Here is a 288,358-nt window from a genome sequence, read left to right on the forward strand (position 1 = left end):
TGACATGTGAGTGCGACTGTTAGTTTGTCTCTATCTGTCCTGTGATTAGCTGCCAACCAGTCCAGGTGGTACCCTGTCTCCTGCCCGGTGATACCTGGGATATGCTCCTGCACTCCTGCGACCCTTGTGAGGATAAGCGGCTCAGAAAATGGATGGATGGATGACGACAAGTAATAATTCTAACAGCTTTTCTTAAAATCCTTTTTTAAAAGCATCCACTGTCTGTGATGTCCCGAGATGGTCACGGTGAGCATTCCACAGACTGGAAGTGGAGAAGGAGAAGGCAGCGTCGCCCATTGAGCGAAGTTCAAGGGATATTCTTGTTTGGGATCCGGATGAGATGTTTGCTCCCTGGATGAGACAAAGGCACGGAGAAGGTTTTCGGTATTGGTACTCCTGAATGTGGGGTGGAGTTTTGCAATGTTTGTGAGGTGAAAGAACAAGGTCTTGCGAGATATTTGATGTGAGGCTCAGAAGTCAAGTCCATTCAGGGTCCATTTGGACTCTGAGGTTCGTGACTGAAGTTGATGAGTGATTGTTATGGCCGGAAAAAGTGAAGCAAGTGATGGAAGATGACTGGCAGTGCTGTTACTCGTCATCCACGACTCATCCAGGCAGGCAATCAGTTAGGATGAGGAAATGGCTGCAGCGGAGGTCTGGTTTGATATAAAGTTGGGTGTCCCCAGTGTAGCAGTCAAACGAGATTCCATGGCGGCTGATGACACGACCCGGGTAAGTGAGTGTATGGTGAAGAACATGGTGCCTAAGACCGAAACTTGAGGAATAGGAAAGTTAATTAGGGACTTTAGATTTATTTCTAAATATGAAATAATAGTAAGTCATGACATTGACCATTCAGGTGGTATTGAATTTCACAGCCTGGGTATCAAAAATATGTTAGCCTAAATGAATACACTCCCTCCAAGTGTTAGTAAAATGCACAACAGTGCATAAAAGCCGCCCAAGAGGTGGACTTGCAGCAATTTCTATCTCGGGCCTGTTGAGCAACAATTGACCAAGAAAAAAAAAAAAAACGCATTTTCATTGAGTTGTACGACAAGGTAAGCAAGAGACAATTCATTTCAGTAAAATTGTACAACGATATATTTAGATTTGTTTTTTGGTTCTTTTTTTTTTAATCCCTGTAGGTCGTTATCCTGAATGTGGTCTTCACTTGCATGGTAGTTTTCACATCCTCATTAGTATAAGCCAAATGGGTTTGAAAGGTTCACCATCAGACAGTAGGCCACTGGTTCTTAAAGACTGTTGGCTCCTATACTGACGAGGTCGCTCAGATGAAAGCCATGGACTCTCCTCAAAGCCTTAAAAATGGAACACACTATATGGCAGTGGTAACAAGAATTTGGCTTCAAACAGGTAGAACATCAAATAGCTCTGAATGTGTGTTTGCTCGTGTGTGTGTGTGTGTGCGTGTGTGTGTGTGTGTGTGTGTGTGTCCAGCAGGTGTGCTTGTTGTGTGCATGAACATCAATTTATGCTGTACATTGCTGCCTACTTCTCTGCCATTATGTTATGTTATACTAGTCTAAGTGCATAGGTGTGTGTTTTTTTTTCCCCACTAAAATCCCAATCTGGCCTCTAATAACACAGGGTATATTGTAGCTGGGGCCACAGAATTTGGACACATGTTCACCTCGCTTTTGATGGGCAGAAATGGAGATGGAGTGGGAAAAAAAAAGGGGGGGGGGACAACATTTGGACCGGGGATTCACCAAAGGGAACAAGATGAAAAGGAAGAGACAAGATGGCAAGAGAACTCCCCTGTCATGACCGACAGAGTGGCCCATTCATCTGCTCTAATTCGGAGCATTAGTGCCTCACAGGATCAACAATGTCAAAGCTACAAACAAGAGTTGTTGTAGACTTCACTGCCGCAGATTCTTTTTCATGTGTCCCGCAGCATTCTTTTATACAATGCGTTTCTCAAGTGCAGCATTGGAGGGTCATTGTGGGTACATCAAAATAGAGACTTACTTTAAAGGGCCACTGTCATGAAATGCATGATTTTTAGTACGTTATTCAAGAAAAAAAAAATGGAAGCCGGTATGGTCCCATGCCTTTTTTTCCCCACCACAAAACAGGATTTAGACGCATATGGCTTTTATAACTCCCGCTATGAAAGTCCTTTCGAGGGATTTGTTTTCGAGAAGAAGCAGGAAATGACGTATGGGGCAGGAGCACCCTCAAGCGGACTCGTTTGTTTCTATTAGTTTTACCTGCGGGAAGGTAGCGAGTTGTTCCTTCGTGTTAGCTAAAATGCCGGCTTGTTGCATTGCTGGATATTGCTCGAACACTAGGGAGGATGGATTTACCCTTCATAAGTTTCCAAGAGACCTGCTTCGTCATAGGAATATGGATTGCACTGGTGCAAAGGACGAGAGCTTCGTGGGTTCCAAATGACAGGTAGGTGTGTATACAGCTACTAAAAAAATAATAGTTTGGGAGGGACCACGTAATCCGTCTCTCATAACGTAGCAAAAGATTTGCTTACGTATGACAAAGATGCTAAATGTGTCAATGTGCGCGTCGGCCGGCTTCCGCATCGGGCTCGCTGGAGACGAGCCACCCCGGCGGACAAGGCCGGCGGCTGGCTCATCACAGCCCAGCGCCGTGACGAGCCAGCCCGGTCAATCAGGTGCTCATCTCTGTCGCGGAAGTGGATCGGACAAGGAGGCGGTTTGGCAGTGAGTCACATATCATCTAAATACAGCTCGAAACATTTGGGTAATATTGCTCGGGTAGCTTCACTTGGTTGTGAGATGTTCTCTTCTTCGAAAAGAGCTTCCGTGTCAGAAGGGGCGTGTTCGTCTCCCACAGTAGGGGCCACAGCGTGTTTTCAATAACAAATGTCCGGGGTGACGTTACGGGTAGGAGATGCAGCCAATATGGTGAGAATTGGATGACGCGCTCTCCGCTCAGATTTATTTTACCGTATAGACATTGAAGTGAATAATATTATATGTATTTTTTAGTACAGTATCTATTTTAAAATGTTTATAGGGATGACACTTGACCTTTAAAAGACAATGGATTACAGTATTATGGTTCATATTGATGGAACATTGGGCAATACTGTTTCACACATTTAACCATTGCTATTACTGTATTTACTGAGAATACTGCTGGTAGTTGTCTTTAAGCAAACCATAAAGGGCGACAACATCAGACACATAATTCAATGAAAGTTGCAATTCTACGAAACATGGTGAAAGGCGTATTTTTCACCTACAGAGATCAGCCCACATGTGTGGGTATTGTTCGCTTTTCATAAGATCAGATGGAGAATAAATTCATTCAAGATAGAGGAGAGAAGAAAATCCAGGATAGTATAGAAGAAAAAGTTTCAGTATCTCCTGAAATTATACACCAGGGGTGTCAAACTCAAGCTATTTTTCTCACGGGCCGCATTGAGGTTCTGGAATCGCTTAGAGGGCTGTTGTGACAGTGAAACAATAAAAATATTGAATTGTCTTATCATATTTACATCAATTTATGAACTAGTTTTGGAATCAGAAATCAAGGGCAATGTGTTTTGCAAGTGGTAACAAAAATGCTACTAATATCTCAATTTATGATAATGACATTTTGGAATTTTGGTACAGATTTTGCAAGAATCCCGAAAATTTCCACCCTAGATTTGCCTCCGCGGGCGACATAAAGTTCTGTGGCGGTCCGAATCTAGCCCCCGGGCATTGAGTTTGACACCTGTGTTATACACCAAATGGAAAACAGAAATCTTATAAATACATCACTGTTCGTTATGAGGTCGTCCATAAATGAAAATGTGGCTTGCTGATTACCTGGGATTTTTTTTTTTTTTTTTTTTGGGAGGGGGGAGCAATATTGTAGTATCACTGATAACAGTGATATTGCTTCAGTCTAATTGTGACCTAACATATTCTATACCATTTCATCTCTATTTGAAAGTGGTGTGCGGACAGTGATGTGACCTCCAGAGTGAGAGGAGTAGTAATAAAGCGTTGAAATGATGAATCACCCTATCTGTCACAGTTTCCTGGACGACTGCTGATATCCCTTCTCCAAATATTCTATTGATTCTGATCAGTCAGTGTAAAGTTGTGGCGTGACCTTTCTATACAATTCCCCGACTCCGGTTTTGGCCGGCATCTGTGTCCCTCCGCAGCCGAGAGGCTCATTAATGGTTTTGTAGGTACCGCTATGGCTGCATCCCATCTTTGAACCTATGATTGATTGTTGGCAGAAAGTGAAATTGAAAATGCTCTTTGCTGTGACTGTTTCGTTAAACACCTGCACATTATTGATTACGAAGGTTGCCCAGATCTCACGTTAGAATATATGGACCTCGTCTAACCCCTTGAAAGAACTTCATTTTAAAAAGGTAGGCAAGTGCAGTACTCAGTTTTAGGAAAGGGAAGATACTTTTTAATTTGCTGCAAATATTAACTGTGGTGATATTCAAAGCTATCAAAGCTCAGTGGCGTTCCCCTTTGTAATCAGCGCTGTCATTTTAATTAAGCTGTCATATTTCATACTGCGCATGCCTGTTTTAATAACTACCCCGTTTGATTATTCATCTGTCATGGCATCGTTATGGTCAAGATCAATAGCTGATTATCAGTGGCAAAAGTGTGTGCCAAAGCTTTACAATCATCCATGTGATGCTGAAAACGATTTATAACCAAAAGAGAGTGAAAAAAACGGTTCTAAGAGCTTGAAATAGCTTTGATCATGCGTTTCAAATTGTCACATGTATCGTTTTCTTTACTGTATATTCAAAATGCAAATATCTCGCAGAGGCCATCATTTTTTTTTTCCACAGCTGAATACAAACGTCAATCTTTTATTGCATAAACCGTTCCTTTATTCCGATACACATTTTATACTCATTGAATAAACTGTATTTTCAAGTACATCTGCAGCAATAATTTCTATAATTGAAGCGTTGTATGCTTAACAAGTCCCCCATTAATATACACCGTTTTTTTTTTTTTTTTTTTTTTTTTTAATTCATTTTCTCTCACTCGACATCAATTTCACTTCAATTAGATTAGAAAAATGTGCCACTGTCCCCCGGTACATGGAATTCATAAACTATTGATCTAAGCAGAAGTATTCATAATCAGCAAGGTGGCATGTTGGGTTTCTTATTTCACAGCGAGTAATTATTTGATATACTGAACCTTCATTTGGAGAACCTTCAAAGAAACGGCTAATTGTTCAGATTCTGTAGGCTGCTGGTGACCTACTGCATACTATCATACTAAGCACTACTAAACCTGAGATGCAGTTTTATTTTACGCACTCTTGTGCTCATGTAGCTGAATAGGATGAAAACAATGACAGCAAACAATTTTGGAGCTCACTAAATGGCGTCAATGTTGCTGATGTGGCCAGTCAGCGTACAATTGAGGTCTTTTATTTGAACTTAACCCTCAAATAGAATTCAAGCATCCACTGTGCATGCAGAGAGAGAAACGGCATCGATCGTTTAATCCTGTCCCAAAGGTTGCTTTGGAGGGGTGCATTAAAGAAGCCCTTAAAATCTAGAAATGCCAATAATGAGCAGTCATTACTCAAATTACAGCCAGTGTTGATCGGGTTTAGGGAAATGAGGAAAACATGATCAATCATCATCATTGCCCGGTGTCGTCATGTCAGATCGCCGAGACTCCCACTTTGACGGGCAGGGCAGAGCTCCATCTAGCGAAGCCACATCCGCTGAGGTGGTCCTCCATCCTCAAATGAGGCATGCAGGAAAAGCAACTGCAGTAAAAGGCACCGAGCGCTGACGCAAATCATGAAAAAAAACACAACTAACTCCCCGTAAATCTTTAAAAATGATCCTTTAGGGTGGAATTTGCAAAATAAATCACTTTGTCATTTCTGTGAATGCTGTCAGTATGTGCTGAAAATCCATCCATTTTCTGAGACGCTTATCCTCACAAGGCTCACGGGAGGGCTGGAGCCTATCCCAGCTGTCAACGGGAAGGAGGCGGGGAACGTCCTGAACTGGTTGCCAGCCAATCTCAGGGCACATGGAGACAGACAACAGCCGCACTCAATCACACCTTGGGGCAATTTAGAGTGTCCAATTAAGTTGCATGTTTTTGGGACGTGGGAGGAAACCGGAGTGCCCGGAGAAAACCCACGCAGGGACAGGGAGAACATGCAAACTCCACACAGGCGGGTCCGGGATCGAACCCGGAGCGCAGAACTGTGAGGCCAACACTTTTCAACTGATCCACAGTGCCGCCCTGGCAGTACAATCATCTGTGAAAAAAAAAAAAAAAGTCACCTCTCTGGCCTCATCTTGTATCGCTAATTTGATTTTTAAGAAAACACAACGTCTGAGGAAATACAACCCCCGAGACAGGAGGCATGTCAATCATTTTCTTGGACTCAGGGCGGGCACACTCCTGCCGACGCAAGGAGACTTGCTGAAACCACCGGAGAATGTCCACCTCTGAGAAGCAACAAAAGTTACAAAGAAGGAAAGATCCTAAAACAAAAATAAAGGTGATCATATGAACTCCCTTTCAGAGGCAAAGCGCCACTTTCATCCAAGATGTATCATTTACTACGACAGACTATGACACGCTGGTGCAGTTTCTTCTACTATTGGAGTGGATGGAATCCAACCTTTGGATTTCGTAAACGTGCACTTTTCTTCTCGCACTTATTTGCTACTTGGTGCTTCCCCTGCCCTCAATCTCTGGCAGCACACACCCCAGAAGGTACGAAATGAAGTTTTATTGCTGATCCAATCCGACTTTAGATCCAACGTGCACCAAAGCTTCTAAAGTTGTCTCCCATCAATAATGAGGTCTCATTTACACAAATTACTCCGAACGCTGATTAGGTATTATCTAAGAGCGAGGGCCACTCCGATCAATCATCATCAACCTGGGGATCGTCAATGGACATCGAAAGGTTAACCCAGATCTTAAAGGGCCCGCCAGTGTCAGCAGAATGCGAGCGCGAGGCCTCCGGGCTGTCGATAGAGCGGCCCGACAATTAGGTAATGATTAAAATAGCAGCACCTGGGACTCGATGGGAAAATGAGCCATCGTGGCATAATTTCACAATGATTTGTTTAAAAAAAAAAAAAATCCATACGAGCAAGTAGATAAAAGTCACCTTATCGTGACGTAGTGCCATGCATTATTTTGCGTGTCGCCGCAAACTTTCTTTAGAAGAGGCCGGTAAAGAGGTATTTCACATTAAGGTGTGAGATTTGATCAAACACAAATGCAGAAATGGATTGCAAACGTCCATAGAAATATTAACTTTGACAATGAGCTCGAACATATAATAAGCACATTTGTCGACTGAGCTTTAGTATTATGTATGAACGGGAGGAAATGGGCATCTTGTCACTCCGTACATCAATCTTCTCATTCCAAATTGATTTGCCTTGTTGCCTGCCGACAACATTTGTTCACGGGCCAAGAGAGTGTTGATGTTGAATGACTGGATTTTGTGTGACAGCTTTCTCAGCTGAGAATATTAGTTATGGATCCCTATGATGGCGATATGACAGGGCTAAGTGGCATCCAATCCAATCGCGTCCTCGCTCCATAAATTTCCGCTGGCAATTCCAGTTCTTGGCAGGACGAAAGAAATCAGAGCTTTTGAAATATCATTTAAAGGTTGTTTTTGTCTTTGTACTTTTCAAATAATGATCATTTATGACAGAACAGGAACCTCGACGTCAACAACACCGGGTGTTTACGAGCTGGTTCTCAAAACTTAAATGGCACATTTTCTGTCTTTTTTTCCATCTTATTTATTTTCACATTCTCGTTACATTGTCACATAATTGGAGCATTTTCTTCGTTCGTTGAATTTTGTGAGGCAGGTGGGAAAATGAGTCATTTATCAAGGGTGTACTTGATCAGCTCGATTTTGACTCATCATATAAAAACATGAACAGCTGCATACAGTATCGGTTGGTGGCATCCTTAGAGATGGCCGTGTTTGACACTGACTGGGCAGACTTACCAGCAGGAGGGTCATGACACAAAGCCCAAAAGCAAGGCAAAATCCTTCAAAACCCTACCCTCAACCTATGAATTACTCCTTATTTGGTGCCAATTAAAGGCCACCTTAAGCCAAATGTTTGCTCATTGGAAAATCTTGTTACCCAAATCAGTTGGTGGCCCTCAGCATACATCTGCCCCATCAGGGTTGAAGGCCAGAGCATGCTGTGTGCCTCCTCTAATACAAATGAACTTCTTCAGATAGGTCTGACTCTTACAGCGGCGAACAAACACTGCAGCCTCTTTACGTAATGGGTAGCAGTGGGGCACGGAAGAGAGACAGTGAGACATAAAGGCCCAATGCCTCTGGATGGGGGCGAGTGCTTATCAGGCCGCTGGGATTATCGCATGTCCCCCGCTGCCAAGTCACATGCACATGCCGCTCTCCTACAAACAAGTCGCGTTACAAGTGTTATTACTTCCACCTTTCATCGGGTTGCTTTTGCTACAGGGATCATCAAATGAGCCACAGGGCACCAGAAGTACATAAGCCACTGAAGGGAGGGTCACGGTCTCGAGATGCTCGTATAGGTCGCGCCTCAAGAGAACCGAAATGATATAGAGGTAAGTCCAGACTGTAAAGCCTTTTGATCATTATGTGCTTAACACTGCTAGCTCTTCATTACAGATGCTATTTTTCATTGCATTTGCCGCGTTAGTCCTCAGTGACCTAGTTCAACTGAATCATAGGGGATGGTGGAAGGTAATGCGCGAGTCCTTATTCAATTATGATTTCTGCCATATACGTAAAAAAAAAATTGAACGTGATCAAAAGCGTCCCATCAGAAGACGCGTGCGGCGCATTACCATACATGTCGGTCACGTCTGGCAGTAGAGGATGATGTCTCTGTCAATGCTTTCCATGAAGTGGTTCTGCCTGATCACTGTCAATAAATGAATCTGATAATTGTCAGCGCAGACAGCTGTTTGTGACAGCTTTGTTGTCTTGACTCGCTGCATCCTGTCATTCCTGCCCAGGGAAAAGCGGACTCTTATATACTTTGACTGCCTTCCGGGGAAGCGGAGGAACATTTGCACATGAATCAATTGTCAGTGTCACTGTACTCTGACAACTCCGTGACAGCTCAGATACACGGACTGTGTTGTTGTGCGCATTTCTTCTCAGCGGCATACAAAGTTTCCACAGATATTTTTTTTTCCCCCTCGCCGCGTGTGATTCAAGGAATCGTGAATATCAAGGTTATAGCGATCATTATAAATACAAGTGCAGAAACCTTCAGAATAATAGACTGAAGCATAATGGAGGGAAAAGTAGATGAAATATCTTTCTTTTTTTTTCAAATAAAACAAAAATCTTTTTCAACAGCCACTTGAAAGTGAGCTTTCTCGATTGTGATTGTGGCTCTTGTTGCTCCAGATAACTGCTTGACATTTGCGAAATCAGTGAGCGTTAGTTTTCCTACTCAAGTTGAAAGCGCTCCCAACTTTACCGTTGGCAATATTCTTTCATTCAAGTATTTTGTTTTAACTCATGAAGCATCTATCCATCCATTTTCTGAGCCGCTCATCCTCACAAGGGTCGCGGGAGTGCTGGAGCCAATCCTCGCTGTCATCAGGCAGGAGGCAGAAAATAAAACAAAACGCAGAGAGCATCATACACAAATGTGATTTCATACACCAATACCAGGAAAAGTTCAACCGTGTCACTGAGAAATAACTGGTGTAGGAAGAGCAGAATCTTGGGGAGGACCTGTAGCTCACTGGTGAGAGCATTGCTTTGGTAAAGCAGGGGTCGTGAGTTAGTATCTCACTGGGGCCTTTACTCCCCAAGAGGGGTTGCGTCAGGAAGGATATCCGGCGTAAAAACTGTGCCAAACAAATATGAGCGTTCATCTGAGATGTCACGCTGTGTCGACCCCGAATGGGACAAGCTGAAAGAAATTTACTAGTACGAGCAGAATCTGTGGATTAGCAGGTTGCAAGAATGCAAGATATTTTGGAAAATAGATTTCTAATAGGATATAGTCCTGCGATTGGCTGGCAAACAGTTCAGGGTGTACCCCACCTCCTGCCTGAAGATGGCTGGGATAGGCTGCAGCACTCCCCTAACCCTAGTGAGGATAAGGGACTCACAAAATAGATGGACATAAACAGTAGTTGAAGCTACAGGTGCCTGGGTAAGGGATTAGGGTAAATTGGTAGGGTTAGGATTAGTAACCCTTGACCACCCATCCAGTGTAAAATTACACAACCAAGTACTGTATTTTCTGCACTACAAGGCGTACCGCATTATAAGGCACACCTTCAAAGAATGACCTATTTTTAAAAAAAAATGTCAAATATAAGGTGCACCGCATTATAAGGCACATAGAATAGACGCTGCAGTAGAGACTGGGGTTATGTTATGGATCCATCAGATGGAGCTGCGCTAAAGGCTCCGTATTGGTCCGTGTATAAACCGCACCGGATTATAAGGCGCACTGTTGGCTTTTGAGAAAATTAAAGGCTTTTAGGTGCGCCTCATAGTGCAGAAAATACGCTAATGTTTTTTGTATGATACTATTTCCCAAAATGCGTCTGCAAGCGAAATGTTGAAAGACGACAGAGTGATTAATGTAAATAATACCAAGCGCGTGATTTGGTAGAGAGGCTGGGCAACATACACAAATCTGTAAATTTATTCAAGTGTTCATCGGGATGCTCATGGGGGCTCAAATGTATTTTGTAATCTCAAAATTGGAGGGAGGCTGGTATGATTTCAGCAAGGATAGAAAAAGTGGAAGAATTCTTGATCCTTGGGGTATTTTGAGAAAAGCATGTCACAGATATTACATGTCCAGGGACCCTCCCAAAATGTCTCCACAAAATTGAAAGCATAGAACTGTCAAGAAAAATAGAATTAAATTAAAAAAAACAAAATTCAGGGATAAAATGGGGGTTCAACCCAACCCTTGTTTGATTGTTTAATGTTCGGTGACACTGTTGTCACAGACTAACTGTGCTAGCTCAGGGGTTAATAAGTTTGGGGTAACAGAGATGAACCCGGGCCAACAAAAAGCCACTTATACGGGTCGGCAGCGGCCCATTGATCGACACCGGTGAGAGGAAACCCTCTCCAGTTGCACTTAATCCTGCACGTCTCTTCAATGTTTTGGCAGCGTCAGTGAGCTTTGAGGGCTCCTGGCGCAATGATAATCACAGCGATCAGTGTTCTTTAAGGCTCAACCGGCCACAATAATCAGTTCACTCACTTGTGCCTAATGGCTCTCAAGTTCCTCCACCCTCCGAGCTTCCTCTGCACACCCTCACAGCCTGGAAAGCACCAGGGGTGATCAATTAAAATCAGTACAACGTTTAAAGGCCCGTCAATAAACAGTCCTCGATGACTCAGTGCAACCTGTTGATGTGGGAATGGATTTAGCGCACACGCACAGTCAATGGATCTCGGTATCATTCAATACAATCGCGGAAAGTTGGATGTTTTAAAATTAAATGGAAAATAGATTGTGTTGTTTTTCAAAGAAATCTCACACAGATGATTCAAATTACAGCAATTTAAACACATCTGCCGCAACATGCTTTCTGCGGCCCGGGAGACCTGGAGCACGTTGAAATGATTATGCAAATTTGAAAAAGAATTCCAAGTGGTGACTACGATGGCTGTTAATGCCACACGGATGATGTCATTTTGCATTTGCAAGTTATGTTTTAAAAGTGCTCCCTGTTCTGATGGGTTGCAGTCTGGAATGACAGTAAGATAGCAGAGGCCAGGACACAAAATAACGGCGTGTTTTCCTTGTTCATTATAATAATGAATTTGTTGTGTCCTATTTACATTTTTCTTTTTTTTTTTGCAGAATATGTCAAAAAAGGTGTGGCATGATAAACGACAGGTTAGCACATCTGGCTCACAGTTCTGAGGACCAGGATTCAAATCTCAGTCTTGCCAGTGTGGAGTTCACATGTTCTCCCCGTGCCTGTGTGGGTTTTCCCTGGGAACTTCGGTTTTCTCCCACATCCCAAAAATATGCAGGGTAGGTTAATTGACCGTAGGTGTGAATGTGAGTTCAAATGGTTTATTTGCGCAGTGCGATTGGCTGGCAACCAGTTCCTGGAGTACCCCGCGCCTCTTGCCCCACGATGGCTGGGATGTGCTCCAGCATGCCTGCGACCCTAGTGAGGATAAGCAGAACTGAAGATGAATGAATGAATGTCAAAGAGGGGTTTTTGATACAGGGGTTCTTGGTTTACAGTAGTCATGATACATCAGTTTGAGGTTGTAAACAGCATAGCATTATCTTAGTTTGTGCAGTGATGTAAAAATGTCAATGTTTTTTTATTGCTTTGTATATTTTATGTAGACTTTATATTGATGGACAAGAAGTGTTTTAATGGAAATATTTACTGTAAATATGGGCTCACTATTACATTAGCATAGGTTATTGATTAAGTATGATGCATTCAGACATCGAGTTAGGTCACCGCCATAGGAAGGGAACTGTGTCGTGAACTGAAGACCCACTATATGTTGCTTGGATGATACTCAGCATAATAAAATTTAACATTAAAATTTACACGTAGGAGGTATGAAGCGTTTACACAAAATGATTTAAGTAAAGGTAGAGTTTAGTGACATAAAATTGGCATTAGACACAGAAGGACAAAAGTATTTGCATGAGGAGTGTGTTTTTATGTCCACCTCTGTTGTTACACAAGAGATTGAAGTTGATGCTATAAATGGTCCGAGGAACCTCCTCAGGGGAGCATCAGATGACACGATTTACTAAATCTTATGAGGCGCCATCTGCCGCTGTATTAGGACTGCTGACCTCTGCAGACGCTCATGACTGAAAAGAAGACTCAATATCAGGTGTAAAACTGAGTCTATGCTAGGTTTGTTTATTTTCCCAACAGAGATGAACGCCTCTCATGAGTCAAGTTTAGATTCTACTAACTACTGTCTAAATGTATGTGGGAATCTACTTGGAGCAAGAACCGCAAAAAGTTCCCTCCTCGCACTCCATAAACATATATACGGCCCGGAGCAGCAGAAAGTGTTGGCCCGGGTGGACGATGATCAGGTCCAGATAGTGTAACTAACGCTCAGGAGCAGGCCGTGGGTGGATACGCTCGCATGCAGCACGGGGTCGTGACACCGACGTAGCATAGTTTTCCCTGTCCTTAGCAGAGAGTGACAAGACAAGGCTGCTCACTGATGACTTTTCACGTGGGAATCGTGGCTCACAGCGACTGGTGAGACTTTGTGGGAAAATTCAATTGTGAGTTTTAGAATCCCTTAATGTTTTCCTATAAAGTAAACCGCAAGTCCAAAGTTTATTAGTTGTGCTTTTTTCTCCAGCGCACGAGAGCAGCTGTGTTTTGAGTGCTGCCCGGCAGGTCACGCATTCGAGGCCAACTAAAAATAACTCCACTTCGTAATGGCTTGGAAGCATTGTTGTGGATTCAAATGCTGAGATATTTGCTATTAAAGATATGAGACTTTCCGTTCACTGGGGAGTTATTCTGTTTTGAAGAGTGAAATCTTAATTGGCAGTGACAGTCAAGACACATTAGCGCCGACATTTGGTTAAATATTCCTATTGTAACAGCGTTTGACTGCAAAGGTGTCAAAGTCTGCTTTGCTGCGCTAAACCTCTGAGCAGTGCTAATCAGTTTGCGCGCATTGGAACTTCTGACTACTGAGCCATACTATCTCTACACCTCAAAGACACCTCTCCTATGGAACAGCAGGGGGGCCGCTCACTTTGCACTTTGCAAGTTCTTTTGCAGAAGTTTTCCAGGCTTATTACTCAAGGGGGGGTCTTCGTTGTTTTTTCTTGCATGTCCCATGGGTGTCTTTTCCAGCTGTAATGAGGCCTCCTAGACCAGAAAGCTCCCTTTAAAACGGGGAGTAATGAGTCCTTGTTGGCAGAGAATAGGGATTTCCAGCACTCGGTGGAAATGGAAGGTCACAAAGAGGAGTTTTATTTTGGGAAACTGTCTTGTTTCAGAAGCGAACACGGTTTGAAGGGAAACACTACAAAGTCTTCGTCCAAGAAATGATTGTCACGGTCTGACGGCATTTAAACACCTTTGATGCACCAAGGTATACTTGACAGCTTGCGTCCTATACAGTACAGGATGTTTGGAATTGTTGGCAAAGGACTTGTCCTTAGGGTGAAGGAGCTCTTTTTTTTTTTTTTTTTGCTTGCGCCGCAGTCCAAGTACTGTGTGTAGACATTTTCAGGTGACTGACAAATCAAAGCCAAGGGCAAACATGCAGACAAGCATGGCCGTAATCTAAGATGGGATAAAGTTAAACATTTCTTTCCTGTCAAATATCATTACAGTCATGTTATGAGCGTTCCAAGGTCAGATTCAAGTGGGACCTTTATAGGGAATGCAGACCAAATGCACTAGGAGCTCCTATACGATAGAGTAATGTATATATACCCGCTTGTGTACTTTAAGAGCCAATACAAACACTGACATTTACAATAGCGAAGTTTAAGCAGTCATATAAAAGAGTACGTAGGTGGTCATTGGACACTCCATGCATACTTTAGCCTTGAAATACGCAAAAGCCCTTCTATTGACCTTCAGCAAAGGAGATTGAATGTAGCACTTGCTAACCCGTGCTTGGGTGGAGAGGCCAGGCGCTTGGTGGCAGCCTCACGTCATCCCTCCGCTTCCCGTAATAGCAGTCGGGCCACCTGCCGCCATGACACATCCGAGCATAATTGGCCTTGACAAGAGGGCAAATCATCAACGCGGGCATGATAAGCATTACAGCCCGATGACAGCGCGCAGAAGTGTATTAGCAACAGTGTGACATATCGCATTACCACAGTGAATACAATAAAGGAGATACTAAACATTATGGCAGCTTCAATGACTGTCCATTTCTCCGCTCTCCCGACAGGCCCATTATGTCCTGTTTTCCTTTGCTACATTGTCACTTGGATTTGTGTCACCTTAAAACAGACTAAATGGGTATTATGGTGAACATCAGGGCGATACTGTAGATAAGCAATTAATTTATGAGACTTTAAGACGTTTCTTTTGTCGTACTTTCCCCTCTACTTGACTGCGGCACTGAAAAGATCATTTGCACATGCTCAGAAGTGCAATTTTTTTATCTGTGGGGTTGTCTGTCTGCAGGATGAAAGAAAAAATGCCCGATCAAGGTTTTATGACTTATCGTAGAGGAATAGAAATTGAACTTGGAAAATATTTTGTTCGTTTGAGGGCCAATTTTTTTTATTTTCATAGGTTTCAAATTCCGGCTTAAGTAATTCAAGACATCGTTTCATCCAAAGTTTGTTGGAAGTCATGCAAGACCTCAAAATTCTTGTATCATTAGGTGAGTACAAATCTGGAGGTTTGTGTCTTGCTATTGGGACTTTTTGTGAGTTATGCAAAGGGTACCAGTCTTATCAAAAAGGTGAACTATATAAAATAGATGTGTATATTTACATACATAAAACATATGACCGAAAACCCAACAGAACTTATTGACGCACTGTTGCATAGTCACCATTGTTGCTGTTTTGTTCCTGGTTATGAAAAGGAGATGTTAAAAAAAAAACGAAATGACCAAAATATTTTGAGGAAACTCCACCCGGTGGGATCTTAGCCAATACCAGCTGCAGTGACACCTCTGACTTGGAGAAGAACTGCAGCACATTTCAAAACTGCCCCTGTGGGTTGCGCTCGAGGATGAGGGAAAACTACCCGTGGCATAGCTGCAGTGACGTCAGCGCAGTTGAGGTCTTAAAGGCTGACTTGTAACCGACTTCTGTTAATTGTCAATTTTGATACCGCAAAAATCATATTGGTCATCAACTTTCCAATAAAGTTGTGTCTTCTTTGTCTTTTCAATACTTTACAAGGGCTGGTTTAGAACAGCTTTGCTCCTAGACCTTGGAGTCTTCCAATCAACCTAACGTGCATTTTTTTGGGAGTACCCGCAGAAACCCTACTATGAATACATTGTTAAACACGATCCCACAATGTTTTATGAACTCCCAAGTGTTCAGCTTTAATGTTTTTAGATGCATTTTCCTCCGTTTTTTACTGTAAGATGGCTGATTTCTCACATGCAGACAGTGGAAAATCCATTTCAGCAGGCCAGTGCACAGCGTGTAACAGGAGCCCCTGGGTACCGCGACAGGTCCTGAACCTGATAACCTGTACATGTTTTATAGCGGTTACATTATAAATTATTTCCACAGGCCACATTCATGTGGGAGGTGTGGGGGAAATTGTATTCTCTCAGCTTCAGTTACTGGTAACATCTTTTAATGGCATTAACAAATTTGCCCCTATAGTGTTACAAATGCTATCTAGGAAATCTTAAACGCCTCCACGGTAAATACGAGGTTATGATATTATCTGGCGCAGGCTGTTGTGTGCTCAGTGGATCGTATGCCTATTAAAAGTGGGCCAGCATTGGTAACAATTACACACATGAACGCCTCGTGTCGCCGCCTAACAGCCTGTCTGCATTTCCTGCTGTAACTGTGAGCTATGTGCCTGAAAACACCCGATTTATTGGCTGCAAATGCACCTTTTTTTTATGACTTACTTCTACCGTTTTTTTTTGTTCAACCACTCATTATTCTCGTTCGGGTTGCTAATGACACCTTTGGAAAAATCTTTGGCAAAATATATGTTTTAAGGGCTCACACATGTGACTTTTGTACATTCAATTAGCCTCATGTTATGTGTACTTAATGTTTGGATTCATGAGGCGACCACGTCTACGTCTCTTCATTATTGCCGTTATTCAGTGAGGTTAAACAGTACGTACATAAGTAATTTGCAGGTTTTTTTAGGGATACATTTGCAAACTAGACGTCTATCCATGTAATGCGTCACGTCATAAAGTAATAAAGCCCAAGCAGTGTAATACAATCCAAGCTTTGCCCTTCACATTCGTCAATGTATGAGTGGAGGCAAAAACTAATGGCCCGGCAAGACGACAGGACATTAAAGGAATTATATCATCATTTAATTTAGCCGTGCCTAGTGTTTTATTTAAACTTGTGTGACATTGTAATCTGGACAAAATAGAAGAAGCGATAAGAACCAGAATCTCATATCTGATATCGATGCCTGGGCAATAATGAGCTGCCAGATAGGATCCTAAAAACCTTCAAAGACGTTGTCTTACCTGCACGGCCACACGTGACATGACAACTTTTAATCTTGATGTGGAACTGAGCCGAGGGAAGTTTTCTCTTAAAAGATAGTTCATAGACTGGATTAAAGACATACAGGAAGAGCGTGACAGCGGTGGTTTCATGACTCTTAGACAATGCTAACTTGAGATGTCGCAACGCAAGTCTTGCAGCATTAGAGCTGAGTGAGCGCAGAGCGAGGCGAAGATATTCATGGGCAATGACAGTTTGCAAATATCTCAATCTAGCCAGAGCCACTTAGGGTGACAATGAGGAGTGCCGTGAAATTGAAGGAGTCAGCAGCCAGCGGTTATTTCATCAGGCCCTTTTCTCGACGAGGTGCGATTGACTGACAGCTGGAGGTGATTGGTGCATATGTCAAGACTCCCACAGGCCCGTTGTCAACGCTCGTTTCTCTAATGAGAACGTGCGGCGGCGAGACTAAAGAATGAGAGTGGGGCGGATTATATCGAGGCCAAAAGTTCTAAAGTCACATCCCAATTGTCGTGTGGCACCAGGATAGGGAGGAATGGGAATTTGTCAGATAAACAAGAAGGTAATGTGCAGAATTGGAGGAAAATGGGTAAGAATTGAGGTGATTGTATTTAAATGATGGATATGATAGATTGAAATGTCAGACACATCATCAATTATGTCATCTAAGAACCCGTGAAAGTGCTCGTCGTCATCAGGGACGGGGTTGAGGTGGGGCCTATACCAGCTGACTATGGGCAAGCAAACTTGCAATGGCCGATGCTGTTGCAGCCTGCACATAACGTGTCAACGTTCCATTGTCAAAAATATGTCTTAATTAGATAAATTAGCCTTTAGCGATTTTCTTTTCAAACGTAGAAAAGAAAGCACGTCTATTAAGACATTAATCAGATCTCAAAAGTCCAAACTAAAATTCAAACAAGACCATTTTTGTTTCAATTTTTCACAATGTATTTTTCAAACAATTGTGTTTTCTTGCATGTTCATTTTGTATCTTCTGTATCCACTATTGCTATTGAAACAATGCAAATTTGACAATTATGGAACTAAAAGGTTATCTTGAAATATAAATATGTAACTTCTGTTTTCAATTGACGAAGGCAGTGAAAAATTGATTCATTTTTGGTTTCAGATTGTGTCCTGTGGCTGTGGATTATTATTATTATTATTGCCAGACAATTAATTAATTAATTTGCCTGGTATTTTGCTGCTCAAAGTTAGTTCCGCTCTGCTATTTCGCAGTTTCAGCCAGATCTATGTGACAAGTGTACTGTATCCTCTAATCATTTACTGTATTATGTGTTAGCTTAGCAATTAGCATGGATTCTCCATCATGTGGCTTATTTGCTGTGATGGAAGTGACCTATGCTGCATTGACACCGGACGTGTTGCAAACCTTTGGCTCGGCAAGCTAGGGTGGTGCACAGTTTTTAATTTTTTTTTTAAACAAAATACTGCGTATAATCGTTGCAAAAAATGAATGCATAGTGTAAACCGTGTGCTGGCCGCAGCTTTGCCTGATCATCATGATATCCTTTATCAGCCATGTTTTTTCGGTGACAGAACTCTTTCAGCCGAAACCAAAAATGCACATTTGGGGCGCCCAGAGATGTTAATGCGATTATAAATGAGTGTTTATATGTGCTCTGCCATTGATTGGCGACTAATCCAGGGCGTACTCTACCTTTGGCCAAAAGTTAAATAGTATAGGCTCCAGCTCACCCACATCCACAATGAAGACTAGGACGATGGAAAATGGATAGATTGATACATAGCTGATACTGTGTATTCATAAATTGTTTGCCGTATTGGAACATTATTGTTGGTAATATAATGTGATAATGCAGTTTCCATTTTGACTATTATTACCTAACTCACTCTGGAATGGCCTAAAATAAAAATCCTTCACCCTAAACCTGTAAAAACACTGTCAAATTCAATGACTTGCCCTCGACCTTTTATTAGAGGACATAGAAAAGTGCTTAGGCAGGAGCTATAGCTGTACCCACAACACTTAAAGCAAATATTTTCAGAAGGAAACAAGGTTATTCGCCCTTAAAATCAAGGGCAAGATGAGGATGAAAACGCTTGAGTGAATTGCTAGCATCTGAGCGTCCACCCCCGCGACCCGCGTCGTTCCCAACTTGTTCTCCCCTTTTGAAACAAAGACATTTGGCTCTTTGCGGCGCTCCACTTACACTTGCAAAAGTAAATATGAAGTCAAATCCTGGAACCAACACACACACATCAAAATGGAATTACGTTAAGTGCAGACATATGTTGAATCACAGACCTGGTGTCACGCAATTGTCATTTGAGTCAACTTTGACCTTTTCAATGAGGTCTGGAACAAACTGATTTCATCTGCAACAGCTGCTATTTTTTGACTTTTTTTTTTTGACAACGAGTGAAAAGCTCACGATCCAAAAAGGCTCATGTTTCTGTCCACTTGCAGATGTCAAGACCTTTCTCGACACTTTGGGTTTCAACTGGTATTATGTTGACCCACATTTAATGAGCGTGGCAGTGTGTCTGGTGCACTGCGTCTGTCACAGATACATGAAATGAGGCTGAATTCAAACTGCAAATCCAAGTGCTGAATTTTGATTCAATACTTATATCCCACACCCAATACACAGACGGGCTAATTGCACGTAGAGTAAATCGCTCCTCAAGCGTCAATACCGAGTCGTGACCATACTGGAGCAAACATCCATTCATCTTCCTGAAGCCTATCCCAGCTAACTTTGAGCAAAACCTGATTACCACCAGTTATCAGCAAATCACCGGGTACAGTACTTATATACAGGTATATATATATATAAAAAAAAGTAATATTCACACCTATGGACTTAGTCCCCTTTCAGAAAATCCGTTCATGATATACTCATTCAATTTTCACTTTTTAACCCATCAAATGTCAAAATTGAAAATCTTTATACGTTATATTCTCAGTACAACTTTTTTTTTTAAATGTTTTTCTAAGAATGGAGTCTTTCTACAGCCAGAAGAGGGTGTGTCTACTTTTTAAATCATCTCCAGGGTCAGCACAGGAGATAAGTCCACCTTTTAATATTTGAAATTGTGTCATTCATTTGCTCCATTTTGAGTGCAGTAAGCCAACTAAAAATATTACATAAAATTGGTTGTCGTTGAAGCACCTCATAGATAAAGTTGCGATGAGCTGAGTAAATTGTATAAATAAAAAATGAAAAAAAGCAAAAACAGGAAGTTTGCTTAGAGCATGGAAGGGTGGGGGGGTTTAAAAAAAAAACTTGTTGCAAAAACTTCAATCACATCATGATGGACTGTAATGTTGAACTACTTCTCCTGCAAATGAGAGGTAACAAGAACTCCAACATGTGTGTGTCTTAACCCGCGTTTGAAGACATTATTAATGGCATTGATGAACGACAGATTTAGGTCTTGCTTGGATTTGGACTGCACAATCATCCCGCGAGCTACCTATGCTAGTTATATCACATAGAGAAAGGAGCAGGGTTCCTCCTAAACAGAAGACAAAATTTAACTCAGAGTACAGCAAAATGATGTACAGCAAGTAACCCAAACACACATACGACTAATATTACATGATGACGAAAGACAACTGATGTTAACAATAGAACATGTAATTAGCTATGACGATATAAAAATGACCCTAGGAACAACATTGAAGCTGCACTTCCTAGCATATCCGGCAACACTTTGTAAAATAGTGTTGGGAATTAAATTGTTATTGTATAATTAGTTTTTTTTTTATTTTCTTGGTCCCCGCAGCAGGATTTCTTATGTGAGTTTTATCTACTTTTTATGTATTGTACTTTCATTTTGTTTGTATTGTGAGTAAGGTTAATAACGGTATTCTGTTTAGTGACTATATGAAATTTGAAAAAAAAAATGCAAACAGGTACATGGAAAATGAGAGTAAATGACATTTTTGTGTAGCTAACAGCGTGGTATTTCCAATTTTGTTTTATGCTCTGGGAATCCCCACGTTAGGATTATTGTCGCGAACAGATAATGGAGAGATGAATACTCATCAAAACAATAATCCATATGCAAGTGAAACACGAGCAATTATGTTGAATCAATTCACGACTGATGAGCAGTTTCAAGCAAGGTTGAAACGCGCCACCGGCACGCGTCCTTTGCAGTCGGTGAGCCAAAAAGCAGATGTAAAGCACACTATTTAGAAGGGACTTGTGAGGTGATACTATTTAATTGCTTCAGACAAATTTGTTTGGAGGTGGCGCTCATCAAATTCAAAAACATGAAAGTAGATTTCAGCAGGTGAATGCGTAAAAAGGTGCGTCCTTGGGGAGCGCAGCGATGTGCCGGTAATGAGTGGTGGTAATGAAAGACTTCGCTCTGACAGATGTAGCCGTTTAAAAAACAGAATAGATGCATTTAGAATTGTGCACGGAGCAAATTGCACGCAAGTTTCACTACAGCTGTGTTTTGTTCATACTCACGGGGACATGTCACTCTTATCAGGACCCCTCGGGATGTTATAGACTCCCATTGGCCCTACGGTCTAAATAAACCGCAACTAGTATTCAACATTTCAGGCAAAATGGCCACTCGATGTAGTAATTGCAATTGGGGTGACGTGGGAAGGAATTAGCTTGGGGGATTGCTGGAGACTTGTGAACTTACTTCCCTTGAGCAAGCCAAACCATATGTGGATGTATGGCATGCTCATACTGTATGCAATGACTACCCACCTCACAGTATCTATTAGATATTTATTTCCCTTGTGCTTCAAATGCAACTAAGATACAATGCTATCAGAAAATTACGTTGTCTTATTATACTATAAACAATTTATGGTATTTAGTTTGAAGATAAAATATCTTTTTAGTTGGAGACATTGGATTTTTTAATTCTCACAAGTCTTGCTCACAGTTCAGTTTCAGGGTTCGAAACTGAGTTCTGGGCAATCTGGAGCCTTCATGTTGTCCGGGTATTCTGGCTTCCTCCTACATTCCAATGCCCGAATGCTAGCTTGTTTGAATCCCGGTTTGAATCCCGGTTTGCTGCCAGTTTCCCTGAGCAGGATGCTGAACCCTAATTTGCTCCCATTGGGAAAGCGTCCCTAAGTGTAAAGGTTCTTTGTTGGTATGAGCTCTATGATTGACTGGCAGCCAATCCAGTCACCAGCTCCAGCTCACCCGTAACCCGAAAAATCACAAATGCTATAGAATAATAATGAGTGGATGGTTACCATACCCCTGCGATTGACTGGTGACTAGTCTGGGTGTACCTAATGTGTCACAATAAATCCAGCTGGGAGAGAATCCAGTTCACTTATGACCCAAAGGAGCACAAGCAAAAAAGGAAATGAATGTTTATACATTCCATCCTCGACAAGACTCCTCCTCCTTCAATCATAGCAGAGATATTCTTTAGAAAGTATAGAAACAGGGTAACAGCTAACTTTTGAAGAGAGGTGTGGTACATCCTGGACTGGTTGCCAGCCAATTGCAGAGGACTTACAGTCCACGTAGACAAACAAAAATTCACAATTTCACTTATAGGCAACATAAAATTGTTTTAGAACATCAGCGGAAGCTGGACCACCCGAAGAAACCCACAGAGAGGACATGCAAACTCCACACAGCCAGGCCTGATCTGAGATTTGAACGTAGAAGGCCTCACTTGTGAGACAGCCATGTTAATTGCTACCTTACTGTGTTGCCCGGGTAAACGCAGATGGCAGATCTCCTCTGCACGACCGATTCGTGGAGGGCAGTGGGGTTTTCCGCAGTCTCAAGTTGTAAAATGTACACATTTTTCGACATCATCATTCCCACTGAAGCTACATGGGCTTGCTGATTGCAGCATGAGGCCCTCTTGTATTCTCAAGTACTCTCTGACTCCTGGTGACTGAACCACAGAAGGTCAGCAGACAGACAGCGCTGACCACTTCTTCATTCTGCTCCGACAGGAAGTTAAAGACTTTTGTTCCAGTCTTTACGCGGGCAATTATTTGCGCCATGATTCCCCTCCCCGTAGGCTCCGTGACACAGATGTGACTCTGGGGGTGATGGATAGTGCTCTATTGAATGAAGATGAACCTTTTCCTTCTGGCGAAGAGAAGGTGTTGACACTGTGTGCTCTTGGCTTCCTCCTGGAGGGTGTAGTCATTTATCCTGATTTAGTGCAGAGAGGTACATCAGTACTTCCCCTTAACACTGGACAAAGATAGATCTCATGCTACAAATCTATGACGGCTGCTGTTTGCAGTGGCGGGACGTAATGAAATACAAATATTTCCTTACCCTACTTCAGTAGATTTTCCATTTTTACTTTTACTCCCTACATTTGAACATGAACAGTTAAACCCAGATGGTTATGTAGCATGAATTAGTTAGGGAATGTTACTATAAAAAAGAATATTGGTTTGAAGTTTTATTTTTGGAGGGAATCGACAATCAATTAAAAATCCAGATGTGAAAACCATACCCGTCGAGCAGAAATGTTGCTAATTCATGCCCAGTTGTTTGCACAAGGGGCGGAATTGATTTATCCCCCAGGTAATATTCCACCATAGTTTCAGCAAGGCTCCTGAAGCTTGTTGTAATAGGTCAGCACTAAGCTATGACCGCGTGCTGGTGAGTGGATGGGCAATAATTGACAGCTTGTAACTTAACCTTCTGTCTCTGGTTGGTTGGTTGGTTGGTTGTTTCTCAGGTGCAAAATCAAATTAGACCAACAGACTGGGGACAGAGAAGGTTGATTTTGGATTCATACGTTTTCAAAGCTCAATTTACTAATGTACTAATATCGTATCAGGTCATACTGACCTTTTTTTTTTTTTTTGCAATAATTGTCAACTCCCCTTTCAGTAAAGGAGTCAAATGAATACTTTTGCTTTCTCTAGAATATTCTTTTTTTTTTTTTTATACAGGTATTGTATTAAGTTAGTGTAAAGCACTTTTGCCACCGCTAGCTTTTTGTGCATCTGAATGAAAAAAAAAAAAAATACGGATGTACATTTGTTGGTGAAAGGTGTTACCGCTCCCACGCAGCTAATGGCGAGGATGTGGAAACGAGCGGCTAGCGGGACAGGGCCAGCAGAGGCAGGGGACGTGTTAATTGAAAGTTAGGATCACTTTGCGGCCATTACACAAGGATACCCGAGACGCGTTAATGCCAGCGGGTTAGGCGGCACCTGCTGTCACCGGCTAATTGCATTGGGCTCGGTCATGTCTGTCACCGAGCGAGTGTTCCCATCATGCTCTGCGTCTACTTACTGGTGTATTACCGAATGAGCTGACATTACCCAAATGGCCACGGGGGAGCTGCTCAAAAGCTTACATACAGTAGACCCCAGTCATGTCATTATATCGCCATTTGATTACTTTCCTTGTCGTACTTTATTCCAGTTTATAATAACCCTCCTTTGAAATTCAAGTACACTAAATTCCAGCTATATACATTTTAGGCCTACACCCCCACATGCCTTATACACATTTAAATGTATTAAAACACTACACAAGCTACTGTCAATGTACTCCAGCACATGCAAAACTTGCAAACATAAAACATACAGAAAAGCCCTGTACATTGTTATATTGTAATAAAAGTTGGAAGCAGTTTGACTGGCTATAGCAAGTCTACATGTGAGTGTCTGTGTGTGAGCTGTGACCAACAGCTGATCATGTGCGATTGGGTTTTACTTTTCTCCCATTATTTAATAAAGAGGTGGCACAGTGGGTCACAATTCTGAGGTCCCAGGTTCAATCCTGGATCTGCCCGTGTGGAGTTTACATGTTCTTCCTGTGCCTGTGTGGGTTTTCTCAGGGCACTCGGTTTCCTTCCACATCCCAAAAAAATGCAACATTAATTGGACACTCTAAATTGGCCCTAGGTGTGATTGTGAGTTTGTCTGTTTGTCTCTAATGTGCCCTGCGATTGGCTGGCAACCAGTTCAAGGTGTAGCCCGCCTCCTGCCCGTTGACAGCTGGGATAGGCACCACCATTACTGAGACCGTCGTGAGAATAAGTGGCGAAGAAAATTGATGGATAATTGGACAGATGGATTTAATAAAGAGTTGAAAAGTGCATGAGTGATTGAGGCTCTCCTTTCCCACATACAAGGGCATTGCAGTAAGTACAATATCTCAAAAACATATTTGTTGTAAACTGGAAATTTCCATGTTAGAGAAGGGATTTAAGCAATTGAAGACAAGATACATTCCACACACAAAAAAAAAAAAAAAAAAAAAACTGTAATGTAGCAGTGCCGTGGTATGTGAACCCCGATAAAGTGGGAGTAGTTTTTCTCTGATCTCATGCTATTGAGCGACTGGCAGTGTCTGGCAGCAGACTAAAAAGAACAAGCTGCGTTTTCTATTCATCCTCACTTCCATATGCATCAGTGCCAGACCAGGGTGCCGTGGAAATGAGTCACCGAGGAGCCATACTGTGCTTTTGAGGACCCTGCTTGGGCTGGCAATGTATAATCTGATTTAGACCAGAGAACGCTCCTATTTATTTTTAATTGTCCCACTTTAGCATTTAAGAGCTATTGATCCACCTGCCGGAAAAGCAAGAAGCGACAGAATCGCCATTGTGCTCCCTGCTTGGAGAAGGTGCATCAAAGGACATTTTAATGTCACTGATTTTCCAAGAGAATTTGATGGGGCATTTTGAACACCATAAAAGGACACATATCACTTCCAGGCTTGTGCAGAAAAGTATTTGACAGCCAAACAAAATAGCCGAGGAATGACTTTACATTCGCATAAAGCAGGATCTTAATCCAGTCACAGTTCATTATAACAGGTGTGGTCCTAATATGACTGTCAGTAGATTGCAGGGACTTGATCAACTCCAAATTCAAATACAAGTGAATCCAAAATCCATGTTGACTTTTTTTTTTTTATTATGTAGACCAGGGGAGGCTCGAGGTTGGCCAAGTCCCAAAAAAAGGGCACTTTGAATCGACTGCCTATTGAGACAGTAAAAACATGGATTTTGTTTTTGACCTGTGGAAGCAGCACTTCATTCCCAAGCCACCAAAAAGCACTTGCTAATTAGTGTGCCGATCTGTGTATGAGGCACTGTACATGCAGTAGACATGTCGCCAAACACAAATACCCCTCTCTTCCAAAACCTTGATAACTTGGACGACGAAATAAAGTAAGGGCTACTTTTTAGATTAACCTGTGCATCCAACAAACCCAAATGCAGATCTGCAAAACTTTCATCTTTGGCACTCAAACTTTAATCCTTTAGTCCGACTGCCGTTTGAAAATAGGGGATCTTCGTTCATCTTAGCAGACAAGAAACTTGGCTTTAATATGTAATAAACCGAAATGTTACATCGAAATTTGGCAAAATTATGAAGGGCTCGCTTTCAGTTATATTGTGGGAATTGGCCATCTCAAAAGCATTTAATTGGGTGTGGGATTTCACACTTGTATGGTAGGTAGGCACTCCAGAGACCCACCAATCTGCTTTCAAACTATCTCCTGAAAACATTTGTTTTTCTCTGTGATTTAGCACTATTGCGGGTAAATATTTAACATCTTTATCCCATTACACATTAATTTGTCCACTAACCCCGTAACCTCACCAGCTCTCTGTGTTTTCCCAAAATACATCCAAGTGAGGCCCCCCTCCTCCCTCCGTACTTCTCCCACCGCCCACAGATGTTTTGATTAGCTGTGACTCGTATGCTGGTCAGATCCTGGGATTAATGATGGATAATTTGCCTAAGGTTGGCACGGCACACCACCGCTCTGCCAGACTTTCGATGCCATATGGGCAGAAGCAGCTGTTTTCATTACTCTCCCTTGCCCAGATGTGTCAAACAGGATGCCGACTTCAATCCGCAGTCTTGCTGGCACTTGGTAGGGGGCTGCTTTCTACTAGCTTGGCAGCTAATTACTTTAATGTAGCCTAGGATGGAGGCCCTGTATTTTTTTGAAAGGCCTTTTGCAAAGAGCCGACTGCCAGCTGTCACCTCTGTGCACAATGAGAGAAGATGGATAGGTAGTCGCTGTGGATCTGATGAGGTTGGCCGCGGGCAGCAGACCGGGATCAGGGGCCGCCTCTTCACAGGAACGGCGGGAAGGTCGTCGGGGAAAGAAGAAAAAAAAAAACAAAACACCACGCTCAGCACAACTTTGCAGTTTCTCTGACTTTTACATTGCGTCTTGGCCGTGTCGTCCATGTTGTCCGCGACTCTCTCTCTCGCTATATAAAGGAACGGGTGGAAGAGGCAGAAATCTGAAGTAATCTGAGACGCCCGGGGTAACGTGCCAAGACCACACACGGGAGAAGCTGGCAGGGGAACAGAGAGTGGCGAGCGAAAACAGAAAGGAGGATGCTGCCAGGATGTCAGCTGGGCCTTTACATGAAATTGCACGCACCATGGAACATGTGTTGGGCGTGTTTCCCATCCTGCTGAGCAGCTCGCTTTTATTGTTTGCTGATAAATCCAGATTTGTCACTACTGCCAGACTTTAAAAAAAGTATATATTGTTACTTCTGTGCAGCCTGGCGGGGTCGTGGTTAGCATGTCTGCTTTACAATTCTGAGGTTCAGGGTTCGAAATTCAGTCTGTGCCTTCCTGTGCTGCAAAAACTCCAAATCTTTCTAGTCAAACATCTCAAAACAAATCTGATTATACACTTATAATAAGAGTCATTCCCGGCAAAATGGAATCGATTTTAGACAACATTTGCTTGTTTCCAGCTCATTTTTACTCCACAGGTAAGAAAAATGTGGTTGAAACAACTGAAAATGCCCCCCCAAAAAAGATTATTTTTATTGTAATTTACTTTGACAAGAAAGAATCAAGAGTCAAGTAAGACTGGGTTCCCCCCCCCCCCACCCCCCAGTGTGTGTAGAGTTTACATATTCTGCCAAAGCATGCCTGCATTTTCACCAGTTACTTTGGGTTATAGGAAAGAGTAGTGGAGGCTAGACTCAGGACAGAGCAACAGTATGGTTTCATGCTTAGAAAGAGTACCACATATGCATTATTTGCCTTGAAAATGCTCGTGGAAAAGTACAGAGAAGGTCAGAAGGAGCTACATTCTGTCTTTGTAGATCTAGAGAAAGCCTATGACGGAGTCCCAAGAGTCCCAAGAACTGTGGTACTGCATGCACAAGTCTGGTGTGGCAGACAAATATGTGAGAATAGTACAGGACATGCATGAGAACAGCAGAACAGCGGTGAGGTGTGCTGTTGATGTGTCAGAAGAATTTAAGGAGTTGGTGGCACTGCATCAGGGATCTGCGCTGAGCCCCTTCCTGTTTGCGGTGGTAATGGACAGGCTGACAGACGAGGTTAGACTAGAATCCCCTTCGACTATGATGTTCGCAGATGATATTGTGATCTGCAGTGAAAGCAGGGAGCAGGCGGAAGAACAATTAGAAAGATGGAGGCACTCACTGGAAAGGAGAGGAATGAAGATTAGCTGAAGTAAAACACAATATATGTGCATGAATGTGAGGGGTGGAAGAGGAGGGGTGAGGCTACAGGAAGAAGAGATAAGGGTGGACGACTTCAAATATTTAGGGTCAACAATCCAGAGCAATGGTGAGTGTGGTAAGGAAGTGAAGAAACTGGTCCAAGCGGGGTGGAACAATTGGCGGAAGGTGTCTGGTGTTCTATGTTAAAACGGTGAGGCCGGCCACCATGTGCAGATTTGAGACGGTGGCACTGAAGAAACAACAGGAAGCAGAACTGGAAGTAGCACAAATGAAGATGCTGCGATTCTCACTTGGTGTTAGCAGATTGGATAGGATTAGAAATGAGCTCATTACAAGAACAGCCAAAGTCGGATGTTTTGGAGACAAGGTTAGAGAGAGCAGATTTACATGGTTTGGACATGTCCAGAGACGAGAGAGTGAGTATATTGGTAGAAGGCTGCTGAGGATGGAGCTGCCAGGCAAAAGAACGAGAGGAAGACCAAAGAAAAGGTTGATGGATGTTGCAAGGGAGGACATGAAGACTGGATGTTCGAGAGGAAGATCCACGAGATAGGCTTAGATGGAAAAAGATGACACACTGTGGCAACCCCTAATGAGACAAGATGAAAGAAAAAGAAGAATAAAATGCCTCTAAATATAAGACTATATTAAAGTTCTAAGCAGTACTAAAGCATTTTTGACCGGCTCCACTGAAACATCCTAGCATGTGCATTTGTGCTTTTTTCCTGCTGAGTGGGGATAAAGCTCAGACAGACAAAGGAGGTTTCATTATTGCTTGCTAGGACAGTGAGGACAGTGCGTGTTAGGGAAGAAGACGCACGAGATAGGCTTAGATGGAAAAAGATGACACGCTGTGGCGACCCCTAACGGGACAAGCCGAAAGGAAAAGAAGACGAATTCGGGTTTCCCCAGCATTCCAAAACAAGGAGGTTGACTCAAAATTGTCCGTATTTGGGAATGTGAGAGTGAATATTTGGTTGTTTATATGTGCCCTGTGATTGGCTGGTGACGGATCCAGGGTGTAGCAAACTCAGTTGGGGTAGACTTGATCTCATCTATGACAGAAAATGGATGGCTGGATGTTACTTCTTTCTTCCGTCATGAAGGTGAGTGACAAGGGTCAAATTAAACATCCTCCCCCCCTTCTGGGGCATTGACGTGTCAAACCTGCCGAATGATACAAATAATAGCTCGGCGCAATCCAATCAATTCATCATCATGGCAGCACGACGTATCAATAAGTTTTCATTATGCTGATATGCCATGTCTATATTGGCCCTTAAATAGTGCCCGGCGGCGAGAGTTTCCCTGGCGACACCGTGATAGAAAGGTCAGCAAGCGCCTGTCTGGGGCCTCTCGATATTTCCATCAATAAGATGTGATGCCTTCACACATGCACGTCCTCCAACGAGAGGGCGCTGTCAGCTGTCAATAGGTGGGCATGGTTCTCTACAAGGGCGGAGCGTGATGGGGGTGTTGGCTTCATCTTGCCAAGGGTGCTATGTCCTCATTTGCAGGATTTGACATCGAAAATAATGCTTGTGGGCAGCACTGTGAGTCACTGGTTACTACATGCCTCGCAGTGCTGAGCCTCTGGATTTGAATCTCGGGTCTGGCCTTTCTGTTTTCTCCCCATGTTTCCAGGGGTTTTCTTTGGGGACCCTGGTCCCCTGCCCCATTCCAAAAAGATGCTTTATCGAAGACTCGAAAATGTCTTAAGTGTGCGTACAGTGGCGTTTTGACGGCAGCGGTTTCTGATTTGGGCGAAATGGGCATCTGTCCAGGGGGGGCCATTCTGTGGGGTGCGGCCACACCTCCCCCACCGACGACCAGCCTGAGGTAGTCAATTGACACTTGGCGCTCCTGACAAATGCACTTGGAAATGTTGCTTTGAGAAGAAATCCAAACTAAATCTCGATCATGAATTCCTCTATAAGTAAAAATTGATGGATTGCTAACTTCTTTTATTATTTTTTTTACATAATACGTTCCTGGTTTTTCTTTTGATAAAATGCCATTCAAAAACCATTAAATTCAAATCACTGTGATAACCGTATTTGATAATTAAATTGAGTTATGAGCTTGTTCAAGGAACATATTTAACCAGTAAGTCAAGGTACTATTGTACATGACAGCAAAAGTTGAACCACCCAGTTCTTTTAATCCATTCATCCATTTTCTTAGCCGCTTATCCTCACAAGGGTTGCGGGAGTGCTGGAGCCTATCCCAGCTATCATCGGGCAGAAGGCGGGGTACACCCTGAAATGCTTGGCAGCCAATCGCAGGGCACATAGGGGTAATTTAAAGTCTCCAATGAAAGTGTGTTTTTAGAATGCGGGAGGAAACTGGAGTGCCCAGAGAAAACCCACGTAAGCACGGGGAGAACATGCAAACTCCATTTGAATCCCAGCTGCTTTGAACCACAGCTGCTACACTGTGCCACCCAGTTGTCTATGCAAAAACTAAAATAGGAATTGGCCTCACTAATCTAAAAGATCCGTTGACTTTTCATCACGGGTGATTTTTTTTAAAAATGGTTTAAGTGTATCCCTGTCTTTGCATTTGTAAGCAACGCAACACTGATGAGCCCATGGCGCGCACGGTGTTGTTTCGCTTGCAGCTGTCTGCTTTTGCATCAGTATTGATCTTAATGTTACGCTTCATCTTTTGGCGCCCATCGGGAGGGAAAGGATGAGCAAAGAAAGCATTTAGCGAATCAAACAACATTTTTCGGCAACACTTTCTTCTCCTTTTCATCCCTCCCCTCGTCACGCTTTGACTGACATTTTGCTGAAATTACCAGCAATGCCTGAGGGAAGGTGCGTGTCAAACCTTTAAACTGTTATTATTCCATACACGAGGCCTGTTTTTCGTCAGCCAATGTATTGTTCAAAGTGGTGTTTGTTCATTGGGGCTTCCTCTACACTTTTCCGTGTAGCGTGCATCCCCTTCACAACACGTTTTACAGTCACGCTCACTTTTTTGGGCCCCCGAGTGGCTTCTCCCACAGGAGCCTATTATCCTTCTTAGTATATGCAAAAAGCTCGGCAGGATTGTGCGGCGCACTCACTTGGGGACTTGACATCCGTATTATGAGACCGTTACTCAGCCGGCAGCGTTGCACTAGCCACGTCTCATTTGGAAAAACTCTCCTGGCGCGCTGAGGGGGCTTCTCACAAAGAAAGTCATTTAGCGTCTGGAGCAAACATGAAGGGCCGCACCGCAACAGAGAGCCTTCGGTTTGATCGACATGGAACAGGCGAATTTTTAATAACAGCGGAGGCGGAAGATGGAATTAAATCCGTTCAGAGCTGTTGTTCATGTGTACATTGGTAGTAGGAAATTGTGACTTGATTTGGGCCAGAAAAAAATATTTGGAGGTCTGTTTTGCAAACGTCAAATCGCATGGCACACCACCAAATAATAATGTCAAAAAAGTGACTTGCTTGTTTTTTAATTAAAAAGAAAATAGCTTTGTTTTGGATGGAAATTTTATAGAATACATAGCTGTGAAATTTTGGGATGCAGTCTCATGTCAGGGTTTCCTGTATGGAATTTGCACATCCATTTTGTGGTTGTGTGGATTTTCCTTGAGTACTCTTGCTTTCTCCTCATAATTAATTTGGTGATGAATTACTTGCGTTGACCACACACTTGAGGGTTTGCCTTCATAAAGTTTGAACAGGCTTCTTTTTTTTTTTTCCCACCCACAGACAACTCTCTGGTTTTAACTTCAGTTACTCCTCCATCCGGGACGGATGCACTGTCCATTCATTAATTTTCCATACTACTTATCCTCATCAGGATCGCGATTGAGATGGAGTTATCCAAGCTGACTTTGAAAGAGAGGCACGGTAGAACCTGAGTACCTACATTAGCACGAGGAGGACCCAAAGAGTATTCCAACCCTGAACCTCAGAACCGTGACTCAGACGTGCAAACCACTTGCCCGCTGTGCTGCCTCAGTCATCAATGACAAAACCAGAATGTGAAACTGAGTGTGGACGTTGAGAACAATTGTTTTTTTTTTTTAAATGAATTTTGTTGAGGACAACATTATTCTCATTGAAATCTAACTTTGTTTGCCTGCACCCCAAACGGCAAGATTGGATTTTCTTAATTAAATTACCCGCCCTTTGCACGTCGCAAACTCAAGGGAGGCTGTTGTTTCAAGGCAGAGAAAAAAAAAATGTCCCTGGGTATTTTTTGGGGTTGTGCATAATGCTGGGTTATACAGAGAATGAAATGTTTTGTTCTGGATTCCCCCCCCCCCCCTCCCACCACCAGACATCCATTCCAATTGGACTGTTTTTTTTTTTTTTTTTTTTTTTATTTAACTGGCCGTGTCTGCTTTCTTCTCTGTTGTGCCAGCATCAGACCCTGAGCCTCTCGCCGGGGGAAGGCTTTGATGTGTCCCCACTGCGCTGCCCCCCACTTCCAACCACCCCCTTGGGCCCTGATTGGTGGAGAGCCGGTGGGGCTGCCGGGCCCCGACGTGGGAGCGGGACGGGACGGTGGGGGGCGGATGAAAGCTCGCAGGGCAGCGAGGGGGCACCTGTACACAGAGCCTGGCCTGTGCGCCTGCTTCATCTTCAAGCGTTCGCCTTGACCGCTGGCTGAACTCGGGTGTCAGCGACCATCACACGGTTGCTGTGACCTCCCTTTCTCTCAATTTATTTCCTCTCTCTCACTCCACATCCTCCTCTTTTCTCTCTTTTGGCCCTTTTGTCTGTCCGCCTTTTGCGTGACAGGTGAATCTTTCTCGTAATCGGAATGAAATGAGATTCTCACGAGTTTTAAAATGCATACAATGTTCAACACAAGTTTGAAAAAATGACCACAAAAGGAGTTTGTAAAGAACAAGGCTACTCTCGCTGGTCTGAGGGAATGAGATTAAGCATAAAACAATCTTTGGTGCCATTTAGACTTAGCCAAAGGTCAGAGAAAAACTGCCATTCCTTCTTTTCTTTGACTGAGATGTCCCAGCAATAAGCATACTGTTTAAGCATGAATGTGTCTCTTTGTCATCTTATTTCCTTTGAACCCAGAAGAAAGGAGACTTTTAGTTCACAGCCAACGTATGTGTGGTTGAAGGGCATTGGTGACGGTAAGATACACTCTCTCTAGATAGCCCATCCAATACACCTGCACAATCAAACAGGAACAAAAAACGATGTTCTTTAAAGATCTCATATTTGGCTATCAAGACCTTCAGTAAAGACATAATAGTGTCATCACAAAAAACACCATGTTTTTCTTTTACGGGTGTCCGTAAAAAGCCCCTCTGATAACTACTTGCTTAACGCAGTTTTGTATCCGTTTTGTCCCTATTCTGCAAAAACCGCCCCTTCTCCTATGATTGGTTGCCTCCATGTAGAAGACCCACTTGTGAGAGCACACGTGTTTGTCTTGTTGACAGCCTTGGCTCAGGAGCGGAGAGGTAGGCAGAGATCTTCGCTAGAGACGTAAATAAGATCGAGAAATTCGATTGACCCGATTTCCGACTTCGCGGAATGACTTCAATTCATATTTGACATTTACTGATGGACCGTAGAGTGAATATTAAATACCAAGTACAACATAAAGTTGGTTTGTAAAAATTACAGGACCTTTAAAATTCACAATGCTCTGTTTTGTTAACACTGCTAGAACGCCATTCATTTAAATTGGGTATTAGTGTGGTACACTCGTAGAACTGTGTCACATCAAACTTACATCCCACCAAAAATCCATCCATCCATTTCGTATAGCACTGATCCTTTTTAGGGTTCCAGGTGAGATGGAGTCTCTCTCTGCAGACTTTGGACAAGAGGTGAGGTACGCCTGGACTGGTCACGAGCCAATCGTATGGCATTTATTGATAAACAAGCATACACACTCATATTTTCACTTACGGACAATTTAGAGTCTAAAATACGACTAGATTGCATTTTCATGAAGAAAACCCCTCTTAAAAAACAAACTGATCGAACCTGAGCATTCTGGCTAAGCATTTCTTTTTTTTATTAAGACCAGGAAGGAACATTTTGATCAGAGCTTACATTCCAGGATAATACCTAATCTTTCAGCAACAGCCGATAAACAAGCCTTCAGGGATTTTGATCAGAAGTGGGGCCAATGCGCAAATTCAACTATTATTGGTATGTGCATACCCCACATTTTTCAGTCGCTCGCCTGATTTCAAACTCTTCTCGTCATTTTTATTTCCATACTGCCTTTCCATCAGGAGGAACTACTTGTGGGGGAGGTGGAGCTATCCGAGTTGACTTCGGACAAGAGGTGGGGTACAACCTCAAATTCAACTCCATTATTGGTATGTCTGTACACCGCTTTTTTTCCAGTCACTAGACTGGTGACTTTACCTCATTCACTAGCAATGACGGGTTCCGAAGTCACATATTCATGTTACCTGGGAGCGGGAAAATGCTCAAATTTGTCCTATCAATGTGTGCACACCCTGCTTTGGAGCAACAACCACATTTAGAATTGATAATTGACCTCAGGCTCCGTGTGCCTAGCCCTAGACTACAAATAGATGTCATCCTTCCAGAAGGTGTTGGGAGAATAATATTTTTATCGACGCAGTGACCCTGCTTTCCAATGTTGCTGATGTGCATCGTGTTCCTGCTATTAGAAAATGCTACATGATTAAGGATCTCTCTGTATTTTGAAAGCTGTTTGCGATGACAAAGCTCTTGGTTGACCCTGTGTAAATGCAGTTGTTGCAGAGGTGACCCGCTTGTAAATGAGGGTCATGGTTCAGGTGCTGGAGGTCACCACCATCGGCCTTCCCCTGCGTACGGGGTCACCTCAGCGGCCCGCTGCTGTCGACACCCCCGAGTGCTGAACGTGCATTTGATTGCGTTAAGGCCAATAAGGGTGGAGCTGGGAGGTCACCTCCAGACTCATTGAGATGTGAGAGGTGACAGGCGGCCAGGTCTAAGCCAATAGAGCTCAAACGGCATCTGTCAAACGTGGCAGACAGGAGTGTTTGCTCAGCAAATCACAGTGGTGAATTCTTCAGATGGGACACCAGCACTTCATAGCCTGTTTGAAACTGCTGACAATATTATCCAAAACAATAAATACAAATATTGACTATAATAACATGAAATAGTCATTATTAATGAACTATAGCAATGATTCACAACCTTTACTGAGCTAAGGCGCATGTTTGATACTAGAAAAATGTGACAAAAAGCATACATACTGGTACTTTGTTTTTTGTGGAACAGATTAATAGCATTTAAATTCATTTCAATTGTGAAAATTGATTTGTTATACGAGTAAATTTAGTTGAGATGGACTATTGAACCAAATAAAGACAAAGTATCACCGTATACTCTAAGAACTACAGTATGTGCTTTGCCACGGAAGTTTCTTTGTTTTACCAAACTATATATTGTTGTCATAGATGGATTTTTTGTGTGTGTGTTCAACAAATAATATTTTTCAGACTAATTGCAAGAAAAGTGATAATTTCTCACAACACACATTACGATCTTTAATAGTGGAATCACTGGACTAAAGTATTTCAGTGGCAACAAAGTTGTTCCTGAAGATCATTAGGAACAATAAAGCAAACAAGCTGCGGCCAACAGGCGGTTCGGGGTAGCCAATACGCCAAGGAAGAACGTGACCCCCCCCACCACTAACACCACCACTGATTTTCAAGGGGGCAAAATCTGGATCAACACAGTTAACGTTTGCTTTTGGAGGTACATCAGCAAAACTTTGACACCCCCACTGCATACTCTGGCTGTGCCACTGGCCTTCGCAGCCTATTTTACATGGAGACAGCAACCAGTTGGGACAGTTTATGTTTATTCACTATGACCACCATGCAACGTCCATCATTTGTGTTGAATCCGTCATACACTCTAATGTCTGTCACTGGCAACCAGGATGTAGTCTGCCTTTGGGCCAAAGTTAGCTGCTTTAGGCTCCAGCAGTCCAGAGACCCTTGTGAAGATAGGCGGCTTGGAAATAGATATAATATATCCAGCACTCTGAGAAACATTTACCAGACTAGAAACAGCACTCCATATGTTCTCTTTCCAGGAAACTGGAAGGAATTCTTTAAAAAGAAAAACCGCAAAAGATTTGAGGGCCACCTGCCTGTGTGTGTGCCTGAGAACGGGGGTGCATCACAGCATCACCACGCACATCACTTAGGCTAAATCCCAAAGGCCGTGACTGGCGCAGCGTGTCCCGCATTAGCTCCACCACAGCTTGCTGAAATGCACTCGCCTGAGTGGAATGAGAGCCGCCAGGCACCATGCACACCACGATGGCGGCTTTGTCAGACACAGATCAATGCGCGGCAGCGCTCACTCAGGCCCGGCCGCCGCCCCAGCTTGGCTGCAAGGACGAATACAGTATCTTAGCGGGCATCATTGATACGCCGTGTTTTCCTCGTCGCCTTTAATTGAGTATCTCAACACTTGCCGCCTGGCCATGTTTCTTTTAGTCTGCAGGTGGTAGGCCAGTCTAGCTAAAATCCACCTCCATTATGAATAAGAGCAGCACATGTAACATGGAATGAGGCAACCTGTGTAGATTCTGTCTCAGTTGAATCAAGTCAACTGGACTCTACTTGTTCAATATTTTGTGGCTTCTCATTTCTAGAAAATGGTTAAGGCAATTATGCTATTAGACCAGTGTTTTCAAACTAGGGGGTGGGGGGGCTACCATTTTCATTATTAAATTACACCCTGCTGATGGAGCTAATTTTACTACCAAACACACAAGCCCACAAAAGCCATTTATATGACATTAAATGAAATGATGAAAGACATTCAACTTTAGCAGAAAAGAAAGTTTAGATTTGTGTTCATTCTTGGTGTGTTGTAAACTCGTCAGTGACATTTTTCAACTGTAAAATTCACTACTGCAGTGATTATTGATTACTGCAAGCTAAGCCGATGTGTATTACTAGAAACACTGTGTGCGTGTGTGTGTGTGTGTGTGTGTGGTGTGTGTGTGTGTGTGTGTGTGCTGGGGTAAAGGGGAGGGGATTTCATCTGCAAAAAAAAGTTTGCAAACCACTGTGTGAGACTAACAAAATACTAAAACAGCAGCGTTCCACTTTTTTTTTTTCATTTTCGTTACCATGGTCGGGTCAGGAAGTCAACTTGTAAATGTCATTTCGGAAATTATTACATTTTTCAGCTCCAAATTAAAAATCTGTTTTCTTGGGGTTTTTTTTTTGCCTTAATTCATGTATTTGGTGGGAAGATTCAATTCCATGCTGGATAGGTTCACTCAAAAAGCCTAATTATCCATAGAAGCACATGTGAGCATAGATGGTTGAGTGTCTCTATGTTCCCTTGGATTGACTGGCGACCTATCGAGGGTGTACCTCACCTCTTGGTCAAACCGGTAGGGATAGGCTCAAGCACACCCGTGATTCGAATGAGGAACGGCATCATAGAAAATGGAGAGATGGCTGTATCTTTGGTGGATTTAACAACAGTATGGGAATCAGTCTTTTCTCAAAGTACACCCTGTGAGGCTAATAAATGAGTTTTCATAGAGAAGTAAAGGAGTTGGAAAAAATAAAAACTCTTTCCCAAAGGAGAGCTGTATTGTTTGGTAAACGCTGCCGCTAGTTCCAAGATTCAGAGATGAGAAAAACAATAAACGTGACTTTTGTCCAAGCACTATGTGAAAGTGGGTCATTATTGCGCAGCTGAATGCCGCCGCAGCCGCAAAGCAGCACTGAGCACAATCATTTATTTATGAAGTGGCCTGTGACTTGAGAGCTCTTGAACTTGGATCTCATGAGAGGGTTACTGTGCCTGCTGTAACTGAACTGATACGCGTTTAACACAGCGGAGGTCACCGGCGTCGAGCCCCAACATCCTGTTAGTAATGTTTGCTACGTTTACTCTGAAATGTGGACAGTGACTTTGACCGTTGAATAGAGTAGCATTTTAATCCACATTCCGCCAAATTTCAAACATCCATTGAGCTGGGTCTCGTTAGGTTCACGGCTTAGCTGGAGCTGACTTTGGGCGAGAGGTGGAATGCACCCTTCACTGGTCGCCAGTCAATCGAAGAGTGGCGATAGACACAAATATTCACACTCGTATTAAATTGCAATTTACATTTTCAATTGACTTCACATACGTATCTCTGGGATGTGGGAGGAAGCCAGAGTACTTGGAGAAACGCAAACGCCACATAAAGTTGTTCTAATAGAGACTGAAGCAGCTCTCCTAAAAGTGTGTGGGGGTTGGGGGAGGCGGGGGGCCACTAACCTCTCACCGTCCTTCTGCAAAATGCATGGCAGGTCAATTTATGTTAGCGCAGAAGCTTGATAATAAGAAGCCTAAAAAAAAAAAAAAAAGTGATTTTTCCTTTGCAACTCAGATCTGTACGTTAGTCGAAACACACCAGCACAGAAAGTCAGCGTCACCATTCATCTCACAGTTGGGCTGAATTCTATCCCAACTGACTTTGGTCAAGAGGTGGTATGGACCCTGGACCGATCACAAGTCAATGTTTTTGGAATGTGGGAGGAAGCCACAGTACCCGTAAAAACCTACGTAAGCATGTGGGGAAGTTGCAAACTAAAAGATATTCAAACCCCAAGCCTCAGAAGTATCAGGAAAGACTAATCACCACTAGTGCACTTTGCTGCTCTGGGAATTAACCACATTTTTAATTTTTGCACATTTTTAAAGGAGCAGTTGGAATCACGATCAAGCACTGCTGCAAATATTGAAATAAAAAAATGCAACAGACCTGTCCCACAATGTTAACACTTCCAAATATGAATAGAATAAATATAAAGTATCCTCAAAACTATGATCCGAAGACCGTTTATAGTATTTTAATCTCATTTTAAAATGTTCCCGAACTATAAAAAAAAAAAAAAGCTCAAGTTCCACGTGTAGATGCGTGTTGTTTAAAGACTCTACGTAACATCTACTAACAACCCAGCATACAAAGCCTGTCTTAAATCAAGCTATACCACTTCAATTTACTTCCTTGACACTAATTCCTATTTAGACAAGACTTTGATGGTATCTTGCTGCATTTTCCGGTGTTTGAAAAAGAGCACAAAAACTTGAAGAAAGTGGAGTCTGATACGCCTTGAAAAATAAAAATGAAAAAAATGACGGGGAAAAAAATGTGAATAGAGGAGATTGGTTCACGGGGCCGAAACCTTTGTGTCAATTAATTTTTTTGCTCAAATTAGCCATTTTTTTCTCCACAGCTGTTCTTTATATAGTAAAGGGCACGAATTAAAATGTCAGGCCGTGTGTCGCCAAGGGAAGGCCGGCCACATGATCCTTCGAGGAGGAAGCGTTGACACAAAAGGGGGTGTCCGTCATCACCCGTCATGTTGTTGACATGATTGGCAGTGCCGAGCGCTCATCACGGCCCAAAGCTCTCCGTTGCGGGAACTCGTAACTCGGGCCCTATTGTTTAACAGCTCCCAGAGACAGGAGGACACAGAAATTATTCTGAAGAGCAGGAGCCACACGCTGGAAGGTGACCTTTAACTGCACTTCCTTAGCTGAATCTCATCCAATTAGAGGACTGTATATTTTCCCTAATAGCGGCTGATGAGGCCGGGCGTATGAGCCGGCACGCCCGGCCGGCGTTGCTATGCAGCGAGATGGCTGCTTAGCGGCGAAGGAGCGCTGGGGAATAAGTGAGCAGAGAGCTTTAATTTGATAGGGTTAGAATCCTGCAGGCTCCGGGGTCGTGGGTCACCAGGAGCTCGCCTTGCACCCGATATGAAGAAATCACAAGTAAATTGCTTACATCTGCCGCCGGTGGCTGCGAAGGCTGTGATTGGATCCCCGTAGTGAGGCGCTATCTAACGTGGGTTCTTCTAAGGAAGGTGGGGGGTGGGGGCGAGTTGGAAAGACGGTCTTGTAATTCGAGTAATTGGGAATTAATTGTCTGAATGCTGGAGAACATTTAAATACATCTGATTCTACACCTGAACTCTTTGTATTTCATATTATTCTCACCATATTTTGTTGTTTTAAAATGTCCACATATGTTTCAAGAATTCAACATCAAAATGTACATTTTATTCAGAACACCAGACTTTCGTCCTCTGCTGTAAACTGAAATTCATGTCGCAAGTGCACTAACCCTAACTTCACGGGGTCAAACTCGGAAAACAAACAACGAACTCCCCAACTATGCTGCGAAAACTAAAACTTAGGGTTAATTACATAATGGCTTGTGAGAATATTGTTCAAACCATCCTGTAACCAATCGATAGCTTTTCCTGGCAGTTAAATCTATAATTCATCCCCCCCCCCAAAAAAAAAGTCAGACTTTTGACATTTTTAATTAATTGTGCAGCATTTCAGTTCAGCGCCATCCCTTTTTGGCCATACATTGCACTTCCGCGTCAATGTTAAGACAAAGCTTTCACGGAACCCGCCGCACGCTGCTGTGTTGCAATCCAGACAAGCGGCTACAAGACTCCCCGATGAAGCCCGTGCCGGCAAATAAGGTGCAACAAAAGTGCCACATGAAAATGACTATCCATCAACAATGTTCCCAGTCTGGAACACTGGCAATAATACAGCCAATGAATAATCTTATACCGGGTCAAAGTTGGACCTGCTCCATATTGCATCCTCTGCATTCCGTCCAACACAAAAGCACCTTGTTTGTCTTCTATTCGTTGTGATTATACGTCAGCCGTTTTGCCCACGCGTTCCTCATCCCGGCCGGCGTTGGGACACAGTCCAACGTAAATTGGGCCAGGCTATGATTTATCACAAAAGCTCTGGCACATGACAACTCATTGAAAGGTCTTTGTCACCAATTATGTGTCTATTAAGGAACAGTCAATCAGTCAATGTGCAAATAGGCAGGCCTCAGTGGGCCGCTGCTATTGAAGAGACGCTGTCAATAGTCCACCTGATATGATTTAGCCCAGGAGGAACTGTGTGCTCCACACACACATCGCCTTCGCTTATTGACCAACAATTATTTTAACGAGACTTTTTAATGGGCACGTATTATTCGCATTGGATTTGCAGTTTGTCAACCTTTTGCGTCGCACTTCATCAGCCGTACACTCAATCCCTTTCTGAGCGTGATGTGATGTCATGTTTTTTTTCCCCCCGCCGCTGGTCACATTTGACTGCACTACACCACAAATTGGACGTCGGGCTGACTAATTTGATTCCTCCTCCCAAAAAACTGAAAGGAAATCCCTGTTCGCGGCCGCCGGTGCAATGATGGATGCTAATGTTGTGCTTTCGGCATGTAGGTGCTTCGCCTCAGTCCGAATCAAAACAGTTATTGTTGCATTCTGTCCCCATTTTCGCATAAGTGACTGTAAATTGTTTTTTACACTTGTGTGGCGCTTGAGCAAAACATTGACTTAAGCCTCAAAGAATAAGTGGAATGTTTTTAAGTATTACGTGGTAAATCCTTTAAGGGGACATAATGTGTAAAACTGCCTTGTTAATTGCTTGTACTGTATATACAGTATATAGCTGGGTGTCCGGAGTGCGTGCCCACTCTTTAAGTGTAAAATTATACAATCCAATAAATCTTTAGCGAGTTATCCATTTCCCAAAATGAGGCTGTTAGCGTACCGTTTGGAATTTTTACCAAATTTTCCCAACTATTTACTTCACCAAAAATGAGTTGATTAAAAGGAAATTCAGGTGGTTTGGATTAACAATGTATCCAATAGGTCACGTCATATGAACAGTCCAGTACACCTTGGCAATGTGATGTTAATCCTCTGTCATTTAATGTTTTTTTGAGAAGATTTTTTTATCGGCAATTACGAATTTTCATGGGCGCCGCCATTTTGGCGAGTCACATGACCTACATGCACGGATGTGACATAACGGGCACGGCAAAAAAGGCTCGTTTACGTTGGGAAACAATTGTGGTCAGCGCTGATTTCTCGGATTTATCCTCATCTGATGAAGAAATTGCGGTGTCGGTTGATTGGGAAAACTGAGGAATACGTCTATACAGAATCTGTGGCTGGAAATGTTGAATATTCGGATGGTTCTTCGGACGGAATTATGCGGAGTCTGACGAGTGAGCTCGCCGGAGCTCGCGAGCGGCCCCGCCACCGGAGCTCGCTCATCAGACATGTTAATGCGAACCGCCGGAATTTCCCTTTAAGGATGCAAGTAGCGAGAAAAAGAGCAAAAAAAGTTGGCAATTTTGCTTTGCCCATCCGTCAACATGCATTGTTCTGACTGGGGTTGATCGCGATGAACTCTCAAGTGGGATTTAGTGAAGGTACGAGCTCTGGAAAGAACCCAAAATGGCTTCTTTAAACCAAAATGGCCAATTTCCTATTAATGTTCTGCCTGGGTGCTTGAGACATTTTTTTTTTTTAACTGCCGTGATAGACACCTTTTTCATGTCCATTGGTCAAACTGCTATTGGGGGCTATTTCTTTTGTAACGTTTCAAAGAGATGCTACAAGTGACTTTTGGCGTGACTTTTTCGGGTGAACTGATATGATAGCACACGTCCGCCCAATTTCATGTTTTTGTGTGAAACCGATTCAGGGGGCCTTTGAAGAAATAAAGTCCTGTTTTTAAGAACAGTCTTATTTTTCAAGAATCCAGTCCTATACTGTTTTGCAAAGACCTATGAGAAAAAACAACAACAACTAAGGCAATCGTCCTAAAATGAGAAATTAGCCTCAAAGTTTTAAATATCAACCTTCCTTGACAGATTCCCCCTATCGACATAACTTGTGTGGGAAGGAGGGAAAAAAAAAGAAAAGAAAAACAGAAGCTCGTTCCTAAAATCCAGCTGAGGTGGCTCAACGAGCTTTGCCTTAAATGCAGTCCCGTGCTAATGGGAAGATCCGAGGGTCAGTCGGGGTGAGCCGGTCTTTCCTTAACAGGAAATTAGCTTTTGGTTGGCCGTGTTCCTGGGGTAATGACAATGTGTGTATGTGTTTAATCTGAGCTAATATAGTTTTAATAATGGGATCAATTATTAAAAATAACCACGTGGTGGCGATCCCAAAGACCACCAGTGGAACTTGATTCTGTTGCAAGAGGAAACTGAACATTTTCTCTGTCCCAATAGAGGAGTGGAAGGAGACTTTGGAGGCTGCATTTGAAGGCATAGGACATAAACAGTCAAAGACAGTTTAAAGGTTCTTTCGACAGTTGCCTTCTTGCCCTATTTTTTTGTCATCAAATGCATTGCCCGTATCTCGAAGAAAAAAAAAAAAAACACTGACGCTTAAATAAAGACACTTCTTTCAATGTATTCTTTATTGTTAATTTTGTTGTACAATGCTGCTACAGCCCCAAATATTTTCTGGCCGTCAACCTGTACGAGCATTTGGTCTATGCGGTTAATCTGTGCATGGTGTACTTTGCTGAGAATCTAACTAGAACTACAGTAGCGACTTAACTCAAATTTCAACTTAAATCGGATTCTAACATTCAAGTCTGAATTTACATCAAAATACTTTGTATAAAAAACAAATACATTGAAATAAACAAAATAATGTACTTAGCATTACTGCTGAGAGGTGGATGGAGAAGAAAGGGAGGCTGCACTAAGCGATTGCGAAGGAACCTGGTCCTCAATCCTCTCCATCTCGACAAGTATCAAAGAACCTTGTTTTGTGATCATTGTATCCTACATAGGAACGGAACCCTTCACATGCACTAAAATACGGGCTTTGTCTTTAATAATTGTCACCTTAGTGGACCGACTAAAGCGTTGGTGGTGTTGGTGTGTCTCCTTTATCCAATCTTTTGTGATCTTGAGCTTCGTTTTCGTGGTAATGGATTTTGTTATGCCTGCAGAAGCATTGTTAAAAGATACAGCTTTCTTCTTTGGGGCCATAATGTCTAAAAAGGAGGGCAAAAAATGCAAAGATAGTCGTGACACACAAACACGAACAAGCATTCGCCAGACAAAATGGCAGACGGGGAACAAGCGTTGTAAAGGAGACAAGGCACATATTTGACAATTAAAAAAAAAAAAAATCTAATGGCACACCAACAAACAAAAATGTCACAAAAAGTGGGAAAAATTACTGTATGAACATTCTGCCATTAAATAGAAGAGCATTTATTTGTTCTGCAACTTTGCCTCAAAGGCATAAATAGATGAACAAAGATGCATACATTACGTAAAATTTTGTATTTTCCTATGGCCCACCCGAAGGCGTCTCTCAGAAAACTCATGTGCCCCAGCACATTGACTGAAAATCACTGACCCAAGTCTTTGTATTGAACTCCACAATGCATAATGCATAACAATATACGAATTGTCTGAATATCACGCGCCGCCAGCCAGGATTCGTATGAGAGTTTACTCGTTTACGGTATATTGTACTGTGTGTGGGCACCTGTTGGCCTTTTGGCCCAGGCTATTTCTAGACCACTTGTGTATTTCATTTATTTGCAAAGTGGCTCAAAGACAGACTTGAACTGTATTCTTTTTGTTCTGGGAATTAGACAGGATCACTCTGTGCTGGATTGTACAACATCGTTTTGTTGTTTTTGGATGCTACAGCTAGCCCTAAAAGACAATTTATGTTCACCTTCGATTGTTATTTCAATGCTAGTCCTTTCTCTGTTGCAAATAATCCAAATGGGTCACAGTAGCTGCATTGCATCCCATGGAGGTTACATTTGAAGGCAGATGACATCAAATAGCGAGGTAAAGGATGCCTCGCTTCAGATAGTCCCTCACATGATGCCTCCTTTTCCTGTTTTTTGCCAGATGCATTACCCCAATCGAGGGCCCGCATTCTGTGGAGCTGGTCACCAGCCATTCGCAGGCCACGTACTATGTAAACAATTTTTCATTCACAATCACTTCTTTGGGCAATTTAGAGTCTCAAGGTAATGCATATTTTGGGATTTTGGAGGAAATCAGAGTGTCTGGAGAAAACCCACACACGTACGGGGAGAAGATGCAAACTCCACACTGGTGAGGCCATATTTGAACCCAGGTCCTCAGAACTGTGAAGCAGATTTGCTAAATAATCATCCATCATGCCACCCTTTCAGTCCACTTGCTTAATGCTAACATATAATTAGAAATGCTAGAAACGGGCTAACAAATAGCATGCATGTGGCATTATTATAAGGCTTGAAAGCCCCACTGACATGAAAAGCATGATTTTTAGTATGTTTTTAATAAATGAATTTTAAAAAAGGCAGCTGGAATGGACCCATCAGTTTTTTCAACACAACATGATTTTGAGGTATATGGCTTTTTGTAACTCCCGCCATGAAAATCCTCTCGAGGGATATGTTTTGAAGAAGAAGCATGAAGTGACGTTGTGAGCACAAGTTTTACCTCTGGGAAAGTAGCTCGTTGTTCCTTCATGCTAGCCAAAATGCCGGCTCGTTGTATTGCTGGATATTGTTCGAACAGTCGGGAGGAAGGATTTACTCTTCATACATTTCAAAAAGACCCGGTTCATCGTCAAAAATGGATTGCACAGGTGGAAAGGACGAGAGCTTCGTGGGTTCTAAATGACAGGTTGGTTTGTATAGAGCTACTTAAATAATAATAAGAAAATAAAAAAATAAAAAATTAAATAGTTGGGGGGGGGGGACATAATCCTCTCAGAATGTAACAAAAGATCCACGTACGTAAATCAGGGGGGCTAAATGTGTCGATATGCCCGCCTAGGTGCCTCATACATACTGTCGGGCAGTCTGTTATTATTTAGAAGGGATCCGCATATCATCTAAATATTGTTTGAAACGATGGGGTAATATTGGCCCGGTCACTTCACTCGATTGTGAGGTGTTCTCTTCTTTGTAAAGAGCTTCTGTGTCCAATGGCAGGTGCCGCTACATGTTTTCAATGGCAAATGTCCCGGTGTGACATCTGCTGATGGCAATATGGCTATCACTTGGATGTCGAGTGAGACTTCCGCAACTTTGCGCACGGATGACACGCTCTCCGCTCATATTTATTTTTGCATATGGACATTGAAGTGAATAATGTTATATGTATTTTTCATTACAATATCCATTTTAGAATATATATAGGGATGTCAGTGGGGCTTTAAGGAACCGATATTTGAACACAAAACGTGAAAGAAGACATTGACAGACAACATAATATTCACTGGGATGTTTTTCTCCTGCAGAAAATTACTACTACTGCAGTTTATTTAGAGTATTGTGAATTTCTTCTTAGTTTGCATCTGTATAAGTGTACAATACTGCCCCCGGAGGTCAAGTCCCACACGTCAGATGGAGCCACAATGAATTAATCATGAAATACACATTTTACTCAATTCTTTACATTTCATTTTATTATCTAACTACTGTTGTACACTATACTGTATTATTTTTATATAGTTGAAAAATTACAATATTATAGTACTATTTTCTTGATAATAAAGAAATTAAAAGTGTTTTTATTGTATGATATTAACATTCATTTCCTTTAGAAAGATGATTTGCATTGCGAGTGTTTTACAGTACTAATAAAAATTTATATCTCCATGTAGCACAGTATACAGCAATAGCTCATGAAAAATGCTCAATTGGAAAAAAACACTTGATAAAGTGGAGGTGAGAATGATAAACCGCAATACAGTGGGGGGGGGGGCAACACTTTACGAACAAGGAAATTACAAGCATGTACGGTCAAATTGTTCTTTCTACATAAACATGAAAAAGCCCGCGTCCAGAAATCGGGGGAGTAAAGCCATTAAATAAATAATCTAACTTTTGCCGAGCTCACTCCAGCCCAGACATTTTGATCATGTCATCCCCTCAGGAAAATTGCAATTAAGTTCTGAGAGATAAAACATGCCAACTACTCTGCATTTCAAGGCGTGATTGGCCTATCAGCAAGGCAGCGCACTGCCGTGGTTTTTCATCACTGTTAATTGATCCTTTCTTTAATTAACGTGGAAAGGAAAGCCCGTATCTTGCGCGCCTCGTGTCTGTCTGTCATAACACAATAAAGGCCCTCTTCCTCTCACCCACGTCTCTCTGCTGGCTGGCCGGCGGCCAAATGGACTATTTATGGCGCGGCGATCTCACCGCGACGAGTTCAATAGCCGGGCTTCATTAACGCCGCTTTTCGCTGGCAAATTCTCATTTGCATGAGGTGGGGCCACGCTTTTAATATGCATGTGAAGGTTAGTAGTAGGGCCAAGCCGCTCTTTCTACTACTATTGCTCCGACTATTGTTCTTCTGGCTCCTCCTTGTCCCCCCCCAATGTCACAGACACTGACACTTTTTCTCTCTGATTCAATTAGACCCCCCCGCCCCCATTTTTGGCTCCTTCTATGGTCTTTCATTTGAATTTTACACAAGCCTGGATTCACATATAATTTGAACACTATAAAACAGTGATGTCAAACTAACGTGTGTCCAGGACACCTGCTTTGTATTGTGGCAAGTTTCCTGGTCGGAGTTCCTAAAAATACGAGTCCTGGAATACGCCCAAAATGGCTGCGTCAAACCAAAATGGTCGACTTTCAACACTTGGGCCTCTTACACACACAAAGATAATAAAGCAGTTTTTGTCCCAATTTTGCCCCTTGCCAATAAAGGATGAAAACACCATTGTTTTATGTCTTATAAAATTAATCTTTCAGAGCAACCTTCAGTCTGAAGTGTGTTCAGAGTGAATTTATCCCCATGCTTGCTTCAAAAGGGGTCAGGGTCAACAATGTTAAATCACAAATGTGTTCGATATTTACGACCCAAAAACCTTACTACACAGCAGACATGACTCTGAAAAGTAATCTGGCCAATCAAGACGTACCCTGACCGAGGAACCAGAAAGTCCTGCCCAAAGTCATTTTTTGTATAAAACTGGGTTTTCCCAGAATACAATTCAGTATTTGGGGATTTTTTTTTTTTTTTTTTTTTTTAAATCACCATTCGACAACACTCCCATATCCAGTCCCTTCGGAAACATTCGGGAAACATTGGTACCACTTATCTGGTCATGTATGTTGTTCTTTTGTTTTTGTGAGATCGCGTGCAATCGTGCAGGATTTCTTCCTTGAAAGAAAGGATTCTGGATCAGTGCTGCAACGGAATCTTTTTGTGTGCGGTGTTTGCAGAGGATGAACCTAACTAGAAAGCGCCCCAAAATTTTAAATCTCCATACTCAGCTGATTGACAAATTTTTAAGATGTGAAAAATCATTGTGTGTTGTTCAACATTTTAATTAGAATGTGTTAAACGTTTTTCCCAATTTACTGTCAACCATCAGCCTGGGATTTTTTTTTAAGTTTTATTATTTTTTTTATACTTACATGACCACTGAAAATGTTTACATATTTTCTTTGTGCTTTTCTGTTGATTATAAATGGTTTAAACCATTATGAAAGTCGTCAAAGGAGGACTAGCTAAATGTTTTATTATGCTTACTTTCATACACTTGTAAAACAGCGAAGCTTGTTGACTTAATTTATTTCTTTTAATGGGAGACTATTGAAAATAAAGCTAACCTTGAAGCTAGTAAATTGCTGGTTTCCGCCACTTCCATTTATTTGTATAATTCACATGAAAGTTTTTGATTTGGAAAATTTTCTAAATGTTGCAACGTGATGAAAACGTGACTTATTGTGGGTGTTCACATGCCATCCGTTCATTTTCCAAGCCGCTTAACCTCACAAGGATCGCGGGGAGTGCTGGCCCAGTTTTTTGTTGTTGTTTCTTTTAAGTTCCATAGTTTTGGTCTTCAACACTGACTTTTTAAATACTTATTCCCCACACCAACACACACTTTTTGTCATATTTTAGCAGTTATCCTCCTATTCTGACAGCTCTACCTGCAGTAATGGTTGCCTCCGGAAGGTGTGAAGCTGGGTCTCAACACTTGGCCTTTTTCACCGAGCGTATGTGCAGTTGCCGTTGGAGCGTAAAGTGTATTTTTTTTTCCACCCCCCACCCCCCTCCTCAACAGAAAGGCTGCAGAGAAATGAACATGTGAGTATCTGGTTCTGTCTAATTAAATCCACTGAACAGCCCTCAAGGCGTCCTTTACGACACATTTTGTGGGTGCACACTGCCACCTATTGACCAAAAAAATAAAGATCCGTCCTCTCCTTCCTCTCTCAGCCATTTTTACCGCCTTGATTGCTGCTAACTGGTGATGGTGGCATCAGTCATGGCGTGCCAGGATAAAACAACTCTTTTAAGATCACATATCTCTTTTGAAGGCTTCTTTATTACTATTTGTACAACACGCCAGGGCCGCCTCTAATGGGTGCAAATCAGCCCGGCCGGGGACGTAAATGCAAGCGAGCAAACGTCGCCGCTCTTATGTGTTATCATTGCTACGAGGTGTGTTTTGCGCAAAAGGCCTCCTCATTTGCGGGCGCTTGGTTGGTGTTGTTGCTTTTGGAGAACAAAGCCAGGAAGCAGAAGTGGTGGCTGGAGGAGCAATTTTGGTCCATCAAGGGGACGCGTTGAAGAGTTCAATTATTTGCCTTGTGAAGTATTCCGAGGATGTGGTCAGCTCATCAGCAACAAGGAGAAGACAAAGTCTTCAACACATGGACTTGAAGGGATGGAGTTCTTTTGTAGAGTATCAGATGAAATATACAGTAAACCCGTGATGGCGGTGTATAAGTTCCAAAGGGAAAAGCCTCCATATATAGCAAGAACACATATATTTTGTTCATTTATGTTTACCGCTCCCAATGGCTTAAACGTATTTATTTTATTAAGTACTTAAACACATACTCATTTATTCAATCAAGAAGCAAAGCTTGCATTGCTTCATGCTGTTAAAATGTCACTAACCAAACCACATCATCTCATCCCAAGAACATCCGCTAGCTTAATGCTAACAAATATCAAATGCCATTGACGATGTTGCAGTAATTCCAAACTTTCAAGCAACTACTTTAACACGCCATGGAGCATTAACGCATACAGAGAATGCAACAATACTCACAGGCATGCAGTATATTCGCTCTGTTGTATGAGAACAAGGATCATGCGTGAATCTTCAAGTACTTGGCGATCTTCTTTGTCTCTTCCTCTCACTTTTAATTACGCTGCCTGTCTTGCAGTGGAGCTCAGTGCTGCCCGGCAGGCTGCTGCAAAACATGGTACTACACTGAAAGCTCACAACTAGTCCATACATGATAAACTGCACGATAAAAAGTCAATTAAAAATATATTGCAACTATATTGTGGCTATATCTTAGTTTAGTACAGTAATAATGAGAAACCTGAGCACCCACAAACGCACACAACATGTTAAGATACACTGTACATGATGACTTGAATTATTTTCCAAAATGCTAGATAGCCAATATTAACACTGAAAGTTTCCTCAGTTTGAACTAAGTTAGTAGAATTTGTAAAATGGTACAGCAAAATTGGGAGAGAGAGAGCTACATATATATGTTTTTTTTTTAGTAAATGAAAATACATTTTCTTAAATAAGTACGTAATTTTATAAATACAAGGCGGCACAGTGAGGCAGCTGGTAAAGCGTTGGCCTCACAATTCTGAGGACCCGGGTTCAATCCCGGCCCGGCCCCGCCTGTGTGGAGTTTGCATGTTCTCCCCGTGCCTGCGTGGGTTTTCTCCGGGCACTCCAGTTTCCTCCCACACCCCAAAAACATGCAACATTAATTGGACACTCTAAATTGCCCCTAGGTGTGATTGTGAGTGTGGCTGTTTGTCTCCCTGTGCCCTGCGATTGGTGTACCCAGCCTCCTGCCCGTTGACAGCTGGGATAGGCTCCAGCACTCCCCGTAACCCTCGTGAGGATAAGTGGAAAAGAAAATATACATATATATATATATTCACACACACATACACACACGCACGCATACAGTATATCCATATATTGAGCCATGGTGGTCATTAAACAAACCAGGTTTTAACAAATCTGCACGTCTTGGCATTTACCAGTTTCATTTTTTGGGCTAAAAAAACTACAGGAAATGAAATACAGTTATGGCGCAGACTCAGTGTGGGATACTACTAATGAGTGAGTATTTGTAGTAATGAGTAGCAACGGGCAATGCATCAAGTCCATGGCCAAAGTGTGGAGAAAATCACAGCTTTATATGCTATACTTTTTCACATAACATGAGATTTATAGAGAAACTTTACATACTGTACTGGCTGCCGTCCTTTCTCTGGATCTTACAATGAAAGCCATGCAATCCGACTTCTCCAAATTGGCTCTAATCGGCTCTGAGGAGCGTGTTAGTCCACCAGCCTAAGATGAGAGGAAAACCAAGGCCTCGACATCCCCTCATTTCCCACACACAACTTGAGCCACACACATTGGAGGTAAGAAAAAGACAGAATTGAGATCCAGTGAAGTTAATGTGGCTGTTAAAAGTGAAATCCATCACCAGTTTGTCTAAAAACGGATCACTTTCAGGACTCCTGATAATGTCCATCCATTTCTGGCAGTCAAACAGACTCTGGAGAAGTGACTGATTTTACGGCCAACTCAATCATCAAGAAAGCGCGTGTAGCTTTAAAGCCACAGAGCTCCAGTGTGCGCATGTTAATACCATTAAATCACCTCAAATGTCTTCATGATTCAATCTTTTCTCACAGCCGACGACAAGCCAATTGGATTTCCCCAAAGTGGCTGTCCATTTCCTGTCTGTCTGTGACGAGTGGCCGCTCAGCTGTGTGAGTGTGGGAGCATGTGTGTGTGTTGGGGGGGGGGGGGGTGAACACCCACTTGCTGAAGTGCCACCCCCCCCCCCCAACAATCACATTTGGAATGACAACCATAGATCATGACAATTTATCAAGAATAATACAAATGCTACAATTAAAACAACTTTAATATTGGCCCTGGAATTTGGGGGTAATTCAACCCTTGAAGACAGTGTCACTGAGGGACATGAAACTTGGTCAAGACCCCCCAAAAAAAAAAAAAAAACCCAAAAAGTAAGGAATAGGAAAGCTCGCCATTTTGGCCATTGCCGGAGAACCTTTACAAAAAAAAAATCCTCCCAAAGATTTCTTCTGATTGCCATTTTATTTGAACCATGTATACTAGAGTGTATACTACTATACTACTGTGGTAATCGTTTTGACATTTCAAAGCTAGGGAAATTCAAACAAATTGTTCCGGATGTGAATTTCTATAGGTTGGCAGGTCGGCAGACATAGTCATAGACACCATATTCCACTAATAATTGGCTGGGTGATTTATTTTTTTCTTCAGTATTTTACTTTTACGTTTTGGGGCTTGAATTCCTAATTTTTGGTTTTGCTTCACGGCCATGAGTTTTAATTTTGGTGCATCACTCATTTCTACACATCCTACAAAGACAGACTTGAGATTTTGTACGATTGCGACCAAATTCAAACAATGCGTTCTAAACGGATGACAGCAAATAGCTAAATAACAACAAAAAAAATGTCTTTGTCCATGTGTGTGGGCAGAACGTTGTGGCGTGTGATGACTTGTCATAAAACATGAGCATCTCTCTTTAAACTCAACTCCACAATGTCAGATTGACCAAAATTGTGGGCTGTGAAGCTCAAATGCAATTTTGAGGGCTTTCCAATGCCCTGAAACCCAAACACATTTTCATTTACTGTTGTGGGCATGACTACCCAAATTTGACTTAAATTATGGGGCAGCACAGTAACTGAGTAGTAACTGGTTAGACCGTCTCCCTCGCAGTTCTAAGGATCGGGGTTCACATCCCGCCCCCACCTGTGTGGAATTTGCATGTTCTGGCCACTCCGGTTTCCTCCTCAAAAACATGCATTAATTGAAGCCCCAATACTCCCCGTAGGTGTGAATGTGAGTGCGTTTGTCTCCATGTGCCCTGCGATTGGCTGGCAACCAGTTCAGGGTGTATCCCACCTCCTGGCCGATAGTAGCTTGGATAGGTTCCTGCAATCCCGTGACCCTTGTGAGGATAAACGGCTCAGCTAATGGCCGAAGGGATGAAAAGTATGCCTCCAAAGCGAATGTCACTCACCAACATGAATGTGTTATGCCTGATGGAGTCCCCATCATAAAGAGGTATGAATGTCAAAATTGGACTGTACAACTCTGTATGTACTGTTTATAAAGGTTCTGTGACAGCTTTAGTTATGCACTTCATATTAATTCGACTTAATAAAAGCAACTCCATTTTAGTCCTTTGGCACATTTTTGTTGCAGTCCTTCAAGTTTGTATATTTTGGGACAGCCTTCTTCTTTTGTCACGCCAAATATCTTTGTCGACGGCGTATTCTCATCCCCAAATTTCGGGGGTGGTGCACCCAGATGAGACTATGGCCTTGTGGAAGGCTGTCAGTGGCGCTCTATAGCACAGCAGCTCTTAGCGGCCATGACTCGAATGACCTGCTTTTCTGCTCTCTGCTGAATAGCTGCTGGCACCTCTCCCTGGCCTGTCTACTAGATGAGACACAAGTTTAAAGAGATAGCCCCCCCCCCCCCTCCTTTCTCCCACACCCGCCCAACTACCATTACATTTTGTCCTTGATTATGTTATTATCCTTCTCGTAATGTCTGTGTGTGGCTATGCCCTGTGGGTCGATGGAGAAGAATCGCACAAAAATAAAATAAAATAACTCCTCTTCTGTCTTTTTGATTTCCCTTAAAAGCAAATGTAAAGGAGGCCTTTTTTTTTTCGCATCGGGGGCCATTTCAGTTTTGATACAAGTCTTCTGAGGGCACACACTGACAAAATTTGATAAAAAATGAAAACGGAACAATTTTGCATTGTGAATTGTGATCATGTGATCTGAGGTTTTCAGGAGTTACGTTTAGGAGTTGGAGTTGAGGTTGGATTTTGGTGCTTTAGTGTCACAAAGATCTTAGTAGTATGAATGGAAAAAAATGAGGGGCAAGATCTTAGCATTAGGGTTAGGGTTTGTGTTGGGACTATGATAAGGGTTAAGATTCCGGGTAAAGGTAACTCTTTGGGTAGGTTTAGGGTTAATATCGCACTCAGAGGTTAATCTTGGTGGTGTCCAGGTGTACAAGATGGACTCAAGTGCAGGGAAGTAAGATCATGGGACTTTGGGAGAAAAAAAAACTAAAATGTATTCCAGTATTGTGCCATTCTCCTGACTAGTTAATGTACTATTGGGAGGCCTGTGATGAAAACAAAAACAATCTCGAAGGCACCAGGAGCATGTTTAAAGCTTCAATTAGAGGTGAAAAAACTAATATTACACTAATATGTTCCACCAGTTAATATGATATGGCAAGGATGTGAAGAAACGGTTCCAAGCGGGGTGGAAGAATTGGCGAAAGGTGTCTGCTGTTCTATGTGACAGAAGAGTCTCTGCTAGGATGAAGGGCAAAGTTTACAAAACAGTGGTGAGGCCGGCCCTGATGTATGGATTAGAGATGGTGGCACTGAAGAAACAACAGGAAGCAGAACTGGAGGTAGCAGAAATGAAGATGCTGAGGTTCTCGCTTGGAGTGAGCAGTTTGGATAGGATTAGAAATGAGCTCATTAGAGGGACAGTCAAAGTTGGATGTTTTGGAGACAAGGTTAGAGAGAGCAGATTTTGATGGTTTGGACATCTCCAGAGCCGAGAGAGTGACTATATTGGTATAAGGGTGCTGAGGATGGAGTTGCCAGGCAAAAGAGTGAGAGGAAGACCAAAGAAAAGGTTGATGGATGTTGTGAGGGAGGACATGAAGACTGTGGGTGTAAGTGAGGAAGATTCACGAGATAGGCCTAGATGGAAAAAGATGACACGCTGTGGCGACCCCTAATCGGGACAAGCCGAAAGGAAAAGAAGAAGATATTGACCTGGAGTACGGAAGAAGAAAAGTGCGGAAGTCTCTGGGAGAATGCGGGAAGGGCCCGATTTGACAGGGAACGCCCATCTATTGGGGTTGCTCCACCCACAGCGCATACATAGCTGATATGTGAGTACGTAAATCTTCGATGGCTGGCGACCACAGAATTAGACAATAAGGCACATGTGGACCAGACGTAAACGGCGGTAGAACCGACTGATTGACAAAGGGGAGCACGGAGAACAGGTAGAGACAAAATAGACAGAGAGAAACCTGGAAAGAAAGAAAACATTTTCCAAAGTAGGAAACTGAAATCACCTGTTCAAATGTCATGTTAAGTCCAAATCCAAAAGATGGAAAAAAAAAAAAAAACATGAGTTGGTTTTACACAACTCTAATCAAATGTTGGATTAAGGAGGGAAAAGAAGTCGTGAAAGCAAAGTAATGCTTGCAGTCCCTCCGGCAGACAGACTGGACCAGATTTGCGACCTACTTAATCCTCGGCATTTTGAAATGGTACAATATTCAGCAACAACACGCTGAATGGAATAACTAATTCTTGATTGGCAGGCCTTGTCAGAAGCCCCTTGGTGGGTTCCCTGCGATGAAGAAAAATCTTCATCATCCCCCTTCTGCACCACCACCACCACCATCATCATCATCAACCACAACAAAAATACAATTAACAGGAAGCATTTAGAGGAGAGAGATTATTTACTGGGGCTCATCCTTGGAAGACAGCAGCGTTCCTGAGAGACATGTGTGCCCGTCAGCTTGGGGTAGGTGTGGAGGGTGGGAGGGGGCACCAAGCAATCACATTAAAGCGGAGAGCTTGTGTTCACTTCAATGGCGTCATTGTAGTCATCATTCTGTCGACCATTGGAAAGACTTCGTTTAAGACAACGCCGGTGGATTCACGTCGTGGGAAAATATGTCCAAAATGTGCAGGTCATAAATTAGTCTTCAATCTGAACCTTCCAGTGCAGTAGCCTAAAGAAGTAAGTCACGAGTCAAACCATACAATTGTGCTCAAATACAGTACAGATTTGCTAATAAGCAATTTTGCACTCAGTGTCTATACTTGATGTAGCGTAATTTCCGACCTACAGAGGGCACTGGATTAAGACTCACCCAGTACGTTTGTACAGGAAATACCATTTGGTACATACATAGGCCGCACCTGTGTAAAAGCCGCAAGTGCCCACAATGAAACCCACATTGAAACACGAGGTATTTACAAAGAAAGACGTTACAAGAAAGAGTTTTCAAAGTATTAATGCCTTAGCACGAACAGGGCTGGTTAAAAAAAAAAAAAAAAAAACTACAGTGGCAGCTACACAGTGGCAACACAGTAGCAAAACACTAACAGAACCGGTGGGAAAAAAAAAAAAAATCATACCTAAATCACTGGGAGGGGGCAATAACGCAGCAGAAACACGCTAGCGTGGTGCTAAGACTATTGCAGTGCTAACAGGGCCGTTTAAAAAAAAAAAAAAAACATACAGCTAAAAATCACTGAGACATGGCAGTACCACAGCCGCAACACGCTAGAAAGGCGGTAACGCTAGCGCAGTGCTAAGAGGCCTGGTTAAAAAAAAATAAAAACTTAAAAAACCTACCGGTAAAATTCACTTCCTCTGCGCATATATTCCACCGGTCTCACTCTTACATTTTCTACTTGAGTGCCCTCTTGCAGCTGTTGGAAAAAATGCACAATTTCGCAGCATCACCGCGTAAGCTGCAGGGTTGAAACCGTGTGGAAAAAAAGTCGCGGCTCATAGGCTGGAAATTACAGTAGTTAATTATACTTACACAGTTGACCACGTCTGAGTTTTCACCGCATCAATTTTTGAATGAACTTGCCTGGTGAAATCTAAATTGCGGTCGGCATGTCTTCTTCTTTGACATGATGTAACGCTTTTATCAGAAGTTATGCCATTGGAGATAGCTTGGGCTTTTGCCACCCAAAAGTATGTGTGACGTCATGGTGAAAAATATGAACGTTTTCTATGATTGAAACATAAAAGCAGAGCTATTAGGAGTTGGACTAAATTTGGTAAGTTCCCACTGAAGGCCCAGATAGGCAAGTGCACACAGCCTGTCACTGGGTTGGGAATATTTTAGAAAAATGAGTAAACATTGCTCTCACTTTCACTTTTATCACGCTTGATGGAGGTAAAGTCGTTGCACATTTAAAGAGGCGGGCTTTATCAAACGAGTGCGTGCGGCTGCGGTGGCAAGCGGGTCAGCGAGCAGGCGGGAGTGAGACGAAGCAGAGCACGGAAGAGCACGGACGTAACATGTGGACCGCATTAGAAAAGGTAATGGCGGCGGTCCTTGGGAAAGAAAATTTAAAAAAAAAAAAAAAAAAAAGTGTCTTTTGAGGCCACGGGACGCTGAGGAGCAGCAGCAGGTTAGTGTGTCAGCGGGGAGTCCACGTATGAGAATGATTAGAGGAGCAGGTGCCGCTTTTAGCTCTGCTCAATGCACCCTCATTAATCTTACATTGTCATAAGGCATTACAGCAGATGATACTTTACGAGCGTGTCACATTCCTCCTCCCCGTGTGTGTGTGTGTGTGTGCGTGTGCTTTGTTTCATATGGAGAATATTTGGAGCGTCATTACCATTATGGAGCGGTCCTTCATTACAGCCTTGAATGTGCGCAGAGAAGAAAGAAGGGGCCTCTTAATCACTCTAAGTGGATTACCTCACCTCGCCCATGACATCATGCTACATATTACATGCATCATGTATATTGTTTGACACTATCACGCTGGAGGATCACCTGGGCTGCAGATTTAAATATGTAAGGATCAAAGGGAGCTTCATAAGATAACAAAAAAAATTGACGACAAAAGCGAGCACACTAATTCGGACGCGCGACAGGTTTCGCCAGAAGTAGCAAGCCGTTTCAATTCTTTTGACGCTCGTATGAACGCTCACAAACAGCGGGTGGAGATCTGCAGAGCTCGGAGGGTCTGGGTTTGAATCTCGGCCCTGGTCTCCCTGTACAGAGCTTTAATACCGTCCACATCCTCCTTGTAGATTCCAAAATTAGATTAGAATTAGTCCATCTTGGGTTTATTGAAGAATTTCAATTGTCCATGGGTGTGAATAAGAGTTGCCTCCAGTCAGCCCTTATTAACATAACCCTTATTAGCATGAGCAGCAGAGAGAATGAATGTGGATTATTATGATGGCAGCACTTTTCCCTCGCAGTTCAAATCACATGTTCTACCCGTGCCTGTGTGTCGGCTACAGTACTTAACACACAGGTGTCAAACTCAAAGCCCGGGGGCCAGATCTGGCCCACCACATGATTTTATGTGGCCCCGCGAAGCCGAATCTAGAGTGTCAATTCCATCGATTCTTGTTAAAATCTGTACAAAATGCATCATGCATCATAAATGATAAAGTTCAGATATTACAAGCATTTTTGTGTTACCAAACACGAATAGTTGAAAAACACATTACTCTTAATTTCTGATTTCAAAAGTAGATCATAAATTGATGATGCAAATACGATGAGACGATTAAATATTTGTATTGTTTCACAGTCATAACGGCCCTCTGAGGGAAATCGGAAGCACAATGTGGCCCACGAGTAAAATGTGTTTGACACCCCTGACTTAACAGGTTTGCCATCTTCTTGACAAAGCTATGCCTCCATGACTGAAAATACAATACATATGTTTTCCAATGGGGGATTCTAAAATTGTTCTTCACATGTGCGCCGTCTTGGTTACGAAAATTTGAACTCAACACTGGTCCGTGGATTCAAAGTGAGCAGGGTGAACACTGACCTCCATAAACACATTTCAGTGGAAAAAGATTCTTGATTGGGACATTTCGATGAATAAAATGGTTCATGTTATTTAGACACTTGGAAACACAAATTGTGGAAAATTCATGCATATATATATATATATATATATATACACATTTTTTTAATCTGTACTTAGTGTTGGCCTCACAGTAGCAGGGGCAGAGTGGAATCAGACAGGACTGCCCCCTCAAAACAAGCTCAATTCAGTCAGGCTATCCAAAAATCTATATTTTAAACATACATAAATATAGATAACGTAGCGTAAGTCTTGATACTTGGAGTATTTAGACAGAAGCAAGTTCAGACACCAGGGAACGCTTTGAAATTGTGAAAAATAAAGCACATATCCTTTTAAACAATTGTGATAACGTTTAAAAAGACAATTGCAGACACTTTGTGAGCTCGTCTGTTAACTTTCAACACTTACATAATGTGTTTTTCCCAAACTTCTGCCCGAGCAAAACTCTTCACTGTGTGGGTGGGTGGCATTGGAAAAGTAATGATTTACAAACAATAAGTGGAGGAATGCACAAATCAATAAATCACGTTGCATATTTGTGAAGAAACTTTATTTATTTTGTTTGTTACCTTACTTTCTTCATTTAAGGCATTTTATTTGTGTGTGTGTGTGTGTGTGTCCCCCCCCAACCTCTGCCAGGCAGGAGCCCAGGAATCCCAAATTATCCAGTGGGGTTAGGGGGCGCCGTGCTCCCTGAGCCCCGAGCCCCATAGTGGAGGTAACGTATTCAATGGCCCGCGGCGAGTGGAGGAGAGCGCGCGGCCCCGCTGCATACTGATGGCGGCCAGAGGAGCCTCGTAATTGGAGCTGCCGAGGAGAGGGGAGAGGAGGGCAAGCGCGCCGAGATGATTGCTTTGTTTTCTGGCTTCCTGTCGGAGCGCCTCAAAACTCCTCCCCCCTCCGCCATCACCTCACCCATTACTCAACCCCTCCTCCCTACTTTGCTCCAAGTAGGGCCATGGAAAAATTGAATAGAGATACACGCTAATTGGTCTCTTGCTGCTTGCTTAAAGGACCGTAGACATTCTTTTTCATTTACCAATTGCAGTGTTCAGCAACCATTTGTTTTACAGAAGAAAAATCTCACAGGCAAAAATGTACAGTATAGGCAATAAACAGCACCCTTTTATCGTCGGGGATACGTTCCAGACTGAACTGGGATAGATGAAAATCCACGACATTGAAAGACCATATCAATAAAATCCAAATTTTGATTAGTTCTTTGGGAAAATGAGCAATCAACAAGCTCTAGTGCTAATTTTTCTTGACCCACCAACCTCATTGGATGAACATGAAGTAAATATGTGTCAAATTTTAAAGTTGACCTGATTTACACAGGACTACAATTATCAGTTTAAAAAAAAATTACATGGAGAATCCCCCAGACCCCTACAGAGATTTTTTTTTAACATAAATTAAGCAATCTGGAAGAATCTAAATGGTCCAGTGAGGCAAAATTAAAAAAAAAAAAAATTCATGCAATATTTATTTACACTGCTCAACTACATGCTGATGTAAATATTTAAGATTACAAGTACATTTACCTAATTTCTTTTTTTCTTTTGACCTCCAACTTGAGCCAGGCCCACCTCCACCTGCATCTGATGCCTCCTTCAAGCTCGGCCATTCTCATTCTAGCAAAAAATGGACAACAATCATTGTCTGTTTCACTCTTACTGACATCAATGGCTAATCTCCCAAATGGATAATACAGGAAAATTATGAAGTCCAAAGTCCAGTTTCCATTTTTATTGTCCTTTCCTCCGTTACTTACAACATTTAACACTGACGTGGTCAGCGGTTTGGCTGAGACCACAACCAGCAGCACCTTGACGTGAAAATACAAGACCAGTGCAACAAATAGGACAGTGGCTGATATGATGAGCAAAAATGTTGCTAAAATGGAAGAGTAACAAGAGAGGTGGAGAAAGTAGCCAAACATTATGCTCATTACTTGACAATAATGTGGCCTGAGTAAAAAGTAGTCCAGCAAAAATTGAGAAGTGTAATATCCATAAAGTGAAACATTTATTCAAGTACTGAGTAAACAGTGAGTAACCTGATTTTTTAACCACCGCATTTACATCAATAAAATTACAAAATTAAATGTGAATGTGCAAATACTGATATTTGTGCGAGGCAAAGCTTGCTAGCTTACCTGTGTCTGACAGAGGAAAGCAAACCCCGTCGATGTTGCTTCTTTTATCTTTGACTTGCAAACTTTGCGCGTTGTTCTTGTCTTTAGTTCACCAAAAAGCTCAACCGTGAATCCAAATGTAATAAACTTTGGCGCTCCGTCCGTGATAGTCCCCAGATGTCGTGGCTCAGCCGTCGGCGAGGTTGCCAGCTTCCCGGTCCACAAGTTGAGTCTTGCATTAGCAAGCTCCAAGTCCTAAAACTGGCAACTGCAGTCAAACTCGAGTGCCCATAATTTTCGTTTCACTGGGTTGTTCTGAAATCAAGACAACACTTGATACTAGTCCGCCGCTCCCACGGTAAACAAAACAAAATGTTTGCTGATACAATTAAATACAGTGTGGCTTAATCCTTTTCATTGCGCATGTGCACCTGCGTATCATTTTTCCCCTCTGCATAGAAACAATTTCTCACATATAGTAATAAACAAAACTGTAAAAACCTAATTAAAGGCACACTTGTAAATTGTATATAGGTGAGAATGTCAGTGTGTTTGTCTGTATGTGATCTGCAATTGCCTGGCAACCAGGCCAGAGTGAATCCCACTTCCCGGCCTGAAAAAAATAAATAAATAAAGTTATGTTTTTGGAATGTGACAGGAAGACAAATAAAACTCAACCAGGCACAGATTTCAAACCCCAAAACTATGGACTGCATTGCACAATCGCAACGCAAATCGAATAAAACTCTTTACTGAAAATAAACCCAAAATTACTTGATGTTGAACCTTCCCGCTGATCCAGGAGTCAAGAGTTGACAGGAACTTCCTTTGCAACGTTTCGCTACAGCGGGCTATTTTTAATCACTGCCCAAGATGCAAATATGTAAAATTATACAAGGGCCCCCCAGCTGTGAGTTACAAATGTGTCTTGTACAACCACTAACAATAATGCACTTTTAGTCTTGTGCGTAAATCAGGTCCCGACTGTCATGTTTGCGCTTCCTTCCTGCTGCTGAGCTGTTAATTCTGCTCAACGTGCAACTTCCTCGGGAGCCGGCGTATCCATATTCATCTCCGGCCCGCACAAGGTGTCAAACGGAGGCGTCCTAATTGTGTCCTTGTTGAAAGTCTATTAATATTGAACGCTCGTGCACGTCCAGACAATAAGCGGACGCGAACGCGTCTCTAATGATACCCGATTCCCTTGGGCCGTGCGGCCAGACTTACCGTCGGCGCCGATTCATCATGCAAAAAAAATAAAAGATGGATTAAAATGGAAAATGGCGGACAGCCACAATGCATTATGTCACTGTCAGTGGTCGGAAGTAACCAAGTGCAAATACTTTGTTACTGTACTTCGGCTGATTTTTCAGGTATTTTGGCAACTGTTTCCTGACAGTCAGTCGGCGCATTTACATGCAGCGACGGTTGCCGTTTTGATTCCACGGGACTGACAAGTTGCGCCCCACGTGACCTCGTCTTTAAGTAAACCACTTGTGGTTCTCGGATTTCTGGGCCCGGCGAACCTCTGATCCCAGATCCGACGCTCCCGGGACCAGCCCAGCTGTTGTCTTCCTTGGAATGCGCTGGGAATAATATTAAAGCGAAATCGGTTCAATTTATTAATGAGCAGGGGCCCTCGGAGGAGTGCTTTTAAAGGCCAATGATTTCATACGGGTGCTAATAGGCCGTCGTTGTCTTGGAAGAATTATGGTGTTGCAACAGCGGCATAAACTGCTATTAGTCACCATTTGTCCTCTTTTGTTCCCTCTGCTTGGCCCTCGAGTGTCCCAGACACAAAACAGTGCACCTGCCATTGACATCCCATACAAAAAAAATTAATCTGCCAATCATGCTGATTTTAGAAAGCTATTCATCATATCCAGCCATTTTCTATAGAGCTCGTGCACGTGACGTCACCATTTTCACGTCGCCGTATTGCCGGTCCAAAAGAGCTGCTCGACAGTGTGGGGGACATTGAACTGAAGCAGAATATTCGCAATGCCCGAGACTTGTTGTGCTGTTGGTTGTTACAACAGACAAGACAGATGTTCAAAGAGGTCATTATATAGAATACCAGCTGAGAAGACGAGAAAACATCGAATGATTTCGGCAATTAACCGTGATGGACGGTGCCCAACCAAATACACACGACTGTGTAGCAATCACTTCACTGATCGGAATTATTGTTCTCAATCTCAAATTCCCAAGAAGTATTTATAATGCCAAGTTGGCTCATTTGAGAACAATGCGTTTTTAAAAAAAAAATAAATAAACGACAGGGAGTTGTCTCCAACGTACACGGAAGTGTCTTGGGGCCACACGTTAAACTTCGGTAAACCTATCCCCAAACGGAAGTTTTGTTTTGTTTTGTTTTGTTTTTTAAATATGCATCGTTCACAAAAATAAACCGTCGGTCACACAGAGGTTTACCAAAGTTCAACGTGTGGCTGCAACACGCATCCGTGTATGGGAGCTGAAGCCTATCCCAGCAGTTTATTTTCTTTTTTTAAATACGCATTGGAGTCATTTGAGAACAATACATATTTAGAAAAAAACACGTCTGTCACGGAAAAGTTTACCAAAGTTTAAACCTGTGGCCGCAACGCGCTTTGTGTACGGAGGAGCCGACTCACTGTCTTTTTTTTTCCCAATCACAGTTAATGAATGCGAGTTGATGTAAAAACAGGGGTCATTTATTTAAAAAAAAAAAATCTGAGTGGCTCCATCACTCTGTGGGATTTATTGTTGATTGAGAACAGAGCCCGCAACAAAGTATTTGTATGCGTCCAGACTTTTCTACGCTTTCAGACTTTTCCGTGTAAATCTCAACGACTTACTCACCAGATACATGCGTAGATCCAGTTGTCCAAGACAAGCGAAAGCGTGTTCACAGTCCACTTTCTAATCGGCGAAAACATCGACTTCGGCATTAAATATGGCTCCTCTATGCCAAGCGTCTCTCATTTTTCCACGTACCTTCATTTATTATCAGCGTCTAAATGTTTAACAGTATCGGACAAAACTCTGGGCGTCGTGTTATAGGACGTATTCTCGCGTCGTCTCCAACCGACTTAGCATTGAAGAATGCTTTGCTAGACCGGCAATATGGCCAGTCACGTGATTTCGGTGACGTAGGTGCACGAGTTCTATAGATTGTTTTTTCTTTGCAAGCTAATATTCACAGAGAAGTATTCAGGTCCACTTTGACTATTTTTGTCCCAGTACAAGAACGGCAGCGGACGCGCAACCGTGAGCGAGGATGCGGCGAATCTTGATTGTGTCCGTTCAAATGAAGACATTTTTCATGCAAGACAAGAAGCCTTCTCTCTCTGCTTAGTTTGACGCCCGCCCTGGGGCTCAACATCACACCGACGTCTGCATGGAGAGGAAAAACAGGTTGTATGTGGGTCCGCACACACACGCGGACACAAACAGTGCCTGTGGTGCTGCCTGAAGGACTGCCATGGAAACAAGGCGTGTGACAGGCTCTGGGTGTGTGTGAAGGGGGGGGTGGGGGGGGTCTGCACCAGCTGCCGGCGTTTCCTTTTTTTTTTTTTTTTTTTGACAGACAGATGAAGACATCACTGCCACACCATGAACAACTACTGGGGAGTTTTTCAGGCCGGTTCTCAAAACTCCGGGGTCTGCAAAAATAATTTGCAAGGAATGATGTTGGATAATTTTAAAAAGCACATACAGAGAGTGGCGTGGGGGGAAAAAAAAAGTAATTAACATCATAACCCATTATCATTAGAATCAGGCCAATTAAAAAGCTGTAATTTGAATTTGGACGTCAAACAAAAAGGTGTAATATTGCAGGAGTGGATTTTGTGTGTTTCAAAGAAGAAAAGCTCTGTATTTTATTTAAAAAAAAAATCTAAAGAAATAATCTAGTTTCATGAAGCATAAATCGGTGTACAGTGGCAACAAAGTGCTACATTAAGAAAGTCCGGTTACTGTGAACGCACCGCACTGCTCTGTCATGTGTAAAATCATCTTATGTTCACCATGTTTTCAACCAGCGTCTCACTCACTTTGTCCAGTTTTGGCCGTTTTGTAAGTGGATTTTTGTCCAAACTGTTGCAAGCGTTCCGTACGAGTAGTACGTACGATTGGTTTCCTGAGAAACCAAGAGGGGCTAAATATTCATTTGAAAATGAAAATAAAGTGACTTTCTTTTTGAAAAGTGAGGTTTGTTGTTGGTTTTTTTTTTATGTATTATTAACTAGCTGGTCACTGTTAAGTTTTCCTTCCGTCCATTTTATTAGCTGCTTATCCTCACAAGGGTCGCAGGGAGTGCTGGAGCCGGCTGTCAACAAGCACGAGGCAGGCTAGACCCTGAACTGGTTGCTGGCCAATCGCAGGGCCCATAGAGACAAACACTCACGCCAACAATCACACCTAGGGGCAATTTAGAGTATCCAATTAATGTTGCATGTTTTTGGGGATGTACGAGGAAACCAGAGTGCCCGGAGAAAACCCGCCTGTGTGGAGTTTGCATGTTCTCCCCGTGCCTACGTGGGTTTTTCCCTGGGCGCTGCGGTTTCCTCCCACATCCCCAAAATAGGCAACATTAACTAGACCATTAAATTGTCCCTAGGTGTGATTGTGGGCATGTTTATCTCGATGTGCCCTGCGATTGGCTAGCTACCAGTTCAGGGTGTACCCCGCCTCCTGCCCGTTTACTGCTGGGATAGGCTCCAGCACTCCCTGTGACCCTTGTGAGGATAAGCAGCTAAGAAATTGGATGGATGGATGGAACTTTTACTGGACATACTTGTGTTAGGTGCAGTGATGTTATCAAGTTTATTTAAAGGTACAGCACACAAAAGCCATTTACAGGAAAAATGCAGATTAGGTATATAATTATTTGCATAATATTATGCACACGGAACTTCTTGAACTGCTCGTGGGTGTTCTCAATTTGTATTTGTCTGCTTGACTGTTGGAAAAATAACTTTTTTTTCTTTAAGTAAGTGTTTCATTGGCCTTAGGATTATGAGGCGGTCCGTGGAGATCTTTTTTTTTTTTTTTCTTCCATGGAACCAAAAATCGCAAACCTCTAAACAAACAAACAGACACATAGTGTGAGAATCCGCCAACGTCCACTGCTCTGTCCTTTCGGTTCACGAGTAAGTCCGTGAAACCATCCAGGGACCAGCGCTGGATTCTTGGACCGTATTGCATTCAGGGACTTCATCTTCCCCTTCGGGAAAAAAAAACACCCTGATAAATAATTCTCTAAATACAACGGCATGTCGGTGAGTGCAACAACGGCGTAACGCCGCCGTCACGCTCGTCTTTATGATCCTTTGGGAGGAGGCGATTCCGTCTTTAATAACCTCGCTGATACACACTGCACACATCTGACAGCTTTGGAAGCACAATAACTAATTCACATGTGAACGGGGCATTACGTGGCAGCAACCAAGCGTTTCATTTGGAAGCAATTTAATGAATATACTTTTCACGGCCCGCTGTTTTGCGGTTCACTTACAGTGTTGTGCAACAGTCCTTGGCCGCTTCTAGCTTTTTCTTGTTTGTTTGTTTATTTTTATGTGCCTTTTCCAGTATGAAATACGATTTGTGACACATACACAAATAGGACACAAGATTTACACAAATTAACACACCAAAATGTACATTTCACATTTAATTCAATCCTTTTGGGGAAATCTCCTAATAAGGGTGCTTTATTTTTTAATTGTTTTCATCATATGAGTTCAGGTTTACTTATTGGCACTCTCGTTTTCATAATCATCCATTCATCCATTTTCTTAGCCGCTTATCCTTACGAGGGTCTCGGGAGTGCTGGAGCCTATCCCAGCTGTCAACGAGTAGGGTACACCCTGAACTGGTCGCCAGCCAATTGCATCGAAACAAACAACCGCACTCACAATCCCACCTAGGGGCAATTTAGAGTCTCCAATTAATGTTGCGTGTTTTTGGGATGTGGGAGGAAACCGGAGTGCCCAGAGGAAACCCACGCAGGCAACGGGGAGAACATGCAAACTTCACACAGGCGGGTCCGTGATGGAACCCGGGACCTCAGAACTGTGAGGGCAACGCTTTCCATCTGCGCCACCGTGCTGCCCTAAAACAGGACATGTAGATGTATATTGTTTTTTTTTTTTTTTATGGGATCGGCATTGTTTCTATATTTTTTTAAATAGCTTTTTACAGTACACAAGCACGTCTCAGTTTGGAGTTGCAATGGAGTAAGACCACGTTGTGCTGTAACAGCCTCGGCAGGACCGAGCTCAACTGAAAAAGATGAAGTGGAAGTGCCAGAACCATACAGTACCATATTTTTCCATCCCACATGTGAGTATTGTTGTACGCTCTGCTTGCATGTTACTTCTTCACGGATGTTCAAGTTGCAGTTGTTGGAAAGTTTGATATGACCGTAGCATCATCGTCATCTAATCATCGCAATATATGTTAGCTGTAAGCTTAAAGAATTCCATTTTCCACATTTTGTCGTTTAATTATACAAAGTTTTAATTTGATTGTGTCCGTTGTGTCAGTTTGACAGTAAACTTCGACGCACAGTGGCAGCTTGAAGCAAGCACGCTTTCACTTTGATGTGCGAGCCAAGAGTGAGAAGAGGTGCAAGGGAATACTTTAAAAACTAAATTTCAATCTTTGAAATGTGGAAAGGGTAAAACTATCAAAAAGTTGCATTTACGATACCGCTATTACGGGTGGGTTTGGCGCGTACCCCTTGCAATTAACGGCGGTTCGCTGTGTTCGGCTTCAGAGGATGGACAAGTACTATTGGCCCACGTTGCGATTTGAACTTGATCAAAATCCAAAAGCGGATTCAAGTAGAATCTTTGAATTAGTTACTCCTCTTGTCTTTGGGTATTCTGCCAGCAATCCGATGGCACACCTAAAGCGCTCCACTGCCAAAACAAGGACCCCGAGCCCAAGCGGAGCCACGACCCGGAGGGCGGGTTTTGTGCGCCGGTGTGTGTGTGAAGGGGTGGGAGGGGATCTCGCTCATCAGAAGCTCCGGGGTCACTTCCGCACCTCCCTCACTTTTGAAACAGACCCCTGGTGGCAGTTCCTGGGAGAGCCAAGTGATGTCTCTATCAGCCTGTCAGAGAAGAGATAGCCCGGGGCTCCGCTAGGGTCCCCCCCAAGCCAATCAAAGTCTTCACAAAGCACAGATGGATGCTCTTTCACCACTGAGGAGATGGAGGGGGTGCGCTGTCCCATCAGACCCCCCCCCCCAGCCTCACCCCCTCACCACCCATCGGATAAAAACAAACACCGCCACAAACCTCAGATCAGCTCTGACTATGTTTATTTTAGAATGTCAGCATTTTCTGCCCTCCCGCAGTGAAACAGAGCAGCGGTTCCCAACATTTACCGAGCCGAGGCACGGCCCTTAAAAAAGGTATATGACTGAAATAATGAGGATCCATTCCATTCCGTTTTTCCATTTTTAAGAACAATTTTGTGTTTTTGCAAACTTGCAATGAAAATGTCAACAAACAAACGAATACTTTGCTAACCAAACCGAGCCAACTATCAACTAAAGTTGAAATGTCGCTTCCAGCTTTGTTTCATTTATTTATTTTTAACCCACAATGATATCCCCGTCTGTTTTACTTGGTGCAAAACTGAAATATCGCTTGCCGAATATCTTTAGCAATGCATGTTGAAAGATCAATAATGCTACCAAACAGTTTTAAGGTTAAAATTACATGGTCTCCCATTTTTAAAATACAGAATTAGCTTTTAGGGCACTGTATCATCTGTGCTTCCATCTTCTATCAGGTTGCGCCAAGGTGGATATTTAACATTACACACCATCTCATCCTGCACTTTCTTCTTTGGCTTTTTTACTCAAAAAAGGAAATCTCATCCAGTTTCACCACTTTTTCTTCATTATTATTATTATTCACATACTCCAACATTCATTAAAACAACATTTTTAATTTTTTTTTTTTTTTACTTTTGCTATTATTATCTAGAGTAAACATAAGTAGCATGTCTAACTCATCTTTGCTCTATGTTGCCCAAAATGTGATTCTAAACTAAAGCGGTAGTGGGCGGTGTTTATAATTATGAGTGTACCCCTTTAAGAGCGGGAGGAGGGCGGTGTAAGATAATCAAGGAAGTATTGTGTGGCATGGTGTGGCTGGGCAGTAGCTTTTTAGAGACCGCGTGCTGCCGTGTTAAAAAAAAAAAAAAATTGGGCTGTGGTTCACTGCGCTGGATCGGTTTTTATGTGCGCTGAGTGTGCGCTACGAGTGCGCGATTGCGCAGGCGCGGAGCTTTGAGGGAACATCGGTGAGCATCTTATCTCAATTTACTCAAATGATTAAGTGAACTTTCTGCCATCCATCGAAACAGCATTTAATTGTTCTGGCTGTTCTTTCACAATCACTAGCATATACATATAAAATACATGTTTTTTTAACCTGACTAAGAAGTTAAAACTGGATGATATCCCGGGGCACACCGGACGACATATGAGTTGGAAACCACTGGAATGATTCACAGACCGTTGGAGATCATTTAGGACATTTATTTCTTTTTTTAAATAACAGATCACAGTACGAAAAGTCAGTTCCGGAGATTCCAAAAAACTGACGGCATCCTTCCCCCCCAACAAAGGACAGCAGTGCAAAAACAAAGATCCACTGATCTGAAAGATGTGACGCTCTTTGACTTTTGAGGATATTACCGTACGGATCAAGAGGAATATATCGCCATAGTTTGTTTTCCGTGAATTGTTAAGCCTGACATTAACTTTGGCTTTGGGTGAGAAAAGAAAATGGAGGAGCTGAGGTTAGCCTCATTCCTCCTCCAAATTACATCCAAAGACTAAGGCAATGAAGGCAATGCTCCTTTTTTTTTATTTTTACCTCCCGGCCGGTGATTGACGGGGCCATGAGCTGCCCTCCTCCTCTTCCTCTCGCTGTCAGCCGGGGAGCCAAACACACGAGTCAGAGGGCGACTTGGGAGGCGAGAGGGGGGGGCCGAGTCGGGGCGCTACGGAGGAGCTCGGGTGGCACCGGCGCGTTGTTTGTCAGGCGGACTGGGTCGAACTCCTGCTCTCTTACTTCTTCTTGCGTGGCGGGTTCTGGCTGCTGGGCACTCTCGGCGCGTTGTATTGCACCTGCGAAAACAACGAGGAGTTTTTCAGCGGCAGGCAGGTAATCCGAGCTCAGCCGAGCGCACGCTAATGGCTCCCCCGAGGAGAAGCCAGTGCAACGGGGAGGGAAGCAAAGTGGGGCTTGCGATGTAATGAATCATTTTTTAAACATGGGCGCAGAGGGGATTAATCACGCACAGGAAGGATTTCAGGAATCAAGGGTTTTGTAGCAACTCCTCATTCTGAACCCCAATCACAATATTCGAGGCGGAAATCAACACCTGAGATAACCTGGAAAGCCACTGGAACTTATTGTGCATCCTTTAAGAAAAGATTCTCTAAAAGTCCAAGTCCAAGGAGCTGTGGGGAACCAGACATCACATCCCCACGTTCTCCTTGAGAAGGTCAGCAAACTTTTCCAACGTTAGGCCGCATGAGGCAAAAAACTTGGCCCATCTCTCTCAGAGAACTCAGATAGGAGGCATTTCGGCACATTGCCTATTACAAGCCTGAGAATTTCCCCAAAATAGCAAACTCGAACCAACATCTCGTTGGTCCTCACGACTTTTTTGTGTGCCTGTCCGCCCAAGCCGGTGTTGATTAGTGAAAGTGGTGACAGGCTCATTTATTTTTCATTTTCCTTTTCATTCTGAATCCTTGCTGTAATTGTGTTTATTGCGATCCAAGAACTTTAATGCCGTATTACACCCACATTCATCGGTATTAGTAAAAATGTTTTGCAAACTAGCATCACAAATCTATCTAGCATAGGTGCTTTCAGCCAGGTATTGTTTTGCCAGTTATCCTAGTCAGAGTTCGTCAACATGTGACCCTTGGAATTTGGCCCAAAATGACTGCTTCAAACCCAAATGGTCTATATGTGCCTGGGTTTTGGTTGTGGGTATTTGAGAGTTTTTCAGGCAAGTTATGCTAGACGTCAACACAATTTTGTGTCAACCGAAGAATCTAGAGACTGGGGAGGATATTTCTAAGTTTCCAAAGATGCCCTGTGATGAGTAATATTATTGGATCTTGTTTGCCTTCGGATGGGTCATCGGGAGCCCCCTTGGAGGTGGACCTCTGTGGCAAGTCCACACCCACGGGGCGGCACTGGGGACAGTCCAAAGAGGCAATGTGGGTTTTAACCTGTGGGAGGCCTACGGGGGGTCAGGATGTAGTATGAGCTGGGCAGAGACCTTGGTGGTCCGATCCAAGGCTAGAGAAGCTAGAACAAGGGACGTGTAATTTCATCTCTTCGTCAGGGAAAGTGCCTAAACTATTTGAAGACATTTATTTGAACACCATCCCATTGAAATGGTTAGATTTTGTGCAAAAGTGTTGAAAAGTGGCATGTTCTTTAGTTCAATACACCTCAAGTGATCCAAGATTCCCCTTTCTGAAATTTCAGAAATCATGCTTTTTCTTGACAACCAAGGTATAAGATTCGATGATGCACATTTTTTCAAGTGATCGTGGGGTGTTGTAAAGAGAACCGTACTAAAAACAAGCTAAAAAAGTTGCCTTTTGAAGTACGGCGGCAGGCAGGCGCTCAAACAAGGCGGCAAATCTGTTGAGTAAAAAGGTAAGGAAGCGTTATGCTAATTAGCCCGGCGGGCCACTATTAGAAACAGGAGATGGGAGTGGAGGAACAAAGTGGCAGCCTGGTGCATCACAACATGAAACTGCGCTCAGAACTGACAGATGCTTCTTATTTCCGCGTTGTCAGAAGTCCTCCGTTTGAGGACCACTTTGTAGATTTGTGCGGCCGCTAATTGCCAAGTCACATTTGCAAGAAGGACAGCAGTTCGTCTGCAGCCTTTGTGGCGGTTTTTGGTGCAGCCGACAATTGTTCCAAGTCAACAAAAACAAAATCTCGACTTTTTTTTTGTGAGGTCTCCTGGGTATACGATGTTAAGGTTACGTTCCACCCCCCCAAAGCAATAATAAAAGGCACTTGGGATGAATCTTAAAAATGTTCTGTTTGGTGTTTTTTCTTATGACTTGGAGCTATTTCCAACATGTACTTTCTCTCAGACAAGTATTGCTTCTTCGTGTGCGCTATTTTCAAAGCTGGAAAAAAAAATGTTGTATCCCAACGGGGGAGGAAGACGGACAAAAGGAACCCGAATCAAAAATGCATCCACCACCTTGTTTTGCCAACTCGGCCGTCCAAATCTCAAACAAGACAGGCTCCGGCGACATCACAGACGAGTCGGCCATGTTATTGCTGCGGGGGGACATCAAGGGTGAGGGACTCGCTGTATCCGCAAAGTCGGGATTTTTTTTTCCTCCCGTGGTTCAGCGCCGGGGTGAGCTACCTGGGAGATGAAGGGAGCGACGAGGCACCTCATTTCCTAGCGGAGGAAAGCTCTCCACTCTTTTATGAAAGCTCTACGGCGTCGACGTCAATGACACGTCGGCCGTGGCTAACGTGTCACCGTGCCACATTCACTGACCTACGCCATCCTGCAGCAAAGTACAAATACTTCATTACTGTGCTCAAGTAGAATTTTCAGAAATCTGTACTTTGTTATCCAAGTGAATAAAATAATGGGGAATCTATTTTCTGTGTATTTTCTTTTGCCTTGGACCAAAGGATCAAAACACAATGTATATAATGGAATTTTAGAAAAATTTAGTACTTCCATTTAACTTACAAAAAGTTGTTAAAAAGGTATTTTTAAATTTAAGAAGGTTAATGGCATCTGTGGCATGATTTATCTTCAAGCCATGTATTTTAGGATTTGCAACTTGCTTGGCTAAAACTCATAAAAGACTCGACCTGAGTAGGGCTTGGAAGTCATTATACTCGACCGAACTTGAACAAACTACTGTAATTCCCGGCCTACAGAGCGCACTTGATTATAAGCCTCACCCAGTAAATTTGTAAAGGAAATACCATTTGGTACATACGTAAGCCGCACCTGTGTAAAAGCCTCAAGGGCCCACATTGAAATTCATGTTGAAACACGAGATATTTACAAAGAAAGAAGGTAGAGTTTTAAAATTTTTAATACCTTAGCTTCTCTTAACATAGCAACAACACAGTAGCATGAACTGGACTGGTAAAAAACAATAAACAAAAACATACCGGTAAAAAAAAAAAACAACCGGGGAAGCTACACAGTAGCAACACGGTTGGACAGCACTAACAGGTCCAGATAAAAAAAACCATACCTAAATCACTGAGACGCAGCAGTAACACAGCAAAAACACGCTAGCGCAGTGCTAATGCATCACCGCATAAGCTGCATGGTTGAAATCGTGTGAAAAAAGTTGCTGATTATAGGCTGGAAATTACGGTATATGACTTGACAAGTCTTGCCTGTTGTGTTTATATTTGACAATTGGCATTTTCAAGATCGTGCGCCAATTGTTTTCTTTTCTTTATTTATCTACACAAAGATACGTTTGGTGTGTAGTGTGCGCAAACCTGGCAACACACCAGTACATTTTGCTATACATGCAAAGTTTACAACTAAAAGTTAAGAGACACAATTGTAATGCCCACCGCAACTACAGTACGTCCAACTTCATTTGCCACTGCAAAATCCACAAAGACAGCCGAGATATGTTACCGTCACAATTTGGCAAAAATACCCGACCCTCTTATGTGAATGTGCTGGCACTTCTGACTGACCTAAGCAAAGACACAGAGTGCAAAATGGCTGATGTGCGAAAATATTTAAAGACTGAGCAAGATCGCATGACTTGACTTAACCCAAGTAATGATTTGACTTGACCTTCTTGATTTTTATCTCAGTAACGTTGGACTGGCCTGAAACTAGAATGTTCAAGGCCCTGTATTTTGGGCGATACCAGTGCTCCATAGTGTGACTCTCTAACACGTACTTAGTACAAAAGTGTCAGCTTCATTTAAAATAAACACCTTGGTTTTGTCATACGAGTGTCAGGAAAAGGCCCCTCTTACAGCTACTTATGTTTGACCCAGTTTTGTATCTTCCTTCTCCATATTTGTCCAAGACTAAGTTCCCTCTGAATTGAAGACCCACTTGTGAGGCAGACGTTTGTTATGTTGAGTGGAATCGGACTGTCCGGATCTTAACCAGTGATGTAGATAAGCTGATTTTAGAAGGCTCGACAAAAAAACATGTAGAACTCAGCAACACAAGGATGATTTTAGTCAACTAAAGTTTAATTTATTGCTTACTGAGGCACCATTGACACAATAATACATCCTAAATACTGGAAAAAACTTGTTTGGGCAAAATATGTCCCCTTAATAGCTTTAAACATATGACTAGACTTACTATCTGAGGCTGGGCAGCCACCTGAATGTCAGATCTGACACACCTGAACGGCTCCTCGCTGAGAATAATTGGGCCGAGGGGCCACTTTACAAAGGAGTCATTGAATTAATAATCAAACAAAACCAGAGGATGTGTTTCCGGCACACAAATTCTCAGAGAGGAAATCATGCAAACGTCTTGTGGGAATCGGTTCCCTATCTCGATGTAAAAATGAGGGAGGCCCTTTACCTTCTGAACATCAGACGGCATCCTCTTGAGGAAATCCAGCAGCTCGTTACTGTCGATTGCATATGGGTTGCGCAGCTTCTTGGTAAATTTGTGAACGCCTGTGAAAAAGAACACGACGATCATCAATGAACGACCGGGATGCTTTTCATTGTACGCGGTCTGGAAATGAATCCCAGGGACCAAAATACAATATACAGTGAAGAAAATAAGTATTATAACACGCTGCTATAGAGCACGTTCTCCCACTTAGAAATCATGGAGGGGTCTGAAATCTTCATGGAAGGTGCATGTCCACTGTGAGAGAGATAATCTACTAAAAATCCAGAAATCACAATGTATGATTTTTTTTTAAAACAATTTATTTGTGTGATACAGCTCCAAATAAATATTTGAACACATGAGAAAACCAATGTTAATATTTGGTACAGTAGCCTTTGTTTGCAATTACAGAAGTCAAACGTTTCCTTTCGTTGTTCACCAGGTTTGCACTCACTGCAGAAGGGATTTTTGGCCCACTCCTCCACACAGATGATCTCTAGATCAGACAGGTTTCTGGGTTGTCGCTGAGAAACACGGAGTTTCAGCTCCCTTCAAAGATTTTCTATTGGTTTTAGGTCTGGAGACTGGCTAGGCCACGCCAGAAGCTTGGTATGCTTCTTACGGAGCCACTCCTTGGTTTTCCTGGCTGTGTGCTTAGGGTCATTGTCATGCTGAAAGACCCAGCCACGACCCATCTTCAATGCTCTGACTGGGGGAAAGAGGTTGTTCCCCAAAGTCTCACAGTACATGGCCGTGGTCATCCTCTCCTGACTACAGTGCAGTCGTCCTGTCCCATCATTCCTCACCTTTCTAAGGATCATTGAGACCCCATGAGATGATATCTTGGATGGGGCTCCACTCCGATTAGATTGTCAGGTTTCTTCCATTTTTTAATTATTGCTCCAACAGTGGCCCTTTTTTCCACCAAGCTGCTTGGCAATTTTACTGTAGCCCTTTCCAGCCGTGTGGCGTTGTACAATTTTGTCTGTGGTGTCTTTGGACAGCTCTTTGGTCTCGACCATGTTACAAGTTTGAGTCTTAGTGATCGTATGGGGTGGACAGGTGCCTTTATGTAGCTAACGACCTCACACAGGGGCATCTGATTCAGGATAATACATGGAGTGGAGGTGGACATTTAAAGGCAGACTAACAGGTCTTTGAGGGGCAGAATTCAAGCTGATAGACAGGTGTTCAAATACTTATTTGCAGCTGTATCACACAAATAAATCGGTAAAAAAGTTATACCTTGTGATTTCTGGATTTTTCTTTTTAGATGATCTCTCTCACAGTGGACATGCACCTACGATAAAAATTTCAGACCCCTCCATGATTTCTAAATGGAAGAACTTTCAATATAGAAGGGTGTTCCATTACTTATTTTCTTCACTGTACATGAAGAGCACAAAATACACAAATAGGAAAAGTGTTGAGCAAATAGCTGAGGGTAGGGATGTAAATTGTTGAAACAGCGAACAACTAATACAAGTGGCTTCAATGTATTGATTGATTTTGGAAGGAGGAGCAACCTTCTGCTCATTTTCAAGTTCAACTCCATGAGACGCTCCGTACAAATGAGTGAAAAACACATCTCAGAGGCCTGATAATGGGACTATTATACTGGCAGCGAGCGAATCCCTCACCTCGACGTGCAGACAAAGAACCCCGGGACCTAAATATGTGCTCGCAACTTGAAAGGCTTGCCTTGGAACCACGGGGAAGGGGGTTAACAGGGGAGGCAGAGAAACGTCTCGGTCTGCGTGTTTTTGTTTGATACGATGGGATTTTGGTATTGATTGCGTCGAAGGCTGCGTCGAAGGCTGCGCCGAAGCGGAGAAGCGGCTGTGGGCTGGCGAGCTGGTGGAGGAGAGCCCGTTGAGGGCAACGCATCTCCCTGACCACTGAGACGACGGCCTGCGCTGTATAGCCACACTAGATAATGAGAGGCCTTCAGACTGCCCAAGGACATGCTGTGTTATATAGAGCTCCGACGCTCTCCTTTGTGTTCCTTACAAACCCGCGGCCTTTGCCTATACTGGGCTTCACCGGCGCAGCCCACACAGAGCCCAGCGCACCTCTCTGAACGTCTGATCTGGTTGCATGTGCAGAGGTGTGTGGGGAAAGATCTTAAAAGGACTTCACTTCTGTAAATGATGGCTGTAAAGTTAGGAGGGCCAGTGAAATCTAGCACAATGCTTGAAAAATAAAATGGCGTTGCCTGCACCCCCGCCTGTCTGCAAGCCAGAGCGTGAGGGTCAGTAAAATAATTTGAGATAAATTAAGTTGTTTCGTTTTAAAAAAAGAGGAAAGCTACACATGGTCACCATTGTGCCATGAACAGGCATACTAAATCAATTCTTCTTCTTCTTTTCCTTTCAACTTGTCCCGTGAGGGGTCGCCACAGCGTGTCATCTTTTTCCATCTCAGCCTATCTCGTGCATCCTCCTCTCTAACACCCACTGTCCTCATGTCCTCCCTCACATATTAACATCACATCATCTCTCTAATTGAACATCATAGTCCAAGGGCATTCAAGTCTAACCTCACCTGTCAGCCTATCCATTATTACCGTAAACAGGAAGGGGCTCAGCACGGATCCCTGATGCAGTCCAACCTCCACCGTAAAATTTTTCCGACACACATACGGCACATCTCACCGCTGTTATGCTACCCTCATACATGTCCTGTACTATTCTAACATATTTCTCCCCCATGCCAGACTTGCGCATGCAGTACATTAGTACATACTAAATCAATTGTTTTGGGGTTTTTTTTCAAACAACAAATGAATGTTGTCTTTGAGAATAAGAGGCACTGTTTTTTTTTGTTTTTTTTTTGAGAGTATTGTGTAATTGTATTTTTTTTGGAGAATCCCGAAGAAAAATTTCCAAACATCAAATTCATCAACAACAATATTGCTGTCGTACAACTCATGTAGTGAATGCTGGATTTTCTTAAAACTTAATCGGGCTGATCATCAGTTGTCAATAACATTTTGACAAACACATAGAACCACATTATTTTGAAAGCGCTTGAGAAGTTTTTAAGGGTACTTCAGAAGTATGGATACACTATTGTATTTGCAAATACTAATAACAAAACAGTGAAGACTTTTTTTTTTAGTCTTTGGCAACTTTCTCATGTCATTCACTTCTACAACATAATTCGCCAAAAGGAAAAATTGAGTTGAAGTGATTTGGAGCTGAATTGTTGTATTTGCCTTTCATTTATTCATTCCTTTCATTTGAAAGTGTTTTTTAGCACCGTGCAAAAGTGTTAATCCACCACCATTTTTGGGGGGGGAAACAGTATTGATCTGTTCCTGTAAGAGCAGGTCAGATAGAGAAACCAAAATATACACAAATAACTGAAACTAAAAGTCCAAGAAAATAACATTTTGGTGGGGTTCTGGATAAAAGTGCAGACACAGAAATGTATTTTCACCATTTTATCCACTCTAACAATCATAATAGTGCTGCCCGACTGTTGGTCAACAGTTTGGCCTGACAATTTTGCATCTGACTTTTGCAAACAGCATACATGTTCTTACCCCATATGAGCACTATGTAGCGCAGCGGAATAAAATATAATAGCGACGTGGCAACAAAGAGCACCAGGCAGGCCAGACACGACATGAACGGAACGGACCAGTTGAAAAGGCTGCGGAAGAAAACAATCGCAATTAACACAATCAAAATCAATTCAAAACATTTCTAACAGGATGACAAAAAACAGATTCATTTACTTCTTTGTCCGCTCCCCTATGTTTGCCAGTTCTTCCAAAATGTTCTGGACAGTCAATACGACTTCCTGCACCATGTGTATCTTGTCCATCAAACCTTTTTTTCCAGGTTCCTAAAAAAAAAAAAAAAAAAAAAAAAACAACAACAAAAGACACTTTGATGAGGTCAACAGTTTTGTCACTGCGCTGCTTAGACAAAAGAGCGAAGCGTGTCTGCCGGGATACTGTGTGTGATTTGTCTATTGAATGCGCGTAACGAGCAAACAATGTGCACTTCAGACCGGGCTTTTTTTTAAGATCAGACATACTGAGGGAAACGTGATTGGCTGCGACACACACACAAATGATCATCCTACAATAATTTGGTTCCACTGAGAAGATGTTCCACAGTAGCAGCCTCCATAGGGCCGGCTCCAAAAACAGAACACTGTCCGTCTTGGTTCAACAACTCAAAGTGTCGAAAGACTTCCTCCACGAGAGAAACGCTTTTATTCTCTGTCGAGGCGTTATTTATATTTAACGCACTGACATAATAATTGAGTGTGGCAATGCAATGAGTCAACATGCGCGAGGTAGTGAGGGGGGGTGAGGGGATGGAGGGTTTGTCTTTTTGATCACATCAAGGCACAAAATAAGGATGCGTGTGAAGCCTTCCAGAGGGAGAGGAGTACGTGTGGCGAGATAACGCCGCCTAAAGAGGCCTGAAAAGCTTCACATCAAAAGGAGGAAATAATGACAGGAATGATGACAGAGGGGGAGGGAGGCGGAGGGCGGCCGCCGCAGAGGCTGGAGGATGTCTGCTGTATATGTTTACGATAGCGGACAAGTGCATTGACGTGGTCCAGGCGGGACGCCGCTATCGCGGCTCGGCGAGGCCGCCCATGGGAACGCGGCATCTGCAGGCGGAGAAAGTGGGGAGAGACTCCCCGCTGTCAAGCCCACAGGAAGAGAGCCATTCCCACACTAGCGTGTCCTCCCCCACTGGGCGTCGGATCTTGGCTCCGTACTGGAGGCTCGCCGGCGGCCAAAAAAGGCAAAGGCACGGCAAATATGTTTTGGTTAAGAGGAGCAGATCACGTTCTCATCAACGGGAACATCACTGAAAAATTTGACTCGGTACAGTATGCACTTCTGAGTTGGGAGGAGTACCAAAACCAGAACAAGTGAACCCCCCAGTTTATCGGGGATACATTTGAGACCAACCCGCAAGAGGCAAGAATCTGAAATGCAGAGAGAGGGAGTTTGTGGTTTGACCTGCCCCATATTCTTCAAACTAATAGAAATTTATGATTATCATTTGAACACAAACACAAAGGTACTGTAGTGTCTGTGTGCATGTACACACCGTACACGTGCTTTTAAGAGGGAGGGCCAAGTGGGGTTGATTTGTGATGTCGGAGAGTCTGTGCGTGAGTCTGGGTGAGAGCTGTGGTCGATAGCAGCTCCTGCACGCGTATGCTCATTGTGTTCAAGTGCTTTATTATTTTCATAGTATTAGTCAATAAACGACAGAAAAGTGTATTGGTACTGTAACCCTCATTTCCCACATAAGAAGAAATTATATTAAGCAAGGATCCTGTAAATACACACTTTCACAAATGGTATTTCCTTTACAAATGTACTGAGTAAGGCTTGTAACCAGGTGCACTCTGTAGGCCGGGAATGGCGCTGGGTTAAAAATAGCAAAAACGTGAACAATGAGGCAGCCTTGTCTGTGGTAACACCTACATGTAGTCATGGAAGAAGACATGTTGAAATTTGTTGATGAAACAGCATATGTCAGGGCGACTTCAAAGAATGCAAATTAAGTGTTTGTGTAAAAACCATCAGCGTCACTAACAGTTTAGAGCTTCACTGACATGACTTCTTCTGTTGGCATCATGGTTTCAGTTCCCACTCTGTGACTGTGGGAAGGTGCACATTTATGATTATGGGTGTACTACTTATTGTTTCCAACAGTTCATAGGATTTGGTTATAGTTAATGATAGCTCAAAGGTTACCTGGAAAATGAGTATGTACTGTAATTTCTGGCCTATAAACTGCCACTTTTTTCACACGCTTTCAATCCTGCGGCTTATGCGGTGATGTGGCTCATTTGTGCATTGTTTTCTAACGGCCGCAAGGGGGCACTCGAGTGGAAAAGGTAGGAGTGAGACCGAATATATGTGCCGAGGAGTCACTTTTACCGGTCCGGCCCTGTTAGGACTGTGCCAGCATGTTACTGCCATGTCTCAGTGATTCTTACCGGTATGTTTTTTTTTTTTTTTTTTACTAACCCTGTTAGCGTGGCGCTAGCATTAGCACGGTGGCGCTAGCGTTAAACTGTCTGTGTACCGTCTTTCTTTGTAAATATCTCTTGGTTCATTGTCGGTTGCAATGTGGACACTTGCGGCTTTTATACAGCTGCGGCCTATGTATGAACCAAATGGTATTTCCTTTACAAATGTACTGGGTGAGGCTTATAACCAGGTGCGCTCTGGAGGCCGGGAATTACGGTCCATTATACCTTGGATTTGAAATAACACCCTGGTTGAGGTCAATAAGGGAACAAAGTGATCTACTTGAGCTGCATCGATGATGACATATTGTGCAAACGTCGTGAATGCTAACGATCACAAATTTCCTTCTGGTCCGTGACTTCACATTTACGTTAGCTTCAGCAGTTTGCATGGCTTCTCGTCATCACATATTTCATGACTAGTTGAACCTCCTTCTGCAACGATGATACTTGTAACAAGTACAGTTTATTTCCCTTTATAAAGACGCCAGTTAGCAGCTTCGAAAAGCGTCTCTTCAGTCTCTCTCAGCATCTCTTCAGCTCCTTCAGAACCAGACTTTTACACCCTAGATTCAAAAAAAGGAGCCCGGAGCAACAAGACGGTTCAGTTGCACGAAATAACCATCCAGCACGCACACACGCACACGAAAACCCTTGAAAAACACAAGGTGCACAGCGTCTTAGAATGTTGAGATTTTTTCTTTTTTTCTTGATGCTCTATATATATTTTTCCCTCTCATCTGAATTACTTTTACACGGCATGTTCTTTGCATTACATGCAATATTATCATTTTCTGCTTTAATCAACAATCCTCCCCAGTGTGGAATCAATAAAGTCTTCTTCTTAAAGTGACCCCCCCCAAAAAAAAGGAGAACTGCAATCTGCAAAATTGTTACATACAATAGACCGTATAATAAGTGCAAATATTCACAATACAACTACGGCAGGTGGGCATAAATAAAAAAAAAAAAAAAAACGCATCTGGTTTCATATATGAAAGAAAGAAAACAGACAAGTAGCTATCCTCTGAAGTATAAATAAATAGGTGGCACTCTGAAGATTAGCATTATTCATTTCTTTTGACGAAAAAAAAGAAATCCTGAAATGCTCCATCCGCTTGGTGTCAAGTCATACTTTCCACTTCCTTTCCCCTTCAAATATATAAAAATAAAACAATAAGTGTGTGAGTGTGTGTGTGGGGGGGGGGGGGGGGGGGGGCTTTCGACTTAATTAGAATAAGCATTGACATATGTCAGCAGGTAAAATGATGACGTGCACCAGAGGTACAAGTACAGACACTTAAAGTACCGATAAAGACAGACAAAGGTGAGGTATCCATCCATTTTCTTCGTTGGTTATCCTCACAAGGGTCTCGGGGAGTGCTGGAGCCTATCCCAGCTGTCAACGAGCAGGAGGCGGGGTACACCCTGAACTGGTCGCCAGCCAATTGCAGGGCATATCGAGACAAACAGCCGCACTCACAATCACACCGAGGGGCAATTTAGAGAGTGCAATTAATGTTGCATGTTTTTGGGATGTGGGAGGAAACCGGAGAGCCCAGAGAAAACCCACACAGGCACGGGGAGAACATGCAAACTTCACACAGGCGGGGCCGGGATCAAACCCGGGTCCTCAGAACTGTGAGGCCAACGCTTTACCAGCTGCGACACCATGCCGCCAAAGGTAAGGTATAAAAGAAAATGTTGTCAATCAATACACAAAATATGTGTTTTGACCACTTGGCATGGCGGGGAAAAACAAAAAATATTTCATTAACTTTGTTAGTGTTCGAAAATAGAAGAAAAAAATGATGCAATATGGCATATTGTTAAGAGCCTGCGCAACAATTTTGACATCAAAACAACCAGATCAAATCAGAATCAGAAGAGCAAAAACATATTTGTCGTAAATAATGTGTGTAGCAGAGAACATCAAACAATTCTCTTAAATAAGACGATGGATGGGGAATATTCTGCTTCTCCGAGTCTGCCCTGTTAATGGTTTCGGTTCTGAATACATGAAATAAATGCTCATGGAATAAAAACCCAGTAGGGCTCCGAGATCAACAGACTCGGGTCAAATATTGGAGCGCCGAGTCCAACACACACTTTGTGAAGCAGCATTTAGCTATTATGCAGCACTCAAATGGAAAAAGTTGCCAACCAAAGTGAGGTCAACCCCAAGTGTGAATGTTTTTAAATCCAGGTTTAAAACTCTTCTTCTTCCCTCATGCTTTTTAATACTATTTCCATTTTTAATGACATCCATTGCACTTTAATTGTACTTTTGTATTTATTTTACTGTCATGAGCGGTTTCATCTCTTGACACCGGTCACCGATCACAGCTGTGTCACATGAGGCACTGTGATTAGACAATGTATTTGAGTTTGCTTTCCCGTATCCAAGGTTACTCTGCGTCATTATAGCCCAGTCACACTTTTGGTTATGCTCTTTAGTTGACTCAGACTTATCGAACATTGTTTCTTGTGTTTTGGATCCTGCCTTCTTGGACTGTGTTGTCGTGCACAACTTTAGTTTATAATAAAAAAGACAGAACATTGTGTCCTCATCTTGGAGTCCTGCATTTGGGTCCGCCCGTGCACCAATGGTTTGTGACATTTACTGTTTTTAAAGTTTTATTTCTTTGTTTTGTCAGTGCTTTTAATTACGTGAAGCACATTGTCTATGAAATGCGCTCTATAAATAATTTTGCTTTGCTTTGCTCTCAGCAAAGTTCGTCATTGTCCATTTTTTTCCACCTTAGAGGACACCAAGATGTCAAGGGTTTATTTTCCCACATCTTTTTTAGTTTAGTCATCAAACAGAAAATACTCAATACCTGAAGTATTTAACAAACCACAAATATGCGAGTACCTTGCACCACTGAGGAGCAAATAATACAAGACCAAATGTGTGCAGAAAGGAGTTGCCACCTGATGGACGCCAACAGTCTGATGGACTCAAGAAGACCCAGCGGATTTTTCTCAGTTGAGTCATGGAGCAACCGAACTCCCGAACCCCCACCCCCCCATCCCCATCCGCCACCATCCAGTCTGGCACCTTAACAACCGTCACCTCTGCCCCCCCGCAAACCTTTAACTTCCCTCTGGGAGCAAGTGGAGCACCAGTCCAGCTCCCAGCCGGTTTCATCTTCCCCTTTTGAGTTCTGTTGGAGATCTATGGACCGGTTTTGCCTCTGTTGTTTCTTTGTGTTATGATTAAATAGCGTCTGTGTGCACAATTGATACCTCGGGCCAAAGGGAAGTCACTTTGCCCAAACATAATTTGTAAGCTGTTTCTTCCCACCCCCGAGGACAGATTTGTTCACAGGCCGAAGATCTGTTGTGCATTAGCCCGCCGTAACACCGCGGCGCCTTTCGTCTCTCTTTAACGTCACCCCTTCACGTTCCCGTGGTCCGCATATTTCCCTCCTCGGGGGGGAAAGAAGGGGGAATAAAAAACATATTTTGGGTGGTAATCGCAACCTCCTTACGGGGTGCCTTTATTTCGCGTGTTGGCGGAGGTGCTTTGAAGCTGTCAAACTTAAAACTGATCACTCTTTTACCCCAAATATTTTAAAGGCAGACTTTGATAGGAGGTGTAAAGCGACACGGGCTTGATCTCGCCGAGCGATATCGCGCTCGACTGACAGCGCGGACCATAACGCCGCTTTCAAATAAGCCACTTTAAATTAAAGATGACAGCTTAAAACAAACACGGGCTGCTGCTTAATTAGTGAATGAAAGGAGATGTTTCTTTTTTTTTCTCTCCTTCTCATAGTGTGCAAAAAGGCTTATGGAAGCTCACGCAAAGCGGGGAGAGAAAAAAAAAACATTTCAGGGAGCTTTAAGATGAGAGGGAGAGGCTTGCATCGGCGTTTCTTCGATTAAACTACAAAGACCTTGATCATAAGCGGAGGTTCAAGGTGAAGACAAATGTAACAAATATCCTCTGAAGCGTTGCTATTACATTAATTGCACTGCGTCGATCCTGTCACGCAGATATAAATATATATATTTTTTTAAACACTATTTTTAGTGCTGCTTTCTGTTAACTTTTGTGTGTGCGTGTGCAGACCTATCATGCGAGTTTCATCATCCTTGCAGACAGGATGTGCTGGTATGTCCCCCCCACCCCCACTGTCTTCTCCCACGTAGCCTGCGGTCATCACAACAGAATATATTGAGCGCATTATGGATATGAATGCCAGGCCCAGACGCGCGGCGCAAGGGTCAGCGCTTCCAGGCTTTACGTTAGGTCCGCACTTCGTTGCCATAAAGCAATAATGCATATCCCTGTTAACTGTCCCTTCCTTACGCCAAACGCGGGGGATGAGTGTAATTGAATATGGTGTTCCGTGGCACGGGTGGAGAAGTCACATTTTTCAGGCTCTTTAAACATTTCCCCGTTGTTTTAGTTTTCCCGCAGACAGTAATAAAGATGCTTTACGATTTTTCGCGACAAGTGAACAAGTGGAAGCGGCTCGTAAGCCCTTTGGGCAAAAACAGAAGTTTTACAGCTACTTTAGGAGTAAATATCACCCTCTCCTATTCCGTTTAGACAGTAATGACACAAGAGATCTAATTCAATCTACAAATGTGTTTTACAAGGCTGGAAAATATATTTTGTGAACAGCGTTTCAGGACCTTGCTGGTTTTATTGAAGAGACACTGAATGGTGCCAGGTATGCTTTGTCATGTCATTTTTAGATGCTGAGCAAAGAAAGATTTCTCATTGTTGATAATGTGAATGCTGTTCTTGTGGTTTTCCACCTCAAAATCCGCCTGCTGTAAAATCTATTGAGTTTGTCTGGGTTTTCTGTGATTCCTGTACATTGCTTAGACCAGTTGCCGACTCACAACCGCACACCTGGCATTTGACCCTTGCACATACACATGTGCCACATTGTTGGAACAAAATGAGTACGATCCCTGGCATTCTTATCGCAAAACACAGAGGCGCCACATATACCGAACCATATATTTTGTTTTAAATGGAACCACAAATAACACGGTCCAATTGATAAGGAAGAAGTGGATTTCCTTGGCCCCTATACAGTGAAGAAAATAAGTATTTGAACATCCTGCTATTTTGCAAGTTCATGGAGGGGTCTGAAATTTTCATCTTAGGTGCATGTCCACTTTGAGAGAGAATCTAAAAAGAAAAATCCAGAAATCACAATGTAGGATTTTTCAACAATTTATTTGTGTGATACAGCTGCAAATAAGTATTTGAACACCTGTTTATCAGCTAGAATTCTGACCCTCAAAGACCTGTTAGAAGTCCACCTCCACTCCATGTATTATCCTGAATTAGTTGCAATTGTGTGAGGTCGTTAGCTGCATAAAGTTGTACAACTCCACGCAGCTGGAAAGTGCTACGGAGAAATTGCCAAGCAGCTTGGTGAAAAAAGGTCCACTGTTGGCACAATCATTAGAAAATGGAAGAAGCTAAACATGACGGTCAATCTCAATCAGAGTGGAGCCCCATGCAAGATATCACCTCGTGGGGTCTCAATGATCCTTAGAAAGGTGAGGAATCAGCCCAGGATGACACAACAGGACCTGGTCAATAACCTGAAAAGACCTAGGACCACTGTTTACAAGGTGACTTCTGGTAATACACGAAGACGTCATGGTTTGAAATCATGCGTGGCACGGAAGGTTCCCCTGCTTAAACCACCACATCAAGGCCCGTCTTAAGTTTGCCAATGACCATTTGAATGATACAGAGGGGTCATGGGAGAAAGTTTTGTGGTCAGATGATACCAAAATGGAACTTTTTGGTCATAATTACACTAACCGTGTTTGGAGGAAGACGAATGATGAATTCCATCCCAAGAACACCATCCCTACTATGAAGCATGTGGGTGGTAGCATCATGCTTTGGGGATGTTTTTCTGCACATGGGAAAGGACGACTGCACTGTAGTAAGGAGATGATGACCGTGGCCATGTATTGTGAGATTTTGGGGAACGACATCTTTCCCTCAGTCAGAGCATTGAAGATGGGTCATGGCTGGGTCTTTAACATGACAATGACCCGAAGCACCCAGCCAGGAAAACCAAGGAGTGGCTTCGTAAGAAGCATATCAAGGTTCTGGCGTGGCCTAGCCAGTCTCCAGACTTAAACCCAAAATAAAATCTTTGGAGGGAGCTGAAACTCCGTGTTTCTCAGCGACAGCCTAGAAACTTGACTTATCTAGAGAAGATCTATGTGCAGGACTGGGCCAAAATCCCTCCTGCAGTGTGTGCAAACCTGGTGAACAACTATAAGAAATGTTTGACCTCTGTAATTGCAAACAAAGGGTACTGTACCAAATATTAACATTGGTTTTCTCAACTGTTCAAATACTTATTTGCAGCTGTATCACTCAAATCATTTAAAAAAAAAAAAAAAAAATCATACATTCCGATTTCTGGATTTTTCTTTTTAGATTATCTCTCACAGTGAACATGTACCTACAATGAAAATTTTAGACCCCTCCATGATTTCTAAGTAGGAGAATTTGCAATATAGAAAGGTGTTGAAATACTTATTTTCTTCACTGTAGCTATACTTTAATCATAAAAAGAGAGGAAAGGGCAAGAAGAAAGGAAAGTGTCAGTGTTTCAGACACAATTAACAATGATAGCCCCATTTATTAACTGAACTTTTGCATTTCAGGGACTGAGACTTGTTAGCTACAGGTGTTATTGTAAAACGCATTATATACAGTATAAACTGTACATAAAGTATTTGTATGGGTTGGAAGCAGCCGGCTGAATCTCACTTGGTACTCTGTAATGTAATTTCTGTCGTGAAGGCTCATGTGATTTGGATGGTTGGGTATTTTGAGGCAGCTTTTAACGATAAAAAGACTTTTCTTCAGGCACATACAGTTGGATTCGAAGGTAAACATTATGAAATGCAGCTGAGTTATTTGTAAAACCCTGAAACATATCACCAAAACAAATTATCCTGTAAAGAATGTTTGAGCAAGACAAGATAAGATACCTTCTCGTCGTCCTCTTCATAGTCACCCATGCTCATGTTCACCTGGGAGAAAATAGAAGGGCGGAGAGAGATTCAAGTGAATGGAGCATTTGTGGGACGGGAGCATTTTTAACAAACACCTCGTAATGAAACTTCCTTTCAGTACATTCACCCCCGTTGGGAGGATCTTGTTTCCATAGAGACGGCATCGTGAGGTGACCCCCTCACAAAAGGAAGAGGTGAAAGCGAGCTTCACGCGAGCGCTGTCATACCAAAGCAATCTCATTTCTCAGCAACGGAAAGCGCACACACAAAATGGGGTGAAAATAAAACCCACACGTTTGATTTGGATGTTGTTGCCGATATCACTTTATATCCTGTCATCCCTGACCCTGCCGCGACATTGCCCGAGAACGGCGCTTTTGTCATCGCCAGCCGGAGGGTTGCGCCAGGGTCTCGGCAACTGGATGCGGAGGGTGAGCCCGGGCTTTAACATTGCCCAGAGACGCAACCTCTGCTGGCGACCGCAAACACTCTCTCCGCCGAGAGGGCATCACTTTGGGGAGGATGTGAGCGCAAGCCAGGCTTCTGGCGGGGCTGGTAAGTCGGAAGTGGGAACAGCGTTGCCCTTCAGAGGGATATGGAGGACAAACGTCACCTCACCCGCGTAAAAGATACGTGGGAGAAAATGGATGGATGCATGTTGTGAGCGTTTGTTAGCATTTTTCTTTTAGTATTTGCTTTTATAAGCATGCTGTGCTATGCTATTGTCAGGTACAAGAAAAATAAAAAGTAAATTTACGCATTTACTTAGTGTGTTCTTCTGGGTTTAGTATACCGTATTTCCCCCACTATAAGGCGCACCTTCAATGAATGGCTGATTTTAAAACTTTTTCAAATATAAGGTAGAATAGACTCTGCAGTCGAGGCTGGGGTTACGTTATGCATTCATTAGATGGCGCTGGACTCAATATTGATCCATATATAAGGCGCACCAGATTATACGGCACACCCTCGGCTTTTGAGAAAATTAAAGGTGCGCGGAAAATACGGTAATTTTATTTTAAAGACATCTTCAGAAGATTGTTTTCAGTCTCCACCCCCCAAAAAAGGTCTTTTGGTATGAACAAGTGACCAAAACGTACATGCTCCACTAAGTTTAAGTGTGAACACTGACTTGCCTGGTCTAAAATCTTCCATTTATTCCGCCTTCATTCTTGGGGTCATGGTTTCGCTGCGCGGTGAAGCATTTCATCATAACTTTGGTTGCATCATTTCTGAACTTGTCAGGCAAAGTGTTTCTGTAGTGTTTTAAGTTCCTTCCTAAAACCAAACTTCAGCCTTTCCGTCACATTGGTAAAGGTTCTTTTGCCCATGGGTCGACCGCCCAGAAATTCTGGTCCCCATGTTTTTTTAGACGATGTTAAAATCGCCGCTCCTGCCTCAACGTGAATCTGAACATTGATTAAACATATCTGCATGATTTCTATATGCCTAATACTTTCTTTTCGTGCTTTCTCTCCCTCCGTCCACCGAGTCAAACACCCAGCGGGCTTAATTTGAACTTGTTGCCCTCCGTTTTTCTGTTTCGAATTACCGACAACCCACACACAAGACTGACACTTTCCCTACCCACACTTTAACTATAATTCAAGTAAATTATGTGAAACTGCCCACTTTTTGAATCGTACACCAGCACCGAATGATACTGCTGGTATTAAGTCGAAAGATGGACTTGTAATAATATATAAATGATAGATTGTGGAGGTTCCGGTGTCACTTTTATGCAAACTACAATGTCAATTTCACTCACCAGGTCCTGGTTGGAGTTGCTGTTTCTGCCACGGAGCTGGAAATAGTTCCAGCCGATGAGCAGGAGCAGGAAGAGTGGAAGCATGAAGAGCTCCCAGTGCCAGACTGTCACCAGGAAGATCTGAAGAGACACCACAGGACTAAGGTCACATACTCTATCTCATAACAGTCAAACAATTTTAAAATCCTCGCATGGCCGTACGGACAATTAATTCTAAAATTGATTTAAGCGCATTCGAAACCTCTCCCAAAAACTCCCACAGACTCTGAAGCCTTTTGAGAGTTTGGCAACAGATTACGTCTCCAAATTCAAGGGACAACTTTTTAATACGTCCAAATCCTATTTATACACGCGGCGACAGCGCTGCGTCGGCAGAGAGCTCTCTCTCGCTGAACAGAAAGTATGATGGATAGGCGTGCTATGCCGTCTTTTTGAACCAGCGCGTCAAATCCTCTTAGAATCTGAGGAGGTCTGACGAGGCGCATATGGCGACCAGAGGAGAATTTACAGCGTTTACCCCGATTGGCGGCGATGATACTGACCCCTGGTAGAAATAAGGCGGATCATGCTGAATGGGTAATCCCTTCTAATTCTGTAAAGGAGTGATGCACGAAACGCGACTGCATTTCACAGCGGCGTGCTAATTGGATGGTTGCTTTTAAAGCCACTTAGTGACAGTCTAATGAGTCTGCCTACAACCCAAATGATTGGGAACGTGTGAAAAAGGATTTCACCACCATCTTGAAAGGGAGGACGTGGGGAAAAATGGCCCGCATATTACAGTGAACCTTAAAAAGGCCTGACTAGGCTCCTATGGATATGTATTCATTTACAATTACTTTCCGATACTGACAAGCGGGACAGCAGTTCAGCATCTTCTCGCCCTTGGGATCAAAGTCAAGGTTGACCAATTGCAAAAAAATGAAAATACTGGGAACCTTCGCTGCACAACTAGCGATTGAACACCACACATCTGACACACTGCAACAATAAAAACTGCGACATCTTTGTTGGGTTTTGAGGCTCCATATCCAATATACAGAGGTTTTTTTGTGTTGTTGTTATTTAATCAAAGCACAAAACCATGGCTTGATTGTAAAGAAAGAAGCAGATGGTCATAAATAAGAAGTAATGGGTGCAAATTATGAGATTAATTATAATTATGATTATTATTTGGAGAGGCTGCTGGCAATAATCTGTCTACCGTAATTCCCGGCCTCCAGAGCGCACCTGGTTATAAGCCTCACCCAGTGCATTTGTAAAGGAAATACCAATTGGTACATACAAAGGCTGCAGCCGTGTAAAAGCCGCAAGTGTCCACATTGAAACCTACATTCAAGCACGAGATATTTACAAAGACTAGCTAGCGCCGCCGCTCTAATGCTAATGCTAATGCTCGGGTCACCATGCTAATGCTAACGCTAGCACCACCGCACTAACGCTAACACTAGCGCTACCACGCTAACGGGGCCGGTTAAAAACAACATACTGGTAAAAATCACTGAGACACGGCGGTAAAACGCAAGCAAACTGCTCACAGTGCCGGACCAGTAAAAGTCACTTCCTCGACACATATTTTCCACCGGCCCCCACTTTTCCGCTCGAGTGCCCCCTTGCTATTGTTAGAAAAAAAACACATATCAGCAGCATTGCCGCATAAACAGCAACGTTGAAAGCGTGTGAAAAAAGTCGTGCCTTATAGGCTGGAAATTATGGTTGTTACAGATGTGAAATAATAGTTGAGTGATGCTATAAAACACAATCTATATATTGCATAAGCAATTCTTGGTGGTGCAGGGGCCAAGTGGGTCTCGTTAAAGTCTCATAAACCAAAGACCACCTGTAACCGGAGTTAGAGTTGTGTGCGTAATGTGTCAACAATCCATTTTAGTTGCAATTTTCTCAGTAGGGGCATTGATGAGATTGAGTCTATCCCAGCTACCTTTGAGCGATAGGCCAGGTACAACTTGGACTGGTCGCCAGACAATCATAGGGCATATATATATAAAAACAAGCACTTATATTTACACTCATGGACAATTTTTAGTCTTCAGTGAACCAAAAATACACTTTTTTGCAATGTGGGATGAAACCAGTGCATCCGTAGAAAACCCACACAGGCAGGAAGCCGGATCCCAGATTCAAACCCCGGATCTCAGAACTGTGAGCCTGACGCACTAACCACTAATACAGCATGCTGCGCCCCATCAAAAAAAAAAAAAAAAAAAAAAAATCAATTTTTTACACAGCTCGTCCTGGAGCCTCCAAAATTTGACTTTGGGCGAGAGACGGGCCACACGACGGGCTGCTTGCCAGCTAATCACGGCACAAAGAAACAACGTAGTATTTATGCTCATTTTCAACCTTTGTACACTTTTTGTACACTACAATTTGTAGTTTTTGATGAATAAAATATTTTTTGAAGAGTTTATAAAATATCAATATATTAAAAAACTACCTTCAAAAAATAGAAAGGAAGAAAAAGAAGTGTTAATTTTTTATTGAGAGTATTTTTTAAAAAAAACTAGTTTATTTCCTAGCAATGACTGCTAGACCCGGTACCCACGCAATGCAAGCGCGTCAAAGCGAGAAGATAACAACAAGCTCACATGAGCTGCAGGCTGTTTGACGAGTGAACAATATGTTAGCGCGAAAGCCCGAGACGGGACGCGAAACACGGAGCGAGAAAGAGCTCGAGGCCTCGGTACGGCGACGGCCCCGCAAACAACAGACGGCTTGTGTCACAGTCACCGCGTGCGGCGCGTGTACACGTTGGTTGCCCTGGGGCCGGTCTACCTAGTGCCGCACCAGGACTCGGGGAACAGTGAGTCATGCAGACAAACGCCCCCGAGCCTCTTCCACTGGACCACTTAGTATGCTTTGACAGAACAGTAGGTGAGCTGAGACGACTACGGTAAAGCCTCGCTATTTGCAGGGGGGATAGTGACGGAGCCTGCAGTGAAAAGCAAAAAACTACAAATCATTTACACACACACACACACACACAAAAGTTTCAAATTGCCTATATAAACACAATAGTTGAAACCAGTAATTATCAAAGTGTGGTATGGGCACCACTGGTGTTATGCAGGAGCCATCTAGCGGCACATGAACGATTTACTACCCACTTTTATTTAAAAGTTCATGCACAACAATAAATTAACTGCGGCTCCTTCTGGTCTGCATGTCTTTGCCACTGGGGGGCATTATAATAGTTATGGAAACAAAAATGAAGTCTTTTACTCATCCATCTGCAATAATATGAATTGGATAAAGGATCAAGAATACAAACCTCTAAAGTATTGTTGTATTGTTTGGCTACATGTCTTGCTGCACCATTTCTCTCCACTCTTTGTTAACCTGTCTATGGCGCTTCCGATTATGCGTTACCATTAAGCAAATGGACTTCAAGGCTAAGTTAAGTATTTGTTTTAAATACATAAGGTGTATTTATTTTTGTTTGTTTAGTTTGACAATAAACGTCAATGGGAAGTGGCATTAAACAGCTGGAAACCAGTTTTGGGAATATTGTTCACTATATGCCAAACTGAACCTCGCTCAGAAGTGAGATGAAAAGAGTTCACTGTCTTCATACATCAAATTTATTTCCTTGAAGTCAAGGCAAAATAAAACCCAACTAACAATCACTTGAAAAAGAGCTCATATCTCCAAAAATTATCTCGTATATCTGGTCACTCATATCACAAGGCACCCCTGCAGTTGAATTCACAAACTGGTGGGGGTTCGCCGTAAGAGGAAAAGGTGTGCAAACAGACAATATGCTGCTGTTATTGCTATAATAGCTCATTTGCATTGCAGCGACAAACTTGCACATGTGGGGGGTAAAAGTAAAAAAAAAAAAAAGAAAAAAGTAAACAATGAATATGCATGGGGCTTTGTTATGAATAACCTGCGTCATGTGTTGTCACCTCGGCTCCCGTGAGACACTTGGAGAGCAATGCTCACCCCCCCTTCCCCGCCGAGGAATTCAGCTGGCTGGCCGACAGGTAGCTTGTCATTTTCCACCCATATTCCTATTATAAAAAAAATGGATAAGTCGAGGAAGGGAAAAGTGAAACGAGCCCAGCAGGAATGTCGCACCTCCTTGGCCTCGCCTGGCGAAAGCTGGCACATTAACCATTAAAAGTCTAATTGCTCGGCCTCCATCTTCCTGTGCGAGTCAACAGTGGGAGCCAATTCATTTCCGCCCGAAGCGCGGGGGGGAAGAGAATCTGTCACAGGTATTCATAATGGCACTCTATTGCAAATTTTTGCTTGCCGCGTTCCGGCTCAGCGGACAAGATAAAAGCCTACGGGAAGACAATACCTGGTGTCGGGAGAAACGTGAGCGCCTAAATGAGGGTATAAACCAAAACTGTCAGACATATCTCTTCCAATTCCCCCTCACCGGTGTACAAGCTTTCTTTAGGGGGGGGGAGTGAAACATCTGGGCTGGGGAAAAAAGAAAACCTTCACTCAGGTGCTGCCGTTGTCAAGTATCGCAAAGTAATTAGCAAAGGCAGGAGTGTGACCCCCCCCCCCCCATGTCTCACCACACCCTCCAGAGTCCACCCTTAGCCCCCTACTAGGAAGGAGACGGACTGACCCCCCCCCCAACTAAGTGGCTTGTGTTTTATTAGCAAGCGGCTAAGTGATTAAAGAACACATTGGACAAAGTGCAACTGTAAATCTGGAAAAAAAATAATCAGTGCTTTAATTGGCATTAAAGATGAGCAGACGCACTATTTTTACCTTCCATCAACAAATTGCACGCAGTGAGCAAAACCCGGGCCTTTCCAAACACGACACACGCGTTTAAAACAAGAGACGAAAGAATTCGAGGAGATAAACGATGCAGTTGAGCGCAGGGCACAAGCGGCCAACGTGAGGGTGGGCAACTCACAAGTACACACTGCTCGTGTCAATCTTCCACGTTACGTCAAGAGTTCCGTGATATATGTTACATTAGTTTGGCCACTTTTTTATAAAAACTGACAACTGTAATGAATTTATCTCGTGAAATAATTGGTCAGTTCATTTAGTATAAATAATGATATTACTTTGTAAAACAATTAAATTGTTACAATTAAATAAATAGTTGCTTAGTGAATGTTTATCTAATTCAATTTCATTAAGGATAAATAATACAGTTAAAAACAATGTACTTGTAGTATTTATCATAGTTATAATTTATAACACAACCAGTATCTATCTGATTACATATTTACAATTTCTTTATTTAATGTATTTAATGTATTTTGAATTATAATTATTTTGAATTAAATTATCCATCAATTTTCTTAGCCACTTATCCTCACAAGGGTCGCGGGGAGTGCTGGAGCCTATCCGAGCTGTCAACGGGCAGGAGGCGGGGTACACCCTGAACAGGTTGCCAGCCAATCGCAGGGCACATCGAGACAAACAGCTGCACTCATAATCACACGTACGGGCAATTTAGAGTGTCCAATTAATGTTGCATGTATTTGGGATGTGGGAGGAACCTGGAGTGCCTGGAGAAAACCCACGCAGGCACAGGGAGAACATGCAAACTCCACACAGGCGGGTCCGGAATTGAACCCGGGACCTCAGAACTGTGAGGCCAACGGTTTACCAGCTGCTCCACCGTGCTGCCATTAAATACTACTTAATACTTACTTAAAAATGCGAATTAATCTTGTCTGTCAAAGAACTTGAAAAATAATAAAGTATAATATAATAATATAAAGTTACATATTTTAACCTCATCAAACGCAGCCATTGAGCGCCAATGTTTGGCCACCTGTGGGCAACAAATGACTTTCATTTGAAAAAGTGTTAGTGTAGAAGTAAAGGAGGAGCGTCTCGACAATTAGGCAAAAAAAATTGCTACATGATTCCCAGCGGGGTGCCTGGGGAGGAGGAAAAAAAAAACAATGTATTCATAAAATAATTAGCACGTAGAGGAGTGTACCATATACTGTATGTAATGGAGATGCCCACTCTGTAGTCACCTGTAAGCGCTGGGAGAAGAGGGCAAGTGGAGCCAGAACAAATTTGCAAGGGGGGGCTAAGAACAGCCTGACAGAGTTGTTTATAGCTCCATTACTATGATATCGCAAAATGTACCGTACAATTACTCCCCTTTGCTAGGCCACACGGAATTGGGCAGCTAATAATAAAGCACTCAGCGATTAAAAAGTGTGAATAAAACTTAAAGCTGAGCAAGCGCGGCGGTTCGAGTGCCACCCATGCTCTCCCTGGAGGGAGCGTGGGGGATAAAAAGATCAACAAAAGGAACAAAGACATCCTGCAAAGGAGTTTCTGACATCCTGTAAACTGATTAACAAGAGGAAGAGGCAGGGGGGGGGTGGCGAACGCTTTTGCCACGCTAGCGGAGTGAGTGGCAGGCGTGGCAACAGACTGGCAAATGCTTCCCTTTACAAGCTGGACTCCACGATGCGGGCGTATACATTAAGCCCCCACCTAGTCACGGTCCGATCGTCACAAATTTACACATTTGCTTGGAGATCTGTGGATTCCATCCTTGTTTATTGACTAAAAAAAAAATAATAATAAAATCATGATGGGAACATGCAAACTCCACACAAGCGGGGCCCGGATTGAACCCTGGATGAGAAAAATGAGAAGAATCAAAAGGCACAAGCACATGTCGCCGATGTTGAAAGCGAGGGCCGCTTGCCAGGGAGCGTCGGGGCTCCCGAGCAGCTGTAAATGCAGAGCAATGAGACATGTAATGTGTGTTGAGCTCGGGCCAGTGTGGGGACATGCTTTGGGGGGGTTGGGGTGGGGGTGTCGGCAGGCAGGCAGGCGGAGGAAGCGCAGATAAGATTTCTCTTTGGGGCACGCGGAGAGAGTGTGTGGGCAGCCGTGGCGCTCTGAGCAAATTATTTCTGAATAAATATTTCACATACGCTCAGCTCATGTCGTATCGACTGAGGAGGAGGAGGAGGAGGAGGAAGTGAAACGTATAGTGGAGAGGGGGCTTGGTGAGTGGATGAAAAATGGGGGAGGCAACTGCTTCTTTTCAGGTAGAGGTCAGTTGCACTTGGAATTTCATTTTCAAGTAATGAACGGACTGGTTTTTCTTTTTAAATATGGTTTCTTGTTGGAACAAAATTTACAAGGGGTGTTTGGCACTAAATAGCCACAACACACACTGAGAAGTAGCACTGCCTGGCTCAAAAGCCCTGTTCTGTTGTAGATATTCATCACAGTTACAGAATTAAAAGGCATGGAGATGCACCATGTTCCATGAGTTCACGGAACAAGACAAGTAAAATACTGTAATGTCTGGTCTACAGAGTGCACCGGATTATAAGCCTCACCCAATACATTTGTAAAGGAAATACCATTTGGTACATACATAAGCCGCAGCTGTGTAAAAGCCGCAAGTGCCCACATTGAAACCCACATTGAAAAACAAGATATTTACACAAAATTTTCAAAGTTTTAATACCTTAGCTGAGCTTAACATAGCAACAACACGGTAGCACGAACAGAGCTGGTTAAATTAAAAAAAAAAAAATCATACCGGTAAAAATCACTGATATGGGGCAGTAATACAGCAGCAACACGCTAGCATAGCGCTAATGCTAGCGCAGCACTAACAAAAAAAAAAAAAAAAAACATACCAGTAAAAGTCACTTCCTCGGCACATATTCTACTGGTCTCACTCTTACCTTTTCTGCTCGAGTGCCCCCTTGCGGCCGTTAGAAAAAAAGGCACAAATTAGCCGCATCACCGCATAAGCCGCAGGGTTGAAAGCGTGTGAAAAAAGTCGTGGGTTATAGGCCGGAAATTACGGTAACTAAATACACACACACAAACGGGTAGCACTGACTGGCTCACTACTGCTGTCTTGTCCCACCCTGTCTTGTTTGTACTTGTCGTGTGCCTTCCTCAAAGGGTGGAGCATTAACTTTCCATTCCACATATACAGTGGGTATGGAAAATATTCAGACCCCCTTAAATATTCCACATTTATATTGCGGCCATTTGCTCAAATCATTTGTCCATTTTCCCCCTCAATGTATACACAGCACCCAATATTGATGAAAACAAATGCAATGTTGAAATATTTGTAGACTTGTTAAAAAAGTAAAACTGAAATATCAATATAATAGACAAAGTAGGCTTTTGAGCTAATACAGACCTGAGTCTTCTTGAGAATGATGCATCAAGTTTTTCATACAAGATTTCGGGATCATCTGCTGTTCCTCATTGCAGATCCTTGCCAGTTGTGTCAGGTTGGCTGGTGAAAGTTGGTGGGCAGCCATTTTCAGGCCTCTCGAGAAATGCTCAATTGGGTTTAAGTCAGGGCTGCGGCTGGACCATTCAAGAATAACCACAGAGCTGTTCTGAAGTCACTTTTTTGTTTTTTTAGAAGCGTACTTGGGATTGTTGTCCTGGTGGAAAATGAAATCTGAGGCCTTGTGCACTCTGGAAAAGGTTTTCATCCAGGGTATCCCTTTACTTTGCCGCATTTATCTTTGTTTCGATTGCAACCAGTCGTCCTGTGCCTACAACTGAAAACTGCTAGCACCACTATTGGGACTCATTTGGACAGGTGATGAACAGTGCCTGTTTTTCTCCACATGTGACACATGGAATTAAGAATTAAGGGCTGCAGTGATGGTTGATTTTCTCGAACTTTGTCCCATCTCCTAACTGCTTCTCTGGAACTCAGCCACGAGGATCTTTGAGGTCTTCTTTACTTCTCTCACCAAGGCTCTTCTCCCCTGATTGCTTAGTTTGGCCAGACGGCCTGCTCTAGGAAAGTACTAGTTGTCCCAAATGTCTTCCGTTTAAGGGTTATGGAGACTACTGTGCACTTGGGAACTTTAAGTCCAGCAGAAAATTTTTTTGTAACCTTGTGCCTTGCCATAATTCTGTCTCTTAGCTCTTCAGGCAGTTCCTTTGACCTTATGATTCTCATTTGCTCGGATATGCACTGTGAGCTGTAAGCTCTTACATAGACTGGAGTGTGGTTTTCCTAATCAAGTCCAATCACTATAATCAAACACAGTCGGACTCTAATGAAGGTGTAGAACCAGCTCATGATGAAGAAGGAACTGACCGCACCCAAATTAAATATATGAGTTTCACAGCAAAGGGTCTGAATACTTATCACTGTATGATATTTCGTTTTTTCTAAAGCTGCAAGAATTTCAACAATTCCATTTTCCCCATCAATATTGGGTGCTGTGTGTGCATAAATGAAGGGGAAAAACCCGCAAACTATTTTTGTAAATGGCTGCAATGTAACAGAGTGGAAGTCTGAATACTTTCTGTACCCACTGTAGATCAAATCCACATCCTACTGTATGTAATCTTATTATTGATATGTTGTCATCAGCTATCCTCCTATAGCCCTTTCTATCTGACTCAATTTCCAATAAATATCAGTAGCAATACAAATTAAAGCTGCCAGCAGAAAATGAACCAGGCCCTCGCGACCACTTTTTGACAGCTTTCGCCACGCGCATTAGATGGAGTAAGCAAAAAAGCTAACCAATCTCGCGTCGTCCACCTTTCTAGTATAAGATATTTCGATTGGGGGTCATTTGGGCAATTACCTTAGAAGTAGTGATGGACTTTTTTTGTGCATCATATCACGACAGACATCCACAACATTTCAAGTCTAACTTTCTAATGCTCCATGCATCAAAACAACAATATGACTGATAGAAGGTTATATCAGATGACTGAGCTACGACACGTATCGCTGTATCCTATAGCGCTGGGCTCATGTGGACTTGTGAACAATTTTCTCCCTGAACCATTTTCAACTTATCGTTAACAGTGGGGCATATGAAACTGTTCCAAAATATGCAAACACTATTGTGCTTCGTAAATCTGACCGGATAGCAAACGCTGCAGTTGTACATCAAGACTCTTGGCGTTAAAAAAAACAGATCCACCACACCGCATAACAGACGTAGGAAAAAAAAAAAGAACTAAATTTAGCCGTGATCAGTCATTGTCACTTACTTCGGGGCAATTAAAAATAAACCAATTTGTCGGACATGTGTGGAGAAGATAAGAAAACGCTCATAACGACGTCTGCACAGTCTCTCCATCGACACGCAAAGTATTAGCATGTGTTCCCAAGGGCCAGAGCTGGTTGCTGTCCCCCCACAACCCTTACCCCCCCCTGTCTGTTTGACACATGCCAGGGCCACAGCACCACCAGTTCAACGGGGGCCGGTCAGCAGGGGGGGCCCCCCTAGTGCCTGTCAGCGGCGGCCTAGCTGACCCCGTACTCGGGCGCTGGCCACTAGTGTTTAATCCGTGTCGGGTGCGTTAACACTGAGCGACCTCCTGGGTGACAGATCTGCCATGTGAGCCTTTCCCCCCCTACCCAAAGAGCGGGGGTGGGGGAATGGCACGGACTCGCTGTCAGCTCCACTCACACGTATATTAACACACCAGGGCATGGAGCTATCTACTTCCCTTCCCACACTGGGGCAAAGGGAGGGTCAGCGCCCCAAGTGCCTGGGGTGAGATGTCTACTGTGGCCAGTAAGGTGGCGAGTAAGTCATTAAAATACCCCACATGTGGCGGGGTTAAACATGGAGCATTCCTCCGTGAGGGGCGACTTGGAATAAATGTCGAAGGAAAACAAAAACAAGTGAGAGAAGTTCAAGCTCAAGTTTCTGTCTTACTCTGTAAGTAATCCTCCACCGGCTAAATAAGCACAATATTGGCTAAGGTTAGGGACACAGGCCTGTCATGTCCAACATGTCTGCAAGCCTTTAAATGATTAAAAGACAAAAAAATAATAATATGAAAGCTTGAATGCAAACAAATTGAGAGCCCTTGTAACATCCTCTCCTTAATACAGTGCAGTCGTCCTGTCCCATGTGCAGAAAACATCCCCAAAGCATGACACTACCACCCCCATGCTTCACAGTAGGGATGGTGTTCTTGGGATAGAACTCATCATTTGTCTTCCTCCAAACACAGTTAGTGGAATTATGACCAAAAGTTCCATTTTAGTCTCATCTGACCACAAAACCTTCTTTCATGACTCCTCTGTATCATACAAATGGTCATTGGCAAACTTAAGATGGGCCTTGACATGTCCTGGTGTAAGCAGGGGAACCTTCCATGCCATGCGTGATTTCAAACCATGACATCTTAGTGTAGTACCAACAGTCACCTTGGAAACGGTGGTCCCAGCTCTTTTCAGATCATTGACCAAGTCCTGTTGTGTAGTCCTGGGCTAATTCCTCAACTTTCTAAGGATCATTGAGACCCCACCAGGTGATATCTTGCATGTGGCTCCACTCCCGTTCAGATTGATCGTCATGTTTAACTTCTTCCATTTTCTAATGATTACGCCAACAGTGGTCCTTTTTTTCCACCAAGCTGCTTGGCAATTTCTCCGTAGCCCTTTCCAGCCGTGTGGAGTTGTACAATTTTGTGTCTAGTGTCTTTGGACAGCACTTTGGTCTTGGCCATGTTACGAGTTTGATTCTTACTTATTGTATGGGGTGGACAGATGTCTTCATGGAGCTAACGACCTCACACAGGTGCATCTGATTCAGGATAATACATGGAGTGGAGGTGGACTTTTAAAGGCGGATTAACAGGTCTTTGAGGGGCAGAATTCTAGCTGATAGACAAGTGTTCAAATACTTATTTGCAGCTGTATCACAAAAATTGTTAAAAAAAAAAAATCATACATTGTGACTTCTGGATTTTTCTTTATAGATTATCTCTCTCTTCTAAGTGGGAGAACTTGCAATCTAGCAGGGTGTTCAAATACTTATTTTCTTCACTGTGCCTGTTTGGCGCCATTTTTTTTTTGTTGTTTTTGTTTGGTGCAGTCTTGTAAGATTTTCCTAATATAAAATATGCGCCTTGGATCAATAAAGTTTGGGAAACACTGGTGTAAATAACTGGCTGGCGCCACTAATGTGACAAAACGTGGTTTATTGAGACTGGTTTACACTTTTAAAAGCCACAAGTAAAATATGAGCACTCTTCCTTTTCATCGCGCAAATGAAGATAAAAAAAAGTTCCTCCAATAACCGAGGCTGTGTTTCAAGGTTGTGCGTGGCATTCTTTTAATCTTGAGAGCTGTCTCCCTACACCGCCGCGTTATATTGGCAAGTCCTGCAGGTGTATTGTTTGATAATTAAAAAATTACAGACTCCGAATGCCGTGAGTGCACACACTTCACTGTCATGGCCGTCGCCGTTTTTGTTCCCGCTAGACGCGTTCCCACCGCACAGGCTGTGAGAACTCCCACAGCTCGAGGGTGGGGGGGTGGGGGGTGGGGGGGGGCTAGCTGGAGAGCCCAACCCCCACGGGAGGGAAGAGCAGCTCTCCTTTTGAGGCCTCCCTCCAACTTTTATTTTGTCACCCCCCCCCCCCCCAAAGAAGAGAGAAAACAGATGCAAAGCAGAAACAAGGAGACGATTAACAGCCGAGTCGGGCCGCCGGACGCCCAAAGCCTCCACTTTTCAGGGACGGGTGTTGACAAGAACAATTACCACTGAGTCTGATTGTGTCTTTGATCTGGGGTGTTCTGGTTAATGGCCGGCGCTGCCAAGTGTTGCGCACAGGTGGTCACCCGAGACCCCCGGCAGGCCCGTGCTGAACCCTGCCCTTGCCTCAACGTCAATTATATCAGAAGTTGCCAGAGGTGGCAAAAATACTCACACTCTGTACCAATAAGTACAAGTACTGGTGGAAAGGAAGATTTACTTTCAACACCTTCACTCAAGTGAAAGGAAAAATAAATACAGACTCTGAAATGCTCTTACTACTAGCAGAAGAAAAAAAAACGAGAAAATTATATCCACAATTTCAAATTGTGTTGCAGATTATCACAAAAATCATGGAAGTAGATACACATGATTTGCCTTCGCGGGCCTTGTTTTTGTTTTTTATTTTGGGGGGTGGGTAGCTAGCGTTGGCTCAACTCTCATGCTCTCAAAATGAACAAAAATGCATATTTAGCAAATGATAACTGATAACTTCAGATTTGAGATTTGGGAATTTTCGAAGGACATGCTGGTAAGAGACAACTCGTACGCCACAAATCATTCTTGGAGGCGACAACATTAAACAATTCTCTTAAATAAATAAAAATTCATGGGTATGGAATATCTTGATTCTCTAAATATGTCGTATCATTGTCGTTCCTCCACCCCCCCCGCCCCCTCGCTTTGCAAGTCCTCAAGATCAATCAATAATGAACTCAACTGCAGATGACCATATCTTCCTCTATTTCCATGTTTTTTTTTCATTTTGTAAGAAAGGGCTAAAACTCGGATGTGCGTTTGTAGGGACTGAAAATAAATTGTCAGAAAAATAAATGCTCAAGTAGAGTGACCTGAAAAACTATTCAAGTAGCCAAGAGTAACCAAGTATTTGTAACTTCCCACCGCTGGCGGACGTGGCTGCCATATGTATTTACGACTGCGCCGCATCAAACATTCATCAAATGCAATCTTTATAGCGTGCCATGTGTGAGCCAATCAGCATTTCACAGGCTGTCAAAAAAAAAAAAAAAAGCAGCCATCAGGGTCAAAAAGAAAACCCACTTGAGCTATATACAGGTATCCCAAGCAGCGCTCGCGTTGAAATATTAATTCTCCTTAAATACTTTAAGCAGTTCTAATGACAGCGAGGCTCCGAATCAGCTTTCAAGTGCAAATGATCCCTTTTCTCTTTAACTCTCAATCAAAAGTTGAACTTCTGACGACGATTAATTTGCCTGGCTAATACGTGCTAATTTAAGATTTTTTCTTACAACTTGTGTTTTGCGTTGCTCTCAAAATGTAGGCTCTCACAACTAACTTGAAAGGCTTCTGTTAAGGGGGAGGGTGGGGGTGTCAGCTGGCCCTTACGCACCGTCTCCAGTAGTGCAATAGCGCCATCTACAGGCCTCAAGCTGGCCCGCAGCAAAGAACTCTGAGTGACCCCTCTTGGAGGATGTATAGCACATTCATTTGGCTCTGCGTCTTAGTAGGGAAAAGAACATCTAAAAGGAGGTTATTTTATGAAGATTTTTAGCTGTCACGGTTCTGCGCTGCTGTCAAACTCTTGAAAAGCTCCAATCCGTGGCTCATTACAGAAGCACAAACAAGCCCAGGCGAGGGAGGGGAAATATGGAATTTCCTTGTTTGTATGCGCGTGCACTTATGAAAATGTTTAGGACCTTCCGGAGCGTCTTTTTTTTTTCCCCCAGAGCGTGAGAACACAACATTTTTTACCTAATTAGCAAGACTCTTACTACACAACATCTGCAACAGTGGGAAACTAAACTCAACTATTTTATTATTTTTCAAAAACAACTTTCAACATTCAATGCCACCCTAAAACTTGAAAAAAAAAATTACTGGGATGGGAAATTTCCACTGAGATATCTCAACTGATATTCACTTTTTTTTTTTTTTTACTGTGAGGCAGAGAAGCTAGCCATCATGCTGCCGGCCGTTTCCACACAGTGAGTTCAACACAAAAATATGAAATTTACCTATCATGAACTTCTTTTTCTTTTGTTTTACCTACAAAATATACACTGAAGAAAATAAGTATTTGAACACCCTGCTACATTGCAGGTTCTCGCACTTAGAAATCATGGAGGGGGTCTGAAATTTTCATCGTTGGTGCATCTCCACTGTGAGAAAGATCATCTAAAAAGAAAAATCCAGAAATCACAATGTAGGATTTTTTTAACGATTTATTTGTGTGATAAGTATTTGAACGCCTGAGAAAATCAATGTTAATATGATGATTTCCAAGTGTGAGAACTTGCAATATAGCAGGGTGTTCAAATACTTATTTTCTTCACTGTACTAAAAACGGGAGAACCTTACAGTACCATTTTTTTTTATAGTCAGAATTCAGAAAGGACTAATACATTTCCAGTCTATCTTGCTTCCCTGGATATCAACAGCTTTCGGCAGCAATGTAAGCCAAATTTGTACATGCTACAAGTCGGAACGGGCCCTAGTCGACGTCTAACGTTGCGAATGCAGTAGGTATGACATAAATATTACAAAAATGAAACAATTACATGAAAAACATTAAGTAAAGTGGTAACTCAACCGCCCTTCTTATTACCAACTTCAACGTTCGTTGTTACAACAAATCTACCGGTATCATCTTCTTTGTGTACCAGGAATGATCAGTCAAGTAATAATTTGAATACCCCATACACCGCACACACACCAATGAGGTGCTTCATAATGCGTACATGAATCTACATAAACAAGATAAAAATGGAGGCTGCGTGCCGCGCCGAGGTCAGAAAATTGGCCTGTGGGACTGAGTGATATAATGGCTAAGTATTTCTGGTAAAGCACTAGGCGAGGAACATCCCCGCGGTCTCAGCAGAGGCCGCGGTGGCGGTAATGCATTACAGGATGTATGCGGTGTAAAAAGGCTCACGACGGTCCGAGCGGCTTGATAAATAATGTATTGTAATGTATATTAAAGCGGCGGCGGAGACTGCAGCGTTTCCTACCGGCGTAGCCTGAGAAGCAGACGCTGGTAGGATAATTTTGCTCATCGCAGAGGCAAGCAGAGGCCATCTGTCAATGTCAGAATCAGTTACCTTATTACCACTGCCTAAAGATATAAAGATAGGAGTGGGAGCCGCTTTCATTAAAGCGCACGGGCGGCGTACTGCAACGTAGACGGATACAAACGCTAACCTAATTGCCGATGATGACTGCGAGGTGGGGTCGCTGTACGGATGCTGGCTTCGGAGTGGGCAGGGGCATGGCACGCTGAGGCCAACTCCGTTAGCCTTTTAGAGCTATTTTTGGTTTCTTTGCTTGTGAATTGTTGGTTCAACAAAACAATCGGATTTAATCCAACTACGCATCTGTTTAGGTTTGCTCTTTTCCTTACAGATACAAACAAGTATTGACACTACAGCTGCACAATATTGTGTTTGGGGATGGTTGTTGCAATGTACACGTGTCCAATCGTCAAATCGCAAGGTTGGCTGTGATGTTCGTGGAATGTAATATGACAGGTATATGGGCGCAACAGTATGGTTTCATGCCTAGAAAGAGTACCACAGATGCATTATTGGCCTCGAGGATGCTCATGGAAAAGTATAGAGAAGGTCAGAAGGAGGTACATTGTGTTTTTGTGGCTCTAGAGAAAGCCTATGACAGAGTACCAAGAGAGGAACTGTGGTACTGCATATGCGCAAGTCCGGTGTGGCGGTGAAACATGTTAGAATAATACAGGACATGTACGAGGACAGCAGAACAGCGGTGAGATGCGCCGTAGGTGTGTCAGAAGAATTTAAGGTGGAGGTAGGACTGTATCAGGGATCCGCCCTGAGCCCCTTCCTGTTTGCGGTGGTAATGGATAGGCTGACAGATGAGGTTAGGACTGGATTCCCCTTGGACCATGAGGTTCGCAGGTATTGTGATCTGCAGTGAAAGCAGGGAGCAGGTGGAGGAACAATTAGAAAGATGGAGACATGCACTGGAAAGGAGAGGAATGAAGATGAGCCAAAGTAAAACAGAGTGTATGTGCATGAATGAGAGGGGCGGTGGGGGAAGAGTCAGGCTCCAGGGAGGAGAGGGTGGAAGACTTCAAATACTTGGGGTCAACAATACAGAGCAATGGAGAGTGTGGTAAGGAAGTGAAGAAACGGGTCCAAGCGGGGTGGAACAGTTGGCGAAAGGTGTCTGGTGTTCTATGTGACAGAAGAGTCTCCGCTAGGATGAAGGGCAAAGTTTATAAAACAGTGGTGAAGCCGGCCATGATGTATGGATCAGAGACGGTGGCACTGAAGAAACAACAGGAAGCAGAACTTGAGGTAGCAGAAATAAAGATGTTGAGGTTCTCCCTCTGAATGAGCAGTTTGGATAGGATTAGAAATGAGTTCATTACAACGACAGCCATAGTTGGAAGTTTTGGAGACGAGGTTAGAGAGAGCAGACTTCGATGGTTTGGACATGTCCAGAGGCGAGAGAGTGAGTATATTGGTAGAAGCGTGCTCAGGATGGAACTGCCGGGCAAAAGAGCAAGAGGAAGACCAACGAAAAGGTTGATGGATGTGGTGAGGGAGGACATGAAGACTGTGGATGCTTGTGAGGAAGATGTACGAGATAGGCTTAGATGGAAAATTATGACACGACCCCTAATCGAGACAAGCCGAAAGGAAAAGAAGAAGATAAGTGGGCAGAAGAGAAACCTTTTTGGACACGCCCAAAAGATTTTACACCTGCTGCATTTCCGATTTCATGAAACCACGCAAGCACGCAGCAGTTGCGCGAGTGCACGAGGTGCGTTCAGAGACACTAAAGGGCAGTGAGTTAGTTCTTTTTTAATACAGTGCATCATTACAAAAAAATGGATTGCTGGGAAAAATCTTATTTGTATCAGAATGCTTTAGGTAAAGTACTGTACAATCCCACTGGTATAATATGGACTTAATTTTGTTTAGTATTTTGTGAATATAATCAGCCATAGCTGTGAGAAATGCAAAGTTATCAATGTCCATTCACCATTGTCATACTAACGAGTTTTTGTTAGCAGAATGAGGATAGAAGTTAATTCCTATTCACCCCCCCTTCCCACAAAAAAAAAAAAAAAAAAAAAACACCATCAAAACTGGTTTTGAGGTTGTAGGCTAATAACTGTATCTGGGTCCAGGTGCAGACTGAATGGGTGGCAACTATGGGGAAACGAAATGCCAGTACTGTATTTTGAGGGTAGCTGTCTGTAGGCAACATAAAGAGAAAAAAAGAACTATGAATATTATACGATGATATTGTTTTTTGTAAAAATGTATTGTTATTCTTCTTTTCCTTTCGGCTTGTCCTGTTAGAGGTCGCCACAGCGTGTCATCTTTTTCCATCTAAGCCTATCTCGTGGATATTGTTTAACACCGACTGTCCTCATGTCCTCCCTCATAACATCCATCAACGTTTCCAAAAATTAATTATGAACCATAAACTGAACTCATTCATTTTTGAAACGAACTAAACTTTGAACTAGATTATGGACTGAAAATGTAGAATTCTGACTCAAACTAACAGGGTTAGGATTAGGCTTGTTTTCAGGATGCGGGTGGAAAAAGGAGTACCTAGAGAGTGTGTACCCCACCCTAAAAAAATGGAAGTCTACCACTTGCTTGTTTCAAGTTTTCTTTCCCAAAGCATGATATTATATATTCCAGTAGGTTGGTGCTTGCGTCTTTTCTGTGACCCGTCATCTGTCAGCCTGCACGTATCCATCTGCAAACATCTTCCTCTTTCCCAGACACAATCCTGCCTCCCACTCTGCTTCTTATACAACCACCTGCATTGTTGTCTACCTTCCTATGCATCTGAGCATCACCTTGCCCGTCAGCGCGTCTTGCCGTTCCAGGCAAGGCTGAGATACGTAGGACTGCAGCCAGCCCCGGGGCGACTCGCTCCTACAGATCAGCGCAGAGGGCTTCACAGGATACGCCAAGTACGGAGTTTGCACGTCATCCTGAGACATCGCAGATGGAAGGAAAGGTGGCAAAAGGCGAGTTCTTCGCAACACGCCCCGTCTGTGACCGCCTCCTCACCCTCACGAGTGTGCGCTTTTAATCATGACATTACAGTGTGCCGCTCTAAGGGGGATTCACGGAGGCGATTCGAGATTATTTTAGCTTAGGACCTCAGATCACGTCGTCTCATTAAAAACGGCTAACAGAGACATTTAAAACACGGGTTCACGTCTCGGAGGCATGGCCGTCACTCCTCCACCGTGATCCCTCCTTACACCGTCCCTCGGGGCGGGAGGCTTTGCTCACAAGTCAGACGCACAAACGCAAATGGCCTGAAGTTCGATTCGAAAGTTGTCAGAATTGAAGGCGAGCCAAGCGGGGTTTGAGTGAAGGATAAAGCACGTCCACGTGGGACCAAAACATTGTTTTCAATGGAGAAAGAGGACAAGTGGAGAGAACACCGCTGATTCTCCCCTACGGCACAATATTGAAAAAAAAAAAAAAAAAAAAAAAACAATTCAGTAAAGTCACGCAAAGGCTTACCAGAAAGGCTATGAGGCTCCGTTGCCTGTTCTCCCATTGAAAGCAGCTCTTAATGTACTGTAACGTGTACAAAACAGCCGTGCTGATTTTTCGGACCCGGTAGATATTGTGGGCGAGAACCTAAACGGGGAAGAATCGCAATAAAACACCGGTAAGTATAACTGGATATTGCACATGTGATAAATATGATTGAAATGTGGCTCGATCACATGGTGAACCAACCTTTGTGCTAGAGGGTCCAAGTCATTTTTAGAAAAATTTGAAAAAGTTACTGTGTAAATATAGTATTATTTTGCATTTTTAACAGTATTGGGTAATAATTTTATTATAATTAATCAACCACTTAAGTATTTAATAAATATAACTTAAAATATCACATGTAAATGTAAAATTATTTATTTACAATGAATCAATGAACTGACTGATAAGACACAAATATACTACATTACAAAAAAACATTTTAATGAACAAATTCTAGGAAAATACTCAGTGGTTCGAATGAAATATTACTTTGGTCACACTTGCCTTATTATTTAACAGATTACTATTGCGGTACCTTTTTGGAGAATTTCACATTCTCCTCCGTAAATTTTTCCTCCTTTGGTTGGAAACTTCTAATACCGGCTCTGACCTAGCGGGAGACAAAGGAAACCATCGCGTTCATATTTCAAGCTCTACGATGCATCTTTCAAAATGGCTTCCCACTTACTTTGTTGTATATAACCGCTAACTCAAGCGTGATGTTTCCTTTGGCTGGGCCACTCAAGTCCTCTTTCTTCAGGTAGAGAGAAATCTGCTGCTCATTTTGAACCTGTGAACGCAGTAGAACATGCAAAGTGTAACAGTTGCTCTGACAGGAGTTATTATTAAACTTCAACAGGACATATACAACCAAAACCCAAAACCTAAACAGAGCTGCGGTGTTATTGGATGCATGGATTATTCTTGCCTTTATCCACGCTTGCTTCCGTTAAATTGCACATACTTGATCGTTCGTGGTGGTTTGTTGTGTTTGGCAATGTATGTACCACATACTCTGGGCTTGCAAGCGGCCGCTCCCGAAAGCTACTCTCGGACTGACACACACCCAGAGTAGACAGGACCGGTCCATTAAAACAGACTAATTTTATGCTTTAAATCTTGTGAAAATATACCATTATTTCTGTCCTATAAGCCGCGACTTTTTTCGCACGCTTTCAACCCTGCGGTTTATGCGGTGATGCGGCTAATTTGTGCATTTTTTCTAACGGCCGCAAGGGGGCACTCAAGCGGAAAACGTAAGACTGCATGAGACCGAATATATGTGTTGAGGAAGTGACATTTCCTGGGCCAGCCCTGTTAGTGCTGCGCTAGCGTGCTACTGCTGTGTCTCAGTGATTTTTACTAGGATGTTTTTTTTTTTAAACTGGCCCTGTTAGCACAGCAGCGCTAGTGTTAGCACCTTGGCGCTAGCGTTTAACTCTCTGTGTACCGTCTTTCTTTGTAAATATCTCAATGTCGGTTTCAATGTGGGCACTTGCGGCTTTTACACGGCTGCGGCCTATGCATGTACCAAATGGTATTTCCTTTACAAGTGTACTGGGTGAGGTTTATAACCAGGTGCGCTCTGTAGGATGGGAATTACAGTGCTCCATAAGTCTTCTTTTAAATAGGATACGACTGCAGGAGAGAAATCAATTGAGCCACTCAAACTTACAGTCAGTAACGGAATGGCCACTTTGCCCAAAATGTTTGGTGGTCTGTCCCCATTTTCATCCAGGATGGTCAGCTCCACCACGTCATTAATGTCCTTAACCGGGCTGCGGCATGAAAGTAGCACACGCACACTGTAATATAAACCACGAAGAAAAAAAAATAATGCCATTGACCTTCCTACAATGTGAGCGCTTTGTTCCACTCCGGATTGACGCTCTTGTAGACGGTGTGGGTCTGAAGTTTGCTATTTCCCAGTGCAATCAAACAATAGGTGTTGCTTTTCCCTGCAAATGACAACACGGAGGTAATAATGGAGATCAATTCGGCGTAAAAAAGTGAATTGAAAAGTTACCGTTGAGGTCCGTGGCAGGAAGCTCATTTGCTTTCAAAACCTTGACCTGGAGGAAACCGATCTCCCCCACACATTTATACGAGTTACTTAAGTTCTGCAGGAAAAAAGAAAAAAAAAAACACGAGAAAAAATGAACGATACTGAATTGGACATTCGACTCCATTCATTGAGTAAACCCACCAAATGTTAGCATTTGGTGTGTGAATCATCTTTGTTTTGTTATGTGCGTTATGTATTTGCTATGTGTTGGTGTTATGTACAGCAAGTTGTTGCGGCTGTGGTTATTCTTAAAGTGCTTTAGAAATAAAACCGAGTTGGGTTATGTTTTTAAACTTTTTAATTGTTAAAATAGTTACGACTCTGCCCTGCCGGCCCATCCATAAAGTGTGAAAATTCACTCCAAGCTGACTTTTGCGATGTTATTTATGAAAATGTGGCTGTACTGTGAGAAAGCCTCTCGGAATTTTGCCAAATTGGTGTTTCTCGCATGCACTACATGCACCGATCGGTGATGACGCACCGCCTCTGCAAACGAAAACATGATCTGTGCTTTTTACTGTCTTCGTGGCTGGTCAGTTTTTCCCTTTGTTCCATATTCCAACAAAAGGTCGTACTCATCTTTGGTCCCACAGAAGAGGGAAGCCTTTTTCCCCAAAATATGCCTGTGAGCAAGGCACGCATGTATTATGCTGGATTGTGAAGTAACAGCTGTCACTATCATGGTAAGGAAAGCTTTTCTTGGGCAAGAATCCTTGACCTTCGCCATACTTTGAAGGAATTAATTGTCAGAAATTGTAGAACACAAGCACAGCATTCTGATGCAAAAACAATTATATATTTGACATGTCAATAACGATGCATTTTTGCTGTTATGTTTGTGCGAATGCTAATACTTACAAATTTTTCCATCACAGCGTCTCTCTCGTCCTGCTTGTCTAATATCGCAGTCTCGATGTCAGAGATTGAAACTCCCCAGCAGGGTCGCAGGGTGACCAAAATGACCAGCCTGCCCTTTCCCGGATCGAGCATATGAGTGTAGAGCTGCCTCTCATTAAGCACAAGTCTGGATAGGTCAACCTCAAACCTGCGACGCACAAAAAAAACGGGGGGAAATTGTTCCAACGGAAAGGTAAAGAAGGCCTGTGCCGGGGAGAGCCACGTTAACATCACCCAGCAGGGAGTACTCACATTCCCCACGATTCTTCACCCTTCCTGCCTCTCTTTGAACAGACCTCCACCTGCAGAGGTTCCTGGTTATCTGCAAAATGATTGAAGTCAAACTTCTCTCTCCACTGGGGATTGGCCTGAATGCAGAGCTTCTGAGGGGGCAATAAAGACACAGATGCATCTCATGCACATTTACATTTGCCGCATTATCAAACTGAACAGCGCCTCGCGTGACAGGCGGATTAAGTCGTCATGCGGGACAACCGGCCGAGAAAGCGAGGTGCTCGTGCGCCGCCGTTTGCGTGCGCTTTTACACTCGAGTAGCCACGCCGGGATTATAAACACTGACAGCTCCCAATTAGAATGGGCTTTGTTCGACAAACAAACAAACAAACAAGTGGAGAGGGACGACTGAAAGGTTTACAAAGAAATGACACGACAGCAGCGAGACGCCGCCGACTCGCCGGGTTGGGGAGGGTGGAAGGGGAAAAAAAAAACAAGCCCGGGTAGACGAACAGAGGCGTGCGGCGTATGCAAATGAAAGAGGCAACGGAGCCCGGCAGCGCCGAGTGAGTGGCAGCCTGGCCCACTCTAATGAGCTGCCAGTGCCACGGCCCAGTGAGCCAAGGTGGAGGTGAGTCACAGACGGGCAACCCACTGAGGCGAACCCCCACGCGCCCCAGCCCCCCCTCCAAAAGAAAAGACGAAGTATAAAGAGCATGTCACGTAGAGACAGAAGAGCGTGAGAAACCGAGGAGCTTATAAACCAGAAAAGGCCTGGGGAGATTTTTTTGAAGGTCGAACCTTGCTCTTGTACTTCTGATCGCCCAGACGAAAGCGGACATAGATGTCGCCGAGGCCGTTCTGCGGCAGATCCTGACCCTCCACCAGGGTGATGGCGAGAGCCCCCGTCCACATGCGACACTTGGACTGACTCTTCTGCATCTCGGCCGGGATTTGGTACTGCGTCGCCTTCTGTGACATGCAGATGTTGTTATAAACAGTGGCCAGAAGAAGACTTCAGTAGACTTGAGAGGTATTTGTACTTTACTTGAGTATTTATTTTGCTGATGACTTTTTTTTTTTTTTACTTTTACCTTCTATATTTAAAAAGAAATATCTGCACTCTTCTACCAATTACTTTATCATCTGTACATGGATGCAGTCATACATAGCCGTGTTATATTGGAATCAAAGTGTATGATACACCTTTCTCACAACCTCGAGGTGCCAGTGGCATATTGGAATGACATTGCAAAGCTTTTTCATAACCTCCAGATGGCAGCATACAATGTGAGTTCCCTCCTTTCCCCCATTTTCCCCAGAACCCATGTATAATGCACACACGCGACATTTGACAATTTCAATTTTCAATTTATATACGAGAAATTACAGTCATTTGTTATCATGGTGCCAGGTTATCAAAACGGGTATTTTATATAATGGACAGTAAAGCTAGATTTTTACTTTTGTACTTAAATTCCTAATTTTTACTTTGTTTTACTTTTGCTTAAGTAAAGGAGGTGAACCACATTACAGGGTGTAAGTACTTTTGCAACCCCAGGTAGAAACCTTGGTCAAATCTTAACTCAACTGTCATGCAGAAAAAAAGATGTCAGCGGTCTTTTGTCACAATGGCTAATCCTATTGCTTCAAAAAAGATAATTGGTATTTAAAATTGTGTGACGCATCACATAGAAATGCACACAGGTACATCAAAGTCACAGCTGGTCGTAATTCATGTTTCGCAAAATTAATCTATTCCCTTTGATCTGTGGGGCCTATCTTCAGCTTTTTGCTAAAAACTGACTTTATGGGATGGGTGCTCTTTCTATAAATTCCTGGCACCTCTGCCTAATAGGAAAGTAGTAAGGTGTCAAGGACGTTTGTTGAAGGGTCACAACCCGAATGTTCTAAGATCTTTGCATGTAAGGGAGGACCTCAGTTTAATCTGGGTTTTTAATTAACTTTACAAGGAGACTTCACCACATGTGCATGTACCGTGTACCACTTTTGGTGCATTCTTTTCTTTTCCCGTTATGTGTAATTACTTACAAGGATAATGTTTAAAGATAAGTTTGAATGTATATTAAACTGTTTTGGTATGATAATTTGCAGAAATGTTGCATCCATCCATTTTCTTAGCCGCTTATCCTCACCAGGGTCGCGGGAATGCAGGAGCCTATCCCAGCTGTCGATGGGCAGGAGGCAGGGTACACCCTGAACTGGTTTCCAGCCAATCACAGGGCACATAGAAACAAACAGCCGCACTCACAATCACACCTAGGGGCAATTTAGCGTGTCCAATTAATGTTGCATGTTTTGGGGATGTGGGAGGAAACCGGAGAAAACTGAAAATGTTACAGTTGAATGGAAATCAAAAATTTTGAGGGGGTAATTTTGCAATTTTTCACTATTTGTGCACTGGCTCCACTCATTTCCCCCTGCCAATAGCTGTGGTTCACTGTAATTTTGGTTTTACTATTGCGTTAGCTTAGATAGTCATAGACTAGGGTATGGTCCAAGCGAGTAAATAGAACACCCCTGGATGAGGTTTAACATAGTAATGTAGCAAAATGTGTAAAGTTATTCCCAACTATATGGCAGTATAAAATATTAAAACGACTTGTCGACAGTTTGATGTACCATCAAAATTGTTGCAAAGGAGGATGATAGACCACCTTCAAGCTTCCACTTTACCCGCAAATTGTGCACACACTCCCCACCGCATCCCTGCTCTCGCCTCAGCCTGACACCTCGTCATGTTTTGCGGAGTGTTTTAAAAGTAAGACAGGAGTTTACACTATACAACACGTCTCTGTTGGAGGACATTAGCACATCGCTATTCTGACAGGCAAGGCTGGCAAAAAGAGAGAGAGAGAGAGAGAGAGAGAGAGAGAGAGAGAGAGTGAGTGCGACAGAGAGACAGAGGAAAGAGAGTAGGCCGACAGCGAGGAGCCAGATGTCCCGGACTGTGACAGTCCCACTCATCACTGGCTTCCAGGCTGAGTGTTGGGAGTCAGGACACTTGGCACGCGGCACCGGAGACAGCAGGCGGCAGTGAGTAATGATGCACAGCGAGCGAATGCGCACGCAGCTCTCTTATCAGCATATTAAGCAAAAAAATGCAGCATCCATCTCCCATATTGCAGTGTGTTCTTATGTGGATACATCCTTTACGGTGATATAATCAGTGGCCAAAACAGTAGGTACACTAGATGAGATTTGAAAAAATGTTACCGTTACAAAGACAAAAGTAGGCATTTGTTTATTATTGTGATTTATTAATAATGTAGTTTGTAGTGATTCAAATGAACTGTACCGATTATTATTAATATTAGCAGAGATTTTTTGCCCCCTGACCTACATGAGGATGCGTCACAGGCTAACTAGACTCTGAAACAGGATCATGTCAAATCCAAAAAGTAAGCAAAGCTGCATTGAGTTTTGTCGGATGTCCATCCTAATGAGAGAGGAGGGGTGATGGACTGATGTGCCACGTTTATAGAAGAATGCGCAAGTTGACAAGTGAATGAAGTGCTGCCTAATATCATTTCAAACTCATCATACACCATAACCCAAAACAGTACATGGCTTACATGTGACTTGATTTAAAAAAAAAAAAAAAAAAAAAAAAAAAACACTAAATTCACATATACATCCAAATCTCCCCAACAACTCAGCCTAAACTTAGGTTCTATCATGGGCGACATACAAAGCTTGTCTCTCAGTCGAGATGCATTCCTGCAAGAAGAACTCCCGTAATTTGCAGCCTACTGTATTTCCACACGCTTTCAACCCTGCGTTTATGTGGTGATACAGCGAATTGGTGGATTTTTTCTCATGGCCGCAATGGGGCATTTGAGCGGAAAAGGTAAGAGTGAGACTGAATGTATTTGCCGAGGAAGTGACTTTTACCGGTCCGGCCCTGTTAGCACTGCGCTAGCGTTACTACTACGTGTCTCAATGATTTTTACCAGTGTTTTTTTTTTTTAAACCAACCGTTGGCTGGACGCTAGCATTAGCATTTGCGCAGCGGCGCTAGTATTAGCGTTTGTGTGGCGGCTCTAGGGTTAGTACAGCGGCGCTAGTGTTAAATTCTCTGTGTACTGTCTTTCATTTTAAATATCTCGTGTTTCCATCTCAGTTTCAATGTGGGCACTTGTGGCTTTTACACTGCTGCAGCCTATGTATGTACCAAACGGTATTTCCTTTACAAACGTACTGGGTGAGGCTTATAACCAGGTGCGCTCTGTAGGCCGGGAATCACGATAATTTATTGTTTATACAGGGCTTTGGCTTCAACTCCTTGCTTTTTCAGCAAATAATGCAACATAGATTAAAAAAATGCATATAGGCCAACTCACGACTAATAAACCGTCAATGTACGGGGGATTAATGCAAAATAAATAATGAAAATGTTTTCTTGTGAAATCATTGTGCGCTGTTCATAGCATAGAAAGTGCACATGTCTGGACTGTCATGAACCTCAGACCTCTGCACACGGCATTGGTCCCACAGGAGAGCAGGCGGGGTCAGCTGTCGCTCATTTTCATGAGACAGGACCGCCACCTCAAAACGGGCCTTCCGGGAGCCTTAAAAATGGGGCGTAAAGTGCTTTATAATTCTTATAGTCTCATATTTTCATGAAAGAATGTCACAGAAGTGTTATTAAGTTGTTAAGACATCTGGGTTTTAAATTATGGAGAAAAAAAAGCATGATATGTTGCCTTTAACATAACATGTTCTCATGCTTGTCAGATATTGAGGACAAGCCTAGCAAGTGGAATCCTCCCACACCACAGAGCGGCCTTGGTACGTTTCCCCGTTTGCGTTCCCATGAGGACGTGCAGCGATAGCGGCGTGCTGTAAAAAGACAAACAGCCGAGAGGTTGCATGGAGCCGGCGGTAATTAAAGAGCAGGACCATCATCCGCTCAAACCGCTTTGATTGTCCGGCTACCCGGGCTGAAAACAAACAACTCCCCCGTCGCTCTGGCCCGTTCTGCCCCGCGACGGAGGTCACAACCTGCCTTGCCACCCAATCCGGAGGGGATCAAAGCGCATCTCGGGGACCTGAATTAACACGGAATACCGCAGGCAAGCCCTTATAAATATCAGTCCTCTTCAAAAGGAAGAAAGAACAGAGGGAGTTGAACAGCGACAGAAAACAGGCCTCAGCCAAGTCGTCCCAAGTGTTTATCTTGGCCACGTTTCTATCTCAGCGGCCAATAAAACAATTCCACTTAACTGTAAGTGGCCCCCGAAGAGCATCTATTCCTGGTCCTAAAAAGGGCCGCGCGATGGATTCCATATGGCGGGACAGCATGGGGACAGGCGCGACGAGCTCAAACCCGGGTCCATTTGGCCGCTGTCCGTCCGCAGCTGCGATATTACTCCCTAACATCTGGGTTATTGCTCACTTTGCCTGGGAATTATTAGCCATGCCGATCTTAGGCACGTTGCACTGGCGTGGTGCCGCCTCCGCCGCCAGAGCCTCCCTACACGTTTGGAAACAGAGAATTTACTCCCGTCTCTGTGGTGGCAACACACGCGGGGAGAAAAAGCACATTTGGAAAGACGGAAGGGGGGAGCGGAGCTGTAAAAGCTGGCAATTCAGCACTTCCAGGATAGGTGCTAAACGCAATAAGATATTGTCAAAATTATAGGAGGGAGGTGGAGGGTGGGCTGGTGGTGGGAGGCTGGCATTGTTACATTGTCGAATTAGCACTACGACTTAGGCGGTGGAAAAACCGTGCGGAGTCCCATCTCGCATTTTCCATCTCCCTTTGAGTACCTTTAACCATCTGCAGTGCATGAAAATGGCTTCATTCCTTTGTCATCTCATTTCAAATTGAGATTGTCTGCTGGACCATCAAGAGACGGAACAGTGGCAGATGTAGAGACGACATAGGTGTGAATATAAACCCGTTCGCCGCAGCGGCAGTCGGTCCCAAACAGCCGCACAACTATTTCACTCTGAATCTAATTACGGCAGCGGTCTACCGAAAACCACTCGAGAAGCGACGTGACTTTGTTTACTACGAGGCGCAATTACCATCGCGTAAGACTCATCTACGAGTCCCTTTCAGGACGCCGCGTGGTCAACTTTATTATTTTGGCGTGAATCATAATCTCATATTGTGTCCTTTTCGCCGATAAATGATGGGCATTGCGAATAATAAGGTTCACTGTGAAATCATCAGTGCTGCCGAAACCAAGGAGAAAAGACACAAGTCCAGACTGAGTCCACCTTGTTCTTTGTTGCACTATAGCACAGTGAGTTACTGCCCCCTGGTGTTTTCACCACAAAACCAACATTGCAAATCTTACCTTGGTCTTTTTGGCCGGCCATCTCTGTACGAAGAAAAAAAAATGGACAAGTGTCAACACAAGTGAAGAAAGAAGCAGCTTCCTTTGTATCACAAGGCATCATTTTCACACCACAAATACTCCCCCAGTTCCGTTTGATGGTGGCGTCGCGAAACATTAGGCACACATCCACGCAGATGATTCCCATGTCGTCTTCTTTGCTTTTGGGGTCGCTGAGGGGCAACTCCATTTCGTAGGTCCTTAAGACAAAAGGTGACATTTGAGGACGGTCCCTAACCTTTTCTCTTCCCTCCCACCCGCCGAGAAAACTTGGTAATCAAAACCCCTTTAACAAATCAAAGTAATCTCTCAATGCACGTACTGTATGTTAAAATTTATGTCACGGGATTATCCTTCCACTGCGTAGTCAAAATGTGTTTTATAACAAGCAGTGTGCATTTGTCAGAAAAGGTCATTTTAGTACCTTCACGTACACAAGTGAATCTAAAAAAAAAAAAAAAATCAATACAGTAGTTAAAAAGCGAAACTCTTTTATGGAGCTTCATTAAACATATTGGAAAATGTTTAAGGGGGTCAACTCTTACCTAATTTCTATTTTACAAATCATTTTAATTGTTTCAAATTCTCACGACTTGAGATGGTGAATTGTGGGTCTTCGTTAGCTGTTAGCAGAATTAAATCATGAACTATTTCACTCCATGTAATCAAGTGATGCAACTTGAGTTTTACTTTTTGAATCAAACTACTTAAAAAAGGATATGTAAAGGTAAAATATTCACGTTCCAAACCGCAAGTCCATGTACAACATAGAACGTGTGGTGGCTGTGAAAAGAATGGTTTATAACGATGTCGCTAAAGCTGCCTGCTAACAGTGAGAAATACATCCATCCATTCATTTTCTTAGCTGCTTATCCTCTCAAGGGTCGCAGGGACTGCTGGAGCCTATCCCAGCTGTCGACGTGCAGAAGGCGGGGTACACCCTGAACTGGTTGCCAGCCAATCGCACGCAACATCGAGACAAACAAGCGCACTCACAATCACACCTAGGGGCAATTTAGTGTGTCCAATTAATGTTGCATGTTTTTGGGATGTGGGAGGAAACTGGAGTGCCCGGAGAAAACCCACGCAGGCATGGGGAGAACATGCAAACTCCACACAGGCAGGTTTGGGATTGAACACGGGACCTCGGAACTGTGAGGGCAACGCTTTCCAGGTGCCCCATTGTGCCACCCTCAGAAATACATCTTTCTATAAAATTCATTTCATTGGCCGCACCTGTCTTGTTGTTTTCATAATTCCCCAAACAGGAACGCCACTCACTTGTAAAGTTCGAGATTCTTCAGCGGAATGGTGCTAGAACCCATGAATTCATCAGTGGTCCGATTTTTATCGTAGACCTGCAACAAAATCGAGTAGATTATCGATCATATTTCACTTGTGTGAATCTATTTCCATTCAAATCTATGGTTTGTGGGCAACTTCACGCCTACCCGGACGTCGACAATGTGCTCTCGGTCCCGCAGAGGATAAGAGAAGATCTCATTCCACCTGGGATTCAAGTTCTTATAAAGTACTTTGCTCTTGTAGAACTGCTTTCCTTCCAGTTTGAACTTGACGTACGGGTCGCTTGTACCTTTAAAGCACGGTGGTTACATATTAGCATAATGTATCGCATCGCGGAGGTCGTTGAATTGTCTTATGTAAGAAGACACGCACACACACATGCGCCGATTCCAGTGAAACAGAAGGAGGAGGAGGTGTACGAGACAGACTGAAAGAGCTGAAACACTAGCCAGCGTGAGATGAGGGGAAAGCGAATATCTCGAAGCAACCGGTGGTAATCTCTCAAGCCTGTTTATAAAGTCTGGGGCGAGGGTATGAGACTTCTTTGTTTCTGCAATTGCAAAAGAGAGAGAGAGAAAAAAATGAAACCCATTACCATGCCTTCATTTGTGCAGGGGTGGGGGACAAAGGGGGTGCTCGAGAGAGCCCGCGGGGATGCTTGAATCACATGACAAAGGCCCTGCGGGGATGGCCTGTCAGGCCTGTCAGCTCCCCGCTCCAAATGAACATCTCGCAAAAGGCAGGCAGGACCCACAGCAGCTCCACCCTGCCAGCCTGTGACAGGGAAACCTCCAGGCAACTTGACAGGAGGAGAATGTGGCAGCTCGTGAGGAGAAAAGCTCTGGCACAAGCGGGGACGGTGACGATGGAAATTAATAGGGAGGGGAGTGGGGGGTGGAAGGAGAACAAAACCCAAAGAGTGCAAGAGGGGGCTGGTGGCGTGGGTCCTTTTCAGAATACGTAATGACAATCTACGCCCTCGGTGAGCCTTTGGCACGCCGCTGATTGTTGGGCAAACAGGGGGCAAGGCACCGAACGTGTGTGACTTGCATCATCTAGTCAGCGAGGAGGGCTCCCCGGCGCCCTTTGCGATCACACGGTGGACGTGGAACTCCGGTGCGGTGAATGGCGGGGAGATTACCGGCCACACCTACGCGCAATTGCTCAAAATGGAACATGTGGAGAGACCACATTAAAAAAAAAAAAAACTTTGAATAGTTTTAGCCCAACCACATGATTTAAAGCACTTTTTTTTTTTTTTTTTACACACAAACACAGAGACACACAGAGAGAGAGAGAGAGAGAGAGAGAGAGAAGAGAGAGAGAGAGAAAAAAATGAAACCCATTACCATGCCTTCATTTGTGCAGGGGTGGGGGACAAAGGGGGTGCTCGAGAGAGCCCGCGGGGATGCTTGAATCACATGACAAAGGCCCTGCGGGGATGGCCTGTCAGGCCTGTCAGCTCCCCGCTCCAAATGAACATCTCGCAAAAGGCAGGCAGGACCCACAGCAGCTCCACCCTGCCAGCCTGTGACAGGGAAACCTCCAGGCAACTTGACAGGAGGAGAATGTGGCAGCTCGTGAGGAGAAAAGCTCTGGCACAAGCGGGGACGGTGACGATGGAAATTAATAGGGAGGGGAGTGGGGGGTGGAAGGAGAACAAAACCCAAAGAGTGCAAGAGGGGGCTGGTGGCGTGGGTCCTTTTCAGAATACGTAATGACAATCTACGCCCTCGGTGAGCCTTTGGCACGCCGCTGATTGTTGGGCAAACAGGGGGCAAGGCACCGAACGTGTGTGACTTGCATCATCTAGTCAGCGAGGAGGGCTCCCCGGCGCCCTTTGCGATCACACGGTGGACGTGGAACTCCGGTGCGGTGAATGGCGGGGAGATTACCGGCCACACCTACGCGCAATTGCTCAAAATGGAACATGTGGAGAGACCACATTAAAAAAAAAAAAAACTTTGAATAGTTTTAGCCCAACCACATGATTTAAAGCACTTTTTTTTTTTTTTTACACACAAACACAGAGACACACAGAGAGAGAGAGAGAGAGAGAGAGAGGAGAGAGAGAGAGAGAGAGAGAGAGATAAAACTGCACAATCAGGTGTGGAAAAATGATTTTTATCATGGGCCAAATTATGCATCGATAGATAGCAGTTATATTGAAAACCACTGGAGGGCTCTGCTATCACAATTTCGATTTATTTATTTTCATAAAAAAAAATAACACGAGTGTAACTTTGCTATTACTGTTGTGTCAAAGCCTCCGGAAGACGTCACAAGACTCACCCAGAACTAAAGTACAGATTTATGTATCTAGTATTGGTGCCTCCTGCTGGGTTTTGCTTAATATCCATCCATCCATTGTCTTTGCTGCTTATCCTCACGAGGGTCACGGGGAGTGCTGGAGCCTATCCCAGCCGTCAACGGGCAGGAGGCTGGGTACACCCTGAACTGGTTGCCGGTCAATCGCAGGGCACATAGAGACAAACAGTCGCACTCACAATCACACCTAGGGGCAATTTAGAGTGTCCAATTAATGTTCCATGTTTTTGGGATGTAGGAGGAAACCGGAGTCCCCGGAGAAAACCCACGCAGGCACGAGGAGAACATGCAAACTCCACACAGGCGGGTCTGGGAATTGAACCCAGGACCTCAGAGCTGTGAGGCCAACACTTTCCAGCTGTCTCCACCATGCTGCCAGGTGTTCAATTGATTCAATCTGTCATTTTGAATACGATTTTACGTAGACTGTCCTGAAGAATAAAAAGATGAATGTTTGGTTAATTTAAGACTGGCAGTTGACAGTGGGCGGGGATTTGAGACTGACTGGATGTCAGCGTCAGCCCAGCGATTGATCGGTGATTGACCAGAACAGGCTCCAGTCCAGTCCTGTCACTTAGATCAGGGTAAGAGGTACAGAACATGATTGCGTGGACATGTTGATACAGTTTCCGTCTGCATGTCAGTTTGGATTTTTGGGAGTTCAATGTCCCGGTGAACCGATTCCTTTATCACATTCCCCGCACGCTCATACTGGTCCGACTGCATACTTTTCGTGCGTGTTGGCTGCACACCACCACAAGCCTTAAAAAAAAAAAAAAGATGCATCCTCCCTGGTAATTACCAGCCACGTCCCATTTTGCGTTCATAAACTTGTGACCCGTGTGATCCACTTTCAAAAGGATCTGATTGGCCCAAAAACAAAGCATGAAACGACATTCTACGAGAAAGTACAGTGACGAGAGTTGAACAATCAAGATCCGAGTACGGCATGTACGGCAATCACCAAAATGTCCGAGTAGCGTCCACCCACCTCGTTTGTCACGGATCACCAGGTTTTGTCCATGTTTCAAGTTGATGCAAAGCAGGTACCTCTGGACCGGAGCCGGGACTTGGACGTCGGAACCTGTTGTCAAAACCTGCACATCACCCCAGGGAACGCCGTTGACAATTTTATTTGTCCATTTCAGGTTATTTGAAAAAGCCATTTTGGCAAAAACAGTCAAGTGGGCACTCACTGGGTTTTCTAGTAGATCTTGAAGACTTTCCTCAAAGAATTCACACGGTTCGCTATACATCTGTATTTAGATCAAGTGAATATGATTTCAGAGAATACAACTCATACATCTCAGAAGTAAATGAACTCAATGCAAAGTGACGTTTGAAACCCTCTAAAGCACTGGTGTCAAACTCAAGGCCCAGGGGCCAGATCCGGCCCGCCGCATGATTTTATGTGGCCTGCGGAGGCAAATCATGTGTATCAACTGACATGATTTTTGTTAAAATCTGTCCCAAAATCTCAAATTGTCATGACATGAATGATAACGGTGATCTATTAAAAGCATTTTTGTGTTACCAAACAACCATAGTTGGAAAACCCATTACCCTTGACTCCAAAACTAGTTCAGAAATTTCATGTGTAAATATGATGAGGCAGTGAAAGATTTTTATGGTTTCACAGTAATAATGTGAATAAACAAATAAATAATAGACTGTGGCTCGTGACAAAAACGAGTTTGACACCCCTGCTCTAAAGTGTGGACCTGCAGCACTAAGTCGGTCCCTTGCATCGCCCAAGAAGCGGAGTTGCCAAGTTTACAGCGATACCAGCACACTGAACATATTGTGATTACGAATGGCACACAAATGTTTTGCATAGTGCTGTAACAATGCCGGGTCGTTCTCTTCGCCATATTTAACCAATTCCATGGGTTGTTTTCACTTTTTTGCTGAATGACTGCGCGCCGCCATTTAACCTCCCTACCTAACGCGTACACAATGTGGAAGTCTACGAAATACTCTCGGTTACTGTTTGTTTCACGAGCGTCTCGGGACTCAAGTACACAATAGAGGACCTGTTAACTGAGTTTTTTTTCGACAACTCTTGCCAATTCGCTGAAGCTTTTTCCGGAGTTGCTAGTCGGCACGCTCTTCAAAACCTCATGATCCGGTACACAAGTCCGGCTGCATAAATGGGGACATGGTCTAACACTTCCGCCGAAAAACTTTGGACGTTCTGCGGCTCTGTGCTTCACGGAGATTTGGCTTTGTGGACGATTCCCCGACGCGGCTATCCCGCTGCCCGGTCTCAATCTCCATCGTGCTGATGTGTCGCCGAGCTAAGCTAACAAGCTTAATCGATACTCTTTTCAGAAGGCCAACGTTATAGTTAAGATCCTTTTTTTGTTCGTCACTTGAAAGATTCGAGAATTTTGTGAAATACTGGATTTGTTTATTCTTTTGTCTTTCTGCCATTGTCATCAAATTTTAAACAAATAATAAACATTTCGCTTTGCTTGTGGTGAACTAATATACTGGTTTTACTTTTTGGGAAAAAAAAAAAATGGAACAAATGGAGTTTGCCTCGATATTAAAAAAATAATACTTCACTACCTTTCATTTTCCATGTTAGCATACAGGTAAGTGCTCCTCCTTTGTGATTTTTGTCACATAGAGTAAAAGATCAAGGGCAAAATACTCCGCCTTTGTAAGGCAGTCCTGAGTCCCATGATGTGTGTATGCCAGGGTAGCCTAATAGTCAGTCTGGGCTTGCTGTGCTGTCGGTCGCGTCTTCAATAAATGCATTTAGAAACATAATGTCGTCCACCTTGCGTATGAATGAGTTACGGAGCTCAGGGATCGAAAATGGCCGCAGATCAAGGCAGCACAATGGGTGACGTCACGTGAAAACAACCCTTAGAAATGCCCGAGAAGTGGGTTTTTTTTTTATTTTATTTTTTTATACAAACCACCACAGATATCATTTTGTATTCAGTCACTAAATAACTGAAACAGTCCACACACAAAAAAAAAATGCATAGTGGAATATGGAAACAAGCTACTTTCAAAAAGGTCCATTTTTAAACTGACTTGAAGTGATCCAGCTAACCAACATCACTATACTTCTGGGTCTATGTGCCTCTTATGGAACACATTAAGACAATATTTAACAGCCAAAGCTTTCGCTGCAGTTTAAATTAACCATAAACCAGATGCAGTAGATTTTGGGACCTTTTGGATCGACAGTTTGCGAATACATCGTTATTCCGCCTATATCAATGACGTCTGATCCAAGCTGCGCCTTTACGCTACGTTTGTTTCGGCAGATATGTAATTCACATGAGCTTTTTAATCAACATCTTGAAGAGGATTGATCCCAATGTGAAGCTATCTGATTCCGTGAGGAAAATGAGAGTGAAAAGATAGGATAGTCTTAGTTCCGACGGTATAATCAAAATCCCAGGTGGTGACTTGACTTGACACTGACTCCTAACTTTGTTTATATTAGGTGGCAACCTGCATAACGCACGCATTAAGAACAAACCTCCAGTGAATATGATGGGATTATATGAAAAGAAAGCGCAAAAGAAAACATTAGCATACCAAGGACACTTCTTAACAAGTGCATCTCGCAGCTGGCGAGGTGCAAAACCGCAAGTCTGCGTTTACTGGATGGAGTGATGCCCGATGAATGGAGTGGCAATATATTCCGTGTCAGATTTTTAACCAGCAAATCTAATCACCTAACCCACTCGCGATTGATGCGACCAGGCTACGGAGGATTTTGTTCTACCCTGTAGGGATAATGATGCTCTACTGCTCTTTAAAGGTCAAGTGTCATCCCTATAAACATTCTAAAATAGATATGGTAATGAAAAATACATAACATTATTCACTTCAATGTCTACACGAAAAGATAAATATGAGCAGAGAGCACGTCACCCAAGCGCAAAGTAGCGGAAGTGTCAGTCGACATCCAAGTGGTCGCCATATTGGCTGCATTTATTGTCCGTGAGGTCACCCTGGACATTCGCCATTGAACACACGCTGTGGCCCCAACTGTGGGAGACGAACACGCCCCTTCTAACAGAAGAAGAAGACAACAACCGAGTGAAGTTACCGGGGCAATATTACCCTATTCTTAAGAGCCATATTTAGATGATATGCGGATCACGGTCAAACAGCTACTAAAAAAATATATATATTTTTGGGGGGAACCACGTAATCGGTCTCTCATAACGTAACAAAAGATCAACGGCCAACTGTCATACGTACGCGGATCTTTTGTTATGTTATGAGAGACGGATTACGTGGTCCCCCCCAAACAATTATTTTTTTTTTAGTAGCTGTATACACACCTACTTGTCATTTAGAACCCACGAAGCTCTCGTCCTTTATCATAAGGAGCTGGGTCTTTTGGAAAAGTGTGAAGACCCAATCCATCCTCCCGAGTGTTCGAGCAATATCCAGCAATACAACGAGCCGTCATTTTAGCTAAAATGAAGGAACAACAAGCTACCTTCCCAGAGGTAAAACTACTAATGGAAACAAACGAGTCCACTTGGGGGCGCCTCTGTCCTTTACCTCACTTCCTGCTTCTTCTCGAAAACAAATCCCTTGAGAGGATTTTCATGGCGGGATTTACAAAAAGCCGTATACGTCAAAATCGTCTTTTGTGGTGAAAAAAAAAGCATGGGTCCATGCCGGCTGCTGTTTTTTCATTAATAACATACTAAAAATCATGCATTTCATGACAGTGGCCCTTTAACCTGTGGGGACCAAAAATAACTTCTTCCACATTTGCACTTAACTAGAACAAAACAGTTTATGTTTCAGTCAGTTTTGTACCAGTCTTCACTGACACCAGAAATAATTACAGGTCTAACTACTTTACCTATGAATATGTATCAGACTGACCTCAATTTCCTCCTGCGTCCCTCCTTCCAGTGACGATTCTTCAATGCTGTAGTCATTTGTAATGGAAAGCACAATATCCGGGTCCAGTCCCTCGGTGTCCGGCAACCAACTCGTGGGCACCTGGTCCTCACCGGACCAACAGTCCTCGCTGCCGCCTTCTGCGCTGTCCAGAGGTATACCGAGAGTATCTGATGTCTGAGGAGTCTTTTCTCTGTGTTCATACAGACTCCGTTTTCCAGACGGCGGCCTGTCCTGACTGCTGTGTGCGTTCTTAAGACGCGGGCTGTAATTTGTTTGCTCTCCCATTGAGTTTGCTCTGGCCAGGGCTTCACTGATCATTGCTCTCTCCGCTGCGATATCCTCCGACATCCAAGATTGTTCAGAACCCTTTGCAGAATTTGTTCTCGGTGAATTGGCTCGGGCTTTGGTGAAACCTGATTTTGGGACTGATAGAGGATCAAAATTAAAAATAGGACCTTTCCTCTGGGCTTGGTCTACGGGTGTGTTTGCCCTCTTCTTGGTGCTCGAGTTCGCGTCACTATTAAGTTCCCCGTAGACATTTGGGATGTTAAATGGCGAAGAACTTCTATTACAGACAATGTCTGAGGGAACACTGTGTAAAATGTCTTTGTCCAATCCTGTTGCGCCATCCGGGATGGAGCCGCTAGCAACAGAATCGCTATCGCTCAACTGGAAACTGCCAAAAACTGTGGCCTCAGACGTTGTGGGCAAGGCGCTCATCGGCAGAAGAGCTTCATCGCCCTCGATCCTCAGATTCGGTACGGATATGCTGCGCCTGATGGCTGCTTTCTTTTTCTGCTTTTCGAGTGACTTCTTACTAGGCTTCATAAAATTCATCAGCTTTGTTTTGACCCGAATGTTGTCCAGTATCTTTTTTCTCCTGATGTCCATTTTGAGGAGTTCCTTTGGAATTAAAGAGTAGATATCACCGACTTGAAATATGCACCGTCAAAACAAAAAAAACTGGCTTAAAAGATGACTACCAAATTAAACATATTTACGTGTGACTCACATTTTGACCTCCGACGTGACATTCTAACAATCTCCATGAGCCAATTAAATGAATTGGAGCTGTCTTGTTGGCTTACAGGCGAAATTACAATGTAAAGCAGCTAAAGTTGTGACATAAAAGAAAACTCATGTGTTCAAATAAAAAAAAAAAAAAAATGAGACTATGTCCACGGTAGAGAAAGAAATATTAGTCATGATAAATCATATGGCCAGAGAGCCGGAGTTAAAATATATTCTGCATAAATGTATTCAGCTGAGCGTACTTAAATTAAAAAACAAGCTACCTTTTCTGCCGACTAAGGTTCCAAAGTCCAAGTCGCTTTCAATCAGGCGGCCCAACCATATCATGTCTTTGATTTAAAGGAGGATGCGTGTCAAAAACGTGCCCGTGAGAGGTTGGTCAATGGTGGGAGTGGCCCAAGTGGGTGAAACTGGCCGTACCTGTCTTGCGAGGCGAGTTTCAACTCACGGGAGAATGCAACAGCTGCGCTTCAGAGCTGAGACGAGTGCGGCGTGATCAAGTGATCCCTTCACTGAGCCGAAACAGAATCAATTTCGGGAATCTGGTGGACCATCACGACCCGACAGGTTGTCACAGAAATAATCAAATTGTTGCATAACACCTCAGTTAACGGCAGGGGCAATGGTTTGGAGAACATTTTAATTTTCATAACAAACACTTGAGAAACCTTTTATTTATTCATTTTGCCATGTTGCACAATGTATTCAGGACTGAGATACAGTATCACACTGAAGTACACCCATCGCATTTTTGTGTCTGCAATATTTTAATATTCATTTTCATGGGACAGCACTTTTACACCCTCTGAAATTGTTCCAGTAATCACGTCAACTTAACCCATTCGTGTGCAGCGTCCCATTTCATCACCACATCATGATTTTCACACATTATATCCTTCAGTATATCAAAATATTTAAGTGTTTTAATCTGATTCTGATTCTGTTTTTTGGGACGATCTACTAAGAAAACCCAAGTACCCTCACGCGGGCAGCGTCCCATTTTTGGGACGAGATTATAAATTAGTAGTTATCATATAACTTAACCATAAACAAAAAAGAAGTGTTGTTTCCTGCATCGTGGCCTGTTAAGAGACTTTTATCTCAATGAGGCAAAAAATTGCCACCCTGTCCATAATGGGTTAATAATCTATGGAAGTAAATATGTGCCACCAGGATTTTAATTTGAAATGGCACAGGAAAACACGATTTGAATCTGAAATGTAAAGTGATCACATTTTCAATAGTTGTATTTCAGAGTAACTTTTCAATGTTAACAATTCAACTGGCGACAATTCGCTATACAAAATTGACCGTCTATGCCACCAGGCAGAGCACCCAGCCAATCGCAGTTACGCTTTATTAGTCACGTGACATCACATACTCAGAAAGCGTAACTGCGATTGGCTGGGTGTTCGGTTCTGACCTGAAGTAACCCTGCCTGATGGCACAGACGGTGAATTTCAAACAGCGAATTGTAGCCGGTTGATTGAAAAGTTACACTGAAATACACCTATTGAAAAAGTGATCACAATACATTTCAAATTAAAATCCTGTTTTCTGTGGCATTTCAAATTAAAATCCTGCTGGCACATATTTTATTGATTTATTGGTGGATATTTTTAACTGAAATCGGAGAGGAAGTTCCCTGAGTAGCAGAAAAAAAAGAATTGAGGATATATAATAATCAGTGATGTTTTTTTTAATTTATTCTAGTCTGATGTTTTTTGTTTTGTTTTTTAAACCAGCTACAGATTTTCATCATCCAATTTTCAAAATTCATGCGGCATGGGACTCAGGTTGAAGTTGCCGTTCTAAACAGATTCGGAAGAACATCTTTTTTGGGAAATCTTGTCGCGTTGCTATCATCAACCAGGACAAAGTGTGTCACCTCTACCACTTTTGTTCTATTGTTTTCATAGTACACTTCCAAGCCCATTATTATCATCACAATCATATTAGAACTTTTAACTATCTGAAACCCAAGGTAGCGAGGAGTAAATGATTTGTTCAGTTTTTTGTACTTGTGCACCTGTCTCCATTTGTAGGTAGTTACCATCCATGCATTTTTTTAACCACCTATCCTCACAAGGGTCATGGGAATCCTGGAGCATATCCCAGGTATCTTCTGGCACGAGGGGGGAGTGCACCCTGAACTGGTTGCCAGACAATTGCAGGGCACATAAAACAACCATTTCCTATCACTTACACACCTACAGGCTTTTTAGTCTTCAATTACACGACCATGCACATTTTTTTGGGATGTGGGAGAAAACCGTCGTGCCTGGAAAGAAGCCACACAGGCACGAGGAGAACATCCAAATTCCACACAGGCTGGGGCGGGTTTTGAGCCCCGTATTTCAGAACTGTACGGCAGGCACGCTAACCAGTCGTACACTGTGCCAAAAGTGTCTATAGTTAGTATTATGTGCAGTTGAAAAAAAAAAAATGGATTGGACAATCATACGTTGCAAACTATGTTGCAGAGTCTCAAGCTATGGTCCATGGGCTCCTGGAGGTCCCCAAAGCCCAGTTTGAGAACTTGAGACATTTTTCCTAGGAGGGAAATGTTAAAGTTGGATTGCATTTTTTTCCTTTGTGTTTGTGTCTGTAGTCCTGCTTGCCTCGAGAAACTCCCCCTCGCAACTAGCCAGAGACACCGCTGGACGTCTAGCGCAACAAGACGGCGCCATATGAAACGTTGGCAATTCACTCGGTCACTTCAAGCCTACCAAACTGAGTTCCCAGCACCACACGGCCCCCACCATTCCCCTCCCATCTTTGTTTACTTATCATTTGTGTTTGCAAAGTATATACTATGTCTTTCCCTAGCCACACATAGCGTGAATGCGACAGACCCGCCGGTGTTCAACTGTGTCTCTCTTCGGTCGACGTCGCCAGTACAGTGGAGACTGTATGACAACAGATGCGTTTGAGTCTGGGCCCGAGCTTGTTCAATATTTGCCCAGGTCTTAACGGTGGATCAGGCCCCCGCGAAAGAATCCCGGCTTGGCTCCCGGTTGAAAGGCGGGATTTGGGAGGATTGGAACAGGGCAAGCCCCTCCGGCAGGTGGCCCGTAGCCCCTTCTCCCGCAACTCAAACAAGGCCTAAAGCCCACTTGGTTACTCTACACATGCACACTGGACCCGTTCCCACCCGCAGCACAGTAAGCTGCTCGGAAGAACTGCGAGTCACGAACACGCACCTGGTAGCACGAAATAGAAGTTTTAACATGTTCGATACACGACGGACCAAAATCAACCCATTTTCTTTCTTCTGCTTTGCATCCTCGTGTTGAATTTAAAGAAATACAACTGCGGCAACATCATCTTTGTGCGTCTTATGGAACCGCAAGTCAGGTTAAAGTTAAATTTATTTTAAAAATGTATAATTACAATTCATCCATCATGTTGATTTCAAACTATTCAAATTGTGACCCCTAATTCTACAAATACCTAATTTTCCTTTCTGAAAACCTTCCTAATACCGTTTCCGATCGAAGGTTGGAAATCCCTGCAAGCTTATGGCAACGAGCTTGTTTGTTTTGTTTTGTTGTTATTTTTATCCCCTAATGAGTACGTTTCTTTCGACTTGTCCCGTTAGGGGTAGCCATAGCGTGTCTTCGCAGATGAATGTACATATTTGTTTGGCACAGTTTTTACACAGGCCTCATCCATACATTTTTCTACGAGCCTTTTTGTTCGTCCATATTTGATTTATGTATCCATGTAAATGGCACTAAGCACTGCACATTAAAAGTGTAGAAATGATTTAATTACCTGTTCACGTGGCCTCAACGTATGCTGGAGTAATATGTTCTAGAATAAATAGTTAAAAGACATTAAGTCATTAACATGCATTGTTCTCAAAGTGGATCATCGTTCATTTTTTGGATTCAGAGCATTAAAAATCAACTCAATCACAAGTTCAATGGTTTATTATTTCGTTTTCTTGACGTGACCACTCGTATCCTTTCTTTTTCGACGTCATCAATTTAGTGTGCAAGTAGGGGACAAATATTCACGGTGCCACAGCGTCGCTCGGAGGCCGGAAGGTGGAACTACAACCCGTTTATAACCTTTATAACCTCGACCGTTCTGCTCTTCTTCGACACGAATCCACAGGGCAAAAGGCAGGTTGGAGGTATCGCAGCGCCACTAGCAGGCCGCAGAGTGAAAGTACACCGAAGTGACTCGCATGCACACATGGGAATGTTTGACGGCCAAAGGATTAGGTACACTTTGCCTTAACCAATGTATAAAAAACGGAGGTATTGATTTCATTTAAACATTTGATAAAATCGTAACATTTTTGTTACATACAGTACTTTTATAGAGTTGAAGTTTGGATTGTTGACTGTCAATCACAAATGGGCATAGCATTGAAAGTCTAGAATTTTAATAAGTGAAAATAAATAATACATTTACTTATTTACCTGAAGTGGATTTTAAGTTAGTTTAAAAATAGCCTTATGTCACGTTAAAGGAAGGTAATATTTAAAGGCAAATACAAACAAATTTCAGAATTACATGTTTTGAATTTAAGTATTTTCCTCAATAGATAACAATATTGGTTAAATGTTCATTTAAATAATTAAATAAAAAAACGTAACTTTTATATTGTACAGATTAATAAAACTAAAGGAAAATACTTTTAACAAAATTTCTTTCTTGAATACCATTATTTATTTTATTAGGTTAAAATAACAGTTATGAAAACTTTACATAAATAAATTAAAACCAAATATTTCAATCTCTTTAGTGAATCAAACTACTACATTAAGATGTACCTGCAATTTTGGAACAGCATTAGAACGGTTACCTTTTTTTTTTTTTTTCATCCAAACAGCACAAACGTTAACTAATTTTTACTCATGCAAAAGTGAATAATTGAATTTAAAAATATGTGATGTTTGTGGATGCAGTTTCACGAGTACACAGAATAACTGCGCTTCAGGCCAATAAATGCATTTAATGGGCACGTCAAAGATGAATTAGACATCATGTCCAGACTGAACATACACGATGTTAAAACCAAGTTTGCTACTGTGTGTGTGTGTGACTTCACAACAACAAATGCCGTGTCAGCGTTTGTCATTTTTTTTTTCTATGCATGTATATACACAGTAAGAGAAAGCTAGAACCTAAATAACACATTAAAAGCCAATTATTGTACTTTTCTAAAAAATACAAATTTTGTACAACAAATATCTAATAGCATAGAATTTCAATTGTTCCATACAAAGTTCACTTGATATTTCTTTATAATAGGAGGAAAATAAAATAAAACGCAGTTTAACTTAACATTTATTTCTCTCCTTTTTTTAATTTTTTTTTTTTTTTTTTGGAAAAGACCAAATAACTTCATTTTTGGCAACAAAGTCCAGCTTGTGCCGCCAAAACGGTCTGAGCAGTCAAACCGAGAAAACAGCTTCCTTTACTAGTTAACTCAACCAATTGGAACTACAAACACTGAGCAGACAAAATAAAATAAAATAAAAACAACACACGTTTCTGAGCCAGCAAGCAAAGCAAAGTGTGATTCCTTCCACATTCGTCATTGAGAGGAGCAAGCGTGCGTCGCAGTGCATTGGCCTTGTGCTTTTCCTTCGTCTCGATACGTGCGGTGTGGCTTTTTACGGAGAGCGCCGTCGTCTATCTTTGGGATAAGGCATCTCCGACGTGTGCATATACGGTAGATACTAGAAAATTCCCTGATAAGAGTAAAATGGCATGGCAATGGTTTTTGTGGCTATGTTGGGACTCACTTTATTATTGCTATTTTCAGCTGCTCTATATAGTTCAAAGCAGCAAAGGGATATCACTGACTACGCTTAATGTATGGGAAAAAAATACATCAGTTGTGAATTAATTGCTTTTTGGGCTTGTCGGAATTGGCATAGACTGTTTTCGACTGACGTCACACACCTTTCCGATTTAGAACGCGGGCGCCATCTTGGTTTGGTGAATTCGCGTAAACACTAAACACAAGTAACGAACGAGAAGGAGTCATTTCAAAAAGGCGTATGAATGTGGGCGCACTGCTATGTTATCGGTTGCTCAAACGAAAGTGGGCGTCGTAAAGCGTCTTTCTTCCGACTGACAGTTGTGATCAAGAACCAGTGCGAGAGAACGGAGCAGTTAGCGACCAAACGGCGACAACTGTGGCTGTCTCCTTTTAGCAGAGCCGATGTAGCAGCCAAGCACAATACTCATGTGTGAATACAACGCGTGCCTCCAAAATCTGCATTTTCTGTTTCATTATAATAAGTTTGCAAAAACGAGTTACCGCACCGCTAGCGGTTTCGTGAGTTGAGTTAAAAATGTAGCTGTGGAAGTGCAGAAAAAGGCGCGGGCTTCACTTGGGGCTCATCCCAGTTGAACCTCTTGCTCTCCTTCTCGGTAACAAAAATGAAAAGAATAAGCTACACCTCTTTCGTTGGTATAATCAACATAATTTAACACAACGCTGACTATAATCACACGGTACACTAACCTTAGCGGTGTGGAGACCCAGGTTGCTTACAATGCATGGGCCTGACCCAGCCACTGAATTGGTTGTAGGCCTCCAGACCTTTGTAATTCTTTAGTTGGTCCACGGCATAAGCGCTTGTCGAGAAGAGGAGATAGTGGACGATGTCTGGATAGGTTACCGACGCCTACAGTTGTGCGCTCCGTTTGTGTTTCTCCAAGGCATATGGGGTGCAATGTCTTTCGTTGAAAGATTTGTTATTTCGTAAGATAAATAAGTTAGTTAAAAATATGATTATTTCAGGATGCTGTTCATTAAAATGTTTTAAAAGAAAAAGCGTCACATGACACCTCTTGACCTGCGAGGATCATTCAGTTTCTATGCGGAGTGAGTTCTCTGTACGTTAGAGGATCTTGGACGTGCCTGCAATGAGAATATGAGCATGGCGGACATTAAGTCTGAAGGCAACTCATAACTACGTTGAATGTGTTCTAAAGTAATTTTAGCCATCATGCGTCACTTTTAACAGTTTGTACAAAGATTTGTGTAACTCATGAGAGTGAACGGCGCGTCAGTAGAGTGAACCCATCCAACACGGCCAGGTGTAGTCACGTGGTCGAAAACAGTCTATCGCCGTTCCTACCGATGGCTATATCGCCTTTTGAGGAGCCTCAACGTGCTGAGAACTTGTTTATAGTATATTGGCAAGTGTTTGTGGACTTTAGGGGTCCAGAAGACAAGCCCCAAAAATTCTCTTGCAAGCAGGCAAAAAAAAAAATGAGCCCCCAACACCAGTTGCACTGATCTAGGTGAAATTGGGTGTACTGGGCTATCCTAGGAAGAGGCACAAAAAGGTTGCACAGGAAGTTGGGCATTTGGGTTTGACGCGGATATTTTGGGCAAATTTTATTTGGGAATTGGACCAAAGAATCCGCAATTTGAAGCAGGTGCCCCCGACATTTGGGTGAAGATAAACTGATCTCTCTGTGCAATTTAATATGGCCGCAACATGGTAAAGTTTAATTTGGCACTGCTTTTGATTTTACCAATGGAGTACGTTCCCCACCCTTGCCCCAACCAATACAACGTAACTGCCGACACACCTCAAAAAGTGGAATAATTTGTAATTGATACAAAATGTTCAAACAAATTGACAAACAGTTGGCCGTTAATGTGTTAGGACGAACCGCTGATCATGGAATTATGTAAAAGGATCCGCAAAATTTGGAGAACAATGACCTTGATGATAGAAATATGTAATATTATGTACTATACAGTATGACATGATGATTTTGACAGATTGCAAATTCTCCACCAGTGCACTTTGCTTTCTTTGGCATTTTTTTGGTGACGCCGTCGCAGAACGGTAGCAGTGACGATGAGGAAATTAGTGAGAGAAACCACAACAGCGGAAATTGAACTGAATGCGTCATACATACAGTAGTGTCCAGCGGCGGAATTCAAATGTTAAATATCTAATACGGTTACCGTAATTCCCGACCTACAGAGCGCACCTGGTTATAAGCCTCGGTACACAGAAAGAGTTTAACGCTAGTGCGGGGCTTATAACCAAGTGGGCTAACGCTAGCGTTGCTTCACCAAATTAACCGCAGGGTTGCAAGCGTGCGAAAAAAGTCGCGATTTGTCAGCCGGAAATGATGTCAATATCAACTGCATCCACAAATAAATTATACCTTGTAGTTTAGTTGTTTGATACACTTGTCCGTGCTCTAAATCCATTCACACAGTGCTGTTTGTGGATCGTATGTGTGTGATTCGGTGGGCTTCAAAACTGCATAGATGCTGAGGACTGATGCTGCGAAGATTGAAGCGCACGGCCAGTGCAGAGCGACGCTTCCTGAAAGCGGATCGTTCGTCCGGCGTGTCGACGCCGGTTCCTTTGTGTGCAGACAGAGACGGGGGAAACGAGTCGAGGGGGTGTGGCAGGCGACCCGTGTGGAATGACATGAGATCCGTGATTCCCAACCACTGTGACTTCATGATTTATTTGCTACAAATAATGTATCTTTATCTATTTACGCCAGCAACATACGGGGACAAGCTGAAAAATTAAATTCTGGCAGAAGGTACAATTAAATTGTATCGGCACCAAAGAGAAAACTCACTTTCCGTTCAACCTGCAGGCCCCAGATTTAGTACGCTTATAAATAAACAGACTATTTTGGTGCGTATACTTTTGGAACATTTTGGTTCGGTGGTCTGTCTGATTTTCCTAAAGTAAAATATGTGCCTCGGGCCAAAAACTGGAACACTGGCCGAGACGAAAAGTCAAATGTGTGGATGACATGACAGCAGTGGATTTAGGACTAATTAAAAGCTCATTGGCCGCTAAAAGCTCCAAAATCCCAAAACGGACCAGCAAGTGAGCTCCTTTTCGAAGTGTTCACCGCAGGAAAACCTGGTGCTGATCCACAAAAATATATATCTCCCCAACCCCGGCCCCCTCCTTCATAGCAGTGCGCACTCTGGCGAAATACATGAATAAAGTGGCTATTTACAAAAGCAAAGGTTTTGACTCAACAATTGTCAATAGAAAAGGTTTCAATCGGAGATGACTTGACGCGCTAAACAAATGCGAGTATTACTGATGGCTTGTATTAGTAATGAAGCTTGGGCAGGGTAACCTTCATTGCACTTCCCTATTTCATACTCTTTGAACTTTAAAGGAGACATAGTATGCTTTTTTTTTTTTTCCCCCACCCTGAGAATCAAGAATTACACCACACTTGACTCTCTTTTCATCTGAGGGGTGTGCCGAGAAGAGAATACCTTTAGGGAGTGGCTAGTTCTTGAGCCCAGAGTCTGGAAAAGCCCCCCCCCCGCTCCCATAAAGATTGCGAAATTACATTTCGGTTAAAAGGCGAAAACTACACCGAACATCCAACAATTTGCTGCTCATCAGAAGCTACAGTGGACGATTTGTGCATTCGACATTGCAGCTCTGCTTAGATTTTTAGCTTCGATATTGCGACGTTTCACCCATTTGGCTGCCAGGTCTCGGGTGAGAAACCCGGCCTGTGTTATGGAAATGAAGTCTGCTTGTCACAATTCGGCAAAATTCCAAATGGCTGGCTTACACACACACACACGCACACACACACACACACACACACACACACACACACACACACACACAATTGGACAAGTTGGCCTCTTCAAATTCTTTTTTTTTTTTTTTAACTTTCAAACTTTTGTTATCTCTGGTGCCATGATGTAACCGTCAATCCACATTTATCATAGATTATTGCTAATCAATCATGAATTTCACCGATTCTACGTGCAGATGCCCAAATGCACAGAAGCGAAAGAAAAGGCTGATGGAAAGGAAGCATTAAATTGCAAATAAATTACCCTTACGTTACTAAACAATTGCTAACAATGTTAACATTTCCTGGGGCGGGATTCATGCCATGAGAAAATACAACGCCAATTTCACGTTTGGGGCACTGAATTTCAACATGAACATAACTTCTGCCTTCTCACTGCTCGCGACAGCCTGACTGACAAAAAAATATATATAACAAGCATGGCATGAATCGAAGGAGTACACGCTATTTGTAGTCCATTTCTGGAAAATACTCATTTCACACACGAGACTTACAATTGGCAATACAGTGAAGAAAATCAGTATTTGAACATCCTGCTATATTGCAAGTTCTCCCACTTAGAAATCATGGAGGGGTCCGAAATTTTTATTGTAGGTGCATGTCCACTGTGTGAGATCTAAAAAGAAAAATCCAGAAATAACAATCTGTGATTTTTGAACGATTTATTTGTGTGATACAGCTGCAAATAAGTATTTGAACACCTGTTTATCAGCTAGAATTCTGACCCTCAAAGACCTGTTGGTCCGCCTTTAGAAGTCCACCTCCACTCCATGTATTATCCTGAATCAGATGCAACTGTGTGAGGCCGTTAGCTGCATAAAGTTGTACAAGTCCACACGGCTGGAAAGGGCTACAGAGAAACTGCCAAGCAGCTTGGTGAAAAAAAGGTCCACTGTTGGCGCAATAATTAGAAAATGGAAGAAGCTAAACATGACGGTCAATTTCAATCGGAGTGGAGCCCCATGCAAGATTTCACCTGGTGGGGTCTCAATGATCCTTAGAAAGGTGAGGAATCAGCCCAGGACTAGACCACAGGACTTGGTTAATGATCTGAAAAGAGCTGGGACCACCGTTTCCAAGGTGACTGTTGGTAATACACTGAGACGTCATGGTTTGAAATCACGCATGGCACGGAAGGTTTCCCTGCTTAAACCAGCACATGTCATGGCCCGTCTTGAGTTTGCCAATGACCATTTGGATGATCGAGAGTAGTCTTGGGAGAAAGGTTTGTGGTCAGATGAGACCAAAATGGAACTTTTTGGTCATAATTCCACTAACCGTGTTTGGAGGAAGACGAATGATGGCTTCCATTCCAAGAACACCATCCCTAATGTGAAGCTTGGGGGTGGGAACATCACGTTTTGGGGGTCTTTTTCTGCCATGGGACCGGACGACAGCACTGTATTAAGGAGAGAATGACAGCAGCCATGTATTGTGAGATTTTGGGGAACGACATCTTTCCCCCAGTCAGAGCATTGAAGATGGGTCGTGGCTGGGTCTTTAAACATGACAATGACCCTAAGCGCACAGCCAGGAAAACCAAGGAGTGGCTCCGTAAGAAGCATACCAAGCTTCTGGCGTGGCCTAGCCAGTCTCCAGACTTAAACCCAATAGAAAATCTTTGGAGGGAGCTGAAACTCCGTGTTTCTCAGCGACAACCCAGAAACCTGTCTGATCTCGAGATCATCTGTGCGGAGGAGTGGGCCAAAAATCCCTCCTGCAGTGAGTGCAAACCTGGTGAACAACTAAAGGAAACGTTTGACCTCTGTAATTGCAAACAAAGGCTACTGTACCAAATATTAACATTGGTTTTCTCATGTGTTCAAATACTTATTTGCAGCTGTATCACACAAATAAATTGTTTAAAAAAAAAAAAAAAAAATCATACATTGTGATTTCTGGATTTTTCTTTTTAGATGATCTCTCTCACAGTGGACATACACCTACCATGAAAATTTCAGACCCCTCCAAGATTTCTAAGTGGGAAAACTTGCAATATAGCAGGGCGTTCAAATACTTATTTTCGTCACTGTATCAGCGTTCTCTGTCTTGTCTTCTTGTAGGGGGCCTTGCAGGGCATGGCAGGGTGTTCAAATACGTGTTTTCTTCATTGTACTTGCCATCTCACGACATTGCTTCGGTAAAGAGCAGTCAAATTAATTTAAAACAGTGCTATTCTTTCCTATGTTCAAAAAGAAGCATCTTTACATATCGCAATGACCCAATAGCATTTTCCATAAAGGTAAAGGAAAGGTGGTTTAAAGGTTGGGGATTGTTATTCGCTGGTTTTTTCAGGACTCATTTTCAATTCTCTGCTAATAGTGTGGGGAGTGCTGTTCAAGCACTTTAAAAAGTCAATTTCCCATAATATGTCCCCTTTAACAGCCACACGAACACTCCGCCATTTTTGCAATGGATTCCTTCATTTGAAATTCTCCCTCCACTCCACGTCAATAAATTAGAGGCCTCTTGACATATCTTTTGTGTACATGAGTTGAGTTTTTACAGCACGACTGCAAAAACAGTGGCCCTCATTCTCCGTTTTTCATCTCTGTGAGCACGACAGCGAAAACGGCAACAACATAATATAATTGTCCGATGACTACAAACAATCTAGTGTAAAGTGTTTGTCTCTGAACGCCTCGCTCTTCCTGCCTGGACAGTCAGCACCTGCGCTTCATTTACAAACTAAACAAGGGTGGGGGTGGGGGGGGGGTTGCTGAATAATGATATCATTAGCTAGAAGGACCCTTTGCTCTTGCCTGCTCCACTCCCGCCGGCCGCTCTATGTCACCCACGCATCCATGCGCAGGCGCTTGACAGAGGGACTTTCCCTGTCGCCGGGCGCCGGTGCTCTGCCCAGGCCGAGGGGCGAGTGGAAGTCCACCCGGTGATCCTCGCGGTCGCTGCCGTCGTAGGAGCTGCAGGAGGAGCTGAGGCTATCGGCGGGCGAGCGTCCAAGGCCCTCCTGATGCCGGCCGGGGCCGTGTTGCTGTTGCTGCTGCTGGGGCGGGAAGCCGGAGGGGGTGACGCGCTCCCGCGGTGGTGAGATGGGCTCAGACTTAATGTTGATACTCTGGCTCGTGCTGATGGAGAGGTTGGAGCCCTGAGGTAGGTGCCCTCCGCCGCTCCTGCCAGAGGACAAAAGCAACACGGAACAGTGGACTTTCAAGGCTTGTTTCCACCACATGGTAAAGTTCAGATCAGCTGACAATGTTTTGGTCAAATACACAAATTGTGAGTTACTGTATGCAATTGTATACGTGTGTTGGATGTTTGACACTAAGAGGGATGGCCTAGTGAGTGATATCAGAGGCCCGACTAGACTACAGTCCTTGCAAATGTCGTCCTTTTGTATCTGTTTGCATGGCTGTTTACCCTGTTCAGTAAACGGATCCAAGTGCACTGCCAACTGAGGCTCTCCTTTACAATACCTTAATCGGTACATTCCTTTTCCACTTAACGGTACGATATGAGCAGTGGCTTATCTGAAGCTCACTTGAAACTAAAACATTGGCTTGCAATACAAAGCAAAGAAAGGGAAACAAAATCAAAATTCTAGCGAACAAGAAAAGTACGAGCACTTAAGGCACCACTCTTTTGATTACATATAGGGAATTTTAACCATTGAATGCTCTACCAAAGTAAAAGCTCCACTATGTTGAGCTGCCCAAGACAGTGATGCCATTGTTCTCGACCAAAATGCGCTCTAGAAAACGGTTTGAGAAGTGATTTGTTCGAAAACCGAATCGACGTTTCCCATTACAATGAATGGAAAAAGAAATAATGTGTTACAAGCCTAAAAAATTTGGCTTTTTAAAGCATTCTTTTTAGCTTTTCCTGATAATAAACTGCATAGTAGAAATACTTTACATAATAAAATAATTTAAGAAATATATTTATTTTTTTCATGAACTGTATGCTTTAGTAGTAGAATACGCTCGGCTGGGAGTGCATTGCTGTATCTGTGGCGACTCAGGCCCCAGCCTTGTAAACTTTATTATTAACAAAAGTGCCGAATAACTTTAAACAAGCATCTTGCCTTCTTTGGAGCCATGATTGGGGATTGTTACGGTAGTCTTCGACGAGAAGAAAAACAACAGTCACTACGGGTACACGCGTTATACAGAATAATAACATGCGCATGTTATGTCATTTCCGTTGTTTTTGGGGGGGCATTCGAAATGACAACAAAACGCGTCGCGGGTGAGTCAACTGCTTGCGCCACGGGCGATGTAATTTCCAGGTTTTTTTTAAGGAGACGTTCGAATAGACAATAACAAAACGCGCCGTGGGTGGGTCAGCTACTTGCACCGCGCGCATTATGCTATTTCCGGGTTTTTTCGGCAACGTGGGAATTCACAACAAAGCGCGTCGTGGGCCAGCTGGTCTATCCGCACGCAATATGTTGTTTCCGGGTTTTGTTGGGGCATTTTGTCATTTGAAAACAGTAGCAGAAAAAAAAAAAAGAAAAAATTGCGAAATTTTCGTCGGAAAACCGATTTGTTCGAAACTTGGGGATGTTTGAGAGCCAAGGCTTTACTATACTGGTAAAAGAAAATGTTGCATTTTTTTTAAAAACCTGCCATATAGATTGTGTGAAATAATGCAGCATCAGTGTTCATATCAAAGTTCATTTTTCTACACAAACTAGTTCAATGTTCAGTTCACAGGTCCAAAACGAACCAGTTCATAATTATTTTCTTTTTTCCAATATCTTGCCAATGGGCTATTACTTTCAAACTACTGCCATTTAATTTCCCCATTGCTACCACCCATTCAGTCCATACTAGTAGCCAGCTGCACCTTTCACCAAACAATGTCAAAAACATGACAAACTTTTTAACTAAAGCATTCTGATACAACTAACTTTCCTTATAATATATACTGTATATTTTTTACAATTATGGTGTGTTGGAAAAAAATACCAACTCCCATTTCTGTAGTGTCCCTGAGGGCAACTCGCACAACCACATAGCCTAGAGTGCAACCTTTAAATCTTTTAAGCATGCCCAAACAGCTTTTTGCTTGTCACTTTTCATATTACAGTTGAATAACTGTATATTACAGTACACCAACATCGCAGCAGCTCTCTCGATGTGACTACTGCATACAAATGCATCGTGATGATGATGCTCAAACTAAATATTGTGCAGCCCTATTAGCATGCAAAGTGAAACACCCAGAAACGCAGCTTCCCTGGGCCCAAACTCATCTGAAATGGATTGGCGCAAAGTGCACTCTTGTTTGACGAGTCCAAATTTCGAATTGTTTTTGGAAATCATCGACGTCATGTCCGGGCCAAAGAGGATAAAGAAAATCCTGACTGATATCAACACAAAGTTCAAAAGCCAGCATCTGTGATGCTTTAATTGAATATAGGTTCAAAATGATTGGCAAAGCTTTTCATTTTTAAACTTACATTTCTTCAATGGTAATGGGTTTGTATATTTTGCTGGCACTCTCTTAAAGAATATTTTGGAAGGGGAGCAAAATGGTTTTATGTTGCATGTGAATATAGTTTTACAAGTTACCATGTTGTTGTTATTTCCCCATTTTAACTCAACATAAGATTTTCTTTCATTCATGACTTATTATGCACACACTAAGCCCTGACACGAACATTTTTGGCAGACCAAAGCCAAAATGTAACAAGAGGGTTAGAGGACCTCCTTACGTGTTGATAAAAGGATGGAAAACAAGAAAACAGTCGGCGCTCCTTAATCATTAATGAAAGGGTGGAAAAGAAAAAAAAAAAAAGACTTCAAAATCTAAATGCCCAATGATTATGCAATTTGGGACTTCATCTCGGTAATTTGGGAGATAAATATACCCCGCAAAAACGTCTAAAATGCTGATGTTGTTTTTGTTTTGTACCATGTAGAGATTCTGCCCTCTTAATTGGGTTGAGTGTTACTCACGCCAAAGAATTAAGCGCTGCTTGGCCAAGTTGATGCTGTTGCCATGCTGACATGGAGCCCAGCGACAGACCGGGAGAGCTGAATCCCTGCAGGGAGGAGAGCTCTGCACTGCTCAGGGAATAATCTGAAAAATTGAAATAAAAAAAATGCACGGAGAAACTCTCAATCTTGACAACAACGAAAGAGCGTCCATGTGAGTCAAAGTGTGATCCTAACCCAGCAATGGCAGGCTTACCAGCAGGGTTGTAGGAGGTGGGCATGCCCGAGTAGACCAGGCCCTGCGGAGGTAAGCTGGGTGTGGTGACAGATACCACTGGGGTGGCCAGTGGCTGGGTGGCCTGGGAGCTGCTTATCCTTTGGGTGTTCTGCAATGACAAAAATACTAAGTAGGAAGGAGCAGTAGCAGTAACAGTAGTAGTCGTAGCTTACATGCATGACTTTCTCTAAGGTTTTTGTTATTGATTGTGTCATTGGAAAAGAATTTGGTACGTGTTATCTAAAAATAAGAATAATACTTTCATGATTTGGGAATCCAAGGGCAGCTCCAACCCCAAAAAATGAAAATGGAAAATGCTGCCTTAGAAAATAAAACCACTAATGTTGCAATTATCCATCCATCCATCCATTTTCTTCACCGCTTATCCTCATGAGGGGCCTCAGGGAGTGCGGGAGCCTATCCCAGCTGTCAACGGGCAGGAGTTGGGGTACCAGCCAATTGCAGGGCACATAGAGACAGTCACACTCACAATCACACCGAGGGGCGATTTAGATTGTCCAACTAATGTTGCATGTTTTTGGGATGTGGGAGGAAAATGGAGTGCCCGGAGAAAATCCACGCAGGCATGGGGAGAACATGCAAACTCCATACAGAGAGGGGTGGGAATGAACCTAGGGCCTAAGAACTGTAAGGCCAACGCTTTACCAGCTGATCCATCGTGCCGCCTGTTGCAATTATGTTATGTGCAATATTAGTTAGTATTGGAATTTTTTTTCCCCAGAATTAGAATCCTCTATTTGCCAAGTATGTCAAAAACACAGGAGGAATTCAAGTTTTTAAAAACCACTAAAACAGGAGTAAAATAAATGTAAATCTTATAACCATCAGAGTGAAAGTGCAACTACTGAAGCACTTTTCAGATGTCTGAATGATTCTAAAAATTATTTTTGACCAGGCGGTGGTGCTGTTGACTTATGCTTTTGCCATGGTAATGCACTTACTTGAGCCACCACAAACTGTACTAGTCTATGAACTTTCAGCTTAAAATTCCGTGCATTGAAGTGGAATATCGAAAGGACTCTGATGAATTTAACATGGAGTCGGATAACATGCCACGACAACAACTTTGGCTGTATTTTAATGCCACGTCGCGCAATTCATCCCAAACAACATGGCATATTGCGGCCATGCGGCAACAATCAATGGGAGACATAATGGAGAATGTAATGTAACAAATGTGTGCAGCTGCCATAGTATCATCATCATCATGCTGCTGACAGCTTCCTCGCATTGTTCCAGCACTCTGAAGCCAGATGACTCCAACATGTAGCGTATCAGACACAACATGACCTCATTCTAAATGATGTCATGTAATCTTCCTGAAAAATAAATATATAAATGTGTGATGTGATGTCCTGAAAACGTTGAAAATGCCACACAAAATTTGAAATAAAGCAGCGAAAAGCCCTTCCCACTCCGGCCGTGGAGTGGAGCCAACTGAACAGGCTGAGGCAATTTTCACAAACCAAAAAGCCAAATCACGCAGTGGTGAATCAGTGCAGCAATTGGTTCAAATTTACTTCACTTCAGCAGGGTACATCCATATTGAGAATGTGGCTGATTTTGAGCTTTTTCCTCCCATACTCCCAAAGTTAGCAAGGCCCCCTACGAGAAGACAAGACAGAGAACGCTGACGCTACAGTGACGAAAATAAGTATTTGAACACCCTGCTATATTGTAAGTTCTCGAACTTAGAAATCATGGAGGGGTCTAAAATTTTCATCATGGGTGCATGTCCACTGTGAGAGATAATCTAAAAAGAAAAATCTAGAAATCACAATGTATGATTTTTTTAATTATTCATTTTTGTGATACAGCTGCAAATCAAGTATTTGAACACCTGTCAATCAGCTAGAATTCTGACCCTCAAAGACGTGTTAGTCTGGCTTTAAAAGTCCACCTCCACTTCATGTATTATCCGGAATCAGATGCAACTGTGTGAAATCGTTAGCTGCATAAAGACACCTGTCCACCCCATACAATCAGTAAGACTCAAATTTGTAACATGGCCAAGACCAAAGAGCTGTTCAAAGACACCAGAGACAAAATTGTACAACTCCACACGGCTGGAAAGGGCTACGGAGAAATTGCCAAGCAGCTTAGTGGAAAAAAGGTCCACTGTTGATGCAATCATTAGAAAATGGATGAAGCTAAACATGACGATCAATCTCAATGGGAGTGGAGCCACATGCAAGATATCACCTGGTGGGGTCTTATTGATCCTTACAAAGGTGAAGAATCAGCTTAGGACTACACGACAGGACTTGGTCAATGACCTGAAAAGAGCTGGGACCACCGTTTCCAATGTGACTGTTGGTAATACGCTAAGACGTCATGGTTTGAAATCACGCATGGCACAGAAGGTTCCCCTGTTTAAACCAGCACATTTCAAGGCCCGTCTTAAGTTTGAAATTAAATTTAAAAAAAAAAAAATCTTACATTGTGATTTCTGCATTTTTCTTTTTAGATTATCTCTCCCACAGTGGACATGGACCTACGATGAAAATTTCAGACCCTTCCATGATTTCTAAGTGGGAGAACTTGCAATATAGCAGGGTGTTCAAATACATATTTTCTTCACTGTATTTTTCCAGGACACACACATACCAAAAAAAAGTCACTTAAGACAGAACAATATATGAGTATTCCCTGCTTAAAAAGACATCTCTCCAGTCCGAGCATTATATGCCTCCAAATCAGTTGAATGCCCGTGCAAAACTCATCAAATCTATCTTCCTCTTCCTCTGACTGCTCTCACCAGAGCAAAGAAACAGAGAAGAGTTACAATGCTGAAGATAGCCCACCAGTTTTATATAAAGGCTGATGCAGTCATTTTGTCTTTTGCGACGCAGCAAAAAGAGCCAGATGTGAAATGTGTTTACTTCACACGCGTGGCCACAACAATGAAGTGTGAATGCGAGGGTGTAGAGTTGCAAGAGTTCTTTGGAGGCCCGCAACAAAGAAGACAAGACAGCTGTGCAGATTGCAAAAAGAGAGCAGAGAATCCATTCCACCCATATTCTTTCACTATAAACGATACTGGGAATACTCAGATTGTGGCCTTGGTTTTAATAAACCTGTGTCTGAATAATTTCATCAGAATTCCCCAAGGATTAAGAATCAAAGCGCGCTTTTAACCGTCTGTTTTCAACTTGGCTCAACTCCCCCTCTTCTCTGGGCCAATGCAGAGTACAACTTTTGTTAGGATGACAGCCACAGGAAGAGATACTCCAAGTTGAAACTTGAATCTACAAAAGCGTGCGCAAAACTGCAGTATTTGGATGGTAAAAGAGTGGACTGAATTTTCAGTAGTTTCATCACCAGAAATGTACTCAAATAGGGTGATGTATGATGTATGTCACATATGGCAAGCAAATTCACCACCCAAGCAGAGCAGTCAAGGTTTAAGAGGCAGCTAACCATTTTTTGATTCGGGTGATATAAAAATGATTATTCAGTTCACTACTGATACTGAAATTTGTCCACTGTAAAATCCACTTTTTGCTGACAAAACATAACGAGATAATTTGGGGAGTAAAAAGTTGCCGGTTGCACAGATGTAGCCCAAGTGCAAATTCTAACAGACCACTATAGAGCTCGTGCACGTGACGTCACCATTTTAATGCCGCCATATTGCCGGTCAAACAGAGCTGCCCAACATTGTGGGAGACATTGAACCAGAGGAGGATATTTACAATACCCGAGACCTGTTGTGCTGTTGGTTGTCGCAACAGACGAGACAGATATTCAAAGAGATCAGTCGACGAAATACCAGCTGAAAAGACCAGAAAAGATCGATGGATTTTGGCAATTAAACGTGATGGATGGTGCCCAACCAAAATACGCACACGCCTGTGTAGCGATCACTTCACTTCAGGTAGGAATTATTCTTCCCAATCTCAAATTACTAAAAAAGTATTCATAATACCAAGTTGGCTCATTTGAGAACAATGCATGTTAAAAAAAAAAACTGTCTGTCGCAGAGGTTTACGGAGGTTAAGTGTGGCCGCCCTCGCTTCCATGGAGACAACTCCGTCCTTTTTATTTTTTTCCTAACATAGTTAAGGAATGCGAGTTTGTGTCAAACCAGGGGTCATTTATTTCAATATTGGTGTTTGTATTGAATACTATCTGAAAAGATCGATGGATTCCGGCAAAGGTTAACGTGTCACCGAACACGTTTCCGCGTTCACAAGCCGTCAAAAGAGTCACTATGTGGGATTTATTCCTGATGAGAACAGATCCAGCAACAAAGTATTGGTATGCGTCCAGACTTTTGTACGCTTTCAAACTCTTCCGTGTAAATCTTGACGACTTACTCACCAGATCCATGTGGATATCCAGTTGTCCAAGACAAGCGGAAGCGAATTAACACTCCAATTTCTTAGCGGCGAAAATATCAATTTCGGCAATAAATATGGGTCCTCTATGCCGAGTTTATCTAATTTTTCCACGTACTGTCATTTAATTTCAACTTCTCAATGTCTGACGGTATCGGACAAGACTTTGGGCGTCGTGCTACCAGAGATATTTCCGTGTCGTCTCCAACCGACTTAGCATTGAGCAATGCTTCCCTTGACCGACAATAAGTCATGTGATTTTATGACGGAGATGCACGAGCGCTAGTGGAGTTAATATGGTTGCTACTTCTACTTACACTGTAGTGTACCCATACGATTTTTTTTTTGAAAGGGCCAGGGCTGCCTTAATATCCACACTCAATCAATATAAGACGCGACAAGGGCGACAAGATATTATCTGGCTCACACCCTGGCCCCCTGATTAACTCTTCATCTACACACTGTCATGCCGAGATGTGATTAATTTAATACCATTACGGCGTAATGACAGGCTGTCTGCAGACCTGCCGACGGCCGCCAACCCCTGAAAAGCTGCCGTGCGTCTGAAAGGCTCAGACGCAACCCACTAGCCTGCTTCTTAAACCCGACCTGACTCACCCCAGTGAGGAACGCAGTAGCTCCGTGTTCAAGTGAATTTCTTGCAATCAGCAAATCGACAAATGGAATTGGATATCTTCACATCAAAATTAGAGCTCATTTCAAATGTGGGTAAAAATCTGCTATGGATCACACATCTGCCAATGCAACTGACAGATGAGATATAAATCAGCAATGCCTTTGTCAGCGAAATATACCGATTAGTTACACACGCACACACATATGTCCAAAACAATATCAGTAAAAACATTTAAAAAAAACACTCGAAACAATTAATGTGAACAAAAGTAAAATTAAATGCAGGCTAACTATAACACATTAGACGAGTGTCTGTCATTAAATAAGATAAATAATTGCCAACAGAGGCGACACGGTGGATCAGCTGGTAAAGCGCTGGCCACAGAGTTCTGAGGTGCCGGTTTCAATCCCAGACCCGCCTGTGTGGAGTTTGCATGTTCTCCCCGTGCCTGCGTGGGTTTTCTCCGGGCACTCTGGTTTCCTCCCATATCCCAAAAACATGCAACATTAATTGGACACTCTAAATTGCCCCTCGGTGTGATTGTGAGTGCGGCTTTTTGTCTCCATGTGCGATGCGATTAGCTCCAGCACTCCCTGCGACCCTCGTGAGGATGAGCAGCAAAGAAAATGGATGGATGGATGGAATTGCCAACAGTGGCCAATGGACTCATGTGGGCCTAACCCTAATTTATAATCATCGTGTAGAAGAGTCAACGCAGTCCAAATAAAAATGTGACATTTAATAGACTAAAACTTTCCATTTTGTACGCCCTTATTTTCAACGTTTCTTTGTCGAAACTTTGTCACACTTTACGCACACCGGCTCAGTTCTCATACAAAAAAAGACAATGTGTGACTCGACCATGTCTTTGGAATCAATTCTCTGTCTGCTTTGTTTCTCATTAGGGGAGCAACATCAAGATTCATCTGACACATTTGTTAAATTGTGTAAAAAGGGTTCAGCTGATGGCAAAGCGTGTTCCACGATGCAAGATTTCATGCCGGCGACATCGAATAACACATTCTATTATCCATCCATTTTCTTTGCCGCTTATCCTCAGGAGGGTCGCGGGGAGTGCTAAAGCCTATCCCAGCTGTCATTGGGCAGGTGGGAGGGTACACCCTGAACTGGTGGCCAGCCAATCCAAGGGCACATGGAGACAAACAGCCGCACTAGGGGCAATTTAGAGTGTCCAATTAACGTTGCATGTTTTTGGGATGTGGGTGGAAAACGGAGTGCCCTGAGGAAACCCACGCAGGCACAGGGAGAACATGCAAACTCCAAACAGGCGGGTCCGGGATCGAACCCGGGACCTCAAAACTGTGAGGCCAAGGCTTTACCAGCTGATCCCACCGTGCCGCCCACATTCTATTAATAGTCAGGAATTCAAAATAAAAGGGAAATGGAATGTTGTAATGCAAGATCATAGTCTCAACGTTTTGCTTTCAATTTTAGGGAAAAGCATTGGCTTGTCCCAACGTGTACGCCCGTAGGGTGGAAGAACTTCACAGACACACTGTCAAAGCGGTCCAAAGTCTATGGAACTGTCTTCCATTTGTCAATGCCTGCAGCTGTAATGGGCCAATAATTGTTCATGTGGTGCATATTAAGAGTAAATCTACTCACAAGTGGGGGCATCATCCCTTTGCTCGATGGAGGGATGACAACCCTCAGGTCTGGCTTGCGGCCTCCCATTCCCATGCTCCCACCGGGGGGCGGCGGGGACTTGGTGGGCAGGACTTTACCCAGGCCGTTGCCACTGGGTGCAGCGAGGAGGCCCGGGGATCCCCTGGGGTTGCTGAAGCCGTTGCTGCCTGTCGATGAGAAACACAGCGACGGCAACACGTCGTCAAAAAGCACAAAGCGTGACCGGCAATTGTCCCAGTCATCAAGGCGACTGCGGCGGGTTTTTTTCCGCGCGGCTTTAAGTGTTTTCAACCCTCTGGGAGTTTTTAATGGACGTGGATAATTATCCCGAACAGTTACAAAAATAAAATGTCCATTTCAAAACTGATGAGCCTTTTATTTTTTAGTGTGAATGATTACATTCAAGCGGCTTCTTTTTTGCATCTGGAGACAAGGGGCAGTTTCCGGCAAATGTAGCGGAACCGCTCGAACAAAATAACTGAAACCATTACGGCCGGATAAAAACAATTAAAAGAAAAACAAAGTGCGTATGCACATGCTGGACTCTCACTTTGATGCTCACACATTTACTTTTTCCACATCAGTTGGAACATTTATTGGCATTTTCGACAGAAAACGCCTGTATACATCACAAACTTGCAAAAATGAGGTCTTTGGTGGAAAACAAAACAAAACAAAAAAAAACTATTGAATTTTTTAGGCAACTTGAGAGGGTTTCAGTTAGTGTGGCTCTTCTAATGCGACGTGCAACAAAAATAAAAATACATTTTGAACCGGTATTTCAATTAATCGATGGCATAATCACTCCCTCCAGACCTTAATCCAGGGGTCGGGAACCTACCTACCTGGCTCTTTTGATGGTTCCAGATGGCTGGCAGAGCCCTCATAACAATCTGTCACGGATGGAACACAAATGATGCATAGACCACAGGTGTCAAACTCAAGGCCCCGGGGCCAGATCTGGTCCACCACATGATTTTATGTGGCCCGCGAAGCCACATCTAGAGTGTCAATTTCCACGATTCTTGTAAAAATTTGTACCAAAATTTCGAATTGTCAAATGTCATAGATGATAATGTTGAGAAATTACAAGCATTTTTGTGGTACCAAACGTGAACACATTACCATTGATTTCTGATTCCAAAACTTGTTCATAAATTGATGTAAATATGATGAGACAACTAAATATTTTTGTTCCACAGTCATAACAGCCCTCTGAGAGAAACCGGAACAACAATGTGGGCCGCGAGAAGAATGAGTTTGACAACCCTGGCGTAGGTGCAAAAGGGTGGAACGCCAATCTGTTGGAACAACTAATTATGGAAATGCCTTTTATTTGACAAAGGTCGTTCAAAGAAAAAAATATAAAGAGTATCGAAGGTTTTAATAAGAATGGGCAGTCTTTGTGGAGAGAGACGGTTCTTCTGTGTGTCTAAATTCTCTGATGGGGAGTATGCCAAAGCATTCGTACTCTATGTTGGCAATAAACTTTGCATAAAGAAAAGATAATCAAACAAATAAATGGCGTGCCTTTTTCAGCAAGAACTATTCACCATCGTACCAGCATGATGGCAAATGAAATCGAATTACATTCACAGTTGACAGATAGAAGTCTGAACATGCATGAAGCTTCATCTAACAGCAGGAAAACCGGGCAGCACCATAAATCGCATTAATGGTAAGAAGTACTTTTGTCAACATTGGTTTGCAACAACGTAACAATGTTATTTAAAATAATTCAGAGACTTATTGTACTCTAAAAGTGTCCGTCTTACATAAATGCGCAAATACACCTGTAATTAGTTTTTTAAATATTGTATGGCTCTTCTGAAATTACATTTTAAAGTACAGTAGTGCCTCGGTTCTCGAACACAATCCGTTCCAGAAGGCTGGTTGAAAACCGAAACGTTCGAAAACCGAAGCGTGTTTTCCGATTACAATGAATGAAAAATGAAATAATGTGTTCCAAGCCTAAAATATATATATAAATATATATTTTAGCTTTTCCTGATAATAAACTGCCTAGCAGAAATATATGTATAGTTTAAATACTTTATAAAATTAAATGATTTTTGCTTAAAAACTATGCTTTCGCAGTAGAGTATGTTAGGGTGGGAGTGCATTGCCGTATCTGTAGCGACTCGGCCCCCAGCCTTGTAAACCTTTTTTTATTCACAAAAGTGCAGAATAAGTTTAAACAAGCTATAATGAGGGGGGAAAAAACTGAAAATAGTTTTTTTTATTTGCACAGAATGTGCGTAATGTATAAAAAAATGAAACTTGCAACTAGAGGTAGGGTTAATGGAACAAAGGAATAAAGCAATCCAAAACAACTGGTTCATGTCTTCAGTGGTGGTGACTCGCCCCTTTTTAACAGAGAGAATCTAATGTAGACTGTTTCTGCTGTCTTTTGAGCACCTTCCTGAAGTGGCTCATAACGTCATTGAAATTTTGCAGTGCTCTGCAACATTCTACTTTGATAGGGTGATGGAGTTCTACAAAATTATGGATGTCGTTCCATTTAGTGCAGATAGCTTTAATATCGGCACTTGAGACATCCATCCGACATCTCCACCTTATCTCACCAACACTATCCCAGGCTAACTGCTGCTCGTTCACAAAAATAAGAAGCAACTTTTCAACTTCCTCCAAGATCTGTGGCCTCTGCTTGGTCAACACGGTTGCGCCTTTAGCAACATCACTTGCTGTGAGGGCATCCTTGTGTTTCAGCATGGTGCTGATCTTTGATTTCGCCACGCCATACTTCTTCGATAGCTCAGAAACACGCACACCAGACTGGTATTCGGCGATGAAATCCTTCTTGAAGTCGACAGTTTTACGCACCACCTTCCTTTTTTCAGCACCAGCAGTTCCACTTGCCTTCTTTGGAGCCATGATCGGCTTTAATATTGCTCAATAGAAAGAAAAAAAGTCACTACCGGGACACATCCGCGTGCAGAGGAGTGTGTGGGTCAACTGGTTGCGTCGCGCGTTAGGTCGTTTCCGATTTTTTCGGGGGTGCGTTCGAAAGCACGATAACAAATCGTCGTGAGTCAGCTGGTCGGGGCGTCCGAATACCGGTTTTCATCCGAAAACCAAAAATTTTCGTTAGAAAACTGATTTGCACGAAAACAGAGACGTTTGAAAACCGAGGTACCACTGTATTTGGCATTTATGCCTCTCTCAGTCGAAAAGGTTCCCGTCCCCTGCCATAATCTATTGATGATCTGTGACAAAAAAAAATAAAAAAACAAGTCTTATAAATGTAACTTTAAAGGGTTTTAAAGGGCCACTGTCATGAAATCCATGATTTTTAGTTTGTTATTAATGAAAAAACGGCATTTCATTACAATGTCTATTTTAGAATGTTAATAGGGATGACACTTGACCTTTAAAATGACTTAATGCCCACCGAGTGAAGTTACACTGGAATGTAAAATTGAGGGGGAACAATGAATGATATCGGGCACAGCATCACCAGATCAGTAACACTTCAGCAAGTCGCTGACTTTTGACTTTGACACAAGTGATTGTGCGGCATGTCACAGTGTGTGTGTGCGTATGTGTGTGCGCACAACTAGGAGGCTCTTTTGCGTGAGGAACATAATGGAACAATAGCCTTTTTTGGAGTGCACGATAAGGACCAGGCGACAATTGCCGCTCAAACAAACAGTTATGACGGCCACAATGGTATCCCACAGCTGAATCAACACCACGTCACAAGCAGCTGTCAGCTGAGACTTTGATCACGTAAAAATTGACTGCAGTCCAACTGCCCCCCCCACCATGAAATAAAAAGCCGTGCTGTGGCTAGCCGTGAAAAGTATTTCAAGACAAATCGATGACACCTACTACTTGAGACACCTGGTCAAAGTTATTTAACTACTGGACTGTAAACAATAAAAGTGTAGAAAATATGAATCATATTTGTTAGAGAATGTGAATGTGGTCAGGCACTGATCTATTAGAGTAAATAGAACACCTACTTGTGATGTTCAGCATGTATGTGTTAGTTGGCTGGGCCTGGTGCTGACTTTTTTTTTTTTTTTTTAATGGCGTATACTGACTCATCATCAGGAGATCAGATTAGGAACCAAGGCAATGCAATTTTTTTATAAAAATATTACGCATAATTTCAAAATGATACCATGGCCATTTAAATGTATTTAAATATACAGTGGAACCTTAATGAAATGGACTAAAAACGGCGGGAGGGATCATCCGATATAGATAACTGTCCGTTACATTGAAGCGCTTTTAGTTTTTCTTGCGGGCATGTGCCAAAAATGCCGAGTTTCAGACTCGAAAGACTTGTTTTTATATTCCTCAGATTCAACGCCTCCTCCAGACAGCTCTCGTTCGCTCTCTCCATACTGCGAGTCTACGTACAAGAGACAAAAGATACACAATGTCCTAGATTCAACATGGCCGACCCACAGACACAGGAGACACTTTTGGAATTGGATGCGATTATTTTTGTATATCTGTGACCCGGAAGACGTCAGCCCCATCCTCTGCGCAGCCAAAGGGCCGGTAAACAACGGCGGACGATTTTGGAACAAACAGATCTGGTCAACTGCATTTTAAGTGACAAATGGAAACATTATTCAATCACAATGGTCTGTTTTATCCAATATCCATGATATCAATTTTATCAAGGTTCCACTGTAATAAGAACATACATTTGTATAGCACATTTCAAGAGATCTAAGGATGATTAAAAGAATTAAATAAAATACAAATTGTATTTTATATATAAATATATATGCATCGTAACATTTTTGTAATCTGCAGAAGTATTTAAAACAATTGTGTTCAAAATTATGCTTAAATGGGGTTTTGTAATTTTCAAAAATTAAAATTAAAAAAAAATTGAAATTATCCATCCATCCATCCATCCATCCATTTTTTTTGCCGCTTATCCTCATGGGGGTCGCGGGAGTGCTGGAGGCTATCCCAGCTGTCAACGGGCAGGAGGCGGGGTACACCCTGAACTTGGGTGGCAGCCAAAATTGAAACTATTCATCTTAAAATATAACAGTATATAAAGTTTGTTTATGAATATTATTAATTTCTAATAATATTGAAATAGAGAATAGTGTCAGTAATGACGATTGACGTTGTAACACAACACTAGAATGGGGGGAAAAAACTGATCTGACGTTTCATTGGATCTTGCTTTATCTTGAGTCAGACACGTTGGCCTCAAAGCCAACAATAAATAAACAATTGTTTCCACTCTGCCACAAATGTTGGCTATCTACTTGAAACCAGCAAAGACTTTTGTGTACCTTCATTATGAAGACAGATGGCAGTGATTTGCATTTGGAACGGCTGTGGTACTCTCTTCTGGGCCACTCTAAATAAACCTCTTTACTTTCATTTAAAAGGGCCGAAATTGTTTGTCATTAAATTGTGACCAACCTTTGTGAGCATTATACCATTTAAATATTTCTTTATTATCCTTTAGGGATTCAAACTCTTTGTGAGATGCAAATAAAGGCTATGCTGTGCAATCCCATTAAGTTATTATGCACATAGTGCATTTGTTGTGGATGAAAAGTAAGATACTCACTGTAATGTTATTAACATCTCTGCGTTCCTGGTATTCTTTGCAATATATGCGGGAAGAAAGTAGCAGAGCCTTTCTGTTGTTCCTCACGGGCCAGCCGGATACTCTCTGACAACAGTGCAGGCAAATTTAGCTGCAAATCTACATTACCCGATAGCCTTATACTACATATACAGTATTTGTAAGAATATTATTGAGGATAACCGGTATAGAAGATGGCCAGATGGATATTTTATGCAGACATGATTTATATGGGTGGCACGGTGGATAAGCTGGAATGCGTTGGCCACACAGTTCTGAGGTCCTAGGTCCGATCCCGGCCCTGCCTGTGTGGAGTTGGATGTTCTCCCCGTGCCTGTGTGGGTTTTTTGTCCAGGCACTCCGGTTTCCTCCTACATCCCAAAAACATGCAACATTCAGTGGACATTCTAAATTGCCCGTTGGTGTGATTGTGAGAGCCCTGCACTCCCCGTGACCCTCGTGAGGATAAGTGGCAAAGAAAATGGATGGATGAATGAATGAATGATTTATACAGTAGGTCAAGTTCAGGCAAACAACTACAGGTATCCTCACTTTACGACCGCCCCAACATTGAAACTACAGTAGTTTGCTGGGCACGCTCACTTATCACCATATTTAATGATTTCAATTGATTTTTTTGTTTTACTCCTAATAAATATCTTTTCTACAAATATTTACGGTAATTAATCAAGTTAACGTAGAGTTTCAATTACGTGGAAATTGGGGTTACGCCGGTAAAGTAGAAAAGGAACTTCTTTGTAAACAGAGGACCCCTTATTAATGTCTAGATAACTAATAACGAGGAGAACAAATCTGATATTTCTGTCAAATGACTCCAAAAAAGGAAGGAAAATCTACGATAAAACCTGACTGTATTGTGTCCAAAAACTAAATACCGTACTTGAGATGCACCAAAAAATTCATTCACTGAAGATATTTGGCCGAAAATGGGCCAAAGGTGCATTTTCGGACTTTTGTCGCCAAAACAAAGACGGAAACAGGATGTTGTGATGTCACAAAGAAAAAAACTCAAGCCAGCACACACTTCTCTAAATAAACTTGGGAGGGGCAAGCAACGTGCTCCGTGGGTGTGTCAGTCTTGCAATCCATCAGAATGTCTTAACTAGCTCTAAGTAACCATAAATTAATAAAGATAATATCCCCATATAACTTTAGCTCGGTAAACATTTCAGATATTTCTAAGTATTGTATTTTCCTGTGTTTGAACAGACAATGTGACCACCCAATAATAGTGCGAGTTGCTCTGCACTGAACCAGTCACGTGCCATCAATAAAATCATGCCAAGTGAGATTGACACACACATTAGCGGTAAGACGTAATTGGTGCCAATGTTGGTACTACCTTGCTGCTGCAGTTGTGGGAAACTAGTACTCTGTTACTTGCAAAGATACAAATCATTCATAAATACTGAGTAAGACTCAGTCCCATGTTCCAAGAATAACGGGACTTTACTCTGTTACGACTTGTAAAAAGGGACAGTTATGTCAGGAATGGTCATCTGACAGTGAAGCCGGAGGGAGACGATACTCGGTCCAAACAACAGCTGCAGCTTGCCGACTCCCAACCTGCCATGGTGCTCTTACGCAGTGTATTAGATAGAAACCCTTACAAGCAGGGCTCCTCAATTCAAAGTTCATGAGCTCCAGTTTGGGAAAACCCATCTCCAAAACTTCATAATGTGGGAAATACATCATCCTTGTCATCACTTGCCTCACTCACACACTCCAACTTGAACATTTGCTCCACAGGTAAAAAAACACTAGATTTCCTTGAAAAAATGACTGCTACAAAAAAAAAGGAAAACCAAAATAAAAAACAATAAATAAATAAATAAAACATCTAAAAATCCCCCAAATAGCCATGGTTGAAAGAAAACTGCACAAAAAACTCCAAAGTTGGGCAGGTTAAAATAAGACTACCGTAATAACCTCCAAAACCTAACACAGGTTAAAGTAGATGACCAAAATAGACACGATTTGAAAATACACATGAAAACTGGACTGAATATAGAAAACGAGAAAAGGACATCACCATTATTAAAGAAACAAAAAAAATGTGATTTTGATGGAAAAACAAGTTGCAGAGTAAAACTACCATCAGAATCCTAAAAAGTGTACAAGTTAAAATTAAACTACTGTAAATATACCCAGTTATAGAAAAACGGGAAGATGACACCCCCATCAATAATAGACAAAAAAAATTGCTCTTTTTTTTGTAAAAACATCCAACAGTCCATGAAAAAAGACAAAATAAAGCAAAAGAAAAACTGATGACACAAAAAATGTTTTGAAAACCTAAGACTTCAAAATTCCCCAAAATGGCCAAAGGTGAACTAAAACTAGATAAAACTCCAAAGTAGGACAGGTTAAAATAAGATGAGAGTTAAAAAAAAAAAAAAAAAGTTGCCCTTGTTGAAATTAAGACTACAATAAAAACTGTATTAATAGTTTGAACAAATGTAAGTTTAATTTGTATTATTAACTTTGGGATTCTGAGGTTGATCAATGTCTTGGAAAGATGTGTGTTTGACCTTTCAGGTTCCACCATATAATCATCACTCCTTATAAACAAGCTGAGGGTCCTGTTTGGTGTCAGGCGAACTGAGTGGAGGGGAAAGAGTTAAAAGCCCACCTGCCACCGCCCCTCACGCAGCACATTGCAGCCCTGACAGGCTGTCCGGTCATTGTGTACTGAGGACTTAGAGGGATATCATGGCCTGAATACCTCCAGGGTCATGTTGGTCTGGCCATCTTATGGGCCCGAGCCAGCCTTATAAGGCCTGCGAGGGGATATGCACCTGTCAACACAGGGAAGGAAACACTATGGGGGTGGGGGTGGGGTGGTGATTCAAGGTTGGGGTGGGGTTGTTGTTCAAGGAAAAGTTTTTTTTATTTACCATTTCCAAAATCTCATGCGTGGATATGACAAGCATATCACAAAGGAGGCCTTGAGCAGTCAGTGACTCCATAGCCAAGCACAAAGGCCCTCAAGCCGTGCCTGATTTGTCTTGAACCAATCGCAGATGGATAACAAGCATCCAGCTCAAGTGCGAAGCAGGAGGTCCAGTGGGCAGCGCTACAAAGAGCGCATAAATCTCTTCGGGAAGGACTTACCCGCTGGGCCGGAGCCCACGCCGTTTGGCACAGAGAGCTCTGCGCTATCAAGCGGGCCACCTAATGAGATGCACAGAGTGATATGATTAACCATCTGCACGTCTTGTGCACAAAAAAAAAAAAAAAAAAACTGAGCAGCGCATGGGGTGCTATCCCAGACGTGGACATCATGTGTAGATTCATCTTCAGAGCCTGCAAAAGGCACGTTTTCTGCTATGGTTGAGGGGAGATTTTCAGAAAACAAGCAGTTTTCAGGAGTGTTTTGAATGAGTATGTTCGGATGTAAAATAGTTCTCAGTTGTCTTCATATGAAACAAAAAAAAATCCACAAAACACCCTAAAACAATAATTACAGCAGACTTCACACCAAGAGTAATATTTGTTTCATTAATTAGGGTTTTCCTTTTTTAAAATTGGTGAATTGAAATGTCATTTTTAGAAACGTGTTTTTAAAAATTCACTTATTCATAAATTCATTTTCTGTACTGCTTATCCTCACGAGGGTCGTGGGCATGCTAGAGCCAATCCCAGCTAACTTCAGGCAGGAGGTGAGGTGCACCCTGAACTGGTTGAACAGTTCAATATTTCAACCAGTCACAATCAGATTGTCAACTATGGGCAATTTAGAGTCTTCAATTAACCTACTTGCATGTTTTCGGGATGTGGGAGGAAACCGGAGTGCCCGGAGAAAACCCACACAAGCACAAGAAGAACATGCAAACGCCACACAGGTGTGGCCGGGATTTGAACCCCGGTCCTCAGAAGTGTGAGGAAGACGCTCGAACCAGTCAGTCACTCGCAGCGAGCCATCAATCACACATTTGGAAATAAAACATCTTCTGGGGCTACACTTTAAAGTTTCGTGTTTGTGCGAGAGTATGCTTTCCAAAAGTTAAATCTAAAATCAAAGCAGGGCATGTCGCGTCGCATCGCACGCAACGCAAGTCTGTCTTTAACTACAGCATTAAACTACAAAGGCTAAAAGACTCGCCGCGGTGGAATATTAAGCGTTATGTGAACTGGAACGACAAGGCGTTGGACACTTGTGCTATGAAGTCACGTCAGAACGAGGCATTTCACACCTCGCGGCATGTACTTGTATCATATGCGGTGTAGCCAAAGCCATCTGGACCCACAGTATCGCAGCAGTCATCCCAGTACCAGCGGAGAGCTCGTTCTTACACAACGTTCTGACGGTAAAGGTTGTAAAGATGTCAAGAGAGGGAGGAAAACAGAAACGGTATCACACCAACATCTGCTGAATCAACGTGGTTTTGGTATTTATTCAACTACTGAGAGTACGGGGAGAACCTCTTCCAGACAAATGTAAGACATCTATACGTTTGAATAAACTTGTGTGCCATTATTTACAAATTCATTTTGAGTTAATGTTTAACAGTGATACTGTCTCTTTAAAGCTCAAGTGTCATACCTACAAACATTCTAAAATGGATATTGTAATGAAAAATACATTTAACATTATTCACGCCAATGTCTGTACGAAAAAATAGATATGGGTGGAGAGCGCGTCATCCATGCGCAAAGTTGCGGAAGTCTCATTCGACATCCAAGTGGTACCCATATTGCCTGCAACGTCTGGTGATGACGTCACACCGCGACATCCGCAGAGGAACAACAGAGACTTTCGGATTTTTGCGACGCCCCTTCTGACACAGAAGCTCTTTTCAAAGAAGAGAACATCTCACAATCGAGTGACATGACCTGGACAATATTAGCCTATCATTTCGAGCCATATTTTCATGATATGCGATCATTTATAATCAACAACAGACTCCCCGACAGTATGTAGCGTACTCAGGAGGACCCATGCCGGGGGGCGGGGGGGGCTCCTTACTCCTCCTGCACGCGACCAAACCACCTGTGCATCGGGACCAACACGGAAGCCTTTGCCGGCGAACCGACACGGAAGCCATCCGATTTTTATTTAGCACCTCTGACTTACGTATGCGGATCTTTTGTTACGTTATGAGCGAAGGACTACGTGGTCCCCCCCAACTATTATATTTTTTAATAGCTCTATACGCACCTACCTGTCATTTGGAACATACGAAGCTCTCGTTCTTTGCACCTCTGCAATCCATTTTTCACGACGAACCGGTACATTTGTAAAAATATGAAGAGTGAATCCATCCTCCCAAGTGTTCAAGCAATATCCAGTAATACAACGAACCGGCATTTTGGCTAACACGAAGGAACAAAGAGCTACCTTCCAGCAGGTAAAACTAGTACAAACATACGAACCCGCATGAGTGGGCGTGTGCTAACAAAAAAAAACTCTACCAAATAGATTTCATGCCATTGTTGAAATCAGCACCTTTTCTTGAGACCAGACCTGGGAATTTTAAGGCCCGTGGGCCAGATACGGCCTGCCAAAGAGCTTTTCTTGGGCCACGAAACGTTGCTTGGAAAAAAACAAAAAACAAAAAAACCTATGCGTTCTCTCCCCATTTAAGTGGTACCTGCACTCAGCTACTCTAGAATACATCAAGGAGATCCAACAAAACAGGGAACTCAAGTGTCAGCACCCAAGGAGAAACGTAGCCTGTAGCATCGACCCGGTGCCTCATTAAGCACGGTTTTGAAAGCACGGCAGCGTCCATCAACTAACCTGTGCTGGTGGATCTCTGGGGGCCTCCGCTGGAGCCCACGTTCCTATGCAAGGAAGCCTGCTGGGGAGACAGCATCCCGTTGTCACCGAGGGAGGCTGCGGCCACCGCTAAACTCTGGCTGTTCAGAGTCACGCCTCCGGGCTGGTACATGGCGTTGGGGTTTGACACGGGCACGGCCACATGCATGGAGAAGTTCTGCTGAGGCAACGCTGTGGGCTGGAATAGAGACAGCAACACAGGCACCCAGATAATTACACACAAACTCGATCCAAGGTCTGATGATCATCATCAGTGGTTGTCATGCTATTATCAACTGAGAGCCACCCCTTGAGGGTTTGCTTTAAAAAAACAAAAAAAAAAAAGGACACTGGTCCACAAAACAGCCTGGCACTCGCTAGAGTGACTAACACAGAAACAGAAACAATCATATACAATGGATGTATTGTCAAGGTATATTCTAATATGAATTCTACAATAATTGGATGTTATAATAAAAACTTTGTTATTCAGTCAAGCCCCAAATGATTCCCCCACTGGGCACTACCGGAGTCGAGAATGTTTCAGCGATTTATAGGAAATGAGTGTTCATCACCATTTTCAGGAATCGTGGTGATATCTCCAAGAAACTAAGACTATTACAGTAAAAATTTGAGATGAAACATTGGGGAGTAAGTGACAGTGGATCTATGCGGGCTACTGTAAACCCCCCATAAGTCGTGTATGTAAGAAGACAAAAAACGTGAAAATAAAATTGTCAAGACTAGAGCAACAAAAAACCCACACCTGTTAAAAAAAAATTCTAAACACAAACCAAATAAGTACCAGGGGGAAAAAAAGAGCTGTGGGGATTAAAATGAGATAAATAGACCAAAAGTTCCAGAGGGAAACAGAACACTTTTAAAAATCTCCAAAGTTGTGCATGTTAAACGTTTTTTTTTTTTTTTTTTTTTTAAATATTTCTTTCTCTGTAGGAAAGACACTAAAAATGCACTTACAACTCTACATCTGTCCAGCGTATTAATCACTTTGGGCTATAACCACTCTATAAACATTAGACAGTAGATGCATCTTTAGTGAAAACACAAATAAACATGCGTTAAGGTAACCACCTGGGCATTGCAGCGGTCAGTACAACAGGCGCACGTTTTGCCTTTCGAAGGGTTTGTGTTTGCATTTGTCAACATAGCAAAGACGGATTTGTGACAGCTCCATGACTGGTGACGCAATTAGTGATTGTGCACTGACTGTGCAAAGCAACATTGACAATGTCAGTAATTAAAAAACAAACAAACCAAAACAAAACAAAAAATCATTACAGCCTTCATCGAGTGGGTCAGTCGGTGCGTTATCGTGACTTTTGTTAATAGAAAAGTGGTGCTCTTCATGTCAGGAACGAAGAGAATATAGGCACGCTTGAGAAGATCACATTCCCGCCCCCCATTATCGACTAAATATAATGCAGCTAATATGCTTTGGGACCTGATGTTTAACCCTCTTGTTATGTTTGTTTTTTGCAGCACCATAAAAATCATCATGCTTCAGTGATGACGCACTGTAGGCTTAACCATCAATCAAGCAAATCAGTGAAAAAAACAAAAAAGCAAACTAAAATATGAACACACAGAGGCCGTGAATAAAATTACTCTGTTTTTGGGTGTGAATACTTGAAAACCCCAAACAGTCAACCAATGAGTTGAAAAACCTTATATATATCCATCCGGACATTTTTTGAGCCGCTTATCCACACAAGGATCACTGGAGTGTTGGAGCCTATCTCAGCTATCATCGGGCGGCAGGTGGGGTACACCCTGAACTGGTTGCCAGCCAATTGCAGGGAACAATGGAGCGAGATAACAGTCGCACCTAGGGGCAATTTAGTCTCCAATTTATGCATGATTTTGGGATGTAGGAAGAATACAGTATATTTATCGATTTGTAAATTAGATTCAATTCAACCACAACAGGAGGGTTTTATTCTGAAAACTACAATACCCGATGAGGATAAGGGCATGATTTACTGGCTGCATTCATGTATTTACTAAAATCTGGAATGCGTTTGAAATCCATCCATCCATTTTTGAAGCATCTTATCCTCAAAAGGGTCGCAGGGAGTGCTGAAGCCTATCCCAGCTGTCAACGGGCAGGAGGCGGGGTACACCCTGAACTGGTTGCCAGCCAATCGCAGGGCACATGGAGACAAACAGTAGCACTCACAATCACACCTTGGGGCAATTTAAAGTGTCCAATCAATGTTGCATGGTTTTGGGATATGGGAGGAAACCAGAGTGCCCGGAGAAAATCCACACAGGCACGGGGAGAATACACAAACTCCACACAGGTGGGTCCGGGATTGAACCCGGGACCTCAGAAGTGTGATGCCAACGCTTTAGCAGCTGATCCGCCTGTGTTTAAAATGTAATACAAAAAATGTGATCTTATCAAGGTGCCCTACAGATCACTTGCAGCACAAATCAAAAAACAATCCAGAAGTGGAGGCGTTATTCTCTAAAGAAAGCAAATTTCGGAGAGAGTTTTTTGGGCAGGTTAACTAAAAGACAGAAAAAGGTAACTCAACCCAAAAAAAAAAAAAAAAAAAAAAAAGAAAATCCTTTGTGGCACACAAAGCCAAGCAAAAAAAAAAAAAAAAAAAAAAACGTTTTTATTTACAGTACTTACGATTTTATGATTTCTCATCATATTATCAAACTCCTCATTAATTTTTTTATACTTTTCTTCAGTATGAGGAGTGAGGACATACGAGGCGTCAGGGTCCGGGCTATCGCAACCTCTGTGTTCTTTCTTGTTTAGCGCCTGCAGTGGACATCGACATAGAGACAACCATCAACACAAAACAGCAGGGGACAGGAGGAAAGTACTTACACCGCAGCGCTTGTACATTAAATCGCTCTCTTCGCTTAGTTTGCCGAATTGGTCATCAGTGAGGGGGCTGTGCCCGAAACAGTCTTCGGGATCAGGGCTAGCACAGTCATTATGGCCTTTGTTTCTTAATTTCTGAAAGGAAGATGCACAATTTGGGAATAAAAACAACAAGATATGTCTCGCGCTTTGCAGAACAAAACAAGTGAACAGAATGTAGTGACATGGGCATCTTTAACACCGTGGGAAGATAACTGCAGTCCATCACCTAGTGGAGGGAAATGTCAGCGTTTAAAGAACAGAAAACAGGTCCAGGGGCGTGTCTTAAAGGAGACCCTTTGGCATTTGGTACACAATTCAAAACATGTCATGTGCTTTTTGTCAAAATACCACAAAGATCAAGAATTAATTGCAGACTTTTAACAGTCTTTTTTATTTTTTTTTTTAGCCTGTTTTGATTTGTGTCATGCAAATGCTTTTTCGAGTTACGGTAAAATTTGCTTCAGCTCCAAATAGAAAGGATGCAATTCATGATTCACGAATGAATGAGCTTTTCATTTAAAAAATACAAGCGCAAAAAAGAAGATTACAAAAATGTAAGACAAATATTCCATACTGAAATATCATGTAGTGCCATGTTTTAAAGTTTGTGATGAATTGATATCAAATCTTGAACCTTAACTCTGTAGGTTTTCAAATAAACCAAAATAATATTTTCCTTTTGCTCCTGCCCTTCTTCCTTGGACCCACTCTTGTTTCCTTTTCTTCTCTCTGACTGCAGGATAAGCATTTTTATTATATTTCACTTATCACAAGCCCAAACCCTCTGTGCTTAAGAGGATCACAGTAGAGTGGTTTTCCCACTATTTAACTCGCCACGGTGGGACGTTAATCTCTGGGAGTAATATTCTGTACAGTCAGTGCATCTGTAAAGTAGCAACGGTGCTTTGATTTTTAAACATGTTGTTGCTACAGTTTTATTCCGAAATGTATTGCATTCGTTTCTGTCCTCTGACTCAGTGGTCCCCAACCACCGGTCCGTGGACCGATACCGGGTCGTGAGGCACTTCTTACCGGGCCACAGAAAAAGAATAACCATTTTATATAGTTTTTGTTGTATGGCAATTTCCCTATCAGTGTCTTTTATCTTGAAAATTGACCACTGCAACAGTTGCGTATTTTAAATGACACATGGAGACTGTACAGAACACTTTCCACTCCCAGCCGACTCAAACACTTCAGTTTCAGAATCCTGACAATCTTGTCTCAGAGGTTTAAAGAGAATTCATTTGACTTCATTCTTGGTTTGTGCTGACATACTGTAGACTGTCAACTGTGGGGACTTATGCGGACAACTGTGTGTCTTCCCAAATCATGTCCAATCTCAGGTGGACATCAATTAACCTGAAGAAACGTCCCAAGGAGGTTCAATGGCAAAAGGATCTACCTAAAGGCTCTGTCACACCATGACGTTCTGGTCAACATCCTCAGAACATATCAATCGTTCTATTTTTCAGCGTTCTCAAACGCGGATGACACATGTGGCGTGTTATTAAGGTGTGTCTAACGCATGACTTAAAGTATGTCTAACGCACGAAAAGCGTGTTTAACGCACGAAAAGCGTGTAACAGCAACCAAATAAGATACCCCTAAAAACCATTAGCATGTGCAAACGCGTCATTGGGGCGCGACGAGCAATTTGTCAACGTAAGACGAGTGTGTTGAGCGTGTGACAAATGGGTGAATCACGACAGAAAAGCGTTTTGCTGGTGTGTAATTTTTACAGTGGAACCAGCAATAAAACGTTGAAAAGTTCATAGTCACTTCAGTTGTTGTCGTGAGTTAGAACAGTGAGCGTCATGCCGCAGAGAAGAAAAAAAGTTAGGGTGCGGACTCCAGCAACTAGCGCTGCTAGTAAGAAAACTCAGCCTCTTTCATCACGAGCAATGTGTTTTGAGAAAAAACAACAGCAGGACGAAGAGCACGTCCGCGAAGTCACGCACCATGTGACACCCCCTAGGGACCCTAAACACCTTGCAAACCCCAATGAGGACGGTTCGACAAAGAGACAAAAGAAGCAGAGAAAGGATTGCAGGATCCTGGACCGGGCTGTTTTTCCGCGAAAACGAACTGCTGCTTTCTGGATCTTCCATAGTAGGTGCTCTCTACTGTAGCTTAATATTAAATGGACCTTGCTTTTACAAAGCATCGGTTCGGGAAACGCTCGAATGATGCTCAATGGACACCAAACGACATTCGTTTCACTTTGGTTACACGCTGTGTGCGCTAGGGGATTGTTCAGTGGGCGTTGACAGGTTGCCAGTGAGTCGTTCACTGCAAAGCAAACGATTAAGTAACAACCAAGTAAAGCCAGAGTTACAACTGACTAACGATAGGCAAACGCGTTCAACACTCGACGAACCTAAGTAAAACGTTCCACGGATGTTCTTGAACGTTCTGCAGCTTTTAAAATTAAATGTGGAGGAACGCTGGTCTCGGTGAGAACTTTTGTGCATGTTCGAAACTTTTTTTCCTGGACCGTCGTTCTCCACCGATTCCCTGCGATCATTGACGTTCACTGGCATGGAAACAACGCTACTCTGGAGCTATCCCGGCGACCATGGGCGACTACCAACGTTTCCTCAAACGCTATAGAACGCTGACCAGAACGTCATGGTGTGACGGGGCCATAAGATCCGTTTTGAACTGTGAATATCTATGTACAATGAACCCCAACTTATTATCCTTCCATCCATCCATTTTTTCACAAGGGTCGCGGGGAGTGCCGGAGCCTCTCCCAGCTGTCAACAGGTAGGAGCCGGGGTACACCCTGAACTGGTTGACAGTCAATTGCAGGGCATATTTGAGTCAAACAGTCAGACTCACAATCACACCTAGGGGCAATTTAAAGTGCCCAATTAATATTGCATGTTTTTGGGATGTGGGAGGAAACCGGAGTGCCCGGAGAAAACCCACACAGTCACGGGGAGAACATGCAAACTTCATATAGGCAGGTCCGGGATGCTTTCCAGCTGAGCCACCAAGGCGGCCCCAACTTATTAGAGATTTTCTATTCACAAATTCACATTGCTATGTCGATCCTCAGTTAGGTTTTTCTCAAGTGCTGTTATGAGTAAGAAACAAAGAAGTGAGATCATAATTTGTGGTACATTTTTTGGTTTAAACTAATACAGCGGTGCCTTGACGTATGGAAGCGTGAATTTAAGAGTTTTCTGAGTCATGAACTGATGGGGGAATTAGGAATAGGAGTTACGTGTAGAAATCTGAGGGCCAAAAATATTAAAAAAAAAATAAAGCACTGAATGGGCGCTCAACTAATTAAACATTGCTAATTAGCAGGTCCTGCTCATATGAGCACAGCACTCTCGCGACAAAGTCAAAATGAAAAAAATAACTTTATAAAAAAAGTGTTCTGCACTGCTCCTCATTACCGCTGTGAATAGCAGCGCTAACAAGGCAGGGTGACAGCATGTGACAGCTTGTGATATGGCGGCGGACGCACATCAAAACATGATTTATGGCCGCGTCTCAAGGCTCTTCTATCGGGCTGCTGCAGGCCTGAAGCTACGAACCGCGCGCACCATGCGGGTTGCTGGAGGGGGGCGGCGAGGATGTAGCCTCTATGCGCGTACAGGAAGGTCACCGACTCCTGCAACGTATCGGGGTCACGGCAAGACCGCCCCTACACACACTAATGAGACCTCACTCTCGGTTTCTTGTCTTTATGGGCCAACACGATGATGTGAAACCAGTGAGTGTGTGAACAAGTGTGAATGTGAGAGACACAAAGGCGGAATAGCAGTGAGTGTTGTTTTGGGTGAGAGCATGCAAGTTTGGTGCGAGATCTTGATGGAAATGTGACAGCAGTCCACAACTGTGCAGACCATGTGGCTAACTTTGACGCCAATCGCCTAAACCTCACTTTTTAGAAGCCTTTCCGAAATGCAGAGACTTGGTTTGATGTGACGCCTGTGAAATATTGAAAGCGGAAAGAAGAACTGTTGCAACTCTTTCTTTGGCATGGCTCAAAATGACTGCCAGAACCCTACTCCACAAATCCCAAACCTGACTCTAACTCTACCCTGTAACTGTAGCGTTTTGTACTGAAGGTTAGAATAAAATTGATTGCGATCATCTGAACCATCACCCAATCCACACAAACCCCAGCCTAACCGTAAGAATCTTATTTTCTGAAGGTTTTGGCAAAAAAAAATTTTTGGGAGACAGACACTAACACTATTACTCTCTGAACCCATGATGCTAACCCTAAACACAAACCCCAAATCCGTAACCTTTGAAGGTTCTGGATTAAAATTTGCTACTACAACCTGAACCGTAACACCATAGCCATAATCCTTGTCTAACCCCAACCTGAAATTTTGAGTGTGTTGTATTAAAACTGACAGCTGGCAAAATAACTACAGAAACTCCTTGCTCTAACATTAAATATATTTCCTTACTGCTTATAATCCAAACCCTAGCACTGAACATCAGACTCATAACTAATACTTTTTACAGGTTTTGCACTAAAATTGACAGATCGACTGACACTTTGCTCTGAACCAAAACTCACTGTTGCGACACTAACCATGATCTCCTAAATTTTGATCTCAAACTCTTTAGAAGAGTTTTTTGGGACTGACTACCATAAGTCTAACCTCCAAACTCCTAAACCAAACTAACTACTGAAGGTTTTGGTCTTAAATTGAGCTATGAACTAGATACCAAAGCCCCATCATTCCATTTAGCGTCACATTTCTAGACTCCTGACAAAAACATGAATCATAAAATCCTCACCACTACTAACAAACTTCTTTGGGGGTACGACATTTGTTTCTGTTCAACCTTCATTTATACCAAACATCTGTTTGAAGTCTACTGGACTCGAGACATTCTGTTGATAGAATGGATGGGTTACAGTGGGATGTTACCCAATCCCACCCAGTCCTTCCCTACTAGCATGGCCACAATGAGAACAAGAGACAACTGGCCCGCATAATGACTGGGTCTCACTGAACCACACAAGCAATAAGACCGGTGTGGTACAAAGCGGTGACATTCCTCTGGTTCCAAGAAAACGCCTTGGTGCTTCGTTTCCTGTTTACCACACAATCGCTCTTTATAGTCAGCCTTCCTTTTAAAGGCCTGCGTGTTTTTCTGGCCTTCCTCTATGCACTTTCTTCGCCCGGCTGCCAAAAACTCTGATGCGAGCCTGCACATTTAAAACTCCATCCTACTCATTATGGGAATATCTCGGTTGTGCTGGTCTGGGCTCATCTTCACAACACCATTCTGCACACACCCACAGGCCTGAGCCTTGTAGGGAGGGCTTGGAAGCAGAGGAACAAGATGCAGTACAAGGACATGCAGTTGTGCAATGACATTCAAGATAAATCAAGGTAATACATATCTTTTAAAAGGCTATATAAAGCCATAATACAAGGTACTGCGAATGCAAGACAGCTGCTGTGCGTTTGTTCATAAATGAAAAAGTTCCAGTCAACTCCACTGAGGCATTCATAGACAGGTCTGTGACTGAAGGTAGTGGGTTAAGTATTGGGCGGGGGTAAATCTTTGCTGAATGACTTGGCATGTTCAGCATGTCCTGGAGTGATCGCCCACAGTTCCCAGTAAATGGATCACTTACCCCAGCACATGGCCAAACAGGTGTCACTCCACTGAACACCTGCCAGAACGCCAGCCAATTGCAGGGAATATAAACACACAACCATTCGCACTTGAGTTCACAGCTACGGGCAATTTACAGTCTTCACTCAATCTACCGCTCGTGTTTTTGGGACCAGAGTACCTAAAGAAATCCCATGCAGGCAAAGGGAGAACATCCAAAGTCCACACAGGCAGGGTCTTGATTTGACCGCCAACCCTCAGAACTGTGGGGCAGATGTGCTAACCAGTTTTTCACCATGCTGCAAAGTGCAAAATAATACATGAAAATAAGTAACTGTCTGACATACCTTTAGGGCCTACAGTATATTTGCCATATATGCTATTTGAGAGATGTACTTTAAGAGCATTTCTCTCGGATGCTCTCCATTCCCGTATGACAAGAGAGCTTTTATCACTTTAACTTATTTATGTTACAGTGCTGGGAATGAACTGAACGCATGGCCATGAACAAAAAACATCCCCACCACATGTGAACACATTTACAAAGGTACCTTGATGATGGAGCTCTTTAACTTCTGAGGTGTTCGAGTTACGGGCGCTCAGTCAATTTTTTTTTTTTGTTTGCTTTATCCTGTGAGCCAAAATTTGAGGTGAGACTGATCTTGAGGTAAAGGTGGCAGGGAAATGGGATTGTAAGGCTGTTTAAGGAAGAAACAGTGAAACGTAAAATACAAAATGAGAACACTTGCAAGGAGATGCTAGTTCCTCTGCTTCTGACGTCATGCTAAAGACCATCCCACTTAAAAACATCCATCCAATACAACTAGAACTGTCCCATTTAAAACAATTTTGGTGAAATTCTTGTTTATTAAATTTAACCCATCCATGGGCAGGATGGCAATTTTTTTGCCTTATTGAGAAAAAAAGTCTCCTAACAGGCCACAATCCAGGAAGTAACACTTCTTTTTCGTTTATGGTTCAATTGTATGATCCCTTTACTAATTTAGAATCTTGTCCCAAAAATCTAACTGTTAACTTTGACCGATTAGTTATCCTCTCCTGATACCAAATTATGGCTTCAGATTAAAACACTTAAATATTGTGCAGGTTTTGCAGAATATGCAGAAGGATATAATGCGTGAAAATCATGATGTCCCAAAAATCGGACGCTGCCCACGAATGGGTCAATTACGACATTTTACAATACACTTTTAGTTTTTCCTTTTTAAAAAAAGAAACGTGTTTTGCTTGGAATGGGATTTCCAATTCTTTTCGATGGAAAAGCAGTTTGACATCCAAGAAAACTGTTACACTGAGTTAGCTCGGATAGGCTGCGTCACACCACCTGGAATCCTTGTGAGGATAAGCATCTTGGAAAGTGATTAGATGAGTTACAGCTCGGTCACTTTACAAATTAAACTCTTAAATTGCGGGACCTCTGTGTCTACCAAGAGTCTTTTGTGCTGATATACAGACCACAATACTTCCACATTGGTGGAAGTCTACTCTACTAACTACATTTGTAGTTTTAGTGTGTGTCTGCGTTTGTGCGTTTTAAACATGTTCTTAAAAGACACTGGCTGATGTTCCATTGTCTTTAACTCGGAAATGCAAACTGTGGATTGTGTGTGGATTGGTCCCCGGTACTGGGACTCGCAAAGGTAGCATGCTAATCCTCATGACATCACCATTGTATCCGGGTGGTTCCGTCTAATGGGCTTATCAAAGGGCTCCTTTGAATGCAAAGGCACTCGGAAATCAGCAGCTCGGGAGGCAACTGATAGAGGAGACTTTTATCTTGCCAAGGAACATTGCCATGCTTATATAACACCTTAAGAGACTTTCACTAGAACAGTGTTCCAAATTCCCCTTGCGGGGGTGTTGTCCTCACTTTAGGGGAATAAATGCCTTTTCGGCTTTTTTTTTTTTTTTTTGTAAGCGGGGTTGGGTCTTCGGGCCACGGCGTCAAGGCCGATCTTAAATTATTTTGGCTATTACACAACAACAACAACAACAACAAAAATTTCCAGACATATCTCGTTCAATCTCGTGGTCCTTACGCATGACTGAGTCGACTGATATCAGGATATGAGGCTGCAGTCATATCCTTCCTTTTGGCTCTGTCTTGTCTCGGTTGTTAGTGGATAGGCAAAGGGAGGGGCAGAGTTCTCAGCGTAAAAGTTTAAATTACATTCAACAAAAAAATGACTCAAAAATTATAAATCCAGTGAGACACAATTGCTGTCCCTGTGGACAGAATTACTAGACAGACCACAAAGCAGACACACAAGGCTGCGGAACTTTGTGGAACCTTTCACGTTTTCATTGAAAACCTCACTAAATTCACATTTGCACACATGAGCATGGAAAAGTCAGCAAAGGGGGGGGGGGGTCATTGTCATCGGTGTCAAGGAAGTATGTGGAAGTGATATACAGATCATTGCCTAAAAAATAAGGCTCATGGAAAATTAAAAAGTTTAACTGTCAAAAATTATAGATTTAGGCCTCAGAATTTAAGTTTTTATTTATTTTTATTTTTTCATTTGTGTTTCCTGCTCATAAAATAACCCACAAAATTATAAATTCCAAAAATTATAAAACTGTGAAAACCTGAAGGTCATAATTTTTTTTAAACTGAGTGTCACACGATTAATCGACGAAATTCAATGCAATTGCACAGGTTTCCCCAAGTGTCACTAAATTGCTTTAGTTTGGTTCATTTGTCCAGCAAAGTTCCCATGAACCCTGGTCCTTAGAACTGTAAAGCACATATGTAAACCATCTGTCATAAACCTTTCAATGATATTCACATTTTCTGGAAAAAGTGTCTCTTGACTGTGCTATTTTGCTTTGGTGAAATTCCAGAAAAGTCTTTGCCACCTGTTTTTTTTTTATTTATTTTTTTAAATTGTAATCATCTCTCATGTCTTTATTTTTAGGGTAATGTTGTAAAAGGAGTTAAAAGAGAGCCAAGTGTTTTAGAATCATGATTTTTGGTGTATTCATGCTTCAATCTATAACAGTAGGCAATTATTAATATTTTTAGGGGAAAGTCCAATACTTTTTTTCTTTTTTTTTGCTGTCTGGCACGACTTGTTCAGTCCCTATACCAAATTATGGTACCTGGATTTGATCAATTGGAATTCCAATTGATTTGAATGAGGATTGCAAAAGGCTGCCACTGTTCTGAGATCGTAGTGAATGATGACGGATGCAACAAAGCCATTAGCTGCCAAACCCGCTGAGAATAATCATTGACCTGCGTATTTCTAGTCTGACACGGGAGGGAAATCAATTACAAAATGAGAATAAAGACAAACCAATGTCATCAGGAGAAAAAGATTACTGACTCTACCAAATGGGAAAAGCTGGTGCATACTTGGTTTACAATGGCGTTCTCTTCCTACAGGAGGTACAGAAGCCAAATTTTCACACCAGTTGACCAATTATCTACACCAACACAGCAGTAACGTCACAATAAAGGTAAATATCTGTATGAAAATCAGCTACAAGCCATGGGTATTAAATGAAAAACAGAAGTAGTCCTTGTGCCGCGTAGCCACATAGTACTGCCCCACTGCATTTGTTACTTCATTGCACACCGTTTGTACCATAATTTCCGGCCTATAAGCCACGACTTTTTTTCACCCGCTTTCAACCCTGCGGTTTATGAGGTGATGCGGCTAATTTGTGGATTTTTTTCCCTAACGGCCGCAACGGGGCAATCGAGGTGAAAAGATAAGTGAGGCCCGTGGAATATATGTGCCGAGGAAGTGACTTTTACCGATATGTTTTTTTTAGCGGCCCTGATAGCGCTGTGCTAGTGTGTTGCTGCTGTGTTACTGCCGTGTCTTAATGGTTTTTACCGGTATGTTTTTTTTAACTGGCCCTGTTAGCGCCGCGCTAGCTTTAGCACCTCACTACCGTGTTGCTGCTGTGTTACTGCTACATCTCAGTGATTTAGGTATGTTTTTTTTTTAACTGGCCCTGTTAGTACTGTGCTACCGTGTTGCTACTGTGTAGCTGCCGCAGCTGTTTTTTTTTTTTTTTTTTTTAAACAGCCCTGTTCGTGCTACCATGTTTTTGCTAAATTAAGCTAAGCTAAGCTAAGGTATTAAAAGTCTGAAAACTTTGTGTACCATCTTTCTTTGTAAATACCTAGTGTTTCAATGTGGGCACTTGCAGCTTTTACACAGCTGTGGCTTATTTATGTACCAAATGGTATATATATCCTTTACAAATGTACTGGGTGAGGCGTATAATCAGGTGCGCTCTGTAGGCCGGAAATTACGGTAACTTTGAAAAGTCATAACACTGGTCTTTTGAGATATGAAGTATCAGACTTAAAATTTTCTGCCTTGACATTGACTTGATCTATGGTGGCAGTGAAATCATTTCCACTTTATAATGAGTAACAGTTAATTTTTACCTGAAACAAAGAGGATTTCTTGTATTTAAAATAAAGAAAGGCCCTGCTAGCTTAATACTGACATCAAATGGAAAACACCATTGACATACAGTACAAATGATTAGCAACGAGAGTTGCAGTTTTAGAACTCGTTAAGCGACGGATCTTTAAATGAAAACAGAGGAGCAACACTTGTAGACAAATAGGGATGAGAATTGTTGTCATTTTTTCAATTCATATTCCATTTGTGATACTGCTTAATGATCCAACTATTTATTGATCCTCTCAAATGTGTAGTTTGGGAGAGAAAAATGTCCAGGGGACCTGGAAAAAACTTTTTTTTTTTCTTTTTACAAAATTAATGAATAAAACAATATTCACAAAAAAACAGTGTATTATAGCCAGGCTTCTCACGATCATAAAAATGCCATAATTGAAGAAAAATGATTATAGTGCCACTGCACGTGTCGTGTATGCAGGTTCCCTGTGTTGTGAACGCACTATGAATGCACTCTGTGTATCTTGCAACAATCATGTGACGAATGTTCTTCTTCCCTCCCTGTAATTTGAATTTCAAACATCTTCCTCCATCTTCCCTCCATTAAGTGGCTCACTAGCTGCCAGGCCCCTTGAAACCATACCCACTCCCCTGAACTCCAATCTCTCCTAGCCTCTAAAATATTCATAAAGACAATTAGGAGTTCTGATTAACTGAATATGGTGAGCTGGTGCTGGGCAGTAGAGAAGTCAGGAAATGGCAGCAGGACTTCTGTTCTGAAACAATCTACAACCTGACCTCAGATCTGGGTCCTCAACAACCTGAGAAATCTCAGTTTTATGGCTCCAGCTTGTCCTGGCTGCTGCAGGGGGGATAGGTGGCATGATGCCAGCCCATCCCACCAGGATTTGCTCTGTCCTCACCCCTGGGCAAGGAGGAGGTTGGCTGGAAACCGGGAACACTGGGAGGAGGGGTGCACAAGGGCAAGTTAGTTGTTAATAACTCAAAAGACACCACTGTTTATTTCAGCCCCTCATTGAAGGTCACAGAAGAACATGAGGGTGGACTCAGGGCTTGTGGTTTAATGATCTTTTAACAGCTCCGCTACCGTCGCAACCGCCCAACTAGATCCAATCAAATTAGGGCAGCCCGATCTTGACCTATTTCATGTGATTCATAACACACAGGTTTACGACAGGAGACATTACGCAATTGTCATCATCTAATACACACTGGTCCCAGTTACGTTCAAAACCCCACAGTCCTATTGTAGTTCACGGGCTGCAAGCAACACAGTACATGCCCTGTGTCTCAGCTCTGTAAACATGGCTGAACCACAGATATCCATCCATTGTCAAAAAGACCTTATCCTATTCAGGGTCATGCTGGGGCTGGAAAGAATCACAGTTGACTGATGATGAGAGTTCTGAGGACCTGGGCTCTCTCGAACCTTGTCTCCAAAACATACAACTTTGGCTGTCCCTCTAATGAGCTCGTTTCTAATCCTATCCAATGTGTTCACTCCAAGCGAAAACCTCAGCAACTTCATTTCTGCTACCTCCAGTTCTGGTTCCTGTTGTTTGTTCAGAGCCACCGTCTCTAATCGTACATCACGGCCGGCCTCACCACTGTTTTATAAACTTTGCCCATCATCTTAGCGGAGACTCTTCTGTCACATAGAACACCAGACACCTTTGGCCAACATTTCGATCCTCCTTGGACCCGTTTCTTCACTTCCTTACCACACTCACCATTGCTCTGTATTGTTGACCCCAAGTATTTGAAGTCGTCCACACTCTATCTCTTCTCCCTGGAGCTTCACTCTTCCTCCTCCGCCCCTCACATTCATGCACATATATTCTGTTTTACTTCGGCCAATCTTCATTCCTCTCCTTTCCAGTGCATGTCTCCATCTTTCTAATTGTTCCTCCACCTGCTCCCTGGTTTCACTGCATATCACAATATCATCTGCGAAGATCATAGTCCAAGGGGATTCCAGTCTAACGTCATCTGTCAGCATATCCATTCCTACTGCAAACAGGAAGGGGCTCAATGTGTATCCCTGATGCAGTCCCTCCTCACCCTTAAATTCTTCTGACACACCTACGGCACTTCTCACCGTTGTTCTGCTGCCCTGGTAAATGTCCTGTACTATTCTAACATATTTCTCCACCACACCAGACTTGCACATGCAGTACCACAGTTCCTCTCTTGGTGCTCTGTCATAGGCTCTCTCTAATGCTATATTGATAATACTTCATTTTATGAGCATATGGACAGCTGCAAACCGATGGTTCACATTTTTTGGTTGATTTTGTGGGTGTGCATTGTACACACATTTATTTACATTTATATAAATTACGCTTTCTACTGTAAATACCACATCCTCGGATCAGGGGAAAATAATTAGAACTTGTACCTCTTATTCTTTGCAGGGAGATAAGAGCTTCATATTTGAAGACTACATAGATCCTACACTAAGCCTGCGCGTCACAGCTAACTAATGTTTGAGGGTGGGGGGCACTTGGACTTGTGCTTCCATTCATTCTGTGCTCTCCAAAGACACTGTCAACGCGAAATGAGAAATGTAACAAAGTTGATGGAAGAAAAGAGGCGATGACGTCAATGAAGCATGATGTGTGCCCTCTTGGCAGTAACCAGGTAACACAAGCATCATGCTAGAGCAGGAAGACATAATAAAAATGAAAGAAAATGTGCACAAAGAAATGTGCAGAGCACAGGACCAGGATACAGTAACTTAGCAATTACAAGTACGAGATGCATTTGCTCCTTTCACAGACTGCTTACAATCCAATGACTGTCTCATTGCCTTCAGATAAGTACACGGGAGACTGATGAATCTTTTTTTTTTTTTTTTTTTTCACTAAAAGCCCAGAGGGAAAGGAGTCTTTGTCCTATTAAAAGGTACATTTTGGGGGGGCACACACATACACTTAGCTTGCGACAGAACCATGAGCAAAGCCAAGAGACATGTTAAGACATGGTTCACCAACCTATTTGAAAATTAAATCTACCGGTACTTCATGGGTACTGATTAATAAAAAGGGCTCACTAGTATGATCCACAGTTCCGAAAAAATACATTTGGTTAATTTACCTTCGCCATTACAATGGTGATTTGAAATACGAGGGACTGGCTTTTTGAAACACGAATATCATACAAATAATTTTCTGCTTTAATTTGCAAGCAAAAATGTAAATACGAGCATTGTACTTTGTATGATGGCAGTGAACACAACTTCCCACCACAAATCTTCATTAAAGAAGCTTCAAGCTGTAAAATGACACTTTTACGTTTATGTCAAACTAACTATAACCCATTGTAAATGGAAAATAACCACATATTTTTGCCTTTAAGTCCACTAGCCTAATGCTAACAGATGATTGGGAATGGACAGAGACAGGATTAAACTCATGTTATTTATAAAGCTTCTGAGTGATGTAAAATGAACAAATATTTCAATCCAACGTAATCCTGTGGACTGTTGTTTCAGCTTTGTATTTTTGATCTTTAAAAATGACAAAAATCTATAATTTTTATTATTGACAAAGTATGTACATACATCAGTGCAATCTGTTATCCTCTCTATTTTTTATACCCAAGAATATACTATAAGACTCCAAAATATGTCCCTTTAATATCATTCCATTAAATCACAGGAGCCGAAAAGAATATTAAAAATGTGCAGGTGAAACATGTCACATATATTGCAAAACCCTACAAAATCAACATCAAGGCAATAAGCCTATGTCAATAGCAATGATATTTGATTTTGCTTAAAAAGGCTCACTATCATTGTGGCAGTGAGCTCTTTAGGAAAGAATAAAGAGGAAAAATGCATATGTAGGGAGAGATGACCCCTGACATTTTAGCTATAAAGTAAAATATAACGTACATTTCAGTCTCATTTGAAATTCATCAAAATGTACACCACCGATGGTAAAATGGTGGCTAGCACGGCAGCCGTGGGCACCAAAACCTTGTTGTTTCGGTCTCACCCCTCCGTCCATCTATTTTTTTATTTTCTATCCTTGCTAACTTGGGGTGAAAGCCTTGGAATGGTTGCCAGTCAAGGTCAGCAAGGTGTAAATATTTAGTTTTAAATAGCCTATTTCCAAACAGAGACTGTAACACGGCAGTAAGATGGCTCAAACATAACAGAAAAGTCAGAGTTTTTATTCAATCTCCTGTTCACTGAAACCACTTGAATTCATTGTCTTCAGTATCTGAGTTGAAGAGACTCAAAAACTCTGTCATAGATAATTTCAGTCTCTCTGTCAATGTCATTTTCATCTCGAGTTACCGAAACAAGCAATGCTTTTTTTTCCCGGTGAAAAACTTCCTCCGAGAAGTCTACTGTGACAAGCGCCATCATCTTTTAGGCTGGAGGTAGCTTCATCTTCTTCTTCTTCTACAAGCGGGAGGAATCTGCGCATGCCCAAACCCTAGAGCATTATAGGCAACGGCCTTGTTTTAACCATTACGTTGGAACAAGATTTGTTGTAAGTTTAAACTTATAGATGCCACTGACAAAAAAAATAAATAAATAAAAATCAATAGTACAACCACATTGTTACATAAATCTCAGGGTTCACAGCACTTGCAAAAAACACCTCTGCAATTGTAAAATAACAATAATAATAACTTTATAATAACAATAATAGTGACAGCCCTCCGTGTAAAGTGGTGTGCTACGCCACTCTGCAAACCACATTATTGCATGCGGTTCATAACCTCAAAAGTGGGATCTTTCCGTGTCACAAATGCGTCATTCAATGTTCAGAAAGGAATGAACATATCAGCGCTGTACAAAACATTTTTAGACACTGATTTCAAAACAGCAGAGTGTAAACAAACCTTAAAACTCCATCACTGTCCATTAGAATACTCGATTTCAATATGTAAGCAAAACACATTGCTAAGTCACAAGAAATCCCAGAGAAAAATTCCTTGTGTGTTTTTACACACTTGGCCAAAAAAGCTGATTCTGATACTGAAGTACATCTAAAAAGAGCTGATTGAGTTTTTTTTCATTTTAGTGTTCCATTCTTCTTTTTTTGTTAATGTGATTCTTGCTCAAGGTTTTTCATTCCCTGTGGCCCTTTCAACGTTCTTTACTGCATGCGCACCTTCCTCAACAGTCTCCATTTCCGCTGAGCCACCAACGCTAGGATAATTGATCAATCATACTAATTGAAGAGTACGGACATGTAGCCCACCGTAGCAGATGTGCCAATTTGCATTCATTAAGGAAGAAATGAGCCTTTATCACTGCAGCTCGCCTTTTGATTGACAATCCATTCCCGAGCCCACCACCACCTTCAACCCTCGCAACGCCCATTTAGCTCCATGAAATATTCAAATATTTTTTCTATCTTAGAATTAATGTGTAAATACAACCTTATGTCCATCTGTATGATGACAGCGTTGAATCGGTATGAAGATTAAATTTATAGAAGGAGATTGTCCAGCACATAAAAAAAGCACGCATCTCGTTTTATTTCCTTCCAAAACATAGGGTCAGGGTTATTACACTCAAACAACAAGAATTGAATAATTTAACTGCTCAAACATTGGTGTATTTCAATATATCACAGCATTCCAGAAAAGCTCTTTTTTTCAGTAATTCAATTCAAAAGTGAAACTCATACACAGATCATTTAAACACATTTTCAGAAGGACCAAGGCGACTGAATATTGTTAAAGAAAAAAATAAATATATTCGATACTGCTTTAACATTGCTTCCATTTGTACCAGAATTAATCATTTGTTTTGGGGGCGATAATAGTAGTTTTTAAATATGATGGGTGCAACAACCTTTACAAAAATAAGAAGTTTAGATTGTGGAAAGATACAAAAAGTGGCTGACATTCCGTAACGGTCAGAATTTACATTTTGCATTGAATGATTTTTATGAGACGATTTATAAAAAAAAAAAAAAAAAAAAAATGAAAGCACTCGTGATATTAAAGCTAATGGAAGCTGTCTGATAATTATATGCTCATTTCCTCTTCCTGTAGAGGATCCGTGAGAGGGAAGCTATTCTTTCATGAAAAGAGAAGGAATTGTCCCTTTCGCCACCAAGTAACAATGGTGAGGCCTATTTATTATGGGGGAAGATAAGGCAAATTTCCGTATGAATGATCGCCACTTGTTTACGTTCACAAATCATCAGGGTAGAAGACATGCAAGCGAGCCATAAAATGTAAAAATCTTTGAATAACAGAAGGCCATTCATTTATCACAGTAGATCATTTGGTATTTAACTCTAGCTTAAGGCCCATTCACTACATATTAATGTTATATGATTACAGTAAATGTCGATAATGTGGTGCCTGCAAAGACGTGTCATCTAGACTGATGTGTCTAAAGAGACATTTGGCCAAACAAAGTGAAGTTTACAGCGCAATTTATAAGGTTTCTCACAGGGCGTACAGGCATCCCTCTGTGTCCACCAACACGGTGTGAGGTTAGAAGTAGAGCAAGGGCAAAATCTCATTAGCTCCAAGCGGGGATACAGAAACCGGGAGAAGTGAGGAAGAGTGAATATTATTAGATTAATCTAATGACTAGCCGCAGCATTTTTATTTGTGGCATAAAATGAATTCAATAAGAAACACAATAGGAGCAGTGCCACTAAACCTGTCATGAGGGCTTTGCCGCATTTGCGACAACACCACGGCACGGACAAAATACTTACAGAGAAAAATGCCCACCAGTAGCAACATTAAAAGATTGAAGAAACATTGCAGATCTCTGATTTTGCATCCCTCAGGCCGCATTCCTTCAAAACCCATCTTGACTCTAGAAGCAATAACCTTAGCTTTCGTAAACCAGTAACAATAAAGGCAGTTTGTTAATCCACCTACCTACCATGAGGCCCCAAGATCCAAAGGGACATATTATGAAAAATTGACTTTTTAATTGCTCCTATACAAATACTTGGGTCTCTGGAGTGCCTGCCCACGCATCAAATGTGAGGTTATACAACTAAGAAAATCTTTTGTGAGCTTTCTCTTGCCCAAAATGTGCCTGTGTTCTGAGCGATTCTGTTTTGTTTTTTGTTTTTTTTGTTGTTGCCAGTTTGTCAGTTAACAATACAGCTAATTTATAAAGTAACTGCCCTTGCACAGTTTTGCACACCCCTGATCGTGCAGCTATTTTTCTAGATCCCCCTTTGTCAAGCGACGGCCACAGTCAGGGCATATGGTCAAATTAGCTAAGTGTAGCTAGTGCCATCCTTTTGTAGTGTGGATTTGGACTTTTCCAGGACTGCACCATGACTGGGAAATGTAGAATCATCAATAACTTCCCAATTGCTATCTTCTGTTCTTTGGAAAACCAAGATTGGTTTTGGTAGAATGCTACTGCACATGTGGGCTGATCTTTGTTGAAGCTACAAATTATCGTTACACAGATAATGCCAAAGTAACCATTGTTAAACTGGAAACGTAACTGTATTCAAATGATTTAGCCAGTAGCCTCTTTCTAAGGATTCTGACGAATGACGTAAACGCTATCCACTGTCCAAGTTATGTCCAAACACTGCTGTCACAACTCTAAACTATACATGTACACTACACATTACTCTATATACCCTATACAAACTACACACTATACAGCCTTTATCCAAACTGTCAAACCTCGCAGCAAATCCTGAAGCACTTGCGGAATCAGTCACCCGGTACAGCTGGGGAGTGAGGCTTCGGGTGTCATCACTTCTGGGTCCGTCCATAAATGAAATAAACCTCTATACGCGGTTTCCGGAAACGTCTCCTCCATTACCCGACACACCTTGGAAACATCACTACTCAATCAAAATGGCGGATGTTAGGAGTAAAGCGTTTGTAATGTGTGATTGACATCGCTGCACTGGAGAGCATAGAGAAAAAAAAAAAGTCTTCGATTTAGTATCTTAGTTTTCATAAGTGCTGTCTGAACTGGTCAATATTGGGTCAATTTACCACAAAAAAACAAAAGGCCTACGTAATCCAGCAGTTGGGTTGGATCAGCCTGCCAAATCCCTGCCTCCAGTCCAGACCTGTCAGCCAAAATGTGTGGCTCATTACTCAGTCAGAAAAACAAAAAGGTAAGTCTGGACAACTGTTGAACAACTGATATCAATCAAGACTGAAAGGAATTTCCCTTTGTACAGTATTATATTGAAAATGTGCCAAATCTCCGTCGTTCTGCAGCCAACTCCATCCTCAGGTCTATCTTTGTTTTTTTTTTTTGGTTTTGTATAGACGTGGATTTTCCACCATAGTACTTGAAAGGTTACAATTGACATGTGAAAGTGCACATCCATTATCACTCATAAAATGCACATCCAAAGGAAAAACATCCAAGCTGACTGTTCTGCTTTGGACTGCGAGCCAGGTCTGAGAAAAACTCCACAGCACTTCATTGGGTTATCAAACTGCAGGCCAGGCTGAAATCCATCAATCTGTGGAAAACATGGACACATGTTCTCCCACACTGTACAGGTACCTGCAGATGTTACTACTGAGCGGGAATGTGACCTTTTTGGTATCCCAGCATAGGACAGCCACCCCCTTAAAAAGTCGTGAGACTGCGGGGATCGCATTGACCTGGCAGCCTCCCCGCAGTGGACAAACAGCCACATGATTGTTTACAAGGCAAAAGACTGCTTTAACGCAATTTAAAAATTTAGATAAGTGTCCAGGAAAAGTACCCTCATGTGAGGCTCATTCCTCTTAACAAAATAGGGAATTTGGATTCTAAACGTAATTGCAATCTATCCAAAGAGATGCCTTAAAAGCCTTTTTGTTTGGCTTTAGTATGGAAACATGCAAAGGGGCGAATGCGAATTTCATCTGTCGATTGGTCACCTTTTGACAGGGAGTAGTGAAAGGAGGGTGTGTGTGGTGACGCTCTGAAGTGGAATGGCCGGGTTATTTCTGCTCTGCTTCTTTACTTCTGAGGGTTGACCGTGTAGGGGGCAGGCAGATGGGAGGACGAGGGGTTTGGTTTGTCCAGGACAACGCTGCCTTGTTTTTGCCTTTTGTGCACTTGGGGTAAGGGCACCCAATTTCACTGGCCTGGAGACTAGTTTGTGACCTGATGGCGATTCAAGTGAGAGTACAAGCAATATTTTGGTCTCCAGCATCTCGGAGTTGCCTCGATGGATCAGTCTCAACAACCTCTCAGTCAGTGAGATAGGGATCTTAAGAGTAGCCAGAAGGGCTGCAAACAGCTCTAGGCTCTTATATGTACAGTACATGACAAGTGTTGGTGTGATTTTCTTTTATTTGGACATGGATTTTAAAAGTCAACTAAAGGCTGTGATTAAGTCACTTAATAGCACTAGAAGAACTCGAGAATTTAATTCTGTCCAAATGAGATTGGCTCATGTGTTCATTTTCATTTGACTGGCCTATTGTGTGTGTTTTTTTCCAGGTCTGAACAAAAATCAACACTATGACTGCAACTGGTACAGAATCCTGCTGCCTGCGTTCTTACTGGTACCAGACAACATCACACCGGTCCTAAAACCTTTATACCTGCTTTCTAGCTTTTAATCTCTTATTGCTCAGACAGTCTTGGATCTAAATATATTCAAGACATTTTAGTCCTAGAGCTCCAGATTTCCAATTGAGTGCAAGCTAGTATTTCCACAGCCGAAACCTAACAAAGTAAAGCAGCAATCAGTTTCTGTTCCCCTTAACTTTGGAGCAAATTTCATTATCAGAGATCTACTTAGAGTGTTTGTACTTTTAAATCTTCCATCAAAATTTAACTTAGGAACCTTAGTAAAGAGATGGCCCCCTGTACTTAAATTTATTTGTAATGGGAACTGATTTGATACATGGCGGAACGGTGGGTGACTGGTTAGTACATGTGCCTCACAGATTTGCCGGTGTGGAGTTCATATTTTCTCCCACTACCTGCATCAGTTTTCTCCAGGTACTGGGGTTTCTTCCCAAAAACGTAAGGACCTAGCTGAGATGGGCGCCAACATGTCTGCGACCCTGGTGAGGATGAACGTGACGGAAGATGAATGAATGTTTTCACAACCTTTCTTCTTGTACTTCCAACTTGGTAATTGGTATTTTGCCATTTTATTATTTTGTTTTCACTCTCCTATTTTGCGTTTGGGTTGGGACATTATTTTGAGTTCAAAGTTTTCATTTAATATTGTTTTTATTCAATATTTCTGTATCTCTGTATAGCATAATGGATTTGCCTTGTGTATGAATGATGCAACAGAAATCAGATTGCTTTGCCTTAATATTAAGACAAACGTGCATTGGTGGACCCCAGATCTGCAAAACCAAAATGTGTGGCGAGATTGAACAAATTTTCATCTTCTTTAAGGAAAATCTCAACAAGCCAAAAGGAAAAAAAATGGTGGTCCCCCTTAAGTAAGAAAGCCATACGTCCATTTAATGTATTTTTATGCAGGTGAGCGCTAGCTTTTTTGTTACAGGCCCCTGATGAAAGAGCAACTGCACGAATCGACTGACTTGACAGAGAACTCTGGTGGAACACTGCCAAGCAGGTAATTCACAAGCAGTGTCAGCAGTGGCATGAATAAATATAATATGCCACAGCTGACTCTTCTGTGCTACATGTGATGTCTCAAATTTCACAGAGTTAAATCCTTTCATGAGGTGCAAAAGGCGACAGACTCACTCCCTTAGATCCCTGATATCTGCTAATTGGCTTTAGGGAATTATTATCAAATTGACAATGAAACACTGTAATGTAATCTGCATCTTTGACAAAGGGAAAGCCAATGTACCCCGATACATAGCACTATTTTAATCAATACATATCAACTAATACAGTGGGCCATCAAAAGCTAACCATGATCCATTCTCAGATACCGATTGCTCAACAGTTATTTGCAGATTTTTCAAAACCATCCATCTATTCATTTTATAAAGCACTTATTATCACTAGGTTGGAGACAGCTAGGATAGGATCCAGCTTGCCCGCGACCCGAGTGAAGATGAGCAGTGTAGAAAATGGATGTAATTAACCTTGCATCCGTGTCTTTGGGATGTGGGAGGAAATCAGAGTACGGGGGGAGAGCATGCACAGGCACGGACAGAACATGTAAACAGCACTTTGCATTAGGATGATGGCGATGAAGATGTCATTGACAAAAGTGCATTTCACTAAAAATAAGTAAAGTCCAAATTGGGATTAGCTACGTGTGAATATAAATTTCATAGTACTAAACATTTATTGACATGTCAACATCAAAACGTTATCTGTTGTGTCAGTTCTGTGATCAAACTGTCTGCCCTAGGTTGAGAAAATTAAAACCACAGCATATGAATAATAACCTTTAATCTAATGCTAATTGTCCATAGTCACTACATCTAAATAATTTAACAAACTCGACTGGATGATTTAATTAGTGTGGAGAACACACGAGCAATTGATATTTTGTTCATATTACATTTTTTCGGCGGATGGCTACATTTTTTATGTCATGAATTATTCACTTAATTATAAATTTCTTTCATTCTGCATTAGCCAATTAGGTACACTTCTATTTATATTTGACGAACGGAAAACAGTCTTGGCTTTTGCTTAATTGTGTTCTCTTGTGAACAGTAGGAGTTGCAAGGCTGTCATCAAAAAGTACACGGAATAGCTTGTTCAGAAACAAAGTTCAGTTAAATTGAGTTTGAAGTAGAACTTTAACACAATTCCGTGCAATAAATTTGATCAGTCAATCTCAGTTGTTGTTCATTTATCTTTAATAAAGTGAGAATATTTTTTTGGTGTTCTGATAAATGGGGGAGGGGGCCTACATATCTAAAGGAATCCTTAAAAGACGGACCACAACCCCCACACACTTGTTCCCACATTTTGTTCTTACGATACGATGCAAGCCGTTGTTGTCATCGTCACCATGGAAACTAGCCTTTCAAGTCAAGATAAAGCCCAGTGGTGGTAAAAGACGGGATGCGGTAGTGTCGGAATACAAGATTTCATTAGTGTAGTCTCACAAAATGAAATCATGAAAGACCAAATTTGTCTTGTTTTATCCAGGGATTATGTGTTGTCTGTCAGACGTAGAGTCTGTCCCACACCACAGCCATGTTTTTTTTTTTTTTTTTACTTTATTGGCAGTCCAATATTTACAACAACTACAAAAAAAGACAGGCGACATGGCTAAAAATAAACTAGCTTTTGGATTCAAATACACTGTACACGATGGCAACACGGAGTAAATGTCTTCTGCAGAAACAATCATGTCATTGATCAGCATAAAAGGCTCATTATTGGCTGATACCAATCAAGCTGATCATTTCGGTGCCAATATATATTACTTACATAGTTTGTTAGCAGAGGTGAGTGAGAGAATGCATCACATTCAGACTTAAATACAAAAATTAGTTATTGTCATTCAATCATGTTAAGCACTCCAATTAGAATATCTGTTTTTTTGTGCGCTAACCTGAACCTAAGCCACTCGTTCCATTCATCCATTATGCTATAGTGGTTATTCTCATGGGCGGCACGGTGGAGCAACTGACTGGCCTCAAAGTTCTGAGGAGCTGCGTTCAAATTCCGGCTGTGCCTGTGTGGAGTTTGCATGTTCTCCCCGTGCCTGCGTGAATTTTTTCCGGGCACTTTGGTTTCCTCCCACATCCCAAAAACATGCATTTATCGGAGACTCTAAATTGTCCTTAGGTGGACTGGTTGGCAGTAAATCACAGGGCACCTATAGACAAACAACCACTCACAGTAAAATTCACCCCATAGGGTAATTTTGACAATTTCATGAATGTGAGAAGCATGTCTTGTCAATGTGGGATGAAGTTTGAGTAGCCATGAACTTTATTGTAAACTCCACACAGTAGAAATGAGATTGAAGCCCGAATCCTCACAGTGAAATTCGTAGCTCTTTTTTTTTGTTAAGAAAACTGAGAATTTCAGTTGATTTCTAAATTGCAGCAGTTCATTGGAATAGTATCTCAACCTCGTTAACGTAATCTCACTTTCAATTAATTTACCTTACTGTTAAGCATTTTGGCAGACGATTTTCTACATTGGGATGACATTGCAGCCTGCAATTTTCAGAGCCGCTGCCAGAAACCTTTTAAAAGCTTGAACAGCACATGCTGAATTTGTACTTTATGATAAAGGCGCTGAAAACCCAGGCTGAGCATTTGTCAGCTACTACAGTACAGTGACTGTATCATTCGGGAAACAGGGTCCATAGTGGTCAGATAAGTTTCCTACACCAGTTAGAGAACATAAACATATCAGCATCAACATATCATGTGACCTGTTCTGAAGAAGGAAACTTACATTGACAAAGCACTATTATCTGTGGAATGGGTGTTAAAAGTGTGTGTGTGTGCGTGTGTGTGTGTGTGGGGGGGGGTGATTGGATGGCCTTGAATCCAGAAAATAATGAATTATTCAATGATAAGTGCAATTCATCGTTTTGTGTGAGGGGACTGAACGGAAATATATCGGGGTGTTCGCTCGCAGTAGACGACACACCTCCCTAAAAAAAAAATATCAATCAATCAATAAAATATTAAAAGTGCTCACCTCCACAATGTCTGAGTTGGTTCTGCTCTCGTGGGGCTCGTTGTACTCTGTGTACTTGAGGAGCACTTTGTCCATGTCCGTGCTGGCGTACTGGAACAGCTTGTTGGAGCTGTTGAAAATAATGAGGGCAATCTCGCAGTCACACAGCACGCTCAGTTCATAGGCCTTCTTCATCAGGCCGAACTTCCTCTTTGTGAAAGTAACCTGAGGGTGACACAGAACAGAACAACAGTCAGGATACAGAGCAGAAAACATGCACATTCACAGTTCCAAACAGCTTTATAGCAATCCTGACTAGACTGCAATTTGGTCAGAATTAAATAATTGACCCTAGCCTTGTTTTGCTTTTCATGACAAAGTATTCGAGCCACACCAAGGATCATTAGGTCATGAAGAATTGGAAAATTGAAGAATATGCACACGAGCGATTGTGTCAAATAAATGGACTCTGAAAGACCCCAGCACGACTTAAGTCATTTTCTGAAATGTGTTTTTACCCCATTTTGAAAAAATTACCTAATAATGTATCTCTTGTAAAAATACTATACTATAGAATTATAGTAAACTTTTTCCCCCCCCACACATTCTGCCCGAAATCAGTCTGTTTTGAAGAGTAGTCCTGTTTTAGGCAAATGCACTTGGAGCTACTTATTACCATACCATATTTGACCCCTTTCTTCTAATAAGTTGCCTCCGTGTAAAATAAGCAACATGCGAGGGCATACGTGTTTAGTTATGTTGACAGCGCTAAGGAAAAGCAGAAATCTTCGCGAGTGACGTAGATAATCTTTTGAAATTAAAATATCGTGAATTCAGGCCTATTGGCAGAAAAACATCTGGAAATCAGGAATGCAAGGAAAATTTTAAACAAAGACACATTTTCATCCCAAAAACTAGACAAAGTTAGTTTGGCAAATTATGTCTTTAAAAAGCAAATGCAAACTACAAGGACACATGAGCCCCATTAAAATGGTCTTTTCACTTATGGAGGGAGCATATCACCATTAAGCTGCCGAATTACACTTTGCAAAGAGTGTAGTGGATCAGTGTATGTAGTGCATGAAGCTGAAGAGAGTCAAACACTTGAGGTGTTACAATGGTGTCAGGTCATTTCTATACAATTATGTCAAAATATAAAAAAAAAAAAAAAAATAGTAAACAGCCATCTCTAACAGTTTTGACGAGTAATATAACAGACAAGTTCGTCCACTAGAATGATGGTGTTTCTCCAAAATGACAAATGAAGAGGTCAGAATAAGACTCGCAAGTCAGCAAGCTGAGTCAGATGGGTCCATACATTACTGTAGCCACTGATTCCATATACGGAAAGCTATCTGTGTACTACTGCACAAGCTTTGTAACTTGAGTCCTCAGATGGGACATCAGGTCATACATCACTCCAGCTGGTAATGTAACACCCCCTCTCCCCCGCCCGCACCAATGCACCACAAGTCAAGTGACTATCTCCTGTGTCTCTGCAGTTCTGTTCTGTGATGCACACCACCTTTTTACACTGTGCTACACTTCTTTAGCACAAAAAAACCCCACCAAAAATCACAATTTGTTAAATTGCATTGTACTTTAATTTTCTTCTCAGTAAATACGGCATGTCTTTATTTTATGTCCATGAACCACAAAAAAAAGGTAAGTGTCTACCTACAGTATTTAATTTAGTCATCTGAGCTTGCAGACATGTCAATATTTTGTCTGGTATAAACACATTTACAAAGATTTAAGAGAAATATATACAATAAGCTTTTAGATTATAACTAAACTTTTAACAAATCACACTTATTTAGCTGTACCTGTAAAGGCATCTTTCCCTTTAGTAATGTTTTTGGAATGCAGCCTGTGTGCATGTCACTCCGATGATGGCCTCAAAGTGCATTACCAAACGTTGGTTGACAATTGGACATGTGGCGAGACCAACCGCAGGACACTCTCCACCCGCTGAGAGCACCTTTCGCTCCTAACCAGCTCAACCGGGGGGGCTACTCACTCGCTCATCTCCCCGTCTGCGTGTCTGTTTGTTTGCTCAACCTAGCGGAATGTGAAGGTGGAGGGGCCTTCACGTGAGGGGAAAAACGATTAACAAATTGTCCGCTCTTTAGCAGATGAACACGGGCCGTTAAGCCGTGTAGAGATGAGTTTTTTTCCCCAGCAGGAAGCTTGCGTGTTGAGATGCCAAGGTGAAGGGACATTGTTCTACCTTGCTGATCCAACCGTTGCATTACTTTTTCCCTGCCACATACACAATAAAAGCACAGTAATTTAATGATGCCATTCAGAAAAGACCTCTACAGTACATCGGTGCCACCTGTTTATTTACACTCGACAGTGATTCCTTGTCTATTCGCGGTTCACTATTCACTAGGGCTGCAATGATTATCTGGATAACCCAAATCATTCCATTACAAAAACTGGTGGAAGCAAAATCACTGCCTCAAAGCTTTGGAGGGATTTTTTCTTCCCCCCAAATGACCCTGCCAGGAAAAACTCAGCGGATCTATATGATTCAAGTAAATGCCCTATTTTGAGTTCAAAATGTCCAATTTCACCAAAAGGTAATTAATTTGCATGTATGAATGTTAGCTCATTTAATAGCAGATAGAGATTCAGCTGCACTTTCAACTGTTCTGTTGAACAAAAGGTAAAAAAAAAACTAATAAATAACAAGCAATGATATTCATTGACAGGCTTCAGTTGGCCACGATTCACAGCTAGTAACTCCATACACAGATAGGATTAGTCAGGTAAGAGCCAGACAACCTCTATGGTACATGCTTATTGGCAAACCCCTACATCACTCACAAAGCCTGTCCCAGTCTCTCAAAGCCATTCACACCCAAGTCACAGTTACTACCGTAGAATGTAAGGATGGCAAACTCAAGTAGACAAAAAAAAAAAATGGCCTCCACCTCACACATACATTATGTTTAATAATGCTAAATGAATATTTATCTGAACACCCAAATAATCAAAGGGATAATTAATACAATACTCATTACTAAAAATATTCATTAGCTGCAACCTGCAACCCGACGAATCACAAACTCACTTTATCATGAATGCTTTTTACTGTGGAACCTATCCTATCCTCAGCTATCGGATGAAAAAAGAAAAAGCCAGGCTAACATGAAAGTACTAGGCTAATCGGTATCAAGAAATTGTATTGTTGAAGTGAGACCTCTGGACTGTTCCTTGACCTTTATATGTCTGGGAATCAGAATCAGATTCAGCTTTATTGGCCAAGTCTGTTGCAAGAACCAAAAGGATTTTGGACGCTGTAGTTGGTGCTATTGAAGATAACCTACAGCCACGATGATGAAATATACGTAAAGAACAAGTGTGGAGAGTGAGCATAAACAGACAAAAGTATTTAAATCTGGTACTATTGAGTGCTGGTAACAATTCCCAGATACTGGGAATCGGTAGCATACCTGTAGCACTTCCCAAATAGCTTTTGATTGGGGTTAAATTTGGGCATCAAGGCTTTTTTGGGGTTTCTTGTCAGGACAGCCAATACAGGATAGATAGGTGCCCACTGAATTTCATGTTGATCACTAAAACTAGTGTGTGGGCTTGATTCCTTTTGTAACTTGCCAGGTGTCTACTGAGTGAATTCTGGTGGGGTTGTATTTGGTACCCCTAAAATACATTTTCACCAGGAATAGTTACAACTCAGGCATGTTGAGGCCTCACAAAAAATATCCATATATATTAGTCGAAATAATGTTAAACTGATTCCGTGAGGGACTCCCTGGTGCTCAGTCTCTTAATAATCAAACCAGTCAATCAAGAATTTATTCACATACTCTTCACTAATGTGCACTACATACAGGTTCAACAGAGACCTCCCACCTCCTTCACCTCCATACACATACACAGGCAGACAGACACACACACATGCAGTTGATGTGTCAATCAAAAGGTCTATCAATGTCGTTCCTCGGGCAGAGGCGCCAAAGAAGACAAACAAGACATCTGGGGCTGTGAGTGCAGCTGTGACTGGGCCGTGGTGGAAGATGCCAGAGCCACTAACACTCTGGGAGGGGTGAGAAGATGGAAGCCTTATTAGAACCTTGTGTCATCCGTGATGGCAGACATGAGATGCTTGAGAGTATTGAGAGAGCGAGAGCGAGAGAGCGACAGAGCGAGAGAGCGAGAGAGAGTGAAAGGTGGCGCACCAGCTGGCAGAGTAACTTCAGCCCTTTGGCTGCTTCAGTGCACTGTCCACCATGGCTGGCTGTCGGTCCAGATCATCTCTGCTGGAGACAGTAAAGAACCCCCAGGATCTCCATGTGGACAAATGAGGGTGAAAAGGTCTTGACCTGGGTGGGAATAACCTTGAAAGGGTATCCTGAACACATCTTGAACCGAGAAAGACTAAGCCTGATCATTCACAAGTCCAGTAAGTGTTGCTGACTGCACCTGAATCAAATACACCTTACAGTTTGGATCAGCTTTGCCTAAACTTTGATTTGGGATTAAAAACAAGTTGAACAAGAAGATCAGCAATTCCTGAACTTGAATTGAACGAAAATCTACTAAAATGTGTGAAGATCGCCTTGTGCCAAATTTAGGCTTGAGAAAAAAACTGATCAAACGAGAAGGCCAGCCTTTCACTAATTTACATTAGGTTTGTGACCAAAACGGTGAAAACATGACTGACATTTCCTAAACTTTGGGTTGAGACACACACGTACACGATAAAAAGACCAACCTTTTTCAAACTCAGGCACAGATCAAATGTGGAAGGATAACCTTTCCTAAATTTAGTTTGGAGACCAAATGAGCTGAACAGGAGAACTAGGCTTTCCCAAAATTGGGTTTTAGACCAAAAAAGGGGGATGGAAAGACCAGCCTCGGCTGAATGTAGGTTCAAGACCAATAAGTTGGAGAACAGCTTTTTGAAAATGTAGGTTGAAGAGCAAAAATGGGAAGATCATCCTTTTCAAACCGATGAATAAAAGGATAAAACATTTTCGATGCTGCTGGATGGTCGTTATTGAGCATTCATTGGCAATCAGTGTAACAATCTGGCTTGATGACCAAGGCTGTATTGTGTGATGAACCATCATACATTGAAGGCATATGGTCCTGACTATTCAACCATGTATGACAAAACGTAAGATGTATCCTACCATGTATAAGGCTTTAAGACATATGACAGAGACATCAAGCAGGCATTGAAACTGCGACCAAAATGGTCACATATGCTCCCATTGTTACAGTGTGAGAGTAAAAACGTAAGTTCATGTTTTAATGCTCCCTCTGACACAGTCGCACTATATAATGCCTAGATCAGACTATAGGATCTTAGCTCCAATATTGGTCTGATTAAATGTCGCTGGCTATTTCCCAAATCCTGCCCAGCATATTTTGTCAGGAGCAACAAAACCTCTACAAGTTAGCCCTACAACAGCCCTTTGGCGCTAAATGAAAAGTTGTGTATGTCAGATTTTTTCTTCCATGTAGTATGACTTATTAATGACAACTCTCAGACAATGCATCTTTATGTTGACTAATAGTATTGCATTTTATGACTGACGCATGGCCTCGCTGCTTGTTGCCGTCTACATACTTGCACAAAGTTGCCAATATTTATTTACGTGCACAAACCAATGCTTCACAAAACTTTAGAGCACGGATGGACAGAATGTAAGCATGTTTATGGCCGTAATTTCCAGCCTATAGACTGCGACTTTTTATTTATTTTTCGTTTATGCGGTGATGCGGTTAATTTGTTCATTTTTGGGGGCAAGGGGGCACTCAGGCGGAAAAGGTAAGTGTGAGACCAAATATATGTGCCGAGGAAGTGACTTTTACCAGTCCGGCCCTGTTAGCACTGCGCTAGCATGTTGCTGCTGTGTCTCAGTGACTTTTACCAGTATGTTTTTACATTTTTTTTAACTGGCCCTGTTAGCGCGGCAGCACTAGCGTTAGCTTAACACTATAACCTCTGTGTACCATCTTTCTTTGTAAATATCTTGTGTTTCAATGTGAGCACTTGCGGCTTTTACACGGCTGCGGCCTATGTATGTACCAAATGGTATTTCCTTTACAAATGTACTGGGTGAGGCTTAAAACCAGGTGCGCTCTGTAGACCGGGAATTTAATGCTGTTAATGCTTGCACTAGTTTTCTTGGCTACATAATGTTTTATTGCCTCATTGCAAACCGTATCATATTAAAAGTATGTGAACATACCTCAGGAAATCTGAGCACTGGTGAATACCACCACGCGTTTTCACATTGACCGGGAATGAGTTTTATGGTTCCGCCTCTCACACCGTTTTATTTTACAAGATAAAACTCCAGGGATTGTAAAATGTGGTAGCATTCGAATACATGTCGTGTAATGTTCCCGCTGTCTAACCGAAATATGGTAAGATTTTATGGCAGTAATTTGACATAGTGCAATCATGAAGGACCAAATTTGTCTTGTGGGTCTGATCTAGGCAAAAGACAGAGGTTGAAAGTTGCCGTCTTTTCCTTTTACTGGGAGGACATGCAGACGATGGCATCATATAATGGCATGCAATATCTGTAAAATATGTATGTATAGGTTAATAGTTAGGGTCAAACAAGCCTGTTACAATATGTCCGCACACTGACTGTACAGTAAGTGAAGAGGGACACTCTTGGAACGGGAACAAAAGGTCATTCTGAACTGCTTTAACAGACCAACGACAATATGTGGTTGTCAGCAACCCCTGCAAAAGGGCCCCTTATCAGCGATGCTGGCTGGTGGGCCCCACCTCCAACAGAGGGCTGATACTGGTCTATAACAATGACACAACGCAAACCGACATTCCAATGACACGTTGGGCGTCAGAGAGTTCTCTAATTGGCGCCCGCACTTGCTGCTTGTTGGAAATGAGTCTACAGCTCAACAAAATGAAGAAAAGTCATCAGTCAGGGCACACAAAAAAGAAAAAAAAAGAGGATAAAGAAAAGAAGAAAATGAGAACAAGTAGTAGCTGTTGAATCTGTTATTTGAGAAGAGTACTTGCTTCCAGTTTGTCCGCTTTCCATCAAGTATCACAAAAGTTGCCTTATGTTTGGCAGCAATATACGGTTCTGTGAAAAAGTATTGGCCGTCCTCTCAAATACTTATGTTTTTGCAAAGTTTCCCCACTATTATGTTTTAGATGTAAATATCGGACAAATATATATATAGATATTTAAGTGAACTTAAAATGCTGTTTTAAATGATGATCTCATTTATTCAGGAAAAAAAATATTCAAAGCTACCTGAAAAGGTAAATACCCTTGTTAAATCATGAATAGATTGTGCCTAATCAGATTTTTTTTATTAATTTTCACTAATAACACCCAAGCCTGATTATCATCAGATATAGTCAATAAATAAAAATCAATCAAAAAGAATTTGTCCAGACAAAATCAAGTTGGACAAAATATCAAAAAATGCTGCAACATAATGACAAGTTCAAAGAAACCCAAAACAGTCGGGAACTAAAGTAATTGACATCCATCAGTCTTGAAAGGGTGATAAAACCACTTCCTAAATCTTTGGGATTCCAACAAACCATGGGGAGAACAATTATCCTCACATGGAGTGAACATGAAACAGCAGTGAACATTCCCAGGAGTGGCTGGCCGACAAAGATTATCCCAAAAGAACAGAAATGACTCATCCAGGAGTCCACAAAGCAACTCGGGACAATTTCTAAAGAACTGTAGTCCTCTTTCACCTTGTTTAAGGTCAGTGTTCATGACAACATTAAGGAGGAGACTGGCCAAAAATAGCATGCATGGCAGACTTTCAAGGCGAAAACCACTGCTGACCAAATAAATTATGTGAATGATTCTCAAGACTTTTTGAAGAATATTATATGGACAGATGAGATGAAAGTTGAGCTTTTGGGAAGATGTGTGTGTCATTACATCTGGTTTAAATGTAGCACAGGATTTCAGAAAACGGTACTCTGAGTGTGATGGTCTTTGGAGTGGGGGGGGGGGTCTCCTGGACAGACAACATCTCAGCGGTCACCAAGAAGCTTCAACAACATCTCCACTTCTCTCAACAGTCGCACTCAATAAATCCCAGCTTCCTTGCAGCCCAGAACAGGAGGGATTGATCAATAACCACGTTTTATGTTCCTTGTTCTTAAATTGAAATAGGTGCACCTCAAAGAGGGCCTGAGCAATCAAGGGTGTTTTGAAGAGTGTTAATCTGTTTGGGAGCTTATTTCAGAAGAGCAGACAGTGAATTCCATCCAGCCTTGTGGCTAGGCCAGACCATAGTAGCTGAGAAGGATGCTGTGTACCCTCCTGACCCGCCCTGCTAAATGAGAGGGTGCTGCAGTGACGTGGCCACTCCTAAATGCTACCAAACACATTACAGAGAAGGGCCGGGGGGGGAATAACCACGGCTGCCCAGCACTCCTACTGCCTCATCAGTTTTTCTGGCCAAAATTTCAGGGTAGCAGGGGGAGCACGTCTGTAAATATGACAAAGAAATGTCAAGGTCCTGGTTGAGCTAGATGGGACTTGGGGGAGGAACGTCTCTTTAAATCAGCGCAAACAATGACAGCTGCTGGACTCTGGGTGGAAGTAAAGCAGGAGGGAAAGCTGGGATGGAGGTAGGCAGGAGAAGGCATTTTGGTGACAGATATTCTTTGGAAATCACATCACAACACTGAGTGCAGAGTTCTGACAAGGCTCAGACAATGAACATACAATATTTCCATTTAGTCTGCTTGGATAGAAAAGAAACCCAATTTTTGTTATTAAGATGCCATACAAACACAACAAACTACAAGATGATCCTGTGAAATTAGAAGCGACATGATCTTGTAATCAGTGACATCTGTGTTTTTTTAGTTTTTGTAATTAAATTTAAATTAAGTGTCAATTAGGCCAGGCCACTCTTTCTCACCCCAAAGTCAGGTTAGAAAGAATTCAGATCAATGAAAAATGTAAAATTAAATTCTCTAACAGTATCCAAGTGTCTCTTTATTGCAATTTTTGTTCAAAGTCAATTATTATCAACAGTGGTTAGCATGTCTGCCTCATGTCAGGATATCCGTGTTGCATTCTCCAGTGGAACGTCTCAGAGGCAATTATAACACTGTACTGCACTGTATAGTAATATCAATTCATCCATTTCTTGTACTCATTAGGATCATGGGTGATTTGTAGCATAACCAGCTAGCTTTGGGTGAGAGGCAGTGTGCCCCTTGAACTGGTCGATGGCTAATCACTGGGTACATAAAGCATTCACACACACTATTTTTGCAATATGGGAGGAACCAAGAGAAAACTCATGGGAACTCCAGACATGGAAGTTCACTAGAGATTCAAACCTGGATCAACTGACTTTGAGGCCGACATGCTCACCACTACACATTCATACTCACTTACAGTACAGCACATTTCTTACACAAGGTAATTCAAATGTGCTTTGCAAGATTAAAAGCAGTGGAAAACAAAGACCATTTAAAGACAAAGAACAACACTATAAAACAAATTACGAAAACATACGGTGCAAGAAAAACATTTAAAAATTGACTTGAAAAATGCTTTAGGGCTCAAACTTAATCATGACAGAAAAGTATAGTTCTAATCATTAATCAAGTTTTTTTTTTTTTTTTTTTTTTTTAAATCTAAGTACAGAAATACAAACCCCAAACATCAGAGCTGTGAGACAAATAAACTAACCACTAGGTCACCGCATCGTCCTACCATAACATCAGATTTAGTTATTGAACACGTACCTGTCTGTTCCTTTCATCCATTATCCTGGTGATCTGTATCTTCTTCCGCCCCATGTCTCCTCCTCGTCCTTTTTCCCGTCTCTTCACTTGACTTCGCTGACGATATCGGACAAATGAAAACACACACTCGCACACATACACGCACACACACGCATACACACACACAAACACACACTTTGTTCTTCTAGCACATTGTGCTAGTCCTTCTTCTGGTATGCACACTTTCACTGGTCTCCACGCACCATATGCTCTTCAGCAGTCACCCAGCACAATCTACAAAAAAAAAAAAAAAAAGACGACCATAGTGAGTGAGCGCCAGAGAAAGAGAGAGAGGGCAGAGTTAACATGACACTCGGTAATGTCTCCTTAGGCACTTCAAAGCACAAGAGTCTTCTGTTCTCAATGTCATTCTGAGTATGAGACGCACATGTCTGGGGCCTTATCTCCTCATGTGAGCCACAGCTGAAGTCAATGAAAGACAGCCTGTGACAGCAGGACACATTAACGGACGATTACGTTGCTGTTCAAATTTAAAAAAAAAACAACGAAAAAAAAAACAGCAACAACAAAAATCAATAAACAGTTAAGCCAAAATATTATGTCAATTACCACATATCACATAACCACCCATCGATCTTTCTTTTCGGGTTGTTCATGGGTTATTGGCAAATACGGCAGCAGTGCTAAAACTACCACCAAATCCTCACTTTTAATTTAATAAAGGACACAATTTATACAATGGTGTTACAACCAAATATTCAACAAATGGTGAGAAAATCCCTGCCACCAAAATTGAGCAAAAGCTTGGGAAAAAAGTAAATTTTTTGGGAAGAAGAATAATTCACCACCACTAATAGAAATCTGACTTTATGTAAACACATAAAAGCCCATAATCAAGCTTTGCTCATTTATCAGAACCTGTGCGAAGAGGATTATGCTTTGTAGAAAAGTGGCATACAATACTTAGTGGTTGACTTCAAAAAGCTTTTTTTATTCCAATTTTGTGCAGATGAACGTATCGTAATTAGGAGTAAATTTCAACTATTAGGGAAATCTTTTAAGAAAAGCTTAAATTATTTAGTTGGTCTACAAAAAGGGCACTGTAAGTAGAAAAATGAAAAGGTGGTTACTTCAAAGCGTTATGCGGCTGTTTTACCCACAAAAACACTGTAATTGGTAATGAATTTATTATATGTTCCCTATTTTGGGGGGTTACTGAAATTATTTTTTTTTCGAGAGAGGCCCCGTAGCTCAGTGGTTAGAGCACTGGTTTGGTAAACTAGAAGTTGTGGGTTTGTATCCCACTGGGGCCTCCACTCCCTGAGAAGGGTTGCGTCAAGAAGGGCATCCGGCGTAAAAATTGTGCCAAACATATATGTGCGCTCATCTGAGATTACACGCCGCGGCGACCCCGAAAGGGACAAGCCGAAAGTAACCTCCACTGGAATTTATTTAATACCATTTTTAACGGAAAAAGCACAACAATTATTGTAAATGTAAAAAAGTCCTTGCAATAAGACGAACTGACATGCAGTGCATTGGTGGTTACCTCTACAGGTTTTATTTAGTAGGACTGGTCTAAAACTGCACTGAAATTTGTTGAAAACTGACAAATTAATTGGTAGTCATTTGAAAAATGTTTGTTTTGGTAGGATTTTACACAGAAAAAATGCAATATTTAATAGAAGAAGTTGCCAAACTTTGAAGGGCTACTTGGAAAAAACAAAGCTTTAGTTAGTAGTACTAGGAACTGTGATAAGATGAGAAATATTTGAAAAGTGAAAAACAAGACTGAGAAGGTCAAAATCTTGCATGAAGTGACTGGGGTCACCAAGTGGCTACCTGGCTAACTAACACATGGGCCTAGATAATTTGCCGAGAGAGTTACATTTTTTGAATTGGTTTGATGTTTTCCACTGGTTAACTCCACTACTTATTATTTAAAGTTTTAACCACATTCAGAGAGAGCGCTTATTGCTCCACATGAAAACAGAGAGATGTGATAACCTAGTGAACTTCCAAAGCTGACCACGATACCAACTTTGTCCTTAAGATGATTAAAACAACAGCCAGTTCTCGGCTGACATAGGTAGAAGTCTCCTGGGCTACAATGGAGATCGGGAGGGGGGAAAGAGATTGGAGTATATGAAATACACGAATGAATGAAATACATATTCCCACTTATCCACATATCTGGTCAGTGTTCCCTTGGGAACAACCACATCTGTCCTGTTTCCCTGAGAGAAGAATTATATCCCCTGGCGTGGAGGCACACCAATAACTTATAGTGAGCAGATAAAAATGTCTAAATAAGTAAAATATATCTTATACATTCCCTTATTGGTGCAAATGCAAAAGGGTTAATGACTGCAGCAATTAGAGTCAGTTAGCAGTCATGAAAGGAGCTTTCCGAGGTAGAATTGCCAGTGTCAATAAAAAAAATACCCACTTTTCAGTGGTACGCAATCATTATGGCTTAAAGATGAACTGAAATTATGGTGTCTAGCTTTCTGGATCGGGGAAAACCTGACTGAGATCACTCTGGTCACAATTGTCAGGATAAGACAGAACAGGAAAATGTGTGGACTTGGTCTTGATCTAATGGCAGTTTCCTAAAGATTTTGCTGGTCTGCCAGAAAAATGCTATAAGCTACAGGGGTTCCTGATTTATTGATGCAGTTTTGTCCCAACTGCAGCGACATCCAATCAATGAAATGAAGCAAGTCAGAATACACAATAGTCAAAAAGTAACTTCCCGTGATTTGTCGTGTATAATGCGCACCAATGTATAAAAAACACCACTAAAGTCTACCTAAATATTCTGGAAAACCCTTCAACTTATGTATAATGCCTTTTTACAATGCATAATTTTGGTTCTACTCATATGATCAAAACGAATTATCTGTATTTATCATCCAGTGTTTAAGTTTATACCAACGACACTCACGGTGGTTTACGTCCACTGGAGCGTAACACAAAGCAGATTTGCTTAGAAACTCAAGCCGGCAGAGAAGCTAGTGGAGGCGGTTTGGCCGCATGATGAAGAGCAAGTATCCCGGTGGGCTGTACCAACTTTGAGAAGCAGCAAGTGTTCGGTTAATGGTATTGGTTGGGAAAAAAATGTTATTGTGCGTCCCAAGTAACTATGTATTTTGATGTCTCCCTGCAAACTAGTTCATAACCTCAAAACGTTATGATGAGAACCCATGGACATCCCTTTTTGGGGTGCTGGTCGCAGCAGTAGACTAAATGTAGTTACGTACCTAATAGGTCAACACCACTAGTATCGGAATGCAAACGCTCCATGCAGTACCGTAGCAGTAATATACCACTTGCTATTTTATTCTCAGCCAAATTGACAGCAAAACACATCAAGCTCTATTTAGTGGTTTGGCTCGGATCTCTTTGCGAGATCAAGGCACAGGGGACAGCAACAACAACTACAAAAAAACTAAACAACGCTGGTGACAATGACAAAAAGACAACGGTGATTGAATCGGATTCAGCACGTCAGGAGGCGCCCAGGTGACTTGCAGTGTATAGGATTCCGTATAAGCAAGAAGAGCCTTAGAAGAGGTGACATGAATGACATCAGCTAAAAACGTGTGCAGACATCCACTTCTAAGGAAATCGGCTGGCTAATCAGCGTAGTCAGGTAAGGTTGGTTTCATTATCATTCCTAAGTAACGATGTCGTGCCTAACCCCACACCATTGGCTGCATATCATAGAAAAGATATGACGACTACCATTGAAGGTATTGTATCTGAATATTGGTACAGAGTTAAAAACGGCAAAAAAAAGTTGGATCAATTCTGAAAATCTCGTACCTACATTGTTGATATAATGTATTTTAGTTTTCTGCTGATTTCAATGCATGTTTCTGACAAGTCCTAATGAATGAACAAAGAGTTTTTGGATGACCCTCCCACCCCGAAGTCATAACAACTTTACTACTAAAGAGTGCTTTTTTGAACAACATCCAAAGGAATATAGCTTTCTTTGGTTTAAAAAAAAAAAAAAAAATCGGACTTATAAAACACAGCTCTGACAACCTACCAAAATATATTACATGTGGTTGGTTTTCTTTCTCCTTTCAAGATCATAAAGCTTTTTTCAAGTAACCATTGAATATGCCTTTTTAACCAATGAGCACATCATCTTCATACTAATACATACATTTTTCATCAATCACATTCAAAATTCTAGAACATATATAATACTTGTTTTTATTACAGAGGATCAAGCAGCAAAATTAACGTTACAAAAATCAATTTACTGGGATCAGGAATCTATCCCTGAATGTTCCAAACCCCCATTTATATGCCAGTGATAGAAGATACTTCAGGTTCTAATTCTGTGCCTGAGGGCAGTCTTTAGCTGAGCTTTATGTTAAGGTTTGTTCAGCATGTGCAATAAATTGAGTGTTGGACACCTGCTATCTGAATTCCCTCTCAGCTTGTCATTTCACATCTGCGTAAGAGAAATGTCATGGCAGCGTCCATTATGCCTCCAGACCTGAGCTGTCCTGCTGTGACAGCCAGGATAATGATGAGCACATGCTTGCATACTGGATTTGCCGGTATCGCCACTCTTTTGTTTGGCATTTGGCTAGATTTTCTTGATCAGCTATAAGAAGAAAATAATTGGTTAACTGACTTATCTTAACATGCAGTAAGTAAACTAAAATACTTTAATTTTACTTGTTCTTGTGGTGGAATACAAGTATAGCAATGTCTGAAAACAAGTGACGGGATCAATGCGTTCAATTTGTGATTTACTCATCACCAGTCTAGTTTCGGGCAGTACAGTAATTTAAGTCCTACCTGAATGTAAAATGTGCAACTTATATATTTAAACAAAAGTTCAGGAACAAAAAATTGTGGATGCTCCTCATATTCTGGTTCACTCAAGAGACCAAATTTTGCAATACACAAATAGGGAGTGAACTCTGCAGCGAATAGCTTGAAAAGAAGTTGAATAATTGTAGCCCCAAGCATTGAAAATGTTTAAAATTGGCAGTAATGAATGGAAGCGCAAAACGAGGATAACCTCAAAGTATACCCTCTTTTTTTTTTTTTTTTTACTTCACCCTTTCAGATCATGTTGTCTAACAGTTGGCCAACTATACAACTCTTGGTCAACTGTTCTTCACAACGATAGTAATGGGGCACAAGTGTCTCAGTGACCGCCATGGCCTCCCAAAGCGTACCACCACTGGCTGTGACTGTTGCGGGGCAGAGGGGATGGAATGGAGTCAAAGAAGCCCGACTGTGGCTGCTTACAGGATATCATTGGCTGAAGAGGACAGAGCTCGGACAAGCATAACAATGTGGCGCAAATGATGCAAATGCGCATTCTGTGTATATAAATACCCCCACAAATCAAACCTCTTACGAGGGACACAAGCCTTGACTCGACATTGCTATGAATACTTGGCCGCCGCAACCTTCCAGAGACTAGCAGACGCTGTGATATGGACCAATCAGAGCCAAGCTGTTTTTCCATGAAAATGAGAAAATGAGCTGTCCAGTCAAAGCAGAGATTGTTTACTGGATGTCCCATTTAAATGAGGTCCGACCATCTCAAGTATCAAACATAAAAAACAAACTAACATAAAATGAAAAAGGACATTTTAGGCCTTTACAAACCAACTTATTTTGCCAACCAGATAAAATGAAAGACTACAAAAATTGCCTTTCAGACAAATACCATAAACAACTGAAGACGTGAATTAAATGTTATTTTTCCAAGAAATGACATCTCTGTATGATCCCAAATACAGGCAGTCCTAGTTACCGACATTTAAGGATTTGTCTGAGGTTATGAATTGCATGTACATTGGATTTGTGTTGCCGCCATAGGTGCATAACTCTCCCTAAACCAAGGATCTCTGGACTCACTAGAACATACTGTAAATGGGGAAGAAAAAAAGTCTTCGGACACATATCTTAATCATTTAGGGGTAAACTTTAAATGTTACAATCCTAATTTCAGGGCAATTATAATTGTAAATTATGTCAGCACCGTAGAAACAGAATTACATTCTAAACCGAAGACTCCATGTCCTCACAAGTGGCACACTTTGGCTGGGATATTTTGGACAAGTACAAAACACTTCCGCATGGCGGGGGCTATAGCAGTAGATTTATCTAAAATGGGTCTGGTAGTTGTGGTGGGGTAGCCATTCCTGGGAGAGGAAATAAGAAGCGTAGCCAGAGCCTGACTCATGTTACAGCAGCGATTCCAACTACTTATCCTCACAATCCAATCGCAGGCCTCGGGTAGACAAGATTCCACTTCCTGCCCATCCACTTCCTGTTATTCTTCTGCACGTCTGCATGTTCTCTGCAGTCAAAGGCGAAAGCCGGAGAGGAGGAAAGGGAGGGACCACCTCGGGGACACCCTTCCCATCTGAGCACCATTGTGATGATTAGTCCGAGACTAAACAACCACAGAGGGGCTCATCTCTGGTGGCTACACTTTGTGAGCTTATTATGTTTACTGGAAGGTTCATTAAACAGGCGAGACAATATCCACGCGCTTACAATTGGTTGCCGAAAATCTTCCCTTGTTTTAATTCCTCAGCATTCCGCTGGTTAAATAAGAATGAATTGCAGATATACATTAGCATCAAGCTGGAGGATGCATGTTCACACAGTTAGTGATCCATTCATTTTCTGTGCTTCTTAACATCATTAAGAGCACAGGTGAGCTGAAGCGCATCCCACAGAAATCACCTATCGACAATTTAGAACCTTTAAAGGACCTAGCAGTGTGTTTTTGGAAGGTTTACATAAACAGGAGTACCTGGACAAACCAAATTGAGATTCAAAAGGAGATGTCGAGACTTGATCCAGACATATGAAGCACTTGTCGCACCATGCCACTCAGTTGAACTCAATTTAATTTTCTGCCACACTCATTAGGGTTGCGAGTGAGCTGAAACCCATCTCGGCTGAATTGGCAACACACGAGGTACACCTGGCCAATCGCAGGGCACACATAAACAAACAAGCATTCACATTTACATCTATGGACGATTTAGTCTTCAACAACCCTAACATGCTTGGTTTTGTATTGCAGAAGGAAACCGAAGTACCCAGAGAAAATCCATGAATGCCGGTTTCAAACCCAAACATCAGAACAATGTGGCAGATGTGCTAAGCAGTAGTACATTGTGCTGCTTGTTCACATAGCTATATGTGATAAGGCTGCAAAAGTGTCACTACTGGGTCATTAGACTAACTTAAACGCACGCTTTTACCATTTTGTTTCATTGGAGCCTTGACACCCATGCGGTAGGAAACAAGCACCCTCCCCTCCTTTGTACTTGGCTTTCATCAGGAGTTTTTGTTTCTGTAAATGGGGCTGTTGGCCTGAGGGAAGCAGAGACGAGCCAGGCCTTTCACGCCACCTATCACCCTTCCTCTCTTTTACTCGCCAACTACCACCCCTTTTTTGTGAGCTTATCTGCCTCTCCAGTGGTGAAAAGGAAGGATTGTGGCCCCTGCAGCATCCCTAGTGTTGTCTCCTGATGATAATCTGGCATCGGGGCTGATCCCTCAACAACAAACAACCCCTCCCTGTGCTTCTTTGCAGATGTGAGTTCCCTCTGTCTTGTTCCCTGCTTTCTCTTTCTTTCTTTCTTTGCACGAGCTCATGTTAAATCTATATCATTGCGCTGCGGTTTCCACAGCAACTAATGAGACATAATTAATAAGTGCCACCTTGCTAGTGCAAAGAAGAAAATTAAGTGAAGAGTCGTGTTGACTGAAAAATGTAGAGGGTTTTATATATAGTCTTATATTCAAAAAATTTCACAAAAACCTGATATCCCACATTAATTCGCTTATGGAAAAACAAATTCAGATCACATGACATAATGTGTGTTTCATTGTTTTCTGGAATCACCTAAAAAGCTTTGGAACTTCTTTTTCTTCTTTTTTCTCCAGCATCAATTTGCATGAAATTCTCCAAAATAGAAGGAATAGAAAATTTTTCAAATTTTCCATCCATCCATTTTCCAAGCCACTTATCCTCACAAGGGTCGTGGGAGTGCCAGTGCCAGCTAATTTCAGGCGAAAGTCTGACTACACCCTTAAATGGAGGACAGTGAGTCGCAGGCTCTTATATCGACGCTATCACTGTTTCCTCTTCGAAAAATGCCAAAGTACTGTAAATCATTAACAATTTGAAGCTAGAATTTTCAGTTTGAAAAAACAACAACACCTTTTGTCATATAAGTTTAAACTGGGCTACACGGTGGACAACTGGTTAAGCCATCTGGCACACAGTTCGGAGGACCCAAGTCTCCAAATTTGCAAGTTGGTTTTTTCCAGGCACTTCGGTTTCCTCCCACATCCCAAAAACATACATGGTATGTTAATTGAAGACTCGGGTTGTTTGTTTCTCTGTGCCCTGCGATTGGCTGGCAACCAGTTCAGGGTGTACCTCCCTCTTGCCTAATGATAGCTGGGATAGGATACAGCACGCCCGCGACCCTAGAGATAAGTGATAAAGAAAATTGATGGATGTTGAAACTGTATCCATGACCTGACTTCAGGATATTGTAAAATTTTCTTTTTGAAATCCTCGGAACTGATTACGCTGTTAACATGTAAAATGCACTTCTACTTCCAAAAAAAAAAAAAAAAAAAATCACATTACAAAACGACTTCCGGAATGGATTAATTTCATAAGTAAAGGTACCACTGGATTTCAAATGAAAAATAAACATTTTGTATAACGCTTGTGTCCTACACGGGGGACGGCTGCAAAATATTTGGGCTTGGAAAACCACCAACATCGTCTGACCCAGGGAGAACAGTGACTTCCCCATTCTCAATGGATCATCAGGTCAGTTGATCACCTCTGATATTTTTAATTGATTGAACATTCCAAAAACTACACCATTAAACTGATTAAATTTTTTGTAACGCTGGGGCTTACAGTGTTCTTTGAGTGGGGCAGTTGCAGACGAGCGGGATCCAGGTCTCATCCTCATTCGTCCATCAGTTCATAGTGGGCGTTTGGCCGATCAAAGCGCACTCAGAGGTGCCCAATATAGCCTGACGAAACACTGTCTTCCTACTTCTTTTTCATTGACTAAGATGTGGGACTTTCTTTGTGCAGAGATGCGTGGTGGTAGGGCAAGAGCAGGCGCAGGAACATGAAATGAGACTAGATCAAAATTGCTGGTAGGCCTGTCACGATAATTACTATAAATTTACCATTTCATCAATAAAATGGACAAGCATAACTTTTTCCGGACTCGATAAATAGCCATTGTTGTGGTGAGTTGGCGTACAGATCAAAGAGTGAGCCGACCGAGTTGGACGGCTGTGTCATTGGCTGCTATTGGGATTATGGAAAAAGCCAGCGCAATGGTACACTCGTGTTGGCTCCGTCCAAGACCCCACAGCCTTCCTCCATGTGTCGCCTGCAGACTCACACAACAGAGACACTAAGTCAAAGTTAACCATTTGATGTGTTTGTTAAACTAGCCTGCGAGCTAATGGGCTAGCAAATTAAGAGGCTACAAAACTCACTCCACAGCGGTGAAGTTGTTTAAAGGTCAGAGCGCAAATGTGTTATATGGTCAGTCAAAATTCATATTTGCATTGCTTATATGTTATGTAATACATGCACATCACATCCAGCAACTTTTCAACTATGGTTTAGCTAAAAATGACTTTTTTATCAATTGTAAAGAGAACTTCTCGAATATACACGAAGCTCATGACACTGTAGTCTGGTTACTCTATCCACCGCAAGGGTTACTGGAAATGGTCATTCCATTTGACAAACACAGCGTAAAACAATCCATACGGAATGGCACACAAAGTATTGGAGGATGAGGAGGACGATTTAGAAGTACAAGAGCACCCAACTGAACTTGGCATTGTCAAAGTATACGTTTGACTCAATATGGAGGTCAGAACATGACAGTGGCGACGACAAGCAGCCGAGTGGCAGCTATACAAGAGAAAAAGAGAATGGCCACTGGGTCGATGCGACGGTATGTCAAAAGCATGTCTTGTATTCAGTCATATCTAGAAATAATGGCAGTTTATTGAATGCCACAAGAACAGTAAAAAACAAACACAATGAGCATATGCATGCAGCAGCCACAGCTCAAGACAAGACACGTACAAGAACACGCCAGAACACTCAGCCCCACTTCTTAAAGGCAGATACTGTATCTAATCCAGAAACCTCAATACATAAGACTTTATGCCAGGGGTGTCAAAGTGGGGGCTCGTGGTTCATTTGCGGCCCATGAGACGATCTTTTGTGGCTCCCATCTTAATATAAAAGTTTAATATGTTAGTGTGGCTGTCAAGTGTTATGAATGGCACTTGGACAGTATTGTGTGCGGAGTTGACGGATCTACCAATCATGATGGCTCTCGGGTATGTGACATTGACCGGGCTTGATGCAAGCAGAGAAACATTTTACAATGAGTGAAAATTATAACATTGCCATGCAGTTTTTTTTTTTTTCTTGTAGTTTTGCACACAAGTTATTCCTACCAGCATCCTTCATCTGATTTTGTGTTAAAAAGATAAGACATTTGCGAAGATAGGATTTTAAAAATATATATATATTTTTAATGTAAACTGTGCATGCATCTATGTGCGCAAATGCTGCGGCCAAGACTGGTGCTTCCAGCGGCCCCAAGGTAAACTGAGCTTGAGACCCCCGGTTTAACGCTGATTTTGTCAGTCTGATCGGGATCGGACGATAATTGGCATTTTATTGCTGATCAGATGATCGGTTTTAATGTCAAAATTCACAGACCTGATCGACGGCATCGCCGTCGAACACAGTATATCTGAATCCAAAAGGTATTTATTTTTAAATAGTAGTATTTACTATATATTTTTTTTCTTCTTTCGACGTAGTACTGAAGTTATAAAGAAGGAGTGACAGGATAGCTGAGACGACACATTAATGCATCAGTCAGACTACAACACAAATTTGCTCAGACCACTGCAATAAAATCTTGTATTCCGATACCAGACCATCCTGTTTTTTAGAGATCATTGGGTTTTATTTTGTCAACTCAAATCTGACCGGATTCACTCGTTACCATGGATATGACAGCATGAGTGGATCACGCCGACTGTATTGTAAATCGAAAATTGGGGGGAACAAAAAATATGTGTTGGTGGTCAACGGTGCTCAGGACAGGAAAAGCCATCCGTGTAAGGCTTGCAGGATGTATGTTCACGTACTATAATTTGATACGCCTCCCAAGTAAGCAACAAAATGCTACGTAGCCTAGCCACATAGGGAACATATAAACAAATCACAGTTCACACTCACAATCACACCTAAAGGCAATTTAGGGTTATTCTTTTAACACGTTTTGGGATGTGGGAGGAAACCGGAGTGGCCGGAGAAAACCCACATAGGCATGGGGAGAACCTGCAAACTCCACACAACAAGTCTATGATTTGAACGTCGATCCTCAGAAGTATGAGGCAGATGCTCTAACGACACTATTTATGGAAAAATATATATTTTTTGAGCAATTGAGTACACATGTACTCTTCATAAAGTAAATGAGCGGGTCATTTAAATAGACTCACTGCTCCATCTTGTGACCGGATCCGTGATCGGTTATCGTTTTTTTTTTTTTTTTAAACTCATTGATCGGCCCCAAATATCCTAATCATGTAAACCTTACAAAACATGGTAATTTTTTTACACATTTTATCCTTGCAATTTTTCAGGATGTGTACTAATATGTTGTCAAAGTTTTTAAAAAGTTGAAAGGGGTGAAAACATGGTAGGGTGAAGTTTTTTTTTTGGAATGTATTTTCTCTGATGGCTCAGCAAGGTGTAAACAGGGGTTCACTGTAGTTCTCCTTTAAATGTAAATACAAGTTTAAGGGCAAGTAAAGCGGACATTAACAAGACTGGAAATTTGAAAGATAGGCCAAGTGGAGGTCACTCTTAATATTCGATGACGAAATAGCCAACTCCCCGACACAACAAGTCAGATTGAACCTATAAAGAAACAATACTGTAGTTGATGAGATTGTGACCTAAACTAGCGTCCACGCCCAAATGGCAGCCGAGCAGACAGCGATCGGTTAATCTGCCACTATGATGACTGCAGCTCGGCCCAAGTCGCCAATTGACCCATCTGTAATCCCTCACCGGATCAATGCAAGTTCAAACAATCCTTCATGCTACTCGCACCTTGCGTGAGCTGGGAAATGGGGAGACGGGAAGCTACTTATCACCTCCAAAATGACATCAAAAGGAATAGAAACCCCACAGGACGAGAGAAAATGTTTTGCCGGTGGCGAAATGACACTGCATCCTTTTAAAAAAGAAAAAAAAATCTAGAAACAACGAAAACAACAACCAAATAGAACATAGTACGGTACGCTGACTTTGCAAGCACGCAGACATCCTTCATCTCACTCGTACAACTGTCAGGGGAAGGAAGGACTACACAAGGTGACTTTGACCGAGTGCCCTCGGGTTTCACGAGAAGACGACACTACATTAATTTCATGTCTCTTTTGAAACTGACTTAGTACTACGGAGCAGTGCAAGTGTGGGGGGATGAAAGACAATGGCTTGAAGGCAAAAAGATGCAAAAGGCCACGGAGGGAGGTGGCAGCATCAGAAAGTTTATATCGTTTAAATTCATTGTTCAAAATTTATTTCAGTTTCTGACCAAGCTAGTAACTTAATTATCAATACAATATCAAAACAATTTATTCTCACGCCTCCCAAAACAACCACCATTTGTGCAAAAGTGCAATTACTTTAGCTTGGGATAAACTGAGACTAACTACAGCAATTGCAGTGCAGAATGTGTAGTCTAATTATTAGTCCTATGTCAACGATAACACATATGTATGTACCTGTATGTATTTACTACTATAATGCAGAATATGGTTTGACTAATACTTTTCTGATGCGTTCCCCATTTTTGAAAGCAGGTGTTTTGGAAAAGTGAGTTGTATAGTATGTAGTGGAAAAGATTGTAGAGTATAGGGTAGTGGTAGGGAAACGAGACTAAAAGCAGCATTCCGCACCCATGCCATCCTACCTCAGAGGTAGTGTGTGTGGCGGGTAATATAATTACTGCTGGGACACTTCTATTCCCAATGATCCATTTGCGTCAGTCAGGTTCTCGAAGCCCCAGCCAATGAATGAGTTCTCAGTTTCTCAAGGATAAAGAGATGACCCTCTCCTAACAGTGGTATCTATTTCATGCGGAGGAAGCTCCTCTCATTCTCGAGGTACTGTAAATCCCTCGATGGAAAGTTTTACCCAACTGCCAAATGACAACTTTTTTGATGTGAGGGTTGGGTGATGATTTATGGCTCATTAAAAATGAATGCAAATGAGAAGTCAGACATAGCACAGCCTGTATGGTTCCCCAGTTGTCCCACTTTCTGCTCTTTTCTCACACAGAGCCGAGAGTCTGGTTTTCTTCAAAACAAACGCTAGATCATCTTGAATCTCTTTAAGTCGCTGATCAACACAAAACTCTTCGGTCTATCGTGATGACCACATCTTCCTTCTGTCACTAGATAGCAGAGGTTTTAATCTTGTCCCGAGTTGGATCTGTGAATCAAATCAAAGCACCTAAATGGAAATGATCTGTCATTGTCAGTCCGCCCTTAATTCATTGCTGCACCCAAAATAGACGTTACCTTTTACTACTCAGGGAGACAAACAGGTGGTCTCACTAGATTGCTGTAAATACCTATACTGGGACACCCGATAGCCCTGTATTTATGAGAAACTTGAGTTTTAGCATTCTGGAACCAAAAGCTGCAAAACATTCCTGGAAATCCAATACAGAAATGATCTATCGACTTGTCATTGCAACAATAGAATCAATCAACGATTGATACGCCTCTAATAAATTATTGCTTTTGCCCCTTAGTAGTGAAAATATCACTAAGTTGGTGCAAAAACCTAAACAATGACATTTGATGGCACAGTAATTTAAGTTTAAGTGAAACATCTTCAGGGGGATAAGTACTTTTGTTTGATATGAGTGAGGGACTGAACGCTATACAAAGTCTTGGGACCTGCTATCAAGTGTAGGAAATGCAAAAATACTTACCAGAAAAATAGAATACTCAAGTAAAAGGCACCTGAAAGCTTTGTTTAAGCACTGTAAGCATTTGAACTTCTTTTACTCACACATATGATTCCACGACATTGCGTTCAATGCTGCTGGTTGGGGCCCAGATTTGCATGGGTGTCTATCATCAGATGGACTTTTCATTGGGAAACAATGATAATGCCAACGCCATAGGGAGCAACAATGCCCGACTCTACCAGGAAAGCCTACGAGCTGCATTAAGTGCAGCGGCAGTCTTTTGATGTTGCGCACGCACACTGCAACTTCGAAATGGTAAACAGTCATGATGAACCAAGATCTTCCTCCGGGGGGAATCCACAGCGTAAGGATATTAAGGGATGTCATGCATAATGTGTCTCAGCAGCTGCACAGCGTTCACGCCAATCTTACAGTGTGGTTGGAAAACACTGAGGATCATGATTAGATTCAGATTCCAGATATTTACTACTTCCACACCGTTTGATAACCAGTAGGCTATTTCAACCCAATGAGCAGCAAATGCTGAGAAAGGAAAGCCAACAGTTGGTAGTACACATTCCAAGAGGGTCTCTGTACCTGTCTAGGTGTTTTTTGACTGATTGTAAAGGAAAAAAATAATACAATGGGTATAAAAAAAAATTTCCCCTTCCCATTTTATCCTCCACTCAGTCAGTCTTTCTACATGGCGTTGCATCAAAGCTTTACGCAATTTGCTAGAATGGGCCATGAGTCACAGCGACACTGAAACTGACCAGCTCAACGGACATTGATTTTTAACTTGTTATATTTTATTTTTGATACAGTACATAGCCAATGATGCTGGAATGTGTAACAGGTCAAAGGGACCACTAGAATATGGGTCGGACTTACAGTCCACTTTTATTATTTTTGGTGTCGCAAATTTTGTCAAAACACGAGAGCATATGCTTACGGTAGCGGGAGGCGTGCTTGGCACCCGACAATAAAGAGGAGGCAGCGTAAGCAGTGACTCACAAACAGATACATTATAGCAAAGCTACCTATTTTTAACAAATCAAAATAGTTCCCAGATTTCTTAACATGTCTGTGACTGCCTTTGATTTTTTAAATATCACAAGATTTATGGCAGACACTACACCTTGTTTAATGCCTCACTAAATTTAGCATGTTTTGGGTGGTTGGCCATGTAATTTGTAAATTTGCTGCTGCCCACCCCATGCAGTCTATGAGACGGTGACATGACAATTGGGGGCAGTTTCTCTTTGAGATGCAAGTCTTAAAAAAAATAAAAAAATAAAGTCCAAACTATGAAGCACACAGTCCACAAACTCTCAGTCTCATGGAAATAAGCCACTGCTCACCCAATCTCCTCAAATGCAAGGCCTCTTTCATTGGGGCAGAACTACAAATAACATTTTAAAAATAAATTTTCCCATTGTTTCCCTTTCCTCAAAGACCTATTTCGGTCACAGTCAACCAATATTTCAAATTTCTCAAGCAACAGACAAACAAACCAATTGTTCCTACATCAGTTCAATCCAGTAGCTGTAAGAGGAGTTGGAGCCCCACAGGAAGAGCACCCGACCTGCGATATCCTAGCTTTTCTCTCTGATTGAGGAGCCCTGAGAAGCAAGACAGCAACCGGCGGCAGGAGGTAAAGTGAGACCTTGCATTATTCAGCAAACACATCAACAATTACGACACCAAAGGGAAGTGACACCCCTGCAATCACACACACACACACACACCACACACACACACACACGCACCCACACTTTCTCCAGTCGGATAGCTTGCATATGACTTGCATTCCATAAGTGGACTGAGGACACTTCTGCAGCAGGCTCTTACAACTAAGACCCCAAAATCCAAGTCCTGATTTAGAGAGCAATTTCGGTTCTGCTTTGGGGTTTTTGTTGTAGCTCTGCTCTGTGCATCTCACATCTCTAGGGGGACTGTGATTCTGTTGCGAGGCGTTAAGTTCTCCCGCTGATCGCGCCTCTGCTTGCCTGTCGAGGTGAAAATGGTGTTAGGTTCTCCACCAGTAAGCCGTCGGTAGCCTGCGATCACATCAGATGGTGTTCTTTTGGTTTGCATGTCCCACCTCTCCACCATCTAACTGCCAAGGGTGGCCAGTTTAGTGTGAGGTGGCCATCGTCCTGTAAATGCAACTTCCCCAGAAATTTGGTACAATTCTAAATTGTACAATCTCAGGGGCAATGCACTGACATTCCATGGTACAGCACAATACTCGGTTTACAACACAGTTCCGTTTCTACGGCAATAGCAAAGTCGTAATTATCGCAAATATTTATATAAAACTTCAATTATTCGTAGCGGATAGATACAGACCTCTGTCAGAAAAACTGAAATGCAACTAATTTACCTTCCCCCTGATGTTTAGAACACTCTATATTAATAGCTTGAACTGTAAACATACCACTAACTAATAAACCCAAACTAGCATCCGTCATCTATTCATTCTACCGCTTATCCTCACTAGGGTTACGAGTGTCCTGGAACCTATCTAACCTAACTTTGGGTAAGAAGCAGGGTATATATTTAATTGGTCATCAACCAATCACAGGGCACATAGAGACACAAATCCAGTGACACTCACATTCACACCTATGGGTAATTTAGAGAGTTTAATGATGCATAGGAGGCATGTTTTTATCATTTGGGGAGAAGCCGAAACCCCATAATTCATATAATTTCAAATTCATCTGATAACATTACTCTTTAAAATAAAATGTAAAAAATATTCTTGGAGTGCACATTCAGCACAAAAACTTCCACTAACAATACAGGTGAAATTTCGCTCCTCCCTGACATACAAAGCTTTTCGAGATGTATCACTTTAATGTACTTCCCTGACTCTTTACTATTTAAATGCTTTGCGGTATCAGGGAGCATTTCGGGGGACATTTCAGTCACAAACAGTGAACAAGAAAGTGCACAGCAGGGGGATATTTGTTTCAGATATGAGGCATCACTGTTGTCCATTGTGCATCTTTTGTAACGACGAACATATGTTGGGACTGCTGTAAACTAAACTCAAAGGGGTCTTTTTTAGAGGGGAGTGGGTTGTCAAATAGCCATTGGTTCATGGGCTGGAGATCAGAGTTTACCAGGAAACAGCTTGGGGGTGAAGATTCCTGGTGAGGCAAGCAGCACGGCCTGTGTGGGTATCGCTCTCTCTTTCTCGCGGGCTCCTTCTGGCTCTGTCTCACTCCATCTCGCTTTATCTTAGTGTTTGGATACAGTGTTCATGTGACAGTGAGATAGCATCATCTGAGTCGGGGGGTGGGGGGTGGGGGGGTGGAAGAAACCTCTCTGGCTGTCGCAGAAGACAAACCAGATTTGAGTCAGTCCCGCGTTAAACTGATAATTACTCATAGTTCACTTATAAGTATGATTATGAAACTCTTCTGAGTGATGTAAGAAAAAGAAATGAAAATAGACTTTTTGGGTGGGAAAGTTCGACCGCTCCCACTGTCTGTCACTGTATTTGAATGTGCAACAACTCCGTTTGCAATCACTTTGGGTTTTGAGTTAGGCGTGTTGTGTGCTACACTGGTCTGAATCACAGCCCGTCCTGTCCAGTCGTTTAAAGAGATACATTAATACAAATGGGAATTAAAAAAAAAATAACGAGCTATAATGCGTCTTAGCAGTTGTTAGAAAATTCCAAAAATACAAAATTCTTCTCCAAATTGTTCATTCTTATATTTATGTATCCATTTTATAACTGGTCATTTTCAGCAGCAACATGAGTGTTAATCTAACAAGAGGGGTATATTACAATGTTTCTAACGCATTATACCATGGATACATACTTTATTCTGATCAGATCTACAATGCTGCGAAATCATTTAATTTCCTTTCTTTTCGTGCGCTGCCATTTTGACTAACTGCGCATGCACTTATGTGCAGTTGTGAAGTAGCTACAGAGTCCTGCAGCTGAACGACGGATGTATATAGGCATCTCTGCGAGATGATAATCTCCGTGGAATGATCTGTCCCATCGCCATGCCAAGAAGGAGGTACACGGACGTTAATGGCAGGCTGTGAACGTGGTAGAATGAATTGGATCAAGTTTTGCAAGATTCAATCAACTTACTGTAGCAGATGACTGACGGGAACTGGTGGCTAATTCTCGCACTAGCAGCTAACTAGCTGCTCATGAACCAGATCTTTACAGGCAGCGCAGATTTACACATTTTATGGCGCAGAGACTGTTGCAAAACACACTACTGCCATGATTTTGCAAGGGATCCTAGTTCAAGTAAGCCATTTTAGGATAAAATGCACAGTTGAGAACTTTACTGCTGAGCTTTTGGCTTTGACACGGTCGTGTTCCTGTCCTGTTCGAGCATTCCATGAAAGCGGCAAATGTTAACCCGGGCCAGCCATGGGGGGAGTAACATGGTGCAAAGGAGATATGCTATAAATGATTTTGCAACATTATTGTACTGTCTTTGTATACAGGAAATTAAAAAGTCCAGCTACCGTATTTTCCGGACTATAAGTCGTGTTTTTTGGGGTTTTTTTATAGTGTGGCCGGGGGTGCGACTTATATGTGAAATTATTAACACATTATTACATCCATCCATCCATTTTTCGAGTCACTTATCTGTTATTTTCACACTGACAACCATAAGAGGGTGCCCGTGTATCTGATGACGGATGGAGAGCACAGCTTCCGGGTGAATCAGCCATACAACTTTCCGGGAAATCATAGGATGGCTTGACAAAGTGTGTGCTTCCGTGACACCAAAACTATCCTGTCAGGATTCAGAAAGGCTGGAATAGACTAGTTGTAACTGCCACTGACGGTAAGTCTGATGTAAGCGACGTAGAAGAGGAAGTGGCGCGTCGTCTACCTCTGGAGTTGGCGGACTTGTTTAGAAGTGACACCGAGGATGAAGATTTCATTGGATTTTAGTTACCGGACATTTGGAGTGACAAGGATGGTTTTGGTAAACTTCTTAGTACGTTATTTAAGCTATAGTTATCGGAATAACTCTTATGTTCAGATACCAGGCACGTTCTCAGTTGTGTCATGTAACGTAAGCATACTGTTCAGCCTGTTGTGCCTCTATTTTATTTTTATTTTGAATTGTTCATCATTTAAATTTTAAGTGACGTTTGTTCTTGGTGTTGGAGTTAATCACATAAAATTCCCCTAAAATTCAACTTATACTCCAGTGCTTTGTTTTTATGCTGTTGCGACTTGTACTCCGGAGCGACTTGTAGTCCGGAAAATACGGTATTTATACTTTATTTACCAGAAAATGAATATAAAATGACTTCGCTCAATTTTAGGTTTGTCACACAGTCCATAAATTATACTGTATCTTTTTTGAAAACTAAAGTATTATTCTTTGTTGATATATGGCAACATATTGTCCATGTAAACAGTCTAAAAGGCTCGCGACCTTTTACAATATGTCACATATAGTCAGGCAAAGCTGATGGGTCGTAAACCACCAAACAGTGACATGATGTTTCAAATCAATTAGATAAGCTTCTGGCCTACTGTAAACAGCTCCATCAGTCACAATTTTGCAGATTTTGGAGAAACTTTTCCACGCTTATAATCCAATTGTTTATCTGCGAGTACAATGTCTTCAGTTTACCAACAGAATACAAAGAAGGAAATGAAGTCTCCAGTGTGAGATGCTTTTTAAGATCCACATAGTCGGGCATCAAGAATTCAATACGGCAGGGTACATTCGTAATCATGCGGATCTTTTGATCTGGTAAATTAGATTGTAATATATTCCTTTGATTTATGTTTTTTTTTCCATCCCAGAGCCTCATTAAAGTTCTGTTAAAATGCAACTCAGCAAATAGCTGTATCTTTTACAAATAACATTAGCAGTCAACAACTCTTATGACTGATCTGAAGTCTTACAGGCTCTTTTGTAGACAACAATGACGAAACAAACCACAGACATATTTGGGGTTGTGGGTTTTCTTACTTAGCCCACTGCCTTTTGCAGTGAGACAAAGTGTGATTGTGCGGTTCCTCCTGCACATGCCAAAAAGCCAAAGTGGAGGTGACATCTCACAAAAGGTGTGATATGACTTTGCAAAGTCATCACCTGACGCTTACACAGTTTCCACCACAATTCACAACAGGGAAAGTAACTATGAACACAGCAGATACAAGTTGATGATGTTAATCACCTGGATGTTGCTCGGTTTACATTTTGTTGGTGGAGACCAAAGCCGGTTAGTTTTCCCAAAACGTAGTGCAGTGTGAGACTTTTGGCCTCCCCCCCCCCCCCTCCACATTTAAGTCTTGTTTTTCAATTTTTCTAAGTCTATGACAGAATCCGTGAAGGACAGTGATGTAAGGGATGCAGAGTCCAATAAGCTTAAAAGCATACTACAGTTCCGGCCATGGTTCCCTCCTTGACCGTCACAGTTCAAGTTTCAGGTTCTGATGAAGGTTGGACACCGTATTACATTCTGTCTTTTCTGTGGACAAAACAAACACCTGGCAAACCTTGTGACCCGTTTGTGGCCACGGTAGATGTGAATCAACCTCCATGGCTAGGCCCGACTTTATATCTCTTCTGAGGCCCTGTCTGTCAGGTCAGACTGTAGTACAATGTTTTACTATGGCCAACTAGGTTTCTCAGCTGTACCGCGACTGAACTACTCACAGGTCAAGTGGTGAGCTAGAGCCTTTTCTATCTTACTTCAGGCAAAAGGCAAACGATGCGCTAGACCGGTTTGCAGTCACGGGCCACATAAATACGGACAACCATTTACTTTTATATTCATAGTCACCGAGTGGGAACAGAACCAACGCTGCTTTCACAGAAGTCAAGCGAATGTTCATCTGTAATTTTGCTAATATGATAAACATTTTATCATATACTACTGTATATTTGTGATATATACACTGTATATGATATATATGTTTAAATAAACGAAAAAAAAAAAAAAGTCCAGTCCAGGCCTTCTGTCAGGATCGGTGAAAAATGACAACCCCGGCCCTTAAGCTGCTCTGCTCCACTCACCAACACGTGCTGAGTGAGCCAAACCCAGTGGCTTACCACCAGAGGTCTCAGTCAAGGGCAGGACAGTTCCCGCTTGCCATCTTGCTGTACAAACAGGGCCCCACTGAATAATACATTCACCCTCGGAGCTAACATCAGGCCAGCTGCTGTTTGGAAGATCTTTTTTCTTGTCCTACTATTCACTTGTAATGTATTTTTTGCAAGACTGACAACACTTGTTGTGTCATTTGGTTCTCTGTGGGATGCGACAAAAAGACTGGTGATGACATGAATTAAAATGAGTAGTTTAACAATTAAAAGTGAAACTAGTCGTACGGAACTGAGCAGTTTTTAAAATGTATAATTTATTCATGTGATTTTTATTGTCCATTCATCCAGTATCTGCACTTATCCTCACAAGGGTTGTGGGAGTGCTAGAGCCTATCCCAGCTATCTTCGGGCAGGAGGCGGGGTACACCCTGAACTGGTTGCCAGCCAATCACAGGGAACGTAGAGACAAACAACCAGTCGCACTCACAGTCACACATAGGCACAATTTAGAGTGTCCAATTAATGTTGTATATCATTGGGATGTAGGGGGGGGGGGGAAACCATAGTACCTAGAGAAAACCCACACAGGCACGGGAAGAACAAAGACGAGGCTGGACCAATGAGCGAATCAGTCATGTACTGTGTGTGAAAAATATTTAATTTTTGTTACATTTTCCCACAAATCATAGTGTTTAATCGAATCTGCCTCTCTCTCTCTCTATATATATATATATATATATATATATAATAACCATATCTATTATATTAGCAGGGATGTAAAACTCAGACTCAAAACTATTTGTCACTGGCCACATTGTAGTTACGTTTTATCTCAAGGGCTATTGTGACTGTGAAACCATAAAAATGTTTAATCACGTCATCATATTTAGACACAAAATGTATGAACGAATTTGGGAATCATAAATCAAGGGTAGTGAGTTTTTCAACCCATTGTTCATGTTCGGGAACAGAAATGCTTCGAATATTTTAACAGTATCATTTATGATATATGACAATTTGAACTTTTGGTATAGATATTCTCAAGAATCATGGAAATCAATAGATGATTTGGCTTCGAGGGCCACATAAAATCATGTGGTGGCCCGAACCTGGCCCCCAACCATTGAGTTTGACACGTGTATTAATGAAACTCTATTTTTCTGATCTCATAAAAATGTACTTTTAGTTCTTGTTTTACAAACACTAAACAGAAACGAGGGTCAGAAATTGAAGACCAAAGGATATACTGCTGTCGTGATACAATGCACACATGGTGCCCCATTTAGCATAAACCCAAAAGTGTAGATTATAAATGTGTTTGCATGAAATATGGTGATTATTCTGTCTCCATGTGCCCTGAAATTGGTTGGGAACCATTGCAGGTTACACTCTGCCCCATGCCCCTTGACAACTGGGATTGACTCCAGCACTCCCGCAACACTCATGAGGATAAGCAGCTCACAATATGAATGGATGGATCGTCTAGTGGCCGAAAAGATACCGTATAATCTGAATGATTTATGAAAGAGTTTTTTGGGAAGGGGGAGGGAGAGTCGATGGAGTCCAGCAAACTGCCTTGCGAAACATTATCTGCCAGGCTCAAGATTCTGCATCCGACCTCCAGGTCTCACAGTAGGACGCTGGAATCTCTGCATTGAAGACAGGTTGCCATTAAACAATGACTCATGTCACCAAATGCTTTACGAGTCAAAGAGTGGACAAAGCACTCAATGAGTGGGCTCGATATTGTTTCTTGTGATTCTAAATGTGATTGATTATTTTTAAAAAGAAGTTCTAATTAAGTTTAATTGCTTGGAAGAAAAAGAGAAACAGGTAAGATTAACCATTTTGGGGGGGATTTCAGAGCTATAGGATGGAAATACTTTTATTGTAAAAAAAAAAAAAAAAAATTGCTATCATAAAACCTTTGGGAAATTTTTTTTTTTTAGTACATGAACATGAACTATGGATATAACTATAATACCCATTTGAAACCTACATGGCACACTTTTTGTAGCTAAATTTCCCAAATATTTTGGTGGGATTGCAATTGAGTCAGCAGTCTGTCAGTAAACTTCCCTCATGCTCCACTCGCATATCGATGAAAATGCTATTTTTTTTCCACATAGAACTCCCCATCATACTTGGTTTACATTCAGCAGCAATTGGACAAAATCTGTAAGACAAGTACCCAAGATATTGCCAAAATAAAGCCTAAAAAAAGCCCCAAAAACTTAAAATGGGAGAGTTTTTGTGTCTTTTCGGGCATGAAACCTTGAGACTTGTTTTTTTTTCAGCTTTACTCATCATAAACATCCATACAAACGTCATGTACCGGAATTTCCAGCCTATAAACTGCGACTTTTCACACGCTTTCACGGCTTATGCGGCGACGCGGCTAATTTGTGCATTTTTTCTAACGGCTGCCAGGGGGCACTTGAGCGGAAAGGGTAAACATGACACCGGGGGAATATATGTGCCGAGGAAGTGATTTTTACCAGTATGTTTTTGTTTTTTTAAAACCGGCCCTGTTAGCACTGCGCTAGCATTAGCACTGTGCAAGCGTGTTGCTGCTGTGTTGCAACCGTGTCTCAATGATTTCTACTGCTATGTTTGTTTGTTTTTTTTTAAACCGGCCCCGTTAGCACGACACTAGTGTTTGCGCCACACTAGCATGCTGCTGTGTTACTGTCGCATCTCAGTGATTTGGGTATGTTTTTTTTTTTTTTAACCGGCCCACTTAGTGCTGTGCTACGGTGTTGCCACTGTGTAGCTGCTGCGGCGGTTTTTTTTTTTTTTTTTTTTTTTAAACCAGCCCTGTTCATGCTACCATGTTGTTGCTATGTTAAGCTAAGCTATGGTATTAAAACTTTGAAAACCCTGTGTACCGTATTTCTTTGTAAATATCTCGTGTTTTAAAGGGGGTTTCAATGTGGGCACTTGAGACTTTTACACAGGTGCGGCTTATGTATGGACCAAATGGTATTTCCTTTACAAATGTACTGGGTGAGGTTTATAAATCAGGTGAGCTCTTTTGGCTGGAAATGCTGATAACTAAGTGTATGTGGCTTCAGGGACTAGATTTTCCAAAAGGTTGGGAGGACCAAACTGTATTGAGTCAAATGTTGAGTGTCATAACCGCAACCTCTACTAAACGTCAAATTTTCGCTAGTGTGAACACACCAGATTCTGGTGAGTTGTTGAGTAAGGGAAAGTTCTCTGTAAAGGCAGTTTATTTGGCCAGAAAAAAAAAAACTGTGAAGAAACAACATCCTTTCAAAAGACTCATGGCATATCTGTGCTAAGGTCCAAATTGTGGTCCTCACAACACTTGTGATAAGAAATATTGTTGGACCACAATGACACCAATGAAAATATATCTTTTTCTGTCTATCTCCAGTCCACACTGGCTTCCATCTTTTCCTCGTGTTCCTCGCAGCGAACATCCTACCAGCAGGAAAGTGTCAGAGAAGGTCTTTTTCACTCTGTGTTAAGCGCCTGTTTTCTCTTTCTGACAAGCGGCGTTAATTGCAGATCCGACTCACCCACGCACTCCACATCTGCGGTGGAAGGAGAGCACCGAAGCGCCGAAATTAAAGTGGGGACAGAGAGTGCGGCGATAGGACGCTGCAGCTGCTGCCCCATTCCTCGCACACATCCAGTATCGCTCGTTCTTTTCGAAACTCGAGTAAAGACATACTGGAGTGAAGATATACTAAATAAACAGAACTACAGATCCAGCGGTGATACACAAGGTTGAGTGGTACTTTGACTAATGAGTTCAATTTGTGGGGCAACCAGGCTCATAATTACATTTTTCAACAATTAAATCATTTCTTCTCTTTGATAATGAATTAGATGCCATTAATTTGAATTAATGGCAAAAAAAAATCACAACGGCTCGTCGCTCAAATGACTCGTAAATTCCCTGCACAATACTGAAAGATGAACAAGAGGTTTGTTTTGTTTCTACATATATTCAATAGGTTTAAAAGGTATATATTGAAAGCATGCAAAAACTGATATGGAACTGAATTGTTGAGATATTCCTTAAAACAATTTTTCACAGTTTCATTGTTTTTTTTTTTTTTTCCCCCTCAGTTGTCCAGATATTTTGGGCAGGCCAAAACTAGTTTGAGCTGAGATCACCGGGGAACAGAATGAGTTGGCCCGCCCCAACTAAACAGATGAAATACCAAGTGCTCTTATTTCAGGTAGTGGCCATTTGTCAGAATTGCCACATCCTCATTCAGAATGATTTGACCCAGTTCTACAAGTACTGTACAGCGTGACGTTAACCATCAACCTACGTCCACAACTCGAAAAAATACATCTTCCCACCTTCCAGTGTAATCTTTTTTTGTGTTATTTGAGCTACAGACTGTACCGTTTGGCCCACGTACATTGTGCAGCAAGGCAGCGGAGAACCGGAGAGGATACACCTCCTGCAGCCCCTTGCCAACCCGACAGTGGTTAGAGTAGCCGTCGGAGGTCCAGCGCAACAGCGTTAAAGCCACACAGTTGCAAGCCGAGGAGAATGAGGGAAAAAAAAACACTTGAGCACTAAGGGCCACAGCAACACAATTAACACCCCACTGAATTTTATTTCAGGAATAGGAGGGAAATTGTCCCAGCGCCATGGCTGTTGGTCATTACACCGGGGCTCAGCAGGTGCTTCTCTGCAGCCATTGAGTATGTGCAATGAGAGTACTTCGTAAGAGAAGAAACCTATTATATGATTGACAGTCCCAGGGAGGCGGGACTTTTAGAGCATTTAGCAATATACGTACATACACAGCATCTGAAAACTGACAGAATGTCTCAATTCTTGACCATCTGGAAGCCTGATTTCACAAACTTTATATTTTTTATTCATTCATGTATTGTTCAACTTTGTTCGCACTACTATGCAGTGCACAAGTGTCAAACTCAAGGCCCGGGGGCCATTTCCGGCCCACCACATAATTTTAGGTGGCCCGCGAAGGCAAATCATGTATGTCAACTTCCGTGATTCTTGTTCAAATCTGTGCCAAAATTTCAAATTGTCATATCATAAATTTTAACGTTGGGGTGCAAGCGTTTTTACGTTACCAAACATCAACAATAGTTTAAAAATCCATTACCCTTGATTTCTGATTGCAAAAGTAATTCATAAATTTGATGCATAAATATGAGGAAGCGATAAACGATTTTTATGGTTTCACAGTCATAACGGCCCACTGAGGGAAACTGGAACTTCAATGTGGCTCGCAACAAAAATGAGTTTGGCACCCCTGATGTAGTGTGTCAAATTTACAAGACAGGTTTTGGCCTATTTGGTTCATCTTTAAAATGATTCAAGGATGTATGACCACAAGCAGCCTGGGCCATTCTTTAAACCAGCGGGTTAAAATGTATTCAATAAATGTTCTTATTCATTGAATATAATAAATTGATCATGTATTTATTTTATGTTATTGTAAATAAAATAAAGTATCCGTGATGTGAAAAATGTTAAATGTTTAACTTAACTAGTTAAGTTGTAAATAATATATATACTATTATTAAAACCATTCTACATACGCAATTTCCGTCAAAGTTTAACCTCAATTTTAAGTACACTTTTTTTTTTTCCCCGCATCTACAAATGTTCTGGTCCATCAGTTTGTTTTCCCAATCAAATGTTGCTCAATAGGATATTCTTGTCATTTTCAAGAACTAAGCTGAATATTTACATCATTGAAAGGGTGGAAACATTATGGGTCATTGAGGTCAGACCAAAAGCTCAGTGAATGGGAAGACGAACACTGACGACGGCTCTAACAGACTAGAAATTGTTCAAATGATACTTCTCCACATATTACACATAAAAGCTCACGTGACACAGATCATGAGCAACATTACTGCCGAGGCCCGGGGCAGCGCACGGGCCTTAATGACTGCAGATTGGAGGCTGCTTTACTGCTTCGCCATCAAAAACGAGCAACAAAACAACCAGTCGCAGATGTGCTATAACGGCCGTCATGACCAAAGACAAATACCAGACTATGATAATGCCACTTAACTCACGCAGGGCATTAAATCAGATGGGAGTTTGACAAAGATTTCCACCAAAATGTTAAAGAACCTCCGATGAGCTTAGTTTAAATAATAATGATAAATTTGGTTTTGTGTTTTGCAACACTTACTCCAACAATGGAGAGGGAAGAAGACTACCGTTGTTTCCAGCCTATAAACCGCGACTTTCTTCACACGCTTTCAACCCTGCAGCTTCATTTTTTCTAACGGCCGCAAGGGGACATTCAAGCAGAAAAGATAAGAGTAAGACCGGTGGAATATATGTGCCGAGCAAGTGGTTTTTTTACCGGCCCTGTTACCGCCGTACTAGCATTAGCGCCACGCTAGCGTGTTTCTGCTGTGTTACTGCCACGTCTCAGTGATTTCGGCATGTATTTTTTTTTTAAACCGGCCCCGATAGTGCTGTGCTACCGTTGTTGCTCCTGCTTTTTTTTTTTTTTTTTTTTTTTTTCGGTATGTTTTTTTTTATTTTTTTATTTTTATTTTTTTTAAATCAGCCCTCTTCGTCCTAACCCTAACAGTTTTGTTGCTGTGTTAAGATAAGCTAACGTATTGAAACTTTGAAAACTCTTTCTGTATACCGTCTTTATTTGTAAATATCTCGTGTTCCAACGTCAGTTTCAATGTGGGCACTTCTGGCTTTTACACAGGTGCGGTTTATGTATGTACCAAATGGTATTTCCTTTACAAATATACTAGGTGAGACTTATAATCGGGTGCGCTCTGTTGGCTGGATATTACGGTGTATCAGGCAAGTTGTGTGAAATCACGCTGGCTGGATTTACACAGTAAGTCTGACTGGCGAATTCCGGTTCAGATATGGACCAAGCTCTACCTTGAATACCAAATATCTGAAAGTTATTGATGCTCCCAAAAATAAGTCACATGATCGTTTATAGAGCCCACAATTCTAAAAGAAACTCATAAACTCACCACACCGTACTATGCACCTGAAAAACTAAAAACTGTGAATATGTGAGTTTTCCTGTGAATAATGATGCTAAAATAAGATTATATTCAGCAAATATGGGACTTTTCATATGCATGGGGCTTCAATGTGTCAAATTTTTTCCCATATTTCCATTTCAAGTGACATACACTTTATATTCCACATGCATTAGAGATGACATTGCATTTACTTGGCCTGTGCTTCCACTCAATTGGTATAACTGGAGGTAACCTCCACATTAGTCCACTGGCTACTGGTAGAAAAAAAATGTTGCGTATTTAATGAGGAATACCACCAATGTACCATATTTATTGCATAGGTAATGTCTATACACCTGCAATGTAGCATATTTAGACAATATTTAACGGTCTAAGGCCAAAGAGTGTATTTCGTCAAAGTGATATTGCTGGGATATATCCAATCTGCCCTTTTACACTATACGCATATTGGCAAGTTTTGTTTTTCCATTTTGACTGCCATAACGCATCCCTAATGTTCCACTTGAGAGGGGAAAATAATTTGAATTTTGTCATTTGTACCATGCATTGTAAATCCAGCTTCAGAAGACAATTGTCAAAGCCACAGTAAATGTTTGCCTTTTTACTTTGGAGCACGGGTATCAAACGCAAGGCCCGGGTGCCAGATCTGACCCTGCCACAACATTTCATGTAGTCCGGGAAAGTAAATCATGACGGTCAACTTGACGGTTCTTGCTTAAATGCATACACTCATTGAATCCATTATCTTAGGTGCTTATCCTCACAAGGGTTGCGGGAGTACTGGAGCCTATCTCAAGTACCTTCGAGCAGGAGGCGGGGTACGTCGTCGACAAATCCCTTGTGTGTTTACATATTGTACACTAAAGCTGATTCTGATTAAATACCAAAATTACACATTTGTTTTGATTCTGATCACTGAGATTTTGCAATCATGTTTTATCAATCCCCTTTTAAAATTCATTGAATTATATGCGAAGACTTGTTTCCGTCATAAAGGGGCTCTGAAGGAAACCATGACTATGTTGTAGCTTGTGACAAAAAGAAAACAAGTTTGACACCCCAACCACACCGTGTTTTGTTGTTCTAAGAGTAGTTAATTTCCTTTAACGCTTATTTAGATGTGTGAATAAACCATGCACGACACCAATTGTCATTTGTCCCTTAAGAATGGTACGTCCATTGAGTCGTTCATTTCCCATACTGAGGGTATAGGTAGACACTGAAGACTGGTCGCCAGTCAATTATAGGCCACATACAGGTAAATAAGCATCGATGGAATATTTAAAGTCCTCAATGGAGCCAAAAAGGCTTTTTGGGTAGCGAAGCAGGGTACATTACGAACGGGTCAACAAGACAGACAAGTATTCCCAATTTTAGTACATTCACACCAAAGAATAATTTTGTTTTCCATGAACATAACATGCATATTTTTGGAATGTGGGAGGAAGCCAGAGCACCAGGAGAAAACCCACAAAAGCATGAGGAGTTCTTTACAAACGAAAGCTTTAGCTGAGATTGGAACCCAAAATCACGCAAACGTGATGCAAATGTACTAATCACCAGCCCACGGCACTTGCTGCCCTGAGAAGAAGTGACGTTCATCTTCTTGCTACATATTCCGAATTCAGATATTCATTCATCCGTGAGTGTTCAAACAAATTCTATGAAAACTGCACTATTCAGGGAAATATCACTTTTATGCAACTAAGATTATTATATTTGTTTTCATGAAAGGATGTTGCAACCCTGATGTCCTGACTGTGAGGCAGATGTGCGGCTAACCAAAAATGTTTCAAAGTTAGAGCGTCTGACAGGATCAGATTAATTCCATAACTTCCCATGTTTTAAAATTTACAACAAATCCCACCAGCAAACTCAAAATCCCCAAAATGCATTCTTTGCCAACAAAGTACCTCAAAGTACCATCCATCCATTTTCTTAGCTGCTTATCCTCACAAGGGTCACGGGACAAAGTACCTTATATTACTTCTAATAATTCAAACCCAAGAGAGAGTTCCATTTAAAAGCACCACAATCACCACATAGCCCTCACTTTGCAAAAATAAATTAATAACTTCAAGTTGGCAGATTGTTTCTTCAAATGCTTTCAATTGGCAGCAAATCGCTTAGCATGACTAAACAACAACAACAACAGGAATGGCAAGAAAAAGAGCGCCAACCAACTGTGATGTCAACTTCCTCAGAAAATAAAGCACCCGCTACCGTGGTGATGGACACAGAGATTACCACACTTAACATTAAAAAAGCCATCAATGAGAAATAATGAATACTGCCGGGTTTTCCCATTCCTGAATAACAATTAAAAAAAAAAACAGTGAGGGTGCAAACGACCATGCAAAAAGCAGGTGCCGCCATGGTTAAGAAGTCATTTCTCAAAAAGATGGTTACATTGCATCCAAATGTCTAATTGAGGGTCAACTTTTCTCTGGTCATGATGCACATTCCAAATGTTTTAGAAGCGAATTGACAGGTAGAACCATGCATGTTTAAGAAAAGCACCAAAGATAACCAATATCAACCAAACTGGATGTAAATGACAAATTTTATTAGCTTAGGGAAAAAAAAGAGATTTGCACTACTGACTGAGTGTTTGTGTCTACACGAGTCCAACAAAAGCAAGACTGCAAACCACCATCAATTGTCAAGTTCCACAAAGTAGGAGGTGGTCAGCAATGTTCAAAGACGTGTTGGGAAGTGTATAGTTGAAAAGATGACAATGTTTCTTTATGAAAATGGGACGTAAAACACTCCTGTCAAGTTTTCTCTTGTGAAACCAAAAGACCGCTCGTGGAAAAAAAAGGCAGGTGCTGCCACGGTGATTGGCACCATTAACATTAACACTTAGAAAAAGAAAAAGCGGCTACACTTTTGCACACACGGGAACTCAATGTCGATTTTATTCAGGTTAAGAGGGAACAACTGTCAAGTTTTCTTCAAGTCGTGTCGCACGCTTAACTATTTGAGAAGAAGCAGAGATAAATGTGACGTACGGGAAGAAAAGCGAGTTAGACCACCGATATCAGCAGTGTTTAGCATTAAAAAAAAAAACAACAAACATTTCAAAAGTGGCTTGAAACTCGTTGAGCCCTGTTGTTACTTTTTCTTGACGTTTTCCAATGTCGCTGAAGCTCGGTCCAGTACAATAATGTACGCCTCCTCCTGGGCGCTTTCCTCACGTTTCCTAACTCGCCTTCGTCAGCCTCGGCCGCCTCTCATCAACAAATGTTTCTATTTACGTTCACTCACCTTTTTCGTCCCGGGACGTGTTTCTTGGAGACGCTCTCAATCGGCAGCTCCGCTTGGATAAACCGTAATTTGGGTTTACATTGAACACGCTGGGCTGCTATTTTCGGGGGCGTTGAGAGGGAGGAGGAGGAGGAAAGGGGGGGGGGGGCTGACAAACTCAGAAAAAGCCAGTCTGCCTCTTGACAGCGACGCTCCGCCCCATCGACTGACGTCACCGCACCTCGCCCACGCCCACTCATTTTTGCGCACGCGCGTAGGCATCAATGAGTTCATGTTTAAAAAAAAAAAAGTTGGCGGCCGATTTTAGACTAACAGTCTCCCAACGAAGGTTGTAACGAGGGGACTCAGTAGGGAACACAACGAACAGATGGACCACAAAAAGAAAGACATAAAATGAAATGGATGTATTTAGAAAAAAATAATAATAATAACGTTATCCGACGTCACAATCCGACAACAACCGCGGTGACTTAAAAGCGAAGGCGTGCCGTCCAATGGCGGCATGCAGCGCCTCGAGGAGCGGCCAATCGGAGCGAAAGGAGGGAGAGAACATGTCACGTGTAAAGGACCAGTGGGGGTGTGGCCGTGCCTTGGGAACGTCACAGCAGTTTGTTCTGCTTTCCCTGTTTTTAAGTGGGGTGGGGGGGGGGGGCACAGAGCAGGTGCTGACTGTGATCTTAGATATAAACCACACAAGGGGGCGAGTGCAAGCATATCTGCACGGAAGTGACTTTTTTTTTTTAAACACCTAAAACATCTTGAGCAACCGTAAAGCAGGGTTTTGATTTCGGGCATTACGGGTCCAATATATCTATACTATTAAATAATATTAGTTTGTCAGAAACAGGTGATGACATTTGATGAAAATTACACATCACATTATCAATGGTGGGCTGCCCACAAGTAGGTATAAAAATGTTATATTAACTTACTGAAGGACGAACGGAAGGAAGGTATAAAGGAGATGAGGAAATGAATGGATTATGAAAGCATAAATGTATACAGTACCCGTAAATATATATTTAAGTATGTTTGTCCATTGACATTACTTTGATTACCTACATTTGCAAAGTACACCTGTGAATAGGTTGCACTTCTTTGTCAAAATAGGTTATGTTTCCAACCTCCAACGCTAATATCCATCGATCCCTCCATTTTTTTCGCCGCTTATCCTCACGAGGGCCGCGGGGAGTGCTGGACCCCACCCCAGCATTCAACAGGCAGGAAGCAGGGTACACCCTGAACTGGTTGCCAGCCGATCGTAGGGCACATTGAGACAAACAGCCGCACTCACAATCACACCTTGGGGCAATTTAGAGTGTCCAATTAATGTTGCATATTTTTGGAATGTAGGGGGAAACTGGAGTGCCCGGAATCCAGGCAGACACGGGGAGTACATGCAAACTCCACACAGGCGGGTACAGGATTGAACCCGGGAACTCAGAACTGTGAGGCCAACGCTTTACCAGCTGATCCACCGTGCCGCCCCAAAGCTAACAATGCAACTTAAAAAAAAGAAATACAACAATAGAGAAATAAGATCAGTGCAGTTGAGTGGGTTTGTAGGAGGAAGCAATTGCAAATGATTTTAAGTTATCAATAAAAGTATTATACATTATTGACTGTACTTTTATACTTTGCTACATTTCAGTCTGTGCTTTAAAAATACATATTTTAGTACGAGTCTTGAATCTGTACTTCTACCTTTACCAGAATTTTTTTTTTCCCCCTACAAATATCCGCACTTTTGCTGACTCAGGTCACAACAGATATAATGCAACAGCAATGTGCTGAGCGTGAGCTCCTCCCCAGCACTGTTAAGACTCATTTTAACATCATAAGACTGAATCACGCCGGTCATGGGACACGATAGACGCTCTCTTGATTAACTCGAGTGGTATTTCTATATCATGGGATATAGACAAAAAGTCACTATAACAAAGTACACCTTAAAATCCGAATGATCATTTTCTTTAAAAATGTGGGTCTGGTTCAGATATGGACCGAGGAGCAGGTATCGGATAACACCAGAAGAGAGTCAGGGTGAAAATACTTGGAAAGAAGCAGCGTACAAGCGTTTCAGTCTAACTGTCCGGGTCGGCATTGTTCTGCTCTTGGCTTTTGGCCACGCAGCCGTCCAGGTTAAATGAGAGTGTGCTTTATGGCCAGCGCGGGGAGAGGCAGACTGGCTCTTCCTGCAGTTTTTCTTCATCCTCTTTTGCTTTGCTGTGCAAACTCAAGCTGCACAAGGACAATATTATGGCAAGCAGAAATTCCATGTCTCAGGTATTAAGAGAACAGCACGTACATAGTATTACGTTGCCTGGGTCAATTAAAATGCTCCAAAAACTACACCAGCCTTCTCTTTAAAGCGTCTTATTGACTTATAAAGTTAAAATCACATGTGGGGACATTACTGACATACCAATGGTACGCCACAGTACATAGTGTTTTTTGTTGTTGTTGTTGTTCATGAAACTCAACAAGTTCAACGTTTGAACTCTCTATAAACGCGCGTTAAAGCAAAAAGAAAGAGTAAATGAACATTGCAAGCACCACCATGCGGTAAAGTTTGATTGAATTTGCTAAATATATTTTTAGTATATCTGTGGTAAAGTGTTGCTCAGGGTGGCAAAATGTGTACCATGCAACTTGCTGGATATTTCCTCCACGGTTACCCCAAAACGGTGGTCAGGTCACATTTGGACAGTAAAGTAGATACTGTAATTTCTGGTCTACAAGTCGCGACTTTTTTCACAAGCTTTCAACCCTGCGGTTTATGCGGTGATGCGGCTAATTTGTGCATTTTCTCTAACGGCCGCAAGTCGGCACTCAAGCAGAAAAGGGAAGAATGAGACCAGTGGTATATATGTGCCAAGGAAGTGACTTTTACCAGCCATGTTAGCGCTGTGCTAGTGTGTTGCCGCTGTGTTACTGGCATGTTTAAGTGATATTTACCAGTAAGTTTTATATTAACCGCCCCTGTTCGTGTTAACGCTAGCGCGGCGCTAACACGGTACCGTTAAACTCTTTCTGTGTACCGTCTTTGTAAATATCTCCTGTTTCAATGTCGGTTTCATTGTGGGCACTTGCGGCTTTTACACAGCTGCGGCCTATGCATGGAGCAAATGATATTTCCTTGGCTTGTAACCAGGTGCGCTCTGTAGGCCGGGAATTACGGTAGGTAAGATTGAGTTCTGATGGTGCATATCACACGAAACAGAGCTAACATAGCTATTGGTGTCCAGCCAACGTAACCCAGATTGAAAATGCAGAATATGGGTTTATGAGCATGGTTTAAAACAGGGTTCACTAACTTTTTTGAGGCTGAGGGCTTCTTCGTGAGGACCGATCGTATGTAGGGCTACGTGACCTCTTTGTGGCAAATTTCAGACTCAGTTCATTACACGTACATAAAATATTTTTGTTGAAATTCATTAAATAAAATGATATTACAGGTATTTAAAAATTTTAATTCACGTGAGCAAGTCAGATTCAAAATTTTAAAGCACAAATAATATTTTTAGAAAATACCCACGGGCGCTTTATATGGTCCTCGCGGGCCACCATTCGCCCGTGGGCACCGCGTTGGTGACCCGTGGTTTAAAGTAACATATCAATAGAAGCATACATACTAATGAAAATAGGGGCTCAGTACTTGACAGACGTCCCGTTATGATAGACATGTACACCCAATGTCATGTTGGTTGGTGAAAATGGCGTTTAGGGCAATATGGGGGCTTTTCGGGGCACTATTGAGTGAGTTTTAGAGGGGCTGGGGGATGTTCCAGACCCCTAAAATATTAATATTTTCACCAGGATACACACATTTTAAAAAATTAGACATGGGGAGACCACAAATAATTAGATTAATCTTGGGATCATTTGGGTGAATTCCTCACTAAGACTATTAAAGTATGAGCCCTGGAATTCACCCAAAATGTCTGCTTCAAACAGACAAAAATGTTCCATTTATTACGATACGCATTTGCAAAAATGGTGAGTTTTGGGGCATGTTGAGCCTGTCCAGAAGGTCACATGCTAGTTGGGGGAAAAAATAATAATAAACAGCGTATTTTGTCTAACACTGAACCGCCTATTCAGATTGTATTATGCAGTTATTTAGTCATGCTTGTTTTCAAAATGATGTGTAAGAGAGAACTAAGTCAAACCACGGCATGCTTTAAGGTGAACAGGCGCATTCCACTGGTCACAACAAACAATCATGGAATATTGCAGTAAATACATCTTCATATTACCCTCATTTGGCATCCATTCCCTTGTCAATAGAGTCGAGATTTTCCGACACCTGGCCTGTTTGTTGTTGCCACACAAATGCCTTCACAGAACCTGCTCTTCCAGTCGCCACATGGCCTCCCTCTTGACTCTCTTCATCCCTTTCCTTGCATCTACAACGCTTCGTCTTTCTGCAGACTTGGTTTCATTCGGCCCATTTGGGGAAGTCAAAGCCAGACCAGCTGGCTTTGAGCGCTTCCACGCAAGCCCTAAGAAACCTGACTTCGCACCCCGTTCCTCCTTTTGTATCTGGCTGCTTTTAGCCAGAGGGATGGTGGAGGGGTTTTCCTGGATTGAACACCATCGTGGACACGGATTTGGCAGGCATGCGTCCATCTGTAGACCCAGTCACAAGTGTCAATCATCATTCCAGCAGGTGTTTTCCTCATTGAGGTGTGTAAAGAGCACAAAACAGACTTTCAAAACAGATGATTTAAAATAGATACATTGGAACCTCCGAAGACAAATGCTGTAAATAAAAGGGGACAGAATACAGAAAACTGACTTTTTAAATTGCTCGTATTCAATTTGTCTCTAGCCATTTTTTTTTTTTTTTTTTTTTTTTTTTGGCGGCATGGTGGAGCAGCTGTAGAGATTTGGCCTCACCGTTCTGAGGACCAGAATTAAATCCCGGCCCTGTCTGTGTGGCGTTTGCATGTTTTCCCCATGCCTGTGTGGGTTTTCTCAGGCACTGGACTCTTGTGAGGATAAGTGGGTCAGAAAATGGATGGATGTTTTCTGTCTGACAATGCATCTGTGAGCAACCCCAATCTAAACTTTTCAAGATTTTGATGAAACACTGGGGATAGTTAAATAAAACCACCCCCACACAGTTTCTCCGCCCATGTTTTAGTACCTCGACTGGATGAATATCAGTTATTTGCAAGCGACGGTCTGACTACATGGAAACAACATCATTTAAGACAATATAAATTTGAATATGCATGTCGTCGTCCAGAATTTTGCTAGATCGTAAAGCTATTTAACATATAACTGCCCCACACAGAGTCCCCCTTCCATCATGAACTGGAAGCTACTGTGGTTTCCAGACTATAAGATATAAGTCGCAGCAACTTTTTCTGTCCACTTTCAACCCTGCGGTTTATGCGGTGATGCAGCTCATTTGTACATATTCTTCTGATGGTTGCAAGGGGGCACTCGAGCGGAAAAGGTAAGAGTGAGACCGGTGGAATATATGTGCCGAGGAAGTGACTTTTACTGGTCCGGCCCTGTTAGCGCTGCGCTAGGTGTTAGTTCGGTGATTTTTACCGGTATGTTTTTTTCAACCGGCGCTGCTAACGTTAAACTCTGTGTACCGTCTTTTTTTGTGAATATGTTGTGTTTCAAAGTGAGTTTCAATGTGGGCACTTGCGACTTTTACACAGCTGTGGCGTACCAAATGGTATTTCCTTTACAAATATACTGGGTGAGGCTTATAACCAGGTGCGCACAATAAGACGGGAATTACGGTACATTGGGTGAAATCTGCCATTTCTGGAAAAACTGTCAGTGTACACTATGGGCTAAAGCCAAAGTCCAAGTCGAGGAGCGGTGTTTGCATAGATTAACTTTCACGAGCTGCGTAGCTTCTGATAACGGTGCATACGCAAATGTTCAACAGTTTTTTACGTGGGAGCAGGGTGTATTTGTGTCTCCAATGTGTCAAATGCACTGAGCCGTTCACTAATTTACAAGTGTAATTGGAGGGGCTTAGAGATGAAGTGCTGTCTCCATGAGTGAAAATACAATTAGTGTTTTTACTGTCTTTCCGAATACTCATGTTTATGTTCCAGTTGTAGACTAGGTTTTAGTGCTCACCTCATCAGAAGCCACTAACGCTGCTCTGGTTGTTATGGTCGCGAACACCAACTCTCAAAAAAAATTATTCAGAATTCCAAAGAGTTTTCCATTTGGTCAGTTAAACTAAATCACTCCTAATTCCTGACATACATAGCTAACATGGAAGGATGGAGTTAAAACTGGGCAGCATGTCGGACATTTGGTTGCCACATCTGTCTCAACATTCTGAGGTTTGGAGTTCAAATCCGGCCACATCTAAAGTATGTGTAATTTGCATGTTCTCCCTGTGCCTGCGTGGATTTGCCCCAAGTACTCTGTTTTCCTCCCACATTCCAAAGAGATGTCTGGTAGGTTGAATGAAGATCCTAAATTGCCCAAAGGTGTGAATGTGAGTGCAAATGGTTTGCTTCTATGTGCTGGTGACCTATTTATTGGCTGGTGACCAGGTCAAGGTGTATGCCACCTCTTGCTCACAGTTACCCGAGATGGGCTCCTGCAGGTCCGTGACCCTAGTGGGGATAATCTCACCAGAAGATGGATGGAGTCACAAACGGTATGTACAATACAAAAAATGTCCATAAGTGAGCAGTTCAAAGTTGTGTTGCAACGACGGGAAATTTTGCTCACGCTACTCCAACTGATATGTCATTGGGCAGCTTGGTAATGAAATGCTGTCTACATGAATAAAAATACAGTCTTTAGTTTTATCATTTTTATGGAAGCTTACTTTGTCACAACTTCCTAGCTCTGCCTACAGTCATAATGGTAACCAATGCGTTAAAAAAAAATATCTGAATTTCAAGTAATTTTTACCCAATAGTTGAGAAATGTAGCAAAAGATATCCTCATTCCAGACATGTTACATCAATAGTAGAGTCACAACTGTATGTACAATATGACATTAATTGCAAGCATTCCAACAAGTGGTGTGGCGGTTGCACTATAAGAGTTTATTCCAGTGCAGTCGCAATATGACAGCTGGCATTTCCAACACTCCGCCGCACCACAAATAAACCCAGACAGTATTTCACCCCCCAATTAATAAAGCACCTAAAACTCATGCAGAGAGCTTGATTAGGCTGTGTAAGTCACACTTGATCTGCAATAGCGCGACAAAGACATACCGATAAATGCGAAATATCATTGAGCCACACTGCAATTTTTTTTTTAAAGTCATGGTTAGAAATAACACTTCATTATCTCTGCCATTATCAGAAGGATCTCAATGCCCTTACCAAACTTTTTTTCTCATTTATTACTGTCAACACATGAGCAGTTACCTTTCACGACACACTTCTAGAAGTAATCGCTGATTGTTTTTTTTATCAAATAAATGCACAATACAATGGAATCTGTGTCACTGGTTGATTTCCAAGTAATTTCAAAACCTTTACCAAAGTAAATGATGTCAAGTGATTTCATTTTTTTCTGGCTTGACATGCTGCTATGATAAAGCTTATATTTAGTGTACATTATTAACTACCAAAGACAGACAAAGTTAATATCTATAAAATGAGTTTTTCGAGTGAATTCTTGAATCATTGTTTTTTTACGCCAAGTAACACCTTCAAGTAAACTGACCTCTCCAAGTCTCGCATAATGACTAACATTAAAATACAGTAAGTAGAAGTGCTAAGTGTTCATCAGAAACAAAAGGGTTTTTTTTTTTTCAAAAAAAAAAAAAAGTATTGTGAATGTTGTACGGTGCGAACATTTTGCACAGTTTGAACATTAAATCATGATTCAAACCAAATATTTAGTTCTCTATTAACGTCATAGTTACATTTTTCAACGCAAACAGTTCTTAAAGGTTAAATGTAATGTTCTTAAAAGTTAAACACTGAACTTTAAAAAATACATGAGGAGTAAAACAAGTGATATACATGAAAAGTAAATATATTGGACTGGATTTTATACTTTGACTTTACAGATTAAATACTTAAATGGGGTATTTGTTACAAGGAAGCTACTATCTACATTCTAAGATGTTTGACTGTGCTTCATGTTTTAAATGTTGCACATTTTATTATTATTTATTTTATTTAGATTTTTTTTTTTTTTTTTTTTTTGATGTAACACTAGTGGGTGCCCATGTACCAATACTGGTATTCGTTTCTCCCTTTGAGAATCACTGGTCTGCGATACCGGCTTTCAGTTTAGGCATACAGTATTTAGAAAGTCACTTGTCTGAGTTTGTCCAATTAGGACACCTGAAATCTGCCAGTAATTTCATGCTTCAAACCAAATAGCCCACTTCCTACCTATTAAATTTCACTTTTTCAATTTCTGTGTGCGAGTTTATGTGTGTATGTGTGTGTTTGGGGCGTATTTGACAACAAAATCCATCCATTATCTGATGCTCACAAAGGTCACGGCTTGCTGTAGCCTATCCCAACTATGTTTGGGCAGGAGGCGGCGTACACCATGGTTGCCAGCCAATCGCAGGGCACATAAAAAACAGTCATTCACACCTTGGGACAATTTACTTACCGATGAATGCATGTTTTTAGGCTGTGTGAGGAAACCGGAGAGCCCGGAGAAAATTCACGCAGGCACGGGGAGAACATGCAAACTCTACACAGGCAGGGCCGGGATTTGAACCCTAGTCCTCGGAACTGTGAGGCAGAGGCTCAAACCAGACGTCCGCCATGCCCCTATAAAAAAAAAACATTAATTGCATTCATTCTCCCTAAATGGATGTAATTGATTTATCAATTCAAGGTGTTAAAACTGCCAAGTCACAATTGCCTTTTTAAAATCAGTGACGTCAAAAGTATTCTAAAGAAAGGTGAAAAAGTTTCCCTGTGATACAGTTGAGATCAGGCTCTATGAATAAGTCATGCCTCACAGTGTGCATCCCGTCTCTCAATTGCCGGCGTGATTAAAACATAACGGAAGGCCTGCTAACAGCTCAGAAAAATACACAACCGCTAGGTTACGACAGAGTGACATCCAAATCTCAGTAGACTGCCAACTAGGGATGGGCATTTATGTAAAATACAAAAGAAAAAAAAATCTCCAGAAATGATCACTTAACCTTTATTTTGATATTAGGTTTAGATGGAAAAATCTTTCTTTGAATGTTCTAAACTCCTATTTCCATGCAGGTTTTGGCTTGCGTAAAATAACGCTGCCTGCATTCGATGTATGTGTGGCTGTAGGTGAAAACTTCTTCTTCAGACAATAAACTAAATGAATCAACAGTACCTCTGTTACCTTAGGCTGATTTGTGGGGGCAGTCCGTTTCATGCAAATGACCCACTACTCAGCAGTCACATCAAAGATGCATTTCTTTATATACAAACCATTTATAGGTTACCACTCCATAATAATGTCGGATTTAAAATTCTCAACTAATCTTGTAATGTGCATTGTATTGTATTATGCCTGTTGTTAAGTATTACTGACAGTAATCTTGTTTGTCTCTCAATTTGCAAACAACTTTGACTTCTCCCCAGGCAGAGAATGTCAGCATTCAAAAGGTCTTTTTGTGAAGATGTCTCCCGGGAACACAAGCCTCTGGAGTGTTTTGATATATTCATCCATGTGTGTTCATCGCGGTCCTTGACTGCTCATCAACTGCGAGCTGAAGTATCCCAAACACGGGTCTTACTTTCACTGCAGAAGTATACAAATCTCGATAATAAGGAGACAATCTTTAATTATGCGCCATGTTCGCAAGAGCATGTCGCTCCAATTGTAAAAATGGAATCTCCATTGTGCCGAACTCATTAAAAATTGAACGAGGTCAGAAATGAAGCTGTGCTTGCCATTATTCATTTCATCTCTAATTTCAACTAGTTTTTAATTAATCACCTGAAATGACAAGTTGCCTGGTGATATTAGCAAATTCCATCTTCATCTGAAGTGACTGCAAAAAGACCTGAGGGCATACACTCCAGTGGTTACACTGAATAAATACGACAAGCAACATTTATGGATAGGGACTCTTTTCGGGCAATCCTATGTTACTGTTGCCTAATTGTTTTATATATATTACTAAATGATTGCAACATCTACTGATGATGAAGTTCAACAGGCAGCAGGTACCATTTCTTTTAATCCACTGGATTAAAAAAAAACAAAAAAAAAAAAACACTCGGGCCAAACACATTCAACAGAAAATGCCCTGAAGGAACATGTGGGTGGACCTCGTTTCTGCCTTTCCATGACATTTTATCCGTTTCTCCACATCAACCTAGCACCGCACAGTGTAATGTATTTTGTCAGACAGTACAGTGAGAAAGCCAATTATGTACAGCTCTCTGGTCACAACATGTTAACTGTTCTACAGCATTTGAAATTTTAAGTAGGCGATCAGACTCAATAAACACATGCTGGAGACTGCCTTAGGTAGAAATTGTAGTAAAATTGCCTCATAGGAGGATGAATAAAAAGGAATTCTAAACTACTGCAAGCTGCAACAGAACCTCAACATCCAATACAAACCTCCAGTCTAACCATAAAACATTCAGCAACTGTAATGTTAGTTACTGTAATTCCCGGCCTACAGAGCGCACCTGGTTATAAGCCTCACCCAGTGCATTTGTAAAGGAAATACCAGTTGGTACATACATAGGCTGCAGTCGTGTAAAAGCCGCAATTGAGTGCCCACATTGAAACCCACATTGAAACACGAGATATTTACAAAGACGGTACACAGAATTTAACGCTAGGGCCGCCACGCTAACGCTAGTGCCACGCTAACAGGGCCTGTTAAAAAAAAATATACTTCTATAAAAAACGGAGACACGGCAGTAACACGCTAGCGCAGCGCTAACAGGGCCGGACTGGTAAAAGTCACTTCCTTGGCACATTGATTCCACAGGTCTCACACTTACCTTTTTCTGCTCTAGTGCCCCCTTGCGGCCGTTAGAAAAAAAATGCACAAATTTGCCGCATCACCGTATAAACTGCAGGGTTGAAAGCGTGTGAAAAAAGTCGCGCCTCGAAGGCTGGAAATTATGGTAGTTAGTTAGTTAGTCGCACGCTAAGTAACACAACAGAACACAACTGAACTACTCCTTTAGGTCTCGCGGTGTATGTGGTTCTACAACTAGATTATTAGTTGCCATTCAGCTCCAAGTTGTTTGGCTGCAAATCTAAATTTCGAATTATGAGTGAAGATGTCGTGTAGTGTGTGTGAAGAGATGGTCAAAAATCCAGAGAACTGATGAGTGTCACATGGAAGTGAAGAAACACATCCGAGCAGCTCGGAACAGGTGGAAGAAAGTGTCAGATTTGTTATGTGACAGAAGAGTCTCTGCAAGGATGAAGGGCAAAGTTTATAAACCACTGGTGAGGCCGGTCTTGATGTATGGATTAGAGACTGTGGCACTGAAGAGACAATGGGAAGGGAGTCGGGAGGTGGCAGAAATGTAGATGTGGAGGTTTTCTCACAGAATGACCAGATTGGATATGATTAAGAACTAGCTCAGCAGAGGGACAGCCAAGGTTCTATGTTTGGGAGACAAAGTTAAAGAGAACAAACTTTGATGGTTGGTGGACACATTCAGAGGAGAGATAGTGAGAGTATTGTAAAAATGATGTTGAGGGTGGAGTTCCCTGGAAACAAAGCTGGAGGAAGCCCAAAGAGGAAGTTGATCGATGGAGTGAGGAAGATGACGAAGAAGGAGAAAGTGTGTTCAGTTAATGCAGTGCATCTTAATTGTGTCAAGTTTACTACGGTCAATCAGCATTAGTGTATCAGAGTGCGTTGTTTTGTTTATGATTGTCCGATTCCATCTAGTCCAGTCGTGTCTCTCCGTTTGTGGGTGGTTCAAAACTTTTAAGAATTATACTAGTGTAGGCCATACCATATTGTAGCAACAAAACAGAAAACTTCTTACATTAGTCACAAACTGCAATTGTGTGTACAAATATAACAATAATCACAATAAACAATACAGAATCCACGGCAACCCTGCTGAGGATAAGCGGAGTGGAAGATGAATGAATCAATACGGAATGCTCTGTCAGAGATGAGTTGCGGCTTTATGAAATTCCTCGGCCAGGTAAATTTAAAAAGAAGCTTGCCAGTGACAACGTTAAAATGTGAAAACAAAATAAAATGTAATAAATTGTCTCGAGTTTTACCCAATTGATCATCCAAAAGTGGGTCAATCAGTCAATCATGAAGATGCTTAAAGATCATGAAAATTCATTCAGATTTTGATTATTTAAAAATATCAGCGTCCGCCATTTTACACGGGCACAACTTTGCACGCACATTCCCCTCACAATGCTTCCTGGAAAACCCTGGACTCGAAGCCTTGTAAGTAAGCATTGTGACTCACTCCAAGCATACGGTGCTGCTATCCACACTCCAATTCACAGGAGATCATTTGTTATTCATGTTTTACAAATGTGCTTGAGAGAAATCCCTAAATCTTTTTTGGCAAAATCGCACATCCGGCATGAAAAGGCAGTAGGAGTGTTGGGAAAAGAAGGGTTTTGTCTCCTGAATTGTCGCCATCAGCTTCCTTTGTTGCAGACTTTGTCTCGACAGCATCCGACCGGCTCCTCAAAGGTAAACAGAGGCTCCACTCAGAAGGGGGCAATCGCAATTTTTCTGACAACAGGTAATACATTTGCATGTCAGGCCTGCGCGTCACAGATTAAACCCGCTTTGTTTTGGGTGATTTATCGTGGCGATGGCTTGCCGGGTGTGCTTGGCTGTGCGGCGTTACAGGGCTGGCATGCGGGGGCAGTAAGCAGGTGGGGCAACGGGTTGAGCGACTGTCAGATTTCTTTCACAGCAAGACTGATGTGTAGCGCCTCCTGGGATGTTGAATGCAATGCACAGCCGATGATCAAGCTCAGTCATCATTTTATATGTATTTTCCACATATAAAGAGATAAACTGAATTTACATCAAATTTTTCCAAGTCTTTTTTTGTATCATCACATTTAGACACTGCTTGATATTAATCCGAATCAGTGACCGATCAAGCGAAACTAACTGAAAACACTCTCGAATTACGATACATTTGTATTAAGTTCAAACAGTCGGTAGTGTTTCTGGTGAGTCCAAAGAGAACCAAATGAACCACTATTACAGTTTGTCCAGGGTGATTCGGCTAACTCCAGTCAGTGAACTGAAACAACTTAATGCTCCAGAAACACTCGTACAATCCATTTCTCAGAAACAGTTCATTGAATCGACATTGCACCCTCGTGGAAACACCGCAGACTAGCATGATTAGGCTGTGCTGAATTCCTAGTATGAGGTGTTTTCTAGTTACTACTAAACTACTAAAGTCAGTCAACTAAAACAGATTTCCCAGAAAGACTGCAGACACACATAATGTGTTGTATCAGGTGTTGCTCAAATGATTTATGTTTATCAGGTCAGTGATTTGAGCTAGTGACTCATCAGAAAACCTTCTGACTTGGTTGATTCAGTGGTGTCGAATTCATCATGCTAGCAGTGTATCAGTTTGGCTATGGCTAACTCAAGTGATGCAACCAAATTCTCATAGTTTGCTGTGTTAATGGTGAATGGGCTAACTCAAGTCAGGGAAACAATACAGGCTGGTCTTCATGTTTCGATGACTCAAGTTGACTTGTTTCACTTTATGTGAAAACAAATCCAGAAAGTGGTCCAATTTTTACGGCTTTAAATCTTTTTATTTCACGACCCCTAAGACAACAACAGTACTACTGTTTTAGTAATTTGGAGATAGAGCAATGTCAGAGTCTGTGCAATAAATGGGCAACTGTCGGCCCTCAATTAATATTTCCGTGTCATTAAAATGCTTCCTCTACAAAACATGATCAATTCTAAGTTCTCAATTCCAGATGGCAGATATGTCTTTGCAGTGCTTCCACAGGTTCTTATCATTTTTAAAGAACTAGAATTTAGAGACACAGCCATGATTGATTTTGTGATACTGGTGAGTTAAGTAAAAGGAGGAAGTATCAGGAAGAGAATGTTTTTATCAGCAAGAACATGCGTTTGTATCCTGGTGAGACGCCAGGTAATGCTTGGCTTCATTTAGCAGTCAAGAAAACTGACTGAGGTGCTAATGTATTGCGCACAAATCAGTCAATATTTTATTTTACGCAATGTGAACATAAATATAACCCGATAGTTAATTAAGACACATTCGATGAACTGCAGGCAACAGAAACACACTTAAAACAATGATTAACAACCTCATGGAAAACTTTGCATAGCGGCCCATCTCGACATAAGTACAAAAACTTTTATTTTATTCACAAACACCAGTTTGTTCAAAGTGCATGAAGATTTGTGTCCTGTGTCTCCACCCAAACATGAAGACATTATAAAAACCATTAATAGCTTTGCAAACATATTGCGGAAAAGCAGCTGCTGGTGATGTATGGCACAATAGAATCGCAATGCAAGGGAGATGCACCGGTTTTGCTGGGGATCCTTCAACAAAACAGAGTGAAAGTTCCTGTCGGAGAGTTGTAGTTGATACATCGAACTATGTGGAAGATGTAAAAATAGATAAATAAATAAATTGACATTTTAGCGTCGGAGGGCCAAATTGTTGGTCGTGGATTATGTCACTTTATGATAGTTTTTTTTTTACTTCCTGACAAAATATGTCATGCCCGATCTCGGAAATCAGGCCAACATCAGGGATAAAATCCCATAACTGGATCTAGACTTAAGAGAGCCTCTTGTCCTGAAGAAAAAAAGAATATTAAATCACAGGTATGTGTTTATTTTGGTATTGGTAAGTATTTGGTAAGTGTTTTATTGTTGAAAAGAGGATCTTCTATAGATGCATTTAAGAATTAAATGTTACAATATTGGGATGTAAATTGTTAAAAAAAAAGCACACGTGCGCATATTTTTCCTATATTTTTGTCACACATCTGGATGAGAAATACCCATTAAGATGGCCCATCCCTGACCCACAGGATCTGTGATGAGCCATTTAAATCATCCGTCCATCCATCCATCCATCCATCCATTTTCTTTCCGCTTATCCTCACGAGGGTTGCAGGGAGTGCTGGAGCCTATCCCAGCTGTCAACGGGCAGGAGGCGGGGTATACCCTGAACTTGTTGCCAGCCAATCGCAGGGTACGTAGAGACAAACAGCCACACTCACAATCACACCTCGGAGCAATTTAGAGTGTCCAATCAATGTTGCATGTTTTTGGGATCTTGGAGGAAACCGGAGTGCCCGGAGAAAACCCACGTAGGCACGGGGAGACCATGCAAACTCCACACAGGCAGGGCCGGGATGGAACCCGGATCCTCAGAACTGTGAGGCCAACGCTTTACCAACTGATCTACCGTGCTGCCCCGTTTAAATCAATCTATTTTATTCTCTACTTTTGAATTTATGAAGCAATCCATTTTCACCTCCCAGTCTGGCACAGAAGGATGGCATAATCATCACCACGGATCTTCGGCATATCGTAAACACTAAAATAACTCTAGGTGGTCAGGAAGTGAGAAGAACAGCCTGTAAAAAAAAAAAAAAAAATTAACCCACATGCACAAAGGCATGCCTTCAGTGCACCAGCTAGGTTACATGAAGTCTATAATTGCACACACTGTTTAACATTCATTACGTTTGCTGCACACCATTGCGGTTTGTTTGTCCCTATATGCTGGGCAAACATCAGTAATGTGTGCCTGGGCAAATATTTGTGTCACTATATCAAATTCGACTGACATATTGGGGATATCAAAGCAGCCAAATAAGGTTGGGTGCATGAAATAACAGAGTCGTTAGGCTATCCCCTGTTCTGTACACAGAATGGCCCATCACACGTCAAGTGGTTCAAATGTTGCACACACATTTGGAATACTGTACTGTATATTACATTCCGATTTATCGAAGGTTTGAACAAAATTTGGCTTTCACTGCTTACCCTTCTTAGTCGCCACTGAGACCAGCAGCCTGAAGGAACTCCATGTGGTCTGACTAAACATAGCCCCCAGCCCCAACCCATAAGATGAAAGGAGTGTAAATGTGCTCCATAGATACGGAGGAAAATGGAGAAAATATGACAGTACAGTATAAATCAGAGCAAAATGGTTTAAAAAGTGATTTGCTACTTTTCTCGCTTTTACTCTGTACTGAAAGGCAAAATTTTACAGGATGTCATGGTTTGCTCTGCATATTTACGGTCGATATTTACACGTGCTATAAATAGGGTAGGGTTATCTACTGGTTATTACGTCTGCCTCACAGGAGAATGTCCTGGTTTCGAATCGTTGCTTACGGCCGCCAATGTGGAGTTAGCATGTTGTCTCCTTGCTTGTGTGGGTTTTCTAAGGGGATAATGATTTCATCCAGAATTATCAAAAGATGCTTTAAAACTCTAAATTGTCCAGGGGTGGTAATGCTTGTTATTCCACGTACCCTGCGCACCTGCAACTCCAATGAGAACAAGCACTATGAAGCAATTCCCTCATTCAAGTAGTACAGAAACCTGGATTTCAAATTCAAGACGTGTCTCTTGGGTTGGATAGACATAACCATCACCAGGGTTTATCACACAGAGATCAATAGAAATCCTGAAAGTACTTCATGAATGACAGTCTTGATAGCATCCCAGTAGGTCTTTTGGGTAAATTGATTTTCCCTATCTTTGGGATCTAACACCTATCCCGACAGTTCCTGGTAAAATCCCACTTCTGACATCAACTGGTCAGTTCTGAAGGCTATTACTCCCAATTCACATTTTAAAAAAAACACAAATATCCTCCAGGCGAGCCATCTCAACCTGTGATATGAATCGGCACATAACTGTGGATTAGAGCTCCCTAAATCTGGATTTCAACCGTGTCTAAATGTTGTTAAATGAACTTTAAATGCACTTTGGCATCCTTGTTTTTCCAGCAATGGGGTCTTGCGTGGTGGGGTGTGCATACAGGCGTGAATACAGGCTGTGGCGGTGGAGTACATTACTCACTGTTTTCTTTGTGACAAGAGCACCTCGTTATTCCAGGTCATTTTGAAGCTTTCCACAGGTGGTCCTTGGCTCTTCGACAACTCTTGTAATTATTCTTTGCACCAGAAATTTAGCAAGGAGCACCTGATTGAAGCAAATTTGCATTAGCATGATTAACTTTACACTTACATATTATGGCCCCAACCGTGCTCACTGAAATGTTCAGAACATTCTTAAATATGCGCCGTAACCAATACCATCGTAATATTTTGCAACAATTTGTGATGGTCTTGAGACAGCTCTCTGCTCTTACCCATCATGAGATGTATCTTGATTTATGCCTTTGGAATGAGATCTTTTTGTCGGCCATTATTTTTGACTGAACCATCTGATATTCATTTGCAATGCCAAAGTGCTGGATTGCTGATTATTGATGGGATTTAGCTGTTGTCTTGTCTTTCCATGCCTTTGTGCACCTCCCTTTTTCATGCGTTCAGTAATTTTTCCATCATTTCATAATTTCACACTCAAATTGATTTCTGATCTGTTAAATACTTATTCCAATCGTCCAGCCAGTTCCCTAAATCTGGATTTGAATCGTGTTGTATTGCCTTGGACTGATTTAACTATCTCTAGGGTGAATCGCACAAGGATGAGCCATCCCTGGAGTACCACCAGGCATCACAGTTCTGACAACACTTGTGACATTATTTTTTGGTCCGGTTCCTTAAATCTGGGATTCAAACCAGTTCTATTGAGTTAGGTTAACTTACGCCATGTCTGGGATCTATCACCTGTCCCATTTGTTTATACAGACCTCTGAGGTGAATTAACCAAAAAAAAGATGTGCTCAATTGAAAAACGAGTACAGAGACCACAGCACCAAACAAGCATGTGTTGTTCAATGACTGTAACAATCGTAGTGACTGCATTCTTCATAGTAGTACATTCTACACAGTTAAGCCTTTAGCCAGACTTGTTTCAAGTTCATCAAAGATGAGCAGTAGATCAAGAGAGAGAACTGCATTATGAGTGTTGTAAGACCTGGTCTGTTCACCAACATAGAGGGGCTTACTGTAGCATGCTGGGAATTTCCCTCCATTTCCTCACGGGCTTGACCTCCTACCCCATTTTGTATGTGTAAAGAGGATGAGGTCTGAGGCCCAGCACAGTTTGTACAGCTTGACCAGGCTGACAGATCAGCTCAACTGGAGCTCGGAGTGCAAGAAAATTCTATTGTTTGACTTGACACTGCTGGGCAACTCCTCACCATTGTGTTTGACTTACTGCATGTGAAATGCAATTCTATGGCACCAACGCTTGCCTCAATGCCAAGGGAACATTCAAGTAGCATGTAAAAGGTGCGAGGTGCTTTTGGATGTGAGTTAGGTTACAGTTCCATGTTTATCATGCTTTTTTCACAACAAATCAAGGAACTAACACCCCATGTTGAAGATAATAGCCCTTTCAACATTTTAAGTAGGGATGGGCATTTGACTATATTTGCTTGATTGACAAGGAGGAGCATTGTCTATTAATAGATGATGATGTGTCATCGGTCCACCTTTTGCAACTATAATATCTTGGACTCTTGTGGTAAGGGTTTCAGCAAGCATTAGGTGTGAGTTTATGGGAATTAATTACTATTTTTTTAAGGCGTGTATCTGTGAGGTTACACAATGATACTGGACGAGAAGACCTGGCTCTCGGGCTCCGCTGTAATTCACCCGAACATGTACAGGGTTAAGGTCAGGATTTTCACAAATATTCAAGTAAAAGTAAAATGTATGCTGGATTCAAACTACTGTGACATGTACAAATTACCCGAAATGTTACTTGAGTAAACTGGTCAATCCCCAACACCGTGTGTGTATCCATTTTTCGAGGCACTTATCCTCACTCGCGTCGCCGAAGTGCTGCAGCCTATCCCAGCTAACTTCAGACAGGAGGCGCAGTACACCCTGAAAGTGTTGCCAGCCAATCGCAGGGCACATAAATACAAAAAAACATTTTCACTCACATTCACACCTAGGAGAAATTTCGTATCATCAATAAACATTTAGGGAGGGATGTGGGTGTTATATTATGTATAAATTAACACGAAAAAATTCCCATGTAGCTTAAGCGCTGTAGAACCCACAGACGATGATCTTAAATGTGCTTAATATTATTTTAAAACAACCAAACTCCTACATTTTGGTTTAGTATTGTTTCATCTTTCTTCTCTCTTTTCAGCATAAAGAAAAAACTTAGAATGAGACATTCATAACGCTATAGCAGCCCTTGCAGTCACTCTGAATACACCAGCCTACCACTAACATTTTATCTCACCTTGGAGAGAACAAAGGCAACAGCATAGTGCATAGGCAAGCCAACACAAAATAGCCCGTGCACTTCAAAGTGTGCAACCCAAAGATGCCTTCGTGTATATGTGTCGCAGAGGAATAGTCCTCTTTTTATGTAACACACACAGATGATTAAAGAGTTCAACACAGCAAGCAGACTAATGACTCCACTGGGTTGAGGGGGAACTGAGAAGGGCCCTCTGGAGAATACTCGCTGAAACGGGGGATGGCTTGTAAAATATACAAATGCGTTCATCACAACAGTGACTTTTTAGATCATCGTCACGCGCACACCAACGTGGAAGGGAGAGAGGGACAAAAACAACATCAAACAACCTCAAATACACTTTCGCCAATACACAAAGGAGCGTATAATTTAATGCCCATGATGTCAGAATTTTGACCAAATCCTGGAAAAATTTGCCTCATGTATGATAACATATCTGACGAGGTATCTGCTCCATGAACAACTAAAGGTAGGAAAAGAGTGGCCCATGGGCAGCACAGAGCCACTTCCATTCTTACTACCAGCATACATAGCATTGATATTATCAATGCAAAACAAATAATGTATGCATTACATGTCCCATTTTTTATTTATTATAAATAGCAGGTTAATTAATAGTGGGCACGATGACTGACCGGTTAGCACATCTGCCTCACAGTTCAGAGGGTTCAAGTCCCCATCACGCCTGTGTCCATGTTCTCTGCGTGGGTTTTCTCCGGGTGCTCCGGTTACCTCACACATCCCGAAAACATACATGGTAGGTTGACAGGAGACTATGAAATGCCCTTAAATGTGAATGGCTGTTTGTAATATTGTAGGTGCCCTGCGATTGGCTGCCGAGCAGTTCAGGGTATACGCCGCCTCTCGCCCGATGATAGCTAGGATAGGCTCCAGAACGCCTGCGACCCTAGACAGGAAGCATTTCAGAAAATGAATGGATGGATGGCTAATGAATAATTAAATCATAAATATCCCAATATTAATGAGAGGGGAAATGAATTTCTTCACACGAACACGAAACAGCTGACAGTGTAGCGAACGTGCTTTCAACTATTGATGCCGACTTAGTTTCACTTTAGCCACATTGTACTGAAGAGCTACAAAGATTCATGGTTCTATGTGTTTTGTTCCACTTTCAGTCTCTATTCCAAAAAAGCCACTGGCATAGTTAATCCTTTCAATTCAAAAAGCTTACATGTGCAAGAGTGGGTTTTTGTTATCGCTTTGTTAGCAGTGACAACAAAGACAAAAGGCTAATTGTATATTGTGTCATCAAGTATATCGTGACATTTTCTTTCTACTTTTTGGGCTTGTGTAAGAAGAAGAAGAAGAAGAAGAAGTAACAAATGCTGAAATGTTGCTAAAACATTGCCTCCAGAGTTACGAAACATTTGACACGAGAACATATTATTTCCGTCATTTCTTAATTCTATCTAAATTTGAATGAATCTCGAATGGACAAGTTTTTGTGTTCAAACTCAAAGGTTACTTTGTATTGTATTGATGTTTCATATGTAATGTCGAACACCATCGGTTTTGTACCAGTTCTCTATTTATGAACATCATATTTTTTAATTTATTTTTTTTGCATAAAGTCTGGAGTCAGATGCTTCTCGGGCAGATAAATGGACACGAGCGGCTCCCCCGTGAGGGTTGACAGAGTGATGAATGGCTGAGGCATCTCCAGGACAGAGTGCAAGAATTATTGTCAGCTTCCATAGGAGGAGGGATTAATAACCAACACCTTGTGACGCAGGGTAATTGTGGGAGATTAAGGGGGAAAAAAAGTCCTCAAGTACGGGAGGTGCAAAGTTTGACCTTTAGTTATGTAAACAATGATGAGCTCTCGATAGCCATCGATGTATGGGAGATTTTATTCTGTCGAGCATACAAAACAATGAAACGTGCTATCCTCCAACAATGACATACTTGTTTTCATATTTCCATCAATCATTATGAAAATAATGTGAAATACATATAAGTGCATGTATTTCCTAAAAACTAGAAAGGTTTCTGGACCTTTTGTCCACCTCAGTTATAATAGATTTCTGACATCTATTTTTTCTAATATATGTGGATTTATTAGTACGTCCTTTTTAATAAAATCACTGTTCATGATCCTTCTTCGGACAAAAGAAAAGAATCAACACATTGGGGGTGGGGGTGGGGGGCTCAATATGCCTGAAAACTTGCACGTTTGCTAATGTGTGTGTTCCAGTGAATATTAATGCAAAAATGCATGAGCCCCTTTAACCTCACTCAGTAGCACACTGAGGGAAGTCGGAAATGAATGGCCCCCAGCCCAACACCACTGTCACCAATTCGCATGAAACTGAGTGGAAATGTCATAAAAGGACACGTGAAAAATTCTCAAAGAACTCTGTCCAAAAACTGGACTTGAAGTCAGCCATTTTGGTTCCAAGCATCCATTTTAGGCAATTTCCAGAAGTCATTACTTACACGGAATGTCCTAATACTCCAAATTAGAACAATTGGAAGAAGGTACTCTAAATAGAAAGATGAAGGTTTTTTTTTTTTTTTTTTTATTGGTGGGGCAGGGGGTATTCCTGTCTCTTGGGGTCCCAGTACACCTGTTTGAAACAACCCTGTTGCTCAAATTCCAGGGTTTGTATGTTAAAGAACTCCAAACTCGGGAATTTTGGCTTGTGCCATCAGGGGGAACCACAGAAAGTCACTCAGATACAGTATACTTGGCACAGCTTTTACAGTGCGTGCCCTTACTGACAAACATTTCTAATACGGAATTGTGACGGGCAGCGGTAGGGTATTGGGACCCTGGCTGTCAATAAAGTCTGCACAATATGCACAAAAGGCAGCAGCATATAGCACTACACCACCAGTGCAGTTATCCTAGTCATGTTTTCTCTACACCATCCAATGAGGAAGGAGCATGGCATCAAAACCTGATAATCATTTTGAGGGTTCACAAAAAAAAAAAATAGGCTGCAAGCTTCTTATCTTGTTTTCATTTGAAATCTCGATGTTTATAAATAAACTTAAATTTACATATTTGGAATTCATTGTTTCAAATCTTCAATGAAATGTTGGTATAGCCTTCATTTTGATTTCTTTGTCAACATTTTGTTTTTGAAGGCTTTACATGGAGATTTTTTTCTTTTTTAACTAAATGCTAATTGTGGATTCAGAGTAATAAAAATACTATTCATAGATCTGTCCTTATCTCAAGTACATAGTACAAAATCCATGACAATGTTCCTCAACATTTTTATATGTTATGGTACACACATCTGCACTGTGACTACCACGAAAGTCCTTGATGTTGTTGAAGTCCTTTCTTTTGGGAGTTCCTGTGTTCAGCCAAACTAAGGTGGCCTCCCACTCCCCAGAGATTGGTCACATTCATTGTTTGTTGCTAAGTAGAAGGCAACATTGTTTCGCATGGCATGTTTTGATGTGGCAAAGCACTGGTAAATGCCTTGTTGTATTTCTCCAAAGACAATAACTGCCACACAATGAATGAAAACGCTAAGTCTATTAAAAGACATGGCCTGTCGTGTCCATCCGATAAATTGTTTTCACCACAATATCTTCAAACTTTCAGGGATTATGTCAGAGTAAATTGTCTTTTGATTTTGAATGCTATCATATTTGCACAGATGTCCAGTCAAGATTTTGGTCACCAAGCCTTCATTTGATCAGTCTTGAGTGAAGAAATGTCCTCTACAAGGTAACACACAGAAAAATCGGAGGGAAGCATCGTGTATGCAGCCAAAGCTGCTGCTGGCTCAGGTGTATTACAGAAATGTGTAAATACTGCATGTTGCCTTAGATGGAAGAAATCAAAATGATCAAAATGCATACAACACACATGATATGAATAGTTTGTGTGGTCCTGTAGATCCTGTATGAAGGTGGTTTTAAATTCTTATTTCATGAAAGATAGTGTATATCACGTTTGATAGTTTTATATTTTCTCTTAACATCCTCCCCATCCATCCATCCATCCATCCATCCATCCATCCATCCATCCATCCATCCACCCATCCATCCATTTTCTTAGCCGCTTATCGTCACAAGGGTCGCAAGAGTTCTGGGGCTTACTGCAGCTGTCAACGAGCAGGAGGCAGGGTACATCCTTAACTGGTTGCCAGCCAATCGCAGGCACATCGAGACAAAGAGCCACACTCACAATCACACCTCGGGGCAATTTAGAGTGTCCAATTAAGGTTGCATGTTTTTGGGACGTGCCCAGAGAAAACCCATGCAGGCACGGGGGGAACATCCAAACTCCACACAAGCGGGTCCGTGATAGAACCAGGGACCTCAGAGGCCAACTCTTTCCAGCTGAGCCACCATGCCGCCTTCTTATTTAACAGTTCTTCAAATTTCACATTTAAACAAGCGGACAAGAGTGGCAAGAGTACTCACATTGAATTTAAGTGGAAGTACAGATACTGTATTTGTATAAAACAACTACATTGGACAAAGTAAAGACAGATTCAGCACCTTAAAGCCCAAGTGTCATCCCTATAATCATTCTAAAATAGATATTGTAATGAAAAATACATATAACATTATTCAATTCAATGTCTATACAAAATAAATAAATGTGAGCGGAGAGCGCGTCATCCATGCGCAAAGTTGCAGAAGCATCAATCTAAGATATCCAAGTGGTCGCCATATTGGCTGCATCCTCTGTCCGTGACCTCACCCGGACATTCGCCAATGAAAACACGTGGTGCACCCTAACTATGGGAAACAAACGCGCCCCTTCTGACACGGAAGCTCTTTTCGAAAAGGAGAACACCACACAACCGAGTGAAGTTACCGGGGCAATATTACACAATTGTTTCGAGCCCGCGGGGCAATATTCCACAATTGGTTCGAGCCATATCAGATGATATGCGATCACGGCCAAACCGCATCCCCGTCCGATCCACTTCCGCAGCGGAGATGAGCCATCACGGCTCATCGCAGCTGGCTGGTGTGGCTTATGACGGAGCCGAGCCGTGCTACGTCGCAGTATGGGATGAGCAACACAGTCGAGCCGGGGCTGAGTGAGGCAATCTCAATTGGGTTCTTCAGAGCCGCCCCCGTCCGCAAAGCCAGACGCGCAGCCTTCGCAGAAGCCGTGACCGCCGAACGCGTCGCCTCAGCCGGTGTGGCAGATTTTCGGCGCCGTGGTGGCATATCATCAGCCGAGCCGTGCTGCTTTTAGCGGGATGTTCATAGCCGCCGCAGTACTCGATGAACACCGTCAAGCCGGGGCGGATTACACCGTGCACACGGCTGATTGAGGCATTCTTGGCTGGATTCCTCAGATTCGCCGCTGTTCACGCAGCAGTCCGATGCCGTCCGACGCGCACATCGACATATTTCTTAAGCGGATCTTTTGTTATGTTATGAGACAACGATTACGTGGTCCGCCCCAAACTATTATCTTTTTTTAGTAGCTGTATACACACCTACCTGTTATTTGGAACCCACAAAGCTCTCGTCCTCTGCACCCGTGCAATACATTTTTCACAACGAACCGGGTCTCCTGCAAACTTATGAAGGGTAAATACATTCTCTCGAGTGTTCAAGCAATGTCCAGCAATGCAATGAGTCAGCATTTTGGCTAACACGAAGGAACATCGAGCTACCTTCCCGGAGGTAAAACTAAAACAAACCTGTCCACTTGGGGGGCGCCACTGTCCTTTACTTCACTTCCTGCTTCTTCTCGAAAACAAATCCCTCGAGAGGATTTTCATGGCAGGAGTTACAAAAAGCTGTATACGTCAAAATCATGTTTTGTGGTGAAAAAACACATGGGCCCATATTGGCTGACGTTTTTTCATTAATAACATACTAAAAATCATCCATTTCAAGACAGTAGCCCTTTAAAGAATACAGCACTCACTCTGAAATATACTTGAGTAAACAAGTAAAATTGTTTTTGTTCCAATTTAATGCTTTGTTTTAATTAATCATTTATACAATACTTTTTAATGACTGCTTGAAAAAGCCACAAAGTACTTTTGCACTTTTTAATTAATTTACATAAGGGCTCACAATGAGAAGAAAAAAAATAGCTAGCATTGGCTCAGTCTTTTATACCATCAAAACAAGATGTTCGCAAAGCTTGGCTAATGTAAAAAATTGCGACATAACAATTGCAAATGAACTATTTCTGTAAAATAAGTGAAAAATCTACAGTGAAGTGCTGATACCTCCTCACTTCTCACCACTACATATGGGTAAGAATACCTGCCACTGGATAACAATACATGCTACCTCACGTCCTTTTGGAAAACGGAAACCATATCGTGGGCAACCGATTCGTAAATGTGGACCCACTGCATGTGGAATCCAGCAGGGATGACAACATAAACAATGGTGCTGATAGTTGTTCAAAGCAACTGCACGGTGCTGTTGTTGGGATTAGCAAGGTAATCTCGGGGCTCAGAGAGCTCTCTGCAGGCGCATCTCATCAGCAGTATGCGCATGCATGCGTATATTATATATTCTGAGACATTTAGGTTGAGAGAGGAATAGATTTGAGACTGATGAGGAAAAACTAAGTAGGTGAGAGGTTGTGCAGAAGATCTTACGTTTGTCTGGATGGACAGAAGGCCTCCAGAGGTGGACCTGACAGCAGCTGGGGCCTCGCTTTATGTCTTCAGGTGGAGCCTTGGCTCTGCCCCTCTATCTTCAGCTCATGTTTTCAATCAGAGGGGACCATAAATTATTGTCAGAAGTAATCCCAGCTGTCCACGATGGGCCTGCTCCTGGCTCCCAGCCTGTCCTGGTGTATCAAGTCACCGCATTCTGCCACCACTGATCGCAGCCATGCCGCAGGTCAGTCAGCGTTTGGGCCTTCGGAGACATACAGAATGATGTCATGCTGAAATTCTAAAAATCATTTCAATGCAATATACTTTTAAAGAACAATAGGTTGCAAAGGTAGTGCGAAAAAAAAAATAAAACAGTAGCATTGCTCAGCTAAAACGACAAACTATTAGATAGACAATTTAAGATACTGTTTTTATTTTTTTAATTTTACTTTGTTTTATTTTATTTACTTCACAAATTATATTTTTTTTATGTACACATACACCACGACAAAATGATGACACTACAATTGACAGATTACAATATACAGGGTTTCCTCGATTTACCATGGTTGTGACATACAATAATGAGGTATTGATGGCACACGGCAAAGAATTCGTGATAGTGAAACCACAACGTGAAAAATACACAAATTCGGCCTGATCAGGCATGTCTATGTTGTAGTCCTATAATAATAAAATTAATTAAAATTAAATGAAAACTGGAGAGTAGTTTGCAGCCCTCTTATTGGTTTGAAAAGTGTCATATGGTGTACTGGCAAGTTCAAGTTTCAAAAGGAAACAGTTGTTCTTATTTCAGTTTAACACCACAAAAAAAAATGGAAGTGTGTTGCAACTGCAATAATTTTATTCCTATTGTCCTCCATGGTGTAATTTTTGCCTGAGACAGAACGCAGTGTTTATACCTCGTATCAGTAACTTTGTAGTCTGTGATGATAAGAGTGGGCGAGTTGTTAACCACTGAATATTAAAATTTGTGAGAACAATTCTTCCTATTGTGTGGAGCTGGAAAGCATCACAAATGGCAGACTGTGTATCTTTGATCAAGCGTGAGCTTTCATTGTTGCAGGGGGGGGGGGGATGTGCTTTCATCGCTGACTAAAATGAGAGCACCACACCAGTCAGAAAAGTGGGGTTCCCCACTTTTCTTCTGTCCACAAAATATTCTTCTGACTACTCTGGCCAGTTGCCCAAGAAATTGTGGCGCACTCTGCGTTTTTCCATGACGGCAATTTTGCCGTGAAAACTCCCAGCATGCGACGGCGCACCCACCTCTGGCAAGACACTGCTGTCAGAGCCGATCATCGGGAGAGCGGCTGTCCCTTTCAATTAGCCTCGTCTGTCTAAGAACAAGGGCCCGGTGACGGAACAGCCAGGAGAGCAGGTGGGAGGAGAGGGGAGTGCTGGAAAAGTAAGCCCCAAAACTCCAGACGTGGACATAAGTACCAGAGACTGCTGTGAACTAAGACCCTCTGTATCAGAAAAGGCCCTCGCCACGACACATCACTGTTAAAACGAGCAGACTCAATGGAAATGTGGCCATTTGGCACCGAGGCTGGGAATGCGCCATCGGACAAATGAGGCAGATAATTCCCTGACTAACTATATCTTCCTCTCCTTATGTGCAATAGACTTGATGAAGATTGAGTATGAGAAAGAGCCAATTCGCACGATAAAAGGAGCTACTTAAGCAACAGTTTTTACGGGGTAGTTCAAGTGACAAATGAAAGGTGGCTGCAAGCGACACTAAAGGGTCTCCAAGTGGCGCACTGGGAGTACAAAAAATAAAATAAGAAGAAAGGGCGGCAGCCGTACCCCCAGGTTGTTTATTTCGAATGCCACATTCAAGTGGGATTTGAAGAGTCGCACCCTAGTTGACATCTTTTTCTCAGTGGAAAGAGCCTGAGGTGGAGGATGGTAAACATGGGCAGCTGTAGCACAAGCGGAGAACTCCCAGTGGGGCTCGAACTGGGATTTTCCACAGACCAGCTATGGAGTGCAGTCATTGTATTATTTGTAATATTGTTTCATTGTATATTGTACACAAATAACTTGACCCCTATCCATCTATTTTCTATTTTCATTGTTCTCATTTTGGTCACTGGTCAGCAGGAGCCTATCCCCTTTATAGCAGGGTACACCAAGGACTGGTTTCCAGTCAATTGCTGGTAAATGGACAACGTGATCAACATTTGATCATGATTGGGATTATAAATGAGCAAAACCGAGGCTACCTGGGATGGATGTCGACCAAAATATCCTTGATCGACTATTAGGACAGTTAATGATAAAAATGTTATTGAACATACTTTTTAAATATATGGGATAATTTATCTGTGAATATTTTGCTCATGTTTTGATTCCAGTGTCATATTGAACACAATAAGGAGGTTGTTCCATGTCATAAGAGTACTAGTTTGAGAAAGTCTGATGTGATCTGATTTTGAAAGCTATGTGGGGTCAGGTCTGGTTCCTTCTTAAATGGGAGACAAAAGGGGAATACAATGTCCAGCCTCTGGAAAGAGGCAGCGAAGCCAACCCAGATAGTCCCAGTCCCCTACCCATAGTAAATAGGGGGGTTTGGAGTCAGAAAAGGCATCTGTCCATAGAAACATATGTCAAAACTTTAACAAAAAACAGTGACCTCGAAGGAGAAAAACATAGGAAGAAGAAGATGAAGTGAAGTTCTTTCATCGTCTCAGGAATGTTGCTCAAGTTGTTCTCAAACAACAGTGAAATGAATCAACATCACTTCTGCTGGTTCCTGCACCATAGTGCATGACATTTTACATCGGCATCAAGACGCAACCATCCTAACCACCAATAAACACAATTCACATGAACCAATAATTATGTCAATGCCTTCAAATTATATAGCAAATTTGATCAAAATCAATTCAGGATTTGGCTGGGAGAGTTATTATTCATTGGGTATTCAGACAGACAATATGGTTCTAGCGGTTGAAGAAATCATGGGAAACTACATGACTAAGGATTCAGCCAAATTATGCTGGGACTATTCTATACTGCTACTGGCTCATAAGAACGTGAAATTGACTGCAATTGGAATTTGGTATGAAGTGTAACTGTGACTGCAAGCCGGGAACCCCCTAGACCCACCTCAGTGACCTCACAGATGGCTCTTCTGGATGAATGTACATAAATTCACAGACCAACTCCCAAGATCTCCTAGAAAATATTTTCAGAAGGGTATAAATTACAAAGTTGTAGCGCGACTTCAACAAGACTAATTGCCAAGTACACTAATACATGTCCATGTACATACTGGTATTTTATAAAGTCAGGTAATAAGTATGACTTTCTGTCTTTCATTGTTGCGTCATCTTCATGTGGTATGCAACAACAAATTCTCAAACTTTCTTTTTTTCCCAACAATTGAAGAAACTCTACTGTATTAAATATCCTGTGCTTATAGTCGAGGAATACTATACCTATAAAACCAGCAGCAGGAGCGTCCAAAAGTATCAGTGTTTTAACTTGTAAAACTTCACTGTGAGAATGTGACGTGTGGTGAACTATAAATTCTCCTTGCCTGTGACTCTTTTGTCACACGTGTTGTAATTCACTTCTTGTTCACACTCGTCTACTAAATATTACCGTTGGGGTACATTTGCTTGACTCCGGTGCATGTAGTGTAAGTTCAGTGACAGTGTGAATGGTTGTCCTTCTGTATATGTGCCCAAATGCGACTGACTTGTGACCAGTCCAGGGTCAGGCTTTTCGCCCAAAGTCCGCTTGGATAGTTTCCAGCACCCTGTGACCCTGAACAAGTACTGTAAATGGATGATTACATAATTGTGTCGGCGCTGTATGTTTCTTTGAATACTTTCCATAGCAACTGTAGAGTACATGCAAATCCAAATTGAAGCTATCCTTTTTGCTGTACATGTGCTGTTCTGCATGTTTACCGATGGAGTGAGGCAAGCCACTAATCCCATGTCCATTGTAACTTGTTTGTAATGCTATTAGCAGCATAAAACTAGGGTAGTGTAATGTAATACCGTGAAACATGTCCTATAGGCTATTAGTATCACAGCACAAGATCTGAAAATGTATGAGTGTTACACATGGATATGGAACACACCACGTCCTGACTTTACTGTCTACGGGATGACCCTAGTATGTCAGTGCAGTTCAAAGTAATGCCAGACACCAACCTCCAGCTGCTTTTTTATATCTTGCATCCCATATGCATCCGGCTCTATCCATATGTAAGTGAGGATATGACTGTCTCTTTGTTCTCTTACTGTTCACAAAAGAGCTTTTTGACGCTTGCATATTGTATTCACTTCCTTTCATCCTGAGTCAGACAAATGTGGCACAGCAGCTGAAAGAAGACTGAAAGAAATGATTTCGTTGACTTAGATGAGAGGATAAATGTCGATAATAGTCATAGAACATTTTCATAAATTGTGTGTTGTGATAGACTAATGATAAAATCTTAATGAACTTGATGCCAGGCTCTCTCCAGGGCAGTGAACCACATTGGGTGGAAAACTCCCGATGAGGCAAAATCATCACGTCATCAGTCATGACATCATCGATCATGTGATTTCTTCCAGCCAAGGATTAATGGATAATGACTATAATGAAAATATACCCATGAAATTGAAATGAAAGAAAACCCCAAAGATGGTGAACTTTGGAATTTGACAAGCTGTCGGGAAGAATACACCTTAAGAGTAAAAATCTTGCCAGTTGGAACCGCAAGATATTCTTGGGAGATTTCAGGAAATCTCACATTTTCTCTCTGTTAAAGCAAGAACTCTTAACTAGCTTTTGCCTCTTTTTTTGCAATTTGAATTCTGAAAGAGGCAGCAAATTGGACCAGTGGTTCCCCCATCTGCCTCACATTTCTGAAATTCAACTCTGCTTCCTGTGTGGAGTTCGCATGTTCTCCCTGTGTTTTCTCAAGCTTACTCTCACATTTTCAAAAACATGCAAGTTAGGTTCATTCAAGACTCCAGCTTGTTTACAGATGTGAATGCTAAGTGTAAATAATTGTTTGGTTATACAGTATAAACTCTGTGCCAGACCAATATAGGGTGTACGTCGCAATTAAAATCAGATGAGTTTGGCTCCAGGTCTCGAATGACCCTAATGAGAACAAGCAGTACAGAAAACAGATGGTTAAATCTTGGAAATTGGAACAATTATGAATTTTGAGTATTTGAAAGAGCCATGGACTTAACTTGCCTGCTGTCAGGTGGCATAAGAGACCCTTCTAGTGAGCTCCGTTGTCAGCTGAGACAAACTGCTGTTCCCGGGTAGCGCCCCAGATCTGACAGAGCACTCCCCCCTCAATCAGTCACGTCATGGGAAGTCAAGGGAAGAGTACGTGTCCCTCTCCCGGTCACGCCAACCGTGAGACGCAAGCTGTTCCTCTCCAGGTGCTCATTAATGCACTTGTCCTTGATACCGCCACCGTACAGCAATGCAAAGACAAACACACGGCTGCCATGTTCTAATTACACCACATACCAGCTCACATTTCCCAAATAGACTCGCAAATGTCAAACAACTCTTTGCTTCCCTCCCGTAGTTGTTGTTCTTGTCTCACTTTTTAATAATAAAATAATATTTACACGGTGTATAGTATACAGAGCTCCACACATGACATGCTCATTTGTGGCCACAAAATACAAAATTTGGGCCATGAAATAGGTATAAGGGTGTACATTAAATTCTAATTTGTGGGTTTCAAATAGTCCCATGAATAAAAAAAAAATGAGAAACCTCAATTACCGATGTACATACAGTAAGGTTGTAACTCGGCTGGTAAAACAAACTGTCAGTAGTCCATTATGAATTTTATGTTGAATCTCTAAGCGAGGCTTCCTTGAAAAGTCAAGTTTTTCCAGAATGCTCCAGCTGGTCATCACCAGCCTAAAATAAAATGAAATCTGACATTGTGGTCTCAAATTAGCATTTGGATGACACAAATTACCATTTTTTGTGCATGTTATATCTACAGTATTTGATGGCCACTGGTTCTTTGTATTTCAGTATTAGGTGATGAAAAAATTTGCCTTTTAGCACACATTACATCTATACTGGGGCTTTGTGTCTTTTTTTTTAACCCCACGTCATGTCTAGAGGTGTGTGCTGGTACATACACGGTGATAGCTGTATGCAAAAATGGTTGAAACCTTTCAAGTGGAGGACATTGGGAACATCCCATATGGGAACACTTGCACTCCAGCTGAAAGAATTCATCAACATTTCCCAGCAATTAGCATACGAGCATAATTACCATTCCAAAATGATGTGCCAAAACATCACCAAGCATTTCTGTGTCTTCTCCAACTTCCAATACGTCAAAACCATCACCCATTATTGGCTGAAATACAGCACGCTTGTTTGACCCGAGTATTGCCTTGTAGCTGTGATTTTCCGAGGCCTGCTCAAATGTCCGCCGCCGTACCTCCAATGGTTCTTTTTTTCCATTTTGCCATTAAGGTAGACAGTTAATTATCCAGGAGCAGAGAGGCTCGGTCTCTTTTGCCGGCTGCGATAACGATATGCTTTGCTGGGCAGAGAATGAAGAGGCCCTGCCCGCGGGGAGCCTCGTTGATGTCAGGCAATCTTTCAAAAAAAAAAAAAAAAACTCAAGCAATTAAATGCACCATTGCTATCAAGAATCACTCGTGTTATTGAGGATACTGGCTAGCTCCTCTAATGGGGATATTTAGGGCAATTATGATAAAGATGTCAAGGAGACCTCCTCGCAATGGTTGCCTTTACAAGTGCTGGTTCTAAGTACAGGATCACCATGCACACACAGAAAAAAAATGGGTTAACTAAAGATGTGGTCCAATCCCACGTGGAAGTCTTACCTCCACCACTTAAGAATTGTCTCGTGTGGAAAATGTTGTCTGGAGATGCTAAATGGGCTCAACTGTCCTCAGAGTTGAGATTTTAAATCGGCATTCCAAAGCCCATAACGACAGGTCTTAAGCAAATAAACACTCAGGTGGTCAATTAAAGACTAAAGACAAGCTGATTTGTTCCCATTGGATGAAGCGCATCTGGCCCGGGGAGAAGATGGCAGTGCTGCTCTTATTTAATGGCAAACGGAAGCCAGCCATCTGTAAGGTAGCGCACAAAGAGCTCTTTTATGTGGCCATAACTTAAACGGTTTCAACTTTTGCTCATGCATTACCTTTCAAACATTTCACATCAAAGTTGCTTGTCAGGGACACGATTACGAGCTACCGGTCACCACACCTAAAGCACAACAAGCAGGCTCCATTGCAAAGTTAGCATATGCCATCCACATGGCTGGCATGACACCACACAAGCTGACTGCCGTTTGAAGTGGGTTCAAGGAAGCAAAAGGGAAAAGTGCAATGTGCAGGCAGCATGTACAGTCTTTCGTGACTTGAAAGTGCCAAGCAGCTGCTCATGTTCAGTCTAAACCAAATGCTTATATGACGGTTTATAAAGCACATCAGTGGATAATGCGTTATGATACCTGGATCGAGATCGATATTGGACATTGGTCAAGAAACAAAAGGAAAATCCAGATGATGAAAAGCTCCCATGAGAAGCGTTCAGTGGATGTGTTGCAGTCCTGGGACAAGAGTCAAGGCAGGCAAGAAGGCCAGAGAAGATGAAACGCTTAATTCAATGCAGCAGACCGCAATTTTATTTTGGCCATAATCGTAGTAATTGGGCGTCATGGTGGACAACTATTTCGCACATCTTCCTCACAGTTCTGACGACCGCAGTTCAAATCCCAGCCGCACCTGTGTGGCGTTTTCATGTTCTCCCTGTGGCTGCTCTGGTTTTCTCTGGGTACTGCTAGATTGATGGAAGATTCTAAATTTCCAGTGAATGTAAGTGCAAATAGTTGGTTTCTATGTGCCCTGTGATTGGCTGGCGACCAATCCAGCAAAACTGCGACCCTATTGAGGATAACCAGTACACAAAATGAATGGATGGATTGATTGATGGTTGGATGGATGTAATTGTTCTATGTATACAAAAATTAGGAATAATCATTCAGTGAGTATCATGAACTGTCATCAAAGCAATATTGCATATACACAATTAGCGTTCTCGGGTTACAAAGGTGCCAAACTACAACATTATATTTGTAATAATCTTTCATTTGGTGGTGGGTTTTTTTCTTTTTTTTACTGTGATGATGATTTCCCTTTCGCCATGTGCAAATCTTTGCAACACTGGGCAAACTCAGACTAACTGAGGAATAAATGGATGGAATATTTTATTTGAGGAATCCGACACCAGAGTTGTTCTGGCCCCTTTCAAGAAGAATGGCTTTGGCAAGATATGCTCTCACAAACTCTTGGAAGTGCACTTCCAGGCTTGGAGCGAGCGAGCCAGCTGGGCAGCTGCCGTCAATCCATGCAAATACATTGTACAAAAGCATACGTCTTGTCATTTACAACAATGCTCAATTATGTGTACAATGTAGAATGTAACCATGGATGAAATAGCCAAGCTTGCGGTTATTGTCGGCCTAATGTGCAAAAGAGAGCAACGCCACAAGCGGGTTACCGTCATAGTGATTGGATGGGACTCACATATCAAAATATCACCCTTTCTATTATTTCATCCACACACACACACACACACACTCCACTTTGTGGCATTGTGAGTTGTGGGCCAACAATCCAATGCTTGGTGAATTCTACTCCACGATGGTATAAATATCCCACGTTGAATAATCCAAACTCCAGGTTATTATGAACAACAGGCCACAAGATGTCGTGATATCAGACAGCACCAATCAGATCAGATGTTTTCCATGTTTAAATGGAGGAAGTGAGCAGTTCACTCAGAGCAAAGTGTATTTACATGTTAAATATTCATGAGAAAGCTGTCCATCTTAAGTGCCAGGAGAAAAAGACCAACAACTTGTACAACAGCTTGAAAAAGGACATTATGAGCATTTTCAACCCTAACTTCAAAAGAGAACATTAGAGATTACTGAAATTTTCGGCCTATAAACCGCAACTTTTTTCACACACTTTCAACCCTGTGGTTTATGCGGTGATGCGACTAATTTATGCATTTTTTCTAACAGCCGCAAGGGGGCACTCGAGCAAAAAAGGTAAGAGTGAGACTTGTGGAATATACAGTATGTACCGAGGAAGTGACTTTTACCGGTCCAGCCATGGTAGCGCTGCGCTAGCATTTTACTGCCGTGTCTACGTGATTTTTACCGGTATTGTTTTTTTAACCGGCCCTAGCGTTAGCTTTAGTGCGGCGCTAGCGTTAAACACTCTGTGTACCGTCTTTGTAAATATCTCTTGTGTCAATGTGGGCTTTAATGTGGGCACTTGCGGCTTTTACACAGCAGCTGCCTATGATTGTACCAAATGGTATTTCCTTTACAAATCTAATGGGTGACCAGATGCGCTCTGTAGGCCGGGAATTACCGTATACAAAAGGGGGAAAAAATATGGAAGACCACCTTTAAGGATGGGCCAGAAAGCCCATATACCAGAAAACAATACAAGCTTAAAGCCCCAAGTGTTCCAAAAGATATTCAAACCCAGATCTCTTGAGTCTGAGTCAGACGTGCCAACCACTAACAACACTGTGTTACCTCCCCACCCTAAAATCAATTACCTTTTTGCCTTTGTCAGATGAATGAGAGTAATTTGTCTCCTTGCCATTTGAGTCATTCTGGAAACCCCCCCTGCTCGGAATTATAATAATTTTGAAAAAGGTCATCACATTTTTCTTACACTATCGTGGTAGAATCACACAAACAAAAAATAGAAGAGAAAAGCACCTGTGGATTTGAAAATGCAAATCCATTAAGGCTTTAGGATTGGTATGTCTGCACAAATTTCCTCTAAAAATATCTGCTGATTTTCCCAGTGATGAAAGGTTATGCAGCGTGGTGGTTTGACGAACTAGTGGAGACTGCGTTTTACACACAATTGAAAAGTTCTGGGATTGAACTCCAGCCTGCAGTTGGCACGTTGCAGTTGTGCTTGTGTGGTTCTTCTCTAGCTGGCTTCATCTTACTCCCACATCTTATTGTGTGAATCATGTGAGTGAAAGTGTAGCATGTCTCTAACCCAAAAACCGGTGGGATTGCCCTGAGCTCACCCGCAACCCAAGCACAAGTACTATAAAGAATGGATGTACCTTCTAACCTGTGGTTGGGGGAAAAGAGAAAAAAAAGCAAATTAGGCTACATTTGCATTGCAGGTCAATTCAGATTTTCTTGCCCAATGTTACATGTAAATGATTTTTTAATGTCACGTGAATAGTAAAGTCCGGAATATTTTCATGAATGACCTTGGCCTTTTTCATCTGCGGCTATAAATCGAACATGTATCCGATGCAAGCCCAGTCCAGACGCTCCTTATTCATCAGGAAAAGGTGACAAAGTTCTCAATTGTTCAACAAAACATTTATATTTATACTTCTATCCTGTCAGAGCTACATTGTGTCTTTGTAGACCTAGAGAAAACCTATGACAAAGTTCCAAGAGAGGAACTGTGGTACTGCATGCGGAGGTCTGGTGTGGTGGAGAAATATGTTAGAATAGTGCAGGACATGTATGAGGGCAGCAAAACAGTGGTGAGGGGAGCCTGAGGCGTAAAAGAAGAATTTAAGGTGAAGGTGGGATTGCATCAGGGATCAGCTCCGAGCCCCTTCCTGTTTGCTGCGGTAATGGATAGGCTGCCAGAAGAGGTTAGACTGGAATCCCCTTGGATTATGATGTTCGCAGATATTGTGATATGGTGTGAAATGATGGACCAGGTGGGGGAACAATTAGAAAGATGGAGGCATGCATTGGAAAGGAGAGAAATGAAGATTAGCTGTAATAAAACAGAATATATGTGCATGAATGAGAGGGATGGAGGGGGAAGAGTGAGGCTAGAGTGAGAAGAAATAGCGAGGGTGGACAACTTCAAATACTTGGGGTCAACAATACAGAGAAATCGTGAGTGTGGTAAGGAAGTGAAGAAACGGGGGTTCGAACAGTTGGCGGAAGGTGTCTGGTGTTCCATGTGACAGAAGAGTCTCCGCTGGGATGAAGGGCAAAGTTGATGATGGACGGATTAGAGACAGTGGCACTGAGGAAACGACAGAACTGGAGGTGACAGAAATGAAAATGTTGAGGTTCTCAGGGTAAGAAATGAGCGAATTAGAGGGACAGCCAAAGTTGGACGTTTTGGAGACAAGGTTCAAGAGAGCAGACTTTGATGGTTTGGACATGTCCAGAGGCGAGAGAGTGAGTATATTGGAAGAAGGGTACTGAGGATGGAGCTGGCAAAGGCAAAAGAGCGAGAGGAAAACCAAAGAAAAGGTTGATATACGTTGTGAGGGAAGACATGAGGACAGTGGGTGTTAGAGAGGAGGATGTACAAGATAGGCTAAGATGGAAAAAGATGACACGCTGTGGCGACCTCTAACAGGACAAGCCGAAAGGAAAAGAAGAAGATGATACCGTTTTTTTATATTCTTGTATACTTTCTACTTAAGGTCTATTTGTACTCACACATGTGGCGACAGCGCTGACGTCACTGCGGCTATCCCGCGCGTATTTTGTCATCATACATCTGCGCAACCCATGTGCGCAGTTTTGAAAACGTGCTGCATTTCTTCACCAAGTCAGAAGAACTACGGCTGTGATTGTGTAGGATACCTCTGGGTGGACTTTCCTCAACACATTTCGGTCATTTCCGGTAGCCGTATTTTACTTTCTTTATACTTTATTTCGTGATGTGTATATTTGTCATTTCTGTAAGCGTATTGAGACTGAGCAACATCCCTGCAAATGTAAGAAAAGTGTTGTGCGGAGGGATTTCTTTGAAGCACAAACTACTCAATCAAGCGAAGTTTGTCCTTCTGGACTGGCGCAACAAGACCCATCGCTACCCCATCACTCATGCACCTCCTCGAGATGTCCTGCCCATTTTCACACCATCTTATCACTACAAAGCCAGCATGATGACTTTTTTTTTTTTTCTTTTCCAGCTCCACTCCCCTTGATGTTTGCTCTCCAACGCTCCCGCCGTTTGTGAGTTACGTTTTTCCGTAGAGAAAGGCAGAAAATTACCTCCAAATGTTTGGCCGGCCGTCAAAAGAAAGCAGCAGGAATCCGGAGAAAAGAAGCAGTACTTTGAATACAAATATGACTGCCGTTTGACCTTTTTATCACTACCTGCATGTTTTAAGAGACTATATGGTAAAAGTTATCATACAGTAACTGAAACAAGGTCAGTTCATGGTGGGAGTCTGACATTTCAACACATAACATAACATTTTCCGTATACTGTACAGTAAAAAAAAAAAGACATCCAATGTCGACCACAAACTGTTCCAACATTCAATATTCTAATAGGAAATATAATTTTATTTATTCAAGGCTCAAACCAGCATAAAACCTTTATTGGTTGATGTTTTATGAACTTTTCTAACGGATGTCCATCTCTCAAGAGAAATTATAGAAAACAAAATTGAACAGCTCATCCTAAAAAGGTATCGAAACACATGTATAGCAGAGGTCTCAAACAGGGGGCCTGCTGGCCATTTGCGGCCCAGGAGTTATTTTGTAGCTCCCACCTTAATACAAAAGCTTAAATTTAGTGCGGCCCTCGAGTTTTATATGAATGGCACTTTTACAGTGTTGTGTCGGTTTGGTCAAAGTGAACCACTTTTGGGTTAAACGGCTTGCACGATATGAAGTATCATTATGTACTAAGTACTTGTTGGAATTGGGCCATCTTGTGGCACTAAGGTTTTGTTGCAGTACAATAAAAAATGTTGTCGCCCAGTTCATGCTATGATAAGCTAAGCAAAGGTATTAAAACTTTGAAAACTCTTTCGGTGTACCGTCTTTCTTTGTAAATATCTTGTGTTTCAACCTGGGTTTCAATGTGGGACTTGCAGCCAGGTGCGGCTCATGTATGCACCAAATGGTATTTCCTTTACAAATGTACCGGGTGAGGCTTATAATCAGGTGCGCTCTGGAGGCTCAAAATTATGGTAGTTCTCAATTTTTAACTAATGTCAATGAATCATCTTCCCACGCCACCTTTCATCCCTGAAAAAAAAAAAAAAAAACTGAGTTAAGGGAGTTCCTCTGGCCGCATAAATTGTACTTACCATCGTCATTCGGAATGAAAACCCTACAAATCAGCTACGCCATTGAAAGCAAAGTATAATCTTCCAAAGTGCAACGGTGTGAGTCATACTGACCCAATAGAATTATACATTCCCCTTCACACGCATCATGCCTGGGCAAGGAACTACAGGGGGTGGACCACATCAACACCGTGATCTGCAGTGTGCATATATAAACCACAAGCAAAATGATGGATGGCATGTTTGACACTGATGTTCTATTGTGAAGTGGTAGCCCCCTCCTGTAACTCTCATAAACACAAAAAAGTCTCAAAACTCTGCATGCATCATGGTCTGCGTAAGTGAAGTTGCGTGACAGTGGGTTTCCTCTTGAAAAAAAAAGTGTGGGCGTATTTGCATGATCCATAACGCAGAACGAAGAAGAAAATTAGTCACCTTTGCACTTCTATGTGTCCCAATCTACTTGCTCAGTGGGTTGGCGACAAAAGCAAGAAAGCAGCAGTGAGAAGCTTGCCGCATACAGGCGGAATTCTGAAGCGTTTGAGGCAGTGAAAAATAGTGCTAATTTGAAGGTCATTTAAAGAGCGCCAGGCGGTACGGCTCGGGAGGGGGGCCGCAGAACAAGTGCAGGGGGAGGCCGCCTGTGTCGCGCCGCTGTGAGGTAGGCGCTCCAAGCGTCTCTCTGGTACCCCTCATCAATCTCCTCCATCCACTGAGACCTGCCTTTGACCCACATAGCTGCCAGTGGGGTTTGGGGCGGGGGTGGTCGCCTTTATTTTATTATTGATACCTCTGCTTCACATGAGCTCAACCGACCTGAGCCAAATCAGCAGAGAAGCCACAAAAGGTCACAGAACCTCAGATGGACATTTTGCCTCTCGTTCACACTCCAAGTGACAGGAACATCCTCTGACATTATAAAGTAATGATTTGACTATTTATCGAGAAGACCGCAACTAAATTGCCTATCATGCCTCTTACCTTTTCCACTTCACACCTGCTCAGTTGGAGGCGGTTGCTTTTCCACCACACAACTGTACCACGGAAAAGTGTGAAAACCAAGTCTTAGAAGACATTAGTCAAACCAAGACACACAAACAAGAATGGTGGAAGATCTTCTGACTTTACTTCTCAAAACAGAGTTTGATAGCATGTGGTACCTTCTTTCAATTCTTGGTGACAACTGCAGCAGTAGTTTCTGGAAAACATGGCAGTAACAGGAGGTTCCAATACAAGTTGGGTGTCAGGACTGGGTTACCCATTTTGTTGAGATTGGCAGATCCAGGAAAAAGGAGTACATTGATTCGTCGTCTTTTCCTTTCGGCTTGTCCCGTTAGGGGTCGCCACAGCATGTCATATCTCGTGCATCTTCCTCTCTAAAACCAAGTGCCCTCATGTCTTCCCTCACAACATCCATCAACCTTCTCTTTGGTCTTCCTCTCGCTCCTTTGCCTGGCAGCTCCATCCTCAGTACCCTTCCACCGATATACTCACCCTACCACCTCTGTACATGTCCAAACCATCGAACTCTGCTCTCTCTAACCATGTCTCCAAAACTTCAAACTTTGTCCGTCCCTCTAAATAAGCTCATTTCTAATCCTATCCACCGTGCTCACTCCAAACGAGAACCTCAACATCATTTCTGCTACCTCCAGTTCTGCTTCCTGTTGTTTCTTCAGTGCCACCGTCTCTAATTCGTACATCATGGCCAGCCTCACCACTGTTTTATAAACTTTGCCCTTCATACTAGCGGAGACTCTATTGATATTGATGCAAAAAGAAGGGAAGAGCAGCAATGTGAACTAGTGTAATTTGAAGTCAGCGGTCTGCCGAGAGCGCAAAAAGCGACGTACGCAGCCACAGCAGCCGACAAACTGGATGTAAACAATGAAAGCTTTGGCTGCTGAGCAAAGGCGTACCTCAGAAATGTTCTGCTCACCACTACATGGATTAAAGTCAGATAAGATGTAGTTTTGTACTATGTTTGAATCAAAATTAATCAGTCTTTTGTTCGACTATTTTTGTTTTGATTTTTTTTTTTGGTTGTTTTTTTTTTTGCCCATGCCTACACTTAATGTGTATTTATTAAAAAAAAAAAAACACAACCCTATGGGGCCCGTTTTTTAATGTTTTGGCTTTGGCAGGCCACAGAATTCACGCAAGAAAAGAATAAATACACTGACATTCCTTTGAAGGCAGCACGGCTGTTGTAGCTTCTCACATTTAGATAATTAGAAGCTTGGCGATAACATTGCCAGTGAAATCTGCGATCGAGACAACGGGACATGGCCAGTGAGTCTCTGTTGTTAAACTTCACTCTGGTCATGTTGCACAATCGTGACGTGGGTCTGATACCCATTGAAACAATCTTAGATGACCAGCGTGTAAATAGCTAGTGTTACCAGAAAGATAAGAGGTGAGGCCATGTAGCTCAGCGGTAAGAGCACTGGTTTGGCAAACCAGGGGTTGTGGGTTCGTATCCCACTGGGGCCTCCACTCCCTGAGAAGGGTTGCGTCAGGAAGGGCATCCGGCGTAAAAATTGTGCCAAACATATATGTGCGTTCATCTGAGATGACACGCTGTGGCGACCCCGAAAGGGACAAGCCGAAAGATACTTACTTACTTACTTACTTTTTACCAGAAAGATAAGAAGTCAAAAAAGGGGGAAGATTGGAGGGCGAAATTGTTGATTTTGTCAGTCTATGAAGTCATGTTGAGACGTGTCAGGATGTGACTAAAGCAGTGATTGCTGTAGACACGACATGCTATGGTGACGGTTCCGGACCACTTGTCCTTTGCACGTGCATAGATTGAATCATTCCATTTTCCCAACGGTTTTCTCACAAGTTCCAAAAAAAATGACATGCTAGATTGGTGTTGTTCAGGCTACAAATAACTCCCTTCAAATAGTACCTGTCAGTGGAAAGGATTTATTTAGCTGTCAGCCTTCTTTCACGTCAAACTTCTTTCGTGTTAATCTTCATCAGACGTTAGCGTTGACCTTAAGTGTTACATGATTTAATTTAAAGATCGGTTTTCACAATAGATCCAGACAAAGACCCATCTCCAGGAAAATAATGTGTCATTCTTTGCAAAATTGAGTAGAAACAGACCCTTCAGATGTTCAAAGCCCTTATTATTTGGCGTTGTAGCTATGGAAATGTTGTTTTCCTGCATTTTGTGCTGCGTTTGTGTTTTAAGCGGACTGAGACAAAGAAAAATCATTTTGTAAATGTGGTGTGGTGAGCAGTCGTTGATCCATGTTCCAGTTGCTAAAGCGCTGAAGGAGATAAGGCTCCCGTCACCGCAATGCTAAGCTAAAACTTCAATTATGAGGCAGGCTACATGCTGTCAGCGCACAAAACATAGTTATTGGTTTAGCCTGCCTTTGTTTTAACAAAGAATGCCAGCATCACCTCCAAAGCGCCTGGTAATCTTTGATTTTGACACTCAATAGAAAAGCGCAAAGAAGCATTAGGGGCGAAAACAATTGCAGATTTGTTTTCTTCGTATCCCTCAAATTAGGCCAAGGTTTGAGGAGGGATAAACAGAAGTTTAAGCCACTGAGAGTCTTTGCCTTAGCAGAGAACAATTCTGTGGGAAGGCAACACTATTGTCTAACACTAGGACTGGCATGGAAAGATGCCTCTGGATGGAAAGAGAAGCTTATCTTATCGTTCTTCAACTTTGGTGAGTCTTTGTTGTGGACAGACGCAGTGGGCTGGAGAAAAAGTACGGGTGCCTGGCTCTTATGGCCAGCTTTGTTCCCGCGTCTCCTTAACAGCATTACGTGCTTAAAAATGTTCCGATGCAGCAAACAGGAAAACAAACAACATTACTGAAGACATTACCATACAGCGCATTATATGGAAGTTGGAATACCCATTTCTTCAAAAGAAGTAAAGAAAGAAAACTCATGATACTGTATAAATAAACAATGGCCAAAGCAATCGTTATCAAAAAAATGTATTTTGTTCTGATGGTGCGGATCCAATTACCAGCCACTCCCCCAATAATAAGCCGCTGTTGGTCCCAAGTATGGCTTAGAACCAACTGCCATAAAAATTGTGCAAAACATATCATAGGACAAAATGTTCAGAATGATCACACTATTGCTAAAATATATATATATATATAAATAAAAAAAAAAAAAGCAATGGGTACAAGTTAAGCATTGCCCCTTTTTTTATTTTGAATACAACAAATCCCAGTAAAGACTTAGTCAACCATGTGAGCGTCCTGTCCGGTTTGCATCATCAATCGTCATCGTCAATTGTTTGTTGTTGTTTGTACCAAAATGTGTCACAAGTAACCATGTGTTATCGCTCTCTTCTCTTATTAGTCACATCGATGTAAATAGATTTGCTTTCACGATGAGGAAATACAGAGGCACAAGAAACCACTGAATGGTGTTTTTTGCTAACTGACTCATTGACTGCTGCGGACGTTTATACTGGTTAACTAAAATCCAGCCATTTACCGCTACTAACTGATACTCATATTTATCAACAGGCAGGACAGGGAGAGGTTCACGCCCAGTTTGTCAGTGAAATTCATGGTTTTAACCAATATAAAGATTAACATATACCAGGATGTTTTGGGATTTGAGATCAGCATAATTTTTGAGCAGGATTCTGCCCAAATTCATTAGTAGTTTGCTAGACAGATGATTAATATAGACAAATGAGTACAATTGCTTACATTTCAGAGTTCACTAATGCCGAGAACTGATACATAATAATGTAATTTTACATCCAGCAATCGTGATTAAAAAAATATGTTTTTAATCAGAAGAGTCTCTGCAACGATGAAGGGAAAAGTTTATAAAACAGTGGTGAGACCGGCCACGATGTACGGATTAGAGATGGTGGCATTGAAGAAACAACAGGAAGCAGAACTGGAGGTGGCAGAAATGAAGATGCTGAGGTTCTCGCTCGGAGTGAGCAGGTTGAAAAGGTTTAGAAATGAGGTCATTGGAGGGACAGCCAAAGTTGGATGTTTTGGTGACAAGGTTCGAGAGAGCAGACTTGAATGGTTTGGATATGTATAGAGGCGAGAGAGTGACTATATTGGTAGAAGGGTACTGAGGGATGGAGCTGCCAGGGGAAAGAGCGAGAGAGAGGAAGACCAAAGAAAAGGTTGATGGATGTTGTGAGGGAGGACATGCGGACCGTGGGTGTTCGGGAGGAAGATGCACGAGATGGGCTTAAATGGAAAAAGATGGAACGCTATGGCGAACCCTATCGGGAGAAGCTGAAAGGAAAAGAAGTTCAAAAACCAACAATTGTTGAACATGTCATACGTTTTACTCAAATCTATCTTTTTAGAGTGTCTTGTCATTTTTGCCTTAAACGTCGCCTGTCACGCAAGGCGCTTCAGTTATATGATGTCTCATTCTGACCACTAGGACCTCATATGACAGCTGGCTATGAATTTCACAGACCACTCCCTGAGAAGGGTTGCGTCAGGAAGGGCATCCGGCGTAAAAATTGTGCCAAACATATATGTGCGTTCATCTGAGATGACACGCTGTGGTGACCCCGAAAGGGACAAGGCGAAAGAAACAGACTACAGAATTTAAAACTGTGTATTTGTTTTTCTAAAATGTAATGTTTCGTCATAATTCTTTAATTATGGTAACAGTTCCAGAAGGTCCACTGTTGTTTGAAATGGCTGCCAACGTCGTGTGGTCACCGTTTTGTCGGTTGGGTTTGGATACCACTGTTAAAAGGTTGTTTAAATGAACCTCGTACGATGAGATGAGAAATCAAAGCAATGTAATCATAGTTTTACAATTTTTAACCTTGTTTTTGACCATTTTTAGATTTTCAAATTTTTTTTATTTTTTTTTAATTTATAAATCTTATACAGTTTCGGCCTCGTTCCCATTTAAATTGTAATTTACAAATCCTTGAGATTAAATGATTTAACAAGTATTTAATTACTCCTAACACATCCTGCACCAAAGGATAGTTGCTCATTTAGAAAGGTCTGATTATTGGTCCTTTGCCAAATTAGCTTTTTACGGAAGGCAAAAAAAAGTTTAAATTCAGCCTGATTGTCTGCGTATATGTCTCATCCTCTTCGTTTACAATTTGCACTTTTATAAAAACAAAAAAATACTGAACAGGTTTAACATTTACGATAGTTAACCACTTTCTGCGCGGATTCAAGGGAGCATGTATAAAAATATCTTTGCAACACAATAATATTTTTGAGACCTTTTTCAGGCTCGCTGACTTTGATGGGCGGGGGGGTGCATTGTCAATACGTATATAACCCGTTTTTAGAGACGTCCCACCTTACGGGGACCACTGAAGCCTGGCCGGTCAATCAATTGTTCAGTCTGTAACACATTTCCACTGTGTCTTTGAGTCTCAGTGGAGAAAAACAGCCGAGTGATCGGAAGTCTCTGTATTCACTTTGGCCGGTGCGAGAAATGTTAAGTGCTTTCCTTTAACCCATCAGCGTCCTCCCCCACACATCCCCTGATTGTCCACAAGTGCGTACCAAACACCCACAAATGTCTGAGAGGTCTGAGACTTTAAGCCGTGTCACTGAGGGCCTGCTGTGAACCCCCACCCCTCTGTTTTCCTCCCCGCCTCCGCCCCCCTTGTATCTGGACGCCAGCCTGACATACCAGAGCTTGTTCGTTAGCGCATATTTTTACCGACCGTTACTAAATTAGGAAGCCAGAGGGAGCAAAGAGCTGTGCGGCTGCCAAGGCAGAAGAAGAAGGGGTCTGATCAGGCCTGCGTTTGCCCAGGGCGCATGCCAACCCGAGCAGCTTCATTACCAGCCACTTGGGTTGCAGAAATAGAAGGCCCGGCAGGGAGCGAGGCCAAGAGCGGCCCTGAATGGCCAGCCAAAAGCTCACAGGACAAACAAACAAATAAACGGCTCCTCTCATGGCACGCCAGAATCAACCGCCGGCAAGGAGCCGTAAGAAGTTACAGGTATCTTAGGCGGCCTTGCGCGTGATGGGGGCCAGCTGAAAAGCGGCGACAGAAACACGGCTAGTCTAATATAGGATACATTTACCTAGAAAAGTGTCTCCGGAGTGTAATTTCTCAAAGTAGCGGCAGAGACATAACTCCTTATTTATTTGGCATTGATGTTTGGCGCTATGTACATTTCCTCTTCCGACTAGCAGGAAGAATTTATACTTTGTAAAAGGACAGAATGTTGTGAATGTGGCTATTTATGTGCTTTAAATACACCACTCAAGCCTTCAAACTACTTATAGCGTTGGTCTTCAATTTCACAGTTACAAAACTGGAGACATTGTATAAAAATAAACCTCACTCACAGGACATGCAATTCACTCTCAGAGTTAGTCTTTAAATGTTCTTATTTGTACTGTACATGTTTAGAAAAGATGTATTTTTTTTCATGGCTGAAAACATCCAAAGACTTACAGTAATATAATGCTGAATTGTTGAGATACATTTTAAGCATTTTTTTTTACACTGTTTGAATTTATCTGATTGTGTGTGGGCGGGGCTACACAGACTTATGATATCACAACATTATTTTAGTTTGTTTAGTTGCTTACTTTCGAGCCTGAGTTCCATCCCCCACTACAGTTTATAAATACAAAAAAATGCTTTTATATGTTGTTTGTCTGTGCTCACTGGTGAGTTAGCTGTGCTTGGCCTCCATAACTAGGCTCAATTCGTACTCCAGTTAGCTAACGATGAATGAAAATGCCTCTCCGTTGGATGCCTCAATTTACAGAACAGCATGGCGATATTTTTTTTTTCAGGTCTGCAAAAAACTAGGAAATCGAAAACTGATCGATTGACTTTTTAGAGACACGCAGATGGAGAGCTGAAACAAACACCACAAGTCGTCTTTGGAGTGCGCATTTTACGACAGATAGTTCTGTAAACTTTCACTAGAAACAACATTTGTGGCTTTGTGGGTATAGAATGGAGTAGCGCAGACAATCTAATTACTTGGGCTTCATCCTATCATCTCACTGTCGTCAGGTGCTGTCTTCAACTCACCAACATCAAGGGGAAGTTGACTAGTTGACTAGTGTTGTTATTTTTAAGATTATAGTCCTAATAACCCTTCAATTTTGAAATTGGGCATCCTAACGTGATATTACATCATATAAACTATCAGCCTTGACAATGTTTTGGCGCATCCATTCGACACGCCCACACCGTCAGACAGCTGAGAGGTGGCCCTTATAATTCAAGCTTTGAAACCTTATTTTATACACTTGGCGATTTTCTTCATTGATTCAAATTTGGCTTGGTTGTTAACATTACTCTTCTGTGCTTTGCGTCAAATTCACATGCCATTTTGGGGGGCCGCTTACTGCCACTTTAATTGGTCCAGAAATTATTTATCTTATCATAAATAATGTCTTTTAAAGCAGGGAGCAGGTGGAGGAACAATTACAAAGATGGAGGCATGCACCGGAAAGGAGAGGAATGAAGATTAGCTGAAGGAAAACAGAATATATGTGCGTGAATGAGAAAAGTGGAGGGGGAAGAGTGAGGCTACAGGGAGAAGAGATAGCGAGGGTGGACGACTTCAAATACTTGGGGTCAACAATACAGAGCAATGGTGAGTGTGGTAAGAAAGTGAAGAAACGGGTCCAAGCCGGTTGCAGCAGCTGGCGGAAGGTGTCTGGTGAGTTATGTGACAGAAGAGTCTCTTCTAGGACGAAGGGCTAAGTTTATAAAACAGTGGTGAGACCGGCCGTGATGTACGGATTAGAGACGGTGGCACTGAAGAAACAACGGGAAGCAGAACTGGAGGTGGCAGAAATGAAGATGTTGAGGTTCTCGCTTGGTGTGAACACGTTGGATAGGATTAGAAATGAGCTGGGTGCTGAGGATGTTGCTGCCAGGCAAATGAGCGAAAGGAAGACCAAAGAAAAGGTTGATGGATGTTGTGAGTGAGGATATGAGGGCAGTGGGTGTTAGAGAGGAAGATGCACGAGATAGGCTTACATGGAAAAAGATGACACGCTGTGGCGAACCCTATCGGAACAAGCTGAAAGGAAAAGAAGTTCAAAAACCAAAAATTGTTGAACATGTCATGAGTTTTACTCAAATCCATCTTTTTAGAGTACCTTGTCATTTTTGCCATTTTAAATTCCCACTGCATGATTTTTGTCACAAATATCTTTCCCTTAAACGTCGCCTGTCACCCAAGGCGCTTCAGTTCTATGATGTCTCATTCTGACCCCGAGGACCCCATATGACAGCTGGCAATGAATTTCACAGACTACTACAGAATTTAAACTGTATGTATTTGTTTTACCAAAATGTAATGTTTTGTCATAATTCTTTAATTACGGAAACAGTTCCAGAAGGTCCACTTTTGTTTGAAATGGCTGCCTACGTCGTGTGGTCACCGTTTTGTCTGTTGGGTTTGGATACCACTGTTAAAAGGTTGTTTTAATGAACCTCGTAAGATGAGATGAGAAATCAAAACAATGTAATCATAGTTTTACAATTTTGAACCTTGCTTTCGACCATTTTTAGATTTTCAATTTTTTTAAATATTAATTCATGAATCTTATACAGTTTTGGCCTCATTCCCATTTAAATTGTAACTTACAAATCCTTGAGATTTAATTGGGACAAGCCGAAAGGAAAAGAAGAAGATCGTAAATAATGTATTTTGTTTATATATCAATCCCAGTGAGGTATACTGACAGGTCTAAAATTAACTGAACAACTTACCAGGTCCAGATTTCACCGAGTCACAACATTGGTGAATAAATTCTACATAAAGTTTCTATGAATTTTTTCCTCGTGTACTGTGCTGTGAGATTTTTTATAATGTCAAATATGTGCCTTGGTTAAATAAAAATCAGGAAATCTTGCCACAGGCCATTCAAGAACAATAAGTTGCATAAAAGGCACCATTCTCCATTCCTCCCAGCAGAGTGACATCTTACATAAGCAAGTTCAATAATAAAAAAAGGCCTATCACACTTGTATTATACTGACATCTTGAGGTCGTTTAGGAATATTACAATAATATTACAACATACATGCGCTTCACAGAAAAAAAAACTACTTTGAACTCCAATGCGTCCTCATCTGGGGTCATTTGTATTTTTTAAGGGTTAATGGTCATAAGTGAAGTCACTGAAGTAAATGATTTCATTTTATTTGGTGTTTTTCGTTCTATGCTGAGAGGTTTCAATTCCGAGATTGCTGAAAAGTCCCTGTGTTTTTTTTTTTTAATGTAAAGTTTGTGCTTGTTGTTGGGTTGTTTGAAAAAGCAAGATTACACCTTAAAAGTTACACGTTTTACTCAATATTGTAATTATTAACTGTTATGGTATGCACTGCTGGCATCTTGGCCAGGACATCCTGATCTCAATGTTCTTTATTTTTTTTAAATCTGGTTATACAAAATAAATTTAAAAAACTAACATGATTACAAACTGAATCAGACTTTCAGTTAAAACTTGAATTGCGATGTTTGACTGCCAGGGGGCAATACAGTCATGAAGTCCTATTTTTATTTTTTTACAATAAGGTATCAAATGTGAAAGTGAAAGCTATTTTTCTGTACTGAGCGCATCGACCTCAGTGAACAGATGAGTAAGAACTTGGCGTACAGTCTCATGTAATCTTAAAAAAAAATAAAAATCAGTGAACACAAAATAGGGGAATGTTAACAACGAAGCCTGGAAAAATGAGCAGAATTGGCCTAAAACATTACGCCTCATACTCGATGGGCTTAGATGGGATATTTCACTATTTCTACGTGACGGCTCTTATGACTAAAGCGTGAAACTATCCACCGAGCATTGAAATGATCACGCCCAACTCTACGTTATTGAGTAACTGGATAGTAGTTGCTTTCAGTCATCGTAAAGTACATTTGTTTCTATTTACTGGTGTGTATAAATACGATAGTCCAGTCGGCTGCCTCTGAGATAGTCAGCCCCCTGGGCAGGAGCACTGTATTGAATTTAGAATCCATTACGAGGCTTAAAGATGTTGCCTGATGCATTCGGTGTCTTTAGCAAAGGATAATGGAGTCAAGTAGTCACCCTCACTCGCTGTTCAGCAAAGTTGAGCCAGGAAGGGGTTTGTCTTTTAATAAACAATATATCAGCACGTGACAGAGCTGCAGTGTTGAGAGCACAAATTAGCATTTGCTGTTAGCTCTGTCATATTAGCTTCTTCTTCTTTTCCTTTCGGCTTGTCCCGCTAGGGGTCGCCACAGCGTGTCATCTTTTTCCATCCTAGCCTATCTCCTGCATCTTCCTCTCTGACCCCAACTGCCCTCATGTCTTCCCTCACCAAATCCATAAACCTTCTCTTTGGTCTTCCTCACACTCTTTTGTTTGGCAGCTCCATCCTCAGGACCCTTCCACCAATATACTCACTCTCTCGCCTCTGAACATGTCCAAACCATCGAAGTCTGCTCTCTCGAATCTTGTCTCCAAAACATCCAACTTTGGCTGTGCCTCTAATGAACTCATTTCTAATCCTATCCAACCTGCTCACTCCGAGCGAGAACCTCAACATCTTCATTTCTGCCACCTCCAGTTCAGCTTCCTGTCGTTTCTTCAGCGCCACCGTCTCTAATCCGTACATCATGGCCAGGGCTCACCACTGTTTTATAAACTTTGCCCTTCATCTTAGCAGAGATTCTTTTGTCACATAACACACCAGACACCTTCCACCAACTGCTCCACCCCCCGGCCAGTTTGGACCACTTTCTTCACTTCCTTACCACACTCACTATTGCTGTGTATGGATAGGTTTCCAATAACATCACTGGAGTCCTTAGACCAATCGGATAAATTAACGATGAGAAAAAAAACTTCATGCTTCACCTATCACCTGTGTTCTTTGACTTCTATGGCACACAAGATGGCATAATTGGAAACATATCCATTGTTGACCCATTCTTTCTTGATTCTTGGGTGAATTAGGCTAAATCATGTCACAAAAATTTGAAACTGAGGAAAAGATGTATCATGACTCCTTCAAGAAACACAGGCTTACAAATTATCTTTGCTTGTTCACTCATGACCATTTGAACGGGCACTTTCTGAACAGATATGCGTTCATCTTTTCTGTAGCCCCAAACCAGGCCAAAATAAGCCCTTGACGAATCACACACAAGAGCAACATATCCAAACATGAGAGTTTTTCCCAATCAAGCAGTGCTGATAATATGTGATCTCACTTGTTTCGTGCCATTGTGATGAGTCAGAGCCTCGGAAGCTAAGAGGGGCCTCACATCTTCAAGAACTCTTTCCTCATCCTCACAACAGCAGCACAATAGTGACTCTATGTTCACTGAAATGTGCCAGACCTGAGTGAGAGGCACAAGGAGTTTGTTATGAGTTCTGCTGCCTTCCTATTTTAAATTCAATTTGTTGTTATGGGAACCAAACAAACATCTGGATCACTTATATAATCCCGTGTCAAATGGATGATCTGTTCAGGGAAACTGCATCTAGAAACTATTAAAACGGCATTGTTATCCATTGTCTGAATCGCTTCAGAAGATACAGAATAACCCCGGAAAATATGAACGTAAACTGCTCGTAAACTCAACATTTTGCGTTTGGGCCAAGCTGGAACACGAAAGAATGACAGTCGCACAGATGTCAAACGTACTGGTCTTACTTATGCAATAGTACTGATACTTGGGGGGGTAAAAATGCCGAATTTTACTTCAATAAAGTACAAAAAATAGACTCTAAATTGACATTTTTCAACCCAATAATAAAATACAGTGATAGTCGAAAAATATTTGAATTAAATAAAATAATATACAGTAAAATTATACTGTTAACGGTATAAAAAAAAAATGAAAAAGTCATGTTTACAGCTTGCTCGTAGAAAGCCAGCTTGTTGAAGTCTGGCTCGCTGCAGTAACGATGTCACTTTGGAATTCATTCTAACACACTTATTTGCCCACTGCTAAACGTCTCGGTTACAGTTTTTATTTGGCAGTGGGCAAATAAATATTTTGAAATTAATCCAAACGTGACATTATTTACTGCCAGCGAGACAGACTTTTAACAAGCTAGCTTTCTACCAAACTCACATGGTTCATTCATTCCGGGCACTTTTTTTTTTTTTTTTTTGGGGGGGGGGGGGTAGTGTAAAAAATATATTCTTACCTGTGAACGTGTGTTTCCAGTTTGAAGTTCCCTTGTTGTGATTGTACGATATGAGTGCAGACGTCCTTGTAATTTTGGTTTCCGCAAACATGGAATGCGCGCATATTTTACCCTCATTACCTTAGCCACACGACTCAAAGGTGATATCTGCAGGCCTCTATTTAAAGTCAGTTATCCATTATTCATACAAGCAATGTTTTCTCCACAGCTTCGTGGGCAGGTAGGACGCCTTGCATATTTGCAAAGCAGTATGGAAACTCAAGTTGCTGACATCGACCCATGTCGCATTCAGGCTAATACTCGACCACCGAAAATCACGATTCCAAATCAGGAAGCTACAATGCTTTAGTTCTAAACCATTTCCTTATTCCTTCAGGAATGTAACCTCATTGTCTACAATGCAGGGGACACACTTTTTTTAAAAAAATTTGTGAGATCCAAAGCATGAAAAAAAAGTTGGCACGCTTTTCATTGATAGTAACAGTCTGTTGTAGTACCCAAATTGTCCTGCGAAAGGCAGTACAATTGTTTTAAAGTTTGTTTAAACTGCAAATGCCTCTTAAATGCTAAAGACACTTGAGGAAAAATGTTTTTTTTATGCCGTTGTGATTTTTTTTAATGGGGATATTTTTTCCAATGAAATAGCAGATGCTGAAACATCCATCCATCTATCAATACATCTTCTGAACCGCTTATCCTCACGAGGGTCGTGGGAGTGCTAGAGCCAACCCCAGGGATCATCGGGCAGGAGGCGGGATGCACCCTGAACTGGTTGCCAGCCAATCGCAGATTGACAGACGGTGACAAACAACAGTCCCACTCGCAATCACACCTTGGGGCAATTTAGAGTCTCACAATTAATTCTGCATGTTTTTGGGATGTGGGAGGAAACCAGAGTGCCCGGAGAAACCCCATGCAGGCAGAGGGATGACATGAAAGCTCCACACCAGGCGGGGCCGGGATTTGAACTCTGGTCCTCGGAATTGTGAGGTCAACCCTCTACAACTGTTCCACCGTGCCGTCGCTTAAAGTCTAATTTTCCAAAAATTAATGGAGGCAAATTCCTTGCTTTTTGTTTGTTTGTTTTAACATACTTGGCAAATAAGCATGATTCTGATTCAATGATGATTTGACATTTTAGACGGATGTAGAAAAATGGCGGTGGCCCACTGAAGTGCATTTCTTGCATAACAGTAAAGACAAAAGTGCATAACTTAACCAAACCGCTTCATAAAAGTCACCATGTAATTAGCATTTTCAGAAAAAATTTGCAAATCCGGAAACTTCGTTTTAGACACTTAATGAAAAAGACATTTTGGCATTGAAACTTCGAAAAATATTACCTTTGAGTAATTTTTTCCAAAAAAAACATAACTATTTGCTGGATAAATACTGTCAATAACCGAAATTCAGTACTCATAGCATTAAAACTGATGGCTTGTCATCAGCAAATCGAGTGGACCCAGTGTTATTGAAATACGTGAAAATGACCAATATAGTAATCCATCCATTCACCCATTTTCTTCACCGCTTATCCTCACGAGTAGTGCTGGAGCCTATCCCAGCTGTCAACGGGCAGGAGGCAGGGTACACCCTGAACTGGTTGCCAGCCAATCGCAGATTGACAGACGGTGACAAACAACAGTCCCACTCGCAATCACACCTTGGGGCAATTTAGAGTCTCACAATTAATTCTGCATGTTTTTGGGATGTGGGAGGAAACCAGAGTGCCCGGAGAAACCCCATGCAGGCAGAGGGATGACATGAAAGCTCCACACCAGGCGGGGCCGGGATTTGAACTCTGGTCCTCGGAATTGTGAGGTCAACCCTCTACAACTGTTCCACCGTGCCGTCGCTTAAAGTCTAATTTTCCAAAAATTAATGGAGGCAAATTCCTTGCTTTTTGTTTGTTTGTTTTAACATACTTGGCAAATAAGCATGATTCTGATTCAATGATGATTTGACATTTTAGACGGATGTAGAAAAATGGCGGTGGCCCACTGAAGTGCATTTCTTGCATAACAGTAAAGACAAAAGTGCATAACTTAACCAAACCGCTTCATAAAAGTCACCATGTAATTAGCATTTTCAGAAAAAATTTGCAAATCCGGAAACTTCGTTTTAGACACTTAATGAAAAAGACATTTTGGCATTGAAACTTCGAAAAATATTACCTTTGAGTAATTTTTTCCAAAAAAAACATAACTATTTGCTGGATAAATACTGTCAATAACCGAAATTCAGTACTCATAGCATTAAAACTGATGGCTTGTCATCAGCAAATCGAGTGGACCCAGTGTTATTGAAATACGTGAAAATGACCAATATAGTAATCCATCCATTCACCCATTTTCTTCACCGCTTATCCTCACGAGTAGTGCTGGAGCCTATCCCAGCTGTCAACGGGCAGGAGGCAGGGTACACCCTGAACTGGTTGTCAGCCAATCGCAGGGCACATACAGACGAACAACCATTCACACTTACAATCACACCTTGGGGCAATTTAGAGTCTCACAATTAATTCTGCATGTTTTTGGGATGTGGGAGGAAACCAGAGTGCCCGGAGAAACCCCATGCAGGCAGAGGGATGACATGAAAGCTCCACACCAGGCGGGGCCGGGATTTGAACTCTGGTCCTCGGAATTGTGAGGTCAACCCTCTACAACTGTTCCACCGTGCCGTCGCTTAAAGTCTAATTTTCCAAAAATTAATGGAGGCAAATTCCTTGCTTTTTGTTTGTTTGTTTTAACATACTTGGCAAATAAGCATGATTCTGATTCAATGATGATTTGACATTTTAGACGGATGTAGAAAAATGGCGGTGGCCCACTGAAGTGCATTTCTTGCATAACAGTAAAGACAAAAGTGCATAACTTAACCAAACCGCTTCATAAAAGTCACCATGTAATTAGCATTTTCAGAAAAAATTTGCAAATCCGGAAACTTCGTTTTAGACACTTAATGAAAAAGACATTTTGGCATTGAAACTTCGAAAAATATACCTTTGAGTAATTTTTTCCAAAAAAAACATAACTATTTGCTGGATAAATACTGTCAATAACCGAAATTCAGTACTCATAGCATTAAAACTGATGGCTTGTCATCAGCAAATCGAGTGGACCCAGTGTTATTGAAATACGTGAAAATGACCAATATAGTAATCCATCCATTCACCCATTTTCTTCACCGCTTATCCTCACGAGTAGTGCTGGAGCCTATCCCAGCTGTCAACGGGCAGGAGGCAGGGTACACCCTGAACTGGTTGTCAGCCAATCGCAGGGCACATACAGACGAACAACCATTCACACTTACAATCACACCTAGGGGCAATTTAGAGTGTCCAATTAATGCTGCACGTTTTTGGGATGTGATAGGAAACCGGAGTGCCCGGAGAAAACCCACGCAAGCACGGGGAGAACATGCAAACTCCAAACAGGCGGGTCCGGGATCGAACCCCGGTCCTCAGAACTGTGAGGCCAAGGCTTTACCAGCTGATTCACCATGCCGGCCAATAAAGTAATATATCATTGTATAACATAAAGTATAATACATAATGATGGAATTCTTCCGGTTACAAGAGGACTCACTTGCCCCGACAACCTCCGCCCATTTCAAATACATTGTCGTATGGCAATATGGAGATAAGCTATTTTAACCAATCGGCTGCTATTAGAGTCATAAGGTAATCTCAGAAGGTTGCAGTGGGCAACACGGCCCTTCCCTGGTGTAAAATATCACACAGGGGTGACTTTGTGATTTCCCCAACCTGGATGGAGCCAAACAGATGGTGCAACACCCTTTTAGAAAGTGGAAAGGCTAACTACTACGCATTAAAAGGAACTTGAACCCAATTAGTGTGCCCATAAAACATTACTGTACATTATGTCCTTGGCAAAAGTGTATAGAAGGGTAAAAGCGCTGGATTTAGTGATTTTCCTTTTGTCCACATTTAGGACTATCTAGTGACTTTTTCCTGCATGTGTTTCTTGCAAGCAGAGAAATTCTCCAAAATAAACATTCCACTAGTAACGGCACGCCTGGATGCGTAAGTGAATAAATGCACCCCGTTGCTATGGAGGTTTGTTATTGCGTCCCAGTAGGTGGCCCCCAGTAAGGCAGGCCGCACTCTCTCATCGCCGTGCTCGAGAGGACATTTTTGAACACTGACATCAAGGAAATGTGCCTGAACTCTCCTTCACTCCTGCTGACATGTGACTATGGGCACACGAAGTCGCTTTTCCAAAAGAAAGCTACTTTGATACAAGAAGAAGAAGAAAAAAAAAAGAACAATGATACTAGTCTAAATGCACACAAACATTTGCCACCTCTTCCCGTGTTGTGGAGCCAAAAAAGGGCCTTCCATGACATCAACCCTAGCAACGGTGCAAACATCCGAGAGGCCAGAAGGAGCCAATCCAGACTGCACAATCCTTGCCCAGTGCCTAAGGAAAGTTTGCTGTATCGTCTTCCTGCTTCCATACAACATTTTTCCACTAAAAATAATCTAGTGACTTTTAAAGTCACTGTTCATTTTAATCCCATAGCGCTCCTCTTGTAGACCAAAGTTGGGAACACAAATGTTATCCCAAGTGCTACGAAGGTTATTTATGGGACACTTAGTAGGCTCCTAAATTAACTTTTTATTACCTTCACAATATGACTCACAATGCTCGTATTTCACTTCGTTGCTGCTAACGTCTTATTTTTAATCCGAGTGGCCTGGACAGGCAGTTTGTTGTGCAGACCAAAGAAGATTAAAAAAAAAAAAAAAAAAGACTTGATACAGGGAGTTCTCGGTCTACGACTGACATCCGTTCCGACAGTAGCGATTTCACTCGAATTTTGACTTAAGTCGGATTCCACCATTAAAGTCGGAATTTACATCAAAATACTTTGTATAAAAAAAAAATACATTGAAATAAACGAGATGATGTACTTTGCATGACTGTTGAGAGGTGGATGGAGAAGAAGATGGGGAGGCGGTGCTCAGCTATTGCAAAGGAACCTGGTCCTCAATCCTCTCCATCTCGACAAGTATCAAAGAACCTTGTTTTGTGGTCATTGTATCCAACATAGGAACGAAACCCTTCACATGCGGTAAAATACGGGCTTTGTCTTTAACAATTGTTACCACGGTCGACCGACTGAAGCCTTGGTGGTGCTTGTGTCTCACCTTTCTCCAATCGTTTTATGATCTTGAGCTTCGTTTCCATGGTCATGGCTTTTCTTCTGGCTGCAGAAGCATTTCTAAAAGACAGAGCTTTCTTCTTTGGGGTGATCATGTCTAAAAATGGAGGACAAAAAATGCAAAGATACTCCCGGCGCACAAACACGGACAAGCGTTAGCCAGGCAAAATGGCGGACAGGAACGGGCGCTGTAAAGTAGAATTGTCTTAGGTCGAGACCGTCTTAACACGAGGAATCCCTGTAGCATAAACCGGCAGAATTTCAAGGATATCAGAACCAGCTTTTTGGGAAAGTAAATTACAAAACACTGACAGAACTTTTTTCTAGTGGCTGAAGCGTTGTGTAGAGGGCAGTGGAGAGAAGACACATCCCTGTGGGGCCCCAGATGCTGATGTGGATGAGGTGGGATCCCCCAACCACACCTGGGCGCTTCCTGGCGGGCAGTAAGTCTGATAAATGTGCAAAATGTTTTTATTTTCTTTTTTTTGGTGCACACGCCATTATACCTTGAGTCCTCTGGTTAATGTGTTCAGTCCAAACTTATTGGCTGATGTGAACTGTAAAAATGAAAATGCACACAAACACGCAGAAAACATACAACAGTATTTTTTTATTTGGTGGAAATGTGGATTCAGTAAACAATGACTTTAGTCACCAAAGGGAACATTAGTCATAGTTACATTTATATGATACATGCATGAACTTGTTAAAATGGGATTGTTAAACAGCCCTTAAAAGTGGATTTTCGTGACGTTGAAATGGTATGAAGGACACCAATAAACAATCCTTAACCGTGTAACCATTTTAAAGCTCTGATTCAAGTTCATGTTCAAATATGCTGCTTTTGTCAATTTAAAAACATCAAACACACAGGAAATATCGAATTTCTGGGCCACTTCCTGACCTTTCGAAGTGTCCACAACAACAAAACCTTGTGAACCTTGTCAGTGCTGCTAAGCTGATACAAAAATAGTTAGCTGTAATGAACACACTCCCTTATGTAAGCATCCTTCCAGCCAGCGACAGATCGCCGTTTCGAGTGAACAGTGTCCAGACACCACCGCCATTTCCTCTTAATGGCATTGCGATGTTATTTCCCCCCCCCATTCTGAATGAGTCACATTTCTTGATGAAAACAAAACAACGGAAAACGGTTCCATCCCCTGCTATGTAATCATATCATCATCCCCAAACCTACAATACCACCCCCCTCGCCCCAACTCATACAACCCGACACACAACACTGTGAAACATGAGTGACTGAGTGCTGTGCACGGCACAACTAACATTTTAAACCTGCACGGCAAAAGGTTAGGATAGAAATAGTGACAAACAAAAGCAAACAGACACATATCAACTCTGTGTTTTGTAGTTCTTTTTACCACCACCAGAAATATACACCATTACTTTTAACTACTGTAAAAAAAAAATTGTAAATACCATTCTGAGAAAATATTTGGATTAGTCGATATATTTTATCTATGTGGTAACCAGTGTAGTGATATACAACACATGCGTTCACTGTTAAAGGAGCCATACTACATGACAGTATTTCTTTCACAATTTAAGACAGTTCCAGGTGTCTTATACAACACATGCGTTCGGTCTCAAAGAAGCCATATTATGCATTTCAGTATTTATTTC

At 42.1% G+C, this 288,358-nt stretch overlaps 3 protein-coding genes, 2 long non-coding RNA genes and 1 other non-coding gene across 25 annotated transcripts in view; 2 read left to right on the forward strand and 4 right to left on the reverse strand.

Annotated features, from left to right (window-relative positions):
- Positions 1–26,859: 26,859 nt before the first annotated feature.
- Positions 26,860–64,810, reverse strand: LOC133502431 (uncharacterized). Of its 5 annotated transcripts, none has more exons than XR_009795482.1 (5): positions 61,337–64,810; positions 60,723–60,812; positions 50,523–50,667; positions 38,893–38,963; positions 26,860–27,242 (listed from the first exon to the last, which is right to left on the reverse strand). It is a non-coding gene; the product is annotated as an uncharacterized LOC133502431 (long non-coding RNA). The 5 variants fall into 5 exon arrangements; XR_009795483.1 differs by lacking the exons at positions 26,860–27,242; positions 38,893–38,963 and adding an exon at positions 49,568–50,140 and having other exon boundaries at positions 61,337–61,630; positions 64,160–64,807; XR_009795480.1 differs by lacking the exons at positions 26,860–27,242; positions 38,893–38,963 and adding an exon at positions 43,940–44,469 and having other exon boundaries at positions 61,337–64,806.
- Positions 64,811–69,841: 5,031 nt separating this feature from the next.
- Positions 69,842–134,544, reverse strand: mctp2a (multiple C2 domains, transmembrane 2a). Of its 10 annotated transcripts, XM_061823932.1 has the most exons (26): positions 134,420–134,544; positions 131,704–131,742; positions 128,347–128,468; positions 128,190–128,255; positions 126,874–127,797; positions 123,195–123,254; positions 122,990–123,095; positions 119,817–119,959; positions 119,647–119,723; positions 118,451–118,565; positions 118,327–118,350; positions 112,799–112,969; positions 112,016–112,146; positions 111,725–111,911; positions 110,828–110,921; positions 110,657–110,759; positions 110,477–110,579; positions 109,490–109,591; positions 109,337–109,411; positions 108,781–108,900; positions 89,772–89,891; positions 87,980–88,021; positions 78,708–78,817; positions 78,513–78,622; positions 74,927–75,024; positions 69,842–70,451 (listed from the first exon to the last, which is right to left on the reverse strand). In XM_061823932.1, exons 5-26 carry the CDS (start codon positions 127,783–127,785, stop codon positions 70,392–70,394), a joined length of 3,063 nt encoding a protein of 1,020 aa, XP_061679916.1. In that variant the 5' UTR covers positions 127,786–127,797; positions 128,190–128,255; positions 128,347–128,468; positions 131,704–131,742; positions 134,420–134,544; the 3' UTR covers positions 69,842–70,391. The 10 variants fall into 10 exon arrangements, with proteins under 10 accessions (XP_061679916.1, XP_061679925.1, XP_061679924.1 ...); XM_061823941.1 differs by lacking the exon at positions 134,420–134,544 and having other exon boundaries at positions 112,016–112,085; positions 112,799–112,966; positions 118,438–118,565; positions 131,704–132,383; XM_061823940.1 differs by lacking the exon at positions 134,420–134,544 and having other exon boundaries at positions 112,016–112,085; positions 118,438–118,565; positions 131,704–132,382.
- A 5,761-nt stretch (positions 134,545–140,305) lies between these two features.
- Positions 140,306–229,506, reverse strand: mef2aa (myocyte enhancer factor 2aa). 4 transcript variants are annotated; one of them, XM_061823942.1, is made up of 10 exons: positions 229,368–229,506; positions 197,945–198,217; positions 188,203–188,406; positions 164,584–164,715; positions 164,380–164,514; positions 161,703–161,919; positions 150,325–150,512; positions 143,680–143,809; positions 143,445–143,568; positions 140,306–140,654 (listed from the first exon to the last, which is right to left on the reverse strand). In XM_061823942.1, exons 2-10 carry the CDS (start codon positions 197,996–197,998, stop codon positions 140,309–140,311), a joined length of 1,530 nt encoding a protein of 509 aa, XP_061679926.1. In that variant the 5' UTR covers positions 197,999–198,217; positions 229,368–229,506; the 3' UTR covers positions 140,306–140,308. The 4 variants fall into 4 exon arrangements, with proteins under 4 accessions (XP_061679926.1, XP_061679927.1, XP_061679930.1 ...); XM_061823943.1 differs by lacking the exon at positions 164,584–164,715; XM_061823946.1 differs by lacking the exon at positions 164,380–164,514.
- Positions 229,507–270,817: 41,311 nt separating this feature from the next.
- Positions 270,818–270,890, forward strand: trnaa-ggc (transfer RNA alanine (anticodon GGC)). Its single transcript has one exon. It is a non-coding gene; the product is annotated as a tRNA-Ala (tRNA).
- Positions 270,891–284,544: 13,654 nt separating this feature from the next.
- The window catches only part of LOC133502293 (uncharacterized), an 11,250-nt gene continuing 7,436 nt past the window's right edge, over positions 284,545–288,358 (forward strand). Inside the window, exon 1 of the long non-coding RNA XR_009795425.1 lies at positions 284,545–287,157. This is a non-coding gene — a long non-coding RNA (uncharacterized LOC133502293). The remainder of the gene's footprint in view (positions 287,158–288,358) is intronic.
- Positions 287,336–288,358, reverse strand: part of synm (synemin, intermediate filament protein) — a 14,046-nt gene continuing 13,023 nt past the window's right edge. For all 4 annotated transcript variants that reach the window (XM_061822938.1, XM_061822936.1, XM_061822939.1 and 1 more), the window contains one exon: positions 287,336–288,358. This exon is cut by the window's right edge and continues 3,868 nt beyond it. The gene's annotated coding sequence lies outside the window, so the exon portion shown is untranslated.

Source organism: Syngnathoides biaculeatus, chromosome 6, assembly GCF_019802595.1.
Source record: "Syngnathoides biaculeatus isolate LvHL_M chromosome 6, ASM1980259v1, whole genome shotgun sequence".
NCBI classification, from domain to species: domain Eukaryota; kingdom Metazoa; phylum Chordata; class Actinopteri; order Syngnathiformes; family Syngnathidae; genus Syngnathoides; species Syngnathoides biaculeatus.

What these genes read in the sequence shown, in the direction of transcription:
- mctp2a (XM_061823932.1), bottom strand. Translation starts at nt 127,785, where the DNA reads ATGGACATCAGGAGAAAAAAGATACTGGACAACATTCGGGTCAAAACA. An exon ending in TAGCGGTTATATACAACAAA is followed by an intron (nt 109,412 to 109,489) that starts GTAAGTGGGAAG and finishes GTCTCCCGCTAG; the next exon opens with GTCAGAGCCGGTATTAGAAG. An exon ending in TGCCGTCTGATGTTCAGAAG is followed by an intron (nt 70,452 to 74,926) that starts GTAAAGGGCCTC and finishes TTGTTTTCGCAG; the next exon opens with GTGCAATACAACGCGCCGAG.
- mef2aa (XM_061823942.1), bottom strand. Translation starts at nt 197,998, where the DNA reads ATGGGGCGGAAGAAGATACAGATCACCAGGATAATGGATGAAAGGAAC. An exon ending in TAATGTACAAGCGCTGCGGT is followed by an intron (nt 164,515 to 164,583) that starts GTAAGTACTTTC and finishes TGTCCACTGCAG; the next exon opens with GCGCTAAACAAGAAAGAACA. An exon ending in TGATGAGAAATCATAAAATC is followed by an intron (nt 161,920 to 164,379) that starts GTAAGTACTGTA and finishes TCTCTATTCCAG; the next exon opens with CCCACAGCGTTGCCTCAGCA.